The 246,098-nt window shown below is 26.8% G+C and overlaps 1 protein-coding gene across 8 annotated transcripts; it reads right to left on the reverse strand.

Moving 5' to 3' along the window:
• Positions 1-33,077: 33,077 nt before the first annotated feature.
• On the reverse strand, positions 33,078-202,623 carry LOC119607693 (CUGBP Elav-like family member 4). Of its 8 annotated transcripts, none has more exons than XM_037961759.1 (9): positions 201,770-202,623; positions 188,342-188,479; positions 140,662-140,741; positions 39,031-39,174; positions 38,696-38,960; positions 37,539-37,640; positions 36,525-36,602; positions 33,635-33,811; positions 33,078-33,569 (listed from the first exon to the last, which is right to left on the reverse strand). In XM_037961759.1, the coding sequence occupies exons 2-9, from the start codon at positions 188,445-188,447 to the stop codon at positions 33,442-33,444; spliced, it is 1,080 nt and encodes a 359-aa protein (XP_037817687.1). In that variant the 5' UTR covers positions 188,448-188,479; positions 201,770-202,623; the 3' UTR covers positions 33,078-33,441. The 8 variants fall into 8 exon arrangements, with proteins under 8 accessions (XP_037817687.1, XP_037817688.1, XP_037817686.1 ...); XM_037961760.1 differs by having other exon boundaries at positions 33,635-33,793; positions 37,539-37,658; XM_037961758.1 differs by having other exon boundaries at positions 37,539-37,658.
• Positions 202,624-246,098: the final 43,475 nt, after the last annotated feature.

Consider the following 246,098-nt stretch of genomic DNA (forward strand, 5'->3'; position numbering starts at 1 on the left):
AAAAAATACCTTTTCAAGAAAGATTTTCTACAAAAAAATATCCTGACAAAAGATTTTCTATAGAAAAACTTTTTGAAGAAATTTTTTCGATAGAAAATTTTTCTGGAAAAACTTCCTTAACGAAATATTTTCTATGAAAAACTTCTTTAACGAAAGATTTTCTATAGAAAAACTTCCTTAACGAAAGATTTTCTATAGAAAAACTTCTTTAACGAAAGATTTTCTATAGAAAAACTTCCTCACGAAACTTTTTCTATAGAAAACTTCCTTAAAGAAAGATTTTCTATAGAAAAAATTCTTTAATAGCAGATTTTCTATCAAAAACTTGCTAAACGAAAGATTTTCGATACAAAAACTTCCTTAACGTTACATATTCTTACTTCTTTAACAACAGATTTTCTCAATAAAAAGCTTATTAACGAAAGATTTTCTACAGAAAAACAAACTTAACGAAACATTTTCTATAGAAAAACTTCCTTAACGAAAGATTTTCCATAGAAAAACTTCCTTAACGAAAGATTTTCTATAGAAAAACATCCTTAGAGAAAGATTTTCTATCGAAAATTTTCCTTAACGAAAGATTTTCATAGCAAAACTTCCTTAACGAATGATTTTCTATAAAAACTGTTTTAACGAAAGATTTTCTATAGAAAAAATTCCTTAACGAAAGATTTTCTATAGAAAAACTTCCTTAACGAAAGATTTTCTATAGGAAAACTTCCTTAACGTAAGATTTTCTATAAAAACTTCCTTAACGAAAGGTTCTCTATAGAAAAACTTCCTTAACAAAAGATTTTCTAAAGAAAAACTTCCTTAACGAAAGATTTTCATAGCAAAACTTCCTTAACGAAAGATTTTCTATAGAAAAACTTCCTTAACGAAAGATTTTCCATAGAAAAACTTCCTTAACAAAAGATTTTCCAAATAAAAACCTCCTTAACGAAAGATTTTCTAAAGAAAAACTTTTTAGAGAAATATTTTCTATAGAAAAACATCCTTAGAGAAAGATTTTCTATAGAAAAACATCCTTAGAGAAAGATTTTCTATAGAAAAACTTCCTTAACGAAAGATTTCCTATAGAAAACTGCTTTAACGAAAGTTTTTCTATAGAAAAACTTCCTTAACGAAAGATTTTTTATAGAAAAACTTCCTTAACGAAAACTTCCTTAACGAAAGGTTCTCTATAGAAAAAATTCCTTAACAAAAAATTTTCTATAGAAGAACTTTCTTAATGAAAGATTTTCTATAGAAAAACTTCCTTAACGAAAGATTTTTTAAAGTAAAATTTCCTTAAGAACAATTTTCTATAGAAAAACTTTCAAGTGACTAATTTTACTCCTTTTCTGCTCATTTAAATAAGAAACTCGTAAAAGAAATCTCCTTAATAATTTAATTAACATAAAAATTCCAATAAGTTGCCTAATTTTACTTAGTTGTTTAATATTATAAAAACAAAATTTTGATTAAAACAACATAAATAAAAAACAAAATAAATTTTGAAAAAATATACATTGAACAATAATTGGTAGTGCTTGTATTGAAATTAAAAAAAAGAAAAAAATATTTAAATAAATAAATTAAAAAAAACAAGCTAAGAAAGTGCATTTATTAAAAATTAATAAATAATAATATAAAATATAATTAAAAACCCATAAAAAATGTTAAATTATTAAAACTAATAAAAAACATTACAAAAAAGTTTTTTTAATATAAAAAAGTCTCTAAATACCAACACAGCAAAGAAAATAAATTTTTAATTTTTTTGTAAATATTTAGAACAATAATAATAAAAAAACCTTAAAGACCCCCTTCCCCCCACAAAACCAGTAGTTTAAACAAAAATAAAAAAAAACAAGAAACAGTAAACGAATTTATACTGTAAATAACAAACAAAATATATTTATTAAAATTATTAATAAAATAAATAAAAAGTTATTAAAATAATTAATAAATAAAAGACAAAATAAAAAGCAAAGCAGGTTTATGAAAATAATAAGTTTTTAATTTTTTTTTATTTTTTTTTTCTAATAATTTCATTTAAAATCCTCTAACTTTAATTCAGTTAATTGGTAAATTCATTTTACAAATTCCGTCCGTGTTCTAAGACATTTTATTGTTTCAGTTTCTTTTGTTTGGGAGTTTTTAATAATTTTATTTAAAAAATTATTAATAAAACACACAACACATATAGAAAGAAGAAGAGCATAAAAAGAAAAGTAATAATATTTCAAGAGCACCTTTAAATGAACAATAAAATCTAGAAATTGAAATCAAAACACAACTTGAAACCAAAATCAAAGAAAAACTAAAAAGTATTTAAAAAAAATATGGAAAAAATAATATATTGAAATTTATTTATTTTTTAATTTAATTTTAATTTCGTTTTTTCAACAGGGTTCGAAAATTTTGCAATAAATTGAAAAGCTTTTGATTATGTTTAAAAAATATTTTAAGCAGGATCAACGAAAGCAAACATTCTTAACGAACGATTTTCTGTAGAAAAACTTGCTTAACGAAAGATTTTCTATAGAAAAAGTTGTTTAACGAAAGATTTCCTACAGAAAAACTTGCTTAAAGAAAGATTTTCTATAGAAAAACTTGCTTAACGAAAGATTTTCTATAGAAAAACTTGCTTAACGAAAGATTTTCTATAGAAAAACTTGCCTAAAGGAAATATTTTCTTTAGAAAAACCAGCTTAACGAAAGAAGAAAAACTTCCTTAACGAATGGTTTTCTACAGAAAAACATCATTAACGAATGATTTTCTATAGAAAAACTTGCTTAACGAAAGATTTGCTATAAAAAAAACTTGCTTAACGAAAGATTTTCTATAGAAAAACTAGCTTAACGAAAGATTTCCTGTCGAGAGTTTTTTTATAAAAAAGTTTCTGTCGAGAGTTTTTCTATAGACAAAGTTTATGCAAAATAATTTCAGTCGTGAGTTTTTCTATAGAAAAAGTATTTGTCGAGAGTTTTTCTATAGAAATAGTTTCTGTCTGGAGTTTTTCTATAGAAAAAGTTTCTGTCGGGAGTTTTTCTATAGAAAAAGTTTCTGTCGGGAGTTTTTCTATAGAAAAAGTTTCTGTCGGGAGTTTTTCTATAGAAAAAGTTTCTGTCGGGAGTTTTTATATAGAAAAAGTTTCTGTCGGTAGTTTTTCTAAAGAAAAAGTTTCTGTCGGGAGTTTTTCTATATAAAAAGTTTCTGTGGAAAGATTTTCTTTAGAAAAAAGTTTCTGTCGGGAGTTTTTCTATAGAAAACGTTTCTGTTGGAAGTTTTTTTATAGAAAAAGTTTCTGTCGGAAGTTTTTCTATAGAAAAAGTTTCTGTCGGAAGTTTTTCTATAGAAAAAGTTTCTGTCGGAAGTTTTTCTATAGAAAAAGTTTCTATCGAGAGTTTTTCTATAGAAAAAGTTTCTATCGAGAGTTTTTCTATAGAAAAAGTTTCTATCGAGAGTTTTTCTATAGAAAAAGTTTCTATCGAGAGTTTTTCTATAGAAAAAGTTTCTGTCAACAGTTTTTCTATAGAAAAGGTTTCTATCGAGAGTTTTTCTATAGATAAAGTTTCTATAAAGAGTTTTTCTATAGAAAAAGTTTCTATCGAGAGATTTTATTTAGAAAAAAGGTTTCTGTCGAGAGTTTTTCTGTAGAAAAAGTTTCTATCGAGAGTTTTTGTATAGAAAAAGTTTCTGTCGAGAGTTTTTCTATAGAAAAAGTTTCTGTCGAGAATTTTTCTATAGAAAAAGTTTCTGTCGAAGGTTCTATTTTATAAAAAAAGTTTCTGTCGAGAGTTTTTCTTTACAAAAAGTTTTTCTTTAGAAAAAGTTTCTGTCGAGAGTTTTTCTATAGAAAAAGTTTCTGTCGAAAGTTTTTCTATAGAAAAAGTTTCTGTCGGGAGTTTTTCTATAGAAAAAGTTTCTGTCGGGAGTTTTTTTATAGAAAAAGTTTCTGTACAGAGATTTTCTGTAGAAAAAGTTTTTGTCGGGAGTTTTTCTATAAAAAAAGTTTATTTCGAAAGTTTCTGTCGAGAGTTTTTCTATATAAAATGTTTCTGTCGGGAGTTTTTCTATAGAAAAAGTTTCTGTAGGGAGATTTTCTTTAGAAAAAGTTTCTGTCGGGAGTTTTTCTATAGAAAAAGTTTCTGTCGAGGGTTTTTCTATAGAAAAAGTTTCTGTCTAGAGAAGTTTCTGTCGAGAGTTTTTCTATAGAAAAAGTTTCTGTAAAGAGTTTTTCTATAGAAAAAGCTACTGTCAAGAGTTTTTCTATAGAAAAAGTATTGTCAAGAGTTTTTCTATAGAAAAAGTATTGTCAAGAGTTTTTCTTTAGATAACTGAAGTTTTCTATCAGCTCTTTCAAAGAGTTAAATCTTTTACAATTCCTTGATCCTGTATTAAAATATAAATTTTCTTTTATTTCTTTAAACTTAAACTATAAGTTGCTTCCTATTTAACCCCTCCATCAAAAACCAAAAAATATATAAAAAATTATACACAGAAAAACTCCTCTAAACTATAACCCACCTACTAAGAAAAGTTAAAAGAAAAAAAACAAAATCATCAAAAATTGCACGTCAACTTTTTCAATTTAATTTCATTAAGAAAAACCATTTAAAAAAAACAACAAAAAACAAATTTAAGAAATAACAACAAAATATTTAAAAAAAATAATTATTATTAAAACAACAAATTTAAAAATTTGCACTTTTTGAGACAAAACAATAATATTTTTTAAAAACAAACAACTAAAACAAAAATAAAATAAACACAAAATTTAAGCATAAAATAAAAAAAGTTAAAAACATGAAAATATTAGTAAAATGGTTTCAAAATAAATATTTAAACAAACTAAAATAGTTAAAAACAAAAAAACCAGTAAAAGTAGTTTTCGATAAATAAAAGCGGAAATAGTTTATATAATAACGTTTATTATAAAAACAAACGTAAAAAATATATATAAAATATAAAGACACAGGGACGCAAAATAAAACAAAAAGAAAATATAAAATAATACTTAATAAAAAACTATATAATTTAAAATTTCTTTTTAATAAAATTTAAGTTAAATTATTTTTTTTAAATATTTTCCCTTATGTTTTTAAACTGTAAAATTTTCTTAAGAAATAAATACACTCTTTAAAAAAATACTGCGGCTTTTATAAAACCATATCAGCTTATATACAAAAATTAAAAAAAAAATATTAATAAATAATATTTGAAAATCCTTAAAAAAAAACAAATACAAAAACTCTTTCACTAAACTGTATTAAAAATATAAAATAATTAAATATAAACAAATAACTTTAGAGATTTTTCAGCGTTAAACAAAAAAAAAAAAAATAATTTTTATTGAAAAACAAAAAAAAAAATAATTAATAAATAAAACTTTAGTCCTTTAAAAATATATTGAAACAAAATAAAATTAAAGCAAAACTATACGCTTGTAAAAAAATAAACTAGTAAATTTTTAATTTTATTAAAAAATTATTGAAATAAATTTAGTAAAAAAGAGACAGGTTTGAAAACAGAGAGTGCTATAGATTTAGTTTTGAATAAGTCCCCCACTTTTTTAAAATTTAGAAACTAAAATTTATAATCTATACAAAATCTTTTCTATAGAAAATCTTTCGTTAGAAAGTTAAGAAGTTTTCTATAGAAAATCTTTCGATCAGGAAGTTTTTCTTTCATTCAGGAAGTTTTTCTATAGAAAATTTATCTTTTAGGAAGTTTTCTTTAGAAAATATTTCGTTAAGGATAATATTAAATTCAGGAAGTTTTTCTATAGAAAATCTTTAATTCAGGAAATTCTTCTATAGAAAACTTATCGTTTAGGAAGTTTTTCTTTAAAAAATCTTTCGTTCAGGAAGTTTTTTTATAGAAAATCTTTCGTTAGGAAGTTTTCCCATGAAAAATTTTTCGTTAGGAAGTTTCTCTATAGAAAATATTTCATTCAAAACGTTTTGGGAAGTTTTCTATAGAAAATCTTTCGTTTAGGAAGTTTTTCTTTAGAAAATCTTTCGTTAAGAAAGTTTTTCTATAGAAAGAGATTCTGTCGAGAGTTTTTCTATAGAAAAAGTTTCTGTCGAGAGTTTTTCTATAGAAAAAGTTTCTATAGAGAGTTTTTCTATAGAAAAAGTTCTTAGCGAGAAAGTGAAAGTTTTTGACGATAGTTTTTCAAAGCGAAAACGTTTCTGTCGAGAGTTTTTCAATAGAAAAAGTTTTTGTCGAGAGTTTTTCTATAGAAAAAGTTTCTGTCGAGAGTTTTTCTTTAGAAAAAGTTTATATCGAGAGTTTTTCTATACAAAAAGTTTTTAGCGAGAAAGTGAAAACGTTTCTCTAGAGAGTTTTTCAATAGAAAAGGAAGTTTTTCTATAGAAAGAGTTGCTGTCGAGAATTTTTCTATAGAAAAAGTTTCTGTCGAGATTTTTCTATAAAAAAAGTTTCTGTCGAGAGTTTTTCTATAGAAAAAGTTTCTGTCGAGAGTTTTTCAATAGAAAATGTTCTGTCGAGAGTTTTTCTATAGAAAAAGTTTCTGTTGAGAGTTTTGCTGTAGAAAAAGTTTCTGTTGAGAGTTTTTCTGTAGAAAAAGTTTTGGTGAGAGTTTTTCAAAGCGAAAACATTTCTGTCGTGAGTTTTCTGTAGAAAAAGTTTTTGTCCAGAGTTTTTCTATAGAAAAAGTTTCTGTCGAGAGTTTTTCTTTAGAAAAAGTTTCTATAGAGAGTTTTTCTATAGAAAAGTTTTTAGCGAGAAAGTGAAAACGTTTCTCTAGAGAGTTTTTCAATAGAAAAGGAAGTTTTTCTATAGAAAGAGTTTCTGTCGAGAGTTTTTCAATAGAAAAAGTTTCTGTCGAGAGTTTTCAATAGAAAAAGTTTCTGTCGAGAGTTTTTTAATAGAAGAAGTTTTTGTCGAGAGTTTTTCAATAGAAAAAGTTTCTGTCGAGAGTTTTTTAATAGAAGAAGTTTTTGTCGAGAGTTTTTCTATAGAAAAAGTTTCTGTCGAGAGTTTTTCTTTAGAAAAAGTTTCTATAGAGAGTTTTTCTATAGAAAAAGTTCTTAGCGAGAAAGTGAAAACGTTTCTCTAGAGAGTTTTTCAATAGAAAATGTTTCTGTCGAGAGTTTTTCTATAGAAAAAAGTTTTTGTCTAGAGTTTTTCTATAGAAATAGCTTTTGTTGAGAGTTTTTCATTAGAAAAAGTTTCTGTCGAGAGTTTTTCTATAGAAAAAGTTGTGTCGAAAGTTTTATAAAAGAAAAAGTTTTTATCGAGATTTTTTTCTATAGAAAAAGTTTCTGTAGAGAGCTTTTCTATAGAAAAATTTCTGTCGAAAGTTTTCTATAGAATGTTTTTTGTCGAGAGTTTTTCTATAGAAACAATTTCAGGTGGAGGGTATAAAATAGAAAAAATCGAACTTACAGAATAATTTGACAAAAGTAAAGAATTTATTAACTTCTTAATTTTTCAAAAATAAATCATTAATAAAAAAAAACACATTAAAAATTAGAATTATACTTTTTTATACATAAACAAAAAAAAAAACTATTACTTTTTTATAAAAACAAAATTTATAAATCTTATAGTCAAATGCATAAAAAAATTTATTAATAACAAAAAGAAAACTTAGTTTTTATTTAGTAATTATTTATTATTAATATAGTTAAACACACACACATATATAACCTAAATTTAAATTATTAAAAAAATATTGAAAATATTTCACAAAAATTTCACACACACACTTTACACATTATTATATAGTATATTAATAACTAATTATTAAGTAAATAAAAATAATAATTAAACAAAAAAGAGGCAAGGGATATTTGCAATTACATTTTATGTATAAGATTTATATAATTATATACATTACTATATACTTATATAGAGAAAAAAATAAAATAAAGAAAACAAATCTAGCAGTTTAAATCTTTAACATTTTATAAAAAAATAAAATCAAACAAAAAATTATAAATAAATTTTAGTATTTAACTTATTAAAAAAACAAACAAAAATAGCAAACCAAACTTATGTATGAAAAAAAATAACTGAATGCTATAGAATGATTGAGTTTTTCCCAAAAGAAGATTTTTTAAACTGAATATTTTTATGGTTTGCACTGTAGACGATGAAAATGTTTTAAAGAGTAAATCCCTTAAAAAATTAAAGTGTCAAAGTTCATTATGTAAAAAAACTAAAACTTATTGCAAAAAATAATAATTTGATTTTTTTGTAAATTTTTTAAATTAATTTTTTGATTTGTTTAAAATAATATATAAAAAATATAAAGAAAAACTTCGTAACGATAGATTTTCTAGAAAAACTTCATAACGAAAGATTTTTAATAGAAACCCTTCCTGGCAAAAATTTTCTAAAGAAGCTCTTCCTGACGAAAGATTTCTAAAGAAACTCTTCCTGACAAAGGATTTTGGAAAGAAACTCTTTCTGACGAAAGATTTCTATAGAAAACTTCCTGACGAAAGATTTTCTATAGAAAAACTTCCTGACGAAAGATTTTCTATAGAAAAACTTCCTGACGAAAGATTTTCTATAGAAAAACTTCCTGACGAAAGATTTTCTATAGAAAAACTTCTGACGAAAGATTTTCTATAGAAAAACTTCCTGACGAAAGATTTTCTATAGAAAAACTTCCTGACGAAAGATTTTCTATAGAAAAACTTCCTGACGAAAGATTTTCTATAGAAAAACTTCCTGACGAAAGATTTTCTATAGAAAAACTTCCTGACGAAAGATTTTCTATAGAAAAACTTCCTGACGAAAGATTTTCTATAGAAAAACTTCCTGACGAAGATTTTCTATAGAAAAACTTCCTGACGAAAGATTTTCTATAGAAAAACTTCCTGACGAAAGATTTTCTATAGAAAAACTTCCTGACGAAAGATTTTCTATAGAAAAACTTCCTGACGAAAGATTTTCTATAGAAAAACTCCTGACGAAAGATTTTCTATAGAAAAACTTCCTGACGAAAGATTTTCTATAGAAAAACTTCCTGACGAAAGATTTTCTATAGAAAAAACTTCCTGACGAAAGATTTTCTATAGAAAAAACTTCCGACGAAAGATTTTCTAAGAAAGACTTACAGAAGAAAGCTACCTGACGAAAGATTTTCTATAAAGACTCCTAAAGAAAATTTCTATAGAAAACTTATGACGAAATTTTCTATAGAAAAACTTCCTGACGAAAGTTTTCTATAGAAAAACTTTCGTCAGGAAGCCTTTCTATAGAAAATCTTTCGTCAGGAAGTTTTTCTATAGAAAACCTTTCGTCAGTAAGTTTTTCTATAGAAATCTTTCTTTAGGAAGTCTTTATATAGAAAATCTTTCGTCAGGTAGTCTTTCTTCTGTAAGTCTTTCTATAGAAAATCTTTCGTCGGGAAGTTTTTCTATAGAAAATCTTTCGTCAGGAAGTTTTTCTATAGAAAATCTTTCGTCAGGAAGTTTTTCTATAGAAAATCTTTCGTCAGGAAGTTTTTCTATAGAAAATCTTTCGTCAGGAAGTTTTTCTATAGAAAATCTTTCGTCAGGAAGTTTTTCTATAGAAAATCTTTCGTCAGGAAGTTTTTCTATAGAAAATCTTTCGTCAGGAAGTTTTTCTATAGAAAATCTTTCGTCAGGAAGTTTTTCTATAGAAAATCTTTCGTCAGGAAGTTTTTCTATAGAAAATCTTTCGTCAGGAAGTTTTTCTATAGAAAATCTTTCGTCAGGAAGTTTTTCTATAGAAAATCTTTCGTCAGGAAGTTTTTCTATAGAAAATCTTTCGTCAGGAAGTTTTTCTATAGAAAATCTTTCGTCAGGAAGTTTTTCTATAGAAAATCTTTCGTCAGGAAGTTTTTCTATAGAAAATCTTTCGTCAGGAAGTTTTTCTATAGAAAATCTTTCGTCAGGAAGTTTTTCTATAGAAAATCTTTCGTCAGGAAGTTTTTCTATAGAAAATCTTTCGTCAGGAAGTTTTTCTATAGAAAATCTTTCGTCAGGAAGTTTTTCTATAGAAATCTTTCGTCAGAAAGAGTTTCTTTCCAAAATCCTTTGTCAGGAAGAGTTTCTTTAGAAAATCTTTCGTCAGGAAGAGCTTCTTTAGAAAATTTTTTGCCAGGAAGGGTTTCTATTAAAATCTTTCGTTATGAAGTTTTTCTATAGAAAATCTATCGTTACGAAGTTTTTCTTTATATTTTTTATATATTATTTTAAACAAATCAAAATTAATTTAATAAAAATTTACAAAAAAATCAAATTATTATTTTTTGCAATAAGTTTTAGTTTTTTTACATAATGAACTTTGACACTTTAATTTTTTTAAGGGAGATTTACTCTTTAAAACATTTTCATCGTCTACAGTGCAAACCATAAAAATATTCAGTTTAAAAAATCTTCTTTTGGGAAAAACTCAAATCATTCTATAGCATTCAGTTATTTTTTTTCATACATAAGTTTGGTTTGCTATTTTTGTTTGTTTTTTAATAAGTTAAATACTAAAATTTATTTATAATTTTTTGTTTGATTTTATTTTTTTATAAAATGTTAAAGATTTAAACTGCTAGATTTGTTTTCTTTTATTTTATTTTTTCTCTATATAAGTATATAGTAATGTATATAATTATATAAATCTTATACATAAAAATGTAATTGCAAATATCCCTTGCCTCTTTTTGTTTAATTATTATTTTATTTACTTAATAATTTAGTTATTAATATACTATATAAATAATGTGTAAATGTGTGTGTGTGAAATTTTTGTGAAATATTTTCAATATTTTTTAATAATTTAAATTTAGGTTATATGTGTGTGTGTTTAACTATATTAAATATAAATAATTACTAAATAAAAACTAAGTTTTCTTTTTGTATTAATAAATTTTTTTTATGCATTTGACTATAAGAATTTATAAATTTTGTTTTTATAAAAAAGTAATAGTTTTTTTTTTTGTTTATGTATAAAAAAAGTATAATTCTAATTTTTAATGTGTGAGTTTTTTTTATTAATGATTTATTTTTGAAAAAATAAGAAGTTAATAAATTCTTTACTTTTGTCAAATTATTCTGTAAGTTCGATTTTTCTATTTATACCCTCCACCTGAAATTGTTTCTATAGAAAAACTCTCGACAAAAAACATTCTATAGAAAACTTTCGACAGAAATTTTCTATAGAAAAGCTCTCTACAGAAACTTTTTCTATAGAAAAAAATCTCGATAAAAACTTTTCTTTTATAAAACTTTCGACACAAACTTTTTCTATAGAAAACTCTCGACAGAAACTTTTTCTAATGAAAAACTCTCAACAAAAGCTATTTCTATAGAAAAACTCTAGACAAAAACTTTTTTCTATAGAAAAACTCTCGACAAGAAACATTTTCTATTGAAAAACTCTCTAGAGAAACGTTTTCACTTTCTCGCTAAGAACTTTTCTATAGAAAAAACTCTCTATAGGAAACTTTTCTAAAGAAAAACTCTCGACAGAAACTTTTTCTATAGAAAAACTCTCGACAAAAACTTCTTCTATTAAAAAACTCTCGACAGAAACTTTTCTATTGAAAAAACTCTCGACAAAAACTTCTTCTATTAAAAACTCTCGACAGAAACTTTTCTATTGAAAAACTCTCGACAGAAACTTTTTCTATTGAAAAACTCTCGACAGAAACTCTTTCTATAGAAAAACTTCCTTTTCTATTGAAAAACTCTCTAGAGAAACGTTTTCACTTTCTCGCTAAAAACTTTTTCTATAGAAAAACTCTCTATAGAAACTTTTTCTAAAGAAAAACTCTCGACAGAAACTTTTTCTATAGAAAAACTCTGGACAAAAACTTTTTCTACAGAAAAAACTCACGACAGAAATGTTTTCGCTTTGAAAAAACTCTCACCAAAAACTTTTTCTACAGAAAAACTCTCAACAGAAACTTTTTCTACAGCAAAACTCTCAACAGAAACTTTTCTATAGAAAAACTCTCGACAGAAACATTTTCTATTGAAAAACTCTCGACAGAAACTTTTTCTATAGAAAAACTCTCGACAGAAACTTTTTTTATAGAAAAAATCTCGACAGAAACTTTTTCTATAGAAAAATTCTCGACAGCAACTCTTTCTATAGAAAACTTCCTTTTCTATTGAAAAACTCTCTAGAGAAACGTTTTCACTTTCTCGCTAAAAACTTTTTGTATAGAAAAACTCTCGATATAAACTTTTTCTAAAGAAAAACTCTCGACAGAAACTTTTTCTATAGAAAAACTCTCGACAAAAACTTTTCTATTGAAAAACTCTCGACAGAAACGTTTTCGCTTTGAAAAAACTATCGTCAAAAAACTTTCACTTTCTCGCTAAGAACTTTTTCTATAGAAAAACTCTCTATAGAAACTTTTTCTATAGAAAAACTCTCGACAGAAACTTTTTCTATAGAAAAACTCTCGACAGAATCTCTTTCTATAGAAAAACTTTCTTAACGAAAGATTTTCTAAAGAAAAACTTCCTAAACGAAAGATTTTCTATAGAAAACTTCCCAAAACGTTTTGAATGAAATATTTTCTATAGAGAAACTTCCTAACGAAAAATTTTTCATGGGAAAACTTCCTAACGAAAGATTTTCTATAAAAAAACTTCCTGAACGAAAGATTTTTTAAAGAAAAACTTCCTAAACGATAAGTTTTCTATAGAAGAATTTCCTGAATTAAAGATTTTCTATAGAAAAACTTCCTGAATTTAATATTATCCTTAACGAAATATTTCTAAAGAAAAACTTCCTAAAAGATAAATTTTCTATAGAAAAACTTCCTGAATGAAAGAAAAACTTCCTGATCGAAAGATTTTCTATAGAAAACTTCTTAACTTTCTAACGAAAGATTTTCTATAGAAAAGATTTTGTATAGATTATAAATTTTAGTTTCTAAATTTTAAAAAAGTGGGGGACTTATTCAAAACTAAATCTATAGCACTCTCTGTTTTCAAACCTGTCTCTTTTTTACTAAATTTATTTCAATAATTTTTAATAAAATTAAAAATTTACTAGTTTATTTTTTTACAAGCGTATAGTTTTGCTTTAATTTTATTTTGTTTCAATATATTTTAAAGGACTAAAGTTTTATTTATTAATTATTTTTTTTTTTTGTTTTTCAATAAAAATTATTTTTTTTTTTTTTGTTTATAACGCTGAAAAATCTCTAAAAGTTATTTGTTTATATTTAATTATTTTATATTTTTAATACAGTTTAGTGAAAGAGTTTTTGTATTTGTTTTTTTTTAAGGATTTTCAAATATTATTTATTAATATTTTTTTTTTTAATTTTTGTATATAAGCTGATATGGTTTTATAAAAGCCGCAGTATTTTTTTAAAGAGTGTATTTATTTCTTAAGAAAATTTTACAGTTTAAAAACATAAGGGAAAATATTTAAAAAAAATAATTTAACTTAAATTTATTAAAAAGAAATTTTAAATTATATAGTTTTTTATTAAGTATTATTTTATATTTTCTTTTGTTTTATTTTGCGTCCCTGTGTCTTTATATTTTTATATATATTTTTACGTTTGTTTTTATAATAAACGTTATTATATAAACTATTTCCGCTTTTATTTATCGAAAACTACTTTTACTGGTTTTTTTGTTTTTAACTATTTTTAGTTTGTTTAAATATTTATTTTGAAACCATTTTACTAATATTTTCATGTTTTTAACTTTTTTTATTTTATGCTTAAATTTTGTGTTTATTTTATTTTTGTTTTAGTTGTTTGTTTTTAAAAAAATATTATTGTTTTGTCTCAAAAAGTGCAAATTTTTAAATTTGTTGTTTTAATAATAATTATTTTTTTTAAATATTTTGTTGTTATTTCTTAAATTTGTTTTTTGTTGTTTTTTTTTAAATGGTTTTTCTTAATGAAATTAAATTGAAAAAGTTGACGTGCAATTTTTGATGATTTTGTTTTTTTTTTCTTTTAACTTTTCTTAGTAGGTGGGTTATAGTTTAGAGGAGTTTTTCTGTGTATAATTTTTTATATATTTTTTGGTTTTTGATGGAGGGGTTAAATAGGAAGCAACTTATAGTTTAAGTTTAAAGAAATAAAAGAAAATTTATATTTTAATACAGGATCAAGGAATTGTAAAAGATTTAACTCTTTGAAAGAGCTGATAGAAAACTTCAGTTATCTAAGAAAAACTCTTGACAATACTTTTTCTATAGAAAAACTCTTGACAATACTTTTTCTATAGAAAAACTCTTGACAGTAGCTTTTTCTATAGAAAAACTCTTTACAGAAACTTTTTCTATAGAAAAACTCTCGACAGAAACTTCTCTAGACAGAAACTTTTTCTATAGAAAAACCCTCGACAGAAACTTTTTCTATAGAAAAACTCCCGACAGAAACTTTTTCTAAAGAAAATCTCCCTACAGAAACTTTTTCTATAGAAAAACTCCCGACAGAAACATTTTATATAGAAAAACTCTCGACAGAAACTTTCGAAATAAACTTTTTTTATAGAAAAACTCCCGACAAAAACTTTTTCTACAGAAAATCTCTGTACAGAAACTTTTTCTATAAAAAAACTCCCGACAGAAACTTTTCTATAGAAAAACTCCCGACAGAAACTTTTTCTATAGAAAAACTTTCGACAGAAACTTTTTCTATAGAAAAACTCTCGACAGAAACTTTTTCTAAAGAAAAACTTTTTGTAAAGAAAAACTCTCGACAGAAACTTTTTTTATAAATAGAACCTTCGACAGAAACTTTTTCTATAGAAAAATTCTCGACAGAAACTTTTTCTATAGAAAAACTCTCGACAGAAACTTTTTCTATACAAAAACTCTCGATAGAAACTTTTTCTACAGAAAAACTCTCGACAGAAACCTTTTTTCTAAATAAAATCTCTCGATAGAAACTTTTTCTATAGAAAAACTCTTTATAGAAACTTTATCTATAGAAAAACTCTCGATAGAAACCTTTTCTATAGAAAAACTGTTGACAGAAACTTTTTCTATAGAAAAACTCTCGATAGAAACTTTTTCTATAGAAAAACTCTCGATAGAAACTTTTTCTATAGAAAAACTCTCGATAGAAACTTTTTCTATAGAAAAACTCTCGATAGAAACTTTTTCTATAGAAAAACTTCCGACAGAAACTTTTTCTATAGAAAAACTTCCGACAGAAACTTTTTCTATAGAAAAACTTCCGACAGAAACTTTTTCTATAAAAAAACTTCCAACAGAAACGTTTTCTATAGAAAAACTCCCGACAGAAACTTTTTTCTAAAGAAAATCTTTCCACAGAAACTTTTTATATAGAAAAACTCCCGACAGAAACTTTTTCTTTAGAAAAACTACCGACAGAAACTTTTTCTATATAAAAACTCCCGACAGAAACTTTTTCTATAGAAAAACTCCCGACAGAAACTTTTTCTATAGAAAAACTCCCGACAGAAACTTTTTCTATAGAAAAACTCCCGACAGAAACTTTTTCTATAGAAAAACTCCAGACAGAAACTATTTCTATAGAAAAACTCTCGACAAATACTTTTTCTATAGAAAAACTCACGACTGAAATTATTTTGCATAAACTTTGTCTATAGAAAAACTCTCGACAGAAACTTTTTTATAAAAAAAACTCTCGACAGGAAATCTTTCGTTAAGCTAGTTTTTCTATAGAAAATCTTTCGTTAAGCAAGTTTTTTTTATAGCAAATCTTTCGTTAAGCAAGTTTTTCTATAGAAAATCATTCGTTAATGATGTTTTTCTGTAGAAAACCATTCGTTAAGGAAGTTTTTCTTCTTTCGTTAAGCTGGTTTTTCTAAAGAAAATATTTCCTTTAGGCAAGTTTTTCTATAGAAAATCTTTCGTTAAGCAAGTTTTTCTATAGAAAATCTTTCGTTAAGCAAGTTTTTCTATAGAAAATCTTTCTTTAAGCAAGTTTTTCTGTAGGAAATCTTTCGTTAAACAACTTTTTCTATAGAAAATCTTTCGTTAAGCAAGTTTTTCTACAGAAAATCGTTCGTTAAGAATGTTTGCTTTCGTTGATCCTGCTTAAAATATTTTTTAAACATAATCAAAAGCTTTTCAATTTATTGCAAAATTTTCGAACCCTGTTGAAAAAACGAAATTAAAATTAAATTAAAAAATAAATAAATTTCAATATATTATTTTTTCCATATTTTTTGTTTAAATACTTTTTAGTTTTTCTTTATGATTTTGGTTTCAAGTTGTGTTTTGATTTCAATTTCTAGATTTTATTGTTCATTTAAAGGTGCTCTTGAAATATTATTACTTTTCTTTTTATGCTCTTCTTCTTTCTATATGTGTTGTGTGTTTTATTAATAATTTTTTAAATAAAATTATTAAAAACTCCCAAACAAAAGAAACTGAAACAATAAAATGTCTTAGAACACGGACGGAATTTGTAAAATGAATTTACCAATTAACTGAATTAAAGTTAGAGGATTTTAAATGAAATTATTAGAAAAAAAAAATAAAAAAAAAATTAAAAACTTATTATTTTCATAAACCTGCTTTGCTTTTTATTTTGTCTTTTATTTATTAATTATTTTAATAACTTTTTATTTATTTTATTAATAATTTTAATAAATATATATTTTGTTTGTTATTTACAGTATAAATTCGTTTACTGTTTCTTGTTTTTTTTTATTTTTGTTTAAACTACTGGTTTTGTGGGGGGAAGGGGGTCTTTAAGGTTTTTTTATTATTATTGTTCTAAATATTTACAAAAAAATTAAAAGAATTTATTTTCTTTGCTGTGTTGGTATTTAGAGACTTTTTTATATTAAAAAAACTTTTTTGTAATGTTTTTTATTAGTTTTAATAATTTAACATTTTTTATGGGTTTTTAATTATATTTTATATTATTATTTATTAATTTTTAATAAATGCACTTTCTTAGCTTGTTTTTTTTAATTTATTTATTTAAATATTTTTTTCTTTTTTTTTAATTTCAATACAAGCACTACCAATTATTGTTCAATGTATATTTTTTCAAAATTTATTTTGTTTTTTATTTATGTTGTTTTAATCAAAATTTTGTTTTTATAATATTAAACAACTAAGTAAAATTAGGCAACTTATTGGAATTTTATGTTAATTAAATTATTAAGGAGATTTCTTTTACGAGTTTCTTATTTAAATGAGCAGAAAAGGAGTAAAATTAGTCACTTGAAAGTTTTTCTATAGAAAATTGTTCTTAAGGAAATTTTACTTTAAAAAATCTTTCGTTAAGGAAGTTTTTCTATAGAAAATCTTTCATTAAGAAAGTTCTTCTATAGAAAATTTTTTGTTAAGGAATTTTTTCTATAGAGAACCTTTCGTTAAGGAAGTTTTCGTTAAGGAAGTTTTTCTATAAAAAATCTTTCGTTAAGGAAGTTTTTCTATAGAAAAACTTTCGTTAAAGCAGTTTTCTATAGGAAATCTTTCGTTAAGGAAGTTTTTCTATAGAAAATCTTTCTCTAAGGATGTTTTTCTATAGAAAATCTTTCTCTAAGGATGTTTTTCTATAGAAAATATTTCTCTAAAAAGTTTTTCTTTAGAAAATCTTTCGTTAAGGAGGTTTTTATTTGGAAAATCTTTTGTTAAGGAAGTTTTTCTATGGAAAATCTTTCGTTAAGGAAGTTTTTCTATAGAAAATCTTTCGTTAAGGAAGTTTTGCTATGAAAATCTTTCGTTAAGGAAGTTTTTCTTTAGAAAATCTTTTGTTAAGGAAGTTTTTCTATAGAGAACCTTTCGTTAAGGAAGTTTTTATAGAAAATCTTACGTTAAGGAAGTTTTCCTATAGAAAATCTTTCGTTAAGGAAGTTTTTCTATAGAAAATCTTTCGTTAAGGAATTTTTTCTATAGAAAATCTTTCGTTAAAACAGTTTTTCTATAGAAAATCATTCGTTAAGGAAGTTTTGCTATGAAAATCTTTCGTTAAGGAAAATTTTCGATAGAAAATCTTTCTCTAAGGATGTTTTTCTATAGAAAATCTTTCGTTAAGGAAGTTTTTCTATGGAAAATCTTTCGTTAAGGAAGTTTTTCTATAGAAAATGTTTCGTTAAGTTTGTTTTTCTGTAGAAAATCTTTCGTTAATAAGCTTTTTATTGAGAAAATCTGTTGTTAAAGAAGTAAGAATATGTAACGTTAAGGAAGTTTTTGTATCGAAAATCTTTCGTTTAGCAAGTTTTTGATAGAAAATCTGCTATTAAAGAATTTTTTCTATAGAAAATCTTTCTTTAAGGAAGTTTTCTATAGAAAAAGTTTCGTGAGGAAGTTTTTCTATAGAAAATCTTTCGTTAAAGAAGTTTTTCTATAGAAAATCTTTCGTTAAGGAAGTTTTTCTATAGAAAATCTTTCGTTAAAGAAGTTTTTCATAGAAAATATTTCGTTAAGGAAGTTTTTCCAGAAAAATTTTCTATCGAAAAAAATTTCTTCAAAAAGTTTTTCTATAGAAAATCTTTTGTCAGGATATTTTTTTGTAGAAAATCTTTCTTGAAAAGGTATTTTTTAGAAAATCTTTCAGGATGTGTCTTCGTTAAGTCAAGCTTGCTGAACAGTTTTTAACTATTTGGTGAAAGTCTTTACTAAAGTTAAACCGTTGACAAAATGTCGTCGAAAACTCAGGATTGATTTTTGTTGGTTGAAGTCTTTACTTATGTTCAGCCATTCAGACGATCATATGTTTTCCGCAATTTAATTTCCTTAATCTTCAAGAACTCAAGAAATAAACTTATTCAAATCCTCATTAAATCATAAAAATGTATACATTTTTTGGTTGAAGTCTCTAATTAAGTACTGCCTTTCAGATGATCATAAGTGTCTTTCCTTTCCTTTCCAAAAAATGTTCCTCAAGGAATTTTGAAATAAAATAGTTTTCGAATATTTAATATGAAAGGAGTTTGAATCATTGCTTGCTTAAAGGCAATAATGTCTCGACTTAAAGTTTAGTCTATACACTTAATAAAGAACATATAGGCCTGTTATTTAGCTAAGACACTTTGCTTTAAACATACACTCTCTTTTAAGATAAAAATGGCAAAGTTTCACTTTTATTTATCTAGCCTAGACACTTAGTAAAGTCATATATAGTACAGGCACTCTCTCTTACTCTCTTCATTTGAGTGTCTCGACTTAAAGTTTACTACTAGACACTTAGTAAAGAACATATGGACCTGATATTTAGCTAAGACACTTTGCTTTAAACATACACTCTCTTTTAAGATAAAACTGGCAAAGTTTCACTTTTATTTAGCTTTATATTTCGATAAAGATAAAGTCTAGCCTAGACACTTAGTAAAGTCATATATAGTGCAGGCACTCTCTCTTACTACTCTACTTAAAGTCTAGTCTAGACACTTAGTAAGGACATGTATACTCAAGATATTTAGCTAAGACTCTTTGCTTTAAACATACACTATATTTTATGACAAACCTTGCAAAGTTTCACATTTATTTATCTTTATGTCTCGATCTACAGTCTAGCCTAGACACTTAGTAAAGACATATATAGTGTAGACACTCTCTTTGACTACTCTAGCATCTGATTATTTGAAAGAAAATCAAAAGTTTTCAGTTAGACCCTCCAAAGCTTTAACTTTTATCTGCTCCAACTCTATCTTCTTTCTCTTCATTTGAGTGTCTCGACTTAAAGTTTAGTCTAGACACTTAGTAAAGACATATATAGTGTAGACACTCTTTTTTACTAATCTAGACTTTGAAAAGTTCTAACTTTTTTTAACTGCTTTAACTCTATCTTCACTCTCTTTCATTCGAGTGACTTAATTAAGACAGCTTGCTCAAAAGCAATGATGTCTCGACTTAAAGTTTAGTCTAGACACTTAGTAAGGACACACTAAGTCCCGATATTTAGCAAAGACTCTTTGCTCTCCTTTAACTCTCTTTTTACTACTCATTTAATTGGAAAACTCTTTGAGCAACTGATTATTTAAGGAAAATCAAAAGTTTTTCAGTTTTATTTTTTGTTTTTTTCTATAAAAGGCTTAATTTTAAAAAATGTTTTCTTTTGTTTTTCATTCATTCATTAATTTTTAATTAAGAGTAGGCATGTATATGTAATAATTGCATTTAGTACCCTGTATCCTATGTGATTTTTCTTGTGTTCTTTTTAATATATTTAAATTTTTTGTTATTTTTTGTTATTTTTAGTTAATATTTTTATAATAAATAAAATAAGAAATTTATTTATTTATTTAAATATTTTGTTTGTTTGCTTTCCAAGTGTCTGTCTATGAGTTTTAATTTAAAAGCCTTGTTAAATGTTTTGTTTTGTGTTTGTTTTCTTAATTAATTTTCTTTTGAATAAAAAGGCAAAAATGTCTATTTTATAATTATAATATTTTTGTTTAAATTACGCAAAAATTTAAGAAATTTTTCTTTGTTTTTTTCTCAATTAATTAATAATATTTTTGTTTGTTTGTTTATTTATGTATGTCTTTATTATATAAAGTGCAAAATAGTTGTAAACCTTATAATTCAGAGGCTTTATATTTGTTTTTTGTTTTTGTTGTTGTTACTATTTGCTAAAAAATGCTAATTTAGTACTAGGATTTTTTTGTAATATTAATAATTTTAATAATTTGTATTTACAATTTTAAATCTTAAATTTTAAAATGGACTAGTTGCTGATTTTTCTGTTTAATTTTCTTACTAATAAATTGTTTTATTAACATTCTATAAGAATGTTTAATTTTTGTTTTATTTTAAGTTTAAATTTAAAACTATTTTTATATTTAATTTTATTTAAATTTAAATAACATTGAAATGTTTTAATTTAAATTAATTTATTTTAAATTTTGTTTGTTAATTATTTTTATTTATAAATTTTTTATGTGTGTACATTAACAGTGCTGAAGTATATCGCTTTTTTAAAAGATTTATTTTTCTTTAACTTTTTTAAAAATTTCCAAAAAATTTTTCTTTTATTCTGAAAAAAAAAACTAACAAAAAATAATCAGTCACTTTTTTTTATAATTTTATAACAATTTTCTTAAATATTTCATAGTCTTTTAGAGTGTATTTTTTTTTTCTTAAAAAAAATTTGAGTTTTTTTTTTGCAAAGAAAACTTTTAAAATATTTTATAAAAGTCCAAGAAAAATAATTCTAAGATCATAGTCAACACTGTTTTTAAGGAACGTCAAAGATAACTGTATTGTTTTGTTATTTATTTACAAACTTACAAAGTAGATTTATTTAATTTTTTTATTTTTAAAACAAAAATTACAAAATTTTTAGATAAAAAAAAATAATTCCATAAATTGTAGTCTCTTCAGAAACCCTTAAAAATTTCAGGTGATATTTTGTTTATTTCAAGTTCTAAGTAGTTTTCGCTAAAGCCAAATCCAAACCCAAGTGCCTAAACTAAAATGTGCTCAAAAAAACTAACTTAACGACAGATTTTCTATAGAATAACCAACTTAGCAAAAGATTTTCTAGAGAAAATCAAACTTAGGGAAAGATTTGTGATAGAAAATCAAATTTTCTATAGAAAATCAAACTTAACGAAGTATTTTCTATAGAAAATCAACTTAACGAAAGATTTTCCATAGAAAATCAAACATAATGAAAGATTTTCTATAGAAAATCAAACTTTACGAATGATTTTCTATAGAAAATCAAACTTAACGAAAGATTTTTTATAGAAAATCAAACTTAACGAATAATTTTCTAAAGAAAATCAAACGTAACGAAAGATTTTCTATAGAAAATCAAACTTAACGAAAGATTTTCTATAAAAAATCAAACTTAACGAAAGATTTTCTATAGGAAATCAATTTAACGAATGATTTTCATTAAAAAAATTCAAACTTAACGAAAGATTTTCTATAGAAAAACTTTCTTAACGAAATATTTTCTATAAAAACTCCCTTAACGAAAGATTTTCTATAAAAAACTTCCTTAACGAAAGATTTTCTATAAAAAAACTTTCTGACGATTTTTTATAGGAAAAATTTCCTAGCGAAAGATTTTCTATAAAAAAATTCCTAACTAGTCCAAAGACTAGCTTATGGAGTTGTCTATGGGCTAGTCTTTGGACCAGCCTATGGACTAGTTTAAGGACTAGTCTATGGACTTCTCTAAGAACTAGACTAAGGAATAATCTAAGAACTTTTCTATGGACTAGTCTAATGACTAGCTTAAGAAATTGTCTATAGGATGTACTGCGAACTAGTCTATGTATTATTCAATTAATTATTCTAGGGACTAGAGTATTGAATGGGCTATTGTCTGGTTTATTAACAGTCTATTGAATAAGACCAGTTTTTTTGACTTGTCTATGGACTATAAAAGGACTAATCAAGCTAGTATATGAACTAGTCGTTGACATGCCTTTGCAATAGTATATTATCTAGTCTATGGGCTAGTGTTCATTTGACCACTCTATGGATTTTTCTATTGACTTCTCGAAGAACTAGTCTATTAACTAGCCTATGATCTTTTGTCTAGACAATGTGTTAGTCCACTGGCTAGACTGTGTTTTCTGGTTTGTCATAAATGTTATTTAGTCAATACGCTTTTTTATTATTTAACCCATGACAATTTTTATTGAAAATACTTAGATGTCTATGCTTAATAGCCACTTTTGGAAGGCTTTTATATTTAGCCAAGACTTAAACTTTGTTGTTTAATATTTAGTTAAGACACATTTGAAAATTAGAGAAGACATATTTAGAAAAGGAAGAAATCCTTTAAATTTAGAAAAATAAACACTTTTTATAAAATATTCTTTAGTTTAAATACTTTTGATAAAGCAATCCTTTTTATTATAGACACTTTTGGGGTGAAACAGTAATTAGCCAAGACACCTTTAGAATGTATGTATATAAAACCTAGAATTTCGTTCTAAAATTAAATTTAAATAAAAATTTTTCGCTAATATTTTTATTTTTTAATTATTGATATGATTTAATAATATAGTTTTAGATTTTTTACAAAAGTATTAAAAAAAAAATGATTTACAAAAAAATTATTTTTTAAAGGAAAACAAAACTGAAATTGGCAAATAGCAAACACAATTTTAAAGAAAAAATTTCTTTAGAAATTAAAATCAAATTTTGTTTTTTTTTTTAAAATTTTCATTTTATTTATATTTTGTCCAATTTTAAGGTACTTTTTATATATAATATATAGCATTTATAAAGATATATGCATATATTTTTAAATTTTCAATCACATTTTTTTTCCATTATTATTTAAAACAAAAACTTGTTTTTTTGAGCTTTTAAATAAAGAACTTAGAATTTGTTTTTTTGAAAAATTTTTGTGTTTAAGCTAAAAGCAAAGTATTGTGTTCATGCATGGAAAATTCAGTCCAGTCTATAGTCGTTTAGCCTATAGTCTTATAAATAGTCTAGTCTATAGTCTATAATCTAGTCTTCATACTAGTCTGTGGTCTATTCTATAGACTAGTCTATGGTCTAGTCTAGAGACTAGTCTGTGGTCTATTCTAGAGACTAGTCCATGGTCTAGTCTAGAGCTTACACTATGGTCTAGTCTATAGACTAGTCTAGAGACTAGTCTATGGTCTAGTCCATAGTCTATATAATAGTTTAATCTATAGTCTAGTGTATAGTCTAGCCTATAGTCTAGTTTATAGTCTAGTGTATAGTCTAGCCTATAGTCTAGTCCATAGTCGAATCCATAGCCTAGTCTATACTCTAGTCTATAGTGTAATCTATAGTCTAGTCTATAGTCTAATCTATAGTCTAGTCTATAGTCTAATCTATAGTGTAATCTATAGTCTAGTCTATAGTCTAGTCTATAGTTAAGTCTATAATCTAGTCTATAGTCTAGTCAATAGTCTAGTCTATAGTTTATAGACTAGATCTATAGTCTAGTCTATAGTCTAGTCTATAGTTTAGTCTATAGTCTAATCTATAGTCTAGTCTATAGTTTAGTGTATAGTCAAATCTATAGTCTAGTCTATAGTCTAGTCTATAGTCTAGTCTATAGTCTAGTCTGTAGCCTAGTCTATAGTCTAGTCTATAGTCTAGTCTATAGTCTAATCTATAGTCTAGCCTATAGTCTAGTCTATAGTCTAGTCTATAGTCTAGTAGTCTAGTCTATAGTCTAGTCTATAGTCTAGTCTATAGTCTAGTCTATAGTCTAGTCTATAGTCTAGTCTATAGTCTAGTCTATAGTCTAGTCTATAGTCTAGTCTATAGTCTAGTCTATAGTCTAGTCTATAGTCTAGTCTATAGTCTAGTCTATAGTCTAGTCTATAGTCTAGTCTATAGTCTAGTCTATAGTCTAGTCTATAGTCTAGTCTATAGTCTAGTCTATAGTCTAGTCTATAGTCTAGTCTATAGTCTAGTCTATAGTCTAGTCTATAGTCTAGTCTATAGTCTAGTCTATAGTCTAGTCTACAGTCTAGTCTATAGTCTAGTCTATAGTCTAGTCTATAGTCTAGTCTATAGTCTAGTCTATAGTCTAGTCTATAGTCTAGTCTATAGTCTAGTCTATAGTCTAGTCTATAGTCTAGTCTATAGTCTAGTCTATAGTCTAGTCTATAGTCTAGTCTATAGTCTAGTCTATAGTCAAGTCTATAGTCTAGTCTATAGTCTAGTCTATAGTCTAGTTTATAGGCTAGTCTATAGTCTAGTCTATAGTCTAGTCTATAGTCTAGTCTATAGTCTAGTTTATAGGCTAGTCTGTAGTCTAGTCTATAGTCTAGTCTATAGTCTAGTCTATAGTCTAGTCTATAGTCTAGTCTATAGTCTAGTCTATAGTCTTGTCTATAGTCTAGTCTATAGTCTTGTCTATAGTTTAATCTATAGTTTAATCAGAAGTCTAGTTTATGGTCTAGTAGTTAAACCTAAAAATTTTCTAAATTTCAATTTTCCATGCCTAATAGTCTTTTATGAGAGAGAAAGAGAGAGATAAACAATTAGAAAGAGAGAAGTGTTTCTTTTGTTTAGTTTTCAAATGTTTGTGTGCTTTGAATATATCACTTGTTTTCTTTAAAATAAAATAATTTAGAAAAAGTATTGTTTTAAAAATTAATTAAAAATTTTAATTGAATTAAAGAAATATTTGTGTTTTTTTGTCTGTAGCCTTTAAATTTGTTTTTTTTTTTTTTTTAATTTTGTGTGTGTGTTATTTATTAATTATTATTATTTTTTTAATATTCAAATCACAGCCCATTTGTGTAGGTGTTTTTTAAAATTTTTTTAATTTTTGTTAAAAAAAAATATTAAAATTTTTTAAATTATAAAAAAAATTAAATATACAAACCAATTTTTTGTAGTTGTGGTAGAGTTTTTTTTTTAGATTTAAAAAAGTGTTCCCATTTGTCTTTTTCATTATTAATTTAAAAGCCAATTTCGTTTAAAAGCAAACTCAGAAAAAATAAAACAATTTAAAACAAGTTTTAGATTTTTCAAAAATTCAGTTTCTTTTTATTATTTTTTAATATTTGTTTAAATTTAATATATTTTTTATTATTTGTTTTTTTGGTAATAAATATAAATAATAATTATAACGTTTTTATTTATTTAATTAAGTAATTAATAAATAAAATTAATTATATTTTTAAAGTTATTAAAAATTTATTGAAAGTATATGATTAATAATAATAAATTGTTTGCCAAAATCAGTTTTTTTTTTCATTCCTTGCAAAATAATTTTCTGTTAGTATTTAAAATACAAAGAGAAAATAATATTTTTAAGTTTTTTCTTTAGTTTTTTATAATATAATTATTTTTTGGTTTATAATAATTAACTTGAATTTGACTAGAGTGTATAACTTTGTTTTTGTGTAAGTGTAAGTTGTTAAGGGGGGGCCTTAAAAAATGTTTTTAATTTTATTTATTTTAATAATTTTTTTTTGTTATTGAAAAAATGTGTTTTAAATAGGCCTGTTTCTAAAAAACTACTTTTATTTTTGTTTGTTCTTCTATATAATTTTTTTCCATAAGTTTATAAGTGTTGTATAATATATTTGTGTTTGTTTTTGTAATTTATATTCTAATTATTTTTTTTATATATAAAATTGTATAATAATATAATATATAGTTTGTTTTTGTGTAGAGTTTTCTTAAAAAAAATTAACAACATAATGAAATGTTGTTTTATGCAATTTTTTTATAAAGAATTTACTGCTACTTATGGGTGGTTTTAAGGGGGGACTTTCATCCGCCTTTCAGTTTTTTTAATATATATACAAATTTAAATATAATTAAGTTATTTTTGGTTTGTAACTACATATTTTTTGGTAAAAAATAAAAATGAAAAAGTTTTTAAAAAAGCTTTGCTAAAAAGTTCCCCAAAAAATGCTTAAAATTGTTAAAAGCTTTTTACTTAAAAGCTTTGTTATAACTTTATAAAAGCTCTGCTAAATATTTCAACAAAAAAGCTTTCAAAACTTAAAGCTTTAACACCAAAACTCATTCAAAAACTTTAAAATGACCAATATTCTATTAAAAACCCTTAAAAAGGCATATTTTTCATAAAAGCTTTTTAATTTAAAAGCTTTATAATGATCTCTTTAATAGCTTTCTTTAATATCAAAAAGCTTTTAAGCTCATTACACAAATCAAAGTTCTCAAAAACTTCAAAATTTTACAGATTTTTACAAAATTCCTAAAAAAGCTTATCTTTTAAAGCTTTAAAATGATCTCTTTAACAGCTTAATTTAATAATTAAAAGCTTTAAAGCTCATCACTCAAACAAATGTTCTCAAAAACTGTAAAATTTTAAAGATTCCAAATAAATCCCTTAAAAATCATTTTTTTTTAAAGCTTACTTTAATATTTAAAAGTTTTAAAGCTAATCACTCAAACCAAGGTTACAAATGATTCTCTTTTAAATTTTAAAACTATGCCATTAACATTATTGAAAGAAAGTTATAAAGCTTTTAGTTTAAAGCTTTATTAGTCAACTTTAAAGCTTACTTTTATACTTCATAAAAAACTGTTCATAATTAAATGCTTTAAAGCTGTGAATATAACAAATATTAAATGTTTATTTCTTAAATTTGAAATTTCGATCCAAAGCTTTTCAAAAATAAAAGCTTTACTTTTATATTTCATAAAAAACCCTATTCAGCTAAATGCTTTAAAGCATTAAACATCATTCAATGTTTATTCCTTTAATTTTGAAATTTAGTTCTAAAGCTTTAAAAAATAAAAGCTCAAACCTAATTTTTTTATTCAAAAAACATTAATTTTTTTAAAGAAATTTTCTTAAAAAGCTTTTGGTTTAAAAGCTTAATATTTATATCCTTGGAATTTAATTTTAATATTTGATAAAAAACTTTTCAAAAGCTTTACTTTTATACTTCATAAAAAACTGTTCATAATTAAATGCTTTAAAGCTGTGAACATAACAAATATTTAATATTTATTTCTTAAGTTGAAATTCAGTTCTAAAGCTTTTAAAATAAAAGCTCAAACTCATTTTTTTTAAATATTATTTTTTTAAAGAAATTTCCTCAAAAGCTTAAAATGTTTAAAAGTTTTTGGTTTAAAAGCTTAATGGAATTTAATTTTAATATTTGATAAAAAGCTTTTCAAAATTAAAAGCTTTAAATATGATCATATAACAAAAATTATGTAATCATATCTCAAATTTAAAATTTAGATTTAAAAAGATTAAAAGATAGATTAAAAAGTTAACAATTTTAAAAAGGTTTTGTCTAAAAAGTTTTAAAATTATCATTTTGAAAGCTCTTTGAAAAGCTTTTAACAATTAAAAGCTTTAAAAATGAGGATCAACATAGATCCGAATGAATGGCATAAGAAAACTTAAAAGTATTTAGAATATTCTTAAAAGCTTTCTTTAATGTTTCTTTAAATGTTTGAAAGTTTTAAACAACAACTTTATTTTAGATTTTTGTCAAATTATAACAATTTGAAACTTTAGATTTTAAAAAGCTTCCTATAGATATCAGCTATAAAACTACTAATCTTTGAGTGTTTTGGGAACTCTTAGCCGTAAACTAAACTTTAATTTTTATAAAAAGCTTTTTCTTTAACTAAACTGTTTGAAAACCAAAAAGCATTTTTATTTATCAATTTTTATTTATTAAATCATAATTTTTAACGGACGGAAACCTTTGCCCAAAGGTTTTTTGATTTGTGTTCTTTTTTTTTTTTTTGTTATTTTACGTTTACATCATAAAAACAAACTAAAGTTTTAATCGGTTACTAAATATAAAATAAATAATTATTGCACTTTAAGTATAAATTAAGAGTTAACAGAAAAACATAGCAAGCTGTTTAATATTTTAAATATTTGTTATTAATGTTTAAATTTAATAATATGCTAAAATATTTTCTTTTACTTTTACTCTTGTGTATGGTATTTAAAGTTCTAATCATAAATTTTGTTTTCATTCTCAAATTTGCTTTATATATTAGTGGTAAAAGTAAAAATTATTATGTTTTTTTTTTTTATTTAGCAAATATTCTTTAGTTTTACATTTGGTTTAATTATTATTTGGCTTAGTTAGCTGTAGATTTTTGTTTTTTTTTTTTACTTTAATTAAGTTTTAAGTTGAAATAAAAAAGGGGGAAAAATAAATATTTAGTTTGTACATGATGTTGTTTTGGTTTTTAGGGGTAAACTTTTTTTCTGGAGGAATTTTAAAGAATTTTTTTAAGTAATTTGGTACCAAAACAGAAGTTCATTTTAGAAACTTTTTAAAATTTATAGAATTTTAAGTTTCTTATTAGTGAAAATGCTTTATAACACCATTGCAATGGGTCTTAACAGATTATAATGCCATTATAATTAGTTATATTTCATTATAATGCTTTATAATACCATTATAATAACTCATAATGCATTATAATAACATTATAATAAATATTAATGCATTATAATAACATTATAATAACTCAGAATGCATTATAACAAGACGTATTACATTATAATACCATTATAATAAATCATAATAAATCAGAATGCATTATATTGCCATTATAACAATACGTATTACATTATAATACCATTATAACAAGTTAAAATGCTTTATAATACCATTATAATAAATCATAATGCATTATAATGTCATTATAATAACTCAGAATGTATTATAATAACATTATAATAAATCATAATGCATTATAATGATATTATAATATCTCAGAATGCATTATAATACCATTATAATACATCATAACTTATTATAATGCAATTATAATATCCACTAAAGCATTATAATGTTATTACAATAACTAAAAATGCATTATAATACTATTATAATAAGTCGTAATGCATTATAATACCATTATAATACATTGTACGACGTGATGAGACCGTTATAGTAAGTTATAATGCTTTATAATACCTTTATAATAAATCATAATGTATTATAATGTCATTATAATAATTCAAAACGCATTATAATGATATTATAATAACTCAGAATGCATTATAATAAAATTATAATTAGTTATTATATATTATAATGACATTATAATAACTTATAAAGCATTATAATAACTTTCTAATAAATTAGAATTCATTATAATGCAATTTTGATATTTCTTAATGCATTATAATAAAATTATAATAACTGAGAATGTATTATAATACTATTATAATAACTTTTAATGCAATATAATAAGTCGTACTTCACAATGATACCATTATAATAGTTTATAATGTTTTATAATAACATTATAATAAATGATTATGCATTATAGTAATCCTTAATGCTTTATAATGTAATTATAAAAACCCTTAATGCATTATAATACATTATATTTGAAATTTTTTAAAATTTGCTAAAGAAAATACCCCTTTTTAAAAAAATTTAACTAAGACGTTAATTAACTAAAAATGTTTAAAAAGTAAATAATTGTAATATATTTTTTTTAATGTGCAAATATAATTATTGTTTTAATTTTTGGTTTTTTAAGTTTTTTTAATAAGTTGCTTTTTTTGTTTTATAAGTTTTAATTTAATTAATTAATATATAAGTTTTTAATTTATTTTGTTTAATTAATTATTTGTTAGCAAATACCTGTATTTATTAAGTTTTTTTTTTTATAATTATTTGTAAGCAGCTAAGTCTAAGTTGGGGTTTCTTTATTAAATATTATAATTTAAAGTTTTTTGTTTTTTATGTTTGGTTTACAAAACTTATTTTTTTCAAAAAAATGTAAACTAATTCAAGCAAAAAAAATTGGAATATTTAACAAAATACTGTTTTAGTAAATTAACAAAAATGTTTTAAGTATAAAAATGGTTTTATCTTAATTTTTTATAATAACAAAAATATGTGTTTTTTATAACAAATTTGTTTTTTTTTGGTTTAATTTATTATTAATTATTAATAATTATAATATAGTTTTTTAAATATTTTAATAATAATAGAAAAATGATATATTGTTTGTTAAACCTTTAATAAGTTTTTTATGTTTTTTGTTTAATAAAAAGGTTTTTTTTTAAAAAATGATTTTGTTTTTTTTTTGTTTAATTAATAAATAATATATATTTTTCCTATTATTAATATTTAATAATATTGTTGTTGTGTTTTTTAATTTTTATATTTTGTTGTTTGTTTTTTGCCCTACCTTCTATATATATAATAATATATAATATATATTTTTTTATAATAAATTTTTGTTTTTAATATTTTGACTTAATCATTAATTAAATTCGAAATTTTTGTTAATTTTTTTTCTCATTTCATCCTTTTCATACTTTTTGTTTTTAATTAATATTTTGTTTTATTATTTAATTACTAAGCTAAAATGCTAAAAAGTTTTACTCCTGCTGCTTAATAACGGCTTTTCTTTACTAATTTATTATAATTTAATTATTATTAATTATAAATTTTATCCTTTTGTTGTTTAATTTTTATTCTTGTCAGTTTTTCTTTGTTTTATTTCAATTTATAACAACAATTTTAGTTTTTTGATAAGTTTTTTTCATTTTTTGTTATAATAATTTCATAAAATTATTATTTTTTTTAATTTAATTTTCTACTTGTTTTTTTAATTTTACTTGTTTATAAATTCCCATTATAATTTTTTTGTTGTTTGTATAAAAATTATTTTTGTTTTACTTAAATATTTTTTTTATTTATTTATTTTTTGTTTTTGAAAACCCAGATCGTTTTTGGTCACTTGCCAGTCATTTTTTCTTTAATATATATATACTTTTTGTTTATTTAAATAAAAATTTTTAAAGTTTTTTTTTTATTATTTTTAATATATTTTTGAGATTTTTTTTTTTTTTTTGGTTTTTACTTCAATAATCTCTAACAAAACTAAGTTGTAATATAATTTTTTGTTTAATGTCATTAGTTAATAAATATATTTTTTACGATACTTTGGCAAAAAAATTTTTAGTTTTTTTCTTTCTTTTCTTCATCTTGTTTAAGTTCAGTGTGGTTTTGTTTTAATGTTTATTTGGTTTTTTATCTTTTCATTTTTAAAGGTGTATAATCGGAATAAATATAAGTTTTATATATATATATTTTTTTTGGTATTTTTCTTTGTTAATTTTCTTGTAATTACTGTGTGTAAAATACTTGGTTTTTGTAGTTGAATATAAGTAAGTGTTGTGGTATGTCTGTAAGTGAGTTTGTGGAAAAAATTTCAGGAATATTTTCTTTAATGCTGGAGTCTCATCTGTAAGAAATAGAGTTAAAAAAAGGAAATACAAAATTAGAAAATGTATTCAAACGGTTTTATAATAAGTCTTAATGTATTATAGTTTCATTATAATAATTTTCATTATAATAGGTTGTTAGGCATTATAATACAGTTATAATTAGTCCCTTGCATTATAATGGTATAATAATAAGTTATAGTGGATTATAATATCATTATAATAAGTTATAATAGGTTCTAAGGCATTATAATTATACGTTTGCTATTTGAATACGTTATAATAGATTATAATGCAATTATAATAGGTTACACTGCATTATATTGCCATTATAATAAGTTATAATGCATTAATATGCGATTATAATAAGTTACATTCTATTATAATGCGATTATAGTAAGTCATAATGAATTATAATGCCATTATAACAGATTATACTACATTATAATGCGATTATAATAAGTTATAATTGATTATAATGCCGTTATAGTAAGTTATAATGCATTATAATAAGTTTTAATAGATTACAATAACATAATAAGTAATACTGTATTATTATACAATTATAATAAGTTATAATGAATTATAAATCTATTATACCCTTACAATTGATTATATAGCATTATAATGACATTATAATAAGTTGTAATACATTATAATAAGTATAAAAGGAATATATCATTATAATGGGTTTTAATAAGTGAATGAATTATAATGTCATTATAACAGATTATATTACATTATAATGCGATTATAATAAATTATATTTGATTATAGTGCCGTTATAATCAGTTATAAGGCATTATAATTAGTTTTAATAGATTACAATAACATTATAATAAGTTATACTGTATTATTATGCAATTATAATAAGTTATAATGGATTATAATTCTATTAAACTCTTGAAATTGATTACATAGCATTATAATAACATTATAATAAGTTGTAATACATTATAATCAGTTTAAATGGAATATAGTACCATTATAATTAGTTATATTGCATTATAATACCATTATAATGGGTTTTAATACATTATAATACCAGTATAATAAGTTGTAACGCATTATAATAACATATTATGAATTAAAACACCATTATTTTAAGTCATAATGCATTATAATGTCATTGTTATAAGTTATAATGGATTATAATGCCGTTATAATGAGTTATAATGCATTATAATATTATTATAATAAGTTTTAATTGATTACAATAACATTGTAATAAGTTACACTGCATTATAATACAATTATAATAATATTCAACGGATTATAATAGGTTTTAGTGGAATATAATACCATTATAATGATTAATAATACTTTATAACACCATTAAAATAGGTTATTATGTATTATAATAAGTTATAAGGCATTATACGCAATTATTTTTAATAAAAAAAAATCCAAAAAATTAGTTTTCTTTTAAAACTCACCTATTTGTTTGTTATAATGATGAAATATTGTTGTAATTAATATATATTTTTTGATAATAATTAATAATAAAAATTAATGTTGACTTCCCCTCTTTTGAATAAAATATTTTTTTTTGGTAATTTTTTTTTTCTAATTTTTTTTTTTAAATTTTTTTATGTTTTTTTGTAATTTTTTTTTGCATTTTTTTTTTTTTTTTGAAAACTTGATCGACGTTCTAACGTTGCCAGGGAAGCAAATTATTGTGATGATAAAGGCGGGGTTGTTGTTGAGTAATAAGAGGATTAATAGTAGTTGAATTAGTAGTCGAAGAAGTAGAGGAGGATGACGATGATGATGTTGAAGATGATGATGATGAAGAAGAGGAGGAGGAATCAATTTGTAAAACATAAAATTGCATAAATAATTTAGTGAATGTTTGTAGATTTAAAGAACTGTGAAAATAATGTAACATTTGAAGGAACTCCGATTGTTAATAGGGTCGACTGGCATCTTTGGGCCGTTTCAATTGTACCTTCAGTCTTTTCATGCCAATCTGAAAACCATTCATGGCCTGAATGGCCGCTTGAGCGCTGGCAGGATTATCAAATGAAACGAAACCTAGCAAAATAAAAAAATAGTTTAACAATTATTGGGTTTTATATTTTTTTTAAAGTAAAACCTACCAAAACATTTGCTTTGATTTGTAGCACGATCTATAAATACTTTCGAACTGATCACATTGCCAAATGGCAGGAACATTTGCATGAGCTCAGCATCACCAAATTCTTGTGGCAAATGATATATGAAGAGATTACAGCCCTCGGGACCCGAAATCGAACATCCTGGGAACATCAGAAAATCTTTAAAGGGGCACATGTCATAAAAGTAGAAAGAAAGAAAAAAACAAACGAAATTTGTTTTCATATAATAATAATGATGAGAAAATCATAAATGATTAAAAATCATGTGGGGGAGGGAAAAGGATTTCTTTATTTTTTCCGATAACTTTTTTAACTTGATAGGAAAATAAATGATTTTTTTTTATATATTTTTCTTGAATTATTAAATAATAAATAATTTTTAATTGTTGTTGTTGTTTTTTTGGTTTTGGTTTATAAATGAGAGTTTAATCAAATAATATAATAAAATAAAAATTATATTTAAAATTACAAATAAAAAAAAATAACGTGTGTTTGAACTAAAAAAAAAATTATAATAAAATATTTACTTTAACATGCATAAACAGGCTTTAAATAAAATGTTTTCTAAAAAATGTAAATATATAACAAAATAAAACATTTAGTTGTTGTTGGTATTTTTTGTACAATATTTAAAATAAATTTGTTTATTTAAATAGAAAAAAATTATATATTTTTAACATAAAAAACACTCAAACATTTAATACTAAAACACTTACACAAGCATACATTAAACAAATTATTTTTTTTTGTTATTAAACTAAACAAAAAAAAAAAAAACATTAAAATGTCATATAATTCTTATTTGTTGTTGTTTAACAACAATACCTTTACATATTTGTTAAAACCATTTGGGGTTATTACAAATATTTATTAAGTTGTGCCTCATAAAGTGGCACAAAACATTAAAAAGTTGATTTATTTTTTGAGAATTTTTTTTTAACTATAAATTTTTTCTTATGCAGCTTAAAGCCTGCCCAGTTATAAGAGTAAATGACCATTAAAACATAGGTTTTATTTCCAATTCAATAAACAAATGTAATAATATTGTATATTTGATAATATAAAAAAACGGGGGTAAAACACATTATTGTTATTAATATGGAAACAAATAAGTTGTTTTGCAAAAAATAAAAATTGCAGGAAAAAATACTTAAATAGCTTTGGTAAATTTATTATACCACCATAATTTAGCTTGAAAGGAAATTGAAATATTTAATCATTTAATTTAAAAATTATGTGTGTTGCGTTGTTTTTTTTTTCTATTTATGAAGCGCAATTTAAGTTATATGACATTTTTTTTTGTTAAAGTTGGGTTATTAAGTGTATTAGTTTTTCATAAAAAAGGATTTGAAGTACAAAATGTGATGAAGAACAGGAAATTATAACATATAATATGTTATAATGAATTATAATGCTATTATAATGGGTTATAAAGTATGATAATACGATTATAATTAGTTATCCTGCATTAAAATCCAATTAAAATTAGTTATATAGTATTATAATGTCATTATAATTCGTTATGTAGCATTATGATCCAATTATAATTGGTTATACAACATTATAATCTAATTATAACTGGTAATACAACATTATAATCGAATTATAATTGGTAATATAACATTAAAACCGAATTATAATATATGCAAATGTATTATAATGTCATTATAATTATTTATACAGTATTATAATATTATTATAATTGAATGTATAATATTATAATCCAATTATAATTCATTATGCAGTATTATAACGCAATTATAATTTGTTCTATATCATTATAATCTAATTATAAATGTGCAAATGTATTATAATGTGATTATAACTAGTTATTATGGCTTATAACCTAATTATGATAGGTTCTAGGAAATTATAATCCAATTATAATAGGTTATAACGAATTATAATCCAACTATAATAGGTTGTAGTAAATTATAATCCAAGTATTATTGACTTAAACATATAATAATCCAATTATAAAGTACTAAAATACAATACTAATTAGTTGTACAGTATTTTAATTTGTTACATATCGTTATAATTGGTTACACAGCATTATAACCTAATTATAATATGTGGTGATGTATTATAATGTCATTATAACTGGTTATTATGTCTTATAACCCAATAATAATAGATTATAATAGGTTACAGTGAATTATAATTCATTTATGATTGGTTATATTGTATTATAATCCAATTATAATTAGTTATACAGTTTTATAATACAATTATAATTGGTTATAACGTATTATAATCCAATTATAATTATTTATAAAGTATTATAATTCAATTATAATAAGTTATACTGTACTACAATCCAATTATACTAAGTTATATAGTTTTATATTTCGATTATAATTGGTTATTATGTTTTATAATCCATATATAATTGATTCTAACGTATTATAAACGAATTATAAGGGTTTATTATCTAAAATAAACCAGTATATGATATATTATAATCTTATTATAATTAGTTATAATGTATTATAATTCAATTATATTAGTCTTTAGTGTATTATAACTCTATTATAATTAGTTCTAAAGAATTATAATTCAATTATAATAGTTTTAAACGTATTGCAGTCCAACTTATAACTCCAAATCCTTTTTTTAATTTCATTAATTTCTATATATACTTTCAAATAATAATAATAACTAAAAAAACAAAATACAAATATTTCATATTTATTCAATTTACCTAAAATAAATAAAATAACAAAAATGTTTCTATAATAACAAAAACAAACAATAAACAATTAAAATTTATCGTTATTATTTATATTAATCAAATATATATATGTATATAAAGAAGAAGAAAAAAACTCAAAATGTTAAACAAAATTTGTATAGAAAGTTAGGAGCTTACCTTCACGTGGAGCGGGTGCAACCGCCGCTATTGGTGGTGGTAAAGCTTGTGGAATATGTCCATAAACGGCGGGAAAGGCTGCATTATAAATAATTTTGTTTGGTTTTACACAAAAATCGAAACATTTAAAAGACAACACAACAATTAAATATATAAATATTTATAATAATTTATATATATTAAAAAAAATTAAACAATATTTAATTAAAAAAATAAATACAATATTTATATTAATAGAAAAAATATGTATAAAAAAAACAAAACAACAAATCATATAGATTTTACAAAAGAAAAGTAAATAAAAAAAAATTATTTAATAAAACAATTAAAAATTTTATTTGTTTTGTTAACATTTATATAATAAAATATTTAATAATAAAAATATAACAAATAACATTTAAAATTTATTTGTCAATTAATTTTATCTGTATTTTTTCTGTTTTCAAATAATTTCAAAAAACATTTAAAAACATAAATTAAATAATTTTTTTTTTTTTTTTAATATTAACAAAAAATTTTTAATATTTCTTTAAAAATATATGACATGTAGTTAAAAAAACGAAACAAAACTAAAAGCTTTAGAAAAAAAAACAAAGCAAAACTTTTTGTTGCATTAATTAATAGTTTCACTTTATTCTTTTTTTGTTTAAAATTGGTTGTTTGATGTTTTGTTAAACAATTTTACTAGAACAATTAATATTTATGGCATGACACAACAATTATAATAATAAGTTAAAAAATATAACGAAAATTAAAACAAAAAAATATTAAAACATAAATACTAATAAATGGTTAATGGGTGATTTCTATTTCTTTTATGTTTTATATAACTTTAAATAATTATTTTATTTTATTAATATTTTTTTTTTTTTTTTTGAATGAAAGAAACTAAAAATTTTAATATATTGCATGATTAAATTATATTAAAAAAAAAAAAAATTAAAAGAAAATATATTTTCTAAAAGCTATTAAAGAGAAAAAAAAATATGTTGTGTATAAAATTATGTTACTCACCAACTCCAGGGAATGGTGGCATGCCAGTGGCAAAGGCATGTTGTAAAGCAGCTGCTTCACCATTTGGCAGGCCTTGGGGTGGTATAGTTAAATGTAGAGGTGCTGCAAGTTGTACCAAAACTTTTCATATTAATAAAATTGTAATCAATATAAAGTTAACAGTATGAGGTTGTTGTTGGTTTAAGGGGGGGTTTTTTGTTTAAAATTTTAAGATAGGCAATGTTATAAACCATTATAATCCAATTATATTTGTCTATGGAATGTTATAATCGAATAATAAATTGGTTATAATGAAATATAATCTAATTATAATTAGATTTACATTATTATAATCTATTATTAATTGGTTATGCAGTTTCACAATCCAATTATAGTTAGTTATAATGTATTATAATTCCTTAAATAGCATTATAATCCAATTATATTTACTTAAACAGATTTATAATCCAATTATAATTAGTTATACTGTATTATAATCCAATTATAATAAGTTATAAAGTATTATAATTTAATTATAATGAGTAATACAGTTTTAAAATTCTATTATAATTAGTTATACTACATTATAATTATATTATAATTATTTATACTGTATTATAATCCTATTATAATGAGTTGTACAGTTTTATAACCGTATTATAATTGGTTGTACAGTTTTATAATCCAGTTATAAAGTATTATAATCTAATTATAATTACTGAAACTGTTTTATAATCCAATTATAATTAGTTATAAAGTATTATAATCCAATTATAATTACTTATACAGTATTATAATCCAATTATAATTAGTTATACGGTATTATAATCTAATTTTAATTACTTATACAGCATTATAATTCAATTATAATGATTTATACAGTATTATAATCCAATTATAATTATGTTTACAACATTATAATCCCATTATTAGTTGTAATGTATGATGAACCAATTATAAATAGTTATAGTGTGTTATAATCCAATTATAATTACTTTTATAGTATTATAAATTTATTATAATTTGTTATAAAGCATTATAATCTCATTATAATTCGTTATAAAGCATTGTAAACTTATTATAATTACTTATGCTTCATTATAATCCAATTTTAATTGCCTTGCATTTACTTTCTTAAAATTTTAAACAAAAAAATGTTGATAATTTTAAATACTTACGTCCTGGGAATGGTGTCTGTGGTGGCATCCCATTTGTAAAGACACCATCAGCCGCAGCTGCAGCAGCGGCGGCAGCAGCAGCACTGCCAGGCTGGCCATTTGGTGTCTGGGCACCCATTTGAAAATTGGGCATGGTCGGTGAGGGTAACGATGGCTGACCAGCACCATTAATGCCTGGAGGTATTTGAGTGGCCAAAGCAGTCATGGGATTCATATATGAACCAGGGGCTGTGGCAGCGGCAGCCATTAAAGCAGCTTGTTGTTGCTATAGGAAAAAAAAGCGAAAGAAAGAAATGAAAAAACCATTAAAATTGTATAAAGAAAAATTTACTTACCTGCGCATAAGCTCCATATGGACCAAATTGATTAAAGACAAATGGATTAAGCAGATTCATATGACCGGCCATTTGTTGCATACGCCGTATTTGCCTTTCTTTTTCAGTATCAGCAAATTTAACTACCAGACTAGAGGAAGCACCCTGTAATTAAATGCAAAAGCAAAAGATATTTAATTGAAGCTATTTTATTAAATGAAATCAAATTTGAAATTTTCCTATAAACTGCTATTTTAATCCCTGTTATTATATCAGCATTTTAGCTTTTAATTAAACCCTCTAATACGAAAAAAACATTTTAATTATATTCTTAATTTTGCCATACAATTTATTGTCCACAAAAAAAAACATTAAATTAATGATTGAATTGAATTTAGTTGTGTTGAAGCATTAGAGTAGAATTAAAATGTTTTGTTTTTATAACCGGCCATATGGTAAATTATGGTGTATTTAAATGTTTGAAATGCATATAATAAATATTTTATATATACGCATATATTATTTAGTCATTATTATGCTAATTAAATTTCCCTATAAACATACATATGTACATATGTATATGTGTAATAGAGAAAAAGTAGAGAGAAAAAAACATTTATTCTATTGTTATTTTGAAATTATTATCAGAAAAACATCATCATTATTATTATTATGATAGACAATATAATGATTGATATTAAACAATAGGAAAAAAGGCTGTTGAAAACATAAATTAGAGGCTAAAAGAATAGAAAGGTGTTGAGAGAATCAAGAAAGCTCTACAGAAATGATTTTTTTTTTATATTTTGTAAATTATAATATGCTATAATCGAATTAAAATATGTTATAATAAATTTTTTATTGTTATAATCAATTATAATTAAATTATAATCCATTATACTTGTGTTATAATAAATTAAAGCCGTTATAATGCTGTTATAATCCATTATAATGCTATTATAATGAGTTGTAATACATTATAAACCATTATAATGTTTTCATAATGTAATATAATTAATTATAATGAATTATAATCAATTATAATGGCTTATGAACCATTATAATGACGGTATAATAATTTTATAATTAGTTATAAACCAATATAATGTATTATAATCCAATATAATAAATTAAAATCCATTATAATGGTGTTATAATCTATTATAATGCTGTTATAATCCATTATAATGAATTATAAAAAATTATAATGTATTATAATCCAGTTATAATGAATTATAAACCATTATAATAATGGTATAATATATTATAATCCATTATAATGATTTTATAATTAATTATAAACCACTGTAATGTATTATAATCCATTTTATTGGTGTTATAAACTATTATAATACATTATAATCAATTATGATGGTGTTATAATCCATTATAATGATATTGTAATCACTTACAAATCATTATAATGTATTGAAATCCATTTTAATGTTGTTATAATGCATTATAACGGTGTTATAATCATTATAATTTCTTATAATCCAATTATAAATGTAGTTTAATAACTTGTCCCCTGCCCGTTACATTCGATTTGCTTTTTCCACTATTACTTAACATTCTTCTGAACTTTTAATGAATCATATTAAACAAAAAAATCGCATTTTCAACAACAAAACATCCCTCTTATCATTATTATCATTACATAGAAAATTTAATGAGAACTGTAGAGAGGGTGTTGAGGCAAAACACAACAACAAAAAATTCTACACATAACATAATCGGATTACAAATCAGAAATTGTATAACTACAACAAAAATTTTATATATAATATAAATTCTATAGAATACATACAGAAAAACAATACCAAATAAATTCTAATTATTTTTCCAACATATTCCTACATAGGCCATGTTATTTATATAGACGCAATTCAATGGTAATTTATTGTACTTAAATAAGGTAAAATAATACCTACTTGATTAATATAGAATTTGTAGTGAAATGAAATATTTAGGTTTGCGCAACTCAAATAACAAAATCATTAAAAAGGAGAATTTGTTATAAACAATTTATTTGTTGGAGCTAAATTTGAGGAAATTTAAGAAAAGTAGAAAATTTTGAAATAATTAAAGGAAATATTTTATATACATATTTTAAGTTTACAAATTTAAGAAATTTTTCTATGGCTGTTTAATATTTTAACCCTGAAATTTTATGTTTATATAATTTTCAAGTTTCCTTAACATGCAGAGCGAATATTTTTTATTTTTATTTGCTGTTGCTAGCTAATTTTACACAATTTAAATTATAGTACTTTATGGCAACACCTAAAAGTATGCAACAGTTTTTAATACCACAACAAAGTAGTCCTTTGGTAATATAAATACCGAAACAGGAGTTGTTGTAGAGCCTGCTGCAATGAAAAACAAGTAGCAGTCGTTTGTTTATTATAGTAGTAGTAGTGGAATATATAGAAAAACCACTGTCATGTACGACATACGAATAATAATTTTGGCACGAAAGCCATGTTAACATGTCCCCTGTGTATAAAAATGGTAAAAGTAAAACTATATAGAACGACAGACAGACACAAAAACTCATATTAATACATATAGTAAAGGCAAAAGAGCAGGCAAAGCTAGAGCAACACTCATACATTAAATGCAACCAAAAGGCGGCAAGTTGTAGCGTTACTTCCGTACGCAAATGTAGCTTCAACATTTATGTGATTGTAGATATTATGGAAAACACTTTTTTTTTCGTCCTGCACAAAAAATGATAGGGACCTCTTTATGTAGGTTTGTAGTAGCAGAGTGTGTGAGTTCCTATATTAAGCCAAGTCAATGCCACTTTTCTGTATGCAATCAGTTTATTATGTTCTCTATATATACATATTTTGTTTTTTGCTGCCGCTATAGCTGTTGTCATCATTATAATGTTTACTACATGCTAGTCCGTCCTGTTATAACCATTTTCCATAAGCTAAGGCTTCTGTTTTTTTTTTGGAGGGTAACAAACACCAACCAATACTTTATATAGAATATACAACAGTGCCAACAACATTAAGAACAGCAACAAAATACCAGGCAATGTTATAATAATGCCGGATATACTTGCGGCTTGTTCAACCATTAGTGAACATGTAATGTGAACATAGCCTCGCGTAATCACAGTGTGTAGAGTAGTGTAGTTTATTTGCCAACAAAATTTACTAAATGTATGAGTAAAGGTAGTGGAGAAAATATTAAGGACATAATGTAAAAATGTTGCTTTTAAATAGGAAATATATTATTTAAATTGTATTTGAAAAGCTAAAGTCCGCCTAAAAGTAGGCAACGGTTTTTGTTAACATTTACCTAAACGTAGGCAACAGCTTTCATGTACATTTTTGCTAAGAAGTATACAAAAACTTTCATGTACATTTTTGCCTAAAAGTAGGCAATATTTTTCTTATAAAGTTTGCCTTAAAGTAGTCAAACATTCGTATACTTCTTCGCCTAAATGTAGGCAGTTTTTCAAACATTCTAAAACAATTTCCGAAGAAGCTTTTTGTATTTTTTCCTAAGATATGGGAAAGTTTTTCTAAGCTTTTATAAAAAAGCTTTTAGATAGGAAATATATTATTTAAATCGTATTTGAAAAAGCTAACGTCCGCCTAAAAGTAGACAACGGTTTTTGTTAATAACATTTACCTAAACGTAGGCAAAAGTTTCCATGTAAATTTTGGCTAAAATTAGGCAAACTATTTCATATACATTTTGCCTTAAAGTATGCAATAGTTTTCATATAAAGTTTGCCTAACAAGTAGGCAATATTTTTCATATAAAGTTAGCCTAAAAGTAGGCAAATTTTATACAATCTTTTTGTAAGCTTTTATAAAAAATACTTTTTGATTTAGTCTACAATGGGAATTTATAAGTTAAGCTTAAAAATATACTTTAAACCCCCCAAAGTAGACAACAGTTTTTAAATTTTAGAACCACATTAAAGCCAACAACCCCTGTATGTATGCTTTACAAAGACCAACAGGTTTATTTGTTAGCTGTTCACGTTTATAATACTCATATCATGTGATTTTCGTGTTTTTTTTTCTGTTGTATGTTCCTTATTCAAATCATGTATTTTAATACATTTTATGGAAAAATGTTTGCATATATCCCAGGACTCAAAGCAAACATACTTTAACATAGTAGAAATATACATATATTTCTATATATGTATGTATGTAGCCTCAAATATGTATAAACGAATATTTTAAAATAATAGAGTGGGTATATGAGTGTGAGTAATATTTACTTTGGTGTTGGCAACATTTAAAATAAATTCGTGCGGATTTTATTTTTGGCGGTCTCAGACAAATTACTTTTTAAATGCATTTTTAGTATAAACATTTAATATTTGCACACATATACACTTATACACTATTACTGTACTAGTACATGTGTTTTTTTTATTTAAAATATTGTAAATGTGTTGAGATAGCATTCAATTTATTTATCACTCTTTCTCTCTCTTCCCCGCAAAACAAAAACGAAAATCTGAAAATTTGTACGGGATATGTAAATATGTAGACATACGTCGTATGTGTTATAATAACTACCGGTTTTAGTTTGTGCAACACACACTTACAAAATATTTTTGTTGCAACAATAAGACAAATTGTATGGTTTGGTTTTGTATACAACATTTTTATCAACTAAATTTTTTTTCCCAAAATTTTGCCGGGATTTTATGCAACGGGTTTATAACAATAAATGAATAAAAGATTTGTGGTATTTAAAAAATTGTTAAAAAATAATTTGTGACAAATTTAAAAGCATATGTATTATGTGAAATAATTGGTTAGACACAGGACAGAGTGCTAGCCAGTAAGCAAGCTATTAAATATGCTATAAAGTATGCTATAGTTTTTGTATGGTAGTTTAAACAAGATTAATCTTAATGTGTTGATAAAAAATTGTAATAAATTAGTTTAATAAAGGATTTTTTTAAAGCATTAACATATAAAGCAGGTTAAATATTTGGCTTAAATCATTTTAAACACCAGAAAACTGGAACTCAACTAAAACTGAACTAGAAGTGAACTAGAACTGAACTAGAACTGAATAGAACTGAACTAGAACTGAACTAGAACTGAACTAGAACTGAACTAGAACTGAACTAGAACTGAACTAGAACTGAACTAGAACTGAACTAGAACTGAACTAGAACTGAACTAGAACTGAACTAGAACTGAACTAGAACTGAACTAGAACTGAACTAGAACTGAACTAGAACTGAACTAGAACTGAACTAGAACTGAACTAGAACTGAACTAGAACTGAACTAGAACTGAACTAGAACTGAACTAGAACTGAACTAGAACTGAACTAGAACTGAACTAGAACTGAACTAGAACTGAACTAGAACTGAACTAGAACTGAACTAGAACTGAACTAGAACTGAACTAGAACTGAACTAGAACTGAACTAGAACTGAACTAGAACTGAACTAGAACTGAACTAGAACTGAACTAGAACTGAACTAGAACTGAACTAGAACTGAACTAGAACTGAACTAGAACTGAACTAGAACTGAACTAGAACTGAACTAGAACTGAACTGAACTAGAACTGAACTAGAACTAGAACTAGACTGAACTAGAACTGAACTAGAACTGAACTAGAACTGAACTAGAACTGAACTAGAACTGAACTAGAACTAGAACTGAACTAGAACTGAACTAGAACTGAACTAGAACTGAACTAGAACTGAACTAGAACTGAACTAGAACTGAACTAGAACTGAACTAGAACTGAACTAGAACTGAACTAGAACTGAACTAGAACTGAACTAGAACTGAACTAGAACTGAACTAGAACTGAACTAGAACTGAACTAGAACTGAACTAGAACTGAACTAGAACTGAACTAGAACTGAACTAGAACTGAACTAGAACTGAACTAGAACTGAACTAGAACTGAACTAGAACTGAACTAGAACTGAACTAGAACTGAACTAGAACTGAACTAGAACTGAACTAGAACTGAACTAGAACTGAACTAGAACTGAACTAGAACTGAACTAGAACTGAACTAGAACTGAACTAGAACTGAACTAGAACTGAACTAGAACTGAACTAGAACTGAACTAGAACTGAACTAGAACTGAACTAGAACTGAACTAGAACTGAACTAGAACTGAACTAGAACTGAACTAGAACTGAACTAGAACTGAACTAGAACTGAACTAGAACTGAACTAGAACTGAACTAGAACTGAACTAGAACTGAACTAGAACAGAACTAGAACTGAACTTCGATTTAAAAATTGCTTCAATTAATTTTATTTTTTAATATTTTTTTTAATTTTTTATATTTGATTTATTTATGTTTTTATTCTAAAACTGTATTTTATTTCCTCTCTTAACTCTGCTTTATTTTCTAACAATTTGTTTATTTTACAAACGCCTAAAATTATACGTTAAATTGTATATTTATTTTGCTAAACAATTGCTCAACAATTCAATCTATTTCATTACATTTTTATCTATATTTTTTTTCATGACATATTGTTTTAATTGTTGCATATAAAAATTTATTCCGAACAAATCCCCAAGTTTCTAAAAAAGGCTAAGTGCTTTACAACTCCACACTCGCCAGCATCAACTTTAATTTAACAACCATTATTTTTGAAAAATAAAATTAAAAAAAATATATATTTAAAAAAAACTTGTTGTTTTAAACAAATAACACTACACAACACTGACAGTTTAATGGGCTTTTAAGCGGCTTTGGGCTAAAAGGCATTTTTTGATAAAATATTTAATTGATGGTTTTTATGTAGTCTCCTCCAAAAAAAATCTACTTTTTTTCTACCCCTTGCTCTCATTATTTGATATAAATTTTTTTATTATTATTATTATTTCTGTCATGTGTGTACTCAACTATAGTTTACATTTGTAATTTATGGTGTAGAGTTTTAGGCTGTTGAAAATGTTTTATATAACCATACTCACTGCTACATATTGTTGGCTTGATTTGTGATTTTTAATTGAAAGTTGTTGTAGTTTAGTGTTTTGTAGAATTTATTTTTCATTTTTATATATAATGGAAATCAATAAATTTTTATGGAAAATGTGGTGTAAAAAAATATTTCATTTTTATTTATATATAACATAGCATACATTTAGGGGAGTTTGTTTGAAAAAAAAAGAAATGTTGCTGTTTAAAACAATACATGTTAGGCGTTGACAATATTTTGTTAAATATTTGTGTGTGGAATTTTATTGTTTTATTTTAATATTTAATATTATAGAACAAAAAATAAAAACTCTGTCATAAATTTTTATTTAAAGATCTATTAAGGCAAAAGCTTTTAGGTGTGTTTTTTTTATGAAATTTAATAATTAAATGAAAATAATTAAAACTTTTTTGCACTTAAACACAAAATGCTTTTATTTGAATTTATAAGGGTTTTTATTGTTTTAAAAATTATTTATTTAAGAAAGATTTTTAAAAAGTATAAACATTTTGTTCCTTGAGAAGCTTTTTTATTGATTGGAAAGCTTTTTCTTAAAATAGCAAATCTCTCTGTTTATTAATTACGAAAAATTGAGTATAAAGCTAAAAAGCTTTTACAAAAGATTTTTATAAGATTTTCCTGAAAGCTTTTTACATTTTCTCAAAAAGCTTTTAACACGTTTTTTTTAAATCTTTAAAAAAATATTATTAGATTGAAGCTTTTTATACGCTTCTTTTTAATAACGCTATTTATAGGCTTTTTCTAAAAAAGCTTTTATAAGCTTTTTCAAAAATGCTTTTTATAAGATTTTTCTAAAAAAGTTTTCTATAAGCTTTTTCTAAAAAACTTTTTATAAGCTGTTTCTAAAAAACTTTTTATAAGCTTTTTCTAAAAAAGCTTACTATCTAGTTTTTAAAAAGCTTTTTACGACATTTTTCTGACAAAGCTTTTTATAAACTTTTTCTAAAATCTTTTCATAAGTTTTTTCTAACAAATCATTTTATAAGCTTTTTCTAACAAAAACTTACTATCAAGTTTTTAAAAAGCTTGTTACTAAATTTTTCTGAATTCTATAAACTTTCTATAATAATGCTTTTCATAAGCTTTTTTCTAACAAATCGTTTAATAAGCTTTTCAAAAAAAAAAAACTTTTTAAAGCTTTTCCTAACAAATCATTTTATAAGCATTAAAAAACCCCTTTAAAGCTTTTTCTAACAAAACTTTTTTAAGTTTTTTCCAACAAAGCTTTTTAAAGCTTTCTAAAATAAAGCTTTTTCTTACAAATCTTTTTAAAGATTTCTATAAACTTATTCTAACAGAGTTTTTTATAAGTTTTTTCTAGCAAATAATTTTATAAGCTTTTTTAACAAAGCTTTTTATGAGCTATCAAAGCTTTTTAGGTTTTTTCTAAAAGAGATCTTATTTTTTCGAAAAAATTATTATTATTATATAAATATAAAGCTTTTAGCTAAAAAAGTATTTAATTTTTCTAAAATCTAAATTATAAGATTTCTTAAATAGACTTTTTGAAGCTTTCTTAAAGAAAAACTTTTAATGAGACTTTTCTAAGGAAGCTTTTTCTAAATACAGCTTTAATACTGTGTTAGCTTTATCTATAAGCTTTTCATACCTGTTTTATAAAAATATTATTATACGATTTTTATAGAAAAAAAAGTTTTTTTAAGAGTTTTTCTTATTTTTTAAAGCATAAGAATGTTTTCATTGGAGAGATTTTTATAAATAAAGGCTTTTCCACTAACTCTACAAGAACTTTTTCAATAGAATGAACTTCATTAAAGCTTTTAATATAAAAAAAATAAAAATACATAAAAAGTGCTTTTTAGTTCAATGTTGGTTATTTTGTCAATAAATTGGTCTGTCAAACAGCTTTAAAAAAACTACCAATTTGTTTTAGTTAAAAAAAGCTTTTTTTGAAATTAAAGTTAGTTTTTGATTTTACTTAAAATTAAAGTATCTAGACAAAACTTTTTCAATTTTAGTTTATTATTATTTTTGTCAAATCTTTTCTTATTTACTGCCAGCAAATCCTCAACTCTCCTAGGTCTGTTTTTTTTTGCAGCAGCAGCAGCTCACTTCAAATTCAATTTATTTTCATTAGCATTAAAAGCTCTTTTATGTAAAATTTACCACATTTATACCTACTACTTACCCCACGACCATCCCACCTCCCCAACGACAAAACAATTTTGTATATTTAAATCTACAAAACACTATTTACGAAATCAAAAGCGAAACATTTAACAGAAAACAGCAACAATATTATAAAAGTAATACATTCTCTCTCTTTCCCTCTCACTGCTGTTTTGCATACAAAAAGCCTGACACAATGAAAGGAGATGAAAAAAAAAATTGAAACTGTTAAAAAACTTTTTTAATGTAATTGAATTAAATGCGGAAAAAACGAAGTGAATTAAATAAGTTTTCGCCATTTGGCAAGTTTTGTTGAACATACAATGACGACAACAACACCACCACTACCACCAGCTGTATAAAAGAGTTCCCATTTCTACACTATTCCATACACTCAGGGAAAGTATAGTGAATAGTGAGCAAACTCTTTTTCTACTTCATGGATTTTGCATAAAAAACCCCAAAAGCCTTTTTCCTTCTTTTTATTTTATTTTTATTTTTTTTGCTCACAAAAAGCAAAGTTGTAAGTATTTAAACATTTTATCATCCTATACAACGTGCTGAAGCAATGAAGAAGAATTAGTGTAGCCAAAGGAAGGGGTGGTTGGAAATAACTCATAAAAAAGTTCTTTAGATGTAAAGTTCTGCCGCATGCAGAATATTTCCCGCTCTAGGTTTAAGGTTTTCTTGATGTGGTAACACACAAAGTGACTTTAAATTGTATAAAGATGAAAAATTCTTGCCAACACAACTGTTATAAAAAGTTGTAGCTGAAAAACCAACAAGGATATTTTGTTAAGTTTGAGACATCGCTAATTTTATAAAAAGATTTTTTAATATTAGAAAAATTAGTTTTTCAAACGTTGCAAAAAAAAAATGTTCTTTATACTTTTACCCTGTTAATTCTACTTCAATGAGTGATTTATTTGGCGTAAAAGATTTTGAAAGAACTTTCCTGTTGGCGTTAGTTTTTTTCTTCTTTTTCAAACCAAAATTTATATTTAATTTCTACAATTTCCGTTTGGTTTGTCAGTTTTGTTTTCTTTTTTTACGTTACCGCTGTATTTGTGCGTTGATTACAATGAATGTTGACAACAAAATTAAAATGTTTTTCACTTGCAATACATTTTTAATTAATTTTAAGTTTTTTTCTGTTAGTGTATGTGTGTGTAATTGTTTGTTTTTTTTTGTTTAATTTAGTTTGACTATGACATTTTTCTCTGTGTGTGCAAAATTAATTGAAAATGTCATTTGCCACAAATTACTAGAAAAAAATTGGTTAAAAACTAAGGTAAGCAGTGTGCAAAAGAAAAAAAAAAAAAAAAAAATAACTGTTTTTTTAATAATAAAATAAAAATGTAAAAATAATTGAGGTAAAATGATTTAAAAACAATCATAAATTGAAAAGGTTGAAAAAAAAAAAATAAACAAATTTAAATAATTGTTAAATATTTTTGCAATTGAAGTGATTTTTAGTGGCCTAAAAATAGGCAACATATTTTGGGGTTTGAAATAAATAAATTTGGTTTAAGGGCAAACATTTATGAAGCTTTTTAAGTAAAAAAAACTTTTTCAAAATTTTGCAGAAAAAAGTGTTCACATAAAAAATGTCTTAAAGTGTTTATGAAAAGCTTTTATAGAAAAAAGTCGTTTAAAGCTTTTATAAAAGAAACTATTTAACAATTTTTTTAGACGAAAGTTATTTATAGCATTTGATTTTTTAAGCTTTTATAGAAAATAAGCTTTTTAAGCTGTTATAGATAAAAGCTTTTATAGATAAGCTTTATATAAAAAAGCTTTTAAATTCATTTAATACAAGAAAGCTATTGACTCCATTTCGATTTTTAAGCTTTTTCATAAAAAAGCTTTTATTGAAAAGAGCCGTTTTAAGTTTAAAAAACAACTTTTAATAAAAAAATTTTAAATGCATTTTATAGCAGAGGGTTATTTAAAGCATTTGATTTTTTAGAGCTATATAAGCTTTTTAAGCTGTTATAGAAAAAAGCTTTTATATAAAAGCTTTATATGAAAAAGCTTTTAAACTCATTTTATAGAAGAAAGCTAATTACAGCATTTAGATGTTTAGACCTTTTATAAAAAATAAGCTTTTCAAGCTATTATAGATAAAAGCTCTTATATAAAAGCTTTACATAAAAAAGCTTTTTAACTAATTTTATACAATAACGCTATTGATAGCATTTCGATTTTTAAACTTTTATTTCATCAAAGAAAGCTTTTTACATCGTTTAGATATTTAAAGCTTTTATAGAATAAATTCTTAACCTTTATAGAAAAACGATTTTAAAGTTTTTAGAGAAAACTTTAAAAAAAGCTTAAACAAATTTAAAGAAATATTTAAAGCTTTTAAAGAAGAAACCTTTTTACAGCTTTTACAAAGAGAAAAACTTTTAGTGCAAAATTCCGTCTAAATATTTGAAAGAAATGTTTTAAAACTCTTCTAAAAAAAAAACTTTTTTGAAAAAATTGTTAAAACAGCTTTTTAGAGCTTTCACAGAAACAGTTTAAAAAGTCTGTAAAATCCAAAAGTTGTTTTAAAGCTTTATAGTATAATATTTTTAAAGCTATTATAGAAAAAACTTTTATTGGAAAAAATATCTATAGAAAAAGCTTGTTTTGAGTTTTTTTTATAGAAAAAACTCTTTAAAATGTTTAAAGCTTTTAGACATTAATAAAAAAACATTTATTTTTTTATTTAAGTTTAAGCACATTAAGACTTTTATAAAAAAAAGCTTTTTGAAGCTTTAATAGAAAAAATTTGTCTTATAGAAAAAAGCTTTTTAAAGTATTTGTAAAAAAAGCTCTTGAGTTTCATAAAAAGGTTTCTTACAGAAAGGCTTTTTTAGCAAAAAGTTTTGTGGAAAGATTTGTTTAACATAAATAATATAGAAAATATTTTTTAACAAAATTTTTTTATTTTTTATTTTTTAGTAAAAAGCTTTGCAAAAAACTTTATAGAAGATTTTTTGTCACTTTCTGTGACATTAACAGCTTTATTAAGCAATAAAAAAACTTTACAACCCCTTTGAAATAGGCTTTGTTAGAATTTTTAAAATTTATGTTTTTTTAACTTAAATTTGCAGACATTTTTAACTACAGCCAATTTCCTGCTTCATTATAAATAAAGCCTTTACAAAAGCAAAAAAGCTTTAAGGCTTTCTAATAATAAAAAAAAATCATAAAGGTTTTTGTTATTTCAACACTTAAACTAATATGAATAAAAAAGAAAAACAAATCACTTTTTTATTTTAGGTGTTATTTTCAAAAACGTTCTCATATTCAGTTCAATTTCCTTTGGAAAACATGTTTTAAAACATCCGGCTTCCGGTTTCCTCTAATTTATTAACAAATTTTTTTTATGACAATTTTCCTTAGGCTGTTTGACAATGACGATGATGATGACGACGACAATGACAAACAGAAAGCAGCATGAAATTTACAAATTACAAATGTAAAATAAATAAACAACGAATTTTGAAGAACACTATAATGTTATTAGTAAAGCTTCTAAAGCAGACTTTTTACATTTTCGTACAACAAACTAAATATGCTGTTTTTTTAAGTTTAGAATACTTAGCATATGCAACAGGCGCTAGTATAAACATGATGCATATCTTTAGTTTTTTTTTTAATTTTTTGGAGAAAAAAAAAAATAGAAATTTGTTTTGCCATCACATTACAAAATAGCATGTTGCATGCAACAACATGCTTACAACTTCGTTTAGAACTAACAAAAAGGCCAAACGTGACGCTATTAAAACAATTTTTAGTTTAACTTCCGTTTAATGTTCTACTAAGTAGAAGTTTTTCCTTTTGCAGTTTATTTTCTGTTTCTGTTTGTGTTTTTTTTTTCTTTCTTTCGTTTTTGGCAATTGAGTCTAAATTTTGCAACATATTTTTTTATTTTTTTTTGTTCACTTCTTGGTGGCAAAAAACCTTGTCGTCTTTGCTTTAGTTTTATTGTTTTTTAATACTGCCTAATTTTAGGGTGGGTTTGGGGGTAAGCTCTTCCTTTGTTTTGTTTTTTGGAGGTTTTTGTGGCAAGCTTTTGTTGGTCTCATTTGTTTGCTCTGGCTGCTTGTAAAGTGTTAAGTACTACTATTATTATTGTAATTCGTGCTAAACACTACATAAAGTATGTTGTAAGTGAGTGTTTGGCAAAGTTTCAACTAGTACGTCGAGTTGGCTTTTAAATACTTGGTGATAGTTTTATTGTTGAAGTGTTCAAATTTGTTCTTTTTTTCCAGGAAGTTTAACAGTAATTTTTACACTTTATTATTTGGGAAAGTGAACAAAATTTAATTAAATAAAATAATTTTTTTTGAAATAGATTTTAAAAGGAGAATAATTTGAATAGAAAAAAAGCCGATAAATCTCTTTGTTTCCTTTGGTGCAAGAAACAATTTGGATTTATTCCATTTTCAATTATTAGATTATGTTCTTTATATGTTGCTTTATATTACAAACTATGACGTTTATGATAAAACGTATTTAAATTTAAAGAATTAATATTAATCATACGTCATGGTGTCCTATTTATAAAACAATACAAATTTTGCTATATTACCCAAAGTTTTGATCATTTCTTAGCAAAAATTGGTGAATGAATTGAAAAGATGCTGTACTTTGAAACACATTCAACCAAAAATGATAAACTCTAACACGGGAGTCACCACAATGGCTGAAAGTATACCTTTTCGTTTAAAAATGTTTCGACTAAAAACCTCAACTTTGTCCTACTGTAGGGAACGCTGTATCCTTACTACAATCTTTCAATGAACATTTTCAGAAAGCCGAACATCTTTTCTCCCAACCCACGATATTTCATTTAAAACGAAGCAAATCCTAGGCAAATATAACAAAATTTGCCTTGCATTAGAAGCTAAGCAACTCGACGTATAAAAGGTCAACTTTGACCGACTGTAAGGATCCGCATTAAAACGTAACAAACTTTTAATTACCGTTTTTGGAAAGCTGAACTTTTTTTCATTCCTGCCACCAAATTTCATTTAAAACAAACCCATATTTTAGCTAAAAGAATAAAAATTTGCATTACATTAGATGTAAGACAACACTACGTATGATTAATATTAATTTAAATAAAATTAATCATTAAAAGGCCAACTTTGACTGACTGTAGGGATCCGCATTAAAACATAACAAACCTTTATTTTCCTTTTTTGGAAAGCTGAACTTATTTCCTATTATTCCACCAAATTTCATTTAAATCGAACCAAAACTTTAGTTAATATAAGAAAAGTTTGCAATACATTTCATATAAGACAACACTACGTATGATTTATATTAATTTAAATAAAAAAATAAATAACCTTTAACATATTTCCTCTCACTCCACAAAATTTCATTTAAAACGAAGCAAAACTTAGGCAAATATAAAAAAATTTGTTTTACATTAGAAGCTAAACCGCTCAACGTTAACAAGGTCAACTTTGACTGACTGTAGGGATCCGCGTTAAAACATAACAAACTTTTATTTTCCTTTTTTGGAAAGCTAATCTTATTTTCTATTATTCCACCAAATTTCATTTAAATTGAACCAAAACTTTAGTTAATACAACAAAAGTTTGCATTACATTTCATATAAGACAACACTACGTATGATTGATATTAATTCAAATAATATTTACAATTTTCATTATAAACTTTAATATATTCAATAATTTTTATAGAAACTATAATTTGTTGTAGCTTTTTAAAGCAATTACTTTATATGTATCTTATTCATTACCTAAAATTAAATAACTTTAAAACATTTATATATATATTTCCCCAAAAAAAACTTTAACTATGGTTTAACTGAGAAATCCTTATATAAATTTATTTTGCAATAAAATATCCATACTTATACATTTATACACATGTATATGTAGTTGTTGTTGTTGCTTTTTAAATCCCCTACAGCTTTAGTGTAATTAAATTCAAGTCCCTTTTCTTTAAGTACTCTTAACACTGCTGCACACTCATCAATTTTCCAATCAAATTAAACTCTTCCTGCCCTTTTATAACAAACAGCAACAGCATGACTACTCTTGCCTTACATTCAGGCAAAAAATTCGCCCACTTTTTCAAATCATTTTAAAAAGCAAACTCTCATACTACTTACCACATGAGTTTCGAGTTTCAAAGTATATTTTATCTTGCAGGCTTTCAGGGCAAACATGCAATATCTTAAGTGTATATGAACACAAACACACACACACACATCGTCATTACAATGATACACTTATATAGAAGAGTTTCGTTACCAGAAATGTCTTGTTGCATTTGTAAAAGCTTATTGTTCTTTTTGTGTAACAAGTCCTGCTGTATGTGGCTGGTGTATAGATCCTGTACTTAAGTAAACCTTTACGAAAAGCAACAGGGATTCGTAAAAATATTTCTTTTAAAAGTTTTTTGGCCTGTATAAGGACTTTTAGACTTTACTATACAGGGTGTTGGTTGTTGTTGTTGTTGTTAGTTCAATGTGGCATAAAAGCCATTTAGAGTTTACTTATTTTCTAAGTATTTTTCTAACAATTTTTTTCATATATTTCTTGCATTATATATAAATATTTTGTGTAAATAATACAAAACTATCACACACTTGGCAAAGGTTCTCTAAAAGGTCCTGCTGTAGTGGTAAGCAAGTCCTGTGGCCTGGCATTTCTTTACAAGGTATTGTTGTTTGTTTGTTTTGCCTTAAAAGTGAACTTTGTCAAATCCTACTGCTTTTATGAGCAAAATGCATGGAGTTTCTTTGTTGTTATGTAGTTTGCTTCAAACGCACACTGCAACAAATATTGTTCGAACGATTTCTTTTACATATTTGCCTTTGGAAGACAATAAAGATGCTGGCTGGTAGGAAGTTGGGTTTGAAAAAGGGATGTCCTTAATATGTTCTTGAGTTATATGTTGTGAACATTTAAGTGCTGAGTAAAGTCTCTCCTCATCATTTGTCTGGTTTAGTTTACAAGCCTGTTTTTATTTTTAAACGATAATAAAACAAATATAAAGTAAACTGTTTCATTTAGAAAAGCAAAACGATATTACTTTTCTAAGAAAAAAGCTTTTTATTTAATAGCTTTTCATAAAAAAGCTTTTACTCAATATATTCTTATAAAGATATTTTATATAAAGTCTTTTCCTAAAATAACTTTTAAAAAAAACTTACATGTCAATGCTTTGTCAAAGAAAAGCTTTTCACGAAATTGGGTTGTCACTAGACTATAGACTAGACTATAGACTAGACTATAGACTAGACTATAGACTAGACTATAGACTAGACTATAGACTAGACTATAGACTAGTCTATAGTCTAGTCTATAGTCTAGTCTATAGTCTAGTCTATAGTCTAGTCTATAGTCTAGTCTATAGTCTAGTCTATAGTCTAGTCTATAGTCTAGTCTATAGTCTAGTCTATAGTGTAGTCTATAGTGTAGTCTATAGTCTAGTCTATAGTGTAGTCTATAGTCTAGTCTATAGTCTAGTCTATAGTCTAGTCTATAGTCTAGACTATAGTCTAGTCTATAGTTTAGTCTATAGTCTAGTCTATAGTTTAGTCTATAGTCTAGTCTATAGTCTAGTCTAGTCTAGTCTATAGTCTAGTCTATAGTCTAGTCTATAGTCTAGTCTATAGTCTAGTATATAGTCCAGTATATAGTCTAGTCTACAGTATAGTCTATATAGAGCAGAGCTTTAAATTATTTTCATAGAAAAGCTTTAAGTAAACTTTCACATAAAAACTTTAAAAAGTTTTCTTTTTAAGCGAAACAGTGTTCTGCCGGTCAGTTTGTCTTTGTGACTTTTTGTTGTTGCCGTAAACATTTCTTTTGTAATAATCTGTTGTTGTTTTTATAGTTGTTGCTCCTGTTATTATTGTTTGGTTTTACAGGTTGTCTGCAGGTATGTTTTATTTGTCCATACTACAACTGACTGGCTGACTAGTTGCCTGCCTGCATGTTTTATGCTGGCATTGCCTGTTGCATAAAAATTGTAAATGTCATCATTATTGTAAATGGTAGAAGTTTGTTTTATGTTTATGGAAAATCTTATTTTATTGGCAAGGGGCAGGACTTTACAGCAATAATGATTTTTAGTTTAAATATAAAGGAGAGAAAAGGAAAATATTAGAATATAAAGTTTTAAACTTAAAACTGATAAATATGCTTTAGTATTTAGTTTACAAAAAGGTTTAGTTGAAACTAGAAGAAACTGCCTAGCAGCAGCTTTTATCGGACAGCATTGTAATTAATAATCATTTATTATAACCCCTAAAAGTAGGCAATAGTTTCACTTAAACAAATAGCTCCTTAAACTAGGCAATAGTTGCTATTCATGATCTCTTTAGTATTTTTTATAACTTTATGTTTCTTCTTTGACACTATGCTAAAATCTTTTTTATAAACTAAAAATTTATAATAATTGTTTTTAGCCTAAAAATATACAACATAATTCATTTAAATCCATTTATATTTTTAAATGATTTTTAATCTATTTTATTATTTTTCTCTAACAAACTAATAAATATAAATTTAAATTAATTTAAACTTAAATTTAATACAAATATCAATTTTCATTATAACTGCAAACCACTCACTACACTGCAACAAATAAACACAAAATTTAGTTGGCCTTTTTTCACACAACAACAGCAATAGCAAAAGAACTCTATAACAAATCCTAAAAATATACAATAAAATTGTATTTTCTAATAATTAAATTTTTCAAATAATTCTTCTTCATACAAAACAATTTGTGTATCATTGTTGTGCCCAAACAAATAAACTCAAATAAAAAAATCTATACAATAAACACAATTTTGTGGCTATGGACCCCTAAAATGCAATATTTATAATTTGATTAACAACATGAATTGGAAATGAACAAAAATAACTAGAAAAATAAACCAAGAAAAAAATCACAAATAAATCAAACAAATAGAGAAAAAATGCTCTATATTAAATGCATTTATAGTTAGAATGATGACCATGATGATGCTGTTGCTGAAAATATTGTTATAAAATATTCATAACAATCCTACTGAACTCCTCTTTCTATACAAATAAATGTAGACAACTATACATAAAATTGTTTACCAAATTAAATTTTCAAAAAAAAAAAAAAAAAAAAAATCCTATTTGTAGTTGTTTATCTCCTCAAAAAAAAGAGCATCCAGTCTTTTGGATTTTATTTTCATGTTGAAACTATTATTACTACTACTGTTCTGTTATCCCCTCCTTAACAAAAAAAGTCTATAAAAAAGCATCAACCGAAAAAAACACGTTTAACTTAAATCAAGATCTAAATAAAAGGAAATCAAGCGTTCATAGACATTGTTAAGTATAACAACTAAAAGACCAACATCCTGGCTAAAACCTTCTTAAAACAGCAAACAGTTCTCCAAAAAAAACATAAAAACATTTGCAGTTTATTTTTGTTGTTATTGTTTAAAGGAAAAGCAAATAAAAAACAACTATCAACATAAAATACGTTAGACATTTTACTTAAAGACCTAGAGTAAACAATAAGTATTTATATAAATAAAGTCTATTTTTGGGCGCTATAGTAGGTAAAAGAGAATTTTTACAAAACTAGTTTATAGATTTTAATATAATTCCTAAAAGTAGGCATTAGTTTTTGAAGTAATATAAAACCTGAAAGTAGGCAATAGTTCCAAGTGAAAAACTTTATTACCATGCGTAAAAGTAGGCTACAGTTTTATTTAAAGCATTTCCAACAAATAGTCTATAATCTAGTCTATAGTCTAATCTATAATCTAGTCTATAGTCTAATCTATAATCTAGTCTATAGTCTAATCTATAGTCTAGTCTATAGTCTAGTCTATAGTCTAGTCATTAGTCTAGCCTATAGTCTAGTCATTAGTCTAGCCTATAGTCTAGTCTATAGTCTAGTCATTAGTCTAGCCTATAGTCTAGTCTATAGTCTAGCCTATAGCCTAGTCATTAGTCAAGCCTATAGTCTAGTCTATAGTCTAGTCATTAGTCTAGCCTATAGTCTAGTCTATAGTCTAGCCTATAGTCTAGTCTATAGTCTAGTCTATAGTCTAGTCTATAGTCTAGTCTATAGTCTAGTCTATAGTATAGTCTAGTCTATAGTCTAGTCTATAGTCTGGTCTAGTCTAGTCTAGTCTATAGTCTAGTCTATAGTCTAGTCTATAGTCTAGTTTATAGTCTAGTTTATAGTCTAGTCTATAGTCTAGTCTATAGTCTAGTCTATAGTCTAGTCTATAGTCTAGTCTATAGTCTAGTCTATAGTCTAGTCTATAGTCTAGTCTATAGTCTAGTCTATAGTCTTTTCCAGTTTAAATCGAATCGAATCTAGTTTAAATCGAAATCCTAATCATTTGAATGTTTTCACCTAAAACTATGCAATATTTCTATTTAAAATCTGTTTTAATTGAATTAAATTTTAATTCTCTTCTTTCTCTTTTTAATTGCAGTTATAAAAATGGCCCAGCAAGGTAAGTGCTTTTAAAATATTATAAAAATATTGTTAAGAAGCCTTAAAGTAAGCTACATATTTCGTAAAAATTAAAACTCTTAAAGAAAGTCTATGATTTTAAATTAAGCTTTAACTTTTCTCAATGATACTAAAGGTAACCAATTCCTTGTGTATTCTTCAAATACCTTCTTTAACTACAATTTGCTAGAGAAACAAAAACTACTGCAAATCATCAGTTTGCAAACACACATAAACTTACAACATGTTGCTAGATAAACTCCGTTTTCTTTTGTCTCAAATGCATTAGTGTTTGCACTAATGTTTGTATTTTGTTCATTTTCAGTTGAGTTAAGTTTGTTTTTTTTTGTGCCGAAAAAAATCAACAACAATCTTTTTGTCTTTAGGTCCTTTTTTTTGGGAGAAAGGAAACTCGAAAACTAACCTTATAGTCAGACATTGATTTAACAACATTAGAGGCATTTGTAAAAGTAGTTTAGGGAGATTTTGTGTGTGTGTAGTAAATGCTCTTAACGCCATTTGGAAATTTGACAGGGAGCTGTTTTTGAAATTAAGTTAGAAAAGTGGAGAGTTTTAAAACTATAGAAAAGTCAAGAGCTTAAAGTGTGGTAAGGGTGAAGGGTTGCAAAAGGTTAGAGTTTTAAATATGGATAAAGTTCATTGTGTATATTGACTTTAAAGGGCTTAAATCCGCTGTATTTAAAAGTTATGGCATGTCTAAAAGTAGGCAACGGTGTATATTTTAATTAACTCCTTATAATAGGCATCACTTTTTTAAGTAAAATAATTGCCCTTAGATTCACAAAACTTAATATATTTCTTTTAAATATTACTTCTCATTTCTTTTGCTTATTTTAAAGATGTAACATATAATATTATATATCATTGGAGAGGTAGCTTTGTCAGCTTTTTGAAAATGTTGAAATAATTTTTTGATTTATTTAATTGTTAAACAATTTTATTGAAAAAGTAACAGTATATTTATTAAGAATTTTTCATAATTCGTTGGCTTTTAACTGGCATGTTAAAATGTTATATTAAACATGTTGTATATCATTGAAAAGGGATTTTTGTGTAGTTTAAAAATATGTATAAAAGTTATTAATATTTAAAAAATTATAGAACACTTTTTAAAAAATTTTAAAAATTAAAAATAAAATATCTTTTTTTCATTTTACTCTAATTCATGTTCCTGTAAACCGATATGTTGTGAAGTAAAGTTTAACATATTGTATATCAATGGATAGGAAATTGTGTCTAGTTTTCAAAAATTTATAATAGTATTCATTTAACAAATTTATGAAGAATTTGTGTTAATTATGAAAAAAATATATTTTGTAAGAATTTACATATTTTAGTTTTACAAGCCTAAAAGTAGGCAATTATTTAAAAATGTTGATATATTTTGTATCTCAAAGAATAGGAAATTTTGTCTTCTTTTCAAAAATGTATAAATAGTATTCAGGATTAAGAAATCATTTAACAAATTTATGAAGAATTTGTGGTATTTATGAAAATTCTTTAAGAATTTATATATATTAGTTTAACAAGCTTAAAAGTAGGCAATTATTTAATAATGTTGATATATTATTGATATTGATATTATTATATCAATGGATAGGAAATTGTGTGTAGTTTTCAAAACTTTATAAATAATATTAATATTAATGAAATAATTTAACAAATTTATGAAGAATTTGTAATATTAATGAATTTACATAGTTAGCTTAACAAGCCTAAAAGTAGGCAATTAATTTTAAAATTTTTCACATTTTGTATATTAATAGATAGGAAATTGTGTGTAGTTTTGGAAACTGTATAAACAATATAAGACATAAAAATTTTTTTTAACAATTTTATGAAAAATTTGTGAAATTAAGATATAAATTTGATTTGTTTTACTTTTTACATATTTTAACTTCAAACCATTAAAATATGCTATACTTTTTTATAATAATTGCATAAATTAATTACTCTTGCTTAAAGTGCACCTCAGCGTATGATTATTGTTGTATATTTTTTTTAAGCATAATTATTTATAAATCATACGCCCTCATTATTAAATAGTTTTATATTCATGCATACATTATGGCTCATTGACTTTTTTGGCAAACAAAAAAATTTTAAAGAAATCAGTTATAATTCATATTTCTGTTTTGATATTTTAATCTTTTTAAATTTATAGTTAGTTTTTCTTTTTTTCCTTCTTTTTAGCTTTAAACTTCCGTCTATCATTTCCGTTAGCAATTTAATACTCTTGAAATGTTTGTAAAAATTGAAAAATCTTTTTAACATGCCACATTACATTTTTCCAAATGCATATCAATAGCAGCTACATGCTGCTTGCAACAACACCAGCAACAACTATAGGCAACAGTTAATGTTTTGGTTGTTTGAGTTCTTTTTCTACTACTATATCATTTCTCTATATATCATTATACTTCCTTTAGTCTGAACTGTTTTTAGATTCCGACTATGACTACTCAATGTATGTATTATGCTTAACTAAGCCTGCAAGTATTTTTTGTATGCAAACTATGCATAAATCTAATAGCAATAGCAACTACTATATACTAACGAAAAAAAAAGAAACAAATTTGAATTGAAAATAAAAAGAGGGTTTAAAGGGTAGAGGGAGATGCAAAAACTAAATTACACAGAGAGAAATTTTTTATATAAATTTCATTCTTAATCACGTTAGTTAGCTTTGAGCCACTGTGGCTTAGCCTGAGTTGTTATTTGTTGTTTTTAGAAAACTAATTTTGAAATTTTAACTCTTCAGCAATAAATATTACAAAATCGGTGAAGATTGATTGATTATTTTAGAAGTTTTAGTTAAATTAACATGTATTTTTTGCTGAATTAAATAAATTAATATCAATCATACGTCCAGTAGAACAATTAAAATATTAACACCTTAAGGTAGGCTACAGTTTAATGAAAAAATCTTGTTTATTAAATATTATTAATAAATAATATTTAATAAATATTATTATAAAAATATTATTAATTAAAATAGAGCATTAAAAATAAAAATAATGATATATTTTAAGATTTTTTAGTTGGTTTTTTTAGAGTAATTTTTTCAGTGTTTTTCTTTTCTAGCTATAGCAGTGGTTTAATTTTTTTTATTGCCTTTAAAGGCTGTTGAACAAATATATTCATTGCAACATTTGTCGTTTAAATACATACATACATATGTATATATTTGGACTTCCCTGTCTGTGGAGTAATATGTATGCACTTACATTTCATTTCTGCTTGAATGGCAAATAGTTACCAAAAGATTTTCTTGTTTAGTCTATTTCCTTTCTTTTTTCTCAGTAGTAGTAGCAGTAATAGTTTTTGCCATTTCTTACTGTTGCTCTATTTTTTTCTTTTGCTTTTTAATACCAAATCATTTGTTAGAAATTTTTTTAAAAAGTTTTTTTTTTCCTTCTCTAAGAAGAAAAAATTGTACAGAAAAAAATTTGGAAAGAAAATATGTCTTGTATGCAAAAGATTTTGTTATAAATGTAAAGCGTACAAAGAACAAAAAAAAAAATTGAATGAAATGGAGCATATGTAGGTGCTGTTTAAAAATGCGTTTAAAATATTTGAACAAAATAAAAGAAAATTGAAAGATATTGTTAAAAAAGCAATATAAACTAAATTTGAGTTATTTAAACATTAATTTAGTTAATTTGGAATTTGAAATAAAACTATTTTTTTAAATAATTCAAATAAAAACATGTAAAATTTTTTTTTTAAATTTTCCCTAGAATTTTCTTAAAGTCTAACAACATATTTTGTTAAATTAAAGGTTTATAAATGTGTAAAACTTCTTTATTATTCTTATGGCAAAATAATTTTTTCCATATGTTTTATAGAAAAAAAGTTATATTAAAAATACTAAAATTGTACTACAGGACGTATGATTGATATTAATTAGGCATAATTTTTAAACAAATATTTATAACTAGCAAACTACTAAAGCTAACTAAAGCAAACTTTTAACATTAGTTAAAAACACTATAGGCTTTCCAAAAATTGTTAAAAGCTTTATTAAATTAAAGCACAAAAGAAGCTATTGCCTAACAAAGTCGACTTTTTGAAATTAAAAAAAAGCAGGATTTTGAAAATTTAGTTTTTAATCAAATTTTTTTGTTAATGAAACTATAAAATTTAATACTTTTTCTAAACGAACAAAACCTAAGGAAGCTTGTTAAAGCAACAAACAGCCTATTTACAGTACCAATAGAAAATCGGTCAAGTTGGTTCACTTTAAAGTTCAAAAGTTTTGGATTAAACTGTTTTTTTTTCTTAAATTTGTATTAAATTCTCCCGTACTAGTATTTAAAGTTTTCTCTTTTCCTTTAATTTAATAACTTATAGTTTTTTTTATTAATAATGAAAAAAGAAGAACTTTTATCAATATCTTTTGTTAAAATTACTTAAAGAAAATTTCCATATTTTCCGGAAAAAAATCTTTTCTTTTTCTCATTGCTTGCTTTTTGTTCTATTTAAGCACTGATTTAAAAAGGAAAACTTTTTGATTTTTTTCCATCTACAGAAAAAAAAGATGTGTTTAAATTGCTGTTTAAATCAATTTGCCTTTCAAGTATTAAAAAAATATGTATATACCCCCCTGTTCCTCCTAACTCTGCCCTCTATTTTGCCTTTAACCCTAGAAAAAAGGAAAGAGTGAAAAAAATCGACAAAAAAAACAAAAGCTTTTCAATTTTCACAAAAATATACTTATGACAGACCATTCAAATTTCCTTTACATTTTTTTTCACATTCATTTTTCTAGCCAGAAATATGATTCTTAAGATATTTTTTTCCATTTTACGTTTTTCTTACTTAAACAGCTTTCCCTGTTACATGAGAGATGTCCTTTTTTTAAACACAATTCATGAATCTCACTTAACTAGGTTTTTTTTTTGCACAATTTTCTTTTTTTAACAATTTTATATTTTTGTTTAAAAGATGATGACGTTGATGATCAGTGTACTAGAGTAGAGAAAATTATTGAAAAATGGGGACGTTGCTGGTAAACGAAGCGTAAACTTAAGAGGCTGGAAACCATACTATACTTAAAATCTCATCTTGGTTGTTTTTGCTTTTATTTTTTTGGTTCTGTACTGCTTACTGCTCGTTGTTGGGCTGGGTTGGTTGGTTGCTTGACTGGGTTTTCTTAAAACTACAATTGTTTTGTTTGCATATTTTCATTCGTGTAGTATAAACAGTGGGGCAAAGGGGGGCAAAATTATAACAGAACTATTTAATCTTAAAACATTCTCTTTCATTAAAGCTTTTGTCTATCAAAAAAGCATTTATACCCCGAAAGGAACTTTTTTTTATAATATTTTGTTGAAAAAGCTTTTGGTTTAAAAAATACTTTTTTCCATAAAAAGAGCTTTTATTCTCTAAAAATATTTCTCATAAAGATAGATTTTTTGCATAGAGAAACTTTTTATGATTTTCTATTTAAAAAACTTATTTTTTTACTAAATGAGTTTTTTTGCAAAGAAAGTTTTTTTAAAAAAAAAGCTTTTGCCAAATTCAGTTTTTCCAACATAAATTTCTTTGTCAAAAAATTAGTTTTTCACATAATAGTTATTTCTTACAAAATAGCAAAAAGCTTTTGTTAAAAAATATCTTTTTCCATAAAAGAGCTTTTATTCTCTAAAAATATTTTTTCTCAAAAAAATTTTTTTTTCACTGAAAAGCTTTTTTTTTTAAATTTTCTATTTAAACAATGTTATTTACAAAATATGCTTTTTCACAAAGAAAGCTTTTTAAATTTTTTATCTTAAATAGCTTTTCTGAAAAAGGATTTTTTAAAATAATAGTTATTTTTTTTACAAAATAAGCAGTTTTTACAAAAAGGGCTTTTTAGCGAAAAGAGCTTATTAACAAAAAAACATTTTATCAATTAGAGCTTTTTAACAAAATTAATTTTTAATATTTTTTTGAAGAGCCTTTTTCAAAAAAGCTTTTTTTTAAAAAGAGAATTTTAGCAAAAAAAGCTTTGTAACAGGAAGAGATTATTAATAAAAAAGCTCTAGAAAAAAATTACTTCTTTTAAAAAAAAAAAAGCTTTTGGACTCTAATTTTCTTTTTCACGAACATAACTTTTTGCGAGGTTAAATAACATTTTTCATAAAAATGATTTTTTATCAGATTGATCTGTGATATAAAAAGAGCTTTTTCGTTAAATTTGTTTGACACAAATAGCTTTTTATAGATTTTTTTTCACAAGATGTTTTTTTTTTTCTTTAAAGATAATAATATACTGTTTTTACAAAAAGAGCTTTAAAAGACTTTTTGCGGAAATACGTTAAAAAGAGCTTTAAAAGACTTTTGCGGAAATACGTTAAAAAGAGATTTTCTGGAAAAAGAGCTTTTTACAAGAAAGAGGTTTTACCTAAAAGAGCTTTTTATAAAAAATGTCTTCTTTTTTTTTACAAAAAAGAGCTTTTTTACAAAAAAAGAGCTTTTTTTCCAAAAAAGAGCTTTTTTACAAAAAGACCTTTTTTTTTTCAAAAAAAAGAGTATTTTTTCACAAAAAATAGCTTTTTTACAAGAGTTTAAAAAAAAGAGTTTACAAAAAAAGCTTTTCTACAAAAAGAGCTTTTTAACAAAAAATAACTTTTTTTACAAAAGTCAAAATTATTTTTCATTCATTAATTTTTCGTTTTCACAAAACAGGATGGTTTTTGAGTTATCATTCTCAAACTAAGTTCAAAAACTGATGGAAAAGCAACAACTTTTTTAATATTTTCTCCACTGTCCAGAGGTACTTCTCTGATAGTCATACGTCTTCTACTTTTTTTGCTTATATTATACATACACACACAAACGCATACAATTTTTTCATATTTTTCTTAATATTGGTTTCAAGTATTTTACGGAATTTGTTTTGTATTAAGAGCAAAAAAGAATAAGAAAAACCGAAAAAATAAAAGACCTTTTGTTATGGCAACCAGTTTAAGAGTATAACTTGTACAGCAGCTAAAAAAAAGGGAAGGGTTTAAAGAAAAGGTTGCAAGACGTTGTCGCTGAACGTTGAAGAAATTTATGCTAAGATACTTATCCTTGGCAACCGAACAACCATTATTATTTTTATTACTTATTTGCTTTTAATATATCAAACGTCCCTCCAACAACATTACAGAACTAAACTGAAACGAATGAGTAAGTGAGTGACTGACTACTAGCATATATCCAACAATACCGATAAATATGTTTAAACAATCTAGCATTACTGTTGCTTTTTAACCATTTCCCTTGAAGAGTTACAAGAAAATGAAGACGAAGGCATTGGAAGAAAAAAGCTGATATAATAAAGAAAACGGATGTCGTTTTCTTCATTTTGCATATTTTCGTTTTCTTGTTTTTTTTTTAACTTTGATATTTGAATATCAATAATTTTTCCTTACAAATTCTTTGGCAAGCTTGTTGTTGTTGTTGCAGTTGACCCTAGTTGATATTGAAAATTGGTTAAGAAATTTGTTCAAGTATTTTGTAAGCGTACTCCCCCCCTACTGCCCCAAAACACTTAGCTTTTCTTCTTTTTATAATATTTAAGCAGTTTTAGTGTTTTAAGTTTTAAATCGCTTTTCAGTAGAAAAGAGGAGTATACATTGTGTATAAGTACTTTTACAAAAAGAAAATCATTTCCATAAATTTCCCTATAGCCTGGGTAATCACTGTCAATGTTTTGTAAGCAGACATCGTTACTAGTTTAACATTTTTTTCCAGTTGTATTTCATTTTTTCTTTTCACTCATGTTAAGTGGTTGTGATTTTTTTGTGCTGTTGTTGCTGTTGCTTAAAACAAAACTTGTGATCCTTATTCAATGTCCTTACATTGTTATTAATAATAAGCTATGCAAAGTTTTTCTTTTACTTGAGTATTTTTTTTTTTTTTTTGGTGTAATTTTTATATGTCTTGTTGTTTTTATATATTTTATAGCTTTATAGTTTTTTTTATTTCTTAAGAATTTCTTAAGAATTTTAAATAAAAAAAAAATGAAATATTCTTTTTATTGTTGACTGTCTCGCAGGATGTTAAGCTTCCTTTAAGCAAAACAATTAGTTTTTTATGACTTATAACAACTCAAGATTTGTTGCTATTGCTTTTTATTTCTTCGTTTTGTTGTTTTTTTTTTCTGGTAGTAAAAGAACATTATAATAATGAAAATGTTTTTGAAGGAATAAAATAATCAATATTTTAAGTAACTAATTCCCTAAAAGTATGCTACACAAAATTAAATCTACAAATTAGGTATTTACGCGTTAATAGCTCAAGGATCACAAAATAAATTCTTTAAACAAGATTTAAGAAATTTTTTGCCAAGAGAGAAAAACTTTTTAAAGGAAATTGTTTATAAAATACTATTCTATAGAAACTTTTCTTTTAAGAACTTTCTATAGAAATTTTTCTTTTCTTTTGAAAACTTTCTATAGAATCATCAGCTTTGAAAACTTTCTATAGAATCGTCTCTTTTGCAAACTTTCTATAGATGCAATACTCTTTAAATTTTGTATAAAACCTTTTCCATTGAAAACTTTTTCATAACTTCTCTTTTGAAGAATTTTTTATAAAAACTTTTCTATAGAAAACTTAAAAACTTGTCTAAAGAATCGTTTCTTTTGAAAATTTTTTACAATTTGCAATTGAAAACTTTCTATAGAATCGTTTCTTTTGAAAATTTCCTATAGAATCGTTTCTTTTGAAAATTTTATGTAGAAAACTTAAAAACTTCTCTATATAATCGTTTCCTTTCAAATTTTCTATATATCTTCTCTTTTGAAAACTTTATATAGAAACGATTCTTTTAAAAATTCTCTATTGAAAACTTTCTACAGATACATTGCTTTTTATGACTTTTTATAGAAACTTTTCTATAGAAGATATAATAACTTGTCTGTAGAAAACTTTCTATAAAATTGATTCTCTTGAAAACTTTCTATAGAATCGTTTCTATTGAAAACTTTTTATAGATTTTTTCTTTTGATGACTTTTTATAGGAACTTTTCTATAGAAGACCAGAAAACTTGTCTATAGAAAACTTTCTTTAGAAACTGACTTTTTATAGAAACTTTTCTATCATTTAAAAAAGAAATTTCAAAAAAGCTTTTTACAAAAATAAAGCTCTTTCCCAAAAAAGTGTTTTTTAAACAGTTCTATTTAAAGACTTTTCTATTAAATTTCGTGTAAAACAGTGTCCTGTAATATGTACCCAAGTAAAAATTTCATCCCAAAGTTATGCTTTAAAATAATTTTATAAAAGCCTCCTAAAATATGCTGCAACTATCAGTATTTTATACCTGTGTTTGGCAACATTTACACTTAAACGAAATTTTTGTAACCAAAATTTAGTTTTTTGTTTGTGTCACAATATTTTTGTCATTTGCTGTCTCTCCTAACCGACCACAATTTAAATATATAATCTAGTTTAATTTGAAAAACATGTATTTTTTTCGATAGAATATAAAACTATTTTTCCAAAAAAAAATGTTACAGGAAACGAGAAAAAAAAACACTAAATAATATAGAAAAACCGAATAAAAATGTAGAAAAAAAACCTAAATTTAATGCCAAAAATTATATAACAAATTTTGTGTTGAACCACAAAATTGTCATATTTGCCACAAAATGTCCAATTACGCGTAATAACAATACCACAATTTTTGATAGTATTAGTTTTAGGTGTATAGAGTAGTACTATCAATAAAAATTGTTGTTTTGAAATGTAATAAAAATAAATGTTACTAGAAAGTAGTACGTGTGTGTGTATGCTTTTAGGTGCGAAATAAACAAATTTTAAAAAGCAATTGTGGACAAATTTTTTTGTTTTAAAGAAATTTTTTAGAAGAAAATTTTCAAAAATTTTAAGGCATTTTTTAGACAATTTAAAGGTTTTTGTATGATATTGAAAATAAATAGAATTTTTTTATAATTTAAATAAATTTTTAGGGGTAGTGATAGGTCTAAAACCTAAATGTATGCTTTCTATTTGTAATTAAATTAAAACTCCTTAAAATAGGCTGTACCTTTAATGTATTTGTATGGAAATTTGGTATTTTATAATAACACCTAAAAGTGGGCTTTATTTTTATAGTTACTTAGGTAGGTAGTTAGTTAGTTAGTTTGTTAGTTAGTTAGTAGTTAGTTAGTTAGTTAGTTAGTTAGTTAGTAGTTAGTTAGTTAGTTAGTTAGTTAGTTAGTTAGTTAGTTAGTTAGTTAGTTTGTTAGTTAGTTAGTTAGTTAGTTAGTTAGTTAGTTAGTTAGTTAGTTAGTTAGTTAGTTAGTTAGTTAGTTAGTTAGTTAGTTAGTTAGTTAGTTCGTTAGTTAGTTAGTTAGTTGTTAGTTAGTTAGTTAGTTAGTTAGTTAGTTTGTTAGTTAGTTAGTTTAGTTAGTTAGTTAGTTAGTTAGTTAGTTAGTTAGTTAGTTAGTTAGTTAGTTAGTTAGTTAGTTAGTTAGTTAGTTAGTAGTTAGTTAGTTAGTTAGTAGTTAGTTAGTTAGTTAGTTAGTTAGTTAGTTAGTTAGTAGTAGTTAGTTAGTTAGTTAGTTAGTTAGTTAGTTAGTTAGTTAGTTAGTTAGTTAGTTAGTTAGTTAGTTACGTTAGTTAGTTAGTTTAGTTAGTTAGTTAGTAGTTAGTTAGTTAGTTAGTTAGTTAGTTGTTAGTTAGTTAGTTAGTTAGTTAGTTAGTTAGTTAGTTATGTTAGTAGTTAGTTAGTTAGTTAGTTAGTTAGTTAGTTAGTTAGTTCGTTAGTTAGTTAGTTAGTTAGTTAGTTAGTTAGTTAGTTAGTTAGTTAGTTAGTTAGTTAGTTAGTTAGTTAGTTAGTTAGTTAGTTAGTTAGTAGTTAGTTAGTTAGTTAGTTAGTTAGTTAGTTAGTTAGTAGTTAGTTAGTTAGTTAGTTAGTTAGTTAGTAGTTAGTTAGTAGTTAGTTAGTTAGTTAGTTAGTTAGTTAGTTAGTTCGTTAGTTAGTTAGTTAGTTAGTTAGTTAGTTAGTTAGTTAGTTAGTTAGTTAGTAGTTAGTTAGTTAGTTAGTTAGTTAGTTAGTTAGTTAGTTAGTTAGTTAGTTAGTTAGGTAGTAGTTAGTAGTTAGTTAGTTAGTTAGTTAGTTAGTTAGTTAGTTAGTTAGTTAGTAGTAGTTAGTTAGTTAGTTAGTTAGTTAGTTAGTTAGTTAGTTAGTTAGTTAGTTAGTTAGTAGTTAGTTAGTTCGTTAGTTAGTTAGTTAGTTAGTAGTTAGTTAGTTAGTTAGTTAGTTAGTTAGTTAGTTAGTTAGTTAGTTAGTTAGTTAGTAGTTAGTTAGTTAGTTAGTTAGTTAGTAGTTAGTTAGTTAGTTAGTTAGTAGTTAGTTAGTTAGTTAGTTAGTTAGTTAGTTAGTTAGTTAGTAGTTAGTTAGTTAGTTAGTTAGTTAGTTAGTTAGTTAGTTAGTTAGTTAGTTAGTTAGTTAGTTAGTTTAGTTAGTTAGTTAGTTAGTTAGTTAGTTAGTTAGTTAGTTAGTTAGTTTAGTTAGTTAGTTAGTTAGTTAGTTTAGTTAGTTAGTAGTTAGTTAGTTGTTATTAGTTAGTAGTTAGTTAGTTAGTTAGTTAGTTAGTTAGTTAGTTAGTAGTTAGTTAGTTAGTTAGTTAGTAGTTAGTTAGTAGTTAGTAGTAGTAGTTAGTTAGTTAGTTAGTTAGTTAGTTAGTAGTAGTTAGTTAGTTAGTTAGTAGTTAGTAGTTAGTTAGTTAGTTAGTTAGTTAGTTAGTTAGTTAGTTAGTTAGTTAGTTAGTTAGTTAGTTAGTTAGTAGTTAGTTAGTTAGTTAGTTAGTTAGTTAGTTAGTTAGTTAGTAGTTAGTTAGTTAGTTAGTTAGTTAGTTAGTTAGTTAGTTAGTTAGTTAGTTAGTTAGTTAGTAGTAGTTAGTTAGTTAGTTAGTTAGTTAGTTAGCAAAACCCTAGGTATTTTATAATTTCTGAAAAAATCCATTAAATAAATACAATTTTAAGCTTAATTAATTTAAATGCCTTAAAGCAGACTCTTCTTTTTTTGGAATTTAATGTTTAAAGGCTTTTTTTAGAGATATTTATTGACATTTTGTTTAATGTACCTTTCACAGCTTATTTTAGATGTTTATTGTTTTCGAAAAAAAATTGTTTCAAATTAAAAACCAAATGACAACAAAAATCACTCTAACCACTTAAAGCAAACATTAAAACAAACATTATACGCTATATGTTTATAACAAATTGTTGCTGTTGTTTGCTATTTACTTTATTAAAAATTAATAAATTTTATAAAATACACAGATTGTGATTAAAATTCAGACCTAAGGCGTTATTTGCACGGATGCAATTTAATTTATAGAAAAAAAGTACATATTTAAAATAATATGCATAAAATCACGTATTCAAACAGGTATTTTAAATCTACCATACTCGTATAACTATACATACGTTATAAAGTATGTTTTGCCCCCTTATTTGTATATTAAACATTGAGGTTTTTTTGCAATAAAAATTTGTATTTTACCTTCGTATGTAAACAACATAGATATTGAAAAATTGATATATTTGTAAGTAAAAATGTTTGCTTATTGTGCAACATACAAAACTGCTACTGCCTGAATGCATTTATGTAAATATTTAATTATTTAAAACATTTTTCCATAACATTGTATATGCAACATTTTATAAAATGTTTAACCTAAGAGCTGCCCAAAAAATAAAATATATATTAATTAAAATAAGAAACTTTAAGCACAAAAGTAGGCTTTAGTTTTTTTTTATAAAATTTGGTTTTTCAAAAGTATGCAATACATTTCAGAGAAATAGTTTTTCATATATATTTTAAGTTTTTAAGTAAGCCTAGGAATTATAAATATTAAATCTTTATAAAAGAAAATATATAAATATTTTTCTTTTAAATTGTTTTTTTTTTACATTTATATGTTTATTGAAGTATATAAAGTATTTTAATTATAATTGCCTACTTGTTAGTTTATATATTTTTAAATAAAATATTGCCTACTTTAAGGTGTTTTGAAAAATTTCTTTAATTTTCTTGTGGTTTTTTTAAGCAATTAGTAAAGCAATTGACAATTGATTGCAGACAATTAAAAATTATTATAAATTAAACATTAAAACAAACAACTGTGGTACTTTAAGGGAAGCTCTCTCCTTATATATAAAAATATTTTTTAACAAAATTATCTTAATAAAGGATATATGTCCAACTTTTTGCTAAGAAAAGTTACAAAACTAAAATTGTAAAGGCAGTTAATCTTTCAAATGTCAAAATTTTTTCAAATGACTTTTTGTATTCTATCACATTCCTCTCATTACCTTAAAGTTTTAATATATAATTTTTAATTTCATGTCAATTTATTTAAAACTCATTGGCCTAACAAATCTTTAATTATTAACTAGTCATTATTTTATAAATAAAACTTTTTTTAAAATATCAACAATATTTAATCACTTTTTCCATTTTTTTTTCAAAATAAAAAAAACTTCATTATAAATTACTATAAGCTTATGTGATGACTATTTTTTTAAATATTAAATATTATAATAATGTTTAAAAAAAGAAGCTAAAAGATAAAAATAAAAAATTAATATTCAATTTTAAATGTTAAATAAAAACTAGCAAAAAAAAAAAGGAATTAATAAACTGTTTAACCAAAATGAATTTAATTAAAATTGAAAAATATACATAAAAGCATTAATTTAATTTTTATTAAAATTAAATTAAACATTTGGTTGCAAAAAAATATACAAAAAATTTTAAACTTTAATATTTTTTTGCTTAAACAAATTTTTATTTGTTCTTTTTTTCTTTAGTTTTATTATGATGACAATGATTATTTTCAAGATTTTCTTGTTATCTTTCTTATAAAAACTTCAATTTTAATGACAGTTTTCTTTTTGTTGTCTGTTTTATCCATTTAGTTTTTTTTCTATTTAAGCTTTTGAGTGTCTCTATTTCCACTTGACTTTGCCTGTACTGCTAGCTAGATGCTTTTGAATGTTTTAAGCTGATGAGTGAGTGAGTGGTTTGGTTGAAAACATATCTATCATCAACTTATGTTTAAGATATTCTTCTACTTGGAATTGTAGGAAAAAGTATTTTATTGGGAAGAAATAGTCATAAAAAATTTAATAACTCATTGAAAGAAAAGGCAAACGCCTAAAAGTATGCTTTAGTTATATAAGACAATCATAATATTTTTTGAGAAATCATAAGGGAGAAAAGGTTGGAGGCTGTAGTAATTTTATAACAGAACAAAGCCTGAAATTATTATCAAATTAGTAACAGTAATTTAGTCCTTTAACTGTCTAGAACTTTGTGTATTACTTTTGGCAAACAACTCAAAACAACTAAAGTTATACTTCAGAAAATCATTAGAAGGTATTGGAAAGGTATTTTTCTTCCAACTTAATATGATACTTAATAATTTGCCTCCGGTAGGTTAGTGGTTAGAGTTGTAGTCTGGTAGACCGAAGGTAGTGGGCGCGAATCCCACCTGAGGCTCTCGTCAATGAGCGCACTACCGGCCCTATAGAGGCTTAGGTGTATTTCTATATTATATTTAAAAAATTTTAAATACGCCTCGAACTATGCTTCACGGTTTGTACTTTTAAAGTTTTTAATCACTTCATGTTCAAATTGGAGAATTGGAATTGGATAATAAATACTGCTTTTAAATTGCAAGATATATCTTACAATTCTTTTAAAACCCCTTAAAGTATGCTTCATTTATACTTTATACTATATTGAAGATAGTCTTCCCTGTCTTTTTGAAAACTTCTAAAAGTAGGCTTCACTATTTGTAACTTTAAATAAGTGTTACAATTCAAGAAAATTTAAAACAAACAGAAAATTTCTTTGTTCTTTTAATGCTTTATTTTTTCTTTCTATGACTTTATTGTAAACTCCTAACAGTAGGCTTTATATTTTCTAATAACATTGGTTATTTCTTTTCCACTAAAACCTTTCATTATTATCTTTAATACTTTTATCAAACTTTTCATTATTAGAATATTTACTTTAAGTTTTGTTAAATATTTATTTGCAAATTTTTGCTGCATACTTTTTAGGTAATACATAAATAATTACATTTGAGATTTCAACATACAAATGAGGTGTTTAAATATCACTTACTTAAATGTAATAATAACTTTATCATGTTAACATTTATGCTAATGACATAACCGCAAACACACACAAACGCCTAAACATATACTGCATATAATACTCATTATTACAATAATGGTAAGTGTAGTAAAAATTTAAAGCCCACAAATACCAGGAGCGTAGTTTAAAAGGCAGAAGCTAACATTCTAAACATGTTTTATTAAACAAATTTGTATAATATTTTTCTATTTGGAAAATTTTCGTAGTTCTTAAAAAGGATATATGAAAAACTTTTTATTGAACAGAGTTATGGATATGAAAATTTGTAGGCAAATAGTCCTTAACAAACCTCAAATTGTTATAAAGAGATTTTTTTAAAATATTTGAAAAAATAAGAAATATTTATAGTTTTTCCAAAATTTTTTTCAGAATATTAATGAATTGGCTTAAAGTTTTAACTTTCCCTCAAACTGTGCCCCTTTTTTATAAACCCTGCCCTGTTTTTTGTGACTTTCTTTTACTGTAAAAATAACAGCTTATTAGCTTTACATTACTTAGTAATAATAATCATCATCATAATCATAATAATATGTACTTAACATTTTTCTCTCAATACCATAACCTAAGCATTTAAAGGCTTAAATTTTCAAAACTAAACACAGACCTTCATACAAACATTTGAAAAGTACTTGTAACTGTAATGCATTAATATTAAGTAAATATGCATAAGACATACATAAACTTTTGCTAAGAAAAGTCATGTCAACTACACTCTAACACAAACACACACACACATACACAGACATTTAACATAAAAGCTAAGTTAACAATTAAATGCTAACACTTCAAAAACTTAAACTTCACTGCTAGTAAAACAAATATGTTCATATTACACATAAGCCTAATAGTATGCTAAACAAATATAGCAAAAAAAGCAACAACAACAGCAACATACATAAATAAATGGTTTGTGGTTTCTCTTGTGACTTTCATAAATATAACTTTTGCAAAAAAACACAAACTTCACAGAAAAAAACTTAATATTGTTGGTTTTTATGTAGTTTTTCATTAGGCTCTATATGCCGTTTTATGTTCGTGTTGTGTCATTGTCATTATTCTTCTTGTGAGTGAGTGAATGCAAGTGTATTTGCCTGCGTGTGCAGGCTGTGCATGTCAGCGTAATTATGTTGGCATTAGAGTGTTAACAGTTCAAAAATTAACATGTCTGCGGCTGTGTTTTGTGTGCTATAACACTCAACCGCTGCCTGTGTTCTACCCTAACTACTACTACTTCTTCTCCTCGTGCGCCTATTTGTTAGGCAATTACAATTGCCTTGAAAATGTTTTGTTATTAGAAAGTCTCTAGCAAGTGTTACTCTATCTCTCTAGCACGTTTATGTTACACAATTATAAATGGCATACATTTTAGGGTTGTTTGGTTTAATTATCATACATATGTGTAGCATACTTTTTAGGTGTTGGGCAAATATATACACTTTTGAACTTCTTGTTTTAAGTTTTAAGCATAGTTTTGTTTTCATAATGTAATAAATCTTGCTGATTTTTATTTGAAAAGTTTTTTTTCTTTTTCTAAATTGTTCATGTAACTTAATTAGGAAAGTTAAAAGCATACTTTTAGGCTTGAAGGAAAATATAAGGGAATTAATGTATGTAAATTATTCACTAGGGTTTTGTAAATTGAAAATTTTTTAAACAATTTTGTTTTAATTTGGAGGCTTAGATTTTTTCACTTTATTTTTTGCCAAAAAAGGATATAAGCTAAAATGTTTAAACGAATTTAATTTTGTGACATAATTTTAAGTTTAGTTTAGCTTTAAAATGAACACAAAATGTTATAAAAATATTTTTTAAAAATATGCTGTTAATATCTTTTTATCACGAGTTAAATCAAAAAGGTGTATGTCACATCTTAAGGTTCCGTTTAGGCAAGCTATGTACCAAATTGTGAAGATTTATCTCTGGCCAGTAAAAAGTTTGTCTTATATCCTTTTTCTTGGAATTTTTTTAAAATATTGCAAAATGATATATTAACCTTTAATTTTGTTTTATAAACAGCAAAACAACTAATTATAGGAAAAAAAATTCAAAATTTTAGAAAAAGTATAAATTTTTTAAAACTTTATTAATTAAATTTTTAATTTTAAAAATTTTAAAAAAAATTTTGATTTAAGTAAAAATTTTTTAAAATTTTCTTTACAACAATTTGTGTAAAATTCAAAGCTATATTAACACAAAATTTTATGACCAAAGGTTAAGCCTTTAAGAAATTTTCTTAATATCCTTTTTTTACAAAAACTTTTAAAAACCTTTAAAATAAAGAAAAAATGCTAATTCTGCTAGATTAATACCAAGAGTTTTAATATTTTGTATTTCAAAAGGTATTTAATAATATTTAATGTATGCATGTATGTGTCTGTGCTTTTCATATGATTATGTTTTGGTAATTTTATTTATATGCTAATTACAATTATTTTTAATTAACTACCAATGCTTATAATGTAAACAAAACCTACAAAAAAACAAATTTCATTAGAGTTACACAAAAATTTTAGCTGAAAATCAAACAAGTCTAAAATACCAATTGTATAATTACACATAGACTTATTTGTTTATAGAATGAATGCAAATGTATGTATGTGTAACAATAAATACAACAAATTATGTAATAAGTGTATACACATTAATGTTTATATAAGTGTAAGTAAGTAGGTAGGTAGACATATGTATGCGTACAAGTGTGTAAACATAAAACAATTATTATTCGCTTAAAAGCGAGATTTTCACAATTAACTTAAATACACATCCACATACATACATAGACGCCGGCTAAAAACCTTAACTCAGCTTTTCTCTCTTGATACAATATTATTAAACACAACATAAGCCATACAATTATAAATAGCAACACATTTGCTTTTTGTATATAAAGGATATATGAGTGTGAGAGTTTAAATACTCTAGCTAAATAAAAACAATACATAACCAAAGTTTGGTTAATTTTATGCAAATGTTTTAATATACATACCTATGTACATATGTATTAGTGTTTGTGTATACATTTGTATATAAGTATGTGTATATGTGCTTGTCTAAAATAAACATAAATACATTGAAATGTATTATAAAATAAAAACAAATACTTTAAACAAAAAACCTTTCAGTTTTTTTTTCCGAAATATTTAACAGAAAAATTTACATATTTTGTATTTAGTATGCGCTTGGCTTAATAACGACAGGAATGGAAAATTGAAATTTTAGACTGGACTATAAACTAGGCTATAGGCTAGATTATAGACTAGAATATAGACTAGGCTGTATACTAGGCTTTAGACTAGAATACAGAGTAGACTATAGATTAGTCTGTAGTAGACTATAGTCTAGTCAAGTCTAGACAATAGACTAGTCTATAGTCTAGTCTATAGTCTAGTCTATAGTCTAGTCTATAGTCTAGTCTATAGCCTAGTCTATAGTATAGTCTATAGTCTAGTCTATAGTCTAGTCTATAGTCTAGTCTATAGTCTAGTCTATAGTCTAGTCTAGTCTAGACAATAGACTAGTCTATACTCTAGTCTATAGTCTAGTCTAGACAATAGACTAGTCTATACTCTAGTCTATAGTCTAGTCTATAGTCTAGTCTATAGTCTAGTCTATAGTCTAGTCTATAGTCTAGTCTATAGTCTAGTCTATAGTCTAGTCTATAGTCTAGTCTATAGTCTAGTCTAAAGTCTAGTCTATAGTCTAGTCTATAGTCTAGTCTATAGTCTAGTCTATAGTCTAGTCTATAGTCTAGTCTATAGTCTAGTCTATAGTCTAGTCTATAGTCTAGTCTATAGTCTAGTCTATAGTCTAGTCTATAGTCTAGTCTATAGTCTAGTCTATAGTCTAGTCTATAGTCTAGTCTATAGTCTAGTCTATAGTCTAGTCTATAGTCTAGTCTATAGTCTAGTCTATAGTCTAGTCTATAGTCTAGTCTATAGTCTAGTCTATAGTCTAGTCTATAGTCTAGTCTATAGTCTAGTCTAGTCTAGTCTATAGTCTAGTCTATAGTCTAGTCTATAGTCTAGTCTATAGTCTAGTCTATAGTCTAGTCTATAGTCTAGTCTATAGTCTAGTCTATAGTCTAGTCTATAGTCTAGTCTATAGTCTAGTCTATAGTCTAGTCTATAGTCTAGTCTATAGTCTAGTCTATAGTCTAGTCTATAGTCTAGTCTATAGTCTAGTCTATAGTCTAGTCTATAGTCTAGTCTATAGTCTAGTCTATAGTCTAGTCTATAGTCTAGTCTATAGTCTAGTCTATAGTCTAGTCTATAGTCTAGTCTATAGTCTAGTCTATAGTCTAGTCTATAGTCTAGTCTATAGTCTAGTCTATAGTCTACTCTATAGTCTAGTCTATAGTCTAGTCTATAGTCTAGTCTATAGTCTAGACAATAGACTAGTCTATAGTCTAGTCTATAGTCTAGTCTATAGTCTAGTCTATAGTCTAGTCTATAGTCTAGTCTATAGTCTAGTCTATAGCCTAGTCTATAGTCTAGTCTATAGTCTAGTCTATAGTCTAGTCTATAGTCTAGTCTATAGTCTAGTCTAGTCTAGACAATAGACTAGTCTATAGTCTAGTCTATAGTCTAGACAATAGTCTAGTCTATAGTCTAGTCTATAGTCTAGTCTATAGTCTAGTCTATTGTCTAGTCTATAATCTAGTCTATAGTCTAGTCTATAGTCTAGTCTATAGTCTAGTCTATAGTCTAGTCTATAGTCTAGTCTATAGTCTAGTCTATAGTCTAGTCTATAGTCTAGTCTATAGTCTAGTCTATAGTCTAGTCTATAGTCTAGTCTATAGTCTAGTCTATAGTCTAGTCTATAGTCTAGTCTATAGTCTAGTCTATAGTCTAGTCTATAGTCTAGTCTATAGTCTAGTCTATAGTCTAGTCTATAGTCTAGTCCAACGGTTCCCAAAAGGGGGTCCGCGGACCCCTAGTGGTCCGTAGCAAAATCCTAGGGGGTCCGCGAAGACGAACGAAAAAAATCATGAATAAAAAATATTCTCTATATGTTAGAAAATATTAAAAATATCTCCAAATTTTTCATAAATACTAAAATACGCTATTTTTATTCAATAATCCCAGATTTGTTGGTGACTTTTTGAATTTTATTGTTTCGGTCGTTTATCAGGATGAAGCTAGGCCCTACAAATTTATTGTTTCACTTTTATAAAATAAAGTATTACGTGATTTGTAATTTTTATAAATGTATATGTATCGAAATAAATGTTTTTATATCAGACGGATGATGATTTGCCTTAGAATTAAATACTGATACTGTATTTTTTTAAATTGTAAGCAAAAGTGTTTATCTAGTTAATTTTAAATATAAATATTCCAATTCCGACGTGATACACAGATTTTAACTTCATTTTGTTGTCCAATATTATTAAATCAACATCAGAAATTCATAGCGTTTTACGTAAATAGTCAAAACCACGCAGTAAAATAATTCGTAGGTATTTTAAAATTCGAATTTAAGATCCAAATTCACAGTACATTCGCAAAGAGTTCAGGTCATATTTTATGTGGGTAACGCATTACGCAACAACATCGAAGAAGTCTAACTTTCACATATTTTCCCGAAAACTTAGCTTACATACTCAGCTCACTCCTATGCAATCACAAAAAAATTTTGAAACATGACTATTTAAGCACATGTCGACAATACTTGATAAAGAAACCTTTTCGCTACCTTGGCGAGAAATGAACATGAAAGCTCTCACGATCATAAAATTAAACATCATGTTAGAAGTCATTCTATATTTAAAACCATGCAATTGAAAACATCTCCGAAATACTAAATATTCTCAATGTACGGGAATGTTTTATAGGGACTAAGACAATTTTCGGATGAACAATTATTTATAACAATAAGATATCAAAATATGTATGGGGGTCCGTGAAATTAAATAAATTCCTCAAGGGGTCCGCGAAGTAAAAAACGGTGGGAACCGCTGGTCTAGTCTATAGTCTAGTCTATAGTCTAGTCTATAGTCTAGTCTATAGTCTAGTCTATAGTCTAGTCTATAGTCTAGTCTATAGTCTAGTCTATAGTCTAGTCTAGTCTAGTCTATAGTCTAGTCTATAGTCTAGTCTATAGTCTAGTCTAGTCTATAGTCTAGTCTATAGTCTAGTCTATAGTCTAGTATAGTCTAGTCTATAGTCTAGTCTATAGTCTAGTCTATAGTCTAGTCTATAGTCTAGTCTATAGTCTAGTCTATAGTCTAGTCTATAGTCTAGTCTATAGTCTAGTCTATAGTCTAGTCTATAGTCTAGTCTATAGTCTAGTCTATAGTCTAGTCTATAGTCTAGTCTATAGTCTAGTCTATAGTCTAGTCTATAGTCTAGTCTATAGTCTAGTCTATAGTCTAGTCTATAGTCTAGTCTATAGTCTAGTCTATAGTCTAGTCTATAGTCTAGTCTATAGTCTAGTCTATAGTCTAGTATAGTCTAGTCTATAGTCTAGTCTATAGTCTAGTCTATAGTCTAGTCTATAGTCTAGTCTATAGTCTAGTCTATAGTCTAGTCTATAGTCTAGTCTATAGTCTTAGTCTAGTCTATAGTCTAGTCTATAGTCTAGTCTATAGTCTAGTCTATAGTCTAGTCTATAGTCTAGTCTATAGTCTAGTCTATAGTCTAGTCTATAGTCTAGTCTATAGTCTAGTCTATAGTCTAGTCTATAGTCTAGTCTATAGTCTAGTCTATAGTCTAGTCTATAGTCTAGTCTATAGTCTAGTCTATAGTCTAGTCTATAGTCTAGTCTATAGTCTAGTCTATAGTCTAGTCTATAGTCTAGTCTATAGTCTAGTCTATAGTCTAGTCTATAGTCTAGTCTATAGTCTAGTCTATAGTCTAGTCTATAGTCTAGTCTATAGTCTAGTCTATAGTCTAGTCTAGTCTAGTCTAGTCTAGACAATAGACTAGTCTATAGTATAGACAATAGTCTAGTCTATAGTCTAGTCTATAGTCTAGTCTATAGTCTAGTCTATAGTCTAGTCTATTGTCTAGTCTATAATCTAGTCTATAGTCTAGTCTATAGTCTAGTCTATAGTCTAGTCTATAGTCTAGTCTATAGTCTAGTCTATAGTCTAGTCTATAGTCTAGTCTATAGTCTAGTCTATAGTCTAGTCTATAGTCTAGTCTATATTCTAGTCTGTAGTCTAGTCTATAGTCTAGTCTATAGTCTAGTCTGTAGTCTAGTCTATAGTCTAGTCTATAGTCTAGTCTATAGTCTAGTCTATAGTCTAGTCTATAGTCTAGTCTATAGTCTAGTCTAGTCTAGTCTATATTCTAGTCTATAGTCTAGTCTATAGTCTAGTCTATAGTCTAGTCTATAGTCTAGTCTATAGTCTAGTCTATAGTCTAGTCTATGGTCTAGTCTATAGTCTAGTCTATAGTCTAGTCTATAGTCTAGTCTATAGTCTAGTCTATAGTCTAGTCTATAGTCTAGTCTATAGTCTAGTCTATAGTCTAGTCTATAGTCTAGTCTATAGTCTAGTCTATAGTCTAGTCTATAGTCTAGTCTATAGTCTAGTCTATAGTCTAGTCTATAGTCTAGTCTATAGTCTAGTCTATAGTCTAGTCTATAGTCTAGTCTATAGTCTAGTCTATAGTCTTTATAGTCTAGTCTATAGTCTAGTCTATAGTCTATAAGTCTATAGTCTAGTCTATAGTCTAGTCTATAGTCTAGTCTATAGTCTAGTCTATAGTCTAGTCTATAGTCTAGTCTATAGTCTAGTCTATAGTCTAGTCTATAGTCTAGTCTATAGTCTAGTCTATAGTCTAGTCTATAGTCTAGTCTATAGTCTAGTCTATAGTCTAGTCTATAGTCTAGTCTATAGTCTAGTCTATAGTCTAGTCTATAGTCTAGTCTATAGTCTAGTCTATAGTCTAGTCTATAGTCTAGTCTATAGTCTAGTCTATAGTCTAGTCTATAGTCTAGTCTATAGTCTAGTCTATAGTCTAGTCTATAGTCTAGTCTATAGTCTAGTCTATAGTCTAGTCTATAGTCTAGTCTATAGTCTAGTCTATAGTCTAGTCTATAGTCTAGTCTATAGTCTAGTCTATAGTCTAGTCTATAGTCTAGTCTATAGTCTAGTCTATAGTCTAGTCTATAGTCTAGGTCTAGTCTAGTCTAGTCTAGTCTATAGTCTAGTCTATAGTCTAGTCTATAGTCTAGTCTATAGTCTAGTCTATAGTCTAGTCTATAGTCTAGTCTATAGTTAGTCTATAGTCTAGTCTATAGTCTAGTCTATAGTCTAGTCTATAGTCTAGTCTATAGTCTAGTCTATAGTCTAGTCTATAGTCTAGTCTATAGTCTAGTCTATAGTCTAGTCTATAGTCTAGTCTATAGTCTAGTCTATAGTCTAGTCTATAGTCTAGTCTATAGTCTAGTCTATAGTCTAGTCTATAGTCTAGTCTATAGGCTAGTTTATAGTCAAGTCTATAGTCTAGTCTATAGTTTAGTCAATAGTCGAGTCTATAGTCTAGTCTATAGTCTAGTCTAGTTTATAAGTTAGAAAAAATACCGAAAGTACTGAATTTTCCTTGCCTGATTTGAAATCTGACATTTTTTCCTTTTCAAAAAAATCCTTTTTTTTTTGTTGTATTTTAAAATAAACAATAACAATATGTAGATAGTAGTTTGTGTATAAATAACCATTAAATAAAAAGCAAAATTTTTGTTCTACAATTTTAATATGTTTATATATGTTAATATTTAACAAATATTATTACAATTCTAGCATGAAAACAATTACAAATACTTACACACACATACATATGCATGTACGTGTTTAGTAAAGTAATAATAATGCTTAACAAACAAAAACAATTTGGAGAAAAAATTTAGTTTTCAATTTTATTTTTCAATGGTTTTAAAATAACTGCTAAATAAGTGTATAAAATAAAAAAAAAGCTTTTTCATAATAATATGAATTCATTTAGCTGCATAATAATAAAGTTTAAAAATTTTTCCTAAAATTATTATAATTTTGTAAACATTTTTTTCCACCACATAGAACTAAACTTGTTAATTAACATATTAACATAGAGTTTTACATTTGTTTTTTTGTGTATTAAAAAAAAACTTTTAACTAAATATTGTTTAATATGGTCTCATGTGCTTAAAAGGCCATAAATTTTATTTATCCTTTTTAAAATATGTTAGATATCAACAAACATTTTTTAACTAGAAATTTATGAAAATGTTTTATTTACATTAAAAAAATTACAAATTTTTTTTTTTCATTTAAGTACGTGATACCACAATATGTTTATATTAAAAATATAAAACAAATAAATTTAGAAAAAAATATTTAGTTAAATTAACATATTTTAAAACTAAAAATAACAAAATAATAACTAAACATTTTATTAGCTAAAAAAGTAATAAAATATTATTTTAAATTCTAACAAATTTCAGTATTTTAATATAAATTACCAGCAACGCCCTAAATTATGCTGTAAATTTTAAAAAAGTTTAATTACAAAACTTGTTTTTAGGAAAAAAATTAAATTGAAAAAAATCTTTTTTAAAAAATTTTATATTTTCATGAGAAGTTAAGTTAAAAGAAAAATATTTTTATAACAATTTGAGCTTCAGTGCGGACTATTAATACACCAAATTTGAACGTTTTATCTTTTACCAGTAAAAAGTTTTTCATATATCCTTGTTTTCGAAAATGTTAAAATTTTTATTAAACGCTGTAAAAATACTTTATTTTTGGTTTATGAACAAAACAAATAAGAAAACTATAAAATTTTTTCAACATATTTTAATATTTTTCTATTTGAAAAGTGCTGTTTTAGAAAAATTTTGATGTCACAATTTGTGTTTATCCTTAGTCTATCCATAAACCAAATTTAAACAATTTATCTTTTACCAGTAACAAGTTTGCCATATATCCTTTTTGCCTAAATTTCAAAATTAAGGAAAAATGCTTTAATTATTCTTTCTTCTACTGAAACAAGTCCAGCAGCAGCTTAATTTTTCAAAAAATTAAATAAATTTTAATTATTTCTTATCTAACAAAGATTTAAAAAAAATTTCTCTACAACAATTTGTGGCTTTGTAAGATGAGTCTGTCTAAGAATTTTCAATTTGTTACTTTAGACCAGTAAAAAGTTTGTCATATATCCTTTTGTATAAAATTTTTTTAATAACAATATAAATCATTTATTTTATGCTACTTACAACTTAACTAACAAATAATATTCCTTTTACAATTATGATTAACTCTTTTGTTAAGTCATTAATCAACACCTAAAAGTATGCTTTAAAATAGTACAATAAAAAGATTAACTACTATTTGGCCAAGTAACACTTGTTTTCTATTACCTATAACAGTAATTTATTTTAATCAATTTGAGTAATTGTTTTTAGCAAGATTAACCAAGGAATAATTTTCATCATAAATCATAGTATACATTTAGGCTAATACAAGAAAATATTATAAAAATGAAAAATAAAACCAAACTCTCAAAACAAGAAACTTTAAAAGAAGACAGGACATATTTTATAAGTAAAACAAAAAAGGGTTGGAAACGAAGGGGTGTTAGGAGGGGGAGTATAGAGCTAAAGATTACCAAGAAAATATTAGCAAACTTGTTAAACAATGACAAGTAACATGATGGACTACTTAAGCAGCAGCCTTAGGAAAATGACAAGCAACAGTTTTTAGTTGTTTTTTTAGAACTTAAAGGCATAACATGTCATTTTTAACAAAACAAAAATGTTTTGAAAATAATCAATCATATTTTAAGGTTTATATAAACACAGAACTATAGTAACCCTAAAAATAGGCTTTAGTATTCAATTTTAAAGTAATTTTAAAATAACAGACAGGTGTTAATGAAGTGTTTATTTTGCAAATGTCATCACATAAATGTTTAAGCATTTTGGTTTCTTTTTTTTTACAAGTTGATATGTTTAGTGTGTTTTTCTTAATATTTCTTAATGTTTTTTGAAATCCTGTCTAAGTAATACCAAGTAATTTTTATAGTAAAATGCAATTAAAAAGTTTTATACTTGTTTAGTTTCTTTCTTAAGCAAAAAAAAAAAATTAACAAAATTATAAAACTTTCAGTTTCTATTTGGCTCAAGTTTGCTTAAGTAGTAAGAAAAAAAAGAAGCCTTTTTTATTATAAATAAACCTAAGATAGTAAGAAACAACAAAAAACAAACCTAAAACTTTATCTTTAGTGCAACAAAAATGTCATCATTTATCACAAAATAATTAAAGGTTGCATAAAGGTGTGTTTTTTCTTTTATGTCGCGATTTTTTATTTCCTTTTTTTCTTCTTGGTCTCTTATAAAACCTAAAAGTATACTAAACTTTTATTTTTAAGGGGTAAACGTTAAAGAAAAAAGTTTTATTCTCTTCCAAGCAAGTAAACAAAATACCAGACAATATTTTCTATAAAACCAGGTCTGCTGGCTTAAACAGTTTTTTTTCTCTCCTATTACCAAATGTAAAAACCAATACGCCAAAGTTTGTTAAGTTGTTGTGTTTTTGTTCTAACTAACCAAAAAAGTTTATATGAAAACTTCAAAAAAATATAATTTATTACACCTGAGTAAGATAAGACATGTAGTAAACAGTTTTCAAACTAAGAATAAGAAAAAACAGCTTCAAATATAACAGAAACATTGGCATACACTTAGGCACTTATGTTAAAAAGTTTTTATATTCCTTGCATACTTTTGGGAGGCTTTTACCTTAAAAACTGTTTAAAGATAAGTTTGTTTGTTTTGTTGTTGCTACGTTATGAGCCAGAAAAAATATATACAAATACTCGTTTATCTTTTAGCTGTGTATAAAAGTTTAATAAATACAGGTTAAATTAAGTGTAAGTAGCAATTATTGATGTGATTAGGACTGTGGCAGTAGCAGCAACAGCAACCCCAAAATGTCTATACTTGCTTGTTGAGGGTGGAGTTTGTATTTGTGCTAAAAGACAGATAATTTGTTTAGAAAAATCAATACTAAAAAGCTTTATTAAACATTTAATGAGGCTAAACATTAATTTGAAGTGTTTGTTTTTCTCCCTAAAGTATGCTTTAGAATTTTTCTTTAAGATTTTCAATGAATTTTTTAAAAATTCTGAAAAATTTTAAAATATTAAAGTTTATAGAAGTTTATTTTAGTTTGATTAAACAGATTAAGAGTTTTTATCAGAAAATGTTTAATTTAAGGATTTTTTAAATTTGGTTAAATTTTTTTAAAATTCTTTAAAAATTCCATGAAAAATTGTACAAAATACTTTTTTGTAATAGTTTCTCTTGTTTTCGGGTTTAAAATTCATCATTTTTCATATGACATAAAATTTTAAATTTTTAAAATTTTTTTCTCAAAAATTTTTGAAAATATTTTAAAAAGTATACGAAATTTTAACAAAATTTAATTACCACAATTTGTAAAATTATATTGTGTATCCATGTATAAAGTTTGGTTAAGTTAAAATAAACAACTACAAAGTTGCTCATATATCCTTTTTCTTAAGAAAACTAAAATATATTTTTTTCATTATTAAAATTATGAAAAAAATACTTAAATATTTAGGTTCGATTTGTTTATAAAATTTAAAGTTATGTTTATGATTTGCAATTATTTTTAAATTTTTTCTTATTTTTTTTTTTTTTTTAAATTTATTTAAAAAAATCGACGAAAAATATTAAACACTAATTTTTTGTTATTATTTCTTTATTTTTAAGTTTAAAATTTATGGTTTTTAATTTGGTATAAAATTAAAAATTTTTTTACATTTTTCCCAATTTTTTTTTTTTTAAATTTTTGAAAAAGGATATACAATTTTGGTTAAATTTGTTTAACACAATTTGTAAAATAATATTGTGTATTTATGTACTAAACTTGGTTAAGTTAAAATAAACTACAACGGAGTTGCTCATATATCCTTTTTCTTAAGAAAACAAAAATTTAAATTTTTATTTTAAATTATGAAAGCTTTTGAATAGTATTTTAATATAAATAAATTATTTTATAATTTTAAATAAAATTTCTTGTTAAATTTTTTATATCCTTTGAAAGGACTAGGATTTTTTCAATAATTTTTGTCTTACAATTTGTAAGCCCTGTAACTGTATAATGAATTTTATTAAATTATAAGTTGTGGTTTAAAAGCTGGACAAATATCCTTTTTTTTTAAACACTAGAAAAATTTTGTTATTTTGGTAAAGCAAAAATATAGTTCAAATAAGTGCTAATAAAAAAATGTCTTTTTAAATTATAAATTTTCAATTAAATAATTTGAAAAACTCTTAAATTTGTGTTGCCTACTTTTGTGCTGAAAGTTTTAAGTGAACTTCTTTGTTTAAAGCAGCATAGTTATTATTAATGTTTTTTAAGGACTTTTAGCTGATTTCTTTATAGAAATATATTGATACCTTTAGCATACTTTTAGTTGTTAATTAATTTGATTTTAAAGTCTGGCTTTAAGCTTTCTTTTAAATTTGTTGTTAGTTTTTTAATTGCTAATAACGTTAAAGTTTTAAAGCATACTTTAAGCTAGTTAATTAATTATAAATTGTAAAGCATACTTTTAAGCTTTCTTTTAAATTTCTTATTGAAATTTAATTGTTATTAATGTAGAAATTTTCTAGCATACTTTTAGGTAAACTTTTTTGTATTTTTCTCTCTTTTTCTTTTTGTAGCACTTTGTTTTTGCTAATATGTCTCTCTAGTATTTTTGAAATATTTTGTCTAGTTTTTTGTTGCTGTCTAACATAAACATCTAATATGCTTACTATGCTTTATTTTTTGTTGTTGTTGTTGTTATTGCTATTATTGCAGCAATGTTGCACATTACAAAACTTTGAAATATTTCTTACGTTTTTTAGACAATATTACTTTATTTTCCTTTCCCTGTAGGTGAGTGTGTGTGTAAAAGAGCTGTTGTTATTTTCTTTGCAGACAGCAAGACAACAAAACCCAGCTCTATGTTAGAGAACAGCTCTATGAAAAAAGTTTGCATGTTTTTCATATTTTGACGCGCAAAACAAATTTTTTTTCTTCTTAAGAGACAGTGTGTGTAAAAGGACGTAAAGGAAACAAACAAAAAACAACAATGTAATAGATACACAAATATATTTATACAAATATTTTATATAAAAGGTGAGTGCTAGGCACGTAAAGAATGTACTAGAGAGCAGACACCTACACCTATTACCTGACATAGCTACCAAAAAGAGACACATTTGGGTAAATGTGTGTAAAAAAAGGGTGGCGAAAAAATGTAATATATACAAGGTCTAGGCGACATTGGTTTGTTAGTGGAGTTTGTTGGGGGTGTGCTAGAAAAAAAGTGCGAAGGAAATTATTTAGCAAAAGTGTCAGAATTTTCATTTTTTTACTCATTTCACAAGAATTTGTAATTTTTGTTATTGTTGTAATAGTCTAGTAAATGCAAGAGTATGGGTGTGTTTTTTTCGTACTTTCTATTAAAATGAAAACTTTATTTATGACGTTGTTTTTCTTTTAAGTTGTTGCAATATGCTAAGGTGTCAGGAAGGAAACAATGTAGCAAATACTTTGTAAACATATTTTTATATTTATTTTTGTTATTTTGCCAAGTAAAAGGTGAAAGAATTCTGATAATGTACTACGTTTTTTGTAATAAAAATGTGCATAAAAAAAATAAACAAACAAAAGAAAAAGGGTTAAGAAATGTTAAAATACTAAACTTGAAAGGTATGCTTTTTAAAAATGCTTTAAACTTAAATTTAAACTCTTTTCTTTAAATGCATTTTTTTAACTTAATATAAATATTTATATATAAATGTCTTTTCAGACAAGATAGAAAAATGTAGCAAATTTTTTTCAAAAATCTCTTTCATTTTAAACTGTCAAATCACTGTCTGTGCAGCAAAGCTGCTACAGAAACAACAAAATTAAAAAAATAATACCATTTATTTATTTTTTTCCCTTAAGCTCAGCTAGTATCACCCACATAAAAATTGAATGGAATTAAAATATCTATCTGCACATGTTGTTCGTTCATAGTCAAAGAAATGATGCATACTTTTCAGGGTTTACCACAGTAAAGTATAGAGGAAAATTTTTTCGAGTAGTAAAATAATAAAAAAAATGTTCACAAAATTAAGTGACACTTGTAGACGACAAAAATATAACCCAAGCATATATCAAACAAAAAAACCTACTCAAACCTCGCCACACATATGCAGAGTATGTATTTTTTCTTGCTGCTGCTGGAGCAAACAGGAAAATATGTGGTGAAAATTTTTGAGGTTTAAGGCAAAGATAAAATGAAATATATAACGGAAATTTAGAAATACTATAGAGGAAAAAAGAATGGATTTGTGTATTTGGTCTGCTGAGATGGTTTAATTTGCAAACAAATATGTAAAATAAAAAAAGAGTTTGCTTGAAGCTTAAACTTAAATTTTATGAAATTTAAAGTTTTCTATGTGAAATTTGTGGTTTGTTTAAAAAACATAAATTTTAGTTCAGTTGAAGTTCTAGTTCATTAGTTCAGTTCTAGTTCAGTTCTAGTTCAGTTCTAGTTCAGTTCAGTTCTAGTTCAGTTCTAGTTCAGTTCTAGTTCAGTTCTAGTTCAGTTCTAGTTCAGTTCTAGTTCAGTTCTAGTTCAGTTCTAGTTCAGTTCTAGTTCAGTTCTAGTTCAGTTCTAGTTCAGTTCTAGTTCAGTTCTAGTTCAGTTCTAGTTCAGTTCTAGTTCAGTTCTAGTTCAGTTCTAGTTCAGTTCTAGTTCAGTTCTAGTTCAGTTCTAGTTCAGTTCTAGTTCAGTTCTAGTTCAGTTCTAGTTCAGTTCTAGTTCAGTTCTAGTTCAGTTCTAGTTCAGTTCTAGTTCAGTTCTAGTTCAGTTCTAGTTCAGTTCTAGTTCAGTTCTAGTTCAGTTCTAGTTCAGTTCTAGTTCAGTTCTAGTTCAGTTCTAGTTCAGTTCTAGTTCAGTTCTAGTTCAGTTCTAGTTCAGTTCTAGTTCAGTTCTAGTTCAGTTCTAGTTCAGTTCTAGTTCAGTTCTAGTTCAGTTCTAGTTCAGTTCTAGTTCAGTTCTAGTTCAGTCAGTTCAGTTCTAGTTCAGTCTAGTTCAGTTCTAGTTCAGTTCTAGTTCAGTTCTAGTTCAGTTCTAGTTCAGTTCTAGTTCAGTTCTAGTTCAGTTCTAGTTCAGTTCTAGTTCAGTTCTAGTTCAGTTCTAGTTCAGTTCTAGTTCAGTTCTAGTTCAGTTCTAGTTCAGTTCTAGTTCAGTTCTAGTTCAGTTCTAGTTCAGTTCTAGTTCAGTTCTAGTTCAGTTCTAGTGCAGTTCTAGTTCAGTTCTAGTTCAGTTCTAGTGCAGTTCTAGTTCAGTTCTAGTTCAGTTCTAGTTCAGTTCTAGTCAGTTCTAGTTCAGTTCTAGTTCAGTTTTTACTTCAATTCTAGTTCAGTTTATAGAAAAATCTTTATTTATAAGCCTTAACTATTGCTAATTATTTTAAATTATATTATAATAGTCGAAGCTGCCTTGTAATAGATTTTCTTAATATTAAGCAAATTTCAAAGTAAAATATTTACTATAAATTCTTAGAAATAAATATTTCCTCAATCACGCTACCAAAAAATATTTGGAATTTTCTTTAAACTAAAAACAATACAAATATGTTAAATATTTTATTCCAACATCTGAAATATATTTCGTGCTATATACATATATCCAACAATATTTGGTATGAAACTTACATGATGTAAATAAAAAGGAGTGTTTTTTTTCACTATACATAAGTATATTTTTAAGAGCAACAAAATATAATTTATGACTGTATAACAAAAATATATAGAAATATTTTTCAAAGTTTTGTAATACATATTTTTCAAGTACTAAAATAACAATATTTCTACACGATATAAAAAAAAACACAAAAATATTTTTCACATGCAATCATTTTACTATGAGTACAACAGAGAGAAACAGCAGGGTTTTGTAACATTACGAGGGTGTTAAATTGTTACAGAACAGCAGCAGTAGTAAAAAGGACATCAATGACATATAGTAATATGGCCAAAATGCAATTGTTTTTTTGTAGTTGTTATGATTTTTGTATATTTGCCAGCTATAGCAAAAATTTCTGGTAGTTTGTGGTAAAAATGTCATAAACAGCTTTTGTTTTATACATGAGAAAAACTATTTGTTTTACGTTTCATTTCTTTTTCATTTGTAATTTTTTGTTTCTTGCTTTTTTCGTTGTTGTTTATTGCTCTTACAACATTTTTGATGAAATAGACAAATTTGCGTTTTGTGTGAAAATGTCATAACCTCAAACAAATGGCAAGAAGTTTATACATTGTTGCACAACAATAACAACAACTACAACAATAGTAATTTTTGAAATTTCTGTTATAGTTTAGTGTTGATGGGGAATTTTTTTCCAAAAGTAATAAATCATATGCATAGACATAAACAAAAACCAGCCGTTAAAAAAAATAGAAAAACATAAAGTTGTCGTTGTTTTTATTTTGCCAAACACAGATTTTTGTAATTTTGTTGAGAAAGTGTTGCATTAGTTAGTCACATGAGTATGGAAGACTTTTAAGTGTTGGTCTTAAGTGTAAATTGTAGTATTCGATGCATGTGTTTGGTTAAAATGTATATGACACTTACTCTGGCCTTGATTTAAGGAAAAATTTGTTACATTTTTGTTGTACTACCATTATACCTCTGCTTTCCTCTTATAAATTTTTTTCTCTAAAGTTTGTTGTATATTTTTATGAAATTTTCATACTTCCGTTTTGTTGATGATTGTTGTTGAATTTTTTCCTTTGTTGCTGGTTTTTTTTACATTCATATCCTGTTGTTTGTAGTTTAGGTAACAGTTTTGACGTGTGAAAACCCATAAATCATGTAAAAATATTATTTGCAGAAAAAAATATGAATGAAATCTGCAACTGAACAATGTAGACAACATAACAAAACCGAATAAATTGAAGAGAAAAACTAATTTGAGTTTTAAATTTTAAGTTTTAAATTTTAATACACAATTGTTAATACAATTTATTGTAATAAGCTATATCACTTAATGAAAAACTGTAATAGTTGACAATGATGTAAGGCTTGCCATAAAAAGGATATATGGCCAAATTCTAAACTTCTGAACTGATCTTAACCAAATTTGGTTAGTATGTAGATGACACTTATATGGAAATTGTACTTAACTAGAAATGGAGCTGAACTAGATCTTAAATAGAAATGGAGCTGAACTAGAACTGAACTAGAACTTAACTAGAACTTAACTAGAACTGAACTAGAACTGAACTAGAACTGAACTAGAACTGAACTAGAACTGAACTAGAACTGAACTAGAACTGAACTAGAACTGAACTAGAACTGAACTAGAACTGAACTAGAACTGAACTAGAACTGAACTAGAACTGAACTAGAACTGAACTAGAACTGAACTAGAACTGAACTAGAACTGAACTAGAACTGAAGTAGAACTGAAGTAGAACTGAACTAGAACTGAACTAGAACTGGACTAGAACTGAACTAGAACTGAACTAGAACTGACTAGAACTAGACTGAACTAGAACTGAACTAGAACTGACTAGAACTGAACTAGAACTGAACTAGAACTGAACTAGAACTGAACTAGAACTGAACTAGAACTGAACTAGAACTGAACTAGAACTGAACTAGAACTGAACTAGAAACTGAACTAGAACTGAACTAGAACTAGAACTGAACTAGATACTGAACTAGAACTGAACTAGAACTGAACTAGAACTGAACTAGAACTGAACTAGAACTGAACTAGAACTGAACTAGAACTGAACTAGAACTGAACTAGAACTGAACTAGAACTGAACTAGAACTGAACTAGAACTGAACTAGAACTGAACTAGAACTGAACTAGAACTGAACTAGAACTGAACTAGAACTGAACTAGAACTGAACTAGAACTGAACTAGAACTGAACTAGAACTGAACTAGAACTGAACTAGAACTGAACTAGAACTGAACTAGAACTGAACTAGAACTGAACTAGAAACTAGAACTGAACTAGAACTGAACTAGAACTGAACTAGAACTGAACTAGAACTGAACTAGAACTGAACTAGAACTGAACTAGAACTGAACTAGAACTGAACAGAACTGAACTAGATCTGAACTAGAACTGAACTATAACTTGCTTAGAAAAAAATTGCAAAAATAAAATTTCATTTAAATGTTCGTTAATTTTTGTAATTAAAGAGTTGTAAATGTATTAATTCATTGCTTTCAAAAGAAAATTTAAGAAATTCTTCCTTAATATATTGTTAATGTTCTTCACATTAAAATTCTTCTTTGCTAACAAAAATTCCTAATTAAAATTGTTTGCAAATTGGAAATATTCTAAATTTCTTCTGTTCTCATTTTTTGTGAGTTCTCAACTTAAACTGTCTAATGTAGTATATAATTACTTACTACCTCTACCACTCTTTCAGTTTTTTTTTAGGAAGGTTTTATAAATAAAAGAATTTTATATTTTACAATGTTTAGTTAAGAAAAACAAGCTAAATATTTAACAAATATCCTTAGTAAACATCTACTTGTTATCCTTTTTTATTTGGTCTTAAATATTGAAGCATCTCATACCAAAGCATTCAGCGTATTTTTTGTGTTAATGAGTAAAAACATTTTTGTAATACTAGAAAAATATATACTATAAACAGTTACTTTTTGCTGTTGCTTTTCTTAAGGGATAATAATTGCTGATTTTCAACACAATTGCTGGGTGGCAGGAGTAGAGAAGCATTACAGAATTGTTGTTGTTTTTATTATTTGAGTTGTTGTTTATCCTTTATCAAATCAAACTGCTGTTGTTTGTAGTCTATAGTTGTAAATATTTGAGAAATAGACAGAGAATGTTGAGTTTTCCTTTCTTTTAGATGAAAATTAAACAAAAACAATTGATATCCTGTTACATTCTTAAAATACCCCTTTCTTAACTCTAACCACCTTTGCAAGCATCTTAGAAAAGAATTTCTTTTTTTTCGTTGTCGGTTTCGCTTAAATTAGTATAGCATTTTTTTGCTTTTCCTTTGTTTTTCATTTCCTTTTTTCGTTTAGATATATTTTTTCTTATTAAGTTTTTGTTTTTGTTCATGTTGTTATGTTGTAGAGGTAATATCCTGTCTTGTTGCTGTTATTGTTCATTTCTGTTGTTTTTCTCTACATCTTCTAAAGTTATCTTTTGTATTTGTTTGATTTTTTCTTTATTATGTCTTCTTTTTTTTCTAACTGGTTATTTTTTTTTTGTTTCTGGGTTAAAAATCCTAATTGAAAGAGTTAAACGAGTTGTGTTTATTGTTTGTTTCTTTTCATTACATTTCTTTCAAGTTTGTTGTTGTCGGGGAGTTTCTTTTTACAGTGTGTTTATTTTGTTGCCAAATGTTTGTTTTAATTTTCATTTAATGTTTCAAAAAATAAAAAGTTGCTTTATATTTTTTAAAGCTTAATTAAAAATTGTTACTTTTTAATGAAAATTTAAGGAAATTTTTTGTTTTACAGCCTAAATATAGGCAATGTTTTATGATTTTTAATATTTTACTAAAAAAACAGCCTACAAATAGGCAATAATTTTCAGATACTAAAGTTTTTCATGATTTTTTCAAGTTTTGTGTCCTGTTTCTAGTTTTTTATTCCGAAATATTTTCTTAAACATCTTAAAGTCTAATATTTCGCATAATACTAAAAAGGATATATGGCGAACTTTTGCCACAACGGACTTGGCACCTTTAGATTTCATTTATAGATTACTTAAACCACAAGGCGAATTGTTATACAACATTATTGGGAAATATTTGTTCCTCTCATAGGACAATTAACAAAAGTTTTTAAACATTAATTTTCTATGTGAAAAACGAGTTGTCAGGATAATTGCACAAACATAAACTAAAAATCACACACCCTTAGCTTAATAATGTGTAAGAAAATGCCAAATTTTTATAATTATTGAAAAAAGGATATTCGGCTTAGTCGTTTATTATAAGTCTTATATCCTTGAAATTTATTTTGTCTATAGTTAAGGCTCTAACACAAGTTGTAGTGGGAAAAAACTTTAAAAATTTCTTTTATTTTTAAAACATTTTCGTTTTATGCTTAATAAGCATTTTTTGTAATTTTCTAAAAATATAATTTTAACCCTAAATGTAGGCTATATTTTTTGTTATTCCTTTTCTTTATACTTTGTCTTGTCTATATTTCTTTTCACTTTATTTTTCTTATTTTTTTCAACAATAAGATAAATTACCAAAGTATTACTTAAGGACATTATAAGTTTGTTTTCTTGCTGTTTTTTTCCATTAGTCCTTGCTGTAAGGACTTTTGCAATTGATTGTTTGGTAATTAATTATCTATTGAGAGTTGGGTTCTAAAAGCAAAAACAATTTTCAACAAGTCTAGCCAATTATAAAGGAAATGCAGAAAAAAAATTAAATATAATTAAATAGTGTTAAGAAAAACTTACGACTTTCATGGGACTGTTAGTTTCTTTTGAATTAGGGAAACTTACCTGTAAAGGAAGAAAAAAGAGAAAATAAATTATTAAACATAATTAATTAATTTAAATTTAAATTTCACAAATATATAAGAAAATTTACTAAAACTAATAAATTATTATGGAAACCCTGCCTTATATAATAACGCCTTAAAATAATGTGTTTAACAAGTTTAAATCTATTTCTTTGTTTTACATTTTATTTCCTTTATTTCAATTTTAACCTCTGGTTGCCTTGCCTACCTTAAGGCTTACTTGCTTTTGTTTTTAATTTCTTAAACAAATATTTAAACAATATTTTTTCCACTGTCGTCTTAACAAAAAGTGCATTCATGGCAATAGCACAACATAAAGAAAAAATCTCTTGTCCATGTTTACAAACCTGAAATGAGCATTACGTCATTTGAAAAAAAAAAAATAATGACTAGATCCCGCTAGGATATGCAACAGTTTTTTTCTGCCAGATAACAAGTGAGTCTAAAAGACTGTCATTTTTGTAGAAGCAGTCAAGTAGATATATATTTTTTCTATATAAAATATAAAGAATTATATTTAACTATTATAAAAATGCCATCAAGCTTAAATGTAGGTACTTCAAAGTATACTTTTGAGAGTTTTGTATATAGACTGGTGCACAAAAACAGGGGCAAAAATAAAATAAAGAAATTATAACAAACAACATAAAACAAACAATAAATAGAGGAGAAAGGTCTGCTGGCAAATAGGCTAAAGAAGAGTCAACAGTTTTGAGAAAATATCTTTAAGACGGTGAAGGATATACTTAAGACCTGAAGTAGAAATGAACTAGAACTGAACTAGAACTAAACTAGAACTGAACTAGAACTGAACTAGAACTGAACGAGAACTAAACTAGAACTAAACTAGAACTGAACTAGAACTGAACTAGAACGGAACTAGAACTGAACTAGAACTGAAACTAGAACTGAACTAGAACTGAACTAGAACTGAACTAGAACTGAACTAGAACTGAACTAGAACTGAACTAGAACTGAACTAGAACTGAACTAGAACTGAACTAGAACTGAACTAGAACTAGAACTGAACTAGACTGACTAACTAGAACTGAACTAGAACTGAACTAGAACTGAACTAGAACTGAACTAGAACTGAACCTAGAGAACTGAACTAGAACTGAACTAGAACTGAACTAAACTGACTAGAACTGAACTAGAACTGAACTAGAACTGAACTAGAACTGAAACTAGAACTGAACTAGAACTGAACTAGAACATGAACTCTAGAACTGAACTAGAACTGAACTAGAACTGAACTAGAACTGAACTAGAACTGAACTAGAACTGAACTAGAACTGAACTAGAACTGAACTAGAACTGAACTAGAACTGAACTAGAACTGAACTAGAACTGAACTAGAACTGAACTAGACTGAACTAGAACTGAACTAGAACTGAACTAGAACAGAACTAAGAAACTGAACTAGAACTGAAACTAGAACTGAACTAGAACTGAACTAGAACTGAACTAGAACTGAACTAGAAACTGAACTAGAACTGAACTAGAACTGAACTAGAACTGAACTAGAACTGAACTAGAACTGAACTAGAACTGAACTAGAACTGAACTAGAACTGAACTAGAACTGAACTAGAACTGAACTAGAACTGAACTAGAACTGAACTAGAACTAAACTAGAACTGAACTAGAACTGAACTAGAACTGAACTAGAACTGAACTAGAACTGAACTAGAACTGAACTAACACTGAACTAACACTGAACTAAAACTGAACTAGAACTGAACTAGAACTGAACTAGAACTGAACTAGAACTGAACTAGAACTGAACTAGAACTGAACTAGAACTGAACTAGAACTGAACTAGAACTGAACTAGAACTGAACTAGAACTGAACTAGAACTGAACTAGAACTGAACTAGAACTGAACTAGAACTGAACTAGAACTGAACTAGAACTGAACTAGAACTGAACTAGAACTGAACTAGAACTGAACTAGAACTGAACTAGAACTGAACTAGAACTGAACTAGAACTGAATTAGAACTGAACTAGAACTGAACTAGAACTGAACTAGAACTGAACTAGAACTGAACTAGAACTGAACTAGAACTGAACTAGAACTGAACTAGAATTGAACTAGAACTGAACTAGAACTGAACTAGAACTGAACTAGAACAGAACTACTACTGAACTAGAAAATTTACTTAAAACTGATTTAAAAAATCCAAAGTTTAATATTTAAAGCATATTATTAGGCATATTGCATTAAGCTTCATTTTCATTAAAATAACTTAATTTTTTATGCCTAGACATGTTTTAAGGCTAAAAAATTACATTTCTAAAGCTTACTTTTAGGCTATTAACATTATTCTTTATTTCGCCCGGGATTGTTCAATTAAAATAGACTTAAAACAGATTTTTTAAACATAATTTCATATTAATGTATTTCTAAGCATACTTTTAGGCTATTGCTATTTTATGCATTTTAAATTAACATATTTATTATTACAAAAATGTTTGTTTACTAACAAAAATTTGCTTATTTACTAAATAGAGCCATAAAGCATAGAAAGTAAAGCATTTTTAAAATGTGTTTACTTTTAGATTTGCCTGTGCTCTCGCTCAATTCTTGTTTACTTTTTATTTAATGTATCAATTAAAAATTATTAAGTTTGCTAATAATGTACAGGCACGTTTTCGTTGGGTTTGTGTTCATATATATTTTTTTTGTCTTCTGTACATTTTGTTTAATGTTTTTGCGGAGTGTTTGTTTTATTTTTTAATATTCCAATGGTTTTGTGTTTACATTGGCTTTTCCATTACTAACTACTACGCCTTAAATAATAACTGAAACAATATATGCATGGCTGTAGGTTTTGTATAAAGGAAAAGGGTCTGGTATTATTAAGCCGGCTTTTAAAGGTCTTTATTAAAATGAAATATTTGATGATGATGTGGAATGAATGTGAATAAGAATGATGATGTATGAGTGGTAAATATAGGGAGGACAAGGTAAGTTTAAATGGACTTTACTCTAAAGTCTTTACATTACCAAAGATACGAAGAGAGGGGAAGTGTGGGAGAGAGAGAGTGTGTTATAGGTATTGTATTAATTGTATACACAATGAACAAAAGAGGTTTTTAGGTGTATGTATATAACCAAATACACAATACTTTACTTCTTAAGCATAATTTTCTATAGCATACATTTAGGTGTAGTTAGTAAACACATATGTACAGCATACTTTTAGGTGTAGTAAAAGCAGAGCTATTATATTATAAGATAGCTTCAGTGGTTTTAGTGGTAATATGTTTTTGTCTGTTATTATATAAAATTTATATGTACAAATATTCTATAGGTAGGTATATAGAAATGTTTGTTTAATTCTACATATGTTAATATATACATACAACTAAATGAGGTATTATATGCAAAAGTTAAAGTATAATATTTTGCATTTTAATGCCTGCATACCGAGTACAGATTTATCTCTTTATACATTTATTTCAAAATATTCAATGGCAATTAACATAAGCAAATATGTGCAATAATACAGACATACACTTAGAAAATTAAAACCTCACATGTTGACCATATTATATTCTAGGCATTTACCACACCAGCACACATATTCTACTACTTATTCTTGGTCTATAACAGACTCATTGTTGTTGTATTACCTTTAATGGTTTCTTTCTTATCTTTGGCAAAAAAGGTGTATTGGACAAGACTTTTTGGATTTGTTAGCTTTGCTTTCATTTCATTTAAAATTGCAAGGTCTTTATTGTTTCCCCAAGACAAACAATTTTTCTGTTATAAGAGATAAGGCTTTACTACTACTACCATAACTGCCAACGTCATCATCAGCAAATAACATGAACATGTATAATTCTGGATTTCTTTTTGCTGGATCTATGTAGAGGATATAAGTAAATACTTGTTTGTCTGTCTGTCGGTTTGTATGAGAGTGCATAAGAAAAATGTGTTTTTTAATTTAAATGCAAACACATTTTATACAATATTAAAAAAAAAAACAAACAAGACACACTTGTAGGTTAAAGGAACAAACATTTTCGTTTTCCCACATTTTTCAATATTTTATAATTTTTATGTTCGTTTCTAGTTCAGTTCTGGTTCAGTTTTAATTCAGTTCTAGTTCAGTTCCAGTTCAGTTCTAGTTTAGTTTAGTTCTAGTTCAGTTCTAGTTCAGTTCTAGTTCAGTTCTAGTTCAGTTCTAGTTCAGTTCTAGTTCAGTTCTAGTTCAGTTCTAGTTCAGTTCTAGTTCAGTTCTAGTTCAGTTCTAGTTCAGTTCTAGTTCAGTTCTAGTTCAGTTCTAGTTCAGTTTTAGTTCAGTTCTAGTTCAGTTCTAGTTCAGTTCTAGTTCAGTTCTAGTTCAGTTCTAGTTCAGTTCTAGTTCAGTTCTAGTTCAGTTCTAGTTCAGTTCTAGTTCAGTTCTAGTTCAGTTCTAGTTCAGTTCTAGTTCAGTTCTAGTTCAGTTCTAGTTCAGTTCAGTTCTAGTTCAGTTCTAGTTCAGTTCAGCTTTCTACGATTTTTCGAGGGCATTTCCTTGTGAGACCAAATTTTGTTATTATGTTTTTGCCGCTTTATATTTTTCCCCTACCCAATAAATATTTTTTTAATTTTTATCTACATAAATATTTATACTTTTACATGTTGCTGCTGCTGCTTTTTTTGGAGCAGTGGTGGCAAACACATGTATAAATGTTTGTTTAAAAACACATACACACATGAACATGTCTGCTGCACACATACAAATAAGTATGTAAAGTTGTAAGCTGTATGGGATTTATATGATAATCGTTTAAGTGAAAATTTAATTGCATACTTTATGGATGGTTTTTTCAAGAAAACAAGAGACAGAGAACGAAAAAAACCTAGGCTTAGTTTGAGAGTGTGTGTGAAGTGTGTTTATGTGTAAAGTTTTAAGTAATATTAAGAAAATTTATGTAAATTTTAAACAAAAAAACAAGAGACACACACATACTAGCAATGTAAAACATAAAGAAATTACTTTCTTCTGTTTGAAAAGTAAGGGTCATAAGTGTTAAATGAGCAAAAATGAACACATATGCAAAAGAATGTGTGTGTGTTTTTTTTCATAGCACTTAAAAGTAGGCTATAAATATAAATAAAGTAAGGATTAACACTGTAAATAAACATAAAAATATTTAATTTAAAGAACACATGAGTCTTGGGTTTTTAACGTTCTTTAAAAACTATATGTATTTGTTTGCAAACTTTAAAGTAATTATTATTTTTTTGTAAGACTAAAAGTATGCTTTATTTTTTCATCTTTATAAGCTTATTTATTAAGCATTATGTTTCTCCTTAACGTTCATAATTACAGTACCTTTTCTTTTGCTCTAATTTTCTTAAAGCTTCATTGTCTTTTTAAATTATAATTTATTGCTGCTTTGTGCAGAAAAAAATGAAAGGGTTTAGGTCAAGTACTTTGTTGAGCTTTTGTTAAATCAAGCACTTTTTTTAATTAAAAATTATATGAAAGCATAAAAATGTAATATTAGCTGTTTATGTATATATATTTTATATAATTTCTCTTTTTGTAATAAATTTTATTATATTTTCTTTGCTACAATGATTAGAGTTTAATTAAAAAATTTACTTTTTTCTTTCTCTCGCTCTCCCTCTCTTACACATTTTTGCGTTTTAATAAATGAAGGATTTTGATAATGTTGTAAATGTAATTAAATATAAAAAGGATTTATTTCAAAATAATTGCACAACAATATAAATCCATTGTAGGGTTTAAGTTTTAATATTTTAAAGTAAACTAAAGCATATTTAAAGGGGCTAGTTACCCTAGTAAACTACTACTTTTTCGATTATATATATTTTTTAAGTAAAAATTTTAAATATTTTTTCTAATTCTTTTTTAAGGTTTAGTTTTATTTACTTAGTTATTCATTTGCTACTTTTTTTAAATCTACTACTTTTTTAAAAGTTGTATATTTTATCACAAATTTTGTTAAAATTTTATTATTCTGCTCAAATTTGTTTTTAAATTTTAATTAAAATATTAATTTACTACTTTTTTCAAATCTACTACTTTTTTAAAACTTGCATTTTATAAAAAATTCTGTTAAAATTCGCTAATTTTCCAAAAATTTCTGTTTATTTAGAAATTTTTCTTTAAATATTAATTTACTACTTTTTTCAAATCTACTACTTTTTTAAAAGTTTTATATTTTTAATCAAAAAGTTTGTTAAAATTAAAAAAATTCGGAAGAAATGTGTTTTAATATTGAAATTTTAATTGAAATATTAATTTACTACTTTTTTAAAACTTACTACTTTTTCAAATCTATTACTTTTTTAAAAGTTCCATATTTTTTTATCAAAAAGTGTGTTAAAATTAAAAAATTCAGAAGCAAAGTGTTTTTATTTTGAAATTTTACTTCATATACTAATTTACTACTTTTTCAAATCTACTACTTTTTGCATATTTTTATCAAAAATAGTGTAAGAATTTTTTTTCTGTTTTTAAACTTTACTTAAAATATTTATTTACTACTTTTTTTAAATCTACTACTTTTTCAAAAATTGCATATTTTTATCAAAAATAGTGTTATTAAATTAATAATTCTCCAGAAATTTTTTTTACTACTATTTTTCAAATCTACTACTTTTTCAAAAATTGCATATTTTTATCAAAAAATTCTATTTCAATTCTATGGAACCCAAGAAATTTGTTTTCATTTTGAAGTTTTAGTTAAAATATTAATTTACTGCTATTTTCAAATTTACTACTTTTTTTAAAAGTTGTAGTTTTTATCAAAAAATTTTATTTAATTTCTGTAAATCCCAAAAAAATATTATAATTTTAAAATTTCACTTTAAATATTAATTTACTACTATTTTTCAAATCTACTCCTTTTTTAAAAGTTGAATTTTTTAACAAAAAAAAAAAAAAAAAAAAAAATGTATTCGAATTCTTTAAATATCAAGATATTTGTTTTATTTTAAAATTCCAGTCTTAAAGCCCGCTTACTAACTACCTTTTTTTAAATCTACTACTTTTTTAATTTTATTTATATTAAAAAATCTAGTTAAATATAATAATTTTAAATAAATTTTTATTTATGTTGCATATTTTTAGTCTTAAAAGCTATTTACTCCTTTTTTTATTATCTGCTACTTTTTTCAAAAAAATATTCTGATAATTATTTCAGTATTTTAAACTTTCACTCATTTAACAGTTTTAATACGATTTTTTGAAATCTACTACTTTTTTAAAAATTACGGTTTGGGTTAAAAAAATTTAATATTTTCTTTAATTCTTAAGAAATTTGTATTAATTTAAAAAATTGGATTCATTAAAAGTATTTAATACTTTTTTAAATCTATTATTTTTTGATTACATTTTTTTTTACAATTTACTACTTTTTTCCAAAAATTGTATTTTAACTAAGAAATTTTATATTTTTCTAATAATTTTGAAAAGTTATTTATGTATTTGAAAATTTGCAATATAATACTTTTTTAAAAATTTAATTTTTTGGTTAAAAAGTTTTAATATTATCTAAAGTTCTTAAGTAATTTATATTTTTAATACTTTTTAAAATCTAAAACTTTTTTGATAATGAAAAGTTTTATAAAAAATTTCAAATATTTCCAAATATAATTTTATTTTAAATCTGTTGCTTTTTAAATTTTTTTTTTATCAATTTTATAGAAAATTTATAAAAGTGTAATTAGACCAAGGCTTTATAAAAGTGTAATTAGACCAATTCTAGCTTATGCTTCAATAATCTGGTGGACTGCTTTGGACAAAAAGTGTAATATCAAACTACTACAGGGAGTTCAGCGTACATGCTGCTTGGGTATAAGTGGTGCCATGTGTACTACTTCAACCAAGGCTCTGGAAACGTTGCTAGATATTCCACCCATTGAAACATATATAAGATATGAGGCGGCGCTTACAGCCGAACGGCTCTTTACTTTAGGCGAACTGGCCAAAAACGGTTATAGGACACGTCATCAATGTATACTGGACACATTGGAAGGTTATACACATTCATCGGACGTGCCTGATCGCATACCAGACACTGAATATGTCGGAAACTTTGAAACGCTAATCCCAGATAGAATGTCTTGGTCAAGCGGAACATTAGAGCAAATACCAGTAGGAATCCGTTGCTACACGGATGGCTCTAAATTAGGGGACAAAGTGGGTCTGGGGTTCTATATTGAAGACCCAGAAACAGAAATATACCACCGTTTACCTAATCATAACACAAGCTTCCAGGCAGAAGTACGAGCAATAACGGAATGTGTAAATTGGATTAGAATAAATATGGCGCCCACAGGGCTTAATATATTTACCGACAGCCAGAAGGCAATTTGTGCGATATCAGGTGATAGAATTAAATCTAAGACCGTATTGGATTGTAAGAAAGCTTTAACTGAATACTCTCCCAGAGGTAAGGTTCACATCATATGGGTACCAGGCCACTCGGGAGTAGCCGGCAACGAAAGGGCGAATGTAATAGCTTTAAAGGGAAGGGAGCTCGATGTAGTTAACCTGACAAACGCAAAACCATTCGACGCAACAAAAGCTGAATTAAAAATATGGATGAGAGAATCCCATAAGGCCTCTTGGAATAATGAAACGGTGGGTAGAACCACAAAGATTCTATGGGGTGACCCTGATGAGAGCAAGACGAGAAATCTTCTCAAAATGAGCAAGTCTGAGGTTAGTATGATGGTACGTATTCTCAGTGGACACACAGGATTACGAGCACATCTATACAAAATTGGACGTGCGAATTCAGACGAATGTAGAGCATGTGGAGAGGACAGTGAAACTCTGGAGCACTTTCTTTGCCATTGTCAGGCATTCGTCGAAGTTAGATCCAAGTATCTTGGAAGTGATGTTATTCCAGAAATAACATTCTTAACCAACACCGATTGGAAGATTCTTAGGAATTACGTCCAGGAAACTGAGTTTCTGAACATGGAAAAATAATACATTCAGTGAACAATTTTTTTTTTTTTTTTTCTTGAATTGGAGCGCACAACAGGCCCGATAGTGGCCTAGGTGTATTTCTTCGGATTTGATGTAGTATACATCCTCCTATCAACCTACCTACCTACCTACCTACCTAGAAAATTTGAATAAATTTTCAAATTTTGGTTTATAAACTGCATTTGATACTTTTTTTGAAATCTACTACTATTTGCAAAAAATGTTTAATTATTATAAATAAATAATATGTTTTCATTATTCTGTGTTCTTCTTTTAATTTTTAAATTGTACAGACGATTTACTACTTTTTTCAAATCTACTACTTTTTTTCCAAATTCAATAATTTGATGAAAAATTATGTATTTGACTTCGTTAAAAAACTGAATTTTTCACAAAGTTTTTGTTGTTTTCGATGCATTCAAAATTTACTACTTTTTTTTTAATTTTTAAAAATTAACTTTTAAAACACCCCACTTTATGATTGTTATTTGGTAATTTATCTCAAATATTCCTTTTTATTCTTCACTCTTAAATTTATTAATTTCTTATTCTTTTTAACTTTTTGAGTTGTTTGTTGTTCTTTTCATTTAATTTCTTATTTTATTCACTTTTAACTTTTAGCTTTTAATTATTTAATTTTCTTGTTTGTTTTATTATATATTTTAAGCCATTTTATGTATTTTGTTTTTTACTTTGTTATTTTTTCTTTTTTTTTTATAAAAAAAGACACTAATACTTTAGACTTGTGCGGTTTGGTTTAGTTGCATAAACAAAATTATTTTCTTTTTATTTTGGAAAATTTTGTTATTTTTGTAAATCCTAGTAAAGCTACTTGTACATTTTTTGTAATTTTTTTGCAACACTTTTTTAATTTCTTTGTTTAAACACTACAAACTTACAGTCGTTGCTGGTAAAATGTTCAAATGCATGGTTGGTTATTTCTATTTATTTTTTTTTTTTCGATTTTTAACTACGAAAGACAGTGGTGTAAAATAACCGAAATTTTGACTGAATAACTAAACGTATGAATGAAACAACTTTTTTTTTTTGGTAAAACGTCACGGAAACACTGTTAAACACACAATAATAACAACAAGCAAGCAGCAGTAGATAGCAAAGACTAAAGTCTAGAAATCTACCAACTAAAGGCTCGACCCGGGGGTAGAGAAGAGCCAAGAGAGGGGAGCAGAAGCAGAAGTAGTATTAAGTGTAGCAAGTTGGGTAAATAAGAGTAGATGTGGCAGACATTTAATCGACATGGGATTAGTTAAAAAGGACACTTTTACTACCACTATAAGAAAAACAGCTCAAATACTTATACTCATACCAAACCACATAGCAACTAACAATATTGATGCACACTCTCCCACATACTCCCCACCTCCCCCATCATAACACACTCACCACTCTCTTATAAAAGCTTACAAAATAACGGAATAATAGTATTTATTTATATACATACATATACATATAGCTATATGTATGTATGTATTTTGTAGCAAAGTAAGTTTATTTTAATTCCTCTCGCTCTTACACTCTCTCTTTTGTGCTAGTAATGTCTACAATTTAAATTGAGAATTATGTCCTGGATGATGTGTGTTAGTGTAAACATTGATAGACTCACTTTGTTACGCACTCATATACTTATACACGAAACACACTCATTTTACTACACATCACAACAAAAGAGGACCTTTAATAGCAATAACAACAACAACAACAACAACCTAACGTAGTGATAAGGATTTAATGTCTTGGGTTTTGTTTTTGTTGTTTTTCTTTTGGGGGGTGTTGTAGCTGCAGCTACAGGAGTTATGGTGGTGGTTTGCTGTTGTTTTTGTTGTTGCTGTTGGCTCTTAATGCTTTTAGTCTTTATTTTTATTATATTTTTATTTTGTTACTCCAACACTGTACGTGCTTAAATTGTTTGGTTTTGTCATTTGCTAGGATTTCAGCTTTTTTTTCAACTACTCTTGCTCTCTTGTTTTATATTTTTGTGATTTTTCAACTTTTTTTCTTTTCATTTGTAATTTTGCACGCCTGCAGTTAGGCTTTAAAATGAAATAAAACAAAAGAATTGTACAGCATATAAAATGAGAAACAAAAATAAATTGTATTAAATATACACAACACAGTAATAATGGAAAATAAAAATTAAACTTTTTTGTAAGAAACTTTAAAACGAATTAGAAGTACACTACAACAAAAACATTTTAAAGCAATTTTCTACACCTAAACTAGAACTGATTGGAACTGAACTAGAACTGAACTAGAACTGAACAAGAACTGAACTAGAACTGAACTAGAACTGAAGTAGAACTGAACTAGAATGAACAAGAACTGAACTAGAACTGAACTGAACTAGAACTGAACTAGAACTGAACTAGAACTGAACTAGAACTGAACTAGAACTGAACTAGAACTGAACTAGAACTGAACTAGAACTGAACTAGAACTGAACTAGAACTGAACTAGAACTGAACTAGAACTGAACTAGAACTGAACTAGAACTGAACTAGAACTGAACTAGAACTGAACTAGAACTGAACTAGAACTGAACTAGAACTGAACTAGAACTGAACTAGAACTGAACTAGAACTGAACTAGAACTGAACTAGAACTGAACTAGAACTGAACTAGAACTGAACTAGAACTGAACTGAACTAGAACTGAACTAGAACTGAACTAGAACTGAACTAGAACTGAACTAGAACTGAACTAGAACTGAACTAGAACTGAACTAGAACTGAACTAGAACTGAACTAGAACTGAACTAGAACTGAACTAGAACTGAACTAGAACTGAACTAGAACTGAACTAGAACTGAACTAGAACTGAACTAGAACTGAACTAGAACTGAACTAGAACTGAACTAGAACTGAACTAGAACTGAACTAGAACTGAACTAGAACTGAACTAGAACTGAACTAGAACTGAACTAGAACTGAACTAGAACTGAACTAGAACTGAACTAGAACTGAACTAGAACTGAACTAGAACTGAACTAGAACTGAACTAGAACTGAACTAGAACTGAACTAGAACTGAACTAGAACTGAACTAGAACTGAACTAGAACTGAACTAGAACTGAACTAGAACTGAACTGGAACTGAACTGCACAAGAGCTGTACAAGAACTGAATTAGAACTAAAATCATTATTTGTTGTACATTTTTGTTCCCTTTTATTAACCTAACCATGCATTACCGTTCCAATAACTGTAGGGTAACAAAAGTCGCCATCAAATAAACTTAATGTCCATAAAATATGCGTCGAATGAACAGCGAGTGTATTGTATATGAAATGAGTGTGTTTTGTGTGGGTGCTGGCTGGGTGGTTGTTGGTTAAAATGAGTGAATATGCATGAGTATTAAAGTGTCTGTGTGTGTATACATAAATAAGAGTAGTGGTAGTTGTTGTAGCCTTAATATATACTACGCTTTTTTAGGATTACCGCTGATTGAAATTGTAAATGAAAATTTATTTTTACAACGTGTTTTTATTTTGTTACATGTTGTTTTTGAGCTCTACTTTTTGATGTTGTACGGTGTATTTAAATATAGTTGTTGCAACCTCGTGCCGGGTTTTCCTCTTTTTTTAATATATACCCCCCTTCTCCCACAAACGCCCACTCATTGAAGCACACGTCTTCTCAACCCGCCATTCCTTTTGTTGTACATGTTGGTTGTCAACACTATGGTAGCCATAGAGCTTTACAGGACATTGTCTAAAAATCCCCTACAAATGTTAAGTTTTTTTTTTTTGGAATTTTTATATAGTTGATGCTTAAATTTATATATAAATACATTTAGTAATTGTTGCTATTGTAACGCTATGTTATTGTCCATGTAGTTGTTTTTGTTGCTGTTTTGTTGTATTAAAAATTAATTGAGTTACTGACATTTTATTTTAGTATAATTAAATTAAGCATGGATTAGCATTTGATTTTAATTTAGTTGTTATTTTGTTGTGCTATTTTATTCCTACTGTTTTAATAAAAAAAAAAAATCAACAACAACAACAACAGAAACAATTCTGCTTACTAAAGCATCATATAGCATATATATGTTTATAGTAAATTTTTGTATAATTTCTATCATTAAAGTACTAGCTAAAGAGCCAAAAAGTGAGCGCGGGTATAGCCTTTAAACAGGCTTTAGTTGTTGTTTTTATATTTATTTTTTTTATATTTTTACATTTAGAGCTCATTATTTTCCAATTTTAATGTTTACTACCCGGACGAGTGGATTAAATAAGCCAGCCAGGTGATGTTGTGTTATTTATTTGAAAAAATTAAAAATGAAAAAAAAAAAAAAAAAAATTATTCACCCATTAATATGCCAATGTATGGTAAATACGTGTAATGATATGTTTTGTTGTATGTGTGTGTGTGTATGCATAAGTTTACTATTGCTTTAGCTTTCAATATAAATTAATGTTTCAGGATTAACATTAAAATGATAGTAATTATTTGTAATTAGGTACCCTCACCGAACAGCAGATTAAATGAGTAGAACATAATAATCCTCGACCATATATATTCATACTTCTATTTACATATGTATGTATATAATTGCTAAATAAGGCTGGGAGATTTTATATTAAACTTTAATTGTAAAATTTTTATATAATATTTCAATAAATTTAACTTTTGTATAGAATATTATTAAAATATTTGAAATTTGTTTATAACTAAAGCCTAAAAGTAGGCTATAGTTTTTTAAACTGACTCTGAGGTTTTGCAACTAACACATTTTTAAGGAAATTTTTTAAAAAATTTTTCTTAGTAAAATTTATTAAAACTTACAATTTCTTAAGATTTGTATTTTTGACACCTAAAAGTAGACTTTTTTTTTAAGTTTTATTTTTCAAGTTTTTAATAAAGTTATTTTTACAAATTGTATTGAAAGAAATTGAAAAAAATTTAATTTTCAAAGGAAATTTTGTTAGTTTGCTAAGAAATTTTTAAGTTTGTATTAAGTACCGCCTAAAAGTAAGCTACAATTTTTGATGTTTTCTGAAAGGTCTCGAACAAAATGAGTTTTAAAGTAATTTATTTTAAGAGTTGGATGATTTTGGGAAAAAAATTAACCAAAATTTATATTATCTTAAGATTTTTAAATTTAACGCCTAAAAGTAGACTTTAGTTTTTTAAATTTTATTTTAGGAAAGAAAGTTTTACAAAAAATTATTAATTAAAATGAATAAAATTTGTAATTTTATGAAAATTTTGACATTTACTTTGAAATTAAAAGATGCAATAGAATTTGTTATAACTGCAGCCTAAAAGTAGACTTTAATTTTTAAATTTTACTTAAAAGCCTTTATATATTAAGTTTTTTTTAAAGAAAGTTGAGAAAATGTTTGAAAAATGTTCTTTAATTTAGAAAAATTTGCCAAATCTCAAATTTTCGGAAGATTTTAACTTAGCGCCTAAAAGTATACTCTAGTTTTTAAAATTTTCTTGTAACTTAGTCCTGGTTTGGTGGAGTGTTTAGAAAACTTAGAGTTTCATTCCCTGGGCTAAAGATTTACTGTATTTTTTAGAAATTTAGTTATTTATTGTTGTCCTTGCTTGTTTCTAAGTTATCCTTCAACAAATAAATAAAATATACAGTTGAAAAAAAAACAAGGGTCAGCAGAGAGAAAACAAATTAACAAATATTATCTTCAATTAAAAAGGAAGCCAACACACAAGGGTTTTTTTTATACTTTGTAAATAAAATGCAAGAAACATAAACAAATATGAACATTGAAAAGGGACCCAAACATAAATAATTTGCATATTTTTAGGAAAATAGAAATAAATACAAATAAACTTTGGGAAATATAGAATTCGGTTTAAAGAATTTTTTTGAGAGTTTTATTTAAAGACAAACTAAAAGATAAAAAATTAATCAATTTTGTTTAAATTATATTACATTTTATTTAATATCTTGCAAACTTTAATTTGTATGCCCTAAGTTATGCTTTGCAAAAGTTTATTAAAGATTTTTTTCATTTAAAATCTTAACAACATATTTTTCCATCTTAATTTACTTAAGCTTTAGGTTGTAACTAAAAAATAATTAAAATTTTTGTTTACCAAAAATCTTTATAAAACAAGTATATTCCTAAAAATATGCTTTACTTTTTTTATTTTGATAAATATTTTGGCCTTAAGTTATGCTGGTATATATTTGCTCCTACTATTCGAACAAAATTATATTTGCATTTGATTTTTTTTTGTTGGTTCAATGTTCTACTTAAATTTAAAATTTATAAACAAAAAAATGAAAAAGAAAAAATTGTTTTTTCATTTGTTGTTGAACTTTTGTTGTTGTTGTTGTTGTACGTTTTTATATATGTATAAATATTTCTTAAATTTGAATAATTTAACATACATTATGCGCTGGAAATAACTGTTATTATTTGATATGGGGTTTTTTAAACAACATTTACATATTATTTTGACAGCTGTCAGCTATGTTAACAATAATTTTAAAATAAACATATGTGTTATAAAGGTTTACTTTATGGCAGCACAAAGTTAGCAAAGAATTTGTTGCAAAAAAAAATTTATTAAAAATTATATAAAAATAATAATAGCATATAAAATATTTGCATATTAATAAAAATCTGTAGCATACTTTTGCTTAAGTTATTTTCTAAAAACTAAAGCCTACTTTTGGGCAATTTTTTCATATTTTTTTAATATTATAAAACCTAAAATATTTTAAAATTTCCTAGTTATAATAACCCTTTGTAAGAGAAAAAAATCTTTAGCTATTTATTCCTTTCAAACCCTTGATACATTTTTTGTTAAATAAAATCTTGTTATTTTACTGATAGGTCTTAGATTACATATTTTCTAAAGTTTAAACTTTTGCATCAAATGTTGCAAAAATCTTTCATTTAGCTTAAGGCTTTTTAAAAAGATGATATGTTTTCTATATAAAACAACAAATAACAGCCCATATGTACATATAAGTGATACTGCAGTAACAGGAAACTTTAGTTGACGTTAAAGTTTTTGTAAACAAAAATTTGTTTTGCTCACATCCTTTACATCTCTATAAGTTAATATAACTAATCCTATTTGGCTTGTCTATTTTTATAAATATAAAAAAAAAAACTATAAAAAAATCTTAACAACCCAAGGCTTTAGCCAAACACCTACCACCCACCCCTCTACTGCCTTACTACACTTTTATTTTCAGTTTTAAACTAAAAAAAAAAATTAAAGCTTTTAGTAATGTTTAGTTATCTTGTTTTTATATATTTATATGTGTATAAAACATATTTGCTTTCTAAAACATCTAATGTATTTTTTTCCATTTTTTCATTTCTTTTTAATAAATAATTTAGCAAAATGCCTGCAGATAGGCTTTTCTTTACATAAGCGTAGAAGAGAAAGGTCGTTAGATAAAGTAACATGGGTTTCCTTTTAGTTATATCAACAGTTCCGTTTGCAAATAAATGAATGTTTAAATTAAATATTTTTTATTTTTATTAAACCAAATAGTACGTACTTAACTAATAAAGCAGAAAATTTATTTAGGATATACATATGTATGTGTAGAGACAAATTTGAGTTCTCAGGATAGCAAGTTTCACAAATAAGAAAATTGTTGTCTTGTTATAACCTTCACCTTTGTGAGAAAGTTTGTCATTCCGTTTGTAATTTCTATAATATAATTTATAGACCCTATAAAGTATATATTTCAAGTCATATTCCAAGCGCAGTCGATTAAGCTATGTCCGTCCGTCTGTCTGTCTGTGTGTCCGTCTGTCTGTCTAATATAGATAGCGGAGTCGATTAAGCTATGTCCGTTTGTCCGTCTGTCCATCTGTATGTTTGTTGAAATTAATTTTCTGAAAACCCCAGATATCTTCAACAATTCTGTCAGGCCTGCTCTCGACAAGTTTCGATTAGGCTATGTCCGTCTGTCTGTGTGTCTGTGTATTCGTCTGTGTGTCCATGTGTCCGTCTGTCTGTCTGTATGTCTATGTGTCCGTCTGTCTGTCAATTAAGCTATGTCCGTCTGTCTATATGTCTGTCTTTCTGTGTGTCCGTGTCTGTCTGTATGTTTGCTGAAAGCAATTCTCTGAAGACCTCAGATATCTTCGGGACCCAAATTTTCTACTATTCTGTCAGACATCCTTTCAAGAAGTTTCCTATTTAAAACCTATTTAAACAAACAAAAATCAAAGACAACCTCTGAAAATTTTCTCAAAAATTGAGATATTTTGGTGCCTGCTAATAGAAAAATAATAAACAAACAACAACAACACACATAATAATACGGAAAATTTTGTTCTTATACTTGTTTGTTTATAAAAACAAAGCACGAGCAACACGTTACGAATGAAGCTGTGTGTTGTTATAGGCTGGAAACATGAAATTGAGCATGTAGGAGTATCTGAGAACCTATAAAAGGGGATTTTTTGGTACTTTTTCGATCTTCAAAATGTACTTTTTTGAATTTTCTATAAATGTAGAGCCCGGAGTAAGTGAGAACTATAAAAGAGTACTTTTTGTTACATTTTCGTACTTCAAAAGGTATATTTTTGAATTTGCTAGCTCGGAGTAGGTGAGAACATGTAATAGGAAACTTTTTGGTACTTTTTCGTCCTTCAAAAGGTACTTTTTCGAATTTTCTACAATATCGAACCTAGAAACATAAAACTAAGCCCTGAGTAAGCGAGAACCCATAAAATGGGACTTTTGGGTACTTTTTCGTTCTTTAAAAGGTACTTATTTAAATTTGCTAGGGGACTTTTTGGTATTTTTTCGTTCTTCAAAAGGTACATGAATTTTCTATAATATTGAGCCTAGAAACATGAAATTATATATAAGTAGAGCTCGGAGTAAGTGAGAACCTACAAAATGGGACATATTGATACTTTTTTGTTCTTTAAAAGGTACTTTTTGAATTTTCTATAAATTTGAATCTAGAAACATAGAATTGAGCATGTAGAGCCCTGAGTAAGCGAGAACCTATAAAAAGGGACTTTTTAGTAACTTTTTATTCTTCAAAAGGTACTTTTGAATTTGCTACGGGACTTTTGGGTACTTTTTCGTTCTTCAAAAGGTTCTTTTTGAATTTTCTATAATATGAACCTAGCAACTTGAAATTAAGTTTGTGACAACATATAAAAGGGGATATTTTGGTACTTTTTCGTTATTCAAAAGGTACTTTTTTAATTTTCTATAATATTGAACCTGGAAACATGAATTTAAGCATGTAGAGCCCGTACTAAGTGAGAACCTATAAAAGGGGACTTTTTGTTACTTTTTCGTTCTTCAGAAGGTACTTTTTTGAATTTGCTAGGGGACTTTTTGGTACTTTTTCGTTTTTCAAAAGGTACTTTTTGAATTTTCTATAATAGTGAACCTAGAAACATGAAAATAAACTTATAAAGCCCGGAGTAAGTATGAATTTGCTAGGGGACTTTTTGGTACTTTTTCTTTCTTCAAAAGGCACTTTTTGAATTTTCTTCAACCTAGAATCCTGAAACTAAGCATGTGGAGCCCTGAATATGCGAGAATCTATAAAATGGGACTTCTTTTTTCTTTAAAAGGTACTTTTTTGAATTTGTAACATGAAAAGCATGTAGAGCTCGTAGTAAGTGAAATACTATAAATGGTACTTTTTCGTTTTTCAAAAGGTACTTTTTCGGTCTTCAAAGGATACTTTTTGAATTTTCTATAATATTGAACCTAGAAACATGAAATTAAGAATGTAGAGCCCTGAGTAAGCGAGAACATATAAAGGGGACTTTTTGGTACTTTTCCGTTCTTCAAAGGGTACTTTATTGAATTTTTTATAATATTGAACCTGGAAACATAAAATTAAGTATTGAGAGTTCTAAGAGTTTCTTTTGATTCAAATAGTTTTTTTGGAACAATTTTTATTTTTAAAGCATTTGTAATGGAAAAAGTTCAGAACAATTATAAAAAAAATCTTTTTTAACTTCCTATTAAATTTATTAATTAATTTTTACTATAATTTCCCTAACAACTAATAAAATCTCTACTACAAAAATCTTATAAATTTCCTGGTCATTAAAACGAGTTTTGCGTGCAGCGCCTAAATGATATGCTATATATATTCTCCTTTTAATAACTAAAAATCTTATGATTCTAGTTGAATTTTATGATTATAATATTTTTACTTTTGCTTTGTTTTTAGTTGTTTTTTTTTTTTTGTGTGTGTAAAAACTATTTTTATTATTGACAATATACCAGCACTTTATAGTGTCATAAAAGTCATAACCTTGTGCACAAATACCCTCAACTTAAGTTCTCTAACATACATAGGAGTATTTCCACATAAAGATATATAGATATGTATGTATGTGTGGTGAATATTGGGTGGATTTTTTTCTAATTTTAAGCAATTTTATATTTTTACATTAAAACTGCTTACTTAACGCTTCATTTTCTCGCTTGTTTTTATTATAACGCTAGTATTAAATACAAACACATTTTTGTTGTTTTTGTTATTATTCGCAAACTACTTTTTGCCAGCATTTGTACATATACCACTATAATTTTATGTGTTTATATGTTGTCTTACAGAGATAAAAGGCAAAAAAAAAAAAGAAACATACAGCTCAACGAAATAATGTGTGAATTTTTATTTTAGTTTCAGTGTATTTTTTCGCCTTTTGCCATTTGCTGTTGTAGTTGTAGACATGCAATTTAAAGCTTTTAGTATTTTTATGACATCATAGAAATGCATCATAAAATATTTTTACTTTTTTTTTTAAAAGCAGACAACAACACTAAAATTTTAAAAAACACAAAAAAAAAAGAAAAGATTTTAACGATTTTTTAAATCATTAAAACAAATCTGTAAACACACCCCTGCTTTAACATTTATATAAAATAGCTTTCGCAAAAAGCTCATTAAATATTATATTAAACCAGAAAATTAATGAGCAGCCACCAACATTTTAATAAAATTTTTTTAAATTACTGTCATTTTCATAAGAAAACACAGATTACCCATAAGATTTAATATATATTTTTACATAAATTACCTTTAGCTTTATATCCCTGTTTTAGTAAAGGTAACGGTAACTAGTGTTGGTTAAAAAAAATTATTTCTTTCAAAACATATATATTTAAAACGTGACTTCAATAGCAATCTTGTTTTATCTGTTTCTTTAGGATTTCTTTATTTTTTTTGTATTAAAATACCACCTAAAAGTATGCTATAATAATGATATATACCTGCCAATTTCACTGTCAAGGTATTATAGAAAATTAGTTTACCAGAGATTTAAGATTACAGCATTATTGAAAATGGCGTTTTCTATTTATTTGCACACTCACACTCTTAGCCTTTACACAACCATATATAGTCGATAACATTCCATTCGAATTTTGCGAAGAGGAAAATTGAAATTGATGTTTTTTTCGTTTTTTTTTTCTTGCTGAAAAAGATTTATATACACACATCTCTGTTCATAAAGCAAAAAGTGTGAGTGTGTAAATTGTAATGTATGAATAAATTTACTTTACACATGTGTGTTTTTTCCAAAAATACTATACATATTTTGTTCTTTTTTTGTTTGTTTAATTTTAAGGGATAGAACAAAAAATCATTGCCAAAAAAACTGCTATGGAATTTTGTATTAAATAGAAAAAAAAGGAGGAAAAAATGTAACAGTATTGAATCGATTTTTCCTTTGAAAACAGCTTAAGGTATTTATTTTTTGGGTATTTTTTTTTTGGAAGAGCAAAAAAGGTAAATGAACTAAAGCATACTTTTTGGAATAGAGCATAAATTGTAATAAAAAATTTTAAAGACAAACTCAGGTGTAGATCTGTATAAAACAAGACTTTAATATTGTGTAAACAATACTCTAATATTTAAAAAAGCTCTTGAGTAAAATTTGTTCTAATAAGAAGATCTGTCCAGCTTCGTGAGAAGTCTATGTATAAGTTTGTCATTCTGTTTGTAATTTCTATAATATAATTTTCCGACCCTATATACATATATATTCCGCTAGGTCTGTCTGTCTGTCTGTCTATCTGTTTGTCTGTCTGTCTGTCTGTCTATCTATCTATCTATTTGTCTGTCTGTCTGTCTGTCTGTCTGTCTATCTGTCTGTCTGTCTGTCTGCCCGTCTGTATGGTTGTTGAAATCAATTTTCTAAAGACCCCAAATATCTTCGGGATCCGAATCTTCAACAAATCTGACAGATATGCTCTCAAGTAGTATCTTATTAAAATTGAGCAAAATCGTTTTATAAATAAAGGAAATAAAAACAAAAAACCAAGACAACCTCTGAAAATTTCATTAAAAATAGAGATTTTTGGTGCATCCAACAACACACTGAATCATACGGAAAATTTTGTTCTTGTGTTCACATTACGCATTAAGCTGTGTGTTTTAATTGAACCTATAAAGGGGGACTTTGTAGTACCTTTTCATTCTTCGTAAGGTACTTTTTACATTTTCCATAATAGAAACATGAAATGCATGTAGAGCTCGGAGCGAAATACTATAAAAGGGGACTTTTTGGTACAGTTTCGTTCTTCAAAAGGTACTTTTTGAGTTTTTATAATGTTGATCCCGGAATAAGTGAGAACTTATAAAAGGGAACTTTTTGGTACTTTTATATGTAGAACCTGGAGTAAGGGAGAGCCTATAAAAGGGCATGTTTTGGTATTTTTTCTTTCTTCAAAAGGTACTTTTTGAATCCAGAAACATAAAATTATGCATGTAGAGCCCGGAGTAAGTGAGAACCTATAAAAGACGGACTTTTGGGTACTTTTTCTTTCTTCATAAAATAGTAAGAGTAATAATCTATTCTTCAGGAGGTACTTTTTGAATTTTCTATAATATTGAACCAACAAACATGAAATTATGCATGTAGAGTCCGGAGTAAGTGAGAACTTTTTGGTACTTTTTCGTCCTTCGAAATGTACTTTTAATAATATTGAATCAAGAAACATAAAATCAAACATTCAAATCTATAAAAGGAGACCCGAGTTAGAGAGAACCTATTAAAGGGGACTTTTTGGTACTTTTTCGTTTTTCAAAAGGTACTTTTGCGAATTTTCTATAATATTGAACCTAGAAACATGAAATTAAGCATGTAGAGTACGGAGTAAGTAAGAACCTATAAAAGTGGACTTTTTGGTACTTTTTTGTTCTTCAAAAGGTACTTTTTGAATTTTTTTATAAAATTGAACCTAGAAACATGAAATCAAGCATTTAGAGTCCGGAGTAAGTGAGAAATTTTTGGTACTTTTTCGATCTTCGAAATGTAATATTGAATCTAGAAGCATAAAATCTAACATTCAAATCTATAAAAGGGGAATTTCTGGTACTTTTTCGTTTTCTTACTGCTATTTTTTTGATTTTCATTTTTTATAATTTGTAAATGTAAATTACGCACTGACTGTTTTTGTTTAACACACTATGGGGAAGGGTACATAACATTCAACAACAGCCGAATATGGAACTCTTATCTGTTTTTGTAAGCTTTCCTTTTAAATTGATTTGTTAGCTAATTCTTTAAAGAGCGCCTTAAATCTTAAATAGTTTTCGCTAAAAAACTCATTGAACTGATTTTATTTGGTTTGTAACCTTTTTTAAACGATTCTTTTTACAATTTTTTCACAAATAAAACTATTATGGGTATTAAGTTTTTTTTTTTTTTTTTTTGCAAAAATTCTTTTGTTAAAAAATTTTTAGTAAAAAATCTTTTTCCTCAAAAGTTTCTTTATAACAATTTGTGGTATTGTTAGGTCTACCCACGTACACAATTTCATTAATCTAGCTCTACTCAGTAAAAAGTTTTACATATATCCTTTTTTCAAAAAATTTATAAATTATATTTTTTTACCTCCAAATGCTTTGTTTAGGAGTTAACAATAAATATAACTTTTAATTAAAGCATCATTTTGGACTTTTAAGTCTATAGGACACTTTTTATTAGATTAATTTAACAAATATAGTTAAAATTATCTATGCCTAAGGTTATGCTACAGAATTGTTAGAGAATTTAAATAAAATTTCTCAATCTAGATTCCAAATTTCAACTTTATACAGCCACAATTTCATCTTATCTAAACATATTCTTTCAAGATCCAAAGTTATATGCTAAAGACAACACTACTTCCATTAACTGCCATAAGACCATAAAAAACTCCCCAACATTGTAGCTATATGACCATAAAGTATGCGTAAATGCGTTAAATATATGCAGCTATATAAACTTATACATTTCTGCTGGGTTTTATTCACCAGCACATACAAAAAAGAAGTTATATGAGTGTCATGAAAAGATAGTAAAAAATCAAGAAAACTCACATTAAAAAAAAAAACGAGAAACAAACTTGTTTCCTCTTTTTTCTCTGTAACATAACTTAGGGAAGTAAAATAAATGAGAATAAAGAAAGTAAGAAGAAGTAGTAAAAACACCTTAAATCTTGCAAACATAAGATTTTAATAAACTCAAAAGCATTTGACAATCAAAACTGCAGTTTAAGTTTCTCAATATAATTTTCATACTGTTTGTCAACTAGATTTTATATATCTAGGAAACATGAACAAGAAATGAAAATTTTCTTTAGAGGATTTATGTCAAACTGGCAGACAATTTTGAACTTTTACGAAAAAAAAATTAAATGAAGTTGAAGGAAATGGTGGCTGAAAAAAAGAAGATGGGAAAAGTAAGATTGTTTTGCATTTCAAGGATATGCTTCGCTCACTATCTTGGTCTTTGTTTATTGATAATAATGTTATTGGCAAATAAGCAATATGTTTTTACTACTGTTGCTAGGGTTGTGGTCAAACGTATTGAGGCTTATTTGTTGGCAAAAGCAGCAAAGAATTAGATAAAATATACCTGAGAACTGCCTGGATAACATGAAAAACTTGCCAATGATGATGAAAATATTGCAGTTATTCTTCTTTTACTCTTGCTTAAACACGTTGATGGCACATCATTCGTTTTCATATTGGACGTGCTTAAAATTTCTTCACAAAAAAACTAATAAAAACGAAAGGAGTTAAGCAAGAAAAACATCAAGTATGTCTTGGTATGGAAAGTTTTATTTGTGTTTGTATTGTTGGTTAAAAATTTTCAATTTATACCAACATACTACTACCTACCTTAACAACAAAGTTCAGCTTATTTGCCTGGAATTGTGCAGAACAGAAAAAAAAAACAGAAAACAATACTTTTGTTTTTATTTTTAATTTAAAGCACGTTTTTGGAAAACAATGTGTATAAGTCTTGTATACCTGGTGTTCTGAAAATCAAACTATTTTTTTTTCAACTTCTGAATTAAAAGTAGGAAAATAAAGCTGAACAGACATGAACAGCCATAAACTCTTAAAATTTTTATGGACTCTTCTTAAGATTTTCTGTCAGAGTGTTTGCATATGATATTTTCCAACTCATCACAAGCATCAACAACAAAAACATCATCATCACCATCATCATCATTGTACTGATGCTTAGTATAGTATAACTCTGTATCTGTTTCATCAAGCTTATTTGAATGTTAAGCATCATCTTTATTTCATGCTTGTAGTTGCTGTTGTTGGGTTTTTCATTTTTGTGTATCTTGTTGTTTCCTTCTTTTAAAAAAAAAAAAGAAAACAAAAAACTTTTATAAACTGCATCATTTGTTTGTTAAATGCACTCTATCTATCATTTGCTATTGCCTTGGAAGTTTCGTTACGAGTTTTATTAAATGAAAAATGTATGAGCACGTTCAGTCTTAGCAAATGATGAGTCAAAATAAGATACAACAAAAATAAAAACAAGTATTGAAACACCCAGGAAAATATGTAAAGTAAAATATTATATGCATAGCCATAAAAAACAAGTCTTAAATAAAAACTCCTCATAAAGTTTTCAATCTAGAAAGAGAGAGAGAGAGGGAGTTTCAAAAAGTAGTAGGTGGGTTAAGAGATTCCCAGGTCTTAAGGTAACAAACTTAGTAGTAGTATTATCCCCAAATTGTAGTTTATTTTAGTGTTGCCTTAAAAAAAAGTATGAAAGGTTAATAAACTATAAAATGGGAATATGAACTGTAGTTTATTGCTTACAATTTGAAGTTAAGAGATATGCAACAAAAATGCAATATTCATTAAGTGTTTTTAGGAAAAAATAACTTAAAATTTAAATATTAATAAGAACTAATGAATATTTTATAACAACCAAAAATATGCTTTAAAAAATTGTTTCAATAACTTTTCCTATTTATATTTTGATTTTTAAATATAGCCTAAAAGTGAGCTTTACATATTTGCAAATAAAATTTTACAATATTTTTGAACTAAAACAGAACTAATTCAAAACTAGAACAGAACTAGAACATAACTAGAACAGAACTAGAGCAGAACTAGAACAGAACTAGAACAAAACTAGAACAGAACTAGAACAGAACTAGAACAGAACTAGAACAGAACTAAAACAGAACTATAACAGAACTATAACAGAACTAGAAAAGAACTAGAACAGAACTAGAACAGAACTAGAACAGAACTAGAACACAACAAGAACACAACTAGAACAGAACTAGAACAGAACTAGAACAGAACTAGAACAGAACTAGAACAGAACTAGAACAGAACTAGAACAGAACTAGAACAGAACTAAAACAGAACTAGAACAGAACTAGAACAGAACTAGAACAGAACTAGAACAGAACTAGAACAGAACTGGAACAGAACTAGAACAGAAGTAGAACAGAAGTAGAACAGAACTAGAACAGAACTAGAACAGAACTAAAACAGAACTAGAACAGAACTAGAACAGAACTAGAACAGAACTAGAACAGAACCAGAACAGAACTAGAACAGAACTAGAACAGAACTAGAACAGAACTAGAAACAGAACTAGAACAGAACTAGAACAGAAATAGAACAGAAATAGAACAGAACTAGAACAGAACTAGAACAGAACTGGAACAGAACTAGAACAGACTAGAACAGAACTAGAACAGAACTAGAACAGAACTAGAACAGAACTAGAACAGAACTAGAACAGAACTAGAACAGAACTAGAACTAGAACAGAACTAGAACAGAACTAGAACAGAACTAGAACAGAACTAGAACTAGAACAGAACTAGAACAGAACTAGAACAGAACTAGAACAGAACTAGAACAGAACTAGAACAGAACTGGAACAGAACTAGAACAGAACTAGAACAGAACTAGAACAGAACTAGAACAGAACTAGAACAGAACTAGAACAGAACTAGAACAGAACTAGAAACAGAACAGAACAGAACTAGAACAGAACTAGAACAGAACTAGAACAGAACTAGAACAGAACTACAACAGAACTACTACAGAACTACACAGAACTAGAACAGAACCAGAACAGAACTAGAACAGAACTAGAACAGAACTAGAACAGAACTAGAACAGAACTAGAACAGAACTAGAACAGAACTAGAACAGAACTAGAACAGAACTAGAACAGAACTAGAACAGAACTAGAACAGAACTAGAACAGAACTAGAACAGAAACTAGAACAGAACTAGAACAGAACTAGAACAGAACTAGAACAGAACTAGAACAGAACTAGAACAGAACTAGAACAGAACTAGAACAGAACTAGAACAGAACTAGAACAGAACTAGAACAGAACTAGAACAGAACTAGAACAGAACTAGAACAGAACTAGAACAGAACTAGAACAGAACTAGAACAGAACTAGAACAGAACTAGAACAGAACTAGAACAGAACTAGAACAGAACTAGAACCTATTAAATCCTGCAGAGTAACGTATTTATCTTTTTAAGTAGATTCATTCGTTCTGCCTTTTTTATTGCCTGCTACTGGAAAAGATTTTTCCTCTTTTTAAGACTTCCTTACAATGTTTTCATGGCAGTATGTTGACACTTTAATGGGCTTTTCTTTTACACCTTCGACGTAAGTGCTCGTAGACAGTCGTGTGTAATCGCATCATGCGTTTAATGAGATGCTAACGTGAACATTAAAGGCTTTAATTGCAGATGGAATTTGAGTAGAAAAAATGTTTATTAAAAAAATTAACGCTCAAAGTAAAAGCAAATGATAACTAAAGTTCTTCTTACACTTTCAGAAAGAAGTTATTTTTAAGGAAAATATAGTTTGAGTGTGATGTGAAGCCTACTGTAAGGCGTTTTAGTTAAAAAATAACCGAAGCGTATTTTATGGTATTTATGGAAAATCTTTCTCTCATTTGCCTTAAACCCAAAAATAATATTATTTGTTAACAATTTACCAAAAACTGCATATTTTCTTTTTTTAGCCAAACAAACATCAATATAAATCTTAATTTAACAACTTTATAATGGCAAAAACAAAAAGCACACTGCATACTTTTAGGCGCCCCTTATATGGGTAATTTAAAACTTTGTAAAATTATCAAAACAATTTTTTTCTTTCCACCAAAAAGACTACAGTGCTCTTTCCGTTGTCTTCTTCCGTTTGAAAGCAATTTTTTTTCTTATATACATATATTTTTTACTTTTAACAGAAGTTTTTTTTCTCGTTTTCATACTATTAGAGAGGTGGTAATACAAATAAACGAAAAATGTTTAAAATATAAAAGGAGGAGGGTGAAAAAATAGAACACCAAAAGATTCCCTTAAGAGAGAAATTTCATTTCTTTTAAAACAAATGAATTATTGATAATGATACTCATTGCACATTATTACCACCACCAACCATTATCCTTACTTAGAAAGAAATTGGGTTTGTTTGTTTGGTTTCGATTTTTTTCCATTTTATTTACAGACACATTCGTTGAAATTCTGACATAAATACAATTATTGATGGCAGTTTTAAAAGAAGACAAAAAGAAAGCTGATGAAGGCAAAGAAAATCTATTATACTTGATATATTTATTTGAAAATTTTCTAAAAATTTACTTTCTATGTAATAAAATATTTTAAAGGTTGTTTGTTATATGACTGATAACTTTTGTAGTCATTTGAGAGTTAGTTGAAAATCCTGTTTATTTTTGTGTTCTTGAGAAGAAAAAAAACGCCAAAGTTAAATTGTTAGTAATGACATACAAATACTTAGTATTTGTTAACAAATCTAGAAAATGGAGAAAAAAAGGCAAAAACAAGTAACAACAAGACAATATTTTTTTTAACTTTAACGATAACAACTGACAGCAATTGCTTACAACAGCAGCAACAAAAATTGCAAACAACAATTTTCGTCTTACGATTAAAGTCTCTAGAAAAAAACTTTTTTTCTTAAAACTCCAGCCAGTGACTTTAAGTTTTTTTCTTTTTAAAATTTATTTATTTTTTTGTTTTGTGCTTAAACGAAGACGTTTTTTTCATTATTAGTAGAAATGACTACAACTGCCAGCCAGCTAGCAGCTTCCACTGTTGCTATTGCTTGTATGTGTGTGTTTTTTGCTTTAGCAAATGGTTTTTTGTTGTTCATTGGTGTCATTGTAGTAATAATAATATCGATTGAATATCGCAAAATACCGAAACGGAATTCGTTAATAAAATTTTATTGAAATTGTAGACAACTATGGCAGGGTAGAGCAGCAGCAAAACAACAAATAAAAAAATACTTGCTTTGTATACAATTTTTATTTTCTAGAAGGTCTTTTTTTAGAATGTGTTTGTTTGCTGGTGTTCAAAGACCAAAGTAATAAGAAAACCCCAAAAGAATTTTTTTTCGTCTTGTGTATTTTTTCCGTTATTTTGTGCTAAGTATAAGGCAAAAATGTTAGGAATTCTCAAATGGTATTTTCTGCTTTGCTATAATTTTTTTTTTTCTTTAAATATGACAAGTTGTTGACAAAAAATAATAAAACGAAATTGCAAGAAATAACATTGATGAGAAAAAGGAAAAAAAAAAAGAAAATAAAATTCAAGAAATTTAATAAAAAAAATTTTAAGAAATTTAATTATAGTTGAAAATTCAATACTTATTGAGCAAATTAAAGTATTTATATTTAACAATGTTTGCAGTTTAAGCCTATTTTAGTTAATTTTTAATATTTTATAGAAAAGGATATATAAAGAAATTTTTAAAAAATTGTTAAACAATTTTTGAAAATTTTGAAAAAAAAAGAAAAGTTTTAATTAAAAAAAAAAAAAAAAAAAAAAAATTAGAAAATTTAAAAAATTAAAAACTGAACTAGAACTAACCTTTAACTGAACTAGAACTGAACTAGAACTGAACTAGAACTGAACTAGAACTGAACTTAAACTGAACTAGAACTGAACTAGAACTGAACTAGAACTGAACTAGAACTGAACTAGAACTGAACTAGAACTGAACTAGAACTGAACTAGAACTGAACTAGAACTGAACTAGAACTGAACTAGAACTGAACTAGAACTGAACTAGAACTGAACTAGAACTGAACTAGAACTGAACTAGAACTGAACTAGAACTGAACTAGAACTGAACTAGAACTGAACTAGAACTGAACTAGAACTGAACTAGAACTGAACTAGAACTGAACTAGAACTGAACTAGAACTGAACTAGAACTGAACTAGAACTGAACTAGAACTGAACTAGAACTGAACTAGAACTGAACTAGAACTGAACTAGAACTGAACTAGAACTGAACTAGAACTGAACTAGAACTGAACTAGAACTGAACTAGAACTGAACTAGAACTGAACTAGAACTGAACTAGAACTGAACTAGAACTGAACTAGAACTGAACTAGAACTGAACTAGAACTGAACTAGAACTGAACTAGAACTGAACTAGATCTCAACTAGAACAGAAAAAAATTAACCCCATTTTTTAAATTTTACATTTTCATTTATCTTAAATTCTCACTTAAGCCTCATTTATTAATTTAATTAAATATGAATTCTAACCAACTTTTTAAAAGTTTATTTTTTTTCTTTTAAATTTCCCCGCTAACATTGTAATTTCTAAGAGAACTCATTAAACAAGTTTCATTATTATTTCTTTTTTTTTTTCTTTAAACCAAAACTTTCTTATTAGTTTTAGCTTTATATTTTCTTTTCGCAAAATATAAAATTCAATACACAACAACTTGCTAACAAGTTTAACAACAAGACCAAACCAATTGCAACAGGCTTTAAGCCTAAAAGTATACGCTTCTTTTTTATCAATAGCATTATAAAGAGAATGAAAATAAGCAAAAAGTAACATCTTCTTTTATAAAAGAAAATGGGAAAATAATGACTAAGTAAATTGAGTGACACTACAACAGTGACAACAAACAAACTTACGAAACAATTTTTTTTTTCACCAACATTAAAGAAAAATATTGCAAGAAAGACAAGCAGACTTTTGGGGATAATTTTATTTTTTTTTTTAGACAAACATATAATAAAGTAACACCACAATCAATATGACAACTTTGTTTGTTAAGAAAATTGCAAGAGATTCTATTTTAGTGGAAAAAAGGCTGGGGGGAGGTATAGATTGTCATTGTTAACTGGGTATGATGATTTTTACACAGTCATCATAAAGCTATTGTAAGCACCTGGTGTCAAAACCTTTTTTTGTGTGCACACAGCATTATACTTTTTTTTGGCTCCTTCTTTCCTTTGACTATGACAAAGAGAAAACAATAGCGCCAACGTTACTAACAGCAAACACAACAAGGATACCACATTTCACACACCACAAAATAATAATGGTGTGAAGGTTGGTTTTCCTTTTTTTGTTGTGTTTAAATACAAAACAAATTGAAAAAAATAGAAAAAATGGAAAATAAAATTTAAAAACAAAGAAGAGTGACAGTTGTAATTGGCATATAGGAATGTTGTAGGGCGCTACAGTCCGTGGAGAATAAAAGCAGTTTAAAAAAAATTGAAACCTATTTTTAGGATTATAAACAGTAACATATAAATTTGATTTCAGATCAAAATGTTTTCCTTAATTTCGGCTGTATTTCAAGAATTTTTTGAATTACTTAAAGCATAATATTAGGATGCATTTTTCTTTATATTTTACAATCAACCAAAGCCTACTTTTGGCAGTATTTATTTGATAAAAATCAAAGCATACTTTTAGGTGTCTTAATGTGCGTTGTCAGCTGTTTGCTGAGAGTTTAAAATCTCATAACAGCAACAACAAAAATCTCAAAGTCGTTAACACAATAACTTTGATGTAAAAGCAAGGCACACTCATCCATACAAAACAATTGCAAAAAAAGTTGGAGAACCAAAGTTTTGCGTTTCTAAAAGAAAAGGTGACGAGACTAACAACAATAACAGAAGCAGCAGCATCAGTCGACAAAACAAAAAAAAACTTAGAAGATCTAATACTCCTCTCCGCTAAACAACCAACACCTACAACTTACACCACCTACCAAACAAAAGCCCAAGTTTTTCTTAGAAAAACATCAAGTAAAAAAAAATAATTTTTATAAAAAGTTTACGAAGCGTTAAGTTTTACAACATACCCAGTCACACACATTTACATTTACTTCTATATATATGTATATATTTATATTATTATTTATACCTTTTGCCTTGCAAGACACAAGAAGTCTTACTTTGCCTTAACAAAACAATCATTTGACGCCATCTTGGGCGCCATTTTTGTCAAGTCATATTAAGCGCATTTTTGACGAAAATTGACGTATACAGTTCTTATACTTATACAACATTACTTGATATTGTGGAGCAGCAGCAACAGCCGCACCAATATTTACATTATTTGCTAAAGTTTTTTTGTTTTTTGTTTTTCATTTAAAACAATTTTTATTTTTTATGTAAAAAAGTAAAAAAAAATAATTGATGCAGCATGTGGTTTTTCAAAGAAAAACATTTGCTTACTGAAGAATTGTTGAAAAAAAAAAAAAAAAAACACTCACAATTTTCCATTTTTCATACAATTGAAAATTGTTTTGCATATTTTTAGGAATTACAAAGATTGGTTGGGGTAAATAAATGTTTAATTATAAAAAATTCAGTTCTAGTTCAGTTCTAGTTCAATTCTAGTTCAGTTATAGTTCAGTTCTAGTTCAGTTCTAGTTCAATTCTAGTTCAGTTCTAGTTCAGTTCTAGTTCAGTTCTAGTTCAGTTCTAGTTCAGTTCTAGTTCAGTTCTAGTTCAGTTCTAGTTCAGTTCTAGTTCAGTTCTAGTTCAGTTCTAGTTCAGTTCAGTTCAGTTCTAGTTCTAGTTCAGTTCTAGTTCAGTTCTAGTTCAGTTCTAGTTCAGTTCTAGTTCAGTTCTAGTTCAGTTCTAGTTCAGTTCTAGTTCAGTTCTAGTTCAGTTCTAGTTCAGTTCTAGTTCAGTTCTAGTTCAGTTCTAGTTCAGTTCTAGTTCAGTTCTAGTTCAGTTCTAGTTCAGTTCTAGTTCAGTTCTAGTTCAGTTCTATTTCAGTTCTAGTTCTAGTTCTAGTTCAGTTCTAGTTCAGTTCTAGTTCAGTTCTAGTTCAGTTCTAGTTCAGTTCTAGTTCAGTTCTAGTTCAGTTCTAGTTCAGTTCTAGTTCAGTTCTATTTCAGTTTCTAGTTCAGTTCTAGTTCAGTTCTAGTTCAGTTCTAGTTCAGTTCTAGTTCAGTTCTAGTTCTAGTTCAGTTCAGTTCAGTTCTAGTTCAGTTCTAGTTCAGTTTTAGTTCTTTCAGTTCAGTTCTAGTTCAGTTCTAGTTCAGTTCTAGTTCAGTTCTAGTTCAGTTCTAGTTCAGTTCTAGTTCAGTTCTAGTTCAGTTCTAGTTCAGTTCTAGTTCAGTTTCTAGTTCAGTTCTAGTTCATTCTAGTTCAGTTCTAGTTCAGTTCTAGTTCAGTTCTAGTTCAGTTCTAGTTCAGTTCTAGTTCAGTTCTAGTTCAGTTCTAGTTCAGTTCTAGTTCAGTTCTAGTTCAGTTCTAGTTCAGTTCTAGTTCAGTCTAGTTCATTCTAGTTCATTCTAGTTCAGTTCTAGTTCAGTTCTAGTTCAGTTCTAGTTCAGTTCTAGTTCAGTTCTAGTTCAGTTCTAGTTCAGTTCTAGTTCAGTTCTAGTTCAGTTCTAGTTCAGTTCTAGTTCAGTTCTAGTTCAGTTCTAGTTCAGTTCTAGTTCAGTTCTAGTCAGTTCAGTCAGTTCAGTTCTAGTTCAGTTCTAGTTCAGTTCTAGTTCAGTTTCTAGTTCAGTTCTAGTTCAGTTCTAGTTCAGTTCTAGTTCAGTTCTAGTTCAGTTCTAGTTCAGTTCTAGTTCAGTTCTAGTTCAGTTCTAGTTCAGTTCTAGTTCAGTTCTAGTTCAGTTCTAGTTCAGTTCTAGTTCAGTTCTAGTTCAGTTCTAGTTCAGTTCTAGTTCAGTTTCTAGTTCAGTTCTAGTTCAGTTCTAGTTCAGTTCTAGTTCAGTTCTAGTTCAGTTCTAGTTCAGTTTTCTAGTTCAGTTCTAGTTCAGTTCTAGTTCAGTTCTAGTTCCTTTCTAGTTCAGTTCTAGTTCAGTTCTAGTTCTCTAGTTCAGTTTTCAGTTCAGTTCTAGTTCAGTTCTAGTTCAGTTCTAGTTCAGTTTCTAGTTCAGTTCTAGTTCAGTTCTAGTTCAGTTCTAGTTCAGTTCTAGTTCAGTTCTAGTTCAGTTCTAGTTCAGTTCTAGTTCAGTTCTAGTTCAGTTCTAGTTCAGTTTCTAGTTCAGTTCTAGTTCAGTTCTAGTTCAGTTCTAGTTCAGTTCTAGTTCAGTTCTAGTTCAGTTCAGTTCCGTTCTAGTTCAGTTCTAGTTCAGTTCTAGTTCAGTTCTAGTTCAGTTCTAGTTCAGTTCTAGTTCAGTTCTAGTTCAGTTCTAGTTCAGTTCTAGTTCAGTTCTAGTTCAGTTTTTCTAGTTCAGTTCTAGTTCAGTTCTAGTTCTAGTTCAGTTCTAGTTCAGTTCTATTCAGTTCTAGTTTTTCAGTTCTAGTTCAGTTCTAGTTCAGTTCTAGTTCAGTTCTAGTTCAGTTCTAGTTCAGTTCTAGTTCAGTTCTAGTTCAGTTCTAGTTTCAGTTCTAGTCAGTTTCTATTCAGTTCTAGTTCAGTTCTAGTTCAGTTCTCTTTCAGTTTCTTCAGTCTAGTTCTAGTTCAGTTCAGTTCAGTTCTAGTTCAGTTCTAGTTCAGTTTTAGTTCAGTTCTAGTTCAGTTCTAGTTCAGTTCTAGTTCAGTTCTAGTTCAGTTCTAGTTCAGTTCTAGTTCAGTTCTAGTTCAGTTCTAGTTCAGTTCTAGTTCAGTTCTAGTTCAGTTCTAGTTCAGTTCTAGTTCATTTCTAGTTCAGTTCTAGTTCAGTTCTAGTTCAGTTCTAGTTCAGTTCTAGTTCAGTTCTAGTTCAGTTCTAGTTCAGTTCTAGTTCAGTTCTAGTTCAGTTCTAGTTCAGTTCTAGTTCAGTTCTAGTTCAGTTTAGTTCAGTTCTAGTTCAGTTCTAGTTCAGTTCTAGTTCAGTTCTAGTTCAGTTCTAGTTCAGTTCTAGTTCAGTTCTAGTTTCTTCTCTTCAGTTCTAGTTCAGTTCTAGTTCAGTTTCAAGTCAGTTCAGTTCTAGTTCAGTTCTAGTTCAGTTCTAGTTCAGTTCTGGTTCAGTTCTAGTTCAGTTCTAGTTCAGTTCTAGTTCAGTTCTAGTTCAGTTCTAGTTCAGTTCTAGTTCAGTTCTAGTTCAGTTCTAGTTCAGTTCTAGTTCAGTTCTAGTTCAGTTCTAGTTCAGTTCTAGTTCAGTTCTAGTTCAGTTCTAGTTCAGTTCTAGTTCAGTTCTAGTTCAGTTCTAGTTCAGTTCTAGTTCAGTTCTAGTTCAGTTCTAGTTCAGTCTAGTTCAGTTCTAGTTCAGTTCTAGTTCAGTTCTAGTTCAGTTCTAGTTCAGTTCTAGTTCAGTTCTAGTTCAGTTCTAGTTCAGTTCTAGTTCAGTTCTAGTCAGTTCAGTTCTAGTTCAGTTCTAGTTCAGTTCTAGTTCAGTTCTAGTTCAGTTCTAGTTCAGTTCTAGTTCAGTTCTAGTTCAGTTCTAGTTCAGTTCTAGTTCAGTTTCTAGTTCAGTTCTAGTTCAGTTCTAGTTTCAGTTCTAGTTCAGTTCTAGTTCAGTTCTAGTTCAGTTTAGTTCAGTTCTAGTTCAGTTCTAGTTCAGTTCTGTTCAGTTCTAGTTCAGTTCTAGTTCAGTTTCTAGTTCAGTTCTAGTTCAGTTCTAGTTCAGTTCTAGTTCAGTTTCTAGTTCAGTTCTAGTTCAGTTCTAGTTCAGTTCTAGTTCTCTAGTTCTTTAGTTCAGTTCTAGTTCAGTTCTAGCTCAGTTCTCTTGTGCTGGTTCAATCTCTCATGATCTTTGATTGAACCCTTACTTATGACTAATAGGGAACTTTAAACAATCTCGAATGAACTGTTAGTTCAAGTTCTATAGAGCAGTCTAGTTTTTCCCTCAACCAATATTATGGCACCGCCAAAAAACCCCCCAAAAAATATGCACGATATCTAGAGCACATGTATAATTTTGACATGTTTGTTTTTTTTTTTCGACATAAACGCTTGAAAAAAATTCTTGAAAAATAATTTTTAGAACATGATGTACAGCAGCAGCAAAACTACCTTAAGTAAACCGTGATTTTATTGCTTTTTGTAGATATTTGCTGCCAAAATAAAACGAGAAAAAACAAGCCACCAAAAAAATGTTTAAAACAAACATAAGAGTCAATTCGTTATAATTTCACAGTATGTTAAAAAATCGTTTGTGGAAATAAAAATAAAACTGTAAAGAATAAATACAAAAAAATTTGAAATTTAAATTTCCGTTACGTTACAGAGTTACGTGAATAAAGAGGAGTGTAACATATGTTTAAGTTACATAGTTATTTGTTGTTGTTATTGTTGCTGCTGTTGCTGTTATTATTATTGTCAGTATCGTTATTGTTGATTGTTTTTGCTGTTGCCATTGTATTCGTTCATGTTCATGCTTGCATAATCAAGGTGCTTTAAATAAAATTTTGTTTTTCCTTTTCTTTTTTACTTAACAAAGTGTATATTGTTAAATACCAACATATGGTGGCAGATAAAATAGTTAAAGATAATGATGATGAAATTATTTAAATTATAAAGTATACTTTTAGGTTGAGGGAGGGGGGTGAATAACGTTAAAAAGTGTCTAGTAATCACAGTTATGTTAAAAATATACTAAAATTATAAGAACAGCCAAGCAAATTGTTTTCCTTAACAAAATTTTAATAAAACTACTAGAACATTATACAGAATGTTTAGGAATTTATAATGAGATATAGTTTTATGTTTAAATTTAAATGAAGTAGATAATTTTTATAGCATACTTTTTGGTAAATTAAACACAAATGTTAATAATAACTTTTTAAGTTTAAACAAAGAGACAGATAATTGATTTTTATGGGCGAAAATAAAATAGTAAAATGAAAGAAGTTTTAAAGCATACTTTTAGGCTATTTTCCTAAACAATTAATTTTCTTGAAAGATTTCTCTTTTTAATATTTATAATATAAATCTTAACATTTATAATGCACATTATGTACACTCTAAGAAACACCTTTATTTTATGCAAAAAATAAGAGCAACGTACGCAAAATTATTTTTTATAAATTTACAAAGCTTTAATGAAAGAGAGTATGAGTATGAGGTGTTAGAAAACTAAAATTCATTGTAGAGAAAATAATGCAGTAAAAAAATTAAAAGAAATATTATGATGGTAAAAAATTACACAGGAGAGTATTTTAATTTAAACTAAGCATTACACTGTTATAGGGCAAAAAATGAAATGTAGAAAAAAAAAATCTGGCACGTTTTTTAATTTAACCATATACTTATATACTAAGAGAATTTTTATGCAGAAAAAAATTTTTTGTAGAAAAAACGAACAACATTTAGACGGAGTAATTAATAAAAAAAAAAAAAAATTGTATATTGTTTCCCTTAGAGGTAAAATATAAGGCTAAAGAATAGTGGTTGAAATAGAGTAGGTCGAGAGGACTGTTTTGGACTCTATATAAACATACAAATTAGCTTAATCATTGTATATAAAATCAAAGGGTATTAGAACGTTTACTGCTTTAATGGACTTGCAAACGAAAGTCCTCACTAAAGATCACAAATTGGCACTCTCCCAAGGTCTGCGGATCTTTCTAAAGATCTTCAATTGAACCTTAAGTGTTAATCTCTTTAGATCTAGAATTGAAACTTAATTGGATCACTCTAAAGATTTAAAATCAAAAAACATGTGGGAGTCTTTACAGATATGCAATTCAATCTTAATTGCAACTCTTTAAAGATCTACAATTGAAGATTAGAGATCTGAGATTGATGCTTAATCCGAACTCTCTCAACGTGTTGATGTTGTATAAGTGATATCAAGTTGTTTTAAAAAATATTAAGGATTTTATGAAAAATCTTACAAAATTTACAAATATTGTTTTTTTTTTTTTTTTTTTAGTGGAGAAACTAGTGTATTTTAAGCGCTTAATTCTAATCGTTTATACAATAAAACGGTTATTAGCTCTTCTAAGGCATAAAAATCGAATATTTCAAAAATATTCTCAAAAAGGATATATGAAGAACTTCTCTAATACTGAATATTTTGAGCTAAAATTTGGTGTGCATTAAGACAACATATTGCCACGTCCTTATTGCTAAAATCGCACAGTTTTAATAATTATAAAAAATTTTATAAAATTTTTTGTCAAAAAATTAAAATTTTTTTATTTTTTATAAAATTTCTTTCCACCAATTTGCTTTTCCTCATCCACAAAAGCTTAATACAATCAAAAATATCCTTGCCTAAAAGTAGCTAACAACAAAAATGAGCAAAAATTGTACATGCTTGTACTTGTCAAGTATTTTGTACTCTACTACCTTTACCAGTCATGAGAAAAAATGCACTAGAATTATTATGATTATTTCAATTTTTTTTTCGTTCTTGTTATCGCTCATGCTCTATGCCTGAAGAGCTTATGCCTTTAAACAAAGTGTAAGCAGCACTGCTACACTAATTACCTCAAAGTGTTACAACCATACCCCTCTGCCATACACATCTTTTTTCTACAAATCTAACAAAAAATAGATGAAAAAAAACTGAAAATAACGAGTTTCTTATGTTTTGTAGTATAAAAAAATATATATAAAAACCAACAGCCAATGTTTGTATTAAAATTGTTAATTTTCTACCCAGTATTAAGAAGAAGTAAAGAAATAGAAAAAAAAAAAAAACAACACAAATTCCTTGTTAGAGTTACTTAATAGCTCATCTTGAAGCCCTGAACGAATGAATGAATGTTTCAGGTGAAAAATTGCAGCTGTTGCCAGAAGCTAAAGTAAAAACATTCTTACACGCATACACATACATACATACGTACATAGTAGATTTACATCCATCTCCCCCTGGTTGGATTTATAGAGCATGTCGAGCATAAATTTGAAGCCTTTTTTTTTTCTTTGTTATATGTATGTGTGTATTTTGTGTAAATGCTTTATTTGACTGGCGGCTATGATGTTTAAGAACAAGCATTTTGTAGTAGAAGGTGTAGAGAATAGACCTGATGTCATTTAAGTTTTTGTGTCATCATAATCATCATTATGTTGTTGTATAAATTAAAGTTTTTCCTTTTTGTCTAAATTGTTGCTCTTCTCTTCCTTTCTCGCCTAAAAGGCTTTGTTGTTTTTTGTGTGTTTAATTTAATTATGTTATAGAAATGGCTTTTTGTGTAATGAAATCTTTAAGATATTATTTTTATAAAAAGAAAATTTAATATTTTTTACTAAAAATTAAAGAAAATTTTAAATTTATTTTATTTTCAAAAAGGATATATGTGGAACTTCTTTATGTTTATAACAATTGCAATGATTTTTGGTATAATGCTAAAACATATAAGGCCACGTTCTTTTACTAAATTTCAGCTCAATATTTCTTTATTTTAAATAAATTTTTGCAAAATTTAGCTTAAATAAAATTTAAAAAATAATTATTGAATTTTTGAGATTTTCTATAAGTTACTTTCATTTTTTAAAAAATTTCTATTAATTTTAAACATTTTTTTACAAAGAAAAAGTTTAAATTTTTCTTTATGACCATAAAAAGGATATATGGAGAACTTCCACAAATAGCAAGGAATTGTAATGAGATTTGTTATACAGCAAGAAGACACCAAACCTCATTCCTGTAACCAATTTTAGCTTTATAACTCTTTGTCTTCTTTTTAAATTTCAAATTAAAAATTAAGAATTTTTTATATTTTGTTTCAAATTTTCAAATTTTTCTTTTTAAAAGTATTCTATTGCTTTAAATTCTATAACAAAATCGATTTCCTATAAAATATGCTTCATTAAATTTTATTTTCCTTGTTATTTTCCTAACACCAGAGGAAAATGTTCAGAAAAAAAGCTTCAACAACAAGATTGTTAAACAGCACAACTTAATGCTTAACATGCAAAACACATGTTTACCAACAAATACAACGCAAAAAAAAATTGCTAAAAAAATTTCTTTGAGTGAGATTTTTTTTTGGTCTAAACGAACGAAATTTGTTGAAGAAAACAGGAAAAAAAACGGAAATAAACATAGCGTTGAAACAAAAAACGTAGAATTCAAGAAAATCAAACAACTATACAAGACAAACAAACTGTGAAGTTTCGACTACTTTCAAAAACAATCACAACAGCGGATATCAAATGCACACAGTTCTGCAAAGAAAAAAAAAAACCTAAAAGAAAATAAACATTAGAGATTCTATTTTTTTTTGCTTACAGCCTAAAGCAGTTCCACTGTTGAAGAGTTAAATAACAAGGAGTTAAGTGAAAAAGTAGAAAGATTTCAATATGAATCTCTAAAATATGTTGGAGGAGAAGTAGATACATAAAAAAATGTTAGCAGCAGGGTTTTAAGATGTTATAAATGAAATGTATTTGCTGAACATTTTACAAGCACCCTTCACTTATATATAAGTTTGTCATTCCGTTTGTAATTTTCCGACCTTATGAAGTGTATATATTCCGAGACCTTATAGATAAAGGAGTCGATTAAGCTATGTCCTTCGGTCTGTATGTTTGTTGAAATCAATTTTATAAAGACTCTAGTTAGTTTCGGGACTCAAACTTTAAATCCGTTTGTAATTTTCCGATCCTATATATATATATGTATATATTCCCAATTCTTATAGATAGAGGAGTCGATTAAGCTAGGTCCGTCTGTCTGTCTGTGTGTCTGTATGTTTATTGAAATCAATTTTCTGAAACCGCAAATATCTTCGGGACCCAAGTTATCAATAATTCTGTTAGACATGCTTTCGAGAAGTTTCCTATGTAAAATCAAAAAAATCGGTTCATAAATAATGGAGATATGAGCCAAAATACAATACAACCTCCAAAAATTTCATCAATAATATAGATTTTTGTTGCATGCTGAGACATGTTACGAATGTATGAAGCTGTTTATTGTTATTGGTTAGGAACATGAAATTAAGCATGTATGTAGGTCCCAGAGTAAATGAGAAGCTATAAAAGGGGACTTTTTCGTTCTTCAAAAGGTGCTTTTTGAATTTTCTATTACACTCAACCTAGAGACATGAAATTAAGCATGTAGAGCCCCGAGTAAGTGAGAACCTATAAAATGGGAATTGTTGGTACTTTTACGTTCTTAAAATGGTACTTTTTGAATTTTCTATAATAGTGAACCTAGAAACACGAAATTAAGCATCTAGAGCCCTGACTAACTAAGAACCTTTAAAAGGGAACTTTTTGGTACTTTTTCGTGTTTCACGTAGAGCCCCGAGTAAGTGAGAATCTATAAAAGGGGACTTTTTGGTACCTTTTCATTCTTCAAGAGGTACTTTTCTAATTCTCTAAAATTTTGAATCTAGAGACTTGAAATTAAGCATGTAGAGCCCCGAGTAAGTGAGAACCTACAAAAGGGGACTTTTTTTGATACCTTTTTGTTCTTCAAAATGTATTTGGATTTTCTATAATATTGAACCTAGAGACATGAAATTCAGCATGTATAATCCGGAGTAAGTGAGAACCTATAAAAGGGAACTTTATGGTGTTTTTTCGTTCTTGAAAAGGTACTTTTTCAATTTTCTATAATTTAAAAAGTACCGTAATAGAAACTAAAAATTAAGCATGTAAAGGCCGGAGAACCTATAAAAGGATATTTTCGGTACTTTTTCTTTCTTCAAAAGGCATTTTTTGAAATTTCTATAATATTGAAGAAATTAAGCGTGTAGTGCTCCGACTAACTGAGAACCTATAAAGGGGGACTTTTTGGTACTTTTTTGTTCTTCAAAATGTATTTGGATTTTCTATAATATTGAAACTAGAAACATAAAATTAGACATGTAGATCCAGGAATAAATGAAAATATAAAAATTGAACTTTTTGGTACTTTTTCGTTTTATCACTAGTACTTTTTGGCTTTTATGAACACACGCCGCACCCTCATAGAATGAGAATCTATAAAAGGGAACTTTCTGGTACTTTTTTGTTTTACAATCGATACTGACTGTTTTTCTTAACACATCATGGTGAAGGGTATATAAGATTCGGCACAGTGGAATATAAAACTCTTACTTGTTTTTTTAATACATATAAAAGGAAATTTCAATAATAATTCTATTTTTTCCAAAAGTATTATTAAACAAAAATTGCTTTGAAATAAATAACAAAAAAAAAAAAAAAAAAAAACCTGAATAAAACGGAAGTTGCCACAACAGCACTTCCGTTCAACAATTGAAAACACTAAAACAAACAGAAAAAGTTTTCAACAATTATTGAAAAGAAAACACACAAAACTTCATAGACTACTCACTCTCTTTAAGCTAACAAAAAGCTTTATTTAAATATTTTTTTCTATTAATAAGCTGTAACTTTTTTAAGCTGCTAAAAACAGGCTAACATTTACTAAAGTCAGTTGGTTTTTTTCTCATTTAACTTTAAAGCTTAAACTTTTGTTTGTTATTAAAGCAGGAAAAGAAAAAGTAATTAAAATATTAAAATTTTATTTATTTAAAAGTAAAAAAAATTTCCGGTATCTACTTTAAGGCTTAATTGATAATACTTTATAATACCTATAGTTGTTTATAATTTACTGCTATTTTTAAAATTTTTTTTGTACTACTACGTTTAATGTTTTTGCTACCTTTCTTTTGTTGGGTGTTAAGAGCTTAACACGGGTTTTTACTGCTGCTAAATGTTTGCTTTTTTCATATTTATTTCGTTTTATAATGGAAAAATATATAATATTGTTTATAACATGATTTCTCCCCTGAGTTTTAAAAGGTTAATGAAAGAAAAAAAGAAAACTATAGGTTTTTACATTGTATTTTAATATTTACAAAAACACAAAAATTCCTTTTTAATGAGTGGTTTTTTTCCAAGTTAGATATTAAAAAAATTAAAAATAAACTGCAAAAAACTTTTTATTTAAAATAACAACATTTGCTTAAGCAGCTTATGGTTTTTATGGACAAAAGGAATTTAAAAAGAGGGCTGTTTTATAAAAAACTTAAATACTCTAGTTTTAAAGCTGTAAATAGAATGAAAAATAAAGTAAATATTAGAAAATCAAAGCTAATTGTAATAAAATAAAACAAAAGTTTTTTTAAAACAAACAAAATATTTAACAAATTAAAGTTTTATCTATTATTTTTAACTTAATTTGAGAAATTTTAACAAATTTTGCTTTTGTTTGTTTACAATTATCCTACATTGTAAAGCAGTTTTAAAGTTCAAACAAATTTTAGGTTCATTTTTTATCTATTAGCCATTAAGCCGGTAATGTTGGCTTTTAAAAACCTTTAAAAGTTTTCTTTTACGTTTTCATTTAACCAAGTTATAGCAAATTTTCTAATATAACTCCTTAATTAATATTAATCATACGCCCCCTGTAAAAAAACTTTCATTTTAGTTTATTAAGCTAAAAACTGCAAATTTGTGGAAAATTTTTTTAGAAATTTATTAACATTCAAAACAAGTTAATTTATCTCTTACAAAAGCTTTATAAATTTGTTAAAATTTGCTTTAATCTGAACAAATTTTAATTTATAAACTATTTGTTTATTTATTATAAGTAAATCTAAAAATTTCACAGATTCTCTAGCTATTGTTTAAACAATTTCTATGTTTATTTAATTTAATTAAAATTTTGTATTATTTATTTAATAATATTTACTTATACTTGTTGTTCTATTCCAAATGTAACAAGCGTTTTTAATTTGCCAACTGCTTTACAGCCAAACTGTCCGTCCGTCCTTCTGCCTATTTTGTTTATTTTATAAAATCACTTTTTCTTGTATATAAATCAATTTATTTTCATTTAATTTAAGTGTTTTAACAAATAAATAAATAAACAAAAAAATAAATACAAAAATAATTGAGAAAAAAACAACAAAAAACCAAAAACATCTTTCTTTAGCACTTTACAATGCAATCAAATTGAGTAGATTTTGGCAACAAGAAGAACTTTATATAAAATTTATTTTTGGGTACCTTCGTTTAAATAACCAAAAAAAAATCTACGTTGTATAACAATGACAAAGTAAGTAAATGTAAGAAAATAATAAAAAAGAAAAACGCCAGAGATGTAGATTGAAAATAAATTGTATGCGCCCTGTGTCAAAAGATGTTGTTCTGGCTGTTGTTGTTGTTGCTGTGATGTGAAAGCAACGAAGATGATGAAAACCAATTTACGTGCAAAATAACTTGAGTGTCATGCAAATTTTATAAACGAAAAACAGCAAAAAAAAAAAACATAAATAAATAAATTCTTTTTTACATTTCTTTGGCAAAATTTTGTTTGGCCTCATTTTAAACGTCTTGTCTTGGGAATAAAACTTAAATTAACACGACAGTTGTTTGTTAAAATGACTAGATGTCTTTTAAGTACCCTGTCAAATAAGTATGTCTTATTTGATGGTTTATATATTTGTGGTTTTAGTTTAAATTTGTTTGTTTTATTTAAATCCTTATTAACATTTTAACAATTTAAATTTTGTTTTTTTATTAATTTATATTTACAGCAGGGATGAAAAGCTTATGTTTAGGTTTTAAGGGCGATTTGAATTTGTTAAGAGATTAGCTAAAAAATGCGTCAGACTTTTTCAAGTAATACTGTTAAAAAAATCTTCTTTTGAACTCATTTCATGTAGTTTTTTAATTTTTCCTAAAATTTCTTTAAACATTTAATAATTTTTATTTTTTCCTTTTTTTTCAGTTGCTGCTTTTGCTGGTAGTTTTATACAATATTTTATTTAGGTGAGTATCTAATATTTTATAGTGTAAATGTAGCTTTAAGTGTTAGCTTTCATTATCATAAAAAAGTTTTCTTGTAGCTTTCTATTTACCAAAGTTATAAACAATTATATAAAATAATTACTCAATTAATATTAATCATACGCCACCAATATAAAAAAAAGATTTTAGTTTGTATGCCCTTCTCTTTCGCGAAATACATATGTGTGTTTACGTTTGTCATTCCGACCGTAAAAAGTATATATATTCTGGATCCTTATAAATAGCAAAGTCGATTTATCCATGTCTGTCCGTCTGTCTGTCTGTCCGTGTGTATGTTGAAAACAGTTTTTGGAAAACCCCAGATATCTGCGATTATTTCTATAATATTGAACCTCGAAACATGAAACTGATGTTCAGTAGAAAATTTAAAAAAAAAAAACTTGAAAATGAATTCATTTTGACGACTTCAAGAAAATGTTAGTTTTACATTTTTTGACAAATTTTAAGCAGGGGAGTATAAGATTCCCATTTCAGGGATTTAGTGGCATTCGGATAGTTTTCTGAGGAGTTCTTTAAAATCAAAAACTGACGCTATAGTTTTTGATTTTTAAGACTTTTTGTTATGTTTTTCTGCCTTTAAAATAAGTATTTTGTCAAATTTCAAAAAAAAAAAAAAAAAAAAAAAAAAGATATATAAAGGAGTCTTAAGTTTTTCCTCCAATATAAAAGATTTTTATAACTACGTCTTTAGGACAGTATAAGCTTTCCCTTGTATTATTTTGGTGTATTTCTGATAGTTTTTTATAGAGTTAAAAGCATATTTTCTTAAGAAAAATTTACAAATAGAAAACTAACTTTCTTGTTTTCGACTATTAAGTCTTTCTGTTATATTTTTCTGTCTTTAAAATTTGATTTTTGTCCAGTTTCAAAAAAAGGATATATGAGGGACTCTTAAGGTTTTCCTCCATTAAGACAGATTTTTATGTGTACGTATTAAGAATAGCACCAGTCTTCCATTTTACAATTTTGGTAGCATTTGTGTTATTATTGTAGGTTTGACAATTATTTATTCGAAAAAATTTCAAAAAATATAAAACTTTTTTTCATAATTTCAGACTAAAATGTAGTTAAATACCAATTTTTCTCAGGACACATGAAAAATGATTTTTAGTATATAACGCCTTCATTTCGTTTTTATTTAGCAGTTTTGAAGCACTTTTCAATTCTTATCAATATATTTAAATCTTAATACGTATTCTAGTAATTAAAAAATACTTTGTATTTGATCAACTTACCGGCATAGTTTGACTGCCGTGTAGATTAGTAATGGCTGATTGAGCCTCTTGCTGCGAACTAAATTTCACAAAAGCACAACCTAAAATGACAGAAAAAAAACAGTTTACAAAATATTAAACAAAAAACAGACATATTTAAATTTTATCATAATATAAAAACAAAAATAAATTAATTTAGCATTTAGTAAAGTGGAAAAAAATATTATAATTACACTTAAAACCAGTGAAGCTTAAAAATATTACAATTTCATGTTTTTTTTTTACAAATTTCAAGGAATTAAATTTCAATTAGTTTGTCAAGCATTTGATGTATTTTTAATTTTTTTTTGTATAATGTTGTTTTCATTTTAAATAAACAATAATATAAAAAAATATTTTAAAAAGTCTGAAAGTGGGTGGTAATTCAGTTTTCTTTCTTTTTTTGAAAAATAATATTGTTGCTGCCTGTTTTCATTTTGGTAATATAAACAAAATCTTTTAACAACTAACTGTTGCCAAAAAGCTTTTGTATAGTCACTGGTATACAACAAAATTATACAACAGTTTTAAGTACTTTAACACTTGAATAAGTTCTATTTTTCTCCAGTTTTTTTTTTTTTATTCAATTCTACTCATGATACATTGTTTATTTTGAAATGATTGTTTTCGTTGTTTATTTTTTTATTTTATTTTATTTTTCTGTAGCTGTTTTCAAGTGTTTTTGTTATACAAACAGCTTAAATGAATAGATGTAAAATGTAGAGTGAAAAAAGTTATAAACAAAAATATCGCAACAATGTTGTGTTAAAAATACCTCACAAATGAAAATTTCTAAAGCTAAAATTTTAAAAATTTAGAGGAAAAAATTCTCTAGATAACTCTTAAGAACTAATTTCTTTGATAAACTCTTTCGCAGCCTTACTTTCCCTAATTTTTATTAATGATTTTCATAAAATTTTATTTTCTATTTTCAAAAGTTCTAAATCATAAGTAAATTTCTTAATTATTAAAAGAATTTTTATAAATTATTTTATATTGCAATTAAAGCTTGAAGTGTTAGCCATCCAAATCTCTTTGAAATTTTCTTGCAACTTTTAAATTAGTCTAATTTTTAACAATACTGTCTATTAACCTCTTAATTAATATTAATCATACGCCACCCTAGTAAAAAATATTTGTTTAATTTTTGTATAAAATACACTACATAGTTAAACGAAAAACTTTAAGAAATTTAACATAACTATTTGGATTTTAAAAACTTTTAAGAAAACTTTAAAATTTCCACCATTTTTCAACAATTTCTCGAAAATTTTAAAATCAAGTTTTTTGTTAACTTTTTTCTAGGTTTTATATGATAGCCGAAGCTTTTTTTACTAAAGACTTCTGCCTTCATCATCATTTGCTTAATCATAATTTACTTTCTTCAAAACTTTTTCTATATTTGTTACTTTATTTGTTTTCAAATCAACCATAAATTTACATTTAGTTTCATGTTTTATTAAGTTTCTTTTTTTCTCAACATTCTTTTTTGTTACTACTTGCTGTTTGTATTCGAAAGCCTATAATTTAAATCAAGAGTTATTGTCCTTTGGGGGAAAATATCAAAAACCTATAAACATGTGTAAAAAAAATAAAGTTTCTTTAGGTTTTAGTTTAAGGCTTAAAAATTATACATAAGAAATTTAAGTTGAAAAATCTAAGTTTGGAATTTTAAAGAAAAAACTATAATAAACATGAAAATTTATGCAAAAATTGTGATACAAATAAAAGATGAAAATAAATCTAGAACATAACTAGAACTTAACTAGAACTGAACTGGAACTGAACTAGAACTGAACTAGAACTGAACTAGAACTGAACTAGAACTGAACTAGAACTGAACTAGAACTGAACTAGAACTGAACTAGAACTGAACTAGAACTGAACTAGAACTGAACTAGAACTGAACTAGAACTGAACTAGAACTGAACTAGAACTGAACTAGAACTGAACTAGAACTGAACTAGAACTGAACTAGAACTGAACTAGAACTGAACTAGAACTGAACTAGAACTGAACTAGAACTGAACTAGAACTGAACTAGAACTGAACTAGAACTGAACTAGAACTGAACTAGAACTGAACTAGAACTGAACTATAACTGAACTAGAACTGAACTAGAACTGAACTAGAACTGAACTAGAACTGAACTAGAACTGAACTAGAACTGAACTAGAACTGAACTAGAACTGAACTAGAACTGAACTAGAACTGAACTAGAACTGAACTAGAACTGAACTAGAACTGAACTAAACTGAACTAGAACTGAACTAGAACTGAACTAGAACTGAACTAGAACTGAACTAGAACTGAACTAGAACTGAACTAGAACTGAACTAGAACTGAACTAGAACTGAACTAGAACTGAACTAGACTGAACTAGAACTGAACTAGAACTGAACTAGAACTGAACTAGAACTGAACTAGAACTGAACTAGAACTGAACTAGAACTGAACTAGAACTGAACTAGAACTGAACTAGAACTGAACTAGAACTGAACTAGAACTGAACTAGAACTGACTAGAACTGAACTAGAACTGAACTAGAACTGAACTAGAACTGAACTAGAACTGAACTAGAACTGAACTAGAACTGAACTAGAACTGAACTAGAACTGAACTAGAACTGAACTAGAACTGAACTAGAACTGAACTAGAACTGAACTAGAACTGAACTAGAACTGAACTAGAACTGAACTAGAACTGAACTAGAACTGAACTAGAACTAGAACTGGACTGGAACTGTATTAAAAAGGTTAAAAAATTCCCTCTTCTGTGAAACACTTTACCTAAAAGCCTTTTTTTTAAACAATTTTTGTTACTTTTTATTTGTTGCGAAATAAAACTTAAGCCATATCTTTTGCTTTTAATTGTAATTTCCAGAGTTTTTAACTTTATATTTTTCTGTTGTCATGTCCCTTTTTTCAGCATTTTTTTCAAATTGACTAAAAAGAAAACTTTGTCTTTTATTTTCTTTAACTGTAGCTCATCATAAAAATGTCATCAACATGGTATTATTGTTGTTTTTAACCTTTTTCTCGTACGTTTCTTTTTTTATATACGAACTTGTATATTTACATGAAAAATAAAAAAATATTTAAGTAAATTGTATGGATATAAAACTGGCTGGGGGATTTTTTTTTTGTTGCTTACGTAAATACAAATATGGCCTCAAACGTTTTGACCAAAATCTCGGTATGTTGAATTTTGTGAAAAAAAACAACAACAGAGAAACAAACGCAATAAAAGAACTGAAATTGTTAAAAATGAACAGCAACAAGAGAAAAAAATCTACATGATGTCCATGCAGCTTAAAAAAAGAATAACAAACCCACCTTTTGCTACTCCCTTCGATAGCAGAAAAGATTTTTACAGGCTTGAAAGGACAATGAGGACAGTAAAAGCGTAAAAAGTGAAGAAAACAAAAACCGGTAAAATGAGTATGGAAATGTAATTTCCAACGTTGTTCCGCGTTAAACAACCGCCAACAACAGTTTTATAAAAAGAATAAAATTTTGCATTTTTTCAATATTATTTTTTCTTTTTTTGTGTAACGTTGTTTGTTTGCCATAGCTGTTGTAGCCTTTGGGGTTACAATGACAATACTGTACCACCTCATCTCATACCATTTGCTCTTACTCTTATTTATACCTACTGCTTTCCCACGTATTCATAAACTTAATGCAACTGAAAACATTTTTTACCCGTTTAAAGTTGAAATAAGTTCGCGTTATGTGAGAGAAAAAAAAACAATGTTGCCTGCTTCCAGGCGTATTGTTGCTTGCTTTTTCATAAATTGTTATTTTGGCCGGGGTCAGCAGGAGTTGTAAGCTGGTTTTTTGCTTTTACAAAAATCGTTTTTTGAATTGCAAGTAAATTGTTTATGAAATTCAAAAAAAAAATCTACTTTTTTGACATGTTAATAGAAAGAGTAAAAGGTACAAAACAAGGGTGTAGAAATTAATTTAAAATCAAAAGCTTTTTACTATAAAAAATAGCTAAATTTTTTTCAGCTACAAGTCCTTAAAAGAGTTCAGCTGAAACCTACAAAATGCTTAATACTTTTAGGGTCTTTTACTCAGCTTTAAGTTCAACTTGCTACTTAATATTTATTCCTAATTAAGAATCAAATTCATTTCTTTTAAATTTACTACAATTTCTGTAAGTTTTGAGTATAGTTTGGGTAAAATTCTAAAGTTATTTGTTTGGGACATCATAACGTATGATTAATATTAATTCCTATACAATTTAATAAAATTCCTTGTAATATTTTATTTAGTTGTTAAATTGAAATTCTTTAAATTGCCAACAAAACTAAACACTTCAAGGTGTTTTCTCAATATTTAATTGTTTAGCTTTTGTCTTCATTTCAATATAAATTAATTAAAAGAAAACCAAAAAATCAAATATAGAAATTGTAAATTATTTATTTTATTTATACTAACAACATACAAGTAAATTGTATTTTATTGAGAATTGTTTATCTAAAGGTGTAGGAGTGGAAATAGGAAAAAATGTTTTGCTAACAAAAGTTTTTCCTGTAATATTTATCCATTAACATTTGGGTATTTTTATTTTTTTTATTTTTTGCTGTAAATAAATCTTTGTGTGCAAAAACATCAATTAAGAAATGTCCTAAACATAATAAACAAATACTAGAGTTGAGAAAATAATAAAAGAAAGACAAATATAAATACCAAAACATTTACAGAAAGCTTGTGTAAAATAAATACAAGACAAGACAGGACAGGACAGGACCAGAAAACAAATATTGAAACCAAACCAATATGTTTACATATACCTCCCTTGTTCTTCCTATTTTTAGTGTCATTCCTTTTAGTTTATGGCTTCATTAGTCCTTGCAAAACAACATAAAAATAAAGAAAAACTTTTCATATATAGTTAACAGACAACAATTTTCGAAAAACAAATAAAATATTGTTTTCTAGTAGTTGATTTTTTGTATCTACTGCTGTTGCTGGTTGCTGCTTTATAAACTCTAAATTTTGGCTTTTGATTTTTATTTTGTTTTGTTAAAGTTTGTATTTATCTGTATTTATTTAGTTGTTTGTTAAGTAAAATGTTATGTTGACAAGCCTCTTTAACAAATGACACCCAAATAACAAAATTTATAAAATAAATACTTTATAACAAATAGAAAATGCCAGGATATATGCAGCAGGACATCAAGTTTTAAGAACAACTTAAGTAAATATCAAAAAAACCAAACCAAAAATATATACATATGTTTATTTAAAGGCAAAAATCAAGTAGTTACTAAGACAATTTATGACCAAAATTTTTAGATAAAATATAAAAATTTTAAATTGTTTATGTACTATAATGAAAATACAATTTTAGTTCAAAATATATATATTTTTAAGTATGAAATGTAAATAAAAATGAAAATATTCTCATAAAAATGTTGTCACACAAATATTTAGACATTTATTAAAATTGTTATAATTTAAAAACTAAATCTACTAGCAATATTTTCGGGTTATTATAAAACTTTAAACTTTATGTTAAAACAAACAAAAATAAGAATGTTTTCAAAGTGTCAAAAAATTAATATTAATCATACGTTCTGGTATGCAAAATTTTCTAATTAAAACTAAACTGAACTACAACAGAACTAGAACTCAACTAGAACTGAACTAGAACTGAACTAGAACTGAAATAAAACTGAACTACAACTGAACTAGAACTGAACTAGAACAAAACTAAAACGGAACTAGCACTGAACTAGAACTGAACTAAAACTGAACTAGAACTGAACTAGAACTGAACTAGAACTGAACTAGAACTGAACTAGAACTGAACTAGAACTGAACTAGAACTGAACTAGAACTGAACTAGAACTGAACTAGAACTGAACTAGAACTGAACTAGAACTGAACTAGAACTGAACTAGAACTGAACTAGAACTGAACTAGAACTGAACTGAACTAGGAACTGAACTAGAACTGAACTAGAACTAACTAGAAACTAGAACTGAACTAGAACTACTGAACTAGAACTGAACTAGAACTGAACTAGAACTGAAAACTAGAACTGAACTAGAACTGAACTAGAACTGAACTAGAACTGAACTAGAACTGAATAGAACTGAACTAGAACTGAACTAGAACTGAACTAGAACTGAACTAGAACTGAACTAGAACTGAACTAGAACTGAACTAGAACTGACTAGAACTGAACTAGAACTGAACTAGAACTGAACTAGAACTGAAACTAGAACTGAACTAGAACTGAACTAGAACTGAACTAGAACTGAACTAGAACTGAACTAGAACTGAACTAGAACTGAACTAGAACTGAACTAGAACTGAACTAGAACTGAACTAGAACTGAACTAGAAGCTGAACTAGAACTGAACTAGAACTGAACTAGAACTGAACTAGACTGAACTAGAACTGAACTAGAACTGAACTAGAACTGAACTAGAACTGAACTAGAACTGAACTAGACTATGAACTAGAACTGAACTAGAACTGAACTAGAACTGAACTAGAACTGAACTAGAACTGAACTAGAACTGAACTAGAACTGACTAGAACTGAACTAGAACTGAACTAGAACTGAACTAGAACTGAACTAGAACTGAACTAGAACTGAACTAGAACTGAACTAGAACTGAACTAGAACTGAACTAGAACTGAACTAGAACTGAACTAGACTGAATTATAACTTAAAAACCTTAGATGTTTATTTGGGAAACAAAATCCTATTTAACAACAATTTGTTAACATCCTAGCAATATTGATATTAATCATACGCCACCTCTTAGAAAATTTTTCCATAAAAATCTTATAAATTCATAAAAATTTTACAAGATTTGTAACACAACACAGTAAATTAAAATCCAGTAAATTAAACACAAAAAAATATTAAGTAACTTTCAGCAAAAAACAACAAAAATTCATACATGTAACAACATACAACAAGAACATTTTTGCTTTTAAAATTTCTACCTCTGTTAACTTCTCATTATTGTTGTTGTGTCATATAGACAATAGTTAGCATGTTTTTCGCCTACGTTTGGCAATAGCAACAGCAACAGCAACAACAACAGCAGTATCCTTGTAATAACAGCAGCAGCAAATTTGCAACGAAAAATTTTAACCTTTTATGCAAATGCCAATTTTATGGAAAAATCCTTGCTTGTGACTACAACTGAGACAATTTTTGCATTTTGCAAAAATATAAAGGTAATACCCACACTAACTAACTAAGCCTTAGGCATAAATTGTTACAAAAAAATATTCAACAAAAAAAGAAATAAAAGGGAAGTTAGAGACCAACTGAGATCTACATAAACGAATTTTTAAATACAACTCACAACATTAGTAGTAGCAACTGAAGCCCCAAAACAAAAATTTAACGCTATGACCATGTAGCTAAAGCTAACTACCATGTTTATAAATCGATGCATCATCATCCTCATCATCATCGTCATCAGTAGCCAGCAACCAAATAACAACAACAACAAGAACAGCAGCTACAACATCAACAACAATGTTTTCAAATTTTATATGTCCATATAAAACGGGGTAGTACGAGTATTTTAAAATCCAATTAAAAACCCTCCTATGGGGAGTTTAAATCGCCGAAGAGTTTAGGCAAAGAAGTACGACAACAGAAAAAAAAAAAAGAATAATGCAAAACATTGTAGTTGATTCTCTCTGTCCCCCTTAAAACATGCTATTGTTTTATGAATATGTTACCTCATTGAAAATCTGCTATAGACGTGGTTTTAACAATAAGTCGTAGTCGAAATAATTTTTTTTTATTTTTCAAAAACACAAATTTTTAAATAACGTTACGAGTGAGAAAGTGTAAGCAAGAGTGAGTGAAGGTTTTTAGAAATCCAGTAGATATGAATATATGTATGTTAGAGGCTTATCATGCAAAATATTGGCGATTTTTAATGCAGCACATATATAGAGTTTGGCGAAAAAATGATAGAAATAGAGAAATTCTAAACAGCAATGAAATCAAAGAACAATACAATGCATAACTGAAATATGCACTTAATGAAAGAGATTATAGGGTGATTTTAGGCGATTTTGTGTTGCGTTGCAATTTTTTTCTCGGGCAAATAAAAACTCTTAAATAATGTTAATTAACTTGGGGATAATAAATGAAAATAACTAAGGGAATTAAGGACTAGACTCAGCATAGGTAATTTTAGATGCATAACTGAAGAAAATTTTTGTGAAAATTTTAACAACCAAAAATAATGATTCTCTATATCACTTCTAGTTAAGCTTTAGTTCAGTTCTAGTTCAGTTCTAGTTCAGTTCTAGTTCAGTTCTAGTTCATTTCTAGTTCAGTTCCAGTTCAGTTCCAGTTCAGTTCTAGTTCAGTTCTAGTTCAGTTCTAGTTTAGTTCAAGTTCAGTTCTAGTTCAGTTCTAGTTCAGTTCTAGTTCAGTTCTAGTTCAGTTCTAGTTCAGTTCTAGTACAGTTCTAGTTCAGTTCTAGTTCAGTTCTAGTTCAGTTCTAGTTCAGTTCTAGTTCAGTTCTAGTTCAGTTCTAGTTCAGTTCTAGTTCAGTTCTAGTTCAGTTCTAGTTCAGTTCTAGTTCAGTTCTAGTTCAGTTCTAGTTCAGTTCTAGTTCAGTTCTAGTTCAGTTCTAGTTCAGTTCTAGTTCAGTTCTAGTTCAGTTCTAGTTCAGTTCTAGTTCAGTTCTAGTTCAGTCTAGTTCAGTTCTAGTTCAGTTCTAGTTCAGTTCTAGTTCAGTTCTAGTTCAGTTCTAGTTCAGTTCTAGTTCAGTTCTAGTTCAGTCTAGTTCAGTTCTAGTTCAGTTCTAGTTCAGTTCTAGTTCAGTTCTAGTTCAGTTCTAGTTCAGTTCTAGTTCAGTTCTAGTTCAGTTCTAGTTCAGTTCTAGTTCAGTTCTAGTTCAGTTCTAGTTCAGTTCTAGTTCTAGTCAGTTCTAGTTCAGTTCTAGTTCAGTTCTAGTTCAGTTCTAGTTCTAGTTCTAGTTCAGTTCTAGTTCAGTTCTAGTTCAGTTCTAGTTCAGTTCTAGTTCAGTTCTAGTTCAGTTATAGTTCAGTCTAGTTCAGTTCTAGTTCAGTTCTAGTTCAGTTCTAGTTCAGTTCTAGTTCAGTTCTAGTTCAGTTCTAGTTCAGTTCTAGTTCAGTTCTAGTTCAGTTTCTAGTTCAGTTCTAGTTCAGTTCTAGTTCGTTCTAGTTCAGTTCTAGTTTCAGTTCTAGTTCAGTTCTAGTTCAGTTTCTAGTTCAGTTCTAGTTCAGTTCTAGTTCAGTTCTAGTTCAGTTCTAGTTCAGTTCTAGTTCAGTTCTAGTTCTAGGTCAGTTCTAGTTCAGTTCTAGTTCAGTTCTAGTTCAGTTCTAGTTCAGTTCTAGTTCAGTTCTAGTTCAGTTCTAGTTCAGTTCTAGTTCAGTTCTAGTTCAGTTCTAGTTCAGTTCTAGTTCAGTTCTAGTTCAGTTCTAGTTCAGTTCTAGTTCAGTTCTAGTTCAGTTCTAGTTCAGTTCTAGTTCAGTTCTAGTTCAGTTCTAGTTCAGTTCTAGTTCAGTTCTAGTTCAGTTCTAGTTCAGTTCTAGTTCAGTTCTAGTTCAGTTCTAGTTCAGTTCTAGTTCAGTTCTAGTTCAGTCTAGTTCAGTTCTAGTTCAGTTCTAGTTCAGTTCTAGTTCAGTTCTAGTTCAGTTCTAGTTCTAGTTCAGTTCTAGTTCAGTTCTAGTTCAGTTCTAGTTCAGTCTAGTTCAGTTCTAGTTCAGTTCTAGTTCAGTTCTAGTTCAGTTCTAGTTCAGTTCTAGTTCAGTTCTAGTTCAGTTCTAGTTCAGTTGTAGTTCAGTTGTAGTTCAGTTGTAGTTCAGTTCTAGTTCAGTTCTAGTTCAGTTCTAGTTCAGTTCTAGTTCAGTTCTAGTTCAGTTCTAGTTCAGTTCTACCTCAGTTATAGTTAGTTCTAGTTCTGTTATGATTCTGCTTTAATTCTATATGTATTTCTGAGAAACTGTATTGGAACTTAGAACATAAGCAGCATTATTTCTTTTCCTTTAATAGAAAATTTCAAGTGGTAAACTTTCATCTAAAGCTTTAACATTTTTTATATGCAATTAATGTTTTTTCCATATGTTCTTTATAACTGCTTAGCTAAAGTCCTTAAATCAATTTAAGTGGATTTAGCAACATCAAAGCAATTTACCTTTGTTGTTTTTCTATTTGCTTTTGCTCTTTTTTATAACTCTATGTGACTTATATTTTATGTGTTTTTTTTGTGCAGCTCTGTCGGTAATCTGTTTTGTTTCTGTGTTTTTTCATTTACAATTTGCTTCCTTTTTGCACTTTATTTTATTGGTTAAAGCCTTATAAATACCCTAGTCTAATTTAAAGCCTAAGAATAAAATAACAAATGGCAAAAAGGAGTACTATACACAACATTTTATTTATAGAGGAAAAAACTACAAATAAAAAGGATTTCAGGCTGTATATTTATATAAAGGAAAAATAGGAAAAAAGCATTTAATAAAGCCACTAAAATCCTTAAGGTAATTGTTTTTAGTTAAGATAATTGAAGTGGAATTTTATTTAACTTATTATTGGCCAATCGATTTGAGGCAATCTAAAGGATTTGTCCCTTGATTTGTGATGTTGTTAAGCAATGAACATGTATTTAATAAGTATATAACATTTTACGTAAAAAAACTGCAAATTTTTATGCTAATTTAATAACATTTAAAGAAAAAAATGTTTAATGTTTTTTTATAGCTTTTGGCAAAAACCAGGTAATAAAAACCATAAAATCCTGGGTTTTATATGCAGCTTTATTTTGAGGTTTTATTACATACTTTATAATTGCTTAAGTAACTGCACACCCAGTTCAGTTTACTGCTGCTGCTTTAAACTGACAAGATATCCTTGGCTTGTCTTACACACATCTAAAGATTAGTGGCTGGCTGCCGGGCGGTTAGTTGTTTCTTTATGCTGTTACTATCATTAAAAATCAAGACATTTTGGCTACATTGTATCCTGTGTGTATGTGTGTGATGCACAAAGTAAAGGCAAAGAAACACCTGCTGCATTTATCTTGTCTTTTGTATTATTTTTTTTTGTTGGTGGTGGTGGTTGCTGCTGTTTATTTGTAAACCTGTGCAAAAAGTCTTTAGCATTATAGAGCAGTTAATTTATCCCTAAGCGGTAGTTGTGTGCAGTTTTACTACCACAACAACTACTGCTTTATACTGCTACTGTTATTTTATAGAGTATATGGTCGAATTGTTGTTCCAGCACACTTGACTGCCTTTTGGGTGCAATTTTGTAATATAAAACAAAAGCAACAAAATGTATAGAACATATAAATTTAACAACTGATACCAATTAAGAGCCAAGGTAACTTAAGAAAGTGTATGAGCAACGAAATAGTTTATGGAAACTTTAAAATCTTGGCAAAACTTTTTTTTTTTTCAATTAGTGTAGAGGCATTTAAAGTTTAGGAAATGAAGAATATCATAGAAAACTAAGGTTTAAAGATGATTTTATTTTAATTTTTAAAACAACTAATGAACCAAAAAAAAGAAACTGTTTTCTTTTGAAGATCTAAATTATATTAACATATTTTTGTTGTTTGTATCGAAAGTTTTATATTTCTATACTAAAATTCATAGCTAGCTTAGATTTTAGCTTTTGTTTGAATATTCTAGCTTTAAAAACAAAAAAGCTGTAAATAGTTTTGTTTGTCGACGAAGGAGGCGTATGATTAATATTAATTAAGGCGTATTTTAGTTAAAATTTAGCAGTAGTTTTTTAGTTTTACTAAAATTCAAAATTAGCTCCATTCCTCAGCTTTACTTAGTTTTTTGTTTGAGTACTCCAGCTTTAAAAAGTCTATAGTCTAGTCTATAGTCTAGTCAATAGTCTAGTCAATAGTCTAGTCTATAGTCTAGTCTATAGTCTAGTCTATAGTCTAGTCTATAGTCTAGTCTATAGTCTAGTCTATAGTCTAGTCTATAGTCTAGTCTATAGTCTAGTCTATAGCCTAGTCTATAATCTAGTCTATAGTCTAGTCTATAGTCTAGTCTATAGTCTAGTCTATAGTCTAGTCTAGTCTAGTCTATAGTCTAGTCTATAGTCTAGTCTATAGTCTAGTCTATAGTCTAGTCTATAGTCTAGTCTATAGTCTAGTCTATAGTCTAGTCTATAGTCTAGTCTATAGTCTAGTCTATAGTCTAGTCTATAGTCTAGTCTATAGTCTAGTCTATAGTCTAGTCTAATAGTCTAGTCTAGTCTAGTCTAGTCTAGTCTATAGTCTAGTCTATAGTCTAGTCTATAGTCTAGTCTATAGTCTAGTCTATAGTCTAGTCTAGTAGTCTATAGTCTAGTCTATAGTCTAGTCTATAGTCTAGTCTATAGTCTAGTCTATAGTCTAGTCTATAGTCTAGTCTATAGTCTAGTCTATAGTCTAGTCTATAGTCTATTCTATAGTCTAGTCTATAGTCTAGTCTATAGTCTAGTCTATAGTCTAGTCTATAGTCTAGTCTATAGTCTAGTCTATAGTCTAGTCTATAGTCTAGTCTAAGTCTAGTCTAGTCTATAGTCTAGTCTATAGTCTAGTCTATAGTCTAGTCTATAGTCTAGTCTATAGTCTAGTCTATAGTCTAGTCTATAGTCTAGTCTATAGTCTAGTCTATAGTCTAGTCTATAGTCTAGTCTATAGTCTAGTCTATAGTCTAGTCTAGTCTAGTCTATAGTCTAGTCTATAGTCTAGTCTATAGTCTAGTCTATAGTCTAGTCTATAGTCTAGTCTATAGTCTAGTCTATAGTCTAGTCTATAGTCTAGTCTATAGTCTAGTCTATAGTCTAGTCTATAGTCTAGTCTATAGTCTAGTCTATAGTCTAGTCTATATGTCTAGTCTTATAGTCTAGTCTATAGTCTAGTCTATAGTCTAGTCTATAGTCTAGTCTATAGTCTAGTCTATAGTCTAGTCTATAGTCTAGTCTATAGTCTAGTCTTAGTCAGTCTATAGTCTAGTCTATAGTCAGTCTATATCGTCTATGGTTAGTCTAGGTCCTATAGTCTTAGTCTATAGTCTAGTCTATAGTCTACTGTATAGTCTAGTTATAGTCGATCACTTTATACTTTGGAACAACGTAAATCACTATAGTCTTTGTTATGTCCAACCCTATTTGTTTAGTTACTACTATTTAAAACTAAATTTTCCAACCATGAACAAATACTAAAACGTCTTTTCTCTCATTTCAGTTTTGCTTAATTTGATGGAAAGCAGTTGTGTGGTACAATGGAAATGCGAGATGCCTACACGCCAGATTCCTGCAGAACAAATTACTGAAGCTGATTTCTGCCGAACAGCGACTGTCTGAATCGATTAAGAAACGTCTACCAGACTAGCAGTTTAATCACTATTTTTACCTATTTGTTACTTAAAAATGTTAAATAAATACAACAAAAACACATCTTATTTCATTATAACCAATATCTTCCCATTTGTTTTAATAATTTGTCGATAACTCCGTAAAGTATGCTTTAAAATCTAAAACATAATATTTAATTTTTAGGCCGACTGTATATTAAACTAAACTAGTTTTGTAAAGTAAGCTTTAGCAATATGTTAATTTTAAAACAATAATGGTTTGTAAATAGTTTCCGAATTTCACTTAAAATTCGCTTAATACAAAAGCTACAAAGATAATTCTTTGACTGAAAGAAAGTGTATAAATTAAGCTTCACTATGAACCATTATTTCAATGTCTGCTACCACGCCTTCTTTGTAGAAAACCTAATTTATCAGTTAATATAAATGTCTTAGTTTTAGGGGCGAAAAGGGGCGTGTCATAATTTTTGCAACAAAATCTGAAAGTTCATTTCCTTTCATAGCCATGTGCCAAATTTCGTAAGAAAATCTTTATTAACTAAAAAGTTATTTGCAGTTAAAGTAAGTGTTGAGAAACCCATCACTTTTTGATTGCAAAATCGGTTAACCAAAAAACACCAGGTCAACAGAACCTGGTAGCAAGTAAATTCCCCAATCTCTTTTTTGGTTTTTTGCTAATTACTTTTAAACTATTAAATATTTTAAAGAATTTCTTTTTGAAGATAATAGAGTGGAATATGGCCTAACGCATGATTTTAATTTTTAAGCCCAATGCCACGCCCCTTTTTGTAAAAATAGCTTACAATAACAAAAACTGTAATAACTTGGCAAGTAAATATACTAACAGAATAATACTTTCACCTAAGAAAAGTTCAATTCCTGTTTTATGGTTGTGGAAAATTTCAGCTCAAACGCTTTAAAAATGGCGGAGCTGTAGCTTACTGAACTTTGGTATTTAAAGGACGAAAATGGGCGGCAATTGGTCAAAAGACTGATTTAGTTTTTTGTTAATAACTCCGAGGATATAAGAGATATCAATTTGATCTTTTCATTGGATGAAAAAGTAGAAATTCAGCTTTACCTTGGTTACACTTTAAGCGTTGAGTGCCACGCCCACTTTTAACTAAGCTCCATTTACTTTAGAGTCTTATAGCCGAATGATTAAATGGGCGTGGCACATAATTTCTTTACGAATGAAATTTTCAATTTTTGAATTTTCCTGTTTTATATCTGTGGAAAATTTCAGCTTAAAATCTTTAAAAATAACGAAGCTGTAGCATATTGAACTTGGGTACTTAAGTGCCGAAAGTGGGCGAAATTGTTCAAATTATTTTTTTACGTTTTTGTTAATAACTCGTTTGACGTAAGAGATACCAACGTGATTTTTAACTACAGGAAAGAGTGGTAATTCAGCTTTACTATGGTTATGAATTTAGATCACAGAACCACCCCCACTATGAACTAAGCTTCATTATTTTTAAAGGCTTATATTCATAGGAAAAAAGGGGCGTGGCCAATTCTTTTGCTAAATCTAAAAAAATCAATTCAGTCTACAGCTCTGTACCAAATTTCATTTGAAAAGCTTTAAAGGTTTAGAAGTTACAACGCGTTGAAGTTAAGGTTGAGTAAAGCACAATTTTTTAATTGCAAAAAAGTTGAACCAAAAAATTTTTGTCAAACACCAGGTCTACAGAACCTGTTAGCAAGTAAATTTCCCAATCTCTTTTTTAGTATTTTGCTAATAACTATTAAACTATTAAATATTTTAAAGAAATTCTTTCTGAAGATGATAGAGTGGAATATGGGCTATCACATGATTTCAATTTTAACGCCCAATGCCACGCCCCTTTTTGTAAAAATAGCTTACAATAACAAAAACAGTAATAACTTGGCAAGTAAAGGTACTAACAGAATAATACTTCCACCTGTGAAAAGTTCAATTCCTGTTTTATGTTTGTTGAAAATTTCAACTCAAACGCTTTAAAAATAACGGAGCTGTAGCTTACTGAACTTTGGTATTTAAATGACGAAAATGGGCGGCAATTGGTCAAAAGACTGGTTTAGTTTTTTGTTAATAACTCCGAGGATATAAGAGATATAAATTTTATCTTTTCACTAGATGAAATAGTGGAAATTCAGCTTTACCTTGGTTAGACTTTAAGCGTTGAATGCCACGCCCACTTTTAACTAAGCTCCATTTACTTTAGAGGCTTATATCCGATTGAGTAAATGGGCGTGGCACATAATTTCTTTACGAATGAAATTTTCAATTCCTGTTTTATATCTGTGGAAAATTTCAGCTTAAAATCTTTAAAAATAATGAAGCTGTAGCATATTGAACTTGGGTACTTAAGTGCTGAAAGTGGGCGAAATTGTTCAAATTACTGTTTTACGTTTTTGTTAATAACTCGATTGGTGTAAGAGATACCAACTTGATTTTTGAACTACAGGAAAGAGTGGAAATTCAGCTTTACTACGGTTATGAATTTAGATCACAGAACCACCCCCACTATGAACTAAGCTTCATTATTTTTAAAGGCTTATATTCATAGGAAAAAAGGGGCGTGGCCAATTCTTTTGCTAAATCTAAAAAAATCAATTCAGTCTACAGCTCTGTACCAAATTTCATTTGAAAAGCTTTAAAGGTTTAGAAGTTACAACGCGTTGAAGTTAAGGTTGAGTAAAGCACAATTTTTTAATTGCAAAAAAGTTGAACCAAAAAATTTTTGTCAAACACCAGGTCAACAGAACCTGGTAGCAAGTAAATTTCCCAATCTCTTTTTTGGTATTTTGCTTATAACTTTTAAACTATGAAATATTTTAAAGAATTTCTTTTTGAAGATAATAGAGTGGAATATGGGCTATCACATGATTTCAATTTTAATGCCCAATGCCACGCCCCTTTTTGTAAAAATAGCTTACAATAACAAAACCTGTAATAACTTGGCAAGTAAAGATACTAACAGAATAATACTTTCACCTGTGAAAAGTTCAATTCCTGTTTTATGTTTGTGAAAAATTTCAACTCAAACGCTTTAAAAATGGCGGAGCTGTAGCTTACTGAACTTTGGTATTTAATGGACGAAAATGGGCGGAAATTGGTCAAGAGACTGGTTTAGTTTTTTGTTAATAACTCCGAGGATATAAGAGATATCAATTTGATCTTTTCACTAGATCAAAGAGTGGAAATTCAGCTTTACCTTGGTTACACTTTAAGCGTTGAGTGCCACGCCCACTTTTAACTAAGCTCCATTAACTTTAGAGGCTTATAGCCGAATGATTAAATGGGCGTGGCACATAATTTCTTTACTCATGAAATTTTCAATTCCTGTTTTATATCTGTGGAAAATTTCAGCTTAAAATCTTTAAAAATAACGAAGCTGTAGGATATTGAACTTGGGTACTTAAGTGCCGAAAGTGGGCGAAATTGTTCATATGACCGTTTTATGTTTTCGTTAATAACTCGTTTGCTATAAGAGATTCCAATGTGAATTTTACACTATAGAAAAGAGTAGAAATTCTATTTTATCACTGATTTAGCATTGAGTGATGGTTATGTTTATTGCCACGCCCACATGTTTCTATACATATGTTAATTCTTTTCCATTTTAGTTAAATGCAGCAAATTTTCCAAAAACTTAAATATTAAATGGAGTTGCCTTAAATTTGCTTGATTTTTTAAATTTTAACAAAAAACTTCCTTCTCATTCTTTGTAATTTCTTTACGGCTTTCTTCACTAACAACCCGGTAACACAACATCAACTGCATACACAAAAAAAATAAACATGTTGTTTTGTTTAGATTTTTTTTGTGTTTCCAGCTTCAAGGAATCATTTATTTTTCTTATATTTTTCTACACTTACGCTTGAGCGAAAGAAAACGCGAGAATGCACATACCAAATAGAAAGAACCTTGCAAAACCCCCAGCAACCAAATGGAAGCACAAACAAAAGCTGGCAAGAATATAAACATACTCAGCATGACACAAATAGAAAAAAAAAAACAAACTGTAAAACTCCTTTCAAAAACAACAACACCATGTTAGTAAATGTTAATGTTTATATAATTTTTTTTGTTGTTCTTGCTGTTGCAGCATGCAGGTGGTAAGATGGGTGAGAAAGTTAAAAGTGTAGTACAGTAGTGTTGCTGTTAAGTAAATATGATGTGTGAGCATATTTGTTAGAAAATTGTGTGAGAGAAAAGTGTGTGTTGTGTCTGTTTATATATGGTTGCGTGTGGTTTTTATGCATTTGACTTTGTGGTTGTGGTAGTGTTTATACACATACATATACCAGCAACAACAAATACAAATAAAATAACACCACAATATAATGATTGTAAGGGTAAAGGTTGGGATGTTTTTTTTTAACTTTTCAGCCTGTTCATTAAGCCTGCTGTTAAACCAGGCCTGTTTTAATATTTGTAGTTGTAGCAAGGTGTAGGATGTTTTATATAGCATAGAATTTTTTCTTGTTTTTCTAAATGTTTTTTTTTATTTTTTGCTTTTGTGACAAAAAGGCTTTTTGTTCACACTTTCGCTTGAAAACACATTTAACCACAATGTTTTTTTTTGCGTTATTTTGGAGAAAATAAAAACATATTTTTGTATGTTTATGAAAATCTACATTAAGTTATGGTGGTTAAGTTTTGTGGCAAAACAACAATAACTTGATGACATATTAAAATAATTAACAAACATTAAAATTGTTTTAATAAACTAAAGTAAAATTAAAGGATTCACTGAAAATTAACTTAAAACTTAGTTTTCTTATAAACTTTGCTGTTGAAAATTTAATGACAATCTCCTATACTTTTCTTTAGAAAACTAAATAATTTTCTCATTAAATTTTTCATCTACTTTTTTATAATAAAAATAAGGCTTTGCTCATCAACTTTTCTATAGAAAACCTGATCTACTTGATGCTTCAGTCATTAACTTTTCTATTGAAAACTTGATGCTTCACTTAATGCTTTGCTCATCAACTTTTCTACAGAAAACCAAATGCTTTGTTCTTTAAATTTTCTATAGAAAAACTGATGCTTTGCTCATTGATGCTTTGCTCATTGATGCTTTGCTCATCAAACTTTTAATAGAAAATTGGATGCTTTGCTCATCAACTTTTCTACAGAAAACCAAATGCTTTGTTCTTCAAATTTTCTATAGAAAAGCAGATGCTTTTCACATCAACTTTTCTATATAAAACTAGATGCTTTTATATAGAAAACTTGATGCTTTGCTCATCAACTTTTCTATAGAAAACTTTATGCTTTGCTCATCAACTTTTCTACAGAAAACCAAAGGCTTTTCTATAGAAAACTTAATGCTTTGCTCATTGATGCTTTGTTCATCAAACTTAATGCCTAACATCAACTTCTATATAGAAAACTTGGTGCTTTGCTCATCAATAGATGCTTTTAATATCAACTTTTCTATAGGAAACCTGATGCTTTTCACATCAATTTTTCTATAGAAACCAGATGCTTTTCACATCAACTTTTCTATAGAAAACCAGATGCTTTGCTCTTCAACTTTTCTATAGAAAACTGGGTGCTTTGCTCTTCAACTTTTCTATAGAAAACTGAGTGTTCATCAACTTTCCTATAGGAAACTAGATGCTTTGCTTATCAAATTTTCTATAGAAAAACAGATGCATTTCACATCAACTTTTATATAGAAAACTTGATGCTTTGCTCATTAACTTTTATATAGAAAACTGGATGCTTTGCTCATTAACTTTTCTATAGAAATCTGGATGCATTGCTCATCAACTTTTCTATAGAAAACCTGATGCTTTGCTCCTCAACTTTTCCACTGAAAATGGAAATCAAATGCTTTCTCTATAACTTTCTTATAGAAGAGTTGATCCTTTGCAATGCGATGCTTATAAACTTTTCTATAGAAAACTGGATGCTTTGCTACTCAACTTTTCCATTGAAAATCAAATGCTTTCTATAGAACTTTTTTATAGAAAAGTTCTACTGAAAGTTGAACATCAATTTTTCAGTAGAAAACTGGATGCTTTGCTCATCAACTTTTCTATAGAAAAGCAACTGCTTTGCTCATCAACTTTTCTATAGAAAAGCAACTGCTTTGCTCATCAACTTTTCTATAGAAGAGCTGATCCTTTGCTCATCAACTTTTCTATAGAAAACTTTATGCTTTGCTCATCAACTTTTCTACAGAAAACCAAAGGCTTTTCTATAGAAAACTTAATGCTTTGCTCATTGATGCTTTGTTCATCAAACTTAATGCCTAACATCAACTTCTATATAGAAAACTTGGTGCTTTGCTCATCAATAGATGCTTTTAATATCAACTTTTCTATAGGAAACCTGATGCTTTTCACATCAATTTTTCTATAGAAACCAGATGCTTTTCACATCAACTTTTCTATAGAAAACCAGATGCTTTGCTCTTCAACTTTTCTATAGAAAACTGGGTGCTTTGCTCTTCAACTTTTCTATAGAAAACTGAGTGTTCATCAACTTTCCTATAGGAAACTAGATGCTTTGCTTATCAAATTTTCTATAGAAAAACAGATGCATTTCACATCAACTTTTATATAGAAAACTTGATGCTTTGCTCATTAACTTTTATATAGAAAACTGGATGCTTTGCTCATTAACTTTTCTATAGAAATCTGGATGCATTGCTCATCAACTTTTCTATAGAAAACCTGATGCTTTGCTCCTCAACTTTTCCACTGAAAATGGAAATCAAATGCTTTCTCTATAACTTTCTTATAGAAGAGTTGATCCTTTGCAATGCGATGCTTATAAACTTTTCTATAGAAAACTGGATGCTTTGCTACTCAACTTTTCCATTGAAAATCAAATGCTTTCTATAGAACTTTTTTATAGAAAAGTTCTACTGAAAGTTGAACATCAATTTTTCAGTAGAAAACTGGATGCTTTGCTCATCAACTTTTCTATAGAAAAGCAACTGCTTTGCTCATCAACTTTTCTATAGAAAAGCAACTGCTTTGCTCATCAACTTTTCTATAGAAGAGCTGATCTTTTGCTCATCAACTGTTCTATAGAAAACTTAATAATTTTAAAATTATATTTTTCAAAACAATTTCTTTTCTCTGTAAATTTTAAATAATTTTAACTCATTTAATTTATATTGTACTGGTTACGTATGATTAATATTAATTATCATTAATTTTACTTAAATAACAAAAACTTGCAGAAAATTTTATGAATTTTTTACTAAACAAATTGCTTTAAACTCTTAAGAATTCAAGTTATTAAAATTTCTTACTATAAGATTGGATGATGCTTCAGAAACCTTTAATATTTGCAGGCAAAACTCATATACAAGTTGTTATTTTCCCCTTTTAGTTAAAATATTGGATTTAAAATTCATTTTTGCATTTGAACTCACATGTAATATTATTGGTTAAATCAGCACGTATAAGTTTAATTTACAATCACATAAACTCATGCCACCAGCAGCAGTAGCAGCAGCAGGAACAACAAGAACAACGAAAACGATTTGTATGTATGGCATGTAATACATATACAACAATCATTTTATGCAAATTTGTTTACAGAACGTATGTATGTGGGTGTGTGTTTGTGGATACAAGTTAGGAGGGTGGAAGTAAAGGGAAGAGCTACAAAAAATCTTTACATATAAATGGACAAGGCTAGCAAAGGTTATCATGTAACCAAATACATTCACACACAGTCTGGCAAAGAGAAGAAAAAAAATAAGCAAAGCTTTAGACCAATGTGCAGCCATTGTTGATTTATTTGCAAAAATAAAGTGAATGCAATATAATCACCCAGTTATTGTTGTTGTAGTCAACTGTAAATAAGGACTATTTGAAATTTGAAATGTAGAGTTGTATGTTTACTAGATTTGTACTATGTTGTCTACTAATATGTTTATAATAACCATGTATCGGTAACTGTTATTAAATATTTGCATGCTGTGTGTTAAGACTTTAGGTTTTTGATTTTATGCAATTTGTTCAAATTGATCGAAATTATTTTGTAAATTCTTCTTATGTATCTAATTTGATAAAAACGAATACATTTTGTTTATTTACAACAAATATTTAACAAGAAAACTATATGTATAGAGAATACGGAATAACAAAATGTAATTTGTTTTAACATTTTAAAGAACATTGAAAGAAATTTCTTAAAGAAAATGTATATGTTTAAGAAAATATAAAGCTTTGGCTACAATAATCCCTGTTCTGTTAAACATTTTATTAATTTTTATATTAAAATGCTGTTATTTTAAAGTTTAATAAATGTTTGCTCTAAGGCGTATGATTAATATTAATTATGCTATTTATTTAGAAAACTTTTAATAACTTTTAAACTACTATTCCTTTTTATATTAAACAAACAGCTTTACTAGCTTTACTATTAAAACTCATTTCAAATTCTAGGATAAAAGCTTCATTATAGGCTTACCACTTTATTTACTTAAACATATTAAAACAATTTTCTTTTTCAGCTGCTATTGCGCTAAAAGGAAAACTTATTTTATAGAAAAAAAAACTTACAACAACTCGAATTTTTAATTACACTTAATGGCTAGTTAAGCTTTCAAAATACTCTCAACTAAAATGCTATAATATACCTTTACAATTTGTTTTAAATGTCCTTTTTTTTGATAATTCTTTAGCTAGTTTTTCTTTTAAAAATTTTGCTCTAATCTTAATTATAAAGAAGTTTTTTTTTTAAGTAGACAATTTTGTCAGTTTGTAGTTTTCTATTTTTTTTTTGTTGAATTATATTAAGACTTTGTAATTATCATTTTCTATGACTTCGTCATCATTATCATCATTAAGTTTGTTAAGTTAATTAAATTGCCTTGTAGTATTACTAAAACAAAAAAAATGTTATATTACTTTTAGCAAAAGTAAAAAGAGTTAAAAAAGACCAAGATTTTGTTTAAAATGTAAATTGTATGTATAACTAGTCTTTGCTTTTAATTTACTTTTAATTAAAATGTTAAATAAAGAAATATTTTTAATGACACCTTTAGCAGTGAAATGTCTTTCGAGTTCTCGAGTAATTAGTTAAAATGTAAATAAGTCAATGTTTTATTTTTAAATGAAAAATATATTTTACAATTAATAGCTATTAACAGTCATTAGCAAATATTATAATTAAATTAATGTTAAAGAAAATAATTTTATTTTGCTTTTAACTAAAAGAAAGCTAAAAAGTAATGGTTAAATGTTATTCATTAATTATATAAATTTTATTAACAAAAAGTATATTTTATTGGCTTTAATTGGCCATGAATTTGAAAATTAAAAGAATTCTAAGAAAAAAGTTATAAGAGTTTTAGCAAAAATACTATATAATTAATATTAATCATACGCCCTGTATACGAAATTTTTAAATTTCTAAAAATTGCAGTTTTAGTTAAAAGATTTTGCAAAATATTGACAATTAATTTAATAATAAGAAATTCATAAGGTTTCTATAGAAAATTTGAGGGGAAAATCTTTAAGTTTTCTATAGAAAAATTGCTTAGAAAATAAAGAAGTTTTCTATATATATTTTTTTTTTAAATTAAATTTAATTTTAATTAAAAAATAAATCCTTAGAAATCTTTATAAAATAAAATAACACAACAATGGCTATAACAATAACAACAAAATAGAAAAATTCAATCAAACTAATATTAACCATAATAACCTTTATCAATACACTCTAAAAATACAAATATATTCAATTTCATGCCAAAACAAAACTGTCATTCAAAATCCTCTAGATTTGCTATTGATGTTTTCAACATTACGTCGGACCCTCTCATTTCAAAACATATACCAAATACTAAACATTCTATGATTTAACTCTCCACAGGACTTACAGTTTTTTTTTTTTGTTATTGTTGTTTGTGATAGAATTTGTTGGTAAAATAAAATAAAACTTATATAAACATACCTACAGGATATCATGACCAAACAAGAGAGAGAGACAAAAAAAAAAAAAAGAAAAAACTAGGTACGAGTTAGATGTCTACAATATCCATGTCACATTATTATGCATTGTAGGCTGTCAATATGGTTTTAGTTTATTTAGAAACAAGTGATATAGAAAATGCCATCATAGGGCAGGATTTAGACATATACATTTATATTTTGTTACAGGTTTAGAAAAAAAACTATATACATATATAGAAAATGACAACAAAATCTCCCTTTAGACAAAAAAATAAAAAAAAAATCAAATCTAGAAATATGTGTTCATATTCATATGACCCATACCATAGTTATGAATGAACATCAATGTACATCATTTTTAACAACTTCATTATACAGCCTGTTTATTTTTTTTTTCTCAACAAAAATCTGTAGCATAGTTTTGGTTTGCTGTGAGTGTTTTTTTTTGCATTTGTTAGTTTTATTTCTTTCGTAAAGATTTTTCTATATACAAATTGAATTAATTTACATTTAGATATTATTTTCTATATACCACATACTCATGTAGATTTATACAGTTTTCTTTGATTTTAATATGAAACTTAGTTAACATATGTATGTAGAACCCAAATACCCAACAAACATAGAAGTTCGGTAACAGATTTAAGATTAAAGAGAAAATCGTCCAGATTCTTACAGAAAGACTGATGAGCAAGTCATAACTTTCTCCATAGTATCTATACAATTTCAGATTTTCTCAGCCTCAAGATCACGACATAATAATACAACACAGCAAAAAAAAAACTTCCAAACAAGCGATAAGGACATAGAATTTACTCTAAGGTACAAGGAAAAAAATCTGCTGGTGTGCTGCTTCTAACACAGGCTTGTTTTAGGAGGGATGTCCTTTTTATGTGAAACCAAATTCACTATTTGCGAAGTCATTCTCAAGAAGTTCTTTTTTTAATAAAATTAAAATATTATAGAATACATCTAATTTGACTTAAAAAATAAATAAATAAATAAAGAAATTTTACATATTTAACATAAAACCCCAAAAATAAAGTGTTTTTATTTATACAAATGTCAGTAGAAAACACCTATCTTCAGTTTTCAAAGAAATATTGGGCATATTTCAATTCCAAATTCCTAAATGTCAAATTTTAGTAGCTATCGGCCTCAGGAACCGGAAATAATAGCACATATTGTTCAAAATTAAAAATTTTCGGGAATTTTGATGAAATATTGGTCCTAGGGCCATTCTGAGTCCATTTTCGAATTCAGCGTGGGAAATTACCTTAAAATTGAGTTTCCAGCTATATTCGGCCAGTAGTTTGCGAGTTTGAAACAAAATTAAAAAAATTTCGACAATTTTGATGAATGTTGGACCTAGGACCAATACTATATCAAAATTTCAAATTTATTTTTTTGTTTGCTTTAAACTCGCAAACTACTGGCCGAATTGGGCTGGAAAGTTGACAATGTAGTAAAATCGCACGCTGAATCCGAAAATGGACTCAAAATGGACCTAGGACCAATATTTCATCAAAATTCCCGAAATTTTTCTATTTCAAGCAATAAGTGCTACATGTCCGGGATCTTGAGACAGAGAGGGACAGAAATATTATTAGTAAAACTAAAATCTATGCTGAATCCGAAAATGCATTCAGAATTGAGCTAGGTCCAATATTTCATCAAAAGTTCTGAAAACAAAATTTGAACCAATTATCCCCCGAAATTTCATTTCACATCAAAATTTTTGCAACCTTAGGCGGTTCTTGTCTTGGCTAGAAAATATTTACACGAGTTCAGACAAGAACCACAAAATGTACAGAAAATTTTGAAAAATTGTGGATCAAATTGAAATTTCGGGATGTAATTGCTGCAAAATTTCTAATCAGAAATTCTGATGAAATATTGGACCTAGCGCAAGTCTGAAGTTATTTTCGGATTCAGCATAGATTCTAGTCTTTAGTATAAAATTTCAGTAGATCTCGGCCTCAAGATCCCGGAAATATAGTACATATTGCTTTTAATAAAATATTTTCGGGAATTTTGATGAAATATTGGTCCCAGGTCCATTTTGAGTCGATTTTCGGATTCAGCGTGCGATTTTACTACATTGTCCACTTTCCAGCCCAATTCGGCCAGTAGTTTCCGAGTTTGAAACAATATTAAAAAAATTTCGACAATTTTGATGAATGTTGGACCTAGGACCAATACTATATCAAAATTTTAAATTTATTTTTTTGTTTGCTTTAAACTCGCAAACTACTGGCCGAATTGGGCTGGAAAGATGACAATGTAGTAAAATCGCACGCTGAATCCAAAAATGGACTCAAAATGGACCTAGGACCAATATTTCATCAAAATTCCCGAAATTTTTCTATTTCAAGCAATAAGTGCTACATGTCCGGGATCTTGAGACAGAGAGGGACAGAAATTTTATTAGTAAAACTAAAATCTATGCTGAATCCGAAAATGCATTCAGAATTGAGCTAGGTCCAATATTTCATCAAAAGTTCTGAAAACAAAATTTGAACCAACTATCCCCCGAAATTTCATTTCACATCAAAATTTTTGCAACTTTAGGCGGTTCTTGTCTTGGCTAGAAAATATTTACACGAGTTTAGACAAGAACCATAAAATGTACAGAAAATTTAGAAAAATTTTGGTTCAAATTTAAATTTCAGGGTGTAATTGCTACAAAATTTTTAATCACAAATTTTGATGAAATATTGGACCTAGCGCAAGTCTGAAGTTATTTTCGGATTCAGCATAGATTCTAGTCTTTAGTATAAAATTTCAGTATATCTCGGCCTCAAGATCCCGGAAATATAGTACATATTGCTTTAAATAAAATATTTTCGGGAATTTTGATGAAATATTGGTCCCAGGTCCATTTTGAGTCGATTTTCGGATTCAGCGTGCGATTTTATTACATTGTCCACTTTCCAGCCCAATTCGGCCAGTAGTTTGCGAGTTTGAAACAAAATTAAAAAAATTTCGGCAATTTTGATGAATGTTGGACCTAGGACCAAAACTATATCAAAATTTCAAATTTATTTTTTTGTTTGCTTTAAACTCGCAAACTACTGGCTGAATTGGGCTGGAAAGTTGACAATGTAGTAAAATCGCACGCTGAATTCGAAAATAAACTCAAAATGGACCTAGGACCAATATTTCATCAAAATTCCCGAAATTTTTCTATTTCAAGCAATGTGTGCTATATGTCCGGGATCTTGAGACTGAGAGGGACAGAAATTTTATTAGTAAAACTTAAATCTATGCCGAATCTGAAAATGCATTCGGAATTGAGCTAGGCCCAATATTTCATCAAAAGTTCTGAAAACAAAATTTGAACCAATTATCCCCCGAAATTTCATTTCACATCACAATTTTTGCAACCTTAGGCGGTTCTTGTCTTGGCTAGAAAATACTTACACGAGTCCAGACAAGAACCACAAAATGTACAGAAATTTTTGAAAAATTGTGGATCAAATTGAAATTTCGGGGTGTAATCGCTACAAAATGTTTATTCAGAAATTTTGATGAAATATTGGACCTAAAGCAAGTCTGAAGTTATTTTCGGATTCAGCATAGATTCTAGTCCTTAGTATAAAATTTCAGTAGATCTTGGCCTCAAGATCCCGGAAATATAGTACATATTGATTTAAATAAAATATTTTCGGGAATTTTGATGAAATATTGGTCCCAGGTCCATTTCGAGTCGATTTTCGGATTCAGCGTGCGATTTTACTACATTGTCCATTTTCCAACCCAATTCGGCCAGTAGTTTGCGAGTTTGAAACAAAATTAAAAAAATTTCGGCAATTTTGATGAATGTTGGACCTAGGACCAATACTATATCAAAATTTCAAATTTATTTTTTTGTTTGCTTTAAACTCGCAAACCACTGGCCGAATTGGGCTGGAAAGTTGACAATGCAGTAAAATCGCACGCTGAATCCGAAAGTGGACTCCAAATGGACCTGGGACCAATATTTCATCAAAATTCCCGAAATTTTTCTATTTCAAGCAATGTGTGCTATATGTCCGGAGTCTTGAGACTCAGAGTGACAGAAATTCTATTAGTAAAACTAAAATCTCTGCTGAATCCGAAAATGCATTCAGAATTGAGCTAGGTCCAATATTTCATCAAAAGTTCTGAAAACAAAATTTGAACCAATTATCCCCCGAAATTTTATTTCACATCACAAGTTTTGCAACTTTAGGCGGTTCTTGTCTTGGCTAGAAAATACTTACACGAGTCCAGACAAGAACCACAAAATGTACAGAAATTTTTGAAAAATTGTGGATCAAATTGAAATTTCGGGGTGTAATCGCTACAAAATGTTTATTCAGAAATTTTGATGAAATATTGGACCTAAAGCAAGTCTGAAGTTATTTTCGGATTCAGCATAGATTCTAGTCTTTAGTATAAAATTTCAGTAGATCTCGGCCTCAAGATCCCGGAAATATAGTACATATTGCTTTAAATAAAATATTTTCGGGAATTTTGATGAAATATTGGTCCCAGGTCCATTTTGAGTCGATTTTCGGATTCAGCGTGCGATTTTACTATATTGTCAACTTTCCAGCCTAATTCGGCCAGTAGTTTGCGAGTTTGAAACAAAATTAAAAAAATTTCGGCAATTTTGATGAATGTTGGACCTAGGGCCATTACTAGATCAAAATTTCCCATTTATTTTTGTGTTTACTTTAATCTCGGAAACTATTGGCCGAATCTGGCTGGAAACTCACCTTTTGGTCACAGGTCCATGAACTCAGAATGGACCTGTGACCAATATTTCATCAAAATTTCCGATTTTTTTTTATTTTAAGCAATATTTGCTATTATTTCTGGCTCTTTTTTTGAAATTTTTTTAAAACTGAAGATAGTTTTTTTTTCCTACTGACAGTTTTATGAATTAAAAAGACGTATTTTTGGGCGCTTTATGTTAAATGTGTATAATTCCTTTATTTATGTTCATATTATTTAAGTCAAATTACTACAAATTTCACTTAAAAAAAGTAACTTAAAATTACTTTTTGAGAGTGACCTCGGAAGTAGAGAATTTGGCATCAAATAAAAAGGACATCCCTCCTATTACAAGTTTGTGTTAAAATAAGCATTTCTGCTGGTTTTTTACGTTTCTTCCATGGAGTGAATACTACTTTCGCTTTTTTGGAAGTTCTTTTATTTTGCTGGATTGTGTTATTATCTCATGATCTTGAGGCTGAGAATATCTGAAGTTTTATGTTCAACCTATGCTGAATATGAAAATGAATTCAGAATTGAGATAGGTCCAATATGTTATCCAAATATCTGAAAGCAAATTCAGATGAAATTTCATTTCATTTGAGGATAAAATCATCAAGTTTTCTATAGAAAAGTTGATAGGAGTTTCTGAGAAATTCTTAGACTTTATGTTTATTGGGTATAAAACATGTCATTAGTATGCGTATTTATGTATATATTTTGGTGTTAGTAATTTCTTGACTTTGATTTTTGTTTGAAATGTTAAAATCTATTATACATACAAACATATGTATGTATATCAAACAAGAAGCTAAAAGGTGGCATCTAGGAGAGGTGTCAAATCAAATATTTCTTTCAAAACTTTTCATATATTCTGATGTGCCTGATTACATATGGTAATATTATTGTATATTTAATATTGTGGTTGAGGATTTATTTGAATATGAATAGATTTATACATAAAATAGTACAGGGAAATAATAATGCTTTTATGATATATACACACACACGCAACATAGTATACATGTGTATAAGATTTTTATAAAAGTCTAGAATTTAAATCTAAATAGGTTTTTTTTGAGAGAGAATAAAATGTCAATTCATATGCAAATTAGATTTGTAAGTAAATGAAATCCTTGTTATTTTATATGTATATACAGTTTTCTATAACTTTGATTTACTTTTTCATTTTATATTTAATTTATAACCAATATACAAGTTTTTTTTCCTAATAAAGCCTAGACATATACTATGATTATTGACAAATAAATGAACCTTAAAGATAGGCTTGTATTTTTTTGTGTTGAATTTATTTTAAGAAAAAAAATATAAATAATAATTGATGTGTTGAAATATGGAAATAAATTATAGGAAAATAACATGATGAAACATTTTATAAAGTAAAAAAAAAAATATATTTTTTTTTAATAAAAATTAAATTAAAAAATAGTTAAAAATTTTTACTTTTAAAGTTATTAAGTAGAATTAGAAATGTTTGACTGATTTCTAGTGTATTAGTTTTTTAAACAAGTTTTTTGTAAAATTTTTTATTTAATCTCTATTAATTTTAAATGAAAAGTGATTTTTTATTAATTTTTGTACTACAGGACGTATGATTAATATTAATTAATAGAATATTTTGTTAAAACGCTATAACTTTTGTTAGAATAGAGTTATTTTGAGCAAATAAATTTCTTTTTGTAATTAAGTCCATAAGCTTTAAAAGTTTTTTCTAAAGGAATTAAAATTAGATTGCAAAATATTAAAAATTTAGCTCTAAACTTTGAATATTAAAGAATATGCATATAATATTTATTAATTCCTTGTTCAGTAGTTGCAATAAGAAGATATTTTTTATAAATTTTAATTAAATACTTACTATTGTTTATTTAAATGTATAAAATTTCCCAATTTTGCTTCTTTTACTTTAAAAAATTTAATAAAACTTACCTAAAAAGAGAAAAGAGAAGGAAATAATAAAATTTATTAAATTGTTTAATAAAATTTCAATAATTTTTAAAACTAAATAACAAAGAAAAACACATATTTAAGAAATTAAACTTATATACAATACATACTAACATACCTACCAATCTAACCAGCCTACCTAACAACAATAACAATTTCTAAAACTCTTCCTTTAGCCGGCGTCTTATGTACCTTTTCTTTTTATGTTAAACAAGTGCTACAATTTCAATAATATCCGGTTTCCTTATTATAACAAGCTAACAAGGACGCAGCAAGACGATACCCTTAAACATAGTGGAAAACAACATCATCAACATTTTTAAAATAATTTAAAGCACCGGCAGCCAAAGCAATGTTATTATTAATAAGAAAATGTTTATAAAAGCAGCAGCAGCAGCTTTCATTTATGTTCTATATATATATATATATATATATCCTTATGGTCTTAAAATTCAATACCTTTTTTCACTTTGTTCTTGTTATTATAGTCGAAACCATTACCATAACAAACAATCACCGCCTATTTACCTAAATACGCTGGATATTTGTATGTCTATTTCAACACTTCTGTGTACTTAAAAGCATTATTTGTTTAGATGTATATTGAAGGTGTTTCTTAGGCTTTCAGATACTAAGATTTTCAAAATTTCAAATACTTGGAAATCACACACACACATACACACTTATACATACAAATAAATAGTAGTAATAAAATCTCGTTAAAGTGTTAACATGCAATATTAAGACATTGTATACAATATACAATATTTACACTAACACTAAGGTATATTTACACTCATTTATAGTCGCTTACATACACACAATCTCATGCTCATTACACTCACAAACTTAAATTCAAATATTTGCAGGATAATTTTTGTTGTTAACTTGAAGGGTGAAGTGATATTGAAGTTTTATTAAAAATAAAGATGAACTTTATTACGCTAAAGGTACTTTTTTAGTACTTTAGGGTGTTAAAAAGTACCTTTAAAGTACCATTTCTTTAAATTAGTTTATTTCTTTAGAACAACTATTCGGATTTTGATATAATTGCAGTATTGCTGGCTATTCTTAAACATTGTTACCAAAAGGTACTTTTCTCGGTAGTTATAATTATTGAAAAGGACCTCTGTACTTTTCAGTGTTAAAAAAGTACCTCTATAATTCATTTGTTTCATTTAATAACTCTCTACTTTAAAAGTTATCTATGTCTAAAACAAGTAAGAAATTATAGTCGGGAGAGGCCGAGCATTTAATTGTTGTTGAATAAAATTGTATATATTAAAGTCATATTTCGAAGGGGGCTTTGTATAGGGGTAAAATAAGGCCCTATCATCAGAAAAATCATTAGGTGAAATATTAGACCGCTGTTAACCATTTTCAATAGACTTCGTCTCTAGCACAATAGAAGATCATGTGCCAAATTTCATTGAATTATCTTCAAAATTGCCACCTGTAGTTTGATTACAAGGTTTACAAGTCCTATTCTTGGGTTCAGTTGCATGGGGGCTAAGTGAAATATTGGACCGATATTAACCATTTTCAATAGGCTTCGTCCCTGAGACAATAGAAGATGTACCAAATTTCATTGAATTATCTTCAAAATTGCGACCTGTAGTTAGATTACATGGTTTTCAAGGACGGACGGACAGACTGACGGACGGACAAAGCTAAATCGACTCAGTACTACACTATAGTACATTCTAAAGTGCTTTTTATAGTACCTTTGGTAGTTAACAGGTTCTTCAAGTACGGATGTTAAAGCACCAACGTAATTATTTGTTCCCAATTTTGTTACACTTATAAACTTTCGTGGGTAGAAGCAAAACGTAATTTACTCATAGCCCCTGAAAATTTTGATACTTTTCAAATCCATAAAGGTACTTTTTTGTTTCTGAATAAAAAACTCTACTATTAAATCTCAATTACAACAAACTGATTAATCTTTTAGAGATTTTCTTTTAAATATTTATTTTAATATTTTGTCTACTTAATAAGAAAACAAAGCAGTTTCCTTGCCATTACAAATACAACAAATTTAATATAATTTTCATTAAATATTTTCAGGACCTTAAACATTTTGTTTTATTATAGTTTTTCCTTTACTATAAGCCCTAAAAACAACAAAATATTATTGTGTTTTATTAATTTATTTTGCTTTTTCTCTTCGACAACACTTGAAAATCTTGTTAAATATTTTTACTAAACAAACATTGTCTGTTTGTAGTTGTAGTTGAGTTGTGAGTAAATTAATTTAACGCACGTCTTATGTTGGCAATGACTTGGAAAATTCTTAGACAATAAATATTTTGTTCGTTTAATTTTGTTTGTTGTTATTATTACTATTATTGTTGCTTACTTTCCGGGAGTTTTTTCTCTTCTTTGCTTTATCCATAGTGCTGTATTTTTGTCTAGTCTTAAGTATGCTTAAGTTTGTTTGATGTGCTTTTGTAAGCATAGACAAAATCTTGTTAGAGGTTTACTCTCTATGAAAAAAATTATGTAAAACAATATGTTGGTATTAAAGTAGGCTTTAAAATGTTTGAAATTAATGATAAATCTAATTTTAAAATGTTATTTTGATTATTTAATAGCAATTTGAAGTGATTTATAACAATTTTATTTACAACAGAAAAAAAGGATATATGGGCAACTTTGGTTTGAACAAGCCATATTGAATGATATTTAGTTTGAGTATATCCTTACACTATTCTACGTTCATTCACCAAATTTGATGAGATTTGAATAAAATTTGCAGATTTTTGACAACTTTTTTTTAATATTTTTTTTGTACTTAAACAAAATCTATTATTTGCTTTAGAAACGTCTTAAAACTCCAGCAAAATTGATTTGTTGAACAATTAACATGATTTTATTGTAATTTTGAAGTTATAGTAAAAAAGGATATATGGTCAGTTTGGTTTTTAGTACGAGGAATGGAATGATATTTAGCTTAATTATAGAGTACAGTATTCTACGTTCATATACCAAAACTCATAGGATTTGAGTAAAATTTAAAGATTTTGTTTAAAAAAATTTATATAACAATATTTTTTATTTAACAAAAATTAAAATTTTCTTACACAAAAGGTAAGAAAGTCAACAAAATGTGTTTATTTGTAAGTAAAGAACATATTTGTTTAACTTAAAGTTTTTTGAAAAAAAGGATATATGAGAAACTTTGGTTTTAGTAAACCGAATTGCTTGAAATTTTGTTAATTTGTTGAGCACACTTGCTGACGTTTATAAACCAATTTTTATTAAATTAAAGTAAAGTTTAAAAATATTATGAAACATTTTTGAAAAAAAACACATTTTTTTAAGAAAAAATGCAAACAATACCAAAAACTTAAATCTTCTACTGATTTAAAATAACTTGCAACTTAAGCAAGCTATATAACTGCCAGACATTCGCCTTATTTAAAATAAATTAAAACAAAAGACTAAAGAAAAAGAAATAAAAAAGTTAAGAAAAAAACTTAAGTATCATTTAACAACTTAGAAGCTAAAATAAAACATACATAAACATAAGAAAATACACAGACACTTGCTCATTTATATAGAAAAATAACTAAAAGAAAAATTATGTTTTTGAAGAAAAGAACAAGAAAAAAGACTAACACTTTTAATAATCAAAACTCACACATAAGAAACAAAAGAAAAATACGAAAAAAAAATAATAAAAGGAAACTTTTATGTGTTAGTTAGTATGTAATTTTAGCTTATTAAAAACATAAACATATGAGTCAGTTTGTCGTCTTTTATATAATGAATCAAAGTCCTGAACATTTTACACATTTATATAAAAATATCCTTATACTTACAGTTCCATCTTAAGCTTAAGTCAGTGTTTAAATTTTAATTGCAAAGCAAATACTTTTAACAGGGAGTGCTTGCATTTCTATTTAATCATAAAATAAAACTTTGTCAGCCACAAAAAAAAAGAAGAAGAAAATAATAAAGAAAAAAGGCAAAAACTGAAAATAGAAATATTTGTTTAAGTATGAAAGCAACAACACAGCAAAAACGCACCAAAAAAAAAAGATGAACAAAAGAGCTTTATAAATTGGTTACCCAGAGCAACAGTATTAAAATCCACTTGCTGCACATTTTAGCAAACAAGTACAAGTACTTTACGACAAAGACATACGCAGCCAACAACTAAGCAACCACATTTCATGTTGAGCAACAGCAGCAGCAGCAATATTTAAACCCTAACAGAAGCCCAACAACCAACCAAACAGTCATTCAGTCAGCCAGCCAGCCAAGTCAACGTTTAAATATAAGTTAAAAGCCTGCCTGCCTGAATGCATGAATATGTTTGTTTGTAAAGGATATTCATATGAAGTATGCATGCTTTAGAATGGTTTTCATTCTACTATATGTGGCTTTATGGTTGTCCTTGGTTACAATATTACAAGGCTCTCATATCAGCAACATATCAACCACTTACACATGATATTCACCCACATACATATTTACACTTACATACATATATTTTTATGAAAGAGTAGCATCTCATCTAACCACTTTAGTGGGGGGAAGTGGGATGGGGAGAGATAATTTTTCGCCTAACGAAAAAAAAAAATCACCAAGAAACTCTTAATATATTTTGTATAACAAAAAAAGTAGAGGAGTAGTGTGGCTTTTATTAATGTTGTCATGGTTGTGTGTGGCTGTTGTTGCTGCTGCTGCTGTGTACTCCCGTTGTTGTTGACAACATTACAAAAGCTGCAATTTAGAAATTCAATTAGTAGCAAAATATGTGTTTGTTATTCTATTTCTACGCAGCAATTGTTTTCATTTGCCTTTTCTAGATTTTTTTTCTCTCAGGCATTTCATTTGTTTTGTCAGGGAGTTTTTGAACAGCAAAGAAAAAAATATGAGCCAGTAATACAAAATATATGATTGTTAATAAAAAAAACTGGGATTAAAGGGTTCATAAAGTACAAATTTAACAGACAAAAGTCCAAAATTGTGAAAATTAAAGAAAATTAAAGGAAACATAAGAAAACAATGGAGCTCAAAATGACTACGAAATTAGCATAATGGAAACAGCAAAGGGTGCTAAAGAAAACCTATAAATTTCATTAAGTTTGAAGCCTTATTATTAAAGCTGTTCATATATCCTTCTTCTGAAATGCTTAAAAGTAACAAAATCGTTTGTGACACAAAATTATATTTAAAATTGTATTCAAAAAACAATAATTTTCTTTAAAAACAAAATTTGAAAAGTTGTGTAAAATCTGCAAATATCCTTCAAAATTAATGAAATTGGTTATATGAACGTATTTAAGGTAGCTTAACGTTATACTAAAAAGTTTTGTGATTTGTCTTCAAAAACCTACTAGATGGTCATATATCCTTTTTTTCAAAATTAAAAAAAAATGCTTAAAATTCGCACAAAACGTATCATTTATAAAAAAATAAAATTTATGTTAAAAATTAAAGTAAAAATATTATTTTTATTAGCAAAAAATTAAAAAAAAATATCCTTCGAAATTAATGAAATTTGTTATAGGAACGTATTTAGGGTTGCTTAACATTATTGTAAAAAGTTTTTTGATTTTGCCTCAAAAACCTTCAACACGTCCATATATCCTTTTTTTCAAAATTTAAAAAAAATAATTAAAATTCACACATTACATAGAATTTAATGAAAACAGACACAAATCAAGGAAAATTTGAAAATATGTTATAAATCCTTTGCCTTAGCACAATATATTATAAAATATTTAATATAAATTTAGATAAAAGTCCTTTTTATAAACCTACTCAATTTTCTTTTTTATTTTTTTATTAAAAAAGTTTCTCAATTATCCTTTTTTTATACTTATTATCCCAAATGCTATAATTCTTAACATTTATTTATACATTTTTAATGCAAAATTTTCAAACATATGTCACCACTTCAATTAAAATGTCAACTCTTAGACTTATTCACACTTTTTTTCCAGCTAAAACTATAACTCTTGTTTTCATTAGGTTGTTTGCCAAAAATGTATGAAAAAAAAATAACAAACTTGTTAAATTAAACCAAAAATCATCATCATGATGTGACATGCCTCAGCAACGAATAGAAAATGAGCTCTGGAAAACTAATAAATGCTAAAAACGTGTCCTCCTTTTACACAAAACTCTGGCTAATGAAAACATTTAACAAAAACTCATACTTTTGGTTACAGAATAAGCAGAAATAGAAAAGCAGAGAGAGGAGTTAGATTATATATAGGTATAAAAAGGCATGTCTTAATTTCAAAACAAGACCACATGTTGGCTAGAAAAGTAATGAGTTTTTTGTGTTGTTGTTCTGGGCTAAAACTACGAAAAAAGTAATAGCTACAAAAGCTTAAGATTAAAATTGAAAAAAAAAAACAGAGAGAAGAAAAAAACACTATATGGTGTTAATGAAAAAGTACATGATGTACTTCGTATGAAACTTTTTTTAGCACAAGTGTGCTTTATTAACACATTTTTCCTTCATGTGCTGGTCCTTGTAACAGTAAATACTTGTTGGACAGTTTAAGGGTTTCCTTTACAATCCTTTTTGGCTTGTCCAACTAGTGCCAAGTGTTGTTTTTAGTTTCTGATCATGGTGCTGATGATGATGACGTTGTTGTCCAGGGTTATAAAAACAAATATTTGTTGAGGAAATAGCAAAAAAGGAAACCACAAGGCGTTTAATAAAAGGGCGTTTTCATATTGATAACCAGCAAGCAAACCAACAAACACCATCATCAAAAGATTAAAACTCTAAACTAAATAAAAAATGAAGAAATAAAAAAAAAAACTTTTTTTGTCTAGAAAAAGCAAAATACAACAGCCATGAACAAAAAGGAAAGTAATAATAAAGTGTTTTTATACCAAAGCAAAAACGACATAGATAACTCGTAAAAATAAAAGTCTAAGTATAAAACTAAAGTATTAAAAACGGAAATTAAATTTATACACCTACACACACTGACTCCCCTGGCCTTTTTCCTATGTCTACAACACTCTATATATATACAATATACTAAATAGTTTTAAGCTGATATCCGCTGCAGACAAAAATTAAATACTTAAACGAATTTATGTTATACAAAAAAAACTTTTCTTCTACATTTAAAGGTTAAACTATAAGAAAAATAATTATTTTCTAAGCTTTTACCCAAAAAGAAAAAAAATATTTGTCTAAGTACCTGCTAATAATTAAATTATATTATTACTTTTAGTCCTTTTTGATAACCATAGCTTGTCCTTTTTTAACCAAATTAATAATAGATTACTACACTTTATTATCTTTTTCTTTAGTTTCTTTTGTTTTTATATGCCTGTAAGTATGCTATGTTAAGATATTATGTTCATTTCAATTATATTTTATAAGGCATTTCATTTAACAAAACCATACAAATCTAATATGATTGGGTTTGGTTTTCTTTAGTTTATGGTTGAATAATTATTCTAGAAAATTATGATTATAAGTTTTTGGTAGTTAGAGTACTTAATTAGGCGTGTTAAACAAACTAAAGGTGACAGGTTAAATTTGCTTGTCACATTATTTTTAGACAAACCTTTATTAGAGGGGTGTTAAATAGAAAAGTAATTAGCAGTGGCAAAAGAGGGAGGAAGGAACTAAAAAAAACTTGTTAAATAAAAAGTCTAAAAAACAATAAATTTTGCTTTGCTAAGGATTTGTAAGAGTGTTGAACTAGAACATAACTAGAACAGAACTAGAACAGAACTAGACCAGAACTAGAACAGAACTAGAACAGAACTAGAACAGAACTAGAACAGAACTAGAACAGAACTAGAACAGAACTAGAACAGAACTAGAACAGAACTAAACAGAACTAGAACAGAACTAGAACAGAACTAGAACAGAACTAGAACAGAACTAGAACAGAACTAGAACAGAACTAGACAGAACTAGAACAGAACTAGAACAGAACTAGAACAGAACTAGAACAGAACTAGAACAGAACTAGAACAGAACTAGAACAGAACTAGAACAGAACTAGAACAGAACTAGAACAGAACTAGAACAGAACTAGAACAGAACTAGAACAGAACTAGAACAGAACTAGAACAGAACTAGAACAGAACTAGAACAGAACTAGAACAGAACTAGAACAGAACTAGAACAGAACTAGAACAGAACTAGAACAGCACTAGAACAGAACTAGAACAGAACTAGAACAGAACTAGAACAGAACTAGAACAGAACTAGAACAGAACTAGAACAGAACTAGAACAGAACTAAACAGAACTAGAACAGAACTAGAACAGAACTAGAACTAGAACAGAACTAGAACAGAACTAGAACAGAACTAGAACAGAACTAGAACAGAACTATAACAGAACTAAACAGAACTAAACAGAACTAGAACTGAACTAGAACTGAACCAGAACTGAACTAGAACTGAACTAGAACTGAACTAGAACTGAACTAGAACTGAACTAGAACTGAACTAGAACTGAACTAGAACTGAACTAGAACTGAACTGAACTAGAACTGAACTAGAACTGAACTAGAACTGAACTAGAACTGAACTAGAACTGAACTAGAACTGAACTAGAACTGAACTAGAACTGAACTAGAACTTTCTACAATGAATTTTGAACTATATACTTCTTAAAGTTTCTTTGGTGCAGTTCAGTAAGATATTTATATGTTTTCAATTAACTATTGCAATACCAATTGGCTCCGAAAGTGGGAAAACTTATTGGAAATCCCTACAAATAAAGAAATTACTCAATTACTTATACTTTATCTACAAAAGAAAGCGAACAACAGCAAACGTACAGTAACATGTAGTGCTACATATTTGTCTTAAACAATTATAACCAATGGCTATAAACATGTATGGCTTTTGTTACACAATATTCTCTACTTTCACCAAAAAAAAAAAGAAATACATTAAACGAAAATAATATATAAAAATGTAAAAATAATTACATGCACTACAGACAGCAAAAAAAAGGACATGATTTCATGTATGCCAAGAGGCAACAACTGTAATAGCAGCAGCAGGATACTGCTACAACATATGGAGCAAGTTAAATCACTTACATATATACACAAGGTTTTACTCTTAGTACTCTAACAGAAACATTATAATCATCAACATGATCATTATTAACATGATGACAATGATGAAAGAATATGTGAGTGTGTAACAGAGTAGTTTTCTCTGGCTGTTGTTACTGATTTAATTTGCAAGTTTTCAGTTTTAATTAAAAGCAGATGAAAATTAAAAATTATTTTTATTTTCGTGGCAACATTTCCGCACTCTTTTGCGCTTATTTTAAAATAAAAATAATACATATTTGTATTGCGCTTTTTTCTGCCAACAAAATACATATACATATGTATGTATGTATGTGTAACCTTTATGGTATTAAAACTTAAACTCTGTCATTTACATAACATTTAAGACAGACATTTACATATAAATAAGTATGTACGTATATACTTGGAGTATTTACTTTGTTTTGTATCATTTCCTTTTTATATACCAAAAAAAAAAAAAAAAAACGAAAAGAGTTAATATGATGCTGGCACCTCATCATCAGCATATAAATGTTAATGATTCAAAATGAATTATGTATATAACCAAACTTAACAGCCTTAACTCATACCTATAGACTCTTTACATATAAACGCCCAAATACACACAACATTAATTTTTCTCTGTTACAATATAAATACTATAATAAGGTTGTGTGGTCAATTGTTGTTTTTTTGTTAATATTTAAAAAATATATGTATACAAAAAAAAACCGTAAAATAATATTGAAAATACTTTAGAGTATAATTAAAGTAATTGCCTTGGTTGTATAGTTATATAATGTGATTTATCCTTTGCAAGGACCCAATCTATATATATGTATGATAAAGTATTTAAAATTGATTTTCAAACGGAAATTAATTGCTTGTTTAATACATATTTACGCAACAACAAAAAAAAACGACGCATTAAATGAGCAAAGTTACAAATAATAACAATAAAAAAAAATTTAAAAATGTCATAAAATATGTGATTGTTTTTTTTTGTGGAATTAAAACCTAAAAGTAGGCAATAATATTATTTAAATTTTCATGGTCATTAATTTGTTTTGTTAAGAAGATAAAGTTTAATTATGAAATGAAATTTATTAAACAAAGAAGCCTTAAATTAGGCATTATTATTGAAACATAAATTAATAACTTTGGCCATTAAACAATAATATTTTAATGTTATAGCTTAGCAGTAGGCTATTGTTTTGCCGTTTAACTAAAGTGCAAAACTAGGCCAAGTTAAATTAGTTTAAACATAATTGAATAATTTAATATGTAAATACTGTAATCTATCACAAAGATGTAATAAAATCAATAAATTCACATAGTTATTCTTTAGCAATAATTTCAGAAAGTTTAGCTAATAGTTTTTCATACAATTATTTAAATATTTTAAATATTTTCTAAGTTTTCACATTAAAAACAACCACTTCATTTTTGTAACATTAAAAACTATGTCATAGCCTGAAAATATGCTATAACTTTCGAGTATTTTGGCGCCCAAATAGACATTAATATATCAGCTAAAGCAAAATGGAGACATAGGGAACATAGGGAACATAGGAAGACATAGTTCTGTTCTAGTTCTTTTCTAGTTCTGTTCTAGTTCTGTTCTAGTTCTGTTCTAGTTCTGTTCTAGTTCTGTTCTAGTTCTGTTCTAGTTCTGTTCTAGTTCTGTTCTAGTTCTGTTCTAGTTCTGTTCTAGTTCTGTTCTAGTTCTGTTCTAGTTCTGTTCTAGTTCTGTTCTAGTTCTGTTCTAGTTCTGTTCTAGTTCTGTTCTAGTTCTGTTCTAGTTCTGTTCTAGTTCTGTTCTAGTTCTGTTCTAGTTCTGTTTCTAGTTCTGTTCTAGTTCTGTTCTAGTTCTGTTCTAGTTCTGTTCTAGTTCTGTTCTAGTTCTGTTCTAGTTCTGTTCTAGTTCAGTTCTAGTTCAGTTCTAGTTCTGTTCTAGTTCTGTTCTAGTTCTGTTCTAGTTCTGTTCTAGTTCTGTTCTAGTTCTGTTCTAGTTCTGTTCTAGTTCTGTTCTAGTTCTGTTCTAGTTCTGTTCTAGTTCTGTTCTAGTTCTGTTCTAGTTCTGTTCTAGTTCTGTTCTAGTTCTGTTCTAGTTCTGTTCTAGTTCTGTTCTAGTTCTGTTCTAGTTCTGTTCTAGTTCTGTTCTAGTTCTGTTCTAGTTCTGTTCTAGTTCTGTTCTAGTTCTGTTCTAGTTCTGTTCTAGTTCTGTTATAGTTCTGTTATAGTTCTGTTCTAGTTCTGTTCTAGTTCTGTTCTAGTTCTGTTCTAGTTCTGTTCTAGTTCTGTTCTAGTTCTGTTCTAGTTCTGTTCTAGTTCTGTTCTAGTTCTGTTCTAGTTCTGTTCTAGTTCTGTTCTAGTTCTGTTCTAGTTCTATTCTAGTTCTAGTTCTGTTCTAGTTCTCTTCTAGTTTTGTTGTTTACAGTAAATTTTGCCCCCAAAAATATGCTATCATCTTATCAAGTCTCATATTATTGTTTTATTCCAATTCATCAATAAAAAATATGCAGCTATTAAATTTTTAAACACATAATTTGTCTTATTTTCCCCCATTTTTTAATTACAACAATTCAATTTATTTCTAATATGTTTTTATTATGCGATTCTTATCTTGCCTTGAAGTATGCAATTTAAATTTAATTAAAATTCTACATCTATATATACACGTTTGTTTTTATTAGTTTATTATCTTATGACATGTAACAATTTTATAAGCGGCCATAAATTTTTCAAGGAAAAAATAATGAAATCAATTATAAAAATGGAAAATAACAAGCAAGAAGAATATAAAAAAAACACTAACCCACCCTTGGCTTAAAGCAATTGTTAGTTTATCATTTTACATTTTAATTTAATATTATACAACTTTTACCTATAATTACATTTTTTATTATTTATCACTTTTAAACACAAACACCAGCCACACAAACACACACTCTTTCTCCTGCTGTCTCCTGCTCATACATTCACACAACCACTTCCGTTTGCAGTTAAAAACTGGGTATATTCAAATTATGTCATAAAAACGAGTATAAAAAAAACAACTGACATGATGATATTAAAATACAAAAAAAAAAAAAAAAAATTATAAAATAAAGGAAATAAAAGGGTTTTTTCTGTTTTCTGTTCTTTAGTGTGTATTAAAGGAAGGGTGTTGTTGCTGGTGTTGTATTTTAAAATTTATTGTTTTTCAGCCATAATTGCTGTTGAAATCTAGAGCTTGTTCGAGAGTATAATAATAATAGCATACCAAAAAGTTTCACATTACTTTATATATATAGAGCTTTGAAATTTTAAGTTGTGTTGTTTTTTTTTTATTGTTTTATTTATTTAGTTTCAGTTGTTGTTTGTTTGCCATTATTTTGAGTTTCAACAAATATTTTTGTGAAACTTTGTTTTAAGTTTTAAGTGACAGTTATGAGTAGTTTGGTTACATATTTTGTAAAGCAGCGTTTTATAAGGATCATATTATATGGAAATTGTTTTGTGCATTATTACACTAAAATAAAAAAAGACAATAGAAAACAACAGGTAGTCGAATGATGACTATAAAATTTAAGGTGTGGTTGGTTGGCTTATTGTTTTTGTCATATGATATAATGGAATTTTTTAGTTATTTATTGTTTTGAAAATAAAAATGTTAATAATAGTTGGTAACGAGTTGAAGTTTATTAAATATTTAGTTGAATGTAGTAGGTAAGTTTTAGTAAAAGCATGGAGAAATTTGGCACAAGAGCAATGACATTTAAGAACAAAGTATGTTTTATCATCCTAAAAATATGCTTCATTTTTATGTTTTATTTTCCAAAATTTTATATTTTTTAATAATTTTTGAGAAAATTTGTAATTTATGAGAAAGTTTTTAATTTTTAGACAAGTTTTAGGTTAATTATTTTTACATTGCCTACTTTCTGGCGTTTTCATTATAAGCTTGAAATCTGCATTTTAAAAACGCCTAGAAATATCCTATAGTAAAAAACATTTTGTGATTTTTGTTTTGTGGTTTCTTTAGCATATTCCTTTTTAGAGGTGTTGTTAAACTTTCTTTTTTAATTAAAACCCTTAAACGTTTTACGCAATTAACCATTTTGACTTTGGTATGCAAATTAAATTGTATTATGGTTGATTGTAAGCCAGAGAGTATACAAGAAGAGACAGGGAGAGTGAGAAACAGAATTTAAATTCTATACAATCTAGAGTTTGAGTATGAAAGTTGAGATGTATGATGATGCATTTTCAGTTTTCTGCTAATTTATTCAAAGTACTTGTCTTTACAGACACACATACACACACTGTTATTACCACCCGCTTGCACAAAACACAAGACGTTGGCTGTTGAATAATTTAAAATGCTTTAAATGCAAGGCAATTTTCACACACACACACATACACAATAAGCTAACAGTTAGTTTCACAGACATTTTGCAACTTGCATGTGTATAAACACAAGTTAAAAGCTTCTAGTATAATTTTCTTTCGTCTTTTTTTTTTTTGTTGCTCTCCTCATGTTGCTAGACTTATTTGACGTTTTAAAAAGGGAATAAGGCCTCTCATTTCATCAGATTACTGTCAGCACTCTTTAGTCAAATGATGAAATACAATTCCTACACTCTATAACATATACGAGTCAAGCAGAATACATGCAGCACAGCACAATATTGTAACGCTACTTATGCAAATTTGAAAATAACGTGTCTGTCTTGTTGTTAATATAAATTTGCATGTGTAACTTCTTCTTGTTGTTTTTTTTTTTTTTTGTTTTGTTACTCCTAAATATATAGACAATGAAATGTGTTTGTGTGTATTTAGAGCTAGAGAAGTATGTTTGGTAAATGACATGAAAACTCATTGAGTATCAAGCAACATGTCATTTTTATACTCTAGATGAAAATACTCAACAACTATGCAACACACAAAAAGCGTTCAAATTCAAAAGTGTGTGTATAAGTGTATGTGTCAGTGTTAGTATCTATTTAATAGACAACACTACAATACAACATCAACAGAAATTTTCTACGTGTACGTGTACGTGTGTTGGTTTTCTAGCTATTGGTGTTAGTTGGCACCTACTTGTACACAACTCAACACTTTTGTGTTAACAGTCCTTTTGCTTTTTGCCAGATTTGAATACTCTAATCAATGACTGAAGTTTTCTTGATCAAAAAGCTAAAATGTACACTCTTACTTGCAGTATCTAATCATCATTATAAAATGGCAGTAACTTAAAATGACTGAGAAGACTTTATTTGGTTAAAGGTTGGGAGCAAAGAAAAAAAACCATAGATTTTAAAATTTAACTTGGGCTTTAATTTTAGTAAGAATAACAGCTTTCATTCAATGTATGACTTTAGGATCTAAAAATGTGTCATACTTTTAGAAGTTAAAAGAAATTTGTTAAAAAATTTACTGTAAAACGAATCTTTTAAAATGTTTTAATTAATAATATTAAACGTAAAATTGTTTAAAATTCAAAGCATAATCTTATGAACTAAAAATATTGCATAATTTTAGGAGCAGCTTTTAAGAATTTATTAAAAATTAAAAATTTTACTAAAATTCACTAAAAGTATAAAATTTTTAAAAATTTCACTAAAACAAAATCGAAAATTTACTAAAAAATAGAAAATATTTCAAATATTTACTAAAAACAGCAAATATTTCAAAAATTTACTAAAAATAGCATAATTTTAAAAAATTCACTAAAAATAGCAAATTGTTCGAAAATTCACTAAAAATATCAAATTGTTCGAAAATTCACTAAAAATAGCAAATTTTTCGAAAATTTACTAAAAATAGCAAATTTTTCGAAAATTTACTAAAAATAGCAAATTTTTCGAAAATTTACTAAAAATAGCAAATTTTTCGAAAATTTACTAAAAATAGCAAATTTTTCGAAAATTTATTAAAAATAGCACATTTTTCGAAAAATTATTAAAAATAGCAAATTTTTCGAAAATTTACTACAAATACCAAATTTTTCGAAAATTTACTACAAATAGCAAATTTTTCGAAAATTTATTACAAATAGCAAATTTTTCGAAAATTTACTAAAAATAGCAAATTTTTGGAAAATTTACTAAAAATAGCAAATTTTTTTAAGATTTACCAAAAATAGCACATTTTTCGAAAATTTACTACAAATAGAAAATTTTAAAAAAATTTACTACAAATAGCAAATTTTTCGAAAATTTATTAAAAAAATGCAAAATTTCCCAAAAATATATTAAGCTAACTTCTTAAAAATATTAAAATCCACAGCATAACCTTAGGATCTAAAAATGCTGCATACTTTTAGGAGAAAAAAAAACAAGTTGAAAATATCTAAAAATAAAAATAGCTGAACAATTTTTTTCAAAATTTTGTACTAAAACCAAATTTTCTTGTAAATTAATAATAAACCAAAATATTAGGCGTAGTCCTTTTTCTCCTTTACATTTTGAAAAAATCCTCCTTTTTTTCTTAAATTAAAAATGTTCTTTATATTCTCAACTTTATCCTTCTTTTAAATTATTCTAGTCATGAACTCCAGCTCTTCTTTTGTTTTTTGCCTTGAGTTTTAATGTTTACTATATTGTTATTTTTTCTCGTTTTCTACTCTCTTCCTAGTTTACGTCAAAACTTATTATTAATATTATGACCTTAGTATGGGTATAGCTATCTATATGTTTTAAAGTTTGTAAATATGTATATTTGTCTATATGTATGTATTCATATTATAATCATAACCACACTGCAATTTTATCTTTCATACACAGCTGTGCATTGAACCTTAAAATAATCACAAACATAACAATAACAATTACATTGCAACTACAACTACAAATACATGTAGTACATAACAATAACAGAATACAATTTTTGTTGTTATTGGAGAATGTGAGTAAGCAGTTATTGCAAAAGTTTTGCATAAAGATGTTTTTCTGTTTTCCTTGAAATCAAACAAAAAATTTAAAATTGCCAAAGAGAGGAAGGGATATATAGAAATTTTAAAGGAAACAATTTAAAGAAAACAATTTCTAAGCAACAATACAGTACAAATTTAAAGCCTACTTTTAGGATTACAAACTATTATCTCTTAACTTGGGAGTTAATATTTGAGGAAATTATTGCTATTTTATCAAATTTCATGTATACATTTCCCAATGTGAAAGAGCTTTTTAAACTTAGCTTCCATTCATTATACACATTTTATGTTGCCTACTTTTAGAAGCCTACTTGTAGTTAGTCACAAATTACCTTTTATATATAATTTTAACCACTTATATCCTGTTCTCTTTGTTAACCTACTCCAAATTTTGTACTTATCCTTTTGTTTAAGTTATTCCTTTTATGTTTAATTTGTTTGTTTTTATTTTTTTTTTTTGAAAAGTATTCTATTTTATATATTTTGTTTTTATTGTGCTTAACAGGATTTTTTTGGTACTATTCTTATTGTAGCACTATTCTTATTGTTTGTATTTTTAATTAAAAACAATATACTTCTGTAGTGCATTACACACACACTTTTAGATACATGTACACAGAAAAAAGTATGTACTACTTTAATAACTTCAACTTGTTATACTTCATATACAGAAAAAATATTTTGTAGTGAATAGGATGCAAAGTATAATAAATAGAGTTCTATGTAAAAATGTTTTTTTTAAGGAAACAACATCAAAAAACGAGCTGTTCTAAACAATTACAAAAATAAAGTTACTATAAAAATGGGTAGAAATGTTAACAATTTCAACAGCATTTGTTATATGTATATTTTATTTAACAAAACAAATACAAAAAGGAATGTGTTGTAGAGCGAGAAAGGGCTAACATCAAAAACTAATTTTTGGAAACTAAACTAAAAATAGATATTTTTATAGATTTGAGACTAAAAATAGCAATTCTAGTTCAGTTCTAGTTCAGTTCTAGTTCAGTTCAAGTTCAGTTCTATTTCAGTTCTAGTTCAGTTCTAGTTCAGTTCTAGTTTAGTTCTAGTTCAGTTCTAGTTCTAGTTCTAGTTCTAGTTCAAGTTCAGTTCTAGTTCAGTTCTAGTTCAGTTCTAGTTCAGTTCTAGTTCAGTTCTAGTTCAGTTCTAGTTCAGTTCTAGTTCAGTTCTAGTTCAGTTCTAGTTCAGTTCTAGTTCAGTTCTAGTTCAGTTCTAGTTCAGTTCTAGTTCAGTTCTAGTTCAGTTCTAGTTCAGTTCTAGTTCAGTTCTAGTTCAGTTCTAGTTCAGTTCTAGTTCAGTTCTAGTTCAGTTCTAGTTCAGTTCTAGTTCAGTTCTAGTTCAGTTCTAGTTCAGTTCTAGTTCAGTTCTAGTTCAGTTCTAGTTCAGTTCTAGTTCAGTTCTAGTTCAGTTCTAGTTCAGTTCTAGTTCAGTTCTAGTTCAGTTCTAGTTCAGTTCTAGTTCAGTTCTAGTTCAGTTCTAGTTCAGTTCTAGTTCAGTTCTAGTTCAGTTGTAGCTCAGTTCTTGTTTAGTTCTAGTTTATGTAACAAACTATAAATTTTCTAAAAATTAACTAAAAATAGCAATTTTTTAAATTTACTATATCAAGCCCTTCGTAGCTTTTGTACTATAATTATTTCAATTTTGCATTTGTTTTTATTTTACTATATTTGATGTATTAAAAATGGTTTTATAAAAAAAATAAAATGTACTTACCCTTGCTAGCACCGTCTGGACCTCTGAGTATGGTACACTCCTCTATAGTGCCAAAGGGATTAAAAATTTGTCTAACATCCTCTTCGGTTTGTTGTTTACTCAACATGCCAACGAATAGTTTGCGATCTATATTATGCTCTGTTTATTTGTAGTAGTAGTAGTTAGAGTAGTAGTGGTTGGTAGGTTGGTGATTGGTGTTGGTACAAGTACATGGTTGGTGGTGGTACATAAGTGAGGAATAGTATATGTATATGATGAAGGAGTTTTTTTGGTTTGGTTTTGGATGATGAATTTTTTTTTTTTTGGTTTCGTTTGGTTTTGTTGGTTGGTTGATGGTTAAGAGTAGAGTTTTTTTTCAAAACAACAACGGCATACAAAAACAATAATAATTAATACAATACATGGATGGTGGGGGGAAGAGGTGAGGTATCATCATAAAAATAGAAAAAAATAAAAATAATAATAATAAATAATTTTGTAACAAATTAAAATTTTAATTTTAAAGTTTTGCATAAGGATTTGTTTAAAACCAATAATAAAGGGGAAGAATAATAATAAAAAATAACAAATTTACGGCAAATACAAAAAGTCAGCCCGCATTAACATTTATGTTTACATAACAAAGTATTAATTTAAAATATGTCATTTAAGAGAAGAAAGAGTAACAAAAACAAATTTCAATGCAGTTTTTTTTTTTAATTTGTTTAATAAAAACAACAACAAAAACGCTCAATACAAGTAACAACATTGATATTACGTTTATTATTATTAAATATTAAGTTTTTGTAAAATTGTAAAACAACAACAAAAACATGTAAAAAATTGTAATTGTATAAATAAAAACAAAATATTACAACATTGATAAAAGAAATTTTTATAGTTTTAAAGTTTAATAAATATTTGTAAAATATATTAAATGCAATTGATAAACAAATAATTGTTTTTGTTTTTAAATATTTCCATAAACAAATTTTTTTTTTGAAATTAAATTTTTAGAAAAATGTGTAAGTGTTGGAAAAAAATTTGTTTTTTTTTTTTTGTTAACAAAACGCGAGCGAGCAAAAATTTTGCATAGTTTTATAAATTATAAAAAAAAATTAAAAAGAAAATTATAGAAAATGAAATTAAGTTAAAACCAATTCAATATTTTTTTTGTTTATTTTATTTAATTGAAAATTAATTTAAAAAAATAGAGCGCCAATTGTGTTTTGTGTTTAAGTACGATTATTTTTTGAATTTTTTTATTATATAGAGACGAAATTTTGTCAGTTTATTTTTTGGTAGAGCACAAAAAAAAAGAAAAAAAGTAGAAAATAGATGGAAAAAATATTGATTTAGTAAATGTTTTGTTTCTTTTTGGGTTTTTTTTTTTTTGAAAATTAACAAATTTCTATTTAGCATTTAATGACTAAAAACAATACAGACATACAATTTAATTGAAAAAAGAACATTACACACTTAATCTAAGAGTAAAAAGTAAAAAAAGTTAAAAAAATAAATAACAAACTAAAGATGATTAACAAGAAAAGTTATTTAATTGTACGAAAAGCAAAAGAAGACTACACAAAAATTTCTGTAGCATACTTTTAGGTATTAATTAAAAATTATAATTTTCCTTAAAGCATACAAAACAAATGTTTGTTCATGTTTAGAAAATTATGGTTTCTTAGGTTTTATATTCAAATACTTTTCTTAAAACTTTTCTTGTTTAAATAAAGAAAACAAAAATGTTTTAAATAATAATAATAAAACACAGTTACACACACACCACATCACAACACAACAACAATCAAATTAAGCTTTTTTTTGTTGCTTTTAGCTAAAATGTAAACTACTAAACAATTAAGAGGTAATAAAAACTGTTTTCTTTTTTTTTATTATTGAAATGAGTAAAAATGTGTTGAGTTAAGAACTTTTAGTAAAAATTGTAAAATGTTGAGAAAAAAACTGTTTAATTTTAACATTATAAATGTATAATTTTTCCAAAAAAATTTGCAATTTGAAAAATGTTTAACATAAAGAACGTATCAGACTATGCCACTATAGTAACCATTAACATTTCTTAACTTTAAGCTATATTTATGTTAACCCCTGAATGTCCTTTTTCGCACATATCTTCAAAAATTTAAATATTTGCATATTTTTCTTTTAAAAATTTTATATTTGTCTTCAAACTTAAGATTTCTAAACACAAAAATTAAAAAAAACTTTTAAAAACATTTTTTCCAAGTTTTCTTAAAACTTTTTATATAAAATTTTGTTTTTTTTCTATCATACAGTTAGCATTAATCCCTTAATATTGCTAATCAAAAGAAATTTTTCATTTAACACAAATATTTTCATAGTCCGCCATATATCCTTTTTTTCAATATATTAAAATTTAATTAAATTCTTAAAATTTCCTTTCCTCTTAAAGAAATATTTTAAGTTTTTTACTTTAAAACCAAAAAAAAATTTAATTTTTTATAAAATTTAAAAATGTTCTTAAGTAATATTTTAAAATTTGTCAAAAACTTTATTAAAAAGAACTTATTTTTTAGGTCTTAAAAAGGATTTACCACAACTTTTAATATTATACAAATCTTTTTCTTGTTCTCCATATATTCTTTTTTTAAATATATTAAAATATTAGTTATTTTTATTCAATTCCTTTCATTTGTAAGCAATATTTTAAGTTCAACAGAAAAAAAATTATTTTTGTATAAAATTTAAAAAATTTCTTAATATTTTTTTTTTTAAATTTTTCAAACATTTTATTTAAAATGAACGTATAATTTAAAGCAGATTTTGCAGACATAACAAGTTTTGAAATATTACAACTAATTCTCCTGCTCGCCATATATCCTTTTTTCAAAAATTATAAAATTTTTTAAAAATTTCCACAAATTTTTATGATTTTAATGAAATAATAATAGATTTTTGTAAAATTTAATTTTAAAAATTATTATTTCTTATAATTGTTAACAAAATTATCACTTCTTACGAATAAAACAAAGTGTCTTCATTAAATATTTCCTACCACATTAACTCCTATCTTTCAACTGTTTTAATACTTCACATATCCTTACACTTTTCTTAAAAAACTTTCCACTATTTTCTATCAAATTGTTAAGTTTAATTTAGGAAAATTGATTTTCTTGTCTGTTAGCTATAACAAAAAAAAAAAAAACAAAAAATACAAAAATTGTTTCCACTACATTATTGTGATATTTTCTTTACATTTGTCAGTCATTAAATGGCAATTTACATGTCAATGCTTACAGCAACAAACACAGTAAATGTCAGAAAACAAGTTGCTGTTGTTACAAGTTTAACCAGAGTCAGGGGTTAGAAAAAATTGTTAGTTAAATTTTTGTTATTTTCTTTTTTTTATACTATTTATTTAAAATACAATTACTTGTCTGGCATTTTTTCTAGATTATTATTTTCTTGCTAAAAAAAATAAAAAAAAAACTATACAATTAGTAAACTGTCTGTCTTTTGTTAACTCATGTTTTCTCTTGTGCTGCTGTTTCTTATCATATATTTTTTCCGCCTTTATAGACATTTTACTGCTGGGTTTTATATTTTTTAAAGCAAAAGTCATGTTTTATATTTTTCTAGGTTCTGTCTGTTTCGCTGCTTTTTTTAAATAACCTGTAATTTTATGTGGTTAACAATTTCAATTTTACCCTAGAGTCAGTCATTTTTTCTGTTTTGTTTTACTCACTACATATGTAGACAATATTTTTTAACCCAACGAACATAATTTACAATATTTTAATTCAGAACTGAACTAGCACTAGAACTGAACTAGAACTGAACTGAACTAGCACTAGAACTGAACTAGAACTGAACTAGAACTGACTAGAACTAGAACTGAACTAGAACTGAACTGAACTGAACTAGAACTAGAACTGAACTAGAACTGAACTAGAACTGAACTAGAACTGAACTAGAACTGAACTAGAACTGAACTAGAACTGAACTAGAACTGAACTAGAACTGAACTAGAACTGAACTAGAACTGAACTAGAACTGAACTAGAACTGAACTAGAACTGAACTAGAACTGAACTAGAACTGAACTAGAACTGAACTAGAACTGAACTAGAACTGAACTAGAACTGAACTAGAACTGAACTAGAACTGAACTAGAACTGAACTAGAACTGAACTAGAACTGAACTAGAACTGAACTAGAACTGAACTAGAACTGAACTAGAACTGAACTAGAACTGAACTAGAACTGAACTAGAACTGAACTAGAACTGAACTAGAACTGAACTAGAACTGAACTAGAACTGAACTAGAACTGAACTAGAACTGAACTAGAACTGAACTAGAACTGAACTAGAACTGAACTAGAACTGAACTGAACTAGAACTGAACTAGAACTGAACTAGAACTGAACTAGAACTGAACTAGAACTGAACTAGAACTGAACTAGAACTGAACTAGAACTGAACTAGAACTGAACTAGAACTGAACTAGAACTGAACTAGAACTGAACTAGAACTGAACTAGAACTGAACTAGAACTGAACTAGAACTGAACTAGAACTGAACTAGAATGACTAGAACTGAACTAGAACTGAACTAGAACTGAACTAGAACTGAACTAGAACTGAACTAGAACTGAACTAGAACTGAACTAGAACTGAACTAGAACTGAACTAGAACTGAACTAGAACTGAACTAGAACTGAACTAGAACTGAACTAGAACTGAACTAGAACTGAACTAGAACTGAACTAGAACTGAACTACTGAACTAGAACTGAACTAGAACTGAACTAGAACTGAACTAGAACTGAACTAGAACTGAACTAGAATGAACTAGAACTGAACTAGAACTGAACTAGAACTGAACTAGAACTGAACTAGAACTGAACTAGAACTGAACTAGAACTGAACTAGAACTGAACTAGAACTGAACTAGAACTGAACTAGAACTGAACTAGAACTGAACTAGAACTGAACTAGAACTGAACTAGAACTGAACTAGAACTGAACTAGAACTGAACTAGAATGACTAGAACTGAACTAGAACTGAACTAGAACTGACTAGAACTGAACTAGAACTGAACTAGAACTGAACTAGAACTGAACTAGAACTGAACTAGAACTGAACTAGAACTGAACTAGAACTGAACTAGAACTGAACTAGAACTGAACTAGAACTGAACTAGAACTGAACTAGAACTGAACTAGAACTGAACTAGAACTGAACTAGAAACTGAACTAGACTGAACTAGAACTGAACTAGAACTGACTAGAACTGAACTAGAACTGAACTAGAACTGAACTAGAACTGAACTAGAACTGAACTAGAACTGAACTAGAACTGAACTAGAACTGAACTAGAACTGAACTAGAACTGAACTAGAACTGAACTAGAACTGAACTAGAACTGAACTAGAACTGAACTAGAACTGAACTAGAACTGAACTAGAACTGAACTAGAACTGAACTAGAACTGAACTAGAACTGAACTAGAACTGAACTAGAACTGAACTAGAAATGAACTAGAACTGAACTAGAACTAAACTAGAACTGAAATAGAAATTAACTAAAACTAAACTGAAACCGGACTATTTACAGAATCCTTTAGAAAAATTGTTGAGAAAGCTAGTATTCTCAAACCTTTATCAAAATTTTAACATTTAGTACAGATTTTGCTGTCCATATTGTTTGCTGGGTTAGTTTTTGAATATACAGTTGAAATTGTTTTAACCACCAGCATCCTATTTGTAATGTAACTAAAGCTTGTTTTCGTTTTGGTTTCCTACAAGTGGGACAGGATGAGAGAGGTGATGGCGCTGTTATACTACATGTGAAAACTAAAAAGACATCATAGCGTTAATGACTTCTTTTTGGCGTGGCCCTGGACTAAAGCACAGCTGGAGCAAAGGAAGGCAGTTAAACATGCAATTATTATCCTTATAACGTTTATGTTATAAAACAACAACAACAACAACGAAAAAAGAAAGAAAAAACCAACAGTTGAGAAAAAGAGCATAAACAAAAATAAGTCTAGGTAAAAAGGGGCCACAAACGAAGCCACTTTAGTTGTCTATATGAGCCTAATGGTCTTTAATATGTTCATTCAGTTTTATTGTTTTGCTATATGATGGCATAGTCGTCGTCATCAGCATCATCGTCATGGCAATTTTTAACAACTGACAAAAATTTGCCAGTCCTTTTTGGAATGTGATTTTTTTTCCTTTGCTATTTTAATAGTTCTTGGGTATCTTCATATACCCCAAACAGCCTTAAGCTTATCTTTGTGTATTTTTATTTAAACGTTAAGGTTTTGTATGGTAATTGTAGAAAATTGTTGTATGGAGACCTGAAACTACATGTGTCTAACTAACAATCCTGTGTATTGTCATTATAAGCAGGCTCTGGCCACGTATTGTATGGCACTTAACTCTTAACTTTCCTTTTGAACTTTCTAGTGCACATAGGTGCACAAGTCACATGTGCGCCCGTTATAGTCAAGAAAACGTGCTTTACATTTTTATTATTGTTTTCAACTTATTGTGCAAAAGTCCTTTTTTTTTGCTCCTGAACATTTTGGCCAGCCTTAATTTGTTCTTTGGGAGGTCGAGCTTTTGTTTATAAATATTTAGTTGAGGGTGTTTTGATAAAGAGTTTTGATTTGGTTTTTTAAACAGTTAAGGTGTTGTAGTTGCATTTAAATGTCTTTGTTGCTATTTATATTAATAGCCTTTATTGTCCTTAAGGATGTTTAGTTAGATTTCCTTTTTGTAAAAGTTTTCTTACTTAGCTTATCTTTCGACTGTTTCTTTGTCTTTACTATACTTTACTTTATTTATAGTTTGCAGTTGTGTGCCTTTCTTTCTACAATTGACAATTATCTAACCAATTTACGTTTGGCTGTAAAGGTCTTAACTCCTTTAGGTAACCATATGTTGTCCTTATATCACTATATTATATTTCCTTTATTTCTTATTTGTTTCCTTTCGTTTCTATCCATTTTATTTAGTTGTATAATGGTTTTATTTGTTACAACACAAATAAATTCCTATTTCATAACCTTTTGTGACCATAAGGCTAAGTATTGAATTTGTTGGGTAAAACTTTAGTAGATTATTATAGATATAATAGTGTTGTTTCATAAGTGAAAAAGAGGAGTGATGGTTTGTTATTTATGGAAGGGATTTATGAAGAGAAATGGAATATAAATAAATAATACAGGTAATAAAATTAAGAGACTAGTCAAATAAATTTTAGTAACAATTTTTTAAATTTAAAGGATTCGCTCTTCCGTGATTAGGATTTGCAGTTTCTTAATATATCAAAGCATACAGAAATTAAATTAACTTCAAAAATACAACTGAACTAGAATTGAACTAGAACGGAACTAGAACTGAACTAGAACTGAACTAGAACTGAACTAGAACTGAACTAGAACTGAACTAGAACTGAACTAGAAACTGAACTAGAACTGAACTAGAACTGAACTAGAACTGAACTAGAACTGAACTAGAACTGAACTAGAACTGAACTAGAACTGAACTAGAACTGAACTAGAACTGAACTAGAACTGAACTAGAACTGAACTAGAACTGAACTAGAACTGAACTAGAACTGAACTAGAACTGAACTAGAACTGAACTAGAACTGAACTAGAACTGAACTAGAACTGAACTAGAACTGAACTAGAACTGAACTAGAACTGAACTAGAACTAGAACTGAACTAGAACTGAACTAGAACTGAACTAGAACTGAACTAGAACTGAACTAGAACTGAACTAGAAACTGAACTAGAACTGAACTAGAACTGAACTAGAACTGAACTAGAACTGAACTAGAACTGAACTAGAACTGAACTAGAACTGACTAGAACTGAACTAGAACTGAACTAGAACTGAACTAGAACTGAACTAGAACTGAACTAGAACTGAACTAGAACTGAACTAGAACTGAACTAGAACTGAACTAGAACTGAACTAGAACTGAACTAGAACTGAACTAGAACTGAACTAGAACTGAACTAGAACTGAAACTAGAACTGAACTAGAACTGAACTAGAACTGAACTAGAAACTGAACTAGAACTGAACTAGAACTGAACTAGAACTGAACTAGAACTGAACTAGAACTGAACTAGAACTGAACTAGAACTGAACTAGAACTGAACTAGAACTGAACTAGAACTGAACTAGAACTGAACTAGAACTGAACTAGAACTGAACTAGATCTGAACTAGAACTGAACTAGAACTGAACTAGAACTGAACTAGAACTGAATTAGAACTGAACTAGAACTGAACTAGAACTGAACTAGAACTGAACTAGAACTGAACTAGAACTGAACTAGAACTGAACTAGAACTGAACTAGAACTGAACTAGAACTAGAACTGAACTGGTAAGAATTTTTTTAAGACTCTGATATCATCATAGTTTTGTACAATTCCTTAAATTTTAATAAAATGTTTCAAAACATAATTTATTCTTAAATTGATTTCATTATTATGTAAATAAAATATCTCTATTTTATAAACAATCTCATCAAAAGTCAAACATTTAATTAATAATTATAATAATTTAATGTTTAAATTAAAGCAAATCTATTAAGAAAAAAATCTTAAATTCTTACCCAACCAATAGATCTTTCCTTTGCACTTTGTAAATAGTATTAACATAAATATTTCCCTTGTAAAACTCTTTAGTAAAAACATAAATAATTAAAACTCAAATTACTTTACACGTTAAATTCACATTTTAAATAATATTCTGTAGATAGTAGAAGAAAGGATAATAATGAATGAATAATTTAATAGAAATCATTTTTATGGTTAAGTGTATGTTTGTAAGTGTGCTTGTGCTTGTGTGTGTGTGTAAAACTGTAATTGTAAGTGTTCGTGCAAGTGTGTATTTTAAGTTATATGTATACCTGTGGCATTTCAAAATTTTAAGTTTTTCTTTATGTTTGTTCTAATGAAAATTTAATTACAAATGTTATTTTGTGGTTGATTAATTGAAATGAGGTTTCTTTAATATTAAATGAAATATGGGAATCAGTTGAGTGTGATTGCTAAAGAGTGTGAGTTGTTTTTGTGTTGAAATAAAATGATAGATATAGTTAAATGTAGATAGTTAGTTTATATGGAAATTGCGTGTTGTATACAAAAAAAGGAGACTTCTGTTGGTTGTCGTCGTTGATTTTATTATTATTATTTTATAACATTTGTGTATATGTATTGGTTATGGCCAGTATTTCTGTTGTCTGTGTGTATATATTTTAGATTTACGTGTATTTTAGTATTTTCAGTTTTATGTACTTCAATTTGTTTAATTAATTAGAAAATGTTTTCAATAGTTGGTTTATCTTGTTCTCTTATGCAGGGCATTACAAAAATTGAAGTATAAAATCTAAGGTTTTGCTGTTGGAATAAAAACCTAAACATTTGTGGGTTTTTCCCCCTTTTATATACTAATTAGTTTAATTAGACATGATTTTCTAAAGCTAAACGGTGGGCTTTATGAGTAAAGGTAGTTATTTTCTGTGTTTGGCTAAAGTTTGTTATAAATTAAGCCCTAAAGTAGGCAGTTGTTTCTGTGTAATGTCAAGGAACTTAGCAGTCCCAAATGTAGGCAATTCTGTTTACTATAGTCATATAAAATTGGTAATACAAAAAGTCATATAAATAAATTAATGAAAGTTAATTGGATTAGAATTTTCTGAGAAATTATAATTGAATTGCAGAATTATAATTTTTTGCCGGATTTTTTTCACCAAAAATACTATTTTCATTTGAACATGCAGACATTAAATTAAAGAAAACTTTAAGTATAAACTAAATAATGTATTTTTTTCACAATCTATATAAAATTATGCCTTAAATTAGGCAACACTTATCTAACCCTTATAGTATGCCTTACTCTTTTCCCTTGCAATTGTATGTTTATTTATTACACTTCATAAATTGAATTGTTATGTTCATTGCCTTTTATTTTTTTCAATTCCTTATTCTTAATAATTTGAACTCATAATAAAAATACTTTTCAATTTCCCAGTCTTATGATATGCATTTAGTTTCATTTTATTATTGCCTACAATTTAGCTAAAATAGCAGCAGTTCACAAAGAAAAAAATAAACTGTTTTGTCATTTCATAACCTTCACAAAATTGACTCCTTCTTAGAGAAAACGAAGAAAATACGTGAATTCATAGTTGACATTTCAAAGATGCTAAAGCACAACGAGAGACACTGCAAAGACACAGACGCCAAGCAATTCAGAAAGACAATGTTTAAGTCTCTAAGAAGGGCGAGGTGGAAAAAAAACTTAAAATTATCCTTTACTTATAACGAATGAGCTTCATTTTCTTATTATTCCCCTAAGGGAGGTAAGAAAATGAAGCAGCAAGGAGAGCATAGAACATGTCTGTCTATGAATGAATGAGTTTAAGTAAAAACAATTGCGGTACTTTAAGACACAATTGTCAAAAGTTCAAACAAAACTTCTCTACAATTGTGCTTCCCCTACGCCCTATAACTGAAGGCAATGAGGTGGTGCCTCTTACTAAAGTGTGGTAAATTTTAGAGTGTTGTTGTACTATATATGAGTTGTGATAAATTCCCTGACACCATAACACCAACGCCGCTGCTCTAGACTAGCTGTTGTTGTCATTTTAAATAATTTTTCTGTTTTATTTGTATGACTGTTGTCTTTTTTTATTTTATGATTATTTTTGTTAAAAACATTTAAAGAAAAGCAGTTGCCACAGTTAGAGACAAACACTCTTTGTAGCGTACAAATAATCCTTGGGGTCCTGTTTTTATTATGGTGTGTGTATGTTCAGTGGGGGTAATAACAACAAAGTATTTGCAATGAAAGTATTTGACATTTGTCAGCGCATTTCTGTGTTTAAATAAGCTCAAGTGGCTGTCAGTAATATTACACAAGATGAGTCTTATGCCAGCAGCCCCTCTATATGTAGTGTTTGACTGTTGGGTTAAAGTGTCTATAGCTGGGTTTTGTTTTGTGCCGTTTTAAAGTTAAAGGGTTAAGTAAATTAGTTATTAGTCTTGTAAATAGGCCTGCTTAGTCTTAAGCATTCTTAGTTTATTTTCATTTTGTTTTTTAACTCAAACTACAGCTAATTGTTAATTAGTGTCAGCATCAGTTATTCCCTTTTAACTATACTAAAAATGTATAGTATATTTTAAGGCTGTTAAGAGTATTGTATTGTTGTGTATTTACCAGAATTGTTTGCAAAACATTACCACGTTAAGCAGGAAATAAATACAACAACAAATATAAAAATTTTAATGTTTATAAAATATTTAAAAGTTCTTGTTGGTTTTTATTCTTCTTCTCTAAAAGTCTTAAGATATATATATATTTTTTTCTTAGTTTTATTTGCTTTTTTATAAAAGTCTTATGTAAGTTTGTGGGGTTTTCATGGCCGGAAACCAAGCGTCAAAAGTTTTCTTATGCCTTATGGAATTGAAGTGTTAATTAATATTGAAAAGGATAAAAGTTTTTTGACTTTCATTCTTTACTGTGTATACTTTCCCCCTCCCCTTACAGGTCTCTGTCTTTCTATCTCTTACTCAACAAAGCAAATTAAAAAGGTTTTAGGCGTCTTAAATAGTAAAGTAAGAAAAAATTTATTAAAAAAAGGAATATCTTCACATGTTTGCAAAAGTAACCGAATATTAAAATTAAAAAAAAGGGGTAATAGATTTTTTTACTTACACTCTAAAAAAAAGGTAATTATCCTTTATCAAAGTATAAGAAAAATTTAAGTTTTTTCTTTATTAAATTAAAATCTATTGTTAATATCCCTTTTCTTAAACATAAAAGGTCAATGGGTTTTAGGTATCTGCACTTTTTGTTAACGCCAACTCACGGTAATGGAGAAAAAGTGCTGAAGGAAAAATTACATTGTCGATATTATATAGATGCATAAGTAACGTCTAGTCAGGGATAATGTTAATGGTTAAAGCGTGATGATTATATTTTTTATATTTATAAGAATATATTTTTAGATTCAAGGTAAAAGGTGTGATTACATTCTAAAGGGGAAGGTAAAAATTGCTTTAAAAACCATTTAAACATTAATAAACAAGATCGAAACAAAAGTGAAGTACGTCACGACACAGGTTGAACTAGAACTGAATTATAACTGAACTAGAACTGAACTAGAACTGAACTAGAACTGAACTAGAACTAGAACTGAACTAGAACTGAACTAGAACTGAACTAGAACTGAACTAGAACTGAACTAGAACTGAACTAGAACTGAACTAGAACTGAAACTAGAACTGAACTAGAACTGAACTAGAACTGAACTAGAACTGAACTAGAACTGAACTAGAACTGAACTAGAACTGAACTAGAACTGAACTAGAACTAGAACTGAACTAGAACTGAACTAGAACTGAACTAGAACTGAACTAGAACTGAACTAGAACTGAACTAGAACTGAACTAGAATGAACTAGAACTGAACTAGAACTGAACTAGAACTGAACTAGAACTGAACTAGAACTGAACTAGAACTGAACTAGAACTGAACTAGAACTGAACTAGAACTGAACTAGAACTGAACTAGAACTGAACTAGAACTGAACTAGAACTGAACTAGAACTGAACTAGAACTGAACTAGAACTGAACTAGAACTGAACTAGAACTGAACTAGAACTGAACTAGAACTGAACTAGAACTGAACTAGAACTGAACTAGAACTGAACTAGAACTGAACTAGAACTGAACTAGAACTGAACTAGAACTGAACTAGAACTGAACTAGAACTGAACTAGAACTGAACTAGAACTGAACTAGAACTGAACTAGAACTGAACTAGAACTGAACTAGAACTGAACTAGAACTGAACTAGAACTGAACTAGAACTGAACTAGAACTGAACTAGAACTAGAACTAGAACTGAACTAGAACTGAACTAGAACTGAACTAGAACTGAACTAGAACTGAAATAGAACTGAACTAGAACTGAACTAAAACTGAACTAGAACTGAATTAGAACAGATCTAGTTTAAATTTATCATAGTAAAGACATTAAATATTTAAGAAAAGAATGTATAAGAGAATTCTGCAAAGCTAAGATTTTTTAAAAAATTTGAATGAAATTATAAAATTTTACTGACATTATAATTTTTAAGATATATGACAAAGTTTAAAAATGATATAAGAAAAATTCCTTAGAATCGTATTACTTCAACAAATTTCGAACTAATTCTTATAGCTAAAGTAAAATTACAAATAGTAAGCTACTTTGCTAAAGTCTACAAAAAAGGATATATGAAAAAATTCTTCAAAAAATTAGTTAAATAAAATTTCTTTAAATATTTAGAAAGCTTACACAAACCTACTTATCGTAAGCTAAATAAACACTTAATTTTTTTATGCTTGAAAATTTTTTAGTTTTTTTCTTAATTAACAAAATTGCTTACGTTTTGTGTTTTGTTTAAGTTACTTTAGAAACTTTGAATACCGCACTCTGCTATAGTTATATATTGATATCTTTTCAATGGTAGCTGTAGTTGTTGTTTGGTAGTAGTTTATAATCCTTGTAGTAGTTTTAGTTAAGTTGCAGTAGATTTTTTCTTTAAAATTAATTAAGATCCCTGTAGTATTATTGTTACTTTTTTCTTTTTAATAAGTTATATAGTTAAATCACAAAAGTTACTTTGGCTTAATTTTAAATAATTGAACTTTGTTGTCGGTTTCTTTGGTTTTTTGTAATTTTAAACGAAAAAAAGCTCCTGCTACATTAGGCACCTTTACTTAAAGAAATTTAACTATTTACAGTTTTAACTTAATTTTACAAAAATGGTCGTTTTAAAAACTTTGGTACCTTAAGTTATGCGAGTTTTTTATTATAAAAATTGTATTTAATGTTTTTTTTTAATTTTTATTAAAATATTTTTAAAGTTGTTGCTATTTTTCAGCTGTGGTCATGTGCATCCTGTGCGCAGCCTGAGTTTGCACTTTTTCTTTTATAGTTTTTTTTTACTATTATTTTATTTACGTATTTGTTTGCGTTCGAGTTTTTTTCAGTTCGTTTTTTTAAATATTTATTTTGGTTGCGTTACATATCATTTAATTTCATTTCATTGACATTGTGTGTGTGTGTAAAGTAGAATTTGCTCTTTATATAACCTTGCATATGCCAGCAGTTATAGCTGTAGCTGTATGTGTTTTCATACTAGCAGCAGTGTTTTTGTAGCAGCGGCAGTTCAAAGTTGACACAGCATCGTCATCATCATTTAAGCTGCACGTTTTTTTACGGTCTGTAAAAGTACAGAGAATTGGTAAAAAAGAAAGATTTTGTTAAATATCAATTTCAATTTTTTTTTGTATTTTTGGTTTAATACTGTTCATTGAGACATGTAGTAGTAGTAGTATAGAGAGGAATACAAGTATAAAAATTCAAATTACTACACAGCAAACTGCACGAAAAACACACATTTAAAAAAGTTTGTAAATTGTTTTTTATTTAATTTTTTTATTATGATTATTCTTTTTATTTAAATTATTCTTTGGTTTATTTATTTGGGTGAGAGCACACAACACTGAAATAAAATAAATTTTTTTAACAACAAAATTTTGCTTTTTAATAAATTTGTTAAACAAATTTTTCAACATTTTTTTTTTTGTACGTTAACTGTTTTTTTAGCCAATAGTAACAACAATTTGTGGTAGATAATATTTTTGTTTAAAAAAATATATATGTAAATGTATAAGTATTACGCACAACATCGAAAAGTAACAACAACATTTAAAAATAAATTAATTACTCTATTATTTATGGTTTTATTTTTATATATAAATATGTATGTATTTATGAATTTAAATATATAGAACACAACTGAATACATAATCACCGTAAGCACCAAAGTTTATAAATTGTTGAACAATAAATTATTAGAATAAATATATTTTTGTTTTTGTATGTATCAATAATGTAACAAATACAACATTTATAAATTAAAACATAAAGTTGGTAATAAAGCTACAAAAAACACATTTTTTGTTCAAAAAAGTTAATTATTACACACATTTCAAAATATATATGTAAATGTTTAAGAAAATATGTCAATTTAATTATAAATACTTCTTAAATATCTACTATTATCTAAACTCTGAATTAGATTTCTTGAAATCAACTAGAATTGAACTAGAATTGAACTAGAACTGAACTAGAACTGAACTAGAACTGAACTAGAACTGAACTGAACTAGAACTGAACTAGAACTGAACTAGAACTGAACTAGAACTGAACTAGAACTGAACCAGAACTGAACTAGAACTGAACTAGAACTGAACTAGAACTGAACTAGAACTGAACTAGAACTGAATTAGAATTGAACTAGAATTGAACTAGAACTGAACTAGAACTGAACTAGAACTGATCTAGAACTGAACTAGAACTGAACTAGACCTGAACTAGAACTGAACTAGAACTGAACTAGAACTGAACTAGAACTGAACTAGAACTGAACTAGAACTGAAGTAGAACTGAACTTGAACTGAACTAGTACTGAACAAGAACTGAAATAGAACTGAACTAGAACTGAACTAGAACTAAACTAGAACTGAACTAGAACTGAACTAGAACTGAACTAGAACTGAACTAGAACTGAACTAGAACTGAACTAGAACTGAAGTAGAACTGAACTTGAACTGAACTAGTACTGAACAAGAACTGAACTAGAACTGAACTAGAACTGAACTAGAACTGAACTAGAACTGAACTAGAACTGAACTAGAACTGAACTAAAACTGAACTAGAACTGAACTAGAACTGAACTAGAACTGAACTAGAACTGAACTAGAACTGAAAAATTCATCATTTCCTTAAACACTAATTATCAAATAAAGAATATATAACCAACATCCGTATTTCCTTAAATAATTAAAAAAATTATAACAATTTTCCTAAAAGCCCACAAAATCACAAATTGTTACATAATTTGATTTTTAACATCAAGTCTATTTTGTGTGAAATTTGCAATTGAAATGAAAATAAAAAAAAAAACCGTTGAATGTATTTCAACAAAATAATATTGATTAGTACTTTGTTAAAGTACAAACCTTACAAATTAAATTTCTTGTTCCTCTTCTTTTTTCTAAATTTAATTATTTCTTTACAATGTATTCGACTTTTTTGTGCTTAATTTTGTGTACGCTGCCTTCGTTTACCCTCAAAAACCTCAACCCTTATAGTTCGGTTGGGTTTTACATTAAATGTTAAAGTCTTAACACTTGTCATTCACATTACGTGCTTCACTTCATTTGCGCTTTGTGCGCCTTTCATTTAGCCAACATACATATATTCTCTTTCTACATGGGAATGTAAGTATGTATACGAGAGTGTTAGTAAATGAATACCCTCACCGTTCTTCCTTCTTGTTGTATAAATTTTAATTTAATTTTTGCGGTTTATATGTATGTACGAGTTCGAGTGTGTGGATTTTTTATTCTGTTAGTTCAGCGCAATTAATTGAACTTTGCAGCTTAATATTGATGTTAAAGAAGCCCTGTGTTTTATTATTTTCTATTTTTTTTTTTCATCAGTTTCTGTTTTAGAAATTTTCCCTCCCGTTGTTTCCATACGCTTTATATTCCTCGCTTTATGGTGTTTTTCATTAAGACAAATACATACACATTGAGAAACTCTCACACATACATACATATTCTCTAATAACAATTGACATGCTTTTGCCTTGAGTTCAGCTCAGTTGAGTTGTGGTTCTTTTCTCTATGTTACGTTGAACTATTGGCATGTTATTTAAGTTATATTGTTTTCTTGTACTCATCTACGTGGCTAGGTTGAGAAATTTCCTAAACAAAACTAGAACAGAACTAGAACAGAACTAGAACAAAACTAGAACATAACTAGAACAGAACTAGAACAGAACTACAACAGACCTAGAACAGAACTAGAACAAAACTAGAACAGAACTAGAACAGAACTAGAACAGAACTAGAACAGAACTAGAACAGAACTAGAACAGAACTAGAACAGAACTAGAACAGAACTAGAACAGAACTAGAACAGAACTAGAACAGAACTAGAACAGAACTAGAACAGAACTAGAACAGAACTAGAACAGAACTTGAACAGAACTAGAACTAGAACAGAACTAGAACAGAACTAGAACAGAACTAGAACAGAACTAGAACAGAACTAGAACAGAACTAGGACAGAACTAGAACAGAACTAGAACAGAACTAGAACAGAAACTAGAACAGAACTAGAACAGAACTAGAACAGAACTAGAACAGAACTAGAACAGAACTAGAACAGAACTAGAACAGAACTAGAACAGAACTAGAACAGAACTAGAACAGAACTAGAACAGAACTAGAACAGAACTAGAACAGAACTAGAACTAGAACAGAACAGAACTAGAAACAGAACTAGAACAGAACTAGAACTAGAACTAGAACAGAACTAGAACAGAACTAGAACAGAACTAGAACAGAACTAGAACAGAACTAGAACAGAACTAGAACAGAACTAGAACAGAACTAGAACAGAACTAGAACAGAACTAGAACAGAACTAGAACAGAACTAGAACAGAACTAGAACAGAACTAGAACTAGAACAGAACTAGAACAGAACTAGAACTAGAACAGAACTAGAACAGAACTAGAACAGAACTAGAACAGAACTAGAACAGAACTAGAACAGAACTAGAACAGAACTAGAACAGAACTAGAACAGAACTAGAACAGAACTAGAACAGAACTAGAACAGAACTAGAACAGAACTAAAACAGACCTAGAACAGAACTAGAACAGAACTAGAACGAACTAGAACAGAACTAGAACAGAACTAGAACAGAACTAGAACAGAACTAGAACAGAACTAGAAACAGAACTAGAACAGAACTAGAACAGAACTAGAACAGAACTAGAACAGAACTAGAACAGAACTAGAACAGAACTAGAACAGAACTAGAACAGAACTAGAACAGAACTAGAACAGAACTAGAACAGAACTAGAACAGAACTAGAACTAGAACAGAACTAGAACAGAACTAGAACAGAACTAGAACAGAACTAGAACAGAACTAGAATAGAACTAGAACAGAACTAGAACAGAACTTAAGTAAAATAGGAAGACTTTTCAAATATTCCACTCATCCAGAACATAATCATTCGTTAGTTAGTGGGTAAGTGTTTGTGTAAATGAATTGTTTAAAAGAATTTGTTGCTTTTGGTATTATGTTAGCTTAACAGCAGCAACTTGTTATACGTTTCAAGAACAATATAAACAACGTCAGAAACAACAAATACACAAACAATAGTCATAACAAGATTTTCCAACAATTTATGTAATAGAAAAAACACTATAACACCACTACTAAAGCCAAACTCATGTACCCAAACATACACATGTACATATGTATGTATGTATGTATGTATGTATGTATGTATGTATGTATGTATGTATGTATGTATGTATGTATGTATGTATGTATGTATGTATGTATGTATGTATGTATGTATGTATGTATGTATGTATGTATGTATGTATGTATGTATGTATGTATGTATGTATGTATGTATGTATGTATGTATGTATGTATGTATGTATGTATGTATGTATGTATGTATGTATGTATGTATGTATGTATGTATGTATGTATGTATATTGTAATAAAAAAAGGAAATTCGCGTCTCGTCTGTTGTTGATTAATTTCGATTGTGTATGTTTTTACATTCTGCTGCTCCTCCTCAGACTGCAACCGAAAGAAACCTTTATTTTTAAAGCAAGTAAATGCTTGAAGAAACTATATTAAGGGGCGTGTGAATGGTAGGATGTGGGATTTTATAATGAAATTCAATATCTTATGGCCAAATAGACGAAATCCGTATGAGAAAAGTAAATAAATAGAAAAACAGCAAACTATACCACTGGCTAAAAAAAAACATTGAAAACAACAACAACTATACAAAACAGTATGATGATATTTTAGTTTACCGAGTTTAGGTTTTTTTTGCTATGATGAGGTCTGGTATATAGTATAGTAAAATGGTCTGGTTTGGTAACGAATTGGTTTGGCTTATATAAGTTTTGGTTTTATTTTACAGCTAAAGCTTAACGAGTTTATTGTCCTCTCTAGTATTTTGTTTTTATTTGTTGTAGAAGAATACGTTTTCTTTTTTTTTGCATTGTTGGAAGGAAAATAGAATTAGTAAGAACACTCATCCATCAGTTTAGTCAAAAAATAAGTTAAACATAGAAATACAAACACTAAGTTTTGATGTTTTTGTTTGTCTAGCATACAATACATACATATGTATGTATGTACGTAGCAACAGTGTTTCTTTTTTTTTGTACGAAATTTTTGCTGTTTTTCTTTTATTTTGTGAGTTTTTGTTTAAATTAATTGTAAACATCATTTAAAAAGAAAAAAGTTGTACTGTTTGTATATATAGATAGAATATTTTTAAATAATCATCATTAAGAAAGATAAGCAATAATAAAATAAATGTTAACTAAACAGGGGAATAGGAATTTCTAATATTTAGTTTAAATAATGTAAACAAATTTGTGAGAAAGAAAAATAAATAAATATAACTTAAAGGAGAATAATAAAAACCAACTGAGAATAGTAAAAAACTTTAATAAAATTAAACTAGAAAGTAACTATTAAAATTTTAAGAATTTTTTTTTAACAAAAAATTTTTCATTGATTTATAAAATCTACAAAAGTTATTAGATTTGTATAAAATTTCCTAAATGAATAGGCAATAGTGTGGTTAACATTTCCACAAAATTTCAAAGAATTCGGTTGAGAAACTTAAAAGTTCGCCATATATCCTTTTTCCCAACCTTAACTAAAAATTGCTTAAAATTGAAAAATATCCTTCCAAACATATTTGAAATCAAATTTTTTTGAAAAATTATAATATAAAGCCATCAATTGTAATAACTGTAATATAATTTATGTGTTCTTGTGGGGCTTAATTTATTTGTAACACTTTTTACTCCTTTAAAAAATTTATATATGTATATTAACCTTCTTTTAAAAACATTAAAAAGACATGCATAAAACATGTTATAACATTAGTGAAAATTTATGTTTTCTGGCTTATTTCATCAATAACCATTAATTCCCATAACCTTTTTGTTATTAAAACGTTAAACTGATAACAAAAAAACATAATATTTTATTTAAAATATTTATAGTATAGCATATGACTTGGCTTGCCTTTATACTGCGAAAGTACAAGTAATAAGAATTTATAGACATTTACTTTTATGTAAAATAATATTTTTATATTATTTTGCACCTTTTGCGCTAAATTTATTATTAGACCTTAATAAGTAGGGAGTAGGAAAAATAAGCTAACGGCAAAAGTTAACATACAGTTATTGGTAGCAGAGAGTAGAGGAACAAGTAATATTAGCAGTAATAATAAAAAAACAAAGTTTCCATCAGCCCACCAATCATGAGCAAGGTTGTCTCTAAGTTTGTTTGTTACATGTTTTTATTATGTTAGAGTTTTTTTTTAAGTCTAGGGATGTGTTAGTTATAACATCGTGTAATAGTCACGTGTTACGTTTGAAACGCGTGTTTGTTGTGCCAGTTGAAAGCTTATTGCATTTGCACAGTAACTCTAGAACATGTTTTTAAAACGTTTATCATTTATGTGTGTGTGAGTGTGTTTGTATAGTAACAGGCCGCTGCCTTTAAATGGGCCTTAACTCTTGCCATAGCTCGACAACACATGCGCTAACTGTCTGTCTGTCTGCCTTAGCCTTATAGTAATGCAACGTGTTTCCTTTTTGCTGTTGTTGGCAATCAAGCCACCTATGTATACTAGCATAACCAACTTAACTGTTTCTTTATAAATACTTCTAGAACAGGTAAAAATTCTTAAAAACATTTGATTGAATAATACTTTTTCTTTTCAAAATTTCGTTTCTCGTCTTTTATATGATGCTCAACATATGATCGCTTTTGTACGTGTTATGTTTCCGCTCTGTTTATAGAAAATTTTGTTGAAAGCTTTGCACATGTTGCCTTTATTTGTTGTTGATATCCTTGTGCTGGTTGTATTGCTACAATGTTTTAAAACAATTTTCCAACATTGTTATACCTTCCTTCAACTCCTTTTCTTTGCCACTAAGAAAAAACTGATGATTGCCAACAATTGCCAAGCAAAGGTAAATAGCAGTTATATAAATATCTGTACATTCTTACATACAATTGTTTCCTTCTGACTTCTGATTGAATTGTAGATTTGTCTGTCTGTCTGTATGTGTGTTTGAGTATAAATATGGTAGTTTTGGTTTTTGTGGTTACGAAACCAATTTATTTACTCTTGTGTTTTATTTAGAATTAGTTTTTTTTCTTCTTTTTCTCCTGCTGCTTTCAATGCTTGCAACAATTTGTTGCAAATAGTTATGAATAGGTGTAGAAAAGTCTAGAAATAGCTATGGTTTCATAATATCAAAATGTTTTTGTGAATTTTTTGTGGCAAACGTTGATTTTATAAATAATATGTTGACTAAAGCAATGAGAAGGAGGGAGGCTACCGAACTAGAAAAAGGCTGCATAAAGAAAATTGATTTGGAAATTTTTGTTTTTATAAGAAATTTGAGGAAAGGGGAATACCAAAAAGAAATATTTAAGAAACAAAGTTAAAAAGTTTAAAGAAAATGTTTTAAATTTTTCCTGTTGATTTCTAATTCAATTCAAAGTTCAGTCTTACTTCAGTCCTACATCTGTTCTAGTTTATTCTTAGTCCAGTTCCAGTTCAAGTTTAGTTCTTTAAATTAAATCTCCTAAAAATAGGCTTTAAATTTTAAAAAAATTATATTTTATATAAAAATTGTTTTCCCTTAACTATTTAACTTTAAGTTTGTAGTACAAATTTCAGCTTTCTTTTAAACATAAATCAAACTTAAACAAATTACACCTTTTCTCTCATCATCTCCCCCAAAAGTAGACTTTAGTATCTTTCTACTTTTTCCTTAAGCAACCTAAAGTATGTGCTTAAATTATTAACATGATTTTTAGACAGCATAAATTATTCTATTACACTACACATACAAACAAATATAAATATTTTGAAATCTAATTGAAAATTTCTTAAGGTTGTGTCAACCGATTTACTCACGCACTAGATGTATATGCGTTTGCCACACACACGCACACTGGGATACACACATGTGTCAGGATAAGAACAATGGCACGCAAGCATGAAAAGCAAGTCACTCAGAATTTCAATTTAAAGCTAAATCCTACGCATACATATGACAGAAAAAAGTTTGCCTACTGCGTGTTTGGTGATAAACAAAAAATTAAAAAAACCCTTATCATTTTTGGCAAACTTGAGTACTTGTGCCAAAAAAGCAAAAAGAAACAAACACAACTGAAAGGCAAAACAAGCAAGTAAATCATTTAAGCTCTCACACGCATTCAAAGCTGTAAATTGTCACCTACACACCAACAAACACAACGCACTTATACTTTCTTTTAAAGAAAATTTTAACACATACATACATTCATATGTGAGGGAAATTACAACAAAAAAAAAAAAAATAAATAAAAATTAAATCTTATAAAAGCCAAAGACATTTACTAAGACAAGGGTAGCTTATGACTTTACAAAAATATTACGTTTTCTTTTTTTTTTAAGTTAACAAAAAAGTGCCTGCTTTTAGGCTTATAGATTTTTTATCTCTTAGATTGTTGCTTCTTTTGCTAGCTGCTATTTATGTTTGCTTTCTTTATTTGGCATAAATGTCCTCTGCATATTAAATATTTTATAATGCTTATATAAATATAAAAGGTTTAAAACGGCAAATGGCCCTGAAACATTCTCTATACTTATGTCTTGTGTTACATAAACTTCAATATTTATGTTTTGTATATATTTTACTTTTGCTTTAGAGTTTTGTTCAGTATTTATGATAATAATGTGAAATGTGTTTTCTGTTTTCTTTCGGGGATTTTCAACGAGTTTATGGGTTAATGGTGCGAAAACGTGACTTAATGGGTGGACTGTCTTTTAAGCAGTTGCTGCCGATGCATACATAAATTTAAACTTGTAGCACATCTTATTGGAGAAATGAGAGAAAAAAAGGTCAAAGCAATTTGCGCCGGGATTATAATAGACATGTCAAAAAATTTGTTTACAAAAGTTATTTGTACTATTGATATGACATAAGACATACAAAGCAAAGTTAAATATGATTAAAAAATAAACAAGAGGAATATAAATTGTTGCATATTTATAGGGGAGATGCTTTTTATTTAAAAGTCCTGACGTTTTTTTTTAGAAAAATAAATCAAATTTTTCTAGGTCAAAAAGTTAAAGGGGAGTTTTTATTTTGAATTTAAAGGTTTTTATAGAATTTGTAGAAAAATATATTTAAATTTAACTAGAACTGAACTAGAACTGAACTAGAACTGAACTAGGACTGAACTAGAACTGATCTAGAACTGAACTAGAACTGAACTAGGACTGAACTAGAACTGAACTAGAACTGAACTAGAACTGAACTAGAACTGAACTAGAACTGAACTAGAACTGAACTAGAACTGAACTAAAACTGAACTAGAACTGAACTAAAACTGAACTAAAACTGAACTAGAACTGAACTAGAACTGAACTAGAACTGAACTAGAACTGAACTAGAACTGAACTAGAACTGAACTAGAACTGAACTTGAACTGAACTAGAACTGAACTAGAACTGAACTAGAACTGAACTAGAACTGAACTAGAACTGAACTAGAACTGAACTAGAACTGAACTAGAACTGAACTAGAACTGAACTAGAACTGAACTAGAACTGAACTAGAACTGAACTGAACTGAACTAGAACTGAACTAGAACTGAACTAGAACTGAACTAGAACTGAACTAGAACTGAACTAGAACTGAACTAGAACTGAACTAGAACTGAACTAGAACTGAACTAGAACTGAACTAGAACTGAACTAGAACTGAACTAGAACTGAACTAGAACTGAACTAGAACTGAACTAGAACTGAACTAGAACTGAACTAGAACTGAACTAGAACTGAACTAGAACTGAACTAGAACTGAACTAGAACTGAACTAGAACTGAACTAGAACTGAACTAGAACTGAACTAGAACTGAACTAGAACTGAACTAACTAGAACTGAACTAGAACTGAACTAGAACTGAACTAGAACTGAACTAGAACTGAACTAGAACTGAACTAGAACTGAACTAGAACTGAACTAGAACTGAACTAGAACTGAACTAGAACTGAACTAGAACTGAACTGACTAGAACTGAACTAGAACTGAACTAGAACTGAACTAGAACTGAACTAGAACAGGACAAGAACTGAACTTCATAATAAAATCAAAATTTTGAAAAAATTGCCTATTTTGAGGTAAACATTTGTATTGCCTACTTTTAGTCGTTTTTTAATTTATGGAAAATAGGTATTTTGTAAATATTACATTTTTTAACTCTTTATTATGTAAATTAATTGTGTTTTGCTAAATCCCATGTTGTTTATTTTATCAGATATTAAATTTTCAAAATCATTAGTTTTTGCTTCTGTTTTACTTTGTTAACATTTTAATAATGCTCTTAATCCTTTTAAGCTAAACTAAGTAATATTGTTTTTTTCATAAGCAGTTTTAACATATATGTAGTCATTTTATGAAGCATATGAATCCTTATTGATATCATAAACTTAGTTTGTACAAAATGTATTTCATTAACTCAAGTGTTTTGCACCTTTTTTTAACAGTTTACTTAATATGTATATTGTGTGGTATGTTTAGCTTTTAATAAGAAACCAAATTAACTGAAAACTAGTTGCAACCAGTAGTCGTTGTATATTATTTAATTATCCTTGCTGTTATAAAAGACTGTTGCTTTTGTTTCTACTGCTATCGTCTGCTAACATATAATGACAAATCCTCTTGCTAAATATGCTTAATACGCTGTAAAGTACCTTACAATCTTAGTTTTAGATGTATATGTATGTATATGTAGTGAAGTCTCATAACTGTTTTTAGTATTATGTATGAAAGCATAACATATGCTTAATGAAGCTTATACCTTTTACTAATAAAATGACACGCCCATTTTACTTAAACAGCAGTAGTGGAAGAACCTTTGTCATTTGTTAGCAAACAGTGCTGGCATAGAGAAAGTAATTTTGTTTAGTAGAAAATGTAGGCAAAGGAGTTTTTCTATAGTGTTGTTATAATCATAATTATTAAGAGAGCTAGCTAGACGGAAACGGATGTGTTTACCATATATGTATGTAGAGTCAAGGTGTATTGCATTTAACCATAGTATTGCTGGCACACACTCATGCACTAAAAACTCTACTAAAAACAAAAGTTTTTTTTTTCGAAATGTTATTGTGGTAGTTGTTGTTGCTGGTGGAGGAGCCCAGAAATCTGGTATTTTGTGTTTTTAATACACAACCACACCGGTATGGTTTTAAGTGTTAATAACTCAACTTTTTGTGTGTTTGTATTTTATCTCAAATGAAAGTGTCTAAATAGTTGTGTTAGTTTAAGTAAAGAGGGAAAAGAGGGAGAGTTTTAGTATGTTTTTGGATTAAATAGTTTAAATGCTATTAAACATTTTTGTTTTCTAGTCTTAATGATTTAATAAAGTTTCTACTATCCAAAATAATAAAAACAAACAAAAAATATACTTTTAAACAATTTGTGGAGTTGTAGCCAGCAACACTGCTTATACATATGTCTTTATATCCTTCTCTATATAAAGACATTATCTAAATACATTTTATTTGGTATATTAGTATAATGCATAAGTTTATGAATAATAAGTTTTATGTTTAACTAAACAACTACACAAACTGTAAACAAAAATATTTGCCTTATAATGGAGCAACTACATATATGCAGAAATTTCCAAGTATAAGTTAGACAAAACATTAACATTATTGTTTAAATGTTGTTTGGGGTTTTTATAGATAATATGCTGCTTGTAGTTGTTCTTAATATGTCTACAGAGTTTTTCGTTAACAAAGATTGTTTAAGACAAAAATGTCTGGAAAATATGTTGTTAGGTATCTGGTTCAAATTAAAATTTATCTATGAAACGTTTAAGCTTTAAACAATAAATTTTAATTTATTGAAAATACTATAATTCTCTAATTATTCATGAGTTTAAATAAAAAGGATTTAATTTGCAAACTAGCAAAGTAAAAGGGACGATATGAATATGATGTTGTTGTTTATTAAGTTAGGAGAATCAGGTTTATTAATTATAACTGTTATTGTTATAATTAATTGTTATAAAACAAGTAGAAATTATTTCAGTAATAATTGCATAAAACTAAACTAAAAATGTATATTAATATAAATTGATTTATTAAATTTTTGCTTACAGTTTCATATTGTTCTAATATAAAATTAAGGTAAACACTTTTATTACAAGTTGTCAAATGTTCTCAAGATTGTAGAAAAAAAATTTCAAGAAAATATTTTGTGAAATAAAAAAGTTTTGCATATATCCTTTTTTTCAAATTTAACAAGAAATTTTATAAAAATTAAAAAAAAATCTTATTTTAAATAAACGCTCCAAAGGAAAATTTTAAAACTCTTTAATTTCCTAAAAATTTAGAACAAATATAAGAATTTTTGGATATTTAAAAGCAAATTTTAGGATTATTTTATATTAACAAGTCGTTAATTAGAATCAAGATTTCATATACAAAATTTCTTTCAAATATTTTTACTAATAAAAAAAGTAGTGCACATATCCTTTTTTTAAGAAACATACATTTTTCATAAAAAACTAAGAAAATCTTTTATTTGAAATAAAACTGTTTGAGAGGGATTTAAAAAAATTAAAACTTTTAAACAATTTTTTTAAAAAAGTGAAAAATATATTATTGTGATTTGTTTTTATTGAAATTTATTATACTACAACTTGTTAAATATCTTCAAATTAAAAATCAAAAATTTTAATAAATTAACTTTAAAAATAAAAAAATTCTTCATATATCCTTTTTCACACACAAATTAAAAATTTCTAAAAATGTATAAAATTTAAATTTATTTATATTTTAATGAACATTTATTGTTTAAAAAAATAGTAATAATTCATATTTGTCATTGCTTTGTAAGTGTAAAACAACACTTAGGAATTTCTTATTTTCTTTATACTTTATTAAATGATTATTTATTTCTCTATATTTATTTAAGTTTATCCCACAAAATTAATTTTATTTTATTAATTTATTTACCTAACAACCTTTATACACTTATGTATTTGTAAATATTAACTTAACAAATACATATTTATGTTATAATAACAACTAATGAAGTGTTTTTGGCAAAAATTCCCAACATATTTGTTATTCACACACAATAAATTTATGAGGTAATAATTTATAGTTAAGAAAATATGTAGCAAATTAATTAATAAATAAGTAAATTTAATAGTTAAGGAAATAACAAAAATTTCTTCTTGAAGAAAAATTCCATGTAAAAGAAAAATATTTAAAAAAAAATTAATAAATTATCATTTAAATTGTATATATTTGTTGTAATTTTAACTATTTTGTTAAAAATTTTCATATTACAATTTGTGTTTTTGTTTGATTTCTATGTGAGCCAGATTTCATTGATCTAACTTAATTAGTTTAGAAGTTGTACATATATCCTTTTTTTAGAAAAATTTTCAAAAATTACATTTTTCGAAAAATTTTTCTTTAAATTATTTTCTATGACTTACTGTAGCAAAAAATAATAAAATTAAATAATTTTTTATTTCCTTTTTTTTTTAATAATTTTAAAATTATTTTTTAAATTATTTTTTATAAATTTTAATTTTTTTTTTAATTTTAATAGCACAATTTTTGACCTTAAATCCTTTATGTATTTAACAAATTTCACTTTTGTAACGTTTTTAATTTCAAAGTTCACCGTATATCCTTTTTTCCTTTTTAACAATAAACAAGAAATTGACGTTTTTTATAATTATCTTTAGAAAAAACTACTCGTTTCTTTAGCTATAATTGACATTTTATTGCTTTTGACATGTTTGTTATTATTAAAACAAGTGTTTGTAAATAAATTTTTACAATGTTTATATACATAAACATTTACAAGCACAAGGGACAAGGGGACAAGGGGAATGAATATAACTATTATCAATAAACTATAAGTTTATAAGAGAAGTACATATGTATAAAAGTAAGGTAAAGTTAGTGCTTGTGTGTGTGTGATTATTTGTTTTTGTTAGTAAACAATATAAACAAACGTTAATTTATTTCACCTTAGTTTTTAATACAAATAAATGTAAACTTTTATACTTTTTGGCATGTTTTGGATTGACAGCTTAAACAATGGCTGTTGTATTAAGTGATGGCTCGTTTGTTTTGTTGTCTGTTGTTGTTTTTTTTTTCATTCAGTTCTTCAACTGAGTTTGATTAAGAGGTTGCACTTGCTGAATGTTTATACATAAGGATAAATTAATGAGAATAAAACACACTCTCATACTAAAGAGTAATAGAACATGAAGGTTTAGTTAAAGGGAGAGAGAGACAGAGGAAAATAATCTTATCTATCGTTAACAACACACTTGATCATCAATTTTGTACAAAGGACGTTAGTATAACAATACAAATTCAATTTTTTTTCTCCTAAACACTGTATAAAGTGGTGCTGGTGGTGTGAGTTTTTGAGTACACATACATATGTATATTTAGGTCAATATGTTTTTGTTACAATTCCTTTATACTGTCAGTTTAGTAGAAAAGCGTATGTGTTTGTTTAAATTTATATACATTTGAATGTTGTTTATTTACCTTTTTTTTAAGTTGAAGTATATACAGTTTTGTTGTCATTTAGTCTTTTCAGTTTTTTTTCATTTTCTACAAATTGTGGAAAATTTTATAACAAGTTTTTTTTTCTTATTGTTGGCCATTACGCTTAAAGAAATTTTATATATTTATTTGTTTAAACACATACACTCACATACATACAAGTTGTTGTCAGTCATTCACTTATTCATTTATTGAAAGTGGAGAACAGCAACAACAACAGCAACAAAAAAGTAAAATAATGAAAAAGAAAAATTGTCTAACTAAATAGTAAAGAAGGTAAGCGAGCTAAACAACGTAAAAGAGGGTGTTGTTTGAAGGATATGCTTTAGACAGATTGACAGTGTATTTTTTTTTGTGTTATTTTCTTTCATTTACTTAATGAATTCAATTATTTATTTACCTTTAATTTTATTTACGTTTTAATATATTTTTTCCTTTACATTTAGCTTTACTTACATACATACATATATATAAATATAAGTATGTATGTATGAGAAACGAAAAAGCTTGAGCTTGTTAAAATGTAATTTGATTTGCGTGCAACTATGCTCGTTATAAGTTTTTTCCTTTTACATTTTCCATTTAAATATTATTGCTGGGCCATCAAGCTTTCTCTCTAAAGGGGGCTGTAATTAATTCTTATCAATTATCTTCTTACTTCCATAAAATAATAAGAATATTTAAAACAACAGCAACAACAACATTTCAACTCATTATATTGATGACTATGAAATTGTAGCTTTTTAAAACTGACCAGCCAGCCACCAGGTTGTGTTTGGTATTGGTGTTATTTACGTAAATAACAAATGGAAATTTAATTATGGCAAAAAGGGATTGATGTTGTGTTTGCCATAATCCTTGATTTTAATTAAGGATTAAATATACACTGTAATAATAACAACAGCAACAACAACATAACAACAGTACATAAGACATAAAACATAGAGACGTTAAAAGCTGCTAGCTGTATTTATATAAAGTATAAAATGTATTTTGTAATTGTATAAAGGTAATTAATAAATTGTAAACTATAATGTCAGTATATTTTGTATATAACTCAAGGCTTTGATAATTTTAAAAACTTAAATTTCAAAAATGAAAAACAAAATTATTAAAAATAAAATACATTTTTTGAATCTTAGTCACTACGGGATGCAGTTTGCTTTGGTGAAATGATGTCTGTTTAAATTTTGTTTCTAACTTTTAATTTTTAAAAGTTCCTCATATATCCTTTTTTCTGAAATGTAACTTTTTTATATAAAAACTTCATTCTAATGTTTAATTCTAAAATCTTTACAAAATTAAGGCAGAAAATCTTATAAAAATTAAAAAAATTTCATTAAAATTTTAAAAATTTCGTTGAAATTTTTAAATTTAAAATTTTTTTCTTAAAAATTTTCAGAAATTTTAAGATATTATTTCACTGCGGTTTGTAGTTTAGTGTGAAGAATTATATTCAGTTTAAAATTTGCTTCTAACTTTTCATTTCTAAAAGTTTTTCTTATATCCTTTTTTCAAACATATACTTTTCTTATGAAAACATTATTATTATAAAATCTAATCCCAAAAAAATTATTAAAAAGACCAGAAAATAGTTGAAATTTTTAGAATTTTCTTTAAAATTATGAAAATTTCCTTAACAAATTTTATAAATTTTAAGAAATCATTTTACTACGAGTTGTAGTTTAGTCTAAAAAATTATATTCACTTTAAAATTTTCTTTTGTCTTTATTTTGAAAAGTTTTTCTTATATCCTTTTTTCAAAAGTTTACTTTTCTTACGAAAAAATTTTCTTTATAAAGTCTAATCGCAAAAAAGTTATTAAAAACCCAGAAAATATTTGAAATTTTTAAAATTTTCTTTAAAATTTTGAAAATTTCCTTAAAAAAATTTTTAAATTTCAAGAAATCATTTTACTACGGGTTGTAGTTTAGTCTAAAAAATTATATTCACTTTAAAATTTTCTTTTAACTCTTCATTTTGAAAAGTTTTTCTTATATCCTTTTTTCAAAAATTTACTTTTCTTACGAAAAAATTTTCTTTATAAAGTCTAATCGCAAAAAAGTTATAAAAAACCAGAAAATATTTGAAATTTTAAGATTTTTTTTTAAATTTTGTAAATTTTTATATTTTTTATAAAAATTTTTTAAAATTTTCTATGAAAAATTTTCGAAATTTTTAGAAATTATTTTACTACGACTTGTAGTTTAGTCTTAAGAATTAAATATAGTTTAAAACTTTTGTTTAACTTTTTATTTTCAAAAGTTGCTCTTATATCCTTTTTTTTAAAAATAAACTTTTCTAAATAAAAATCATCATTATAATGTTTAGTATACCAAATTTTATAAGATAAACCAATAAATGTTTAAAAATGTTGAAATTTTTCTTAAAAAGTTTCGAAAATCTGTGAAATTTTTTAGAAATATTTTTAAAAATGAATTATAATTTTTTCAAAATTATATGAAATTATTTGTCCACGGTAAGTAGTTTGGTCTGAAGGACAATATTTAGTTAAAATTTTTTTTTTTCTAATTTTACATTTCAACATGTTGCTCATATATCCTTCTTGGGAAAATTTGGTTTATTGCAAAGATTGTTCTCTTAAATATTAAATACCAAAGAACGTTTAAGGAATAAGTAAAATTTTGTGACAAAAGTTTAAATTTTTGAGAAAATTTTACAAGATTGTTTATTACAGGATATGGTTTGAGGTGCAGAAGCGTATTTGGACTAAAAATTGTTTCAGACTTTCACATTTAAACAAGTTGCTTACATATCCTTTTTGAAAAATTTTACTTTTCTTAAAGAAAAATTTCGCTTTAATGCTAAATATATATTTATACATGAATAAACTTGAAAATATTTAAAAAAATTTAAAATTTCTTTAAAAGAAAACATATTTTGTGGAAAATTGGAAAAATAATTTTACTACAGGAAGCAGTTTAGTATATAGAAGCAAATATAAGTTAAAAAATTTATATAACTTTCTATTCAGAAAAGTTGCCCATATATCCTTTTTTGTTAACAATAATTTTCTGCTTAAAAATTAATTTAAATAGCACAAAAAGGAAAAATTAATTAACTTTAGAAAGATTTTTGTTTAAAGAAGTAGAATTTGTTTAGCAATTTGTTTAAAAAAGCTTAAACTTATTAGAAATTCTGTTGAAAATTTGCTTTTTTAAGAAGTTTCCAAACCTAAGCTGGTTTAAATCTATAAATATGTTGTTATAAACAATAAACGTTTATAGTTTTAGAAATATCTTGATTTTTTCTAAAACAATTTTTAGTTAAATACTTTTATTGTTATTTGAAACTCTCTAATTATTTACAAATCTCTGATTTTATATTAAAACATTCTATCATTTATTTGTTTTTAACCATTAGAGTATAAATATTTAAGACAGTTTGTTGTATACTTTAGCCTTAAGCTGGCTTAAATATTTTTCTTAATATAAATATTTTATTTAGAAGAAAAAAATACGTATAAGTAAAAGGATATTTTTTTAAATATAAAACAATTTATAAATTCATTTCGTTAATAGCAACCAATAAAGTAAGATATTTTTAATACTTTGTATGTATGTATGTGTGTTTTTTCTACTTTTTATTGAAAGCTTAACAACAGAAAACTGGTTATTTGTTTATAATATTGTTTTTAAATAAAAATTTTGTTTAAAACAAAATCCTCTTAAATATCAAGGAAGACAAAAAACATATATATATATATATATATATATATATATATGTGTGTATACACATATATGTATAATTAAAAGTTTATATAAGCAGAAAATCTTTAAGTTTTAAATATATTTTTTTTAACACAAAAAAAAGAACAATTTTTCACATATAAAAACAAATAAAAATTCTTGTTAAGTTTTTTTTTGTTAAATATTTTATTTGTTTATTTGTTGTTATGCATAAAATATTTACATTATATGGCATTACGGTAGATACAAACGTAGCAATATGTATATAGAAAAAAGAACACACATATATAAATAATACAACAATATAATAAATACACATTGACAGTAGAGAGAACCAATCAAAAATCCAATTAAAATTGAGGAAAATTCGATTTGTATGTAAAATATTCAAATACATACTTTGTATAGGAGTTATGGAATAAATACACACACATATGTATATACAATATATGCAGTTATCCCCTCTCATATGGGAAAAGTATAATATGTCTATGGTAGTGTGAGTATTGTACAACTAGCTGTTGTGTTAAAAAAAAAACGTATGAATTGATGAATTTGTTATGTATAAAATGTTGTTGCTGTTTTTTCCGACTTTTTTTTATAAATCTATAAATGTGATTGTATGTTTTTCATCTACTTTTTTTTATAATATTTTATGATTGATTATTTTTTTATTTTATTTGAATATTTTTCATTTTTTCCCAAAAACAAACTCTCTAAATAAATGAAAACCCAAGTGTTGGTTACACCACTTCAAGTGTGTGTGTGTCTGTTTGTGTTTTAAAAATAAAATTTTGAGTAACAACAACAACTGTACTATATGAAATTTTAATAAAAGTTTATACTTTTGCTGGCAAAAAGGATTATATTTGTTAAAGATTTTTGTGCAAAAAATAAATACCCTTATAATTGGTTTTTATTTAAATTTATAATAAAAATAACTACAATAAAAGGAAGTAAATGAAAAAAGCATACTTTAAGGATTTAAGTAATAATTGAAAGATTATTAAAAGAAAATTTAATTTTTTTGTTAAAAATATTAAACAAATTTTGGAAATTGAATAAAATTTTTATGTCACAATTTGTAGTTTAGTTTCTAGAATTAAATTTGTGAATGAAATTTTTCTAACTTTTATTTTAAAAAAGTTCTCCATATATCCTTTTTTAAAAATTGTCATTTTAACCTTCAAAATTTTGCTAACCAAAACAGTTTTATCTACAGATTTGAATACCTATAGAAATTGTTCGCTATCTTTCCTTTCTTTTAACCAAATTTTCTTTTTTCTATAATCCAATTGCTTTCAAATTAAAATATTATAATTATTCTTACTCTAATAATATCAATATAATTATGTCAAAGTTCAATTTAGGTTTTAGTGTAGAAATTATATACAATTGAAGTATTTGAAGTATATATTTTCCTCATTAATTTAACTACTTGACAACCACACATCTAAAGCTAAATTAAGTACAACAAAATGTTAATGGGCTTAATTTGTATGCAACAGTAAAATCTTCCTTTTTTTGTTTTCTTCAATTTTATCTCTACTTCTTCTTCTTCTATAACCTGGGTATTTGGGTATTTTAAGGGCAATTAATATTTGCGCACGAGTAACTCAATACTTTTAACATTATTTTGATGATGTTGATCATAATAATGTTGTATAAGTTAGTATTTTGTTGTTAAGTTTAACCACTTAATACAATAATGTCATGGCAACCCGTTCTGGAAGCTGCTCTCTTTGTATTAATTTCTTGTCTCTATGTTTTTTTTTCTTTTTAATATTATGTTGGTTACCTGGTATCATTTTCATTTAGAAATTTTGTTGGAAAATGCTCTATAGCTGGCACTTAATAAATGTGCAAATGTTTAAGTATATTTATAATGTAGTTGTTGTTATTGTCGTCGTCGTAGTCTCTATTGTATGAGTGTTTTTGTAAATTACACATTATACAAGTATATTACATTTTTAGTATTATAAGCACAATTTGTTAAAAAGTTTTTTAATTGAAGTTGCTATCAACTATGACTACTACATACTACAACTACATTCAATGTAATATTACTTTATATTACAATACATAGTTTAACATTTTACACACTTGAAAGCCTCAAGGGTATTTTCTCATAAAAACCTACATACATTTAAACACACACACAGATACATATTAAGTTATGAAGTAGTATTTGTTTGTACTCGTACCTATTTATTATAATGCTTAACATGAACTCATTAACATTTCTATTCTCTATGTGAGAATACATATGAGTTTAATGAGAAAAGTCCCAGCAAGCATCCTTAGAATTTTATTAAAATGTCCAACGTTTCAACTAGAATAGAACTAGAACAGAACTAGAACAGAACTAAAACAGAACTAGAACAGAACTAGAACAGAACTAGAACAGAACTAGAACAGAACTAGAACAAAACTAGAACAGAACTAGAACAGCACTAGAACAGAACTAGAACAGAACTAGAACAGAACTAGAACAAAACTAGAACAGAACTAGAACAGAACTAGAACAGAACTAGAACAGAACTAGAACAGAACTAGAACAGAACTAGAACAGAACTAGAACAGAACTAGAACAGAACTAGAACAGAACTAGAACAGAACTACAACAGAACTAGAACAGAACTAGAACAGAACTAGAACAGAACAGAACAGAACAGAACAGAACAGAACAGAACAGAACAGAACAGAACAGAACAGAACAGAACAGAACAGAACAGAACAGAACAGAACTAGAACTAGAACAGAACTAGAACAGAACTAGAACAGAACTAGAACTAGAACAGAACTAGAACAGAACTAGAACAGAACTAGAACAGAACTAGAACAGAACTAGAACAGAACTAGAACAGAACTAGAACAGAACTAGAACAGAACTAGAACAGAACTAGAACAGAACTAGAACAGAACTAGAACAGAACTAGAACAGAACTAGAACAGAACTAGAACAGAACTAGAACAGAACTAGAACAGAACTAGAACAGAAATAGAACAGAACTAGAACAGAACTAGAACAGAACTAGAACAGAACTAGAACAGAACTAGAACAGAACTAGAACAGAACTAGAACAGAACTAGAACAGAACTAGAACAGAACTAGAACTAGAACAGAACTAGAACAGAACTAGAACAGAACTAGAACAGAACTAGAACAGAACTAGAACAGAACTAGAACAGAACTAGAACAGAACTAGAACAGAACTAGAACAGAACTAGAACAGAACTAGAACAGAACTAGAACAGAACTAAAACAGAACTAGAACACAACAGAACTACAGCAGAACAAGTGCAAAAGTCCTTTATTTATTCGTTCTATAATGTGTTTGCTGGGTTAGCTGGCTCAGCAACAAATTGCTGCTGTATAACCTTAAAGTTAACGTTACCATAGTGTTAGCATTATAATTACTATGAATATATTTATTATAATATAAAAAATGATTATAATTACGTGATTGCTCATAGTTAGAAACATTCTTCTTCTCTTTTTGCTTGACTAACTAAAAAAAAGTATAATTTTAACTGAACTCTATATATTATTATAATGAGAGATGTTACTTGTTTCTAGATTTCCCTTTGGCTTTATGAAAAAAACTTACGAAAATAATTTCCATTCGTTTTTTTTTGTTTAAAAATAAACTTTATACCCCCAAAAATTTTTTACTTTTCAAAATGTCATTTTAACTTTAGGTCTAATAAACTTACTTACTCACTTTTAAGAGCTTAAAATATTACTCAAAACAGCAAATAAAACTTAAGTTGAAATGATTTATTTGCTTTTTATATTTGTGTGTCGAGGTTTATTTTTACCTAGTAGAACAAAAACCACAAACAGGAGAGAGTGAAAGAAAAATTTTCATATTTTAATTGCTTTGCCAGGTTTTTATTCCCCCGAGTGATGCAAGCATTTTATTTTGTTACAGAATGGAAAAAATCACATTTTGATTCTCTTTGAAGTGTTATAGAGTAATAATAAATAATTGCTTAGCATTAAAGTAAATATTTTATAGGTAAATAGTGGGTATAGTGTACGTAGAAAAGAAGATTAATGAGATTTTTAATAAATTCATGAACTAATATATGAATAATTAGGTTTGATAAACAAAATATAGTTTGTTTTATAATTTTTATAATTTTTCTTAAAATATCCTTTTTAAAGGACATGATTTTCAAAAATTTTTTACATGACAATTAGAAGTTTTTTATTGGCTATTAGAAGCTATAAAGTTTTTCATTTTATTTTCAGTATTATAAAAGTTCCCCATATATCCTTTTTGGCTAATTTTATAAATTTAATTTTTTTTATTATATAAAATTTCCTTGATTTTTCTTTGTTTTATATAAAGAATATTTTTTAGTTTAAGCTGTTTTAATAATTTTTATTTCATTTTTTAGTTAATTATTTAATAAATTTTGTTTTTTTTGCTTAATTTTATGTTGTTTGTAGAAGAATTTGAAGTGTTAATGTGTGTTTTCTGGTTTTTATATGTATATTAATTTATTACTAAACATTTTGCCAAATTTGCCAGCAAATTATATTTACAGCCCTCTATACACTCATAAACTCATGAACAAATTTTGTTGTCAAAACTTTTTATGCTTTAATTCATTTATTATTATTATTTTTTGGGAGATTTTCTTTTATTTTTGGTTTAGGTTGTGTGTTTCTTTTGGAGGTTTTTCATAAATATTCTATAACTTTAGTATTACTTATGTTTAAAGAATTTATGGTTTTTGTGTGTTTTTTTGGCAAAAGTTTGTTGTTTGTTAGTTAAAAATAGATCTTAAAAAGAAAATTTTATTTAAAAGCCTATTTGTTTAGCCTTTTAAAGCAGTTTAAGTTATTTTAAGCTAAAAAGTCGAGTTTCTTTTTTTTGCTTTTTTCCTGTATTTATACTATTTTTGTTCATTTTCTCCCTGACTGATATTGAAATTGCCTTCAAAGCTTTTAAGTTTTTATAGCACGGAAATTGCCTTTTTTCGTTACGTTTCTTGTTTTTTTCACTCTCTATAGTTTGTTTTTTTTTTTTTTGTGTGATTTCCATTAAGCAAGCATCCTTTTTTGACAAGTTTTGCTTGGTTTTTTTTCTATAGCTACACTATCTTTACCTCTTTGCTGCACCCGCTAGAGTTTCCTTTTTCCCACCTCTCTTGCTATTGCTTTCTACTGAACAGTTTTGTATGCACATTTTTATAACTATAGTTGTAGTTTTAGTATGCTATGTTGGTCATATCCGGTAAATTTTTAGCCATAGAGCAAGGAGAACAACAACAAAATGTTAAAGCAAAAAATTGACACAGGCTTTAGTCATAAAAATGAAACGTTGAATGAGAGCTTGATTTTGCTTTACCATTAATATTTTATAACAAAAATGTTGTGTTCAAAGTAGTTTTAAAGCAATCATAAACATTTTAAACAAACACACACACATAGTAATATACATATAAAATTTATTTAATAGCTTTTAGAAAATGTCTAGTTTAATGCAATAAAACCGGCAATGGCAAATACAAAAACATTTTCTAAAGGCGTGTTATATTATTGGTATCATACACCAATAAAAAAGTAAAAAACTTGAACAGCAGCAAAACAAAACAAAAAAATCCTTTGCACGTTATACTCTAGGGAATGTTATTAACTAAGCGTACAATCATATTAATAACCCAACCACAAACACAAACTTGGCCAAATAACACTACAAGTAGGAGGCGGCCAAAAAGAGAAAATAGATAAAATGAAAATAATGATGAAGTAGCTATAAGGACCTGGCTGCTTATGGCATTATTAAAACTTAATAGCTGGCCTGTAATAACCGTACACCAGCCAAGACAAAAAACATATTTTAGCAAACAGTTCTAAAGAAAATTTGTGCTGCAGGAAGAGTAAAGTAAAGTAAAATAGAGTGACATTAGAGGTAAAAAGTAATATTAAGTAATTGATTACATCTCCAGGGACTTTTAAGAACAAGTTGGAAACAAAAAAAAAACAGTAACCACAATATTTATAGAAAATATTAACTAAACACCCTCTCTGCAGCTAACATTCAGACTCATTCACTCTCCAAACCCTTACGATAGAAAAACAAGCAACATATAAATTGTTGGCAATACTAAAAAAAAACAACAATAACAAAGGTATAAACGCTGCTTAAAACCACAAAATGTGAAATAAACATTGGCGGTAGAAAGGCGCCTTTACGACTATAAACACAATAACAATAATTTTTCCTTTTTAACTGTTTCTATATATTGAATTTGTGTTGTTGTTGTTGCAAAAATTTGCTATATGTGTGGGTTGGAAAAAATTAATAAAAATAAAAGAACCTTAACACACACATACACAACAACAACAACTATTTTATGACGACTAATTGCAACCACAGTGTAAAATTATAAAATTACTTTTTGCGGTGGCAGGTTTGTTTATTTATTTTTCCTTTTTTTGAAGCTATAACTCTATATTGTTTACAATTTCGCCTTTACAAATATGAAAAAAAACAAGAAGAAATAAACAAAAAAAAAAAAAAAAAATATTTATAGTTTATAACGAAAAATATTTAATTTATAGCGTAAGTGTACAGAAAAAAACTGGTTATTAGAAACCAGCAAAAAAAAAAAAACTTTGGAAATAAATAATCTAAGAAAAAACAACAAATTTTGGTAAAATTTCCCAGCTATAAAAAGGAAATTAATATTTTTAAAGAATTTATAAAAAAGGATATATAGAGAACATTTAAAAGAAAAAGTTTAAAGTAATAAAACTAACAGTTTTAAATAGTATAAAAGTAATGACAAATTGTAGATAAAAAAAATTATAAAAATTCTTAGGTTAGGCAGGATAATTAGTGAAAAATCCTAGAAATCCTTTAAAAAAATTAAAATTTTTACTAAACAACTTGTTTTTTTATAAAAAGCCTTACAAATTTGAAATTTTTAAAATAAAACACAAAAAAGGATATATGAACAGGATTAAAACTAAAAGCTGAAGCAAACTAAAAGTTTAAGCTTTAAAAAGTAGAGAAGAAACTACAAATTGTAGCCAAAAAAAAATTTCAAAACTCTTGCTTTTTACCTACTAAATTTTATAATAAATTAAGAAAATTTATAAATTTTTTTTTCAAAATATTAAGTTTATTAAAAAAAATTTACATTTTTTCTATTGTTATCCACAATTTTGTTTTATTACTTATTAATTTAAACATTTTTTAACCTTTATTTCTTTTTGCAACATTTCCCTAAAAGTTAATTAAATTTTCTTTGTAGTTTTTAGCGAAAAAATATAACTTTACTTTGCCCTTCTTGCTTTGTTTTAATTAATAAACATTTTGTGTTTCAGTTACTTTTAGCAGTTTTACTGCATAAGCTATTTCCAACTACAAAATTTTAAACATCAACACGTCTGCTCAACATACTATGTGAATGAAGTCTTTGTTGTTATTAAAATATTTTATATAAGAAAAAATTTTAAATTTTAATTTGCCCTGTAGTGAAAAAAAAAAAACTAAATATTCCTGTATGCATATATTGCATTAAGCTTAAAACGAAACAAAAAAGCACACAAAAACAATTTCTTTTCGCTTTTTTTCCATTTTCCCACAAACTAGTGAAATACATATAAGATCAAGAGAAGTTGGTTGGTTGGTTCTAAGGCACTCAGGCAGAAGTGTATACATCAGTAATAGTATTTTGAATTTAAGTTTTTTTGTTGTTGTATTCGTATTTTACATCACGTTTCCTGTTGGTTCTTCTCTTTTTTTTTCTAGCAGGGAATTTTAACATTAAAACCTCTTTGGTGAACACTGTGATGTAAATTAAAACATTTGAAAATATTTATATTAAAAAAAAACGTGCACAAGAGCAACAGTTTTTTATTCATTCTCTCACATTTTCATTTTGTTTTTGTGTGTATGTGTATTTTTTAAAAGTATGAAAGAATTAACACAAAACTGTAATCCGCTTGTGAGAGTTTTTATATATAAGGCACAGTGGGAGGGGATTCTCAATAAATACCTTGCAGAAAATAAGATTAAAAATCCTTTCCTACAGTCAGGGGCTTTTATAACCACTTGAGAGGAAAAATAAAGCTAAAAGCTTTCTTGTTGCAACTTTCAGCATCTCTTCTAGGAAAAAGTTGCTGAGACTTTCAGAAGATCTCTAGAGTAAAAAGTTGCTGAGACTCTTTGCATCTTTTCTATTAAGAATGTTTCTGAAACTCTTTCTTTTACTAAAAAGTTGGTGACACTCTCAGCATCTAGAAAAAAATGCTAAGACTACAAGCTTCATTTCTAGTAAAAAGTTACTGAGACTCTAAGTATCTTTTCTAGTAAAAAGTTGCTGAGACTCTCAGCATGTTTTCAAGTAAAAAGTTGCTGAGACTCTCAGCATCTTTTCTAGTAAAGAGTTGCAGAAACTCTCAGCATCTTTTCTGGTAAAAAGTTGCTGAGACTCTCAGCATCTTTCTAGTAAAAAGTTGCTGACACTCTCAGCTTCTTTTCTAGTAAAAAGTTTCTGACACTCTCAATCTCTTTTCTAGTAAAAAGTTGCTAACACTCTCAGCATCTCATCATCTTTTCTAGTAAAAAGTTGTTGACACTCTCAGTATCTTTTATAGTAAAAAGTTACTCAGACTCTCGGCATATTTTCTAGTAAAAAGTTGCTGAGACTCTCGGCATCTTTTCTAGTAAAAATTTGCAGACACTCTCAGCATCTTTTCCATTAAATAGTTGCAGAAACTCTCAGCATCTATTCTAGTAAAAAATTACTGAGACTCTCAGCATATTTTCCAGTAAAAAGTTGCTGATACTCTCAGCTTATTTTCTAATTAAAAGTTGCTGGGACTCTCATCATCTTTCTAGTAAAAAGTTGCTGGGACTCTCATCATCTTTCTAGTAAAAAGTTGCTGAGGATCTCAGCATCTTTTCTAGCAAAATGTTGCTGAGGCTCTCATCAACTTTTCTAGGAAAAAGTTGCTGACGATCTCAGCATCTTTTCTAGCAAAATGTTGCTAAGACTCTCAGCATCTTTTCCAGTAATTACGTTTCATATTCTCTAGTAAATAGTTGCTGAGACTTTGGAGGAACTTTTGTCATAAACTTACTAAAGACATAATGAGTTTGCTGTTTCGTCTAACTGTTTGGGGAATTAAAGTATAGGTGAAGATTTGTCGATAATTTCCAACCGGCATAATTACTGCTATACACCAAAACATACATATACAGTTGTATTATTGTGTTTGTTTAGTAAATTCTCTACCCAAAGACTTTGTGACTTAATATATTTTTTTGTCTTTGTTCTATTCCCCAAAAACAACAGCAAATACAAGTCTTTGTAAGTGTATATGTTTGCTTTTGTTGTTTTATATATTTATATTGAGGTTCTTTTGGTCAGTATTTCATTAAGTTACACAAAATGTTTAACTTTATTTGCACTCATACCCCTTACACACACACACAGACAGCAATGAAACACCCTTCATTTCTCCAGCAAACGTTCCTTTATTTTAGCCAAAATGTTAGACGACGTTTGCAAAAGACCGCATTCGTTTATTTACATTTGCTTTAGGTCAAATTACAGACACTTTTAAAGGCGCTATTTGCTAAAAACACAAAATGATTTTAGTCGTTATAAAAATGCCAAGCAACAGTGTGTTGTAGTCCTATGGTTTTCTAAAGTTATTGTAGTAAAAATTGTATTTTAGAAAATTTACTATATATTTTTGCAGGTTCTTTTGTGTGGTTGTTTTATAGTAATGATGGAGCAATATTCCTGTAAACTACTAAAAACGGAGGTATCATTGGCAAGTTGTGTTTAAGCTTTAGTATAAACATAATGATTCATGTAATATGAATCATGCCTTTATAGTCGTAATTTTATTATAAAAGTGTCTATATTACAAAAAAGGAAGTTTTAGGTTTGTTGGCATATCCTTGCAAGTATATTTAAATACAGACACAAGTTAAATATTAACACTTGCTTGTTGGTTTTTTCTTTACTTTGTTAAGTTTAGAGGGAGTTTGGTATTTGGCGAGTGGATTTTTTTTTTTTGAGTAGAAAAATTTGTTTAATTAAAATGTAAGAAAAACCTGGATAAATATGCATATTTTAATGGAAATTAAAATCTTTTTTTCTGGGAAAATTGTTAATGATTTAATAAGGATCAAGAGATAAACATTAAGGTTAACATTATAAAAATATAAGGATTAAAGAGTTCGTATATTGTTTTTATAGGAGTTTTATCTTGAGTCAGGGATTTATATTAATTTTTATAAAATTTCCAAAGAAATTTTCCAAAATTTATTTTTTATTTTTGTTATATTTATGAAATAATAACACTTTTTATTATTTTATTCTTCATATTTTCCTTTTTTCATTTATACTCAATATAAGTAAGCTAATAAATACATAAGAAGTATTGTTTTTTTAAATTTTTTTAAAATTCTCAAAAAAGGATATATGACCAAGTTGAAAATCACTATAAAAAATTAAATTTTGTTAAAGCCTTCTTAAAGAGCATAAAAAAGCACAAATTGTGGTAAACAAAAATAAAGGATTTTTTGATATTTTATTAAGAAAATTTTAATAAAATTATTTTTTTTTTTTTTTAATTTTTATAAATTTCAAAAAATTTTCTTTGTATATAATAATATTATTTAAAATTTATAACTATTTCCAATTACTTTAAGAACTCTATTATAGTTTTCTTCTACCCTTTTGCCAAAAAACCAAACTTTCCTAGAACCAATAAACACTATTTATCAAGCTTTTCAAAAAGATTTCCATTTAAACAAACAAATAAAAAAATGAAAACTATTAAATTTAAAGCGTCTAGTAAGTATAGTATAGTTCAAGTACTATGTCAATAAAATATGCTAAGCTGGAGTATATATTTTTCTTTTAACAACTAACTGCCTTTACTTGTAATATGTAAAAAGGGAGCTACTACTAGCACAAAACTTATGCATAAGAAAAATATGTATTTTTCTTCTAGCCAGAGAGCTCTTTTCCTGTTGGTGACAAGCATTTTTATTTATAAACAAACAAAAACATTAAAGAACTTTAAGTGTTTTGACAAATATAGCAAAAGGTTTGTTTTTTTTGGGACAATTTCTTAACAATATGAACATTTGCTTACATAAAACTAACAGTCTCTCGCTGTAGCAGCCTTCTAGGGGTGTTTGTTATTTTAGGCCAAAACATTTGTTTTGTAGGTTTTTGCTTGTTTTGTAGTTTTTCTTCTTAAATAATATTATGTTTTCTGCTTAATTTTGTTTTCATGTTTTAAAGTTTTTTTTTTCAGTTTGTTAGTTGTAAATGTAGTCATGATTGTTGTTTTTGTGGGTTTGAGTAGTTTTGTTATATTTTTTTTTTTTGCTTTTAAGGAAGTGTGAAAAAGTCAAGCAATCAGTAAATTTACAAAATTTTAACACTTAAGTTTATTTCCTTGTTTTGCTTTTTCTAAGATTTTCTTTTATGTGGTAATTACATAAGAAATTTTCTTTTTAAAACTGTGTGTAGAAATTCTGTTGGCCAAAAGCCAAATTTTTTTGTTATTTTGACAAAAAAATACTTTTTTTGGTTTTAAAAGCCCACATTAGTTAAATTAAGTTTTCTTAAGTAAATTATTACATTTATTATACAAAATTTTGTAATTGTAATAAAAAAGGATATATGATAATGTTTTTAATGCATAAGGAAATTGAATTTGTAAAAGATCTGACTGTTAAGGGACATAATAAAGTTTTTTTCGAAGGCATTGAAGAAAATTATTTTTTTCAAAACATAGTTAACTCTATTTGTGATTTGCAAATACACTTAATATATTGCAAATATTTTGAAAAATCCCTAAAAAGGATATATGAGAAACTATGAAAATTCTAAGGATTTTAAAGATCTTTGTGAACTGAAGTAGAACTAAACTAGAACTGAACTTGAACTGAACTAGAACTGAACTAGAACTGAACTAGAACTGAACTAGAACTGAACTAGAACTGAACTAGAACTGAACTAGAACTGAACTAGAACTGAACTAGAACTGAACTAGAACTGAACTAGAACTGAACTAGAACTGAACTAGAACTGAACTAGAACTGAACTAGAACTGAACTAGAACTGAACTAGAACTGAACTAGAACTGAACTAGAACTGAACTAGAACTGAACTAGAACTGAACTAGAACTGAACTAGAACTAAACTAGAACTGAACTAGAACTGAACTGAACTAGAACTGAACTGAACTGAACTAGAACTGAACTGAACTGAACTAGAACTGAACTAGAACTGAACTAGAACTGAACTAGAACTGAACTAGAACTGAACTAGAACTGAACTAGAACTGAACTAGAACTGAACTAGAACTGAACTAGAACTGAACTAGAACTGAACTAGAACTGAACTAGAACTGAACTAGAACTGAACTAGAACTGAACTAGAACTTAACTAGAACTGAACTAGAACTGAACTAGAACTAAACTAGAACTGTACTAGAACCGAACTGGAACTTTTTTATTAATTGCTCGTTTTTCCTTTTTATAAAAAACTTTAAATGCTTTCATTATTAAACAGAAATCTTAATATTTATTTATAGACATAATGACATTTTTCTTTTATTTCAACACATATTTTCTAGCCATTAATTTTGTAAGAAATCTTCTTGAAGCGGTAGATTAAAAAAAAGTTCTAATTAAATCTCATTTTTAAACTGATTTACTCTTATAAACTTTTTTTTAAACATATTGAAATGCCAGGCAGCAAATATATGCAAATCTGAAAAATACTCCTCTTTTCATTTAAATTTTTCTTTACTATATGTAAGTATGTAAGTATATTCCTTCAGCTGGCAGTTTAATAGGGATTTTTAAATTGATTACCTCTGCCACGTTAAGTACTCAATCACTTTTGAAATCAACGTACCCACACATTTAAACATATATTTGTATAAAGCAGTAGATGAATAAGTATATGCATAAATGAATCTGCTGCTGCTAGTGAATGAGTTTGTATGTATATGTGTGTGAGTACTTTGTAAGGTCCTTAAAAATGTCACAGACCTATAAAATACTTGAAACTTAAGCAGCTTCACTCAAACAAACACCACCCACTAGAATCAATACCCAGAGAAAACCAGCAGCAGCACCCTTTTTTTTCTACAGCACCCACAAAACCATACAATACTTAAAGTTGAAAAAAAAAAAAACTGAATAAAAAAAAAAACTAACTAACAAAAAAATCAGTTTTTTAAAATATCCACGAAATGAATGAATGTGCATTCAAATCAAGTCAAACGTTAAAACGATGACTTTTGCATACAAGATGTATTGGTAGTAATATTACATTTAGGAGTAAAACAGACGGGCGCTACAACGGAAAGACAGAGATAGAGAGAGAGAGAGAGACAGTCCTAGATATGTATAAAGGCATATAAAAAAACCCACACAAAAATTTGCAAATGGAACTGGTAAAATGAAAATAAATAGTCGTTGTACAATACCAACCATTAAGTTTAAACATACTACAGGCTTCAACAACACAAAATGATGTATAAAAAAAAACCTATAAGAACTTACAAAAATCTCATGCTTAAATACTACAATCAAACACAAAAATATAATGCAATGCAAAACAGGGAAGAACTGTAAATCTACATACAGACCAGCACTTAAACGAACTTAAACGAGTATTAAAAAAGCAGTGACTGTAAAAAGTGCTAAAAAAAGTCTTCCAGAGCATAGGAAGGAGTAAAATAAATTCATGTTAGTCTTTTTTACAAACATATAAAATGTACCAAGAAAATCTTTACTAGATTTAAACTTAACTGTAAGAGGTGTTTTTTGTTCTATGAAAAAAAAAAATCAAGTTAGAGTTTGGCACTGGGGCTGCTGTAAGTACAAATAGGCAAAACATTTACATGTTTTTTTTTGCTCCTCTGGTAACAGTATTTATATGGGTTTTGGGTGACAAATATGTAAAGAATTCTCTGCTGCTTTTTTTTGTGTGTGCTTTATTGTTGATTTTTTATGGTTTTTAGCTTGATTTAATTCATATGGTAAGAGGTTTTTTGTATGAGGCGAAAGATAGAGAATGAGAGCTTCAAAAAAAAAGTACCATTAAACGAATTAATGTTTACTTTACACTTAAAACATTCATAGTGCATTATTCAATACCCTGTTTTTTTGTGAGAGGAGCCTTGTAACTACAAAAAAAAAAGAGGAATAACTATAGTTATAGTGAACTTGCTGCAGCTATATTTGGCTTAATATATAGTTTTTGATTTAAATTTAAGGTTTCTGCAAGAAATTTAAAAACAATTTATAAAAATAAATTTGGAGCGAAAAAAGGATATATTTAGAACTTTTAGAGTTTAAGCTGTATGAAAATAATATTTCAGTTTTTAAAAGACCTAATGTAGACACAAATTGTAAACTTAATAAAATTATTATTTTTGCACAGTGGGCTGAGAAATAAGCTTTTGAATTTGAGAAAATATTTTACTTCAATTTAAAAATTATAAAGTAAAATAAACTTTTTTTAAATAATCAGAATCAGAGCAATTTTATCTATAGAAAATACAAAATGTCAGTATGAGGAAAATATCTTGTAGAGAATTGTTGTCTGAACGGGAGCAACTAACTCTTCCTAAGAAAAGATGTATGAATCAGATCTTCTTTTTCTATAGATAAGCTGTTTAAGATAGATCAACTATCGTTATGTCTGAATCAAAGTATTTTTTCTTATAAAAAGTTGTTGAAATCAGAACAACTTTTCCTATAGAAATGTTGTCGGATCAAGAGCAACTTTTCTGATAGAAACGTTTTTGGAATCAGAGCAACTTTTCCTATAGAATAGTTGTCGGCATTAGAGCAACTTTTCCTATAAAAAAGTTGTCGGCATCAGCGCAACTTTTCCTAAAGAAAAGCTGTTGGAATGAGAGCAACTTTTTCTACAGAAATGTTGTCTGAATGAGAGCAACTTTTCCAATAGAAAAGTTGTCTGAATGAGAGCAACTTTTTCTACAGAAAAGTTGTCTAAGTGAGAGCAACTTTTTCTACAGAAAAGTTGTCTGAATGAGAGCAACTTTTTCTACAGAAAAGTTGTCTAAATGAGAGCAACTTTTTCTACAGAAAAGTTGTCTGAATGAGAGCAACTTTTCTTATAGAAAAGTTGTCTGAATTAGAACAACATTTCCAATAGGAATTTTATATGAATCAGGACATGCAATTTGCCTGAATGAGAACAACTTTTCTATAGAAATATTAAAAATATTTTTATATTTTCTCCAAATTCTTATCATTTTGTATTGAAATTATAATAAACGAAAATGTTTTCAAAAAAGGATATATGGAAAAATTTTTTGTTTATAGAAATATACAACTGAAATTTTAAGGACTGATAGACCATCTAGTAACACAAATTGTTGTGTAAATAAAAATGTCCTTTTCTTTGAGAAAACTTCAATATTTCTACTTCTGCTAGAGTTAAAGCAAATTTTTGATCATCTTTTTTTTCAAACTTGCCAAAAAGGATATGTGGACTCATTACTTCTAATGAAGTTTTTGTCAACTAAATCTTTTATTATCATACTTGTCGCTAGCTCTATTTTCCTTCATTTCTTTAATTTTATTTCATTTTTCTTTACAAAATTTATTTTAGGCTTTATTAAAGCAAAACAAATTTGAACTTTTTCAATTTAATATTATATTAGTTAACACGTATTGTGTGGCATAAATGTCCTTGTTGTTTAGAAAGAAAAGGTGTTTTTCAGTTTTATATCACATTTCTTTTATGTTTTCTTTTTTTTTTCTATGTTATAAAAGTGTAAAAACTTTTTTAATTTTATTTATTTCTTTACTTTTCAATATCATTACTATATTTTTCTGTTATTATGATGCCAAGCTCTATCTCTCTCTGTACTAGAATAACAAAAGAGCTTTTTGTAATAAAAAATGTTGTTGTTGTTGTTTTCTTAGCAATACCATTGTTTATTATTTTATGACCATTTTTTGAAAGAACGGAAAAAAGTTTTCTTTAACAAAACAATCATTATATTTATAAAATAACTTCCATTGTGTGTTTTTGTCTTTGTGCAAAATTACAGCTTATCAATTTATGGCAAAAATCTTATAAACTTAAAGAAAAATATTTTTATGTTTAAACTTGTTAAAATGTTGTTATTTGCAATTTCTTGGCTTTTAGTTAAAAACAATGTTTGTTTATAAAAAGCTATTTGCTATTATTTTTTTTGTTTTGTGTGCCAAATTAGATAAAAATTCGTAATGTTTTGTTTGTTTTAGGTTTTAATATAAAAATTTTCTATTTAGATTTCAAGAGTACAATTTATTTTATTTAATGATTATGATTTATGTTATGGCGGTTTTGGTTAGTGTGTTTTTTTGTTTCAAAAGGATTATTTTATCTTTTCTAAAACATTCATTACATTCATTTGTGTTAGTTTTTTGTGAGTGAGTTAGCCTGTGTGTTTTCTGTTGAGTGTTTGGTTTTAGCTTTTTATTGGCTTAATTTCATTACGATTACAGGTATGCAACCACTATAACAGCTTAGCATGATTGACTGCCATTTGTCATATTCTCTGCTTGCTTGCTTGTTTTTCTATCCCTTTTTCTATCTCGGCTCCCTGTTGTTCAGTTAGCAAAAAAAAAAAAAAAAAACACCACAACTTCAACTTTTTATTCTAACATTTCACAAATGTATGATAGAATGAACCAGAAAAAAAGGGTTTTTCATAATGTTTAATGTTTCAGTCGAAAAGTTAGTTTGCTTAGTTTTTTATCAACAGTCATTTGTTATGTTTTATGGGAGTTGTTGTATTTTTTTATTTCTTTTATATTTGCTGGAGTTTTTTTAGCATAAAGGTGTTAGACCATTAAATGTTTTTCGTTTGGCTGTGGTGTAGGTTTTTTCTTTGCTAAAGTTTATTGAGCCATTTATTAAAATGTATATAGAAAGCCAAGGATTTAGAGCTTAATTTTCAATGTCTATACTAACAAAAAAAGGATATTAGCAAAACTTTAATTTTAATTGATTTTTAGTGCTCAAATTTTGCTTTTTGGTATTCAAATTGTGGTTTAAACATTTTGAATTATTTATGTAAATTTAGGTCTTTCTCAGCCTAAAAATTTTAGTATTATATTTTTTCTTAATTACTTATTAATTGCTTAATGTCTGTGAGTAATTTCGGAAATTTTTTTAATTTTTGTTTAAAAAGGATATATGAAAAACTTTTGTTGTGTTCGAGTTAGACCAATGAAACTTTGCTAATTAAAAGTTGACATCAATTGTCAAGTTGTAGGTAACTTTAAAAGTTTAAATCTAAGTTATAATATAAAAAAATTGGATTTTCTTTAAAAACTGAGATAAAATTTGTTTAAAATTTTTATTAAACACCAAAATTTCATTAATTGTGATCAAATGTTTCAATATTAAACAGCAATTTTCTTTATAAGTGATTAGAAACGAAAATTTTTTAATTTTCTTTAAGTTTGAAAAAAGGATATAAGGGAATTTTGTTATCCCTTTAACTTATTTCTACAAAATTGTTTTTAAACTAAAGGTAACACTATAAGACAAGTTGTATGTTTAATCAAAGTATTTTGCTTCATTTGTAAAAAAGGATAAAACCGTACAGTAAAAAAGGCTGTTTAAGAGATACATACAACAACACAAATTTACTACACTAAAGCGGACTACTTAACGAGTTGTAGGCCGTTTATAAAGTTAAAATATTGGTTATTATTAAAATAAAACGAGATTTGCCGCAAAAGAAATGTGAAATTTTCATTAAAACTGAACAGCCCTGAAAATATTGTAATTTTTTGGAAATTCATCCTAAAAGTTTTATTATATAACTAAAATTTTGAATTTTTTTAAGTTTGCAAAAAAGGATATTGGAAAAATGTTAATTCCTTTAAAGGTATTGACACAAAATTGTTTTAAAATTGAAGCTCGTATTCCAAGGCAAGTTGTAAGTAATTTTTCTAACTTTCTACAAAAAAGGATATATGAACAACTTTTGTTGTAATAGAGATACAAGAATAAAACTTTACAAAATTAAAATTGATGCAATTTGAAAAGTTGTAGGCCACTTGAAAAGTTAAAATCTTTATGACAAAAGATAAAATTTTCTTAAAAATTTAGATTTTATAAAAATTTTTGGAAAATTTTTTAATATTTAAACGAATTTATTGATTAAAAATAGGTTAAGTCTATTACCCAAACATATAACTTTATACTTAATTATATTTTCTCAAAATTTATAACAAAACTTTAAACATATTTCTCATCTTACATTAATTTAAGCTTAATTGTATGCTATACAACCGCTGTAAAAAACTTTAACTTTAAACCCAGCTAGAGCAAACATAACTTTACACTTTATCCCCAACCAAATACCCCTTAATAAAATCATACGTTAAACAAGTAGGTGTCTGACTAAAACAATACCTTGCATGTTTGTAGTGGAATGATGCTTATGTTGAAGTATTTAAATGCAGCTGCTGCTGCTACTTTACTAAATGTTTAACTTTTCTGTTGTAAAATTTACAAACAAAATTTGTTACTTCTTTTGTTACAAAAAACTTTTTTGTTGCTAAAGTAATCCATCAAAATTGCACCTACTCACACGTAAAAACAAAACAACACAACACAACAATATGAAACAATATAATGTTACTAACTATAAATTTTCCTTAAACAAAACACATACTGAGCCAAGTAAATAACAATAATAACAACATGTTAATTCAAACTAAATTGAATTTAATGCATGTAGTGTTGTATAACTTAACAACAACAGCAGAAAAACTTTAAAGAAAACAAAAAAGAGAAATTGTTAACAAAATTTATGTTTTAAACAAGTTTGTATTGTATTGAATTTAAATACTCCCTAGGCTCCAACACACACACATACATTATATTTTAACATGTTTTCACTCACATGTCTATAATGAACAATTTATGGCTGCTGCGCCTAAATGTAGGCTTTGTATTTAAAACAATACATATTAATTTTTGCTTTATTAAAATTATAACAAAAACATTAATGCTGTTAAGCATATTTTTTTGTTAATTATTTTATATTGTGTTGAAAATATACATTGCTAGACTTAATTGTAACATTTTGCGATAGATTTATTAACTAAATCAGGTTAAGGAAACAACATTAAATAGGTTTAATCATTAGTTAATTTAATTTTTTTTTTAAATTTTTAAAATTTAAATTCAAATGTTTTAAAGAAGTATGAAATTTTAATAAATTTTTGAAATTTTTTTCAAGCTTTAGAAAAAAGGATATATGAAAAAGTTTTCTGTTTATGCTGAAATTGAGGTGAAATTTAACAGGTTGATAGCTAATAAAGAAGGTCAAGTTGTGTGGTATATAAAAATTTTGTTGTTGTTGTTATTGTTGCATTCCAATTTTTAAATAAATTTTCAAAAATTATTTATTTTAAATAGATTAAAAATTATATATTTTTTTGGTTGATTTAGTCGTTTTGAAGGTAAAACCTGGATTTTAACAAAATTTTTAAATTTTCTTAAAGTTTATGAAAAAGGATATATGAAGAGGATGTGTATTTATGAACAAATCTGAGCGAAATTTGGTAGGATGATAGTTAATAAAAAAAGACAAGTTGTGTTGTTTATAAAAATGTTGTTGTTGTTTTTGTTGCATTACTATTTTTTAACAAATTTTCAAAAATTATTTATTTTTAATTTATTAAAATTTTTTCGTTGATTTAGTTGCTTTCAAAGCGAAAATAGAGATTTTAACAAAATTTTTAAATGTTCTTAAAGTTTATGAAAAAGGATATATGAACAGGATTTCTATTTATGAACAAATTTAAGCGAAATTTCGTAGGATGATAGTTTATAATGAAATGCAAGTTGTGTTGTTAATAAAAATGTTGTTGTTGTTTTTGTTGCATGTTTGAAATAAAATAAAAATATTTCAAACATAATTTTGTTATTTCTATGGTAAAGAATATGATTTTAAATAAATTTTTAATTATTTTTTAAACTTTCAGAAAAAGGATATATGGAAAAGTTCTTAATTAATAACGATATGCAATAAAATTTGGTAGAATGGTAGCTTATAAAGAAAGATAAGTTGTGTGGTATAAAAAAAATTCCTTGTTGTTTTTGTTGTAATATTAATTGTGAAAAACTTTCATAACAAAATTACAATGTCCTTTTAATTATGCTTATAATATCAAACCTTTTATTATCTCTTTTAAGTTTACTATACATATTAATAATTTCAAAATAATTTTCCAAATTTCCTAGTGATATCACTAATTAATATTTTCTTAAAGTCTTTGCTATAATTTAATCAATTTATTTATTTATATTTATTAACAATTTATGTATGTATGATGTATGCTCATATGAAACACATGTGTTCGTACAGGTAGTGTTAAGCTATAGTCGTTATTGTTCATTTATTATTATTGTTATATTTTGTTTATAAATTAAACAATACCATTTAGTGTTCAGGCAGAAGTTTTTGTATTGTTTTATATTGTATTGTGTGTGTATGTGTGAGTTGCAGCTATTGTTGTTGTTATTTAAAGTCTGTTGATTTCATAATAAATAAAACAATATCTCTTTTTATATACAAAAGTATAAACACACCTACTAACGACAATAAAACCAAGTGGAGTATAGGAGTTAAAACATTGTATATGCAACATTTAAATTAAGATAAATCAACGCAAAATTTATGGTTTTAATATATACACACAATGTCTACTATATATACATAAGTATATGTATATAAAACCTATACAATTAGTCTTTTATATAAATAAATATGTATGTGTTTAATTATATATATAGACATTAACATTTTATAGTTATGTATATGTATGTGTGTATGTATGCATCTGAATATAAAACACATTTTTTTTGAATTGTTTTGCCTAGGTTTATCCTATATATTTATTTATAAATGTGTATAGTTTGTTATAAGGTTATTGTATTTAATGTTTTTAACAGTTTTCTGAACACAGAAACAGAAACAATTTAGTAAATTGCAATTAAGTGACATTTTTGCTTGACTGCCCCGCTTGGGCGCCATGGTAATAAATTTTAAATTGTGGTTTTTATGCCAAAACGAAAAGATATATACAATAAAAGTGTATGTGTGTGTAAGTACAATAGTTAGAGTGAGTGAGCAAGATATTTTAAAATTTAATTAGTTGAAAAATTACTAAAATTGAATTGGTTGTATACATAAATTATTTAAAAAAAAGACATGAAATGCACGCAGGAACACATGTATTTTGTGTTATTGAAAAAAGAGTTTGCCTAAATGTATACAACAGATTATTGTGAATTCTGCCAAGAGTATAAATAGGCAAAAATTTATATATGACAAGTGTTTAGATTTATTACAAATAAGACAAATTTGTAACTACTGGTTAAGAATTTTTCACGAGCGAATTAAGTGAAAATTTCCTTATGCTTAAGAATTCTAAGAACTAGACCGGAACAAGAACAGAACTAGAGCAGAACTAGAACAGAACAGAACTAGAACAGAACAAGACCAGAACAGAACAGAACAGAACAGAACTAGAACTAGAACAGAACAGAACATAAACTAGAACAGAATTCTAGAACAGAACTAGAACAGAACTAGAACAGAACTAGAACAGAACTAGAACAGAACTAGAACAGAACTAGAACATAACTAGACAGAACTAGAACAACTAGAACAGAACTAGAACAGAACTAGAACAGAACTAGAACAGAACTAGCACAGAACTAGAACAGAACTAGAACAGAACTACGAACAGAACTAGAAACAGAACTAGAACAGAACTAGAACCGAACTAGACACAGAACTAGACAGAACTAGAACTAGAACAGAACTAGAACAACTAGAACAGAACTAGAACAGAACTAGAACAGAACTAGAACAGAACTAGAACAGAACTAGAACAGAACTAGAACAGAACGAACAGAACTAGAATAGAACTAGAACAGAACTAGAACAGAACTAGAACAGAACTAGAACAGAACTAGAACAGAACTAGAACAGAACTAGAACAGAACTAGAACAGAACTAGAACAGAACTAGAACAGAACTAGAACAGACTAGAACAGAACTATAACAAAACTAGCACTGAAACAGAACGAGATTGAAACTAAACTTTGTTTTGAATTCACTCCTATTTTGTTTCCATTTCAATAATTTATGTTTTTAAGTACATCTTTTAACTTTTAGCATACTTTTAGGTGTTTTATTAAGATTTTTTCTGAAACTTTACTCTTTTGTTTATCTTTAAACTTTTTTCGGAATTTATTTTTATGACATTATATAAATATTTTACATGCCTTTGTTATGTTTAACTTCCTTGTTTAAAACATTAATAAATACAAAAGAACAAGCTAAATCTCTCAAAAGAAAAAAACACAACAAGAAAATTTAAATTTACTTTAGTTTCCTCTTTACGTATTTTTGCAAAAATCGAAAAAAAAACTATGTGAAAATCCCTAGTGCATAATTTTCTGCTGCTGTTTCTTTTTTTGAGTAAGCTATTTTGTTGGCAAAAAAATCGCAATTATATTATGATACCCAGCTACTTGAAATAATATTCCTTTCTTATTTTTTTTTCACAGCTATATCAAGCCTTATAAAAGTCCAAAAAGTTTTATTTTATTTCATACACTTTTCCAGTTTTCTTTTACTTGGTTATTTTGTTAATTCTTCAGCCATTCCTGTTTTTTTCCTTAGTTCAAATTGTTCGGTTAAAATTTATGATTATCGCTTTTTGGAGTCCAAAAGTATGATACCGAGAGAAAGAAAAGAAATCTTTTTATATGAGCGTATGTAGGTAGCAGATATTGTAATTTTATTATACAACTCCTTAGAGCCTGGCAAACTTACGGTCAAGCTATTAAAAGGACAAACTTTTTCAATGAAATTATATTTACAACACACTTACTTATAAAACGAAAAAAAAAAACAAGTCAAATTGTTGTTTTTTGTGCACTTGCAAAAAGGAAAGAAGTACGCGTGCTTAATTTTCATAATAATAAAAAAGAGAGTGAAAAGAGGGAAGAAAAAAAACGGCAACCGGTTAATAGTACAATGGTGGGTTATATATGCTTTTATTTTAAGCAAGGATATCCGCTTTAATTTTCATGCTTTGTCAGCCTTACTTTATTTAATAGAAAGAGAAAGAAAGAAAAAAAATAATGCATTAAAAATTGTATAAAACAAGAGAAATGAAAAATGCAAAGCGGCAAATAAGTACCTTTAATAAACAAAAGGATATGTATATGAATGGCTAAGGAAATGAATGGTATGAATGAAATTATCATATGCAGCAAAAAGAAAACAATAAAATTATAAAAGACAATAAGGAAAATAGTTAATAAATTTCTGTTCAAGATCATAAAAAATCACACGATGAAAAACTATATTAAAAAATTTAAAATTTTTAAAGTAATTTTTACATAAAATATTTTCAAAACACTATGGGTATGAATCCCATTAAAAATTAAAGTTTAATAATTATTTAGCAAAAAGGATATAAGGACAAGTTTTATATTAATAAGAGTTTATTAATGAAGTTTTGAGTAATAATAGCTCCTTATTGAATACAAGTTGTGACGTAATTAATCACAATTCTTTAAAGACAAAAAAAAAAAAATAGAAATAAAATTTGTCAAAAAAGAATTAAAAGAATTATTTACTTTTCTTAGTGTTTAATAGCATTTTTAGTATTTTTGCTGAATTTTTTTGTTTGAAAAACAATTATTTTAATGAAACCTAAATAAAGGATATTAGCAAAACTTTGTTATTAATAACTGCAAGAAGCTGAAAATTTGTATATAACTAGTCCATATATCAGCACAAATTGTAATGGTTTTAAATTTGCAATAAGAAGTAACTAACGAAAAAAATTAAATTTAAATTAAAAAAAAAAAATAATAAAACTTGAAACAACTTAAATTTCAAAACCGATTAACAGGTTACAGTCTTACAAAGTCAACAATTGGTATAATGATAATCAATATTTCTTTTCCTAAAAACTTTCTTTACCACTTTAATTTTTATAAATTACAAAACAATTCCCGCTGAACTCTTCTTTTCAAAACACTTTTCCTTAAACAACAAAATTAACTAAAAGTTTTCTTTATAAAACTTACATATTTCCCTTAACAATCAATTTTTCTTAGCAACACTTTTCCTTTAATAACCATCATACACAGACTTAAACACTTATTCTTTTCTTCTCACACATTACCAAAAAAAGTCACTTGGAAAAAAATTTCTGCAAAAAGGAAATGAAAAATTTACTTAAATATATAAAAAATGATGCTTACAAAAACAAACCTACAACCCACAATAAATTTTTTACCAACATACAAACAACTAATAATACAACAAGCAACACATTTGGCTAACTAACCAAAAAAAACTTACAACAATAAAGAAATGATTGATGGTAGTTTCCTTTCGAAGTGAAAAAAATATTTATTTCTTTTTTTTAATAAATGCAACTGTTTAAAAAGGGGTCAGTCACATTTTTGTGAAAAATATAAAAAATATTATACACAAATAGCTTTATGCTTTTATATAAAGTAACAATTCTTGAACAAAATCTTTTTGAACCAACTTTATTAAAAAATACCACAAAAGTTATTTTGTAAAGGGGAGATGACAAGGATATTTTTATGAAAATATTATTTTAACAGAAGGGAAAAATGCAAATATTATTGTATTATTGCGAAAAAGAATTTTACATAAATGAGTTTAAATAATATTTATATTAAGATTTTTGTTAAAATAAAACGATAAACTAGAATATAACTAGAGCAGAACTAGAAAAGAACTAGAACAGAACTAGAACAGAACTAGAACAGAACTAGAACAGAACTAGAACAGAACTAGAACAGAACTAGAACAGAACAGAACTAGAACAGAACTAGAACAGAACTAGAACAGAACTAGAACAGAACTAGAACAGAACTAGAACAGAACTAGAACAGAACTAGAACAGAACTAGAACAGAACTAGAACAGAACTAGAACAGAACTAGAACAGAACTAGAACAGAACTAGAACAGAACTAGAACAACTAGAACAGAACTAGAACAGAACTAGAACAGAACTAGAACAGAACTAGAACAGAACTAGAACAGAACTAGAACAGAACTAGAACAGAACTAGAACAGAACTAGAACAGAACTAGAACAGAACTAGAACATA

This window comes from Lucilia sericata, unplaced genomic scaffold (assembly GCF_015586225.1).
Source record: "Lucilia sericata isolate MDLA Ls3-8-SP2 unplaced genomic scaffold, ASM1558622v1 Contig000731F_arrow, whole genome shotgun sequence".
Lineage (NCBI taxonomy): Eukaryota > Metazoa > Arthropoda > Insecta > Diptera > Calliphoridae > Lucilia > Lucilia sericata.

What these genes read in the sequence shown, in the direction of transcription:
- LOC119607693 (XM_037961758.1), bottom strand. Translation starts at nt 188,447, where the DNA reads ATGTTGAGTAAACAACAAACCGAAGAGGATGTTAGACAAATTTTTAAT. An exon ending in CATATGGAGCTTATGCGCAG is followed by an intron (nt 38,961 to 39,030) that starts GTAAGTAAATTT and finishes TTTTTCCTATAG; the next exon opens with CAACAACAAGCTGCTTTAAT. An exon ending in AAATCAAAGCAAATGTTTTG is followed by an intron (nt 33,570 to 33,634) that starts GTAGGTTTTACT and finishes TTATTTTGCTAG; the next exon opens with GTTTCGTTTCATTTGATAAT.